Here is a 209,365-nt window from a genome sequence, read left to right on the forward strand (position 1 = left end):
TAGTTGCTCCGCGGCATGTGGGATCTTCCCGGACCAGGGCTCGAACCTGTGTCCCCTGCATCGGCAGGTGGACTCTCAACCGCTGCGCCACCAGGGAAGCCCTCCTGCATTTTTTACTATCTGGTTTATAAAGAATCATCCCAATTGATTCCCAATTTGATGCTTTCACGGTGTTTTCTGCCATAAATACGTTTCACATTTCTTTGTGTTCGGACATTGATTCGTATTTACTCATGCATGGCTTCTGGGTTTTGTATCATGCATAAATGTCTTCATCAATGTTTTCTCCTTTCATTTTTATGGTTTCATATTTTCTATTTAATTGTATGCTTTCATTTATTCCCATTTCAAGTTTAATTCTTTTGGAAATTAATGTTTCTGTGAAAAGTAAAATCTAGACCAGCTTTCTTCTGACTTGTGTAATCCAAGTAATTTCACCATTGCTCTTTATGTACTCTTTCAATTTCGGTTTCACTCTGACTGCTGACTTAATTTTACATTTTCTCTCCAGTCACATCTCTGGCTTGGTCCCTTAGACACAACTGCTGGCATCCTGGCTGATAAACCCTACCTTCCGTGAGAATATGGAACTTGTTTTTTATTTTGGACGTCAATTTTGCAGACACATATCTTGGCCTTTCTCCACCTATCCTTCACCCTACTACATGGTAGAGTAATGTTCCCTCATTCCCTAACCAGGTAATATGCTATAATTACAGAGACCTGCATAAATATGTCATGTGGGAATGCATAGTTCTTGCAAAATTATGAACTCCACCTGAAAACTCTCTCATCACTAAACCTTGGACTCTGTATATTTACACATGTGTGTATGCAACCCTTTTAAACAAAATATTCACAACACCATTATTTATAATAGTAAAAAACAGAAAAACTCAAATGTTCAAGTATCCCCAACTCAACAGTCCTCTAATCCATTGATGCTTTAATCTCCTCTCTCTCATCCCCTTCTTGTCCTCACGTTATTCCCTGCATTCTTGGGAAGGCAACTTAAGCTGAACCAATCAAATGTCTGTCTGTCTTTCTCTGTCTCTTTCTTCTCCCTCCCCAATCCCAACTTTCTGTACTGAATCCTTCAGGTCACTTCCTCAGAGAGGCCATCCCAGATCACTCAACCCGAATTAGCTAGAAGAACAAATTGCAAGAATAAACAAAGGTGGGGGTTAAACTTTGGTGACGATGACATTTCAACTCGGTCGAGAAATACGGATTATAAACGTTATAAATAAATAACGTTCCGGGGCTTCCCTGGTGGCGCAGTGGTTGAGAGTCCGCCCGCCGATGCAGGGGACACGGGTTCGTGCCCCGGTCCGGGAAGATCCCACATGCCGCGGAGCGGCTGGGCCCGCGAGCCATGGCCGCTGAGCCTGGGCGACCGGAGCCTGTGCTCCGCAACGGAGGAGGCCACAGCAGTGAGAGGCCCGCGTACTGCAAAAACTAAAAATAAATAAATAAATAAATAACGTTCCAACACCTGACTAACCTTTGGGGGCAAAACAAAATTAGGTCAATGTCATTTTTTGCACCCAAATAAATTCCTAGTGGATTAAAATTTTAAAGTACTAGAAGACGTTATGAGTGACAAATTTTACAGTTTTACAGTAGTGGGTAAGGCTTTCTATTGGACATAAACTACAGAAATCATAATGAAAAGATCGGTGACTTAAATACATTTTAAAAGTTTTTAAAAACCTTCTATATAGAAAAGAAGTATGACCAAAGTTAAAATGAAGCAATGAGGAAGGAAAGCGTTTTCAAATTACAGCAAAGATTTGATATCTTTAACATATAAAGAGCACTCTCAAATCAATAAGTGAAATATGACTATTACAATTAAAAAATAGAAAAAAAGGATATGAAAAGACAGTTCTCAGAAGAGGAGTTACCAGTGGCCAGGTGTCATATGAATATTGTTAAACCAGTTTAGAAATCAAAAGAAAGTGAAACAATATTGAGATATGATTTTGGTTACTATATGGGCAAAGATTTAAAGGATTGAAAATGTCCTGCTTGGTGTGCATTATGGGCTGAATTGTATCCCCCCTTAATTCGTATGTTGAAATCCTATTGTCTAATGTGACAGTATTTGGCGATAGGGACTTTAAAGAGGTAATTAAGGTTATATTTATCAGGTCATAAGTGTGGGTACCTAATCCAATAGGTCTGGTGTCCTTATAAGAAGAGGAACAAGACACCAAAGAGCTCTCTCTTTCTCTCCCTACACACACACACACACACACACACACACACACAAGGACATGTGAGGACACAGCGAGAAGGTGTCTGTCTATAACTCAAGGAGGAGGCCTCACCAGAAACCAACCTGCTGGCACCTTGATCTTGGACTTCAAGTCTCCAGAACTATGAGAAAATAAATTTCTGCTGTTTAAGACACCTAGTCTGTGGTATTTTATTATTATTTTATTATGGCGGGCTAAGCTGCCAAATAGAGGGTAGGAAGTAAGAAAATGGACACTTTCATACACAGTTGGTTGGAGTTAAATTGATGCAAACGTTTTGGAGGGCAACTTGGTAATACATATCAAACACTTTAAAAAGAGATTACTCTTTGACCCAACAAGCCTCCTTCTAAAATCCTATTGTACATAATGTGTTACACAAAAACAAATGTACCAGGGTATTAATTTCAGCATGGTTCATAATACTGAAAAATTATAAGTAGCCTAAAGGCCTATGTACAAGAGATTGGTTAAAATAACTATGGTATACACATTCTGTGGAATATTATACAGCTATTGAAAACAATGTGGAAGGCACAGGCTTCTCCAAATCCACTATATGGCCCACTTCTGGGCCAATTTTCGGTGCCCTGTCTGGAAAGGGAAGGTCCTTCTCCTTGTCCCTTTCCTCCAGCTGCCCCTTGCAGTGCCTCCCCTCCTTTGACTCATTTGTCTCCTTTTCTACCACAATATGAGTTGATCAGCAAGGAGCTAATCCCTTAACAAGAGAAGAGGCCTATTTCTCCCTTGAAGTAATAAAGGAGGGCCAAGTCCTCAGACCACAGTAGTTAAATAAATAAAATTATGATTCCCTCAATTCATTAATAGTCAGGACTTTGCTATTGCAAGTGAAAAAAAGTAGAACAGAAACAATCAAAAATATTCCCTCAATTATAAATAAATATGATTATAATTATGAAAATAAATTTATGATTAAATAAAATTATGATTCCCTCAATTCATTAATACTCAAGACTTTGCTATTGCAAGTGAAAAAAAGTAGAACAGAAACAATCAAAAATATTCCCATTACCTTAAGCGAAAGGGAGAATTTCTGGGTCTGTATAACCGAAAGGTACAGAGGTAGTTCCTGTCTTCAGGCATGGCTGGATCCAGGACTCGGTTCTCTGAGATGTGTCTTCTTCTTGCTCTAGCTTCCCCTCTGTCCATTACCAGTCTGCCCTCCTGCAGCCCCAAAAGTGTCACTGGTTGGATGGGATCACCACGGCCGGAGGAAAGCAGTGCTCCGATTGGCCAGGCCTGAGCCACATGCCCACCCCTGGAATCAGAGGTGACGTCAACTCTATCAGAACCATAATGGCCGAGAGAAAAGGAAAGGGGAGATTTTCCAGCGTGACATGACGATACCGGTACCAAGAGAAGGGACACGGATGCTGGGTGACAAAACCCATAGATGTCCTCTACAGTGGTGCAGACTTTTCATCAAATTCAAAATCAATGTCCAATGTTTTAAAGGAACAAGACTAGGAAAGATTATTCCTTAATCTAACAGAACAGTATTTGTACTTTCCCCAAATAAAAATACTTATGTCAGAAGGAATACATACGTGATGAAAATATTTAAACAGTACGTACGTGTGAAATTTACCAGGTGGGAGTTTCTTTCGCTAATGCTAATGTCTGGAGATGAGCATTCCTGATAGTGGAGGTGGCTCACTCTAGGTAGTTACTATGCATATCCCCACACATTCACATGGTGGCAGCACAGTGTGAGAACAGAACATACCATACAGAGAACATAGCATATACCACGCAGAGATTCTCAACTTGTTTTAATCTTTCTTAGTACCCAGCTATCTACCTTGCTCTTTCTCTAACTGCCACACGGTTTTCCACTAGGATGGGCTTACTGTAATTTACTGAATCTTTACTCAGTTGAAGCTTTTTTACTCAATGCTATAATTAACATTCTGGTTAATTCTGCCTTGTTTGCATATGCAAGAGTTTCTCTCTGAAAGATTCCCAAAGGTAGGCCAAAGGGTAAGAACAGCTTAAACTTCAATGTAAAATGCCAAATAAATGTCCCGATAGCTTTACTAACACTCCAACTGATAAAGTATAAAAGTCTCTGTTTCTAACAAATATTGGAGGTTGTTAATTAGTTAAATTATTCCTACACTGAAACCTGCCCTGTTCTCACCAAAAGGAAGACTTGAAAGGCTCAAATTGTTTCCAAGTAACTTAACAGAGTCCCAGAAAAAAAGCTCAAGAATATGTTTGGGAACACCAATATCCAGCATCCAAGGTAAAATTTCACAATGTCTGGCGTCCAATATAAAATCACCACGCACGAAAAGCAGCAGGAAAATCCAGTCCCATTAGGAGAGAAATCAATCACAAAGAGGCATCCCAAGTGGAACGGAAAAAGTAAAACTACCTTATCTGCAGACCACCTGATCATGTATGTAGAAAATATGATGTAATTCACAGAAGAGCTACTAAAACTATAAGGGAATTTAGCGAGGTTGCAGGAAACACTATACATTAGAGGGGGCTAACTCCTCCCCCAAAGACTTAACTAATTGTCCCAAAACTTTTCTTCACTCGTCTGAAACAAGGTCAGTAGACCACAAAGTTCCAGTTCCAGTGTTTCTGGGTTGTTTGATCTTCTGCAAACTAAGCTTTTTATTTTGGCAGGAATCAGACCTACTGGTACAAGGTGGTGGGCAAACTAGAATTCTGGTGGGAGGGCACACTTTCTGAGCAGCAACCATGTACTGTACACCAACAGCCTTAAAAAATCAATAGAAAAGTGAATTTTTACCTCAGCAATTCTACCCTTTGGAATCTACCTTGAGGACATAACCAGTCAGGCAAATACTTACACAGAAGAATTCCACTGACTCGTTTCTTATAATAGGGAAAACTGGAAACGTATTAAATGTTAACGCTTACAGTACCTCTTTTATGCAACCAAGTACGTGTTTTTGAAGAAATTTCAGGGGAGAAAAGCTCATATGTTAAATGAAAATAATTCAGGAAAAAACTTAACCATGAACTTGCAAAAATTACATTATCTTCTTGCTATATATAAATGAAAGTATAAAACTAAGAAAATATTCCAAAATACTGATAGTAGTTAACGCTGAATGACACGACATAATGCATTTTACTTTTCTTCCATCTCCTACACCGTCTTCAATTACCTTGTACTACTAGAATACCTGAAGCCCAGAACCTTCCCTTGAAACCAAGGACAAAGCAAGAAACCGTGGAGGCGCAGTACCTGAAAATATACTCAGACACGGAGTGGTAGTTCAGTTTTATTTTCTGCCGTAACAAACGTTTCAGCACCTCCTCCTCCAGCAACAGGGAAACAACAGGGCCAAGCGGGCGCAAGACCAATGCAAGCAAACAATTAGGGCCCCAGAATAAAGTGGCAACTAGTGTAGGAATCAACGCACCGGGGAGGGACGCCCTGCCCAGGAAGAGGCGCTAGGTTAGTCCTACGCCCCCTTTCCTGGCCCGGGCTTAGTGAAAACATGGAGCACAAAGTGCTGCATGGTCCGCAGCAACAGAGAAGGCTGGTTGAGACCGGAGGTGATGGAAATCTGGAGTCAGCCCGGGTCCTCAGCACTCACTGGGCTAAAAGGGAGAGCAAGAGAAAACCCAGTGAAAGGTGGTAACTGTGCGCCTAATGCTCTGCCCGCTCAGCGCGCGGCAGGCTCGGCGCGCAGGTCTACGGCCTCAGACCCCGCCTCTGGGGTCTCCAATTCACGCTTAGAGCCAGCCCGGCCACCTGCCACCGCCCCCCACCGGGGCCCCTCGGAGAACTGACACGGCTAGGGTGCTGCCGCACACTGCGAGCTCCTTCCACACCGCCCCTCGGTGGCGCTGGCCATGTGGCGCCGGGGGCTGGCAGGCCCTCTCTGCCTCCACGGGCCATCGGAGGGGCACCGGAAAGGAGCCGGTGGCGGCACGGCCAAGGAACCGGCTCCCGACCTGGCCTGTGCCGCAGGCCTGCGTGCTCTCAGGCCGCTCTCACTTGTCTCGGCCCCCTCCAGGTCTGCTCCGCCCCCTTCTGGTCCCTCAGGCCGTCTCCCCCCGCGCCCCCCACCTCTCCCCGCCCCCGCTGAGCCCTCCCCCACGAGGCCAGCGCCTCCAACGGTCTTGCTCCCCCTTCCCCCACCCCTCCACATCCCCGGGCTGACCCCCTTCTCCCCCTTCCACTGGCTCCCGAAGGCGCATCCCTCGGCCTCTCCTCAAACAGAATATAACTGGAGCAGTTGGCTTCCGGATCCTCTGCCCACGGGCCCGACAAACCCACCCAGCCCCGAGGCGGTGTGTGCACCAGTCCCCGGCGCGGCGTGTCCACCTGGTCCGTAGGCGGCGTCTCCACCTGGTCCCGGCGCAGCGTGTCCACCTGGTCCCGGCGCGGCGTCTCCGCCTGGTCCCGGCGCGGCGTCTCCACCTGGTCCCGGCGCGGCGTGTCCACCTGGTCCCTGCGCGGCATCTCCACCTGGTCCCGGCGCGGCGTGTCCACCTGCTCCGTAGGCGGCGTGTCCACCTGGTCCCGGCGCGGCGTGTCCACCTGGTCCCTGTGCGGCGTCTCCACCTGGTCCCTGCGCGGCGTGTCCACCTGGTCCCTGTGCGGCGTCTCCACCTGGTCCCTGCGCGGCGTCTCCACCTGGTCCCGGCGCGGCGCGTCCACCTGGGTGCGGTGCGGGTTGGCCACCGGGCCGTGGGACGGCGTGGCCACGGAGACGCCATATTCGGCGTCTGCCCGCCCCGGGGAAACCATCTCCTCTCGGCCCAGGAGCAGGCGGCAGCTGCAAGGCCTGTGGACCTCCAACGTCTTGTGCGACACCTCTGGCTCCATCTGGCTCGCCCTGGCCTTCACCACCTCTCGCCACGCCGCCGCCATCGCCTCGGGCTGCGGCCTCCATGCTGCCACAGGCTTCGCTTCTACCCTCCACGCCCAGCACGAGCTTCTGAGGGAACGAGGCCCCCACAGGAAGCTCCGCCCCTCGGCGGCTGACGTCACTGGGGCTCCCAGGGCGCCTGCGCAAACAGGCCCCGCCGCCATTCCCCGGATGTCACGCTTGCGAGGCCTCTGGGCACGTGACTGCTTCCCAGCAAACCGGCAAACCCCAGGCGAGCGCCATGCACCTCAAAGTCTGTGCTGGGGCCAGCTGAGCCACCCTCACGTGTGACCAGCCTGCTGAACGCAGGTCCCTGTCATCGAGTTCTGCAAGGGAGTCGGGCACCTCTGGGCCAGGCCCCGCCAGCCCTCTGGTCTCCCACACGTAGCTCGAGCCTGCGTGTGTGTGCATGGGCACGAGTGCGTGTGTCGGGGCCCGGCCCTGGGGGGATGATGCCAGGGATGCGTAGTAGGTGGTGCCTGCCCGCCTGGGGAGGGAAGCGGGGGGCTGCTGCTGGGTCCGCTGGGGACGGCGTGGGGCCGGGCCGCCAGGGGCTCCAAGGCTCCGGGGACACAGACTGCAGCGACTCCAGGCTGCAGGCTTGGCCCGGGCCGGCCAGGTGCATGGGGGAGACCGGCTGGACGCAAGGGCTGTGGCAGCGGGGGCGGCGGGCGGAGGGCCCCACCCCAGGGACACCCCCAGTCTCCTGGCCGTTTGGTGGCACAGACCTCATGGGCTTTCCCTCCCCCAGGAACAAAGTCTTGTGGCTCTCCGGGGGCCTGGAGGTTTCGGGGCCCTCAGCTGAGAGATGACCCTGTGTCTGCTGGCCTGCTGGGTGACGGTCTACTTCTGTGTCTGGAAGGGGTTCAAGACAACAGGAAAGGTACAGCCGGGGTGACGGCATGGCTGGGGGCAGCACTGCCTGGGGTGGTGTAGCTGTATGCCAGCAAACACTGCTGCCACGGGAGGAGACTGCACAAGGGCCAGAGCCCGAGAAGGGGCAGGGACTTCAGTCCCGGCCACGTGATCCCTACCCCCTGGCTGGAGAGTCCTCCCCACCCTGTGTCTCCAGGCCCGGCAGCCTTCTCTGCCGAGTGGAGGTGGAGTGGCCCCGGCAGCGGCTGCCCCTTCCCTGGGGTGGGGGGCATCCCTGGCTCGCCTTCCCTCCCTTCCAGTTCCTCTCGTTTCTGGCTCTGAGTCAGCTTTTGACCTTCTCGGTCTGTCTCTCTCACCTGCCTGTCTGCCCTCGGGGACCCAGCGGGGAGCGTGGACACATCCCTCGCTCAGGGACTCCCTGTCAGGTTGTGGGGACAACTGTGTGAACAGACACACAATAAGATAGCGTGCCGGCGGGAGGGAGGGAGACACAAGAGGGAAGAGATATGGGAACATATGTATATGTATAACTGATTCACTTTGTTAAACAGCAGAAACTAACACACCATTGTAAAGCAATTATACTCCAATAAGATGTAAAAAAAAAATACGCAAGGGGAAAGGGGAAGGGGAAGGGCCGAAGCCAGAGAGGATACAGGCTGGATCACGTAGGACTTTTCAGGCCACCGTAAGGCTTTGTTTTCAACTTTGACAGGGAGCCCCTTGGAGGGTTTGGAACCGAGTAGAACAGAAACAATCAAAAATATCCACATTGGCTTAAGCCAAAGGGAGAATTTCTGGGTCTGTATAACCGAAAGGTACAGAGGTAGTTCCTGTCTTCGGGCATGGCTGGATCCAGGATTTGGTTCTCTGAGATGTGTCTTCTTGCTCTAGCTTCCCCTCTGTCCATTGCCAGCCTGCCTCCCCTGCAGCCCCAAAAGTGTCACTGGTTGGATGGGATCACCACGGCCGGAGGAAAGCAGTGCTCCGATTGGCCAGGCCTGAGCCACATGCCCACCCCTGGAATCAGAGGTGACGTCAACTCTATCAGAACCATAGTGGCCGAGAGAAAAGGAAAGGGGAGATTTTCTAGGGTGACATGACGATACCAGTACCAAGAGAAGGGACACGGATGCTGGGTGACAAAACCCATAGATGTCCTCTACAGCAGTGCAGAATTTTCATCAAATTGAAAATCCATTTCTAATGGTTCTTTTAAAAAACCAAGACTAGGAAAGATGCTTCTCTTAATAGAGCATGTGCCCTGTTACTGGCCCTCCCATCAGCTCCCATCCCCTGACTCTGGGCTTCCACATCCACTTCAGGGGGATGTCCTCTGCCTAATCCTCCCACACAGACCTTTGCTGAATTAACGTTTGTTAAGTAAGTGGTTTTAAAGGGAAAAGAATGGAGCAGACTATTGTTTTCCACAGGAAAATCATTTCAAAACGAATAATTCCTTATGAAAATATTTAAACAACATGGAAATCTAAATAGTGAAAGGTTTCCTCCCTAAAGCCCAGTGATGACATTGAAAGCAGGGTGGCTCATTCCAGGTGGTGACTCTGCCTTTCCCCACATGGTCATATGGTCGGAATGTATTCAAAAACAGGAATATGCCATACCCAGAATTCTGCAATTTGCTTTCATCTCTTTCCATATTAGTTCCCAGCTATCTACTGTGCTCTGACTGCCGTATGGTACTCCACCAGGACGGACTTGCTGTGATTTACTGAACGTTTCCCCTGTTGATGTACATTCTACCGATTTTTCACAATGACAAACAATGCTGTAAATAACACTGTGGTCAATGCTGCCTTGTTCACATACACAAGAGTTTTTCTGTGATAGTTTCCCAAAGGTGGGTCAAAGGATATGCATATCTTAATATTTAAGAGGAAATGCCAATCAAGTGTCCAGATAGATTTTACCACCACTCTGAGAGTGTATGAGTCTTTGTTTCTAACTATAGCCTTCTCAAACACAGAAGATTTCAGTTAATTAAATTAATCCAAAGAAGACGTGGCACATATATACAATGGAATATTACGCAGCCATGAAAAGAAACGAAACTGAGTTATTTGTAGTGAGGTGGATAGATCTAGAGTCTGTCATATAGAGTGAAGTAAGTCAGAAAGAGAAAAACAAATACGGTATGCTAACACATATATATGGAATCTAAGAAACAAAAAATGGTCATGAAGAACCTAGGGGTAACACGGGAATAAAGACACAGACCTACTAGAGAATGGACTTGAGGATATGGGGAGGGGGAAGGATAGCTGTGACAAAGTGAGAGAGTGGCATGCACATATACACACTACCAAACGTAAAACAGATACCTAGTGGGAAGCAGCCGCATAGCACAGGGAGATCAGCTCAGTGCTCTGTGACCACCTAGAGGGGTGGGATAGGGAGGGTGGGAGGGAGGGAGACGCAAGAGGGAAGAGATATGGGAACATATGTATGACTGATTCACTTTGTTATAGAGCAGAAACTAACACACCATTGTAAAGCAATTATACTTCAAAAAAGATGTTAAAAAGTATTAATCCTACAGTGAGACCTGCTCTGGTCCCAAAAAGCAAATCTTATAAAACTAAGACTCAGGGGCTTCCCTGGTGGCACAGTCGTTGAGAGTCCGCCTGCCGAGGCAGGGGACACGGGTTCGGGCCCCGGTCCGGGAGGATCCCACGTGCCGCGGAGCGGCTGGGCCCGTGAGCCATGGCCGCTGAGCCTGCACGTCCGGAGCCTGTGCTCCGCAAAGAGAGAGGCCACAACAGTGAGAGGCCCGCGTAACGCCAAAAAACAGACAAACAAAAAAAAAAACTAAGACTCAAGAGGTTCATACTGTTTCCAAGTCACTTAATAGGATCCCAGAAGAAAGCTTAAGAATAAGTTCAGGAGTAGAAACACATCCAGCACCCAAGGGAAATCTTATAATGCCTAGCATCCAATCTAAACTTACCGGGCATGCAAAGAGGCAGGAACATCCAAACCGTTATGACAGAAATCAGTTAAAATGCATCGATTGGAAAGGAAGAAGTAAATGTGCCTTTATTTACAGACAAAATGACTGTATATGTAGAAAGGCCCATGGGATTTATAAAAAGAGCTATTACTATCAACTAGTGAGTTTAGCAAGGTTGCAGAATACAGGCTGTTTTAGAGGGAGCTTATCACCTCACCCCAAACACTTAACCAACTGCCCCAGCACTTTTCTTTGCAGACCTGAAACAAGGTCGGTAAGCCACAAACTCTTGCTTAGTATTCTGGCGTTATACGTTAATATAAAAATGTAACTATAGAACTAAGAAAATATTCCAAAATTAACACTGAATGGCAGGACACAATTTTCTTTTTGTTCCACTTCTGACATTGTCTTCAATTAGGTGTGCTCCCGGAATAGCTGAATCCCAGACCTCCCCTCCAACCTGAGCACAAATGCAAGAATGTTAGGAGGTGCAGAAGCTAAAACTAAACTCAGACACAGAACAGCAGCTCAGCTGTATTTTCTGCAGTTAACATTTAATCACCAAACAGAATACGTGCACACTGAGCGCCCAAGGGCCAGTACAGGCAAAAGACGAGGCCGCAACAACTGGTGACCACGGAAGAAAGCAACGCCCTAGGGAAGGCCGCCAAGGACACGACACGTAAGTTAGGGTTAGCGCCCTGGGGCCTGCTGACGCTAAACGTAAAAGCGGGTAAAATTGTATCGCAAGATGTGAACCACCCAGGAAAGCTGGTCGACACAGAAGATGATGGAACTTCGGAGTTGGCCAAAGTCTTCAGCAGTGAATCGGCTAAAAGGGAGGGAAAAATACAATTCAAGTTTGGGGAGGCACACGTCCCTCCCTGTCCCCCCACACCGACAATCCCAGAGCAGCACACTTCTTCTTTAGGCTTAACCCTCCCTTACAGCTCCACCTGGCCTGAGCCTGGCTCTGGCCACCTGCCACCAGCCCCTCCCTAGACCCCTGTAGAACCCACATGACCAGGACGGGGCCCTCCACATTGAGCTCCCTCTGAATGGGCTCTGGGACTACAAAGTATACACTCAGCAACTGGTGGGCGACCTCCGCGTCCATGGGCGATGGGAAGCGCACAGTAAGGGTGCTGGAGGAGATATGGTTAAGGCACCACCCGCACTACTGATTTCGCCTGTGCCTCAGGTTTCCTCCTCACTGAGACCCGCCTTCACCCCCCCACCCCGCGGCTTCCCCGCCAGACCACCCCTTAGGCCGTCCACAACCTCCCACCCTATACACTGAGGCCACCCTGGACATCACCACCCCTACCCTCTGGTTTCCCTCAGGTTGGTTTGCCCCACCACCATCCCGTCAGCCCAGACCACCCTTGGCCCATACCCTCCAGCCGCCCAGAGTTCCCTCCTTCTACACTTCAGGCCCCACCGCCTGCAGCCCCTCCCCACAAACCACCTCCAGCCCAGCCCCTGGACGCCCGGCCCACTGGGGCTCCTGGAAAAGGATACCACTGTAGCGCCTGCGGACCCGGATCTCCGGCCCCGGGTCCCGCGTCTCTACGTGGCCCTGCTGCGTGGTCTGCCCACTGGATCTGCACAAGGCCACCGGCTGTGCCACCTGCCTCTCCTGCGACGCCAGGGTTGCCAGGGTCTTCAGGGTCGCCAGGATCGACTGGGTCACCAGGGTCGCCCTGGCCACCACATGGTGCTCCCACTGCAACGGCCGCGGCACCTGCGCCTTCGTCTGCTGCCCTCATGGCTCCTTCACCATCTGCCTCAGACTCCATCTACAACCGCTTCCACCCTCCCTACGAGCGGGGGAAGAAAAAAACGGTCCCTCACAAAACCAACCGTCTAACGGCCCCTCACGTGGGGATTCCCAGAGCGCCTGCGCAAACACACCCCTGGTAACGGCTCCTGACTCGTGATTGGCTCCCACCGACAGAGCCTGCAGGCTCTCCAGCCAATGGTCGCCCCCTTACGAAGCTCCACACCGCAGAGCGCTGTGTAACCCCAATGAGCCTGCGCAAACAGACACCCACATCTTCCGGTCCCTCTAACCGGCCTACCTCGCTCGGGCCCAGGCTCCCCGTAAGCGGCTTAGCCGTGAGGCCTCCAGGTGACGCCCCTCCACTTAGTGTGGCTGGAGCTCCCCAGTGCACATGTGCAAACAGAGCCCCGCCCCCACCTCCTAAGGCCTCCGGGCACGTAAGTTTCCCTGCCAAGCCTGCAAACCCCAGGCGAGCCCCGAGCACTTCGAAGTCTGTGTCAGAGGCAGCCTGGCCAGCTTCACGTGTGACCAGCCTGCTGAGCGCAGGTCCCTGTCATCGAGTTCTGCAAGGGAGTCGGGCACCTCTGGGCCAGGCCCGGCCAGCCCTCTGGTCTCCCACACGTAGCTCGAGTCTGCATGTGTGTTCGTGTGCACGCGTGCGTGTGTCAGGGCCCGGCCCTGCGGGGATGAGGCCAGGGATGCAGAGCGGGCGGTGCCTACCCGCCTGGGGAAGGAAGCGGGGGGAGTGCTGCTGGGCCCGCTGGGGACGGCATGGGGCCGGGCCGCCAGGGGCTCCAAGGCTCCGGGGACACAGACTGCAGCGACTACAGGCTGCAGGCTTTGCCGTGGCTTGCCAGGTGCATGGGGGAGACCGGCTGGACGCAAGGGCTGAGGCAGCGGGGGTGGGGGGAGGGCGGGAGGCGCCACCCCAGGACCACCCCCAGTCTCCTGGCCCTTTGTTGGCACAGCCCTCATGGGCTTTCCCTCCCCCAGGAACAAAGTCTTGAGGCTCTCCGGGGGCCTGGAGGTTCCGGGGACCCTCAGCTTGGAGGTGACCCTGTGTCTGCTGGGTACTGGTCTACTTCTGTGTCTGGAAGGGGGTCAAGTCAACAGAAAAGGTACAGCCGGGGTGACGGCAGGCCTGGGGGCAGCACTGCCTGGGGGGGTGTGGGTGTCTGCCAGCAAACACTGCTGCCACGGGAGGGAGGAGACGGCACCAGGGCCAGAGCCCGAGGAGGGGCAGGGACTTCAGTCCGGACCACTTGATCCCCAACCCTGGCTGGAGAGTCCTCTCCACCCTGCGCCTCCAGGCCCGGCAGCCTTCCCTCCCGAGTGGAGGTGGAGTGGCCTGGGCAGCGGCTGCCCCTTCCCTGGGGTGGGGGGCATCCCTGGCTCGCCTTTCCTGTCTCGCCTTCCCTCCCTTCCAGTTCCTCTCGTTTCTGGCTCTGAGTCAGCTTTTGACCTTCTCGGTCTGTCTCTCTCACCTGCCTGTCTGCCCTCGGGGACCCAGCGGGGAGCGTGGACCCATCCCTCCCTCAGGGGCTCCCTGTCAGGTTGTGGGCACAACTGTGTGAACAGACACACAATAAGACAGCCTGCCGGTGGTTGCGGGACACGCAGGACACGGCCAGGTCTCTGGAGGGCGGGAGCGTTCCAGCAGGGTCCGCAGAGCAGCCGCTTGGCGCTGCTTGTGTGGGAGGCAGAGGCCTTTGCTGCCGTCTTGATCTTGCCTCTGTCTCTGGCTAGCTGAGTTCTAATCCCCGGCACCAAGGACCCCCGCCTCTCTGCAGACCAGGCCCTGGAGTCGGCACGGGAGGCGTGGGACCTGCGTGCGGGCTGCGGCCTTGCTCCCTGCCAGGGGAGGGCCCTGCCTCTCCCTCCCTCTGCAGCTGACCTGTGCTCGCCGTGGGGCTGCTGGTGCCCCAGCCAAGCACCCAGCTTCCTTTGGGAAGAGTCGTGGCTCTGATGAGTAGAAGGGGGTGCCACTGGGTGGCCTCCCTCCTCACCACTGAGCACACCGGCCAGCAGGGACGGTGGCCTTCCTGGCAGCCCTGCGCAGGCGGGGGAGGTGGGTGCCACAGGACCCCTCTGAGCACCCCCGCCCCCCAGGTCGTGTATTTCACCGCTACATTCCCCTACGTGGTCCTCGTTGTGCTGCTCGTGCGTGGAGTGCTGCTGCCTGGAGCCGTGGACGGCATCATCTACTATCTCAAGCCTGACTGGTCGAAGCTGGCGTCCCCTCAGGTGAGGCGGAGGTCGGGTGGGGGGACACTGTGCGGGAGCAGGCCGGCCTAGCAGCGCTCCTCACACCTGCTCTCCCCTCGCTCATCTCCAGGTATGGATAGATGCCGGGACCCAGATTTTCTTTTCTTACGCCATTGGCCTGGGGGCCCTCACGGCCCTGGGCAGCTACAATCGCTTCAACAACAACTGCTACAAGTAGGCACTACAGCCCTGCCACCCCTGCCCTGCCTGCCCGTGGGCAGCAGGCAGTCTCACCAGCCCACACGGTCCCCTCTGCCCCCAGGGATGCCATCATCCTCGCACTCATCAACAGCGGGACCAGCTTCTTTGCTGGCTTCGTGGTCTTCTCCATCCTGGGCTTCATGGCCACAGAGCAGGGCGTGCACATCTCCAAGGTGGCGGAATCAGGTAAAGACGCCCCAAGCCCCAGCCCGGCCTCCGGAGCAGCGGCAGCTGCTGTCGTAACGGACCGTGTACGCGAACGCACACAGAATGACGTTCTGAGAAATGAGAACAATTCAAACTCAATTTGTCACATCACTCTGGGCCAGGAGGCCTGGCTGAGCAGCTGCGAGGCACAGCTGTGCAGCCACCTCAGGCCAGGCCACGTGGAGCCCCGAGCCCCCATCCATCTGTATCCAGGGGCCTCGGGGTATGTCCTCACACTTGCCTGAGTGTTGTAGAGGGAAAGGTCGGCCTTTTCTGGGTCAGTGGTGATCTGCGACCACAGTAGCTGCCGGAACCCAGGTACAGAAGGCTGAGCCAGACACGCCACTCATGAGTACAGGTCTACCAAGGGCTTGCGGGGACCTTCCAGCCCCTGGTATGGCGCACGCGCGTGCAGACACACACACACACACACACACACGAGGGCCCGAGTGGCCCGGCAGTGTCTTGACAGAAGTGGAAAGGCCCTTGGCCACAGGGTGCCCTGGCATCGTCCACTCCTCTGGTACCGTGGTGCAGGGTGGAGGGGGACAGGTCGTGGGTGGGGGGCTCCAGGTGTCCACACCCTGCCCCTTCCCCCTCAGGGCCTGGCCTGGCTTTCATCGCCTATCCCCGGGCCGTCACGCTGATGCCTGTGGCCCCGCTCTGGGCTGCTCTGTTCTTCTTCATGCTGCTGCTGCTTGGCCTTGACAGCCAGGTTTGAGAGGGGGGATGCAAGAGAGGGGGCTGGGAGGTGGGGGGGAGGGGGACTGGCGAGCAGAGGGCACACTGGGCAACGGGAGATGGCGGGTGGGTGGGGAGGGGCACGGCCTGAGTTGCCCGGCCACAGTTTGTAGGTGTGGAAGGCTTCATCACCGGCCTGCTGGACCTCCTCCCGGCCTCCTACTACTTCCGTTTCCAAAGAGAGATCTCCGTGGCCCTCTGCTGCGCCCTCTGCTTTGTCATTGATCTCTCCATGGTGACCGATGTGAGTGGGGGCAGGGTGAGGGATGCCCCTGGCCTCAGGCTGCCGGCTGCCACCTTCCCTGACCTGGCTCCATCCCCAGGGCGGGATGTATGTCTTCCAGCTGTTTGACTACTACTCAGCCAGCGGCACCACCCTGCTCTGGCAGGCCTTCTGGGAGTGCGTGGTGATCGCCTGGGTGTACGGTAGGTCTGGGCCGACAGGCAAGCCGGGGGTGCGGCACGGTCAGGGGTGGTACATCTCTAGCCCTGGCCCTCCGGCCTCACGTTACCCCAGGAGCCGACCGCTTCATGGACGACGTGGCCTGCATGATCGGGTACCGACCTTGCCCCTGGATGAAATGGTGCTGGTCTTTCTTCACCCCGCTGGTGTGCATGGTAAGGGCCGGGAGAGGCTGGGCAGGGCGAGGGACACCGAGGGCCCGCAGTGGTGGCTGCCGGCTGAGCGCGAGGCTTCTCGCCCGCAGGGCGTCTTCATCTTCAACACGGTGTACTACAAGCCGCTGGTCTACAACAACACCTACGTGTACCCGTGGTGGGGCGAGGCCATGGGCTGGGGCTTCGCGCTCTCCTCCATGCTGTGTGTGCCCCTCCACCTCCTGGGCTGCCTCCTCAGGGCCAAGGGGACCGTGGCTGAGGTCAGTTCCCCGCGCCCCGTCTCCCGCACACCATCCCTCCCTCCCGTTGGGTGGAGACGTGACCTCCAGAGCGCCCTGCCCCTTCTCCCACCTGCCGGGAGGGACAGACCGTTGTGCCGGAGCCTCTGGGCCAGCTCGGAGGGGGGTGTACGGGAGGAGAGTTGGCCCTCCAGGGCCTCGCTCAGGTGGTGGCGGCGGAGGAGAGGCCTGTCCCTAGCCTCTGTTCTAGCAGCCACTCGGCCCTCCACTGAACCCCTATTTCCCTAGCGTAGGGAGCGGGGCCTGGTCAGGAGGGGCGCGGCCCCGGGCCCCAAGTTGGTGGCAGGTGGCGGGAAGCGGAGAGAGGCCAGGGACAAGCAGGTGCCCCTCCCCAGGGACTCAAGGTGTCCCTCTCTCCCGCAGCGCTGGCAGCACCTGACGCAGCCCGTCTGGGGCCTCCACCACTTGGAGTACAGAGCTCAGGACTCGGATGTCAGGGGCCTGACCACCCTGACCCCAGTGTCTGAGAGCAGCAAGGTGGTGGTGGTGGAGAGCGTCATGTGACAGGTGCCCCGGCTCACATCACCAGCTCACCCTCTCGTAGCCATAGCAGCCCCTGCTCTAGCCCCCCACCCCCCCAGGGGGCTTGCCTTTCCCTGACACCTATGGGGTCTGCCGGGGGGGGAGGGGAGGAAGCACCAGAGTGCTTATAACTAAAATAACTTTTTCCATTTTTAATAAAATGCCAAAAATATCACAACCCACCAAAAATAGATGCCTCCCCCACCCCCCTTAACCAAGCTGGTGCACACGCTGCTTCCCAAGCCCTGCCGCCCGCCCTCCAGTGCCCGCTACCGTCACGTCTCACCTGACCCCACCAGGCCCTGCCTGCCTCTCTCCAGGCTCTGCCCAGCACACCCCTGGGTGGCCCCTCACCCCAGGGGCAGCAGTGGCAGCTCGGGGAACAGGGGGACTGGAGAGCAGAGGGGGCAGGCGAGGGGGGGGCAGCAGAACCAAGGCGAATATTTCAGCTGGGCTAGACCCCTCTCCCCGTCCCTTCTCTAGAAGCTTAGAGAGCCAGCCAGCAAGGGAACCTTCAGTTCCTGAGCCAGTTGCCACCAGTAGCAGTTGTGTGAGCTTGAGTGCATGTGTGCGTGAGTACGTAGGGTATAGACATAGATCTCTGTTTCTTAGCCAAGGGGGCGTCATCTCTTACCTGACAGATTGCTGTGCGCCTGCTCTCTGGGAACCCCTCCTCCCTGGGCAGGTCAGTGGGTTATCGTCATGTCACCCAGGATCACGCCCCAACCACACAGACCCACGTCCTGTCCCACGGCACCCAGGAGAGGGTCTCCCTCCTCCCTGGGGCCCCCTGTGCCGCCAGACTCCCACCCCACTGCCTGGGAGTGATGGAACCCCCTGTCTCTGCACCCAGGGCCTTGTGTGTGTGCACGTTTGTGTGGGTGCACACGTGCACAGGAACACGTGGGTCGGTGCTGTGCACACACGGCAAGGCCGTGGTGGATGGGAACCCGAGGCTGCTCTCCTGTCAGCAGCATTCCCTTGCCTTAAGTGCGAACTCGACCGAGTCGGTCATTAAAAAGGGGTCGGGGACTCAGAGGCATCTGAGCTGTGCCTTAAAGGAAGAGCGATACCTCTCGTAAGGGTATCACATGGCCCTGAAGCACAGGGCCCGCGTAGGGTTGCAACGGGATGTGGTCGGCAACAAGCGGCTACTGGCGTTTTGGTCGCTGTCTCTCTGACTTTCACGTCAGTTCTCTCTCCACATACGCTGAAGCTAGCGATCACCCCACCTTCACTTTGATCAACCTGGAGTCGCCGTCTGGGTTCCCTGCAATGAACCCAGATGATAGCACCGCCTCCTGCCCCTCCAGGCTCTGCCCTTTCCTAGGTCTGAGGGCGCAGGCCAGGGAGCAAGTAGGGCTGGACACGAGGGAAAATTACCCACGTGGTTCCTGCCCTCCAAGATCTGCCACTCCCATTGAGGAGTGCCCCTCTGGTGGCTCTGAGCGCCCCTCTGTGGCAGGAGGTGGGGTCATCGTCTAGGAATGATGAGGGAGGTGGTAGGAGACATGAATTGAGGAGAGTAGGCAAGGTTGGGGTTTGGTGAGGAAGGTTTTGGGGGTTTAAACTATGAGGAAGTGCATTGTTGACCGAACACGAAGGCTAGAGGGAGGTGATGATGGTTGTGGTTGAGTTTTCCAATGAAGGGTCATCAAGGACCCAGACCCTTTCCTTCCTGACCCTTTTAAACAGCATGTGGGTGTTCTAGGCTTGGTGCCGGGTGAATGACTCCTGCCTATGAAAGAAGAGCTCGTAACCATCGTATATTTTCTAAATAATTGGTTTTATTTTAGTCTTTTAAATAAGGTGCTCAACTCGCCAGCCTCATTTGTGAGCTCTTTTGTGCCTTATGCTTTGTCGTATCCCCAGTGCCACGGGCAGTGCCTGGTACCCACAAGGTGCTCATTCACTCATTCAAGAATTATTTGCTGCTAAGTGCTAGGATGCAGGGATCCAGGGCACCTTGCCCAGCCTGTGGGGTGGACGTGGGGTCAGCAAACACTTCCTTGAGATCGTAATGCCGGACCTGAGTCCCTGAATCTCGGAGGCTCAGCAGGATATTGAAGGCTTCCCTTCCATTAGCAGCCAGAGTCTGAAGCTGTTCCTATGCCAGAACTCACGGGAGGGCGGGGGTGGGAGGGTGGGGTCAGCGTCCAATTAGTGCTGATTGAACACCTGTTATGTGCCTGGTGCCGGGGCGGCAGGTTAATCACAGTTCTTGCCTGCAAGGAGCCTCTCGGCCAGTCAGGAAGAGAGCAAAGCCCTTCAGCCCTAGGTAATGAGTGAGCGCACGGGCCCTCCCCAAGGCCGCCAGGAGTGAGCGGCCCTCGAACCCATGGCAACATGAGGAGGGGCCAGCTGGCCCAGAGGCTGGAAGCGGGGTAGGTTGGGAAACGCGGCGGAGAGGAGGGCGCGCAGGAGGAGGGTGGAGTGGGTTACAGCCCCTGGGCTGGCTCTGCCTTTGCCCCCTTGCCTTTACCTCATTTGGACTTGGGAGCTCGCTCCTTGTACTTCTAGCTCTTTGGCCGGAGAAGTGTCTGACGGTGCTCCAGAGTCTGGGTGTCATCGTCCGTGAAGGGGCCGTGAAACGTTCACTGACCCCCCCAGAGCTGCTCCATCTCGGAAAGCATCAGGGTTTGTTCCACGTGTGACGGCGGGAAAGGGGGCGGTAAGGTCCAGGCGCCCGCAGAACCACAGCGCAGCCCTCAGGAGGAGGCGTGGGGCTGCGAGGGCTGCACGGACATGACCGACTGGGCTCTGGCACGTGGACCCCCTCTTCCCGCTCCCCTTGCATTGGACTGCCGGCCTCGTCTGGTCGTGGCTCTCCAGGAGTCTCTTGAGGGCCCCCTCGACTTCCTTGTTCCTCAGACTATAGATCATAGGGTGGAGCACGGGAGTGACACTGGTGTAGATTAAGGACACAGTTTTGTCCTGTTCTGGGGCGTAGTATGACTTGGGGCGAATGTAGATGAATATTGTGCAGCCGTAGTGCAGAAGGGAGACCAGCAGGTGCCCAGCACAGGCGGAGAAGGCCTTGCTCCTGCCCTCAGCCACGTGGATTCTGAGGACGGCAGCGATAATGAACCCGCAGGAGAGCAGGGTCAGCAGGAAGGGAACCAACAGGATGAGCAGGCAGACGAGGAAGACCGCGACCTCACTGGCCCGCGTGCGTGCGCGCAGGCCAGGAGTAGCACAGCGGGGATGTCACAGAAGAAATGACTGATCTCATGAGACTGACCAAAGGGGAAGAGGGATATCAGTGTGGGGAGGGTGAAGGAGAGCGCAAGTCCGCTGACTCACGCCAGAGCCAGCACCTGCAGACACAGGGTCCTGGCTATGATGAGTGTGTAATGCAGGGGCTTGCAGATGGCCTCAAAGCGGTCGTAGGCCATCGCAGCCACGAGGAAACACTCTGCCCTGCCCAGGGCGCTGAAGAGATGCATTTGCAGGGCTCAGCCCAGGAAGGGCATCCGCTGGCTCCCGGACAGGAAAGTGGCCGGCATGCTGGGGACGATGACCCATGTACAGCCGATTTCAATGGTGGACAGGTTGCGAAGGAGGAAATACGCGGAGTCACAGAGGGTGGTGAGCGCAAGAGTCGCGTGCCCTGCTAGGGTGACGAGATGCACGATTAGAAACAGTCCAGACAGGGAGATCTGTAACTCAGCCGGGTCCGCAAAGCCCAAGACAATGAATTCAGAGCTCAAGGTGTGCTGCTTCTGCAGTGGGGCCATCCTGCGTTCTCCTCTGTCGAGCTCCTGGGCCGGAAAAGGCAGCTTTCTAGCAATTCTCTAAGTCGTGGGAGACCCTGGAGCCCTCTCCACAGATGGCCATTGTCCCCATTCTGTGAGCCTTTTGAACTCTGCCTTCTGTTCAGCGAGAGCGGCGGAGTGCTCGCTCTGATGGTGACGTCACTTTAGTTCACCTGTTGAGTTATTACAGAAACGAGCCGAGATGAGTGAAGTTGTCTTTAACAGACCCTAACGAAAGTCCTCCTTCTGACTACGTTTTGAAGAGTGGCCTCAGGGTAGGGGTTGGGTGCTGAGCGTGATGTTACTTAGGTTGGAACAGAGGCCGGGCCGGCGGGGTCATTGACGCCGTGGGGAATTCCCGTGGGATGGAGGGTCCGGCGAGTTGGTCTTAAAGACACTTTGACTCTGTGCGTTGGCTATGTTGTCCCTCCCTCGCCACCGCCCCTCCCACCAAACTCCCAGGATTCCTGCAGCCTCCCCCGTTTCAGCTCCGCTGAGTCGCAGGAAGACCCCGGCTTACGTGTCACCCCGCTCTAGACACCTCTTCTGAGCCCTGGGCTGAGTCAGGCGGATTCTCTCTCTGGCTACCCCAAAAGCCTGTGGGCTCCATGATGGCAAGAATGATTTCTTATTTAGGCTCTCCAACAGTGGCTGGCACATATTAGTGTTACTGGTGAAGATCTGTTGACTAAAAGTCTGTTGCTCGTTTCTGCATCCTCTGCAGTTAGGGCAGAGTCAGACATTGAGTAGGCACCCAACACGTATGCTTGAGTTAATGGTTAAGTGAAAGCAGGGAACCTTTGACGTATTGGGGATGCTGAGGTCATGATCGTCCAGGGTGGGAGGAAGCAGGACAGAACTAGGACATAGTCGGCACCTTCCCAGACTTTGGGGGACACGTTTGCTTCTCTCTTCCCCGGTAGGACCAAAGATACAAGTAGGAGGCCTTATGCCTAGGCTTCGATTCCTTCCTGTGCATCCCTTTCTCACAGCAGAGGAGAGGAGAAGCTTGCTAAAGAGTCTAGAGATCTAACACATCGAGACTCAACAGGAGTGACCTGTTGAGGTCACTGAGATGGGTTCTCTTTATTTTCAGCGCCTCGTGGAAATGGAGTTGTCACCTCAAGGACAGGAGCTCACTTAGGTACCATTTGGACCGGGGCCAAAGTGTGAGACGCGAAGTGTGTTCACTGAAACCTGAAAACCCATTCTGCTGATGGTTTTGCTTGGCCCAGACGGAGTTTGTGCTTCCAGTTTTCCAGCCCCTTGCATGTTACACTGACTATTCTTTGGGTGTTCACTGACCTAATGGGCGCCTAGAGTCTCTGAGCAGCACGGGTCCCTGGAGGGCCGTTTGCAGAGCCGATGGTCACGACGTCTTCCCCGGATGACGCCTTCCCTGCTCCCAGCCCTGCCACCAGCTCCGCCTGGAAATCACACTAAGTGCCCTGCTCTGCCAGCGGTCTGAGTGAGGCCATCCTTTCCGGGTTCTTGTTTCTCTTCCTTGGACTCGGACCCTCGGCTCTGGCTTGGCCACAGCTGATCACTTCCACTCTTTTTTCCCATGACGGGGCTGCGGACATGTGGGGATTGCTTTGTTTCATTTGGGCCCTAAACCTTGAAAACACTGAAAACACAAAAATGAAAGTCAAAGACTTTCAAAGACACATGATCCAAACGGTTGAAAAGCGAGAAGTGAAAGTCAGTGTGACTTTCTCCCCCTGCTCTCCCAGAGAGCATCGCTCTCAGCCGGGGGGCTCACTTCCTTCCCCGCTTTGTCCGGTGCGTACAAACGCAAACACTTCACGCACACGCACACACTCACACGCATGGGCATACACACACATACACACTCCCACACGTGTACACAGAAACAAGCATGCACACACCTTACACACGCAAGCATAAACACGATCACATGTACGCACACATACACATTTGCACACGTGTATGGACACACACAGTGCACACCTGCGCGCATACGTCAACACACACCTGCACGCATATATGCACATGTTCCCACACTCACACGTGTATGTATATAAACGTTCACCACAGTCACACATTAAAAGCTGAAATGGGATCATATTACACATATAAACTTACTGCCCTTAGACTGCCCTTAGTGTTTTCACCGCATAATGTGTCCGGGAGAGGTTTTCAGTCAGCACATAACTGGTTTACTTCAATCTTCTTTTGTTTTTTTTAACATCTTTATTGGAGTATAATTGCTTTACAATGGTGTGTTAGTTCCTGCTTTATAACAAAGGGAGTCATACTTCAGTCTTTTAACTGCCGCATTCTACAGTATGGATGCACCGTAATGTCATTAAGTGTAATGAAATAATACAACAAACACACGATAACAGATAAAACCTATACACAAAAGTAAATAAAACATAATTAAAATAACTGAGACTTTAATCAGTCTTTCATTACTTCGGTGTTGCAGTGGTTTCTATTTGTTTCTTACCACACGCCACGGTCCAAAGCATAGCCCCGAGTGGAGCGCGGAGCAGCGGCCCCGCGTGAGTACGGCTCGTGCATCCTTCCTGCTCTTTTCTCGCGTGCCTGGAACGGCCCCGGAGAAGAGATCTGGTTTGGTTACCTGGGAGGCACAGATCAGCGCGTGAAGCGGAAAACCGGGGAGAAGCCCGAGGAGGAGGAAAGCCCATCTTCAGGGAAGCAGCGGCAGCGCCCAGTGGCCTGGACCCGGTGGCACAGCTTCCCGCAGCCTGGCCGGTGGCTTTCCCGCCTGTCCGGACCACGGGGAGCGAGCCCTCGGAAGCACTGTCTGATGGCTGGAAGGAAGGGAGTGTCCTTAGAGGAGCTGCTACGTTGGCCCTAGAGGAGAGGTGGGGAAGGAGGCCGTCCCTGTGGTCCACCCCACCGAGGGGAGGCCCTTCCCTAGGTCACACAGCTGAACCCAAGCCCAAACTCAATTGCTCAGGTTTTCCTTGCCAAAAAAAAAAAAAAAGAAAAAGAAAAAGAAAAAACAGTCTAGATCTTGACAATGTTGTTTAACTCAGATCTGCTGAAATTGCGGGCCCACTGTGCCGTCACCAGTACGCGAATGGGCCTCAGGCTGACTTTAGAGGCAGAAAATGCACAGGTTTGCTTGGGTTTGAATCAAGCCATCAGGCCTTGCTAGAGAGGAGTGCAGAGTGGGCAGTGGAGCCCGAGATTGGTGAGCTTTTAAGCCCCCCAGCCCCCAAAGCTGAGAGTCTACAAGGGGACTTAATCAGGGCCATCGGGGATTCCATTTTTAATCTGCAAACTCTGAGTCATCAAAGTAGCTTCATTGAACGAAGTGGGGACTGAGGGTTATGGAAGCTTGAGAAAGCTACTACTCAGCTGACCCAGGCTTCTGTCTAATACTTTCATCTCCCCGGTTCTGGTCTAGGTGTAGCCCGATGTCCAACCTGCACCGTGCCCTGCATCCTCGTAAGGCAGGACCCCAACGACGCCTCGCCTACATTCATAAAGCCAGTCTTCCCCCTGCAGCCACTCTGGGCCTTCCTTTGGTTCACTTCCACGGCCCACAGGCTTGCTCAGAATAAACCTCCCTTCCACCGCCGTCCTTTGGAGGATAGCCCTGCCCGGGCCAAAGCCTCGGAGGGCTAGCTCGGTGCTGGCCTGCAGGCGGCAGTGGGACAAGGCCTGCCCCGCAGCACTCTGCCACACTCTGCAACCGGAAACAGGACCCCCAAGAGCCCTCTGGGTACTTAGAATTACACACACTTCCCCTTGAATCATTCCAGTCGTTTCTGCCTCTAATCATGACCCCAGAGGGGCTGCCAACAGTCCAAGGTGGGCCTGCGGCACTTTTCCACCTTCCTCTCCCTCCTCCCTGGCCTGTTTCTCCTCTTGGCCCCAGTTTCTAATACAAAAGCTCTTCTGCCATCTAATGGAGAGAAGCACCGTGCAACTCTCCAGCGTCGATGAGTGACCTGATGTGGCGGCAGCGCGGGGCTGAGGATATGCTGTCTTCCTCCAGCTAATGCGCATGCCCACCTTAGTGCCAGCATTACCGGCACGTGGGGTCCGAAGGGAGGGATGGCAAGTAAGAGGTTTTAAACATAAATTCAGCACTTTGGAAGAAAGGCACCTCAAAAGGGCCCTAAGTAACTGGGGCTGCCGCCTCTGCAAATTCCTAGATGTTCTAAGGCAGTGTCAGCGCAGCTGCCACACCACTCACAGCCACAGACTCTGTGTGTCTCCCCTGGTTTCCTCGAGGAAAGAGATGCCACATGGAGATGCAGTGAAATACACTGTTGGTGAGCAGCGTCCAGAGGTCCACGTTTCCTCACCAGGGGGAATTTGTCAGAGGTTCTCAGTGTGGAGTATTTGGTCTCTTTCTCCTTCCCTTTCCACTCCCTCCACTGGGTTGTTCTGAGTCTAACTGTGTGGGGTGTAGGGAATTAGCTGTATTCACAAACCAGCCCTTACCAGTGTAGAGGCTTTGCTTCCCCATCTGTTGGGACTTTTCTTGTATTTCTCAAGTGGTTCAGAACTCCGGCAGGGAAGAGGTATGCTATTTATTGGCCCTTCTTCACTCCCCCAAATTCTCAACTTAAGTGCTAATATTTGTACCTAAGTTTCTTAGAAATTGTGCTGCCAAGGAGGCAGGCGTGCAGTCCTGAGTGGGGAGCCTCAGAATTCCCTTCATTTCTCAGGGAGGGAACTCCGCTCCCGCTTCCTCACCTTACGGGCAGTGGGTCGGGACACTAGGCCTCTTCGTGGAACCACGTGCTTGTATTCGGTTAGGACGTGATGATGAAGCAATCTGGTTGATTGTTCTTCCCTTAACAGTCTCTTCATGGTTGTTCTGATTTACTGAGGTATAGTTGATGTACAGTATTATATAAGTTTCAAGGGGCACAGCGTAGTGATTCACAGTTTTTAAAGGTTATAATCCATCTATAGTTATTATAAAATATTGGCTCTATTGCCTGTGCTGTACAATATATCCTTGTAGCTTATTTATTTTGTACATAGTAGTTTGTACCTCTTAATCTTCTTAGTGACAGATTGATGGGTTCTCTTTATTTTCCTGCCTTGTATTTTGGCAACCACAAAGAGTTCCACAGTTGAAATTACCTGTAGGTAGGAAAGCATCGGATTTCTAGGACCACCAGGCACCCCATGCCCCTGATTTCCTTCCATCTGCTTCCTTCCCTCGGGGGAGAAGCGTCCACAGACCTTGGGGCCGGGATGGGTTGGTCTCAGCCAACCCAGATTTTGGAGTTTGTGGGAATACCTTGTCACCTAGTTTTGTTGTGGACGTTACCCTGGGTTTTTGGTTTTGCTATCGTTTCCTGTATCTCTTTCTCGTTCTCCTTCGGTGCTGGGAGAGTAGATGAGGATTTTGTGAAGATTCAAAAATGATGTTACCACCTCTGCTGCCACCTTCCCAGAATCGAGAAACTGTATGACTTCTGGGTCAGAATGATTAATAAAGATATCTTAACATCGATACAACAAAACACAGAAAAATTAGACGTTCTGGGCAAATCGTGACTTGACATGGATCTAAGTCCTCTGTCCATGTTTCTCCTGAAACGACAAATGACGGGGGGCCGAGGGGCGCAGGAGAGCAGAGCTCCTTGGGGAATTGCACCCACTGACTGAGAAGGGTCAGGGCTGGAGGTTCGGCAGCCGGAGGAGGGGGACGCAGCCTTCTGGGGAGAAGTCCACCTGATACTGGTCGCATCTGATGATGTCAGGGCCAGAGCTGGGCACTGCCACGGAGTGGCTTTCTGGGGGGACTGTGCCCAACCGACCGACTGGCTACTGCCCTAGGATAGAAAAAGAACGTCTGTGCTGCAGTCGTCTTGGGCTCCAGCCTCACCACCCTCACTATCACTTGCTCCATGTTGAAGAGGACAAATCTAAAGCTGAGGGAGATGAAGCATCTTAGCTTCCCCGCAGCCACCCAGCCGGGAAGGGGTGGAGTTGAGTTGGGCCTCGGGTGGTCTGCCTGGCCCCAGCTCAGCTCCACCTCACAGTCAAGTCTGGCCTCAGTTTCCACTGTAAGCAGACTAACGCTTGACTCTTGTCTGCTTCACGTGTCTGTGTTTGGTCCCCTATTAGTCTCTAAATTTGTCCATACACCCTGGCACAGAGGAGGTATACAGCAAATGATGGCTCTCAGTCTATTAACGCTGGTGTGTGGTCAAGGATCACAGAGGCTGCTCACGTCAGTAATGTGGTTGGCATACACCTCTAATTGTTTCCCCTGAGGTTCTCTTGCCAAGATCCTTTTGTATTTCCTAAATCTCTCTCTGCTTAACAAGGGCCAGCACAGGTGACCCCCAACCCGGACTGCAGATCGGAAAGTTGGGATTCCTTTCCTGAGCCGTACTGTGAGCCATGTGACTCGGGGACGTGCCGCTCTCTCCCTAGAGGGTGAGTCTAGCTGAAGATGCACCAGGTATGCTTGTCCTTTGTGTGTCCCAAGCGAGAGGACGGGACTTTCTTATGACCTATGCTGACTTCACTGCAGCCCTGAGCCGCTGGGCAATGGGAGGCCGGCCACAGGCTACAAGGGAACTCAGAGGCAGAGGGCTCCAGAGTCCCTGGCAAGTTTGTGCCCAGAGGGACGTCCTTTGCCCCTGTCCCAGGTGGACCTCAGAATCTGGGGACCAACTAGTCAGGAAATGTTGATAGCTATGGAAAGAGTGCAAATTTAGACTACACCCCTGGGAAAGAAGGACTCACCTCTGCCCACATGTTCATTCTCTGCTGCGGTCGGTGCCTGCTCTGCAAAAGTGCAAGGGCGTTACTGATCAAGCATCCTGTCCCGGAAGGACCTACCATTGACTCCTGATATATACAGCTCTTAGATCCTCAAGGCTGTTTTAACACCTTACTATCAAGCTCCTCAAGGCACAGGTGATTGAGCCTACCGGCTTCCGTCTAAAGGAAATCACGCACAGACCAGAGACTACAGTTCTTTCCATTTCCCAGCTGAACTAGAAATCCAAACTTCAGGTAAGTGAAGACATCATGGTTGGCCAGAGCACTGTTGAAATCAGGCAAACAGGTTACGATTTGACAAGAGAGGGCTGGTGAAAATCTCACCGTGTTCATCCCAAAGCAGGTTTAATCTCAGGAAAACAAAGTTTGGCTCAAAGGCAGAGCAGGAAGGGGCTCTCCTTCTGATGTTCTCTACTCCCATCACTGAGCTGCTCAGCCCATCTCACAAAGGCAGTTCGTGGCAATTCCATCTCATGCCCTGGGGGCTGCAATGCCGTTTTCGGAAATAGATGCCATCTATGGAGTTCTCAGTGAAGAGCATGCTGGGGCCTTTTCCCCGGGGACGATGTTGCCAGTATCTCAATGGTACAGGATACTTTTGCGTGCGTAGAGGCTGCTCTCCTTAGTCCTCCAGACGGCTCAGTCTGCTCACACAGCGCCACTCCATGAGGCCAGAGTCAGCCCCGATGGCAACGAGAAGCCACCACCTTCTGTAAGGACTAGCCCGTTCCACGCCCCAGCACACGGCGCCAGCTTCCTGTGGAACCAGGCCCATCAGTGGCTTCTGAAAAGCTGCGTGATCTTCATGACTGCCGTTCAAACCCTGGTAGGCACCCTGCTAGGGGAAAGTGAAGGCTTCCCAAGGCACAGGCAGGGAGAGGTAGCTTTAAATTATGAATATTCACAGTAAGCCAGAAATCACATCTTTGCCACTATTTAAACTTATGAACAATTTCCGATGCTAGCTTAAAAATGTGTGTGTGTGTGTGTGTCATAGTTTCACAAAATTCTTTTGCAGGGAAGTGAGCAAAATTGTCTGGAGTCCACTGACTGGAGTCGATAGGACCTTGGCTGCGGCCTTCAAAGCCCTCGGTGGAGGTGGCCTCAGGCCTCTCGTGTGTCTGCTCTGTGACCGGAGCACAGCAAGCGTATGTCCTCACAGGAGCAGAGGTGGGCGCTGCTTCCAGGACCCCGCACTGTTTTTAGAATCGAACGGCATGAAGGCACGAAAACCCTCATGTGGGAAGTGAAAGTGCGAGTCACACGACAGAGGTGTGACTTCAGCCTTGGGGACCAGCAAGGAGGGGGAGGGGAAGGCCTCTTTCCCTAGGACTGGAGTGAATCACTTTCTCTCTCATTTTCGTGTTCGGACCCTACAGTCACGAAGCGTCTGAAAAGCTGTCTGTGTCTGTGTCTGCTGCTTCTCTCATTCCTGCTCTGGGGCAAGAGTTGAAAGCCACTAGGAAATGAATAGGTTGTACTTGAAGCCAGTGGTTCTCTCAAACAGAGACACCAGAAGGCAGGGGCGGGACTGGTTAAAGCATTGCTGGGGGGACTTCCCTGGTGGCGCAGTGGTTAAGAATCCGCCTGCCAGTGCAGGGCACGCGGGTTCGAGCCCTGGTCCGGGAAGATCCCACAGGCCGTGGAGCAGCTGGGCCCACGCACCACAACTACTGAGCCTGGGCTCTAGAGCCTGCGAGCCACAACTACTGAGCCCCCGCGCCACAACTCCTGAAGCCTGTGCGCCTAGAGCCCGTGCTCCGCAACAAGAGAAGCCACCGCAATGAGAAGCCCGCGCACCACAACGAACAGTAGCCCCCGACAGCCGCAACTAGAGAAAGCCCACGCACAGCAATGGAGACCCAATGCAGCAAAAAAAAAAAAAATGTCTACAAATAATAAATGCTGGAGAGGGTGTGGACAAAAAGGAAGCCTCCTACACTGTTGGTGGGCATGTAAATTGGTGCAGCCACTATGGAGAACAGTATGGAGGTTCCTTAAAAAACTAAACATCGAACTACCATATGATCCAGCAATCCCACTCCTGGGCATATGTCCAGGCAAAACTATGATTCAATAAGATACACGCACCCCTATGTTCAGAGCAGCGCTGTTCACAGTAGCCAAGACATGGAAGCAACCTAAATGCTCATTGACAGATAAACAGATAAAGAAGAAGTGGGAATAGATACGATGGAATATTACTCAGCCATAAAAAACTGAAACAATGCCATTTGCAGCAACATGGATGGACCTACAGATTAGCATACTAAGTGAAGTAACACAGAGAAAGACAAATATCATATGATATCACTTATACGTGGAGTCTTTAAAAAAATGATATAAATGAACTTATTTAGAAAACAGAAATGGACTCACAGCCATAAAAAACAAACTTACGGTTACCAAAGAGGATAGCAGAGGGAGAGGGGGAGAGATAAATTAGGGGTTTGGGATTAACATATACACACTACTATACATAAAATAGATAAACAACAAGGACCTACTCTATAGCACAGGGAACTATATTCAATATCTTGTAATAAAGTATAGTGGAAAAGAATGTGAAAGAGAATATATATGTAAAACAATATGTGTGTGTGTGTGTAATGGAATCACTTTGCTATACACCTGAAACTAACACAACACTGTAAACGAACTATACTTCAATTTTATAAATGGTTAAAAAAATTTTAATGAAATAAATAAAATCATTTATGCTTTACATAAAGGTGCATTATTAGAAAGTTAAAATTTCTCATAGGGGGCTTCCCTGGTGACACAGTGGTTGAGAGTCCGCCTGCCAATGCAGGGGACACGGGTTCGAGTCCTGGTATGGGAAGATCCCACATGCCGCGGAACAACTAAGCCCGTGTGCCACAACTGCTGAGCCTGCGCTCTAGAGCCCACGAGCCACAAGTACTGAGCCCACGCACCTAGAGCCCATGCTCTGCAACAAGAGAAGCCACCGCAATAAGCCCGTGCACTGCAACGAAGAGTGGTCCCTGCTTGCGCAAAGTGCAGCAACAAAGACCAAAGGCAGCCAAAAATAAATAAATAAATAAATAAATAAAAATTTTTCCTCATAATGTCTCTGCACTAACCCCTATGAGCAGTTTTATGTGTATTCGTCCAGATTTTTTCCTAGGATATGCTAACCTGCATTTACAATGTTTTTTTACATAAATAAGATCACATCAAGTACCAATTTGGCTGTTTATAATTCTTATTCCATGAATGCCATGTTCTTGTCATTTGTACAATTCCCTATTGGATTGTTTGTCTTTTATGTACTGATTTCTAACAGTTCCGTCCAGCCGGTCTCCCCCATGCACCTGGCAAGCCACGGCAAAGCCTGCAGCCTGTAGTCGCTGCAGTCTGTGTCCCCGGAGCCTTGGAGCCCCTGGCGGCCCGGCCCCACGCCGTCCCCAGCGGGCCCAGCAGCAGCCCCCTGCTTCCCTCCCCAGGCGGGCAGGCACCGCCCGCTCTGCATCCCTGGCCTCATCCCCGCAGGGCCGGGCCCCGACACACGCACACGTGCACACGAACACACATGCAGACTCGAGCTACGTGTGGGAGACCAGAGGGCTGGCCGGGCCTGGCCCAGAGGTGCCCGACTCCCTTGCAGAACTCGATGACAGGGACCTGCGCTCAGCAGGCTGGTCACACGTGAAGTTGGCCAGGCTGCCTCTGACACAGACTTCGAAGTGCTCGGGGCTCGCCTGGGGTTTGCAGGCTCGGCAGGGAAACTTACGTGCCCGGAGGCCTTAGGAGGTGGGGGCGGGGCTCTGTTTGCACATGTGCACTGGGGAGCTCCAGCCACACTAAGTGGAGGGGCGTCACCTGGAGGCCTCACGGCTAAGCCGCTTACGGGGAGCCTGGGCCCGAGCGAGGTAGGCCGGTTAGAGGGACCGGAAGATGTGGGTGTCTGTTTGCGCAGGCTCATTGGGGTTACACAGCGCTCTGCGGTGTGGAGCTTCGTAAGGGGGCGACCATTGGCTGGAGAGCCTGCAGGCTCTGTCGGTGGGAGCCAATCACGAGTCAGGAGCCGTTACCAGGGGTGTGTTTGCGCAGGCGCTCTGGGAATCCCCACGTGAGGGGCCGTTAGACGGTTGGTTTTGTGAGGGACCGTTTTTTTCTTCCCCCGCTCGTAGGGAGGGTGGAAGCGGTTGTAGATGGAGTCTGAGGCAGATGGTGAAGGAGCCATGAGGGCAGCAGACGAAGGCGCAGGTGCCGCGGCCGTTGCAGTGGGAGCACCATGTGGTGGCCAGGGCGACCCTGGTGACCCAGTCGATCCTGGCGACCCTGAAGACCCTGGCAACCCTGGCGTCGCAGGAGAGGCAGGTGGCACAGCCGGTGGCCTTGTGCAGATCCAGTGGGCAGACCACGCAGCAGGGCCACGTAGAGACGCGGGACCCGGGGCCGGAGATCCGGGTCCGCAGGCGCTACAGTGGTATCCTTTTCCAGGAGCCCCAGTGGGCCGGGCGTCCAGGGGCTGGGCTGGAGGTGGTTTGTGGGGAGGGGCTGCAGGCGGTGGGGCCTGAAGTGTAGAAGGAGGGAACTCTGGGCGGCTGGAGGGTATGGGCCAAGGGTGGTCTGGGCTGACGGGATGGTGGTGGGGCAAACCAACCTGAGGGAAACCAGAGGGTAGGGGTGGTGATGTCCAGGGTGGCCTCAGTGTATAGGGTGGGAGGTTGTGGACGGCCTAAGGGGTGGTCTGGCGGGGAAGCCGCGGGGTGGGGGGGTGAAGGCGGGTCTCAGTGAGGAGGAAACCTGAGGCACAGGCGAAATCAGTAGTGCGGGTGGTGCCTTAACCATATCTCCTCCAGCACCCTTACTGTGCGCTTCCCATCGCCCATGGACGCGGAGGTCGCCCACCAGTTGCTGAGTGTATACTTTGTAGTCCCAGAGCCCATTCAGAGGGAGCTCAATGTGGAGGGCCCCGTCCTGGTCATGTGGGTTCTACAGGGGTCTAGGGAGGGGCTGGTGGCAGGTGGCCAGAGCCAGGCTCAGGCCAGGTGGAGCTGTAAGGGAGGGTTAAGCCTAAAGAAGAAGTGTGCTGCTCTGGGATTGTCGGTGTGGGGGGACAGGGAGGGACGTGTGCCTCCCCAAACTTGAATTGTATTTTTCCCTCCCTTTTAGCCGATTCACTGCTGAAGACTTTGGCCAACTCCGAAGTTCCATCATCTTCTGTGTCGACCAGCTTTCCTGGGTGGTTCACATCTTGCGATACAATTTTACCCGCTTTTACGTTTAGCGTCAGCAGGCCCCAGGGCGCTAACCCTAACTTACGTGTCGTGTCCTTGGCGGCCTTCCCTAGGGCGTTGCTTTCTTCCGTGGTCACCAGTTGTTGCGGCCTCGTCTTTTGCCTGTACTGGCCCTTGGGCGCTCAGTGTGCACGTATTCTGTTTGGTGATTAAATGTTAACTGCAGAAAATACAGCTGAGCTGCTGTTCTGTGTCTGAGTTTAGTTTTAGCTTCTGCACCTCCTAACATTCTTGCATTTGTGCTCAGGTTGGAGGGGAGGTCTGGGATTCAGCTATTCCGGGAGCACACCTAATTGAAGACAATGTCAGAAGTGGAACAAAAAGAAAATTGTGTCCTGCCATTCAGTGTTAATTTTGGAATATTTTCTTAGTTCTATAGTTACATTTTTATATTAACGTATAACGCCAGAATACTAAGCAAGAGTTTGTGGCTTACCGACCTTGTTTCAGGTCTGCAAAGAAAAGTGCTGGGGCAGTTGGTTAAGTGTTTGGGGTGAGGTGATAAGCTCCCTCTAAAACAGCCTGTATTCTGCAACCTTGCTAAACTCACTAGTTGATAGTAATAGCTCTTTTTATAAATCCCATGGGCCTTTCTACATATACAGTCATTTTGTCTGTAAATAAAGGCACATTTACTTCTTCCTTTCCAATCGATGCATTTTAACTGATTTCTGTCATAACGGTTTGGATGTTCCTGCCTCTTTGCATGCCCGGTAAGTTTAGATTGGATGCTAGGCATTATAAGATTTCCCTTGGGTGCTGGATGTGTTTCTATTCCTGAACTTATTCTTAAGCTTTCTTCTGGGATCCTATTAAGTGACTTGTAAACAGTTTGAACCTCTTGAGTCTTAGTTTTTTTGTTTGTTTTTTTGCGTTACGCGGGCCTCTCACTGTTGTGGCCTCTCCCGTTGCGGAGCACAGACTCCCGACGCGCAGGCTCAGCGGCCATGGCTCACAGCGCTAGCCGCTCTGTGGCATGTGGGATCCTCCCGGACCGGGGCCCGAACCCGTGTCCCCTGCATCGGCAGGCGGACTCTCAACCACTGTGCCATCAGGGAAGCCCCTGTGTCTTAGTTTTTTAAGATTTGGTTTTTGAGACCAGAGCAGATCTCAGTGTAGGATTAATTTTTTTTAACATCTTTTTTGGAGTATATTTGCTTTACAATGGTGTGTTAGTTTCTGCTTTATAACAAAGTGAATCAGTTATACATATATATATGTTCCCATATCTCTTCCCTCTTGCGTCCCCCTCCCTCCCACGCTCCCTATCCTACCCCTCTAGGTGGTCACAAAGGACTGAGCTGATCTCCCTGTGCTATGCGGCTGCTTCCCATTAGGTATTTGTTTTACGTTTGGTAGTGTATATATGTGCATGCCACTCTCTCACTTTGTCACAGCTATCCTTCCCCCTCCCCATATCCTCAAGTCCATTCTCTAGTAGGTCTGTGTCTTTATTCCTGTCTTACCCCTAGGTTCTTCATGACCTTTTTGTTTCTTAGATTCCATATATATGTGTTAGCATACCGTATTTGTTTTTCTCTTTCTGACTTACTTCACTCTGTATCACAGAGTCTAGGTCCGTCCACCTCACTACAAATAACTCAGTTTCGTTTCTTTTTATGGCTGTGTAATATTCCATCGTATATATGTGCCACGTCTTCTTTGGATTAATTTAATTAACTGAAATCTTCTGTGTTTGAGAAGGCTATAGTTAGAAACAAAGACTCATACACTCTCAGAGTGGTGGTAAAATCTATCTGGACACTTGATTGGCATTTCCTCTTAAATATTAAGATATGCATATCCTTTGACCCACCTTTGGGAAACTATCACAGAAAAACTCTTGTGTATGTGAACAAGGCAGCATTGACCACAGTGTTATTTACAGCATTGTTTGTCATTGTGAAAAATCGGTAGAATGTACATCAACAGGGGAAACGTTCAGTAAATCACAGCAAGTCCGTCCTGGTGGAGTACCATACGGCAGTCAGAGCACAGTAGATAGCTGGGAACTAATATGGAAAGAGATGAAAGCAAATTGCAGAATTCTGGGTATGGCATATTCCTGTTTTTGAATACATTCCGACCATATGACCATGTGGGGAAAGGCAGAGTCACCACCTGGAATGAGCCACCCTGCTTTCAATGTCATCACTGGGCTTTAGGGAGGAAACCTTTCACTATTTAGATTTCCATGTTGTTTAAATATTTTCATAAGGAATTATTCGTTTTGAAATGATTTTCCTGTGGAAAACAATAGTCTGCTCCATTCTTTTCCCTTTAAAACCACTTACTTAACAAACGTTAATTCAGCAAAGGTCTGTGTGGGAGGATTAGGCAGAGGACATCCCCCTGAAGTGGATGTGGAAGCCCAGAGTCAGGGGATGGGAGCTGATGGGAGGGCCAGTAGCAGGGCACATGCTCTATTATGAGAAGCATCTTTCCTAGTCTTGGTTTTTTAAAAGAACCATTAGAAATGGATTTTCATTTTGATGAAAAGTCTGTACCACTGTAGAGGACATCTGTGGGTTTTTGTCACCCAGCATCCGTGTCCCTTCTCTTGGTACTGGTATCGTCATGTCACGCTGGAAAATCTCCCCTTTCCTTTTCTCTCGGCCATTATGGTTCTGATAGAGTTGACGTCACCTCTGATTCCAGGGATGGGCATGTGGCTCAGGCCTGGCCAATCGGAGCACTGCTTTCCTCCGGCCGTGGTGATCCCATCCAACCAGTGACACTTTTGGGGCTGCAGGGGAGGCAGGCTGGCAATGGACAGAGGGGAAGCTAGAGCAAGAAGACACATCTCAGAGAACCGAGTCCTGGATCCAGCCATGCCCGAAGACAGGAACTACCTGTGTACCTTTCGGTTATACAGACCCAGAAATTCTGCCTTTCGCTTAAGCCAATGGGAATATTTTTGATTGTTTCTGTTCTACTCGGCTCCCTGTTAGAGTTGACAACAAAGCCTTACGGTGGCCTGAAAAGTCCTACGTGATCCAGCCTGTATCCTCTCTGGCTTCGGCCCTTCCCCTTCCCCTTCCCCTTTCCCCTTGCGTATTTTTTTTTTTTTTTTACATCTTACTGGAGTATAATTGCTTTACAATGGTGTGTTAGTTTCTGCAGTATAACAAAGTGAATCAGTTATACATATACATATGTTCCCATATCTCTTCCCTCTTGTGTCTCCCTCCCTCCCGCCGGCACGCTATCTTATTGTGTGTCTGTTCACACAGTTGTCCCCACAACCTGACAGGGAGCCCCTGAGCGAGGGATGTGTCCACGCTCCCCGCTGGGTCCCCGAGGGTAGACAGGCAGGTGAGAGAGACAGACCGAGAAGGTCAAAAGCTGACTCAGAGCCAGAAACGAGAGGAACTGGAAGGGAGGGAAGGCGAGCCAGGGATGCCCCCCACCCCAGGGAAGGGGCAGCCGCTGCCGGGGCCACTCCACCTCCACTCGGCAGAGAAGGCTGCCGGGCCTGGAGGCACAGGGTGGGGAGGACTCTCCAGCCAGGGGGTAGGGATCACGTGGCCGGGACTGAAGTCCCTGCCCCTTCTCGGGCTCTGGCCCTTGTGCAGTCTCCTCCCGTGGCAGCAGTGTTTGCTGGCATACAGCTACACCACCCCAGGCAGTGCTGCCCCCAGCCATGCCGTCACCCCGGCTGTACCTTTCCTGTTGTCTTGAACCCCTTCCAGACACAGAAGTAGACCGTCACCCAGCAGGCCAGCAGACACAGGGTCATCTCTCAGCTGAGGGCCCCCGGAACCTCCAGGCCCCCGGAGAGCCACAAGACTTTGTTCCTGGGGGAGGGAAAGCCCATGAGGTCTGTGCCACCAAACGGCCAGGAGACTGGGGGGTGTCCCTGGGGTGGGGCCCTCCGCCCGCCGCCCCCGCTGCCACAGCCCTTGCGTCCAGCCGGTCTCCCCCATGCACCTGGCCGGCCCGGGCCAAGCCTGCAGCCTGGAGTCGCTGCAGTCTGTGTCCCCGGAGCCTTGGAGCTCCTGTCGGCCCGGCCCCACGCCGTCCCCAGCGGACCCAGCAGCAGCCCCCCGCTTCCCTCCCCAGGCGGGCAGGCACCACCCACTACGCATCCCTGGCATCATCCCCCCAGGGCCGGGCCCCGACACACGCACTCGTGCCCCCGCACACACACGCAGGCTCGAGCTACGTGTGGGAGACCAGAGGGCTGGCGGGGCCTGGCCCAGAGGTGCCCGACTCCCTTCCAGAACTCGATGACAGGGACCTGCGTTCAGCAGGCTGGTCACACGTGAGGGTGGCTCAGCTGGCCCCAGCACAGACTTTGAGGTGCATGGGGCTCGCTTGGGTTTTGCCGGTTTGCTGGGAAGCAGTCACGTGCCCAGAGGCCTCGCAAGCGTGACATCCGGGGAATGGCGGCGGGGCCTGTTTGCGCAGGCGCCCTGGGAGCCCCAGTGACGTCAGCCGCCAAGGGGCGGAGCTTCCTGTGGGGGCCTCGTTCCCTCAGAAGCTCGTGCTGGGCGTGGAGGGCAGAAGCGAAGCCTGTGGCAGCATGGAGGCCGCAGCTCCAGGCGCTGGCGGCACCGTGGCGAGAGGTGGTGAAGGCCAGGGCGGCCCAGATGGCCCCGGAAGTGTCGCACAAGAGGTTGGAGGTCCACAGGCCTTGCAGCTGCCGCGTGCCCCTGGGCCGAGAGGAGATGGTTTGCCCGGGGCGGGCAGACGCCGATTATGGCTCCTCCGTCACCACGCCCTCCCACGGCAACGCCGTCCACCGGCCTGGGTGCCACCCCGCACCATACGCAGGTGGACACGCCGCGACCGGACCAGGTGGACAAGGCACGCCTGGATCAGGTGGAGACGCCGCCTACGGACCAGGTGGACACGCCGTGCTGGGACCAGGCGTACACGCCGTGCCGGGACCAGGTGGACACGCCTCGCCGGCACCAGGTGGACACGGCGCGCCGGGACCAGGTGGAGACGCCGCGCCGGGGACTGGTGCACACACCGCCTCGGGGCTGGGTGGGTTTGTCGGGCCCGTGGGCAGAGGATCCGGAAGCCAACTGCTCCAGTTATATTCTGTTTGAGGAGAGGCCGAGGGATGCGCCTTCGGGAGCCAGTGGAAGGGGGAGAAGGGGGTCAGCCCGGGGATGTGGAGGGGTGGGGGAAGGGGGAGCAAGACCGTTGGAGGCGCTGGCCTCGTGGGGGAGGGCTCAGCGGGGGCGGGGAGAGGTGGGGGGCGCGGGGGGAGACGGCCTGAGGGACCAGAAGGGGGCGGAGCAGACCTGGAGGGGGCCGAGACAAGTGAGAGCGGCCTGAGAGCACGCAGGCCTGCGGCACAGGCCAGGTCGGGAGCCGGTTCCTTGGCCGTGCCGCCACCGGCTCCTTTCCGGTGCCCCTCCGATGGCCCGTGGAGGCAGAGAGGGCCTGCCAGCCCCCGGCGCCACATGGCCAGCGCCACCGAGGGGCGGTGTGGAAGGAGCTCGCAGTGTGCGGCAGCACCCTAGCCGTGTCAGTTCTCCGAGGGGCCCCGGTGGGGGGCGGTGGCAGGTGGCCGGGCTGGCTCTAAGCGTGAATTGGAGACCCCAGAGGCGGGGTCTGAGGCCGTAGACCTGCGCGCCGAGCCTGCCGCGCGCTGAGCGGGCAGAGCATTAGGCGCACAGTTACCACCTTTCACTGGGTTTTCTCTTGCTCTCCCTTTTAGCCCAGTGAGTGCTGAGGACCCGGGCTGACTCCAGATTTCCATCACCTCCGGTCTCAACCAGCCTTCTCTGTTGCTGCGGACCATGCAGCACTTTGTGCTCCATGTTTTCACTAAGCCCGGGCCAGGAAAGGGGGCGTAGGACTAACCTAGCGCCTCTTCCTGGGCAGGGCGTCCCTCCCCGGTGCGTTGATTCCTACACTAGTTGCCACTTTATTCTGGGGCCCTAATTGTTTGCTTGCATTGGTCTTGCGCCCGCTTGGCCCTGTTGTTTCCCTGTTGCTGGAGGAGGAGGTGCTGAAACGTTTGTTACGGCAGAAAATAAAACTGAACTACCACTCCGTGTCTGAGTATATTTTCAGGTACTGCGCCTCCACGGTTTCTTGCTTTGTCCTTGGTTTCAAGGGAAGGTTCTGGGCTTCAGGTATTCTAGTAGTACAAGGTAATTGAAGACGGTGTAGGAGATGGAAGAAAAGTAAAATGCATTATGTCGTGTCATTCAGCGTTAACTACTATCAGTATTTTGGAATATTTTCTTAGTTTTATACTTTCATTTATATATAGCAAGAAGATAATGTAATTTTTGCAAGTTCATGGTTAAGTTTTTTCCTGAATTATTTTCATTTAACATATGAGCTTTTCTCCCCTGAAATTTCTTCAAAAACACGTACTTGGTTGCATAAAAGAGGTACTGTAAGCGTTAACATTTAATACGTTTCCAGTTTTCCCTATTATAAGAAACGAGTCAGTGGAATTCTTCTGTGTAAGTATTTGCCTGACTGGTTATGTCCTCAAGGTAGATTCCAAAGGGTAGAATTGCTGAGGTAAAAATTCACTTTTCTATTGATTTTTTAAGGCTGTTGGTGTACAGTACATGGTTGCTGCTCAGAAAGTGTGCCCTCCCACCAGAATTCTAGTTTGCCCACCACCTTGTACCAGTAGGTCTGATTCCTGCCAAAATAAAAAGCTTAGTTTGCAGAAGATCAAACAACCCAGAAACACTGGAACTGGAACTTTGTGGTCTACTGACCTTGTTTCAGACGAGTGAAGAAAAGTTTTGGGACAATTAGTTAAGTCTTTGGGGGAGGAGTTAGCCCCCTCTAATGTATAGTGTTTCCTGCAACCTCGCTAAATTCCCTTATAGTTTTAGTAGCTCTTCTGTGAATTACATCATATTTTCTACATACATGATCAGGTGGTCTGCAGATAAGGTAGTTTTACTTTTTCCGTTCCACTTGGGATGCCTCTTTGTGATTGATTTCTCTCCTAATGGGACTGGATTTTCCTGCTGCTTTTCGTGCGTGGTGATTTTATATTGGACGCCAGACATTGTGAAATTTTACCTTGGATGCTGGATATTGGTGTTCCCAAACATATTCTTGAGCTTTTTTTCTGGGACTCTGTTAAGTTACTTGGAAACAATTTGAGCCTTTCAAGTCTTCCTTTTGGTGAGAACAGGGCAGGTTTCAGTGTAGGAATAATTTAACTAATTAACAACCTCCAATATTTGTTAGAAACAGAGACTTTTATACTTTATCAGTTGGAGTGTTAGTAAAGCTATCGGGACATTTATTTGGCATTTTACATTGAAGTTTAAGCTGTTCTTACCCTTTGGCCTACCTTTGGGAATCTTTCAGAGAGAAACTCTTGCATATGCAAACAAGGCAGAATTAACCAGAATGTTAATTATAGCATTGAGTAAAAAAGCTTCAACTGAGTAAAGATTCAGTAAATTACAGTAAGCCCATCCTAGTGGAAAACCGTGTGGCAGTTAGAGAAAGAGCAAGGTAGATAGCTGGGTACTAAGAAAGATTAAAACAAGTTGAGAATCTCTGCGTGGTATATGCTATGTTCTCTGTATGGTATGTTCTGTTCTCACACTGTGCTGCCACCATGTGAATGTGTGGGGATATGCATAGTAACTACCTAGAGTGAGCCACCTCCACTATCAGGAATGCTCATCTCCAGACATTAGCATTAGCGAAAGAAACTCCCACCTGGTAAATTTCACACGTACGTACTGTTTAAATATTTTCATCACGTATGTATTCCTTCTGACATAAGTATTTTTATTTTGGGAAAGTACAAATACTGTTCTGTTAGATTAAGGAATAATCTTTCCTAGTCTTGTTCCTTTAAAACATTGGACATTGATTTTGAATTTGATGAAAAGTCTGCACCACTGTAGAGGACATCTATGGGTTTTGTCACCCAGCATCCGTGTCCCTTCTCTTGGTACCGGTATCGTCATGTCACGCTGGAAAATCTCCCCTTTCCTTTTCTCTCGGCCATTATGGTTCTGATAGAGTTGACGTCACCTCTGATTCCAGGGGTGGGCATGTGGCTCAGGCCTGGCCAATCGGAGCACTGCTTTCCTCCGGCCGTGGTGATCCCATCCAACCAGTGACACTTTTGGGGCTGCAGGAGGGCAGACTGGTAATGGACAGAGGGGAAGCTAGAGCAAGAAGAAGACACATCTCAGAGAACCGAGTCCTGGATCCAGCCATGCCTGAAGACAGGAACTACCTCTGTACCTTTCGGTTATACAGACCCAGAAATTCTCCCTTTCGCTTAAGGTAATGGGAATATTTTTGATTGTTTCTGTTCTACTTTTTTTCACTTGCAATAGCAAAGTCTTGAGTATTAATGAATTGAGGGAATCATAATTTTATTTAATCATAAATTTATTTTCATAATTATAATCATATTTATTTATAATTGAGGGAATATTTTTGATTGTTTCTGTTCTACTTTTTTTCACTTGCAATAGCAAAGTCCTGACTATTAATGAATTGAGGGAATCATAATTTTATTTATTTAACTACTGTGGTCTGAGGACTTGGCCCTCCTTTATTACTTCAAGGGAGAAATAGGCCTCTTCTCTTGTTAAGGGATTAGCTCCTTGCTGATCAACTCATATTGTGGTAGAAAAGGAGACAAATGAGTCAAAGGAGGGGAGGCACTGCAAGGGGCAGCTGGAGGAAAGGGACAAGGAGAAGGACCTTCCCTTTCCAGACAGGGCACCGAAAATTGGCCCAGAAGTGGGCCATATAGTGGATTTGGAGAAGCCTGTGCCTTCCACATTGTTTTCAATAGCTGTATAATATTCCACAGAATGTGTATACCATAGTTATTTTAACCAATCTCTTGTACATAGGCCTTTAGGCTACTTATAATTTTTCAGTATTATGAACCATGCTGAAATTAATACCCTGGTACATTTGTTTTTGTGTAACACATTATGTACAATAGGATTTTAGAAGGAGGCTTGTTGGGTCAAAGAGTAATCTCTTTTTAAAGTGTTTGATATGTATTACCAAGTTGCCCTCCAAAACGTTTGCATCAATTTAACTCCAACCAACTGTGTATGAAAGTGTCCATTTTCTTACTTCCTACCCTCTATTTGGCAGCTTAGCCCGCCATAATAAAATAATAATAAAATACCACAGACTAGGTGTCTTAAACAGCAGAAATTTATTTTCTCATAGTTCTGGAGACTTGAAGTCCAAGATCAAGGTGCCAGCAGGTTGGTTTCTGGTGAGGCCTCCTCCTTGAGTTATAGACAGACACCTTCTCGCTGTGTCCTCACATGTCCTTGTGTGTGTGTGTGTGTGTGTGTGTGTGTGTGTGTAGGGAGAGAAAGAGAGAGCTCTTTGGTGTCTTGTTCCTCTTCTTATAAGGACACCAGACCTATTGGATTAGGTACCCACACTTATGACCTGATAAATATAACCTTAATTACCTCTTTAAAGTCCCTATCGCCAAATACTGTCACATTAGACAATAGGATTTCAACATACGAATTAAGGGGGGATACAATTCAGCCCATAATGCACACCAAGCAGGACATTTTCAATCCTTTAAATCTTTGCCCATATAGTAACCAAAATCATATCTCAATATTGTTTCACTTTCTTTTGATTTCTAAACTGGTTTAACAATATTCATATGACACCTGGCCACTGGTAACTCCTCTTCTGAGAACTGTCTTTTCATATCCTTTTTTTCTATTTTTTAATTGTAATAGTCATATTTCACTTATTGATTTGAGAGTGCTCTTTATATGTTAAAGATATCAAATCTTTGCTGTAATTTGAAAACGCTTTCCTTCCTCATTGCTTCATTTTAACTTTGGTCATACTTCTTTTCTATATAGAAGGTTTTTAAAAACTTTTAAAATGTATTTAAGTCACCGATCTTTTCATTATGATTTCTGTAGTTTATGTCCAATAGAAAGCCTTACCCACTACTGTAAAACTGTAAAATTTGTCACTCATAACGTCTTCTAGTACTTTAAAATTTTAATCCACTAGGAATTTATTTGGGTGCAAAAAATGACATTGACCTAATTTTGTTTTGCCCCCAAAGGTTAGTCAGGTGTTGGAACGTTATTTATTTATTTATTTATTTTTAGTTTTTGCAGTACGCGGGCCTCTCACTGCTGTGGCCTCCTCCGTTGCGGAGCACAGGCTCCGGTCGCCCAGGCTCAGCGGCCATGGCTCGCGGGCCCAGCCGCTCCGCGGCATGTGGGATCTTCCCGGACCGGGGCACGAACCCGTGTCCCCTGCATCGGCGGGCGGACTCTCAACCACTGCGCCACCAGGGAAGCCCCGGAACGTTATTTATTTATAACGTTTATAATCCGTATTTCTCGACCGAGTTGAAATGTCATCGTCACCAAAGTTTAACCCCCACCTTTGTTTATTCTTGCAATTTGTTCTTCTAGCTAATTCGGGTTGAGTGATCTGGGATGGCCTCTCTGAGGAAGTGACCTGAAGGATTCAGTACAGAAAGTTGGGATTGGGGAGGGAGAAGAAAGAGACAGAGAAAGACAGACAGACATTTGATTGGTTCAGCTTAAGTTGCCTTCCCAAGAATGCAGGGAATAACGTGAGGACAAGAAGGGGATGAGAGAGAGGAGATTAAAGCATCAATGGATTAGAGGACTGTTGAGTTGGGGATACTTGAACATTTGAGTTTTTCTGTTTTTTACTATTATAAATAATGGTGTTGTGAATATTTTGTTTAAAAGGGTTGCATACACACATGTGTAAATATACAGAGTCCAAGGTTTAGTGATGAGAGAGTTTTCAGGTGGAGTTCATAATTTTGCAAGAACTATGCATTCCCACATGACATATTTATGCAGGTCTCTGTAATTATAGCATATTACCTGGTTAGGGAATGAGGGAACATTACTCTACCATGTAGTAGGGTGAAGGATAGGTGGAGAAAGGCCAAGATATGTGTCTGCAAAATTGACGTCCAAAATAAAAAACAAGTTCCATATTCTCACGGAAGGTAGGGTTTATCAGCCAGGATGCCAGCAGTTGTGTCTAAGGGACCAAGCCAGAGATGTGACTGGAGAGAAAATGTAAAATTAAGTCAGCAGTCAGAGTGAAACCGAAATTGAAAGAGTACATAAAGAGCAATGGTGAAATTACTTGGATTACACAAGTCAGAAGAAAGCTGGTCTAGATTTTACTTTTCACAGAAACATTAATTTCCAAAAGAATTAAACTTGAAATGGGAATAAATGAAAGCATACAATTAAATAGAAAATATGAAACCATAAAAATGAAAGGAGAAAACATTGATGAAGACATTTATGCATGATACAAAACCCAGAAGCCATGCATGAGTAAATACGAATCAATGTCCGAACACAAAGAAATGTGAAACGTATTTATGGCAGAAAACACCGTGAAAGCATCAAATTGGGAATCAATTGGGATGATTCTTTATAAACCAGATAGTAAAAAATGCAGGAGGGCTTCCCTGGTGGCGCAGCGGTTGAGAGTCCACCTGCCGATGCAGGGGACACAGGTTCGAGCCCTGGTCCGGGAAGATCCCACATGCCGCGGAGCAACTAGGCCCGTGAGCCACAACTACTGAGCCTGTGCGTCTGGAGCTTGTGCTCCGCAGCAAGGGAGGCCGTGATAGTGAGAGACCCGCGCACTGCGATGAAGAGTGGCCCCCGCTTGCCACAACTAGAGAAAGCCCTCGCACAGAAACGAAGACCCAACACAGCAAAAAAATAAAATTAATTAATAAACTCCTACACCCAGCATCTTAAAAAAAAAAGAAAAAAATTTAAAAAAAGGCAGGATACAAAGTGCAGAAGGCAAAAAAATAAAATAAAAGCAATGTCTAATTATACAAAAATGTTAAACTCTGTTATGAACAAAACACCATAAATAAGATGAAAAGACAAACGAGTTAGGAAAAAATCAGTGACACAAATAGCAAGCTAAAGAAAATATCTTTAAAATATGAAAAAAACCCCAAAAAACTCTTAGAAATCAGTACATAAAAGACAAACAATCCAATAGGGAATTGTACAAATGACAAGAACATGGCATTCATGGAATAAGAATTATAAACAGCCAAATTGGTACTTGATGTGATCTTATTTATGTAAAAAAACATTGTAAATGCAGGTTAGCATATCCTAGGAAAAAATCTGGACGAATACACATAAAACTGCTCATAGGGGTTAGTGCAGAGACATTATGAGGAAAAATTTTTATTTATTTATTTATTTATTTATTTTTGGCTGCCTTTGGTCTTTGTTGCTGCACTTTGCGCAAGCAGGGACCACTCTTCGTTGCAGTGCACGGGCTTATTGCGGTGGCTTCTCTTGTTGCAGAGCATGGGCTCTAGGTGCGTGGGCTCAGTACTTGTGGCTCGTGGGCTCTAGAGCGCAGGCTCAGCAGTTGTGGCACACGGGCTTAGTTGTTCCGCGGCATGTGGGATCTTCCCATACCAGGACTCGAACCCGTGTCCCCTGCATTGGCAGGCGGACTCTCAACCACTGTGTCACCAGGGAAGCCCCCTATGAGAAATTTTAACTTTCTAATAATGCACCTTTATGTAAAGCATAAATGATTTTATTTATTTCATTAAAATTTTTTTAACCATTTATAAAATTGAAGTATAGTTCGTTTACAGTGTTGTGTTAGTTTCAGGTGTATAGCAAAGTGATTCCATTACACACACACACACATATTGTTTTACATATATATTCTTTTTCACATTCTTTTCCACTATACTTTATTACAAGATATTGAATATAGTTCCCTGTGCTATAGAGTAGGTCCTTGTTGTTTATCTATTTTATGTATAGTAGTGTGTATATGTTAATCCCAAACCCCTAATTTATCTCTCCCCCTCTCCCTCTGCTATCCTCTTTGGTAACCGTAAGTTTGTTTTTTATGGCTGTGAGTCCATTTCTGTTTTGTAAATAATTTCATTTATATCATTTTTTAAAGACTCCACATATAAGTGATATCATATGATATTTGTCTTTCTCTGTGTTACTTCACTTAGTATGCTAATCTGTAGGTCCATCCAGGTTGCTGCAAATGGCATTGTTTCATTTTTTTATGGCTGAGTAATATTCCATCGTATCTATTCCCACATCTTCTTTATCTGTTTATCTGTCAATGGGCGTTTAGGTTGTTTCCATGTCTTGGCTACTGTGAACAGCGCTGCTCTGAACATAGGGGTGCGTGTATCTTATTGAATCATAGTTTTGCCTGGACATATGCCCAGGAGTGGGATTGCTGGATCATATGGTAGTTCAATTTTTAGTTTTTTAAGGAACGTCCATACTGTTCTCCATAGCGGCTGCACCAAATTCATGCCCACCAACAGTGTAGGAGGCTTCCTTTTTCTCCACACACTCTCCAGCATTTATTATTTGTGGACTTTTTTTTTCTTTTGCTGCGTTGGGTCTCCATTGCTGTGCGCGGGCTTTCTCTAGTTGTGGCTGTCGGGGGCTACTGTTCGTTGTGGTGTGCAGGCTTCTCATTGCGGTGGCTTCTCTTGTTGCGGAGCACAGGCTCTAGGCACACAGGCTTCAGCAGTTGTGGCGCGTGGGCTCAGGAGTTGTGGCTCGCAGGCTCTACAGCCCAGGCTCAGTAGTTGTGGTGCGTAGGCCCACCTGCTCCACGGCCTGTGGGATCTTCCCGGACCAGGGCTCGAACCCGCGTCTCCTACACTGGCAGGCGGATTCTTAACCACTGCGCCCACAGGGATGTTCCCCCAGCAATGTTTTAAACAGTCCCGCCCCTGCCTTCTGGTGTCTCTGTTTGAGAGAACCACTGGCTTCAAGTACGACCTATTCATTTCCTAGTGGTTTAAACTCTTGTCCCAGAGCAGGAATGAGAGAAGCAGCAGACACAGACACTCTCCACACAGACCTTTGCTGAATTAACGTTTGTTAAGTAAGTGGTTTTAAAGGGAAAAGAATGGAGCAGACTATTGTTTTCCACAGGAAAATCATTTCAAAACGAATAATTCCTTATGAAAATATTTAAACAACATGGAAATCTAAATAGTGAAAGGTTTCCTCCCTAAAGCCCAGTGATGACATTGAAAGCAGGGTGGCTCATTCCAGGTGGTGACTCTGCCTTTCCCCACATGGTCATATGGTCGGAATGTATTCAAAAACAGGAATATGCCATACCCAGAATTCTGCAATTTGCTTTCATCTCTTTCCATATTAGTTCCCAGCTATCTACTGTGCTCTGACTGCCGTATGGTACTCCACCAGGACGGACTTGCTGTGATTTACTGAACGTTTCCCCTGTTGATGTACATTCTACCGATTTTTCACAATGACAAACAATGCTGTAAATAACACTGTGGTCAATGCTGCCTTGTTCACATACACAAGAGTTTTTCTGTGATAGTTTCCCAAAGGTGGGTCAAAGGATATGCATATCTTAATATTTAAGAGGAAATGCCAATCAAGTGTCCAGATAGATTTTACCACCACTCTGAGAGTGTATGAGTCTTTGTTTCTAACTATAGCCTTCTCAAACACAGAAGATTTCAGTTAATTAAATTAATCCAAAGAAGACGTGGCACATATATACAATGGAATATTACGCAGCCATGAAAAGAAACGAAACTGAGTTATTTGTAGTGAGGTGGATAGATCTAGAGTCTGTCATATAGAGTGAAGTAAGTCAGAAAGAGAAAAACAAATACGGTATGCTAACACATATATATGGAATCTAAGAAACAAAAAATGGTCATGAAGAACCTAGGGGTAACACGGGAATAAAGACACAGACCTACTAGAGAATGGACTTGAGGATATGGGGAGGGGGAAGGATAGCTGTGACAAAGTGAGAGAGTGGCATGCACATATACACACTACCAAACGTAAAACAGATACCTAGTGGGAAGCAGCCGCATAGCACAGGGAGATCAGCTCAGTGCTCTGTGACCACCTAGAGGGGTGGGATAGGGAGGGTGGGAGGGAGGGAGACGCAAGAGGGAAGAGATATGGGAACATATGTATGACTGATTCACTTTGTTATAGAGCAGAAACTAACACACCATTGTAAAGCAATTATACTTCAAAAAAGATGTTAAAAAGTATTAATCCTACAGTGAGACCTGCTCTGGTCCCAAAAAGCAAATCTTATAAAACTAAGACTCAGGGGCTTCCCTGGTGGCACAGTCGTTGAGAGTCCGCCTGCCGAGGCAGGGGACACGGGTTCGGGCCCCGGTCCGGGAGGATCCCACGTGCCGCGGAGCGGCTGGGCCCGTGAGCCATGGCCGCTGAGCCTGCACGTCCGGAGCCTGTGCTCCGCAAAGAGAGAGGCCACAACAGTGAGAGGCCCGCGTAACGCCAAAAAACAGACAAACAAAAAAAAAAACTAAGACTCAAGAGGTTCATACTGTTTCCAAGTCACTTAATAGGATCCCAGAAGAAAGCTTAAGAATAAGTTCAGGAGTAGAAACACATCCAGCACCCAAGGGAAATCTTATAATGCCTAGCATCCAATCTAAACTTACCGGGCATGCAAAGAGGCAGGAACATCCAAACCGTTATGACAGAAATCAGTTAAAATGCATCGATTGGAAAGGAAGAAGTAAATGTGCCTTTATTTACAGACAAAATGACTGTATATGTAGAAAGGCCCATGGGATTTATAAAAAGAGCTATTACTATCAACTAGTGAGTTTAGCAAGGTTGCAGAATACAGGCTGTTTTAGAGGGAGCTTATCACCTCACCCCAAACACTTAACCAACTGCCCCAGCACTTTTCTTTGCAGACCTGAAACAAAGTCGGTAAGCCACAAACTCTTGCTTAGTATTCTGGCGTTATACGTTAATATAAAAATGTAACTATAGAACTAAGAAAATATTCCAAAATTAACACTGAATGGCAGGACACAATTTTCTTTTTGTTCCACTTCTGACATTGTCTTCAATTAGGTGTGCTACCGGAATAGCTGAATCCCAGACCTCCCCTCCAACCTGAGCACAAATGCAAGAATATTAGGAGGTGCAGAAGCTAAAACTAAACTCAGACACAGAACAGCAGCTCAGCTGTATTTTCTGCAGTTAACATTTAATCACCAAACAGAATACGTGCACACTGAGCGCCCAAGGGCCAGTACAGGCAAAAGACGAGGCCGCAACAACTGGTGACCACGGAAGAAAGCAACGCCCTAGGGAAGGCCGCCAAGGACACGACACGTAAGTTAGGGTTAGCGCCCTGGGGCCTGCTGACGCTAAACGTAAAAGCGGGTAAAATTGTATCGCAAGATGTGAACCACCCAGGAAAGCTGGTCGACACAGAAGATGATGGAACTTCGGAGTTGGCCAAAGTCTTCAGCAGTGAATCGGCTAAAAGGGAGGGAAAAATACAATTCAAGTTTGGGGAGGCACACGTCCCTCCCTGTCCCCCCACACCGACAATCCCAGAGCAGCACACTTCTTCTTTAGGCTTAACCCTCCCTTACAGCTCCACCTGGCCTGAGCCTGGCTCTGGCCACCTGCCACCAGCCCCTCCCTAGACCCCTGTAGAACCCACATGACCAGGACGGGGCCCTCCACATTGAGCTCCCTCTGAATGGGCTCTGGGACTACAAAGTATACACTCAGCAACTGGTGGGCGACCTCCGCGTCCATGGGCGATGGGAAGCGCACAGTAAGGGTGCTGGAGGAGATATGGTTAAGGCACCACCCGCACTGCTGATTTCGCCTGTGCCTCACGTCCGCTGGGGACGGCGTGGGGCCGGGCCGCCAGGGGCTCCAAGGCTCCGGGGACACAGATTTCAGCGACTTCAGGCTGCAGGCTTGGCCCGAGCTGGCCTGGTGCATGGGGAGACCGGCTGGACGCAAGGGCTGCGGTGGCGGGGGATGGGGTGGGGGAGGGGTGGGGGAGGGGCGGGGGCCCCACCCCAGGACCACCCCCAGTCTCCTGGCCGTTTGGTGGCACAGACCTCATGGGCTTTCCCTCCCCCAGGAACAAAGTCTTGCGGCTCTCCGGGGGCCTGGAGGTTCCGGGGGCCCTCAACTGGGAGGTGACCCTGTGTCTGCTGGCCTGCTGGGTGCTGGTCTACTTCTGTGTCTGGAAGGGGGTCAAGTCAACAGGAAAGGTACAGCCGGGGTGACGGCAGGGCTGGGGGCAGCACTGCCTGGGGTGGTGTAGCTGTATGCCAGCAAACACTGCTGCCACGGGAGGAGACTGCACAAGGGCCAGAGCCCGAGGAGGGGCAGGGACTTCAGTCCGGGCCACTTGATCCCCACCCCCTGGCTGGAGAGTCCTCCCCACCCTGTGCCTCCAGGCCTGGCAGCCTTCCCTCCCGAGTGGAGGTGGAGAGGCCCAGGCAGCGGCTGCCCCTTCCCTGGGGTGGGGGGCATCCCTGGCTCGCCTTCCCTCCCTTCCAGTTCCTCTCGGTTCTGGTTCTGAGTCAGTTTTTGACCGTCTCGGTAGACCTGGTCTACGCCTGTCTCTCTCACCTGCCTGTCTGCCCTCGGGGACCCGGCGGGGAGCCTGGACACATGGCTCCCTCAGGGGCTTCCTGTCAGGTGGGGAGACATATGTAAGAACAGTTGTGCCGCAGAAAAGGGCTCACCGGATGAAGGTTGCAGTAGATGGCGAGGGGCCAAGCCACAGCACTCAGCAGGGTCCACCCTCTGGCTACTGGACTCCATAGTGATAGCTGGCACTTCCTATGTTCCATACACTGTTTCTATTGCTTTGCGTGTATTAGTCCATCATGTAGGTTTTCAGACAATATTGCCAACGTCAGTCTCCTGTCTCCCATTTTGCAACTCTCCTCCAAACAGATAAAACACACCCACTCTCTCCCCAACACTAGCGATTCAAAGACTTACCCTTCTCCGGGGGGGTGTCCTTTCCATGTCTAATTTAAGCAGATACATGCACCCCAATGTTCATAGCAGCACTATTTACAATAGCCAAGACATGGAAGCAACCCAAACGTCCATCAACAGTTAATGGATAAAGAAGATGTGGTATATATATATATATACAATGGAATATTAATCAGCCCTAAAAAGGATGAAATAATGCCATTTGTAGCAACATGGATGGACCTAGATATTGTCATACTAAGTGAAGTAAGTGAGACACAGAAAGTCAAATATCATATGATATCACTTATATGTGGAATGTTAAAAAATGGTACAAATGAACTCATATACAAAACAGAAATAGAGTCACAGATGTAGAAAACAAACTACGGTTACCAGGGGGGGTAAGCGGTGGGGGGAGGGAGAAACTGGGAGATTGGGATTGACAGATACACACTACTATATATATAATAGATAAGTATTAAGGACCTACTGTATAGCACAGGCAACTCTACTCCATACTCTGTAATGACCTATATGGGAAAAGAATCTAAAATGAGTGGATATATGTATACGTATAACTGATTCACTTTGCTGTACACCTGAAACTAACACAACATTGTAAATCAACTATACTCCAATAAAAATTTTTTGAAAAAACCATCGTCGGACCTATCATTTGCAAATATTTTCTTCCATTCAGTAAGTGGCCTTTTGGTTTCGCTGATAGTTTTCTTTGCTGTGGAAAATCTTTTAAGTTTGAGTAGGTCCCATTTGTTTATTTTTGCTTTTATTTCAATTTCCTGAGGTGTCTCAGGGCACCTGTCCTGTTCAGGATGCCTTGTGTTATGGAGTGCCTGGTTGTTTTTGAACTGTGTACTGCTCATTGCCCTTAAGAAGTTTTTCTGTGGGGATTCTTTGGAGCCTAGGATGGCATTCTCCAGAAAAGAATTGATTGCTTTTGCTTGGCATCTAATGGTACTATTATGGGTTGAATTATGCCATAGAATGAATGTTTGTGTCCCCTCAAAATTCATGTGTTGAAATCCTAACCTGCAAAGTGGGGCCTTTGGGAGATGATTTAGGTCATGAGGGTGGAGCCCTCATGAATGGGATTAGTGCCCTTACAAAAGAGACCCCAAAGAGCTCAGTCGCCCCTTCTGCCATGTGAGGACACAGTGAGAAGACGGCTGTCTACAAAGCACAAGTGGGCCCTCACCAGACACCAAATCTGCCGGTACCTTCATCTTGGACTTCCAACCTGTCTGTTGGCAGCAGACGTTCATCCACATGGTTCTGAGAAATCAGTCCCCACCTCGCCCCCAGACCCACAATGCTCAGAACCAATGGAACCAGTGGAATTCTCAGAACGGTTCCATCCCTGGGTCTCCCTGCTTCCAGAGCCTCCAGGACCTACCACACTTGCCCTGAGCTCTGCTCCACCAAGGATGTGGTAGCGTCAGCTGCTGCCTGCCCACCCCCGACATGCACACCCCCCTCTGTGGGGGGTTCACCTCTGAATGACTCTAGAGAAAGCAGCCTCTAGGGAAAGGACAGAGTGGGGTCACCTGCAACATGAGACCAAGGCAGACAGTCCCCTGTTCTCTTCTGCCCTGTGGTTAGTGCACACGGCACCACCTGTCCAATGGTCATCTGTCAAACAGAGCTTTGGGAAAGGTGTAAATGTTTTGCTGTATCTTCATTTGCATTTTCAAAGGAGCTCAGAGGAAGCTGCACAGGGCTCTTGGACAACGTTTTTTTATAACGGCTTTATTGAGATAAACTCACACACCATACAATCCAGCCGTCTAAAGTGCACAGTCAAGCGGGTTTTAGTATATTCATAGATTTTTGCAACCATCACCACAACCAATTTCAGAATCTTCTTATCATCCCTGTACCCACTAGCAGTCACTTCCCAATTCCCCCAGCTCCTGCAGCCTAGCAGCCGCCAGGTGACCCTGCTTAAAATTTAAACTTACATTCACAACAATTATAATCTAAAGGAAAATCCAGTTTTTTGGCATGGCCTGAACTGGAATTGCTTTCACAGTTTTCCCTTCCACCTTTGGTTTTTTTGTTCTTGTTTTGTCTTGTTTGGTTTTTTTGGCTGCGTTGGGTCTTCGTTGCTGCGTGCGGGCTTTCTCTAGTTGCGGCGAGCAGGGGGTATTCTTCGTTGCGGTGCCCGGGCTTCTCATTGTGGTGGCTTCTCTTGTTGTGGAGCACGGGCTCTAGGCGCGAGGGCTTCAGCAGTTGTGGCATGTGAGCTCAGTAGTTGTGGCTCGTGGTCTCTAGAGCTCAGGCTCAGTAGTTGTGGCACACGGGCTCAGCTGCTCCGTGGCATGTGGAATCTTCCCAGACCAGGGATCGAACCCGTGTCCCCTGTGTTGGCAGGCGGATTCTTAACCACTGTGCCACCAGGGAAGTCCCTTGCCTTCTACCTTTGGTTGTGCACTACTCTAAGTGTGTTGCGTGCCTCATCTCATTAGTAACTCTGAAGTAACCAGATGGCATTCTGCCCTTTTTACAAATGGGGAAACTACAGCTCAGAGAGATTAAATAAGGGGCAGAGCTGTGACTTGTCCAGGTGACCCCAGGGTCTGTGTTCCTGCCTGTACATAGCCAACATGATCTACCCATTCGTGTACCAGAGAAATATCAATAAAAAATACAGATGGTTATAAGAGGCCCCCCAAGTTAAGTCACATGCTCCCTAAAAGAGGTTTTCTGTGTGATCATCTCTAGCACATTAATACACATTTCTGTCAAGTACCATTTATCGGGATGGGGTGATGTCTGCAAAAATATGGACAGAGGGGTCTTGATGGGGCTTCAAGGCAAGCTCACGCCTTCTATATGCACACTGTTCCAGGGGATTCTGCCCTCTAGTGGAGGGAGATGGAAAACAAACCAGAAAAGATGGGGAATTCAAACAGGGCAATGGATTTAGGATGGAGACTATAGATGAAGGAGGTGATGTTTCAACTTCAAGCTGAACAACAAAAGAGAAACCAGCCATGCAAAGATTTGGAAAAGGGCATTCCCCGCAAGGGGGTGGGGAGGCCAGCTGGAACAAAGACCTAAAGACACAGTTGAGGAAGGGGAAGAGGGTGACGTTGAGAACTACAAGAACTCTTGGCAGGAACATTCCATTCAACCCCTGGCACTCAGGGATGGCAAACACTGTCTGGCTTCTTGCAGCCTAAGGTCACGACCCTGGGCCGGCCCAGCCCCCTTTTGAGTTCCTGTCTGAGAAAAGAGGGCTGGCAAAAGAATGTACTGTTTGCTCCAGCCAACACCTGACCTAGACCCCCACCATCCTCAGAGCCTTTCCTAAGAGGGCTCCCAACATGTGAATCCTTCCTCTGTCCCTTTGAGACAACCCAGGAGTCTTTCTTGGGGACCTGAGAGCCATTCCTCTGAAACGAAATCCTCAGGAAGGATAGGGCCTCGGTCTGCGTGTGTCTGCGTGGGATGGAATCCTAACTTCCAGAACTGACTCCCGGGGTGGACGCTGCTGACCTCACCGCACTGACACTGACCCACCCCGCGTGGGTTTTCACTTGAGCCCCTGCTCGCTGCCCCCACCTCACTCTCCCTTCAAATCGCCAGCAATTCTGTGCCCATCAGAAGGGTGCGCAGCACCTTCCCCTGCTGTTGGTAGTTACCAAACAAAACCTGTTTTTACCCCTTTACCTAATGGCCGGCTGAGCTGCTCTTTGCATGTCCTACGCTGCTGACACAGGACAGAGATGAGGACTGAGAGGGTGGGAAATGGGGTTAGTGTCTAACAGGGAGAGAGCTGCAGTTTGGGAGAATGAAAAAAGTTCCGGGGATGGATGGTGGGGATGGTTGCACAACGCTGTGCAGGCGCTTCATGCCACTGAACTGTGCACTTAAAAATGGTTAAGATGGTAAATCTCACGTGTATTTTCCTACAACTTATAAAAACACCCACATCACGAAGTGTTTGGAGAACACCTTTGAAAATAAAATTTTAAAATCAGCTTTTTAAGCTTTCGACAAAATTCAACACCCATTTATGATAAAAACCCTCCAGAAAGTCAGCATAGAGGGAACTTACCTCAACATAATAAAGGCCGTATATGACAAATCCACAGCCAACATTGTTCTCAAAGGGGAAAAACTGAAACCATTTCCTCTAAGATCAGGAACAAGACAAGGCTGCCCACTCTCACCACTATTACTCAACATAGTTTTGGAAGTTTTAGCCACAGCAATCAGAGAAGAAAAGGAATCCAAATAGAAAAAGAAGAAATAAAGCTGTCACTGTTTGCAGATGACATGATACTATACATAGAGAATCCTAAAAATGCTACCAGAAAACTACTAGAGCTAATCATTGAATTTGGTAAAGTAGCAGGATACAAAATTAATGCACAGCAATCTCTGGCATTCCTATACATTAATGATGAAAAATCTGAAAGAGAAATTAAGGAAACCCTCCCATTTACCTTTGCAACAAAAAGAATAAAATATCTAGGAATAAACCTACCAAAGGAGACAAAAGACCTGTATGCAGAAAAGTATAAGACACTGATGAAAGAAATTAAAGGTGATACAAATAGATGGAGAGATATACTATGTTCTTGGATTGGAAGAATCAACATTGTGAAAATGACTCTGCTACCCAAAGCAATCTACAGATTCCAAGCAATCCCTATCAAACTACCACTGGCATTTTTCACAGAACTAGAACAAAAAATTTCACAATTTGTATGGAAACACAAAAGACCCCAAATAGCCAAAACAGTCTTGAGAACAAAGAACAGAGTTGGAGGAATCAGGCTCCCTGACTTTAGAATATACTACAAAGTTACAGTAATCCAGACATTATGGTACTGGCACAAAAACAGAAATACAGATCAATGGAACAGGATAGAAACCCACACATGTATGGTCAACTTATCTTTGATAAAGGAGGCAAGAATATACATTGGAGAAAAGACAGCCTCTTCCATAAGTGGTGCTGGGAAAACTGGACAGCTACATGTAAAAGAATGAAATTAGAACACTCCCTAACACCATACACAAAAATAAACTCAAAATGGATTAAAGACCTAAATGTAAGGCCAGACACTATCAAACTCTTAGAGGAAAACATAGGCAGAACACTCTATGACATAAATCACAGCAAGGTCCTTTTTGACCCACCTCCTAGAGAAATGGAAATAAAAACAAAAGTAAACAAATGGGACCTAATGAAACTTAAAGGCTTTTGCACAGCAAAGGAAACCATAAACAAGATGAGAAGACAACTCTCAGAATGGGAGAAAATATTTGCAAATGAAGCAACTGACAAAGGATTAGTCTCCAAAATATACAAGCAGCTCATGCAGCTCAATATCAAAAAAGCAAACAACCGAATCCAAAAATGGGCAGAAGACCTAAACAGACATTTCTCCAAGGAAGATATACAGATTGCCGACAAACACATGAAAGGATGCTCAACATCACTAATCATTAGAGAAATGCAAATCAAAACTACAATGAGGTGTCACCTCACACCAGTCAGAATGGCCATCATCAAAAAATCTACAAACAATAAATGCTGGAGAGGGTGTGGAGAAAAGGGAACACTCTTGCACTGCTGGTGGGAATGTGAATTGGTACAGCCACTATGGAGAACAGTATGGAGGTTCCTTAAAAAACTACAAATAGAACTACCATATGACCCAGCAATCCCACTACTGGGTATAATACCCTGAGAAAACCATAATTCAAACAGAGTCATGTACCACAATGTTCACTGCAGCTCTATGTACAATAGCCAGGACATGGAGGCCACCTAAGTGTCCATCGACAGATGCATGGATAAAGAAGATGTGGCACACATACACGATGGAATGTTACTCAGCCATAAAAAGAAACGAAACTGAGTTATTTGTACTGAGGTGGACGGACCTCGAGTCTGTCATACAGAGTGAAGTAAGTCAGAAAGAGGAAAACAAATACCGTATGCTAACACATATATATGGAATGTAAAAAAAAAAGGTTCTGAAGAACCTAGGGGCAGGACAGGAATAAAGACGCAGACGTAGAGAATGGACTTGAGGACAGGGGGAGGGGGAAGGGTAAGCTGGGACGAAGTGAGAGAGAGGCATGGACATATACACACTACCAAATGTAAAATAGATAGCTAGTGGGAAGCAGCCGCATAGCACAGGGAGCCCAGCTCAGTGCTTTGTGACCACCTAGGGGGTGGGATGCGGGGGTGGGATAGGGAGGGTGGGAGGGAGATGCAAGAGGGAGGAGATATGGGAATATATGTGTACGTATACTTGATTCACTTTGTTATACAGCAGAAACTAACACAACAAATATAAAGCAATTATACTCCAATAAAGATGTTTAAAAAAAGTAGCTTTTTAAAAATGAATTACCAGTTTGGAATTATGTGCTCTTAGGTTTCCAGAATGAGTCGCATCATGTTTGAAGTTGCTTTGGGAGCACAAGTGGACAGCCGTGCAGACACCTCGATGTCTCACTTGGGCAGGCCAGGGATCAACACAGAGTTAGCAGTCAGAGAGAGAGAGAGAGAGTGTGTGTGTGTGTGTGTGTGTGTGTGTGTGTGTGTGTGTGTGTGTGTGTGTGTGTGTGTGTGTGTGTGTGTGTGTGTGTGTCTGGTTTGTTGTGAGCAACACCATGCAGTTGCTGGGGACATGCTCAGAGAAGCCCAGCTGTTAGGAAGCCAGTGGTTGCCAACAACTGGGTAACAGAAGCACTTATGTAACAAACCCCCGGGTCTGTCAGAAGTTCCTCAGCTGTGTTACCACACTCGAGAATAAGGCTTAGAGGCATTGTTCACTTCTTCCTGATTTCCTAAAGCAGCAGCTCCTCATGCCTGAGTGAAACATGGGGTTGGCCACCCCTGTGGTTAGCAGAGCAGCTAATCCAACCAAGAACACTGGAACCTCTGCCGTGGAGCACCGTGTTTACAACATTTGTGTCAGCCCAACAGTCCCGCTATGTTCTTATGAAATCAGTTTTGCTTCCCACCCTACGTTCAGTTGGTTGCACTTAACTGCTCTCAGATGTCAGGGTCAGCGGGAAAGGTACAAGCACGGGTCAGCGTGCAGCTGTCTGTCCGAGCACGTTTTCGCATTCCATTTCTGAATATCTACACACTGGTTTACCTTGATGGGGCTAGAGAGGTCTTCTGTAAATAAATGAGGAAACACAGTGAAGGCTCATGACCATGCCCACCTGGCTGACCTCACAGATGCGGCAGTAACGTGCTCCCCATTTTACACACCTGGATTTGGGGACATTCCCCCACCCACCCACCCATGGTGCAGCGCGCAGCTTGACTGTAGGTTGAGACGTCTGCTTCGGAGGCTTGTGGTTTGCACCTCAGCCACAGTTCAGCTCTGCCTTGGCCAAGGTTGTTCAAGACCCGCCCTTGCCGTGGCTTCACCGCCACTAAGGCATGAGACACTCCAGAAAGTAAGGGAGGAGGTCGCAGAAACCATGAGGCAGCCACACCCCACACTGCCCACCCGGAAAGTGCTGCTACTGCAGTGCTATTTCGTTTCCTCTTCTCCATCCGCCATGTACGAACAGTGTGCGAAGGACAACCTGCTCAAATGGAAGCCGATACTCGGATGGTCCCATTTCATGGCTGAGGAGCCTGAGGCTCAGAAAGGTAGAATCACCAGGCCGCCATCAAGCAGCAGACGGGCCAGGGAGACGCCGTCTGGGCCCATCTCCTCCCCAAGGAGCCGCTGCTGCTCTTGCTCCTAGCGAAGCGCGCACAGGGACGTGTCTGCTCTGTCTGTTCAGACGGGCAATGTCCTGCCGCGGCCAAGGGAACCTGCTCAGCCCTGTCCCCTTTCTAACATGTCAGTGGTTGGCTGGCAACCAAAGGCATCCAACTCGCAATGCAGGCAGAGCTGTGTTTTCTAACAGAAAATAGCAGACTCGTTGCTGTCTCGGGCCTCCTATAGAACAGGGCTGAGTGACCCACGTGCTATGGGTTGGAATGTGTGCCCCCAAAGAAGACACATGGGAGTCCTCGCCCGCAGGACGTGAGAATGCCACTGCATTTGGAGACAGGGCCTCTACAGAGGTGAGCGAGTTAAAGTGAGCTCACGGGGGTGGGTCCTCATCCGATGGGACTGGTGTCCCTATAAAAAGGGGACACTTGGAGACGCAGACACGCACAGAGGAGTGACGGCGTGAAGACACAGGAGCAGACGGCAACTACAAGCCCAGGAGAGAGGCCTGGAACAGACCCCCCCTCGCGGTCCCCAGAAGGAACTGCCCCTGCCCACAGCCCTGGATCTTGGCCTCCCGGCCTGCACAACTGGGAGACGACACGTCTCTGTCGTTTGCCCCATGCACTGTGCGCACGCAGCATGGAAGCGTCGAGTCGGCCCTCGCACCATCTGCTGTCAGCCACCTGGTGTCAAAGCCCCCTGCTGCACCCACCCCAGGGCAGTAACATACATCCTCTATGTATCAAACTCATACCTGCAAATGATAGGCGCCTAGGAAATACATACATGAGGAAAGCTTAATCACTGGTAATCCTACCACCACATCCATCCAAGTGGTAGCAGGGTGTGCACGGCATCTTTTGCTCTTTTATTGGGGGTCGCACTTTATACATAACTGTGTCTATTGGCTTTTTCACACCAAGGTGCTACAGAGTGTATTCCAGGTGATGAGGTGTCCGCAGTGCTGGCTGCACAGGCCCAAGTCGTCACCCCGCCTGACCGGCCCCCACGGAAGGGGGTCCCTGCGCCTTGTCGGCAGAGCACTGGAAGTCTTCATTTGTCGCTATTTTGACGTCACTTTGTGTGTAGTCTGAGTCTGTGTTGTTTTAGTCTTTCGTGAGGGAGAAAACCTTTCATATGCTGCTTATTTTATGGTCATCTGGATTCCTCTTAAGCAGGTAACGGAGTGGTGCGTGTGGGAATGACAACAGGGATGTGCTTCTGTCTGTCTGTCTCTACCTCCCAAACCCAGGGTCACGAGTATCAAGGGGCCACAGCTAATCCTACAGGCAGGCTGCTTCCCTCACGGGAGGAATCCAGCCACTTGTTCGCAAAGCCAGAGAGTGGAAGCCCTGGTTTAAAACCCTCGGTCTCTCAGGTCCAGTCGGCCCTACAGGAGGAATCAGGCTCCCTAACTCCAGACTATACTCCAAAGTTACAGTAATCAAGACAGCCTCCAGGAAGAGAGGGTTCCAAAGAGCAGTGGTTCTCGGCCAGCGCCTGGTCCCATCCCAGCCCCGACTCAGCCGGTCCGGGGCGTGGGCAGCACGAGTGTCAAGCTCTCGCCGCTGCCGCCGTGCGGCCTGCGTGGGGGTCACCGCCGAGGTGCTGGCGCACTCCTGGGGGGGGAGAACGTCCGCCTCGCACCACTCCAGGGTCTCCCCTTCTTTCAACCCCCTTTCAGAAAAGGGAGCTGATCAGAGAAGGGCTCCTGTGCGCCTGCCACCCTGTTAGAAGCACGAGGCCAATCCCTACACAGCCAGGAGCCAGCACAGGTTGCAGGTGGTCCAACGGCACTGACCCCTTTTCCCGGCCACGTCCACTGGCCGCAGCAGCGGTGTCCAGCTGGAGACAAGACGTCCTAAGGATCGACAGTCCCCAAGCCTGCAAGGGCCCACCCACCGCCAACTCCAGCTTTCCTCACCACCATCACCCTGGGGAACAAGCCCTCCGACAGAGCTGCAGCTCCTGGAGACGCCTGCCTTTGACTGCGTTTGTCCTAATCTGTGGGCTCCAGAAGACGCCCCTGTGCTGGGCTGAATGGTGGCCAAGAGAGATATACGTGTCCTGACCCCCAGAACTTGCGGCTGTGATCTTATTTGGAAAAAGCGTTTTGGGGGATGTGATGAAAGTTAAGGGTCTACAGATGAGGCCATCCTGGATGACACAGGTGGGCCCCAAATCCAACGACAAGTATCCTTAGAAGAGAAGAAAGAGGACACAGACAGAAGTGGAGAAGCCCACGTCAAGACGGAGGCAGATGCCGGAGAGACGCGTCTGCCAGCCAAGGAGCACCGAGGACAGCCACCAGGAGCTAGGAGACAGGCCCAGAACTGAGGCTCCCTCAGAGGCGCCAGGAGCCAAGCCCGCCCGCACCTGAACCTCAGACTCTGGCCTCCAGAACTGGCAAAGAATGAATTCCTGTTGTTTTAAGCCACCAAGCTTGCAGCCATTTGTTACAGCAGCAACAGGAAGCTAACACATTCCCCCCAAAACACAAAGTGCTCGTCGAAAAATTGCAGGATGTGGACTGAAACGCAGCACCCAGGAGCGGAGAACCTCTCTGTGCCTTTAACGTGCTCCCGAAGGACCATCTGCAACTCCATACTTGGGCTTCAGGAAGTGGGCCAGCCCCTCCCACCCCTGCAGATGCCAAGAAAGCCCCCAGCCAAGGCCTGTTTTTGGAACAGGATGCTGGCTGGGCCGTCTTCCAGCAGGAGACTTATACCCCGATCCTAGCCCACCCTGTCACTGCCGCATAGCAGGGCGGCCTGGACAAAACCCATTCCCAACCAGGGCAGCCCACGGGGTGCAGGAAGAGGCTGGGCGCTGAGGAGCAAACCACAGTTGCAGGGGTAATGCCCACAGCTTTGACATCCTCGGAAATAGCCAGAATTTTGCAAAACAACCAGGAAGAGTCCTCTGGTGCTGGTAATCTGCCAAAGATTGCTGAGTGGCTTCTGCTGGCCAGGCCGGGGCATTTGCGGCTGGTGTGGGGAACGGCATCACAAACTTCTGGAATGTGATGACATACGGCCGCCACTGCTCACGCTGGGTGGCAACGCACTTGGGGAGGACAAGAGCGCACTGCAGTGTCAGGGCAAGGACAGGGCAAGCGTACATGTGGGACGTGCCCCTCGCCAGACCAAGAGGTGGTCGCAACAACTCCAAACCCAAAGCCGTGAAGGAACAGTGGATAAACGTGACTACAAAGATGACAAGCTCCAGGGCTTCCCTGGCGGCGCAGCGGTTGAGAGTCCGCCTGCTGATGCAGGGGACACGGGTTCGTGCCCTGGTCCGGGAAGATCCCACATGCCGCGGAGCGGCTGGGCCCGTGAGCCATGGCCGCTGAGCCTGCGCATCCGGAGCCTGTGCTCCGCAACGGGAGAGGGCACAACAGTGAGAGGCCTACGTACTGCAAAAAAAAAAAAAAAAAAAAAAAAAGTGACAATCTCCAGTCCAAACACACCGGTACCAAGTCAGGAGGAAAAGATAACCGAAATTTCTATCACACACAAGAGCTGATCCCACTAATGACCAAAGAGCTGCTGTAAGTCAAGGAACAAAAGACTAACAGCCCAATAGAGAAATGGGCAAAAAATACAAACAAGCTGTCTACACCAGAAGAACTGAACAGGACCCTTCAAGCTCTCAAGAGATGCTCAAGCTCCCTCTTAACAGAGAACGGCTCGCCTGGTGGACGGCACAAGCCCACGGGCTGGACACCCATCATCTGCGGCAGGGCGATGGGGAGTGAGGGAGGAGTGGGAAAGCACGCCCAGGGTAGGGGAGCGCCGGCACTGTCTACCCCCCTGCTCAATGGTGCCGCTTCTGCGGCATCCAACCAAAAGGTACATATGACGGACGCACAAGGATTTTCAGCGTGGTGTTGTTTATGACAGTAAAAAGACCAGTAACAACGCAAACGTCCGCTAGCAGCAGACAAGTTCGATCCACAGTGGTGCAGCCGCCAATGGAACAGCACACGGCCCATGAGAGCAGCACCGCACTGTGCCAGGCGGCCGGGACGAAGGGTCCTGCCCGTCTCAGCCTGGGAATCAGTTGTCTGGGAGCCCTGGCCTGGGCTCTTGGCTTCCCCAGCACAGGTGAAAGAAGAGCGAACCCCGGACTCAAGCAGACAGAACGAACAGAAAAAGCAGAGCATCGCACCTATCTGGGGCTCTGTGTGCCCTAAAAGAGGTGAACCAGCGGACGGGGACGTAAGGCCCTGCGGCTAGGTCTCGGGGCTCAGAGAAGGGGCCCACCCTCTGTCACCCAGCCCCTAATTCAGGACCAGGCAGACAGGAGAGGAAAGCAACAGATTGCACTGTCCTGGGCTGGGTGTCGGTAGGCAGCCCTACTCGATGCACTCCATGACGTGTATCTGCAGGGTGTCCATGTCAGGAGCCTGATACTGGCACTTGGGGCAGCAGAAGTTGGGCGGCTCTTCAGGGGGGCTTCTCCTCTGGCTGGGCAGGGCCACGTGAAAGGAGTGATGAGCTGGGGAAAGAGAATAGGCACTGGTGGGGGCGGGCTTCTTGTGTGTCCCCTTGCACAAACTGCAGGGAAGGGCCAAGGCAGAAAGTGCCAAGATACCTTGGTTCCAGTGACCTGGGTCCCCACCGCTAGCGCCTCCCCTTTAGCCCCGCCCCCAGGGGCGGTACCGCTGGGAAGGAGGGGCCAGGGGCTCTCTCGCTGGGCTCCAGGATCCTCAGCACCTCCTCCCAGCACCCTGCCCTCCCCAGCCCTCCCCCTGCAGCTCCCTCACCTGGGGCAGGGGCTAAGGGGGCCTGGGAGACCTCTACATGCCGCTTCCTCATGTCTTCGATCCTTTGAGAAAAGAAACCGTCCGATCAGTACGTATGAGTCAATCTCCAGCACGTACAAAGCTGATGGAAGGACGAGGCGCGAGGCGGGGAGAGGGAGGCCAGCTCCCCCTAACCTGACAGGCCCGGTACCCGCTGCCACTCCCCGTGGGTCCCGCGCTCCGAGGCCCACCTGGCCGACTCCTGACAGCTGGTCTTCAGCCTGTTGTGCTCCCTCTGCAGCTGCTCCAGCTGCGCCTGCAGGAACTCCTTCTTCTCAGCCAGCTTCTCCCGGGCCTGCCTCTCAGCCTGGAAATCCGCCTTGTAGATATCCGCCTGGCAAAGCCAAGACAGGGGCAGTGCCCACTCTCCATCAGCCACGCACTGGACACTCCACGGCAGCCACGGGGGCCGGGGGAAGGCAGAGCCCGCTCCTGTTCTCCCAGAGCCCACAGCACGAAGACAGTCACCCCAGAGGCATCGAGGCTTCCAGGAACACTGCGAGGGACTCAAAGAGCTTCCGAGAGGCCAGTGCAAAGCGCTGCCAGAGGCATGCCGGTCCCAGCGCCAGTGGCCCGGTCTGCTCACCCGCGCGCAGGCCGCAGAGGAGAGCCCTCACCTGGGCTTTCAGCACCGGAACCGTCTCCATCACAGTCTTGTGTTGCTCAGCCTCTTCCTTCAGTTTGTCGATCAGCTCCTGTTTAGCCACCAGGGCCTCCTCGGCCTGCTTGAGCTGCTGCTTGAGATCTTCCAGCTGCAATCCCTAGATGTGGGCGACGGGGAGCTGACAGGGCCTGGTCTGGCTCAGCCTTGGGGCAGGGCTGCCCCCAGGCCAGCTGCCGCTCCAGGAAGGCAGAACCGAGAGGAACGAGAGATCGGGCCCAGCCAGCCCGTGCTATGCAGGGCCCAGGAAAGGCGGAGGCTGGAGGGGACCTCGAGGTCATCTGGCACAACCGCCCCCAGGCCGACATTCCCTTCCCAGCTGGACAGTCCTCTGACCCCTCAAAGGACAGGGGCCACACTCCCTCCGGAGGCCACGTGCTGCACACTGAGCCAGTCTCATGCACTAATGCTCCACCATGTGCCCGCTAAGCCGAGGCCCGTCGGTCCTTCCGCTCTGCCACCTGGTCGAGGGTCTGCTGGTCCCTCACGGATGCCCCCCCCCCACAGCCCCACACACAGACGCACACACACACCACCAAGCCTTCCCTCTGGAGATCAAAGGGACACGCTTTCCTAACTAACTCTTCCTCATGGGACCCACTTTTCAGGCTTTACCCTTATAAATCTCTTCCGGGTATGTTCGGGTTTGACTACATCCTTCTTAGAATGTGATCACTAGAAGCCGCACTCAGTATGAGTCTGACGAGGACAAACTAGAAAAGGGGTATCAGCCACCTTCAACACTGGTATGGAAACATTCCCAGGGAAATCTGGGGACGCCTGGCGGGAGGGACCAGCTGCAGAGACAAGCGTGGTCCTGCCCACAGGCGGAGCATCTGGAGGCGCCGCCTAGTCCAACATGGGCTGCAAACAACACAGCCCCAGCGTCCCCGCCTCCCCACTGCCTGTCCTGAGCCATCACCCCAGAGCCCTGACGAAGCTCTAGGTCGAATGGAGGATCCCTCTCCAGAGCCAGCTGTGTGAGTCTGTTAAGGTAGGGCCTTGAGTTCCAGTACCCCTGAGCTGAGGGAGTCAGCCCCAGGCCGGCAGCCCAGGAGATGCCGCCACCATGTCCACTCGGCTCCACTCACTGCTCACCATGCTGCTCTTGATGTGGCTGTCATACTCTTGGAAGAGCTGGTGATAGGCCACCTGCAGCTGGGCCAGCTTCCTCCTACGGAAAAGGAGCTGAGGCTGGAGAACCACCTTGTGCTGACCCAGCCACAGCTCTTACTGCTTCCAACTCCACCCTCTTCCTTGTCGTCACGGCCACAGACCAGAATGTGGCTTTCAGGGTGCCTGTGTGCCTGGAAGGCCGTCAGCTCTGAGGCAAGCTTTGCTACCTATTTCATATCATTTTCCATCAATCTGGCATTTCAAAATGTACACAAAGAAATGTTTATAATAAAACAGAGCTGTCCTGTACTGGTCAAAAAAGTCAAGTTCAAGAAAAACAGAGAAAAGCAGGAGGACTGTTCTAGATTAAAGAAGACTCAAAAGACACGCCAACAAGGAGAAGGTAGGATCCCAGACGGGACGCTGTTGACATGTGGACCGGAGAGCGAACAATGTCACCCTCTGAAAGCCAGATCGTTGGGGTGTGACAACGGTAAGGGACAGCATTGGGCCCTCCCCACCGGCCGGCCCCTGGAAGGGCTCCCAGGAGGCAGCGGCCCACTCACTTCTCCTCCGAGGCAGCCTGGCGCTCCATGCGCAGGGCGGCGTCCATGCTCTGGTTCTGCAGGCGCAGCTGGTCCACCTGCACGCTGTGCTGCTGCTGCAGCGCCTCGCGCTCGTTCTCCAGCTGCCGGGCCTGCTCGCTGGCGGCCCGGACCCTGGTGAGGGCATGGGCGGTCACAGAGGGCCTGTAGCAGGACCCTCCTGTGCTCCCAGCATCCCCGCCACGCTGTGCAGAGGCAGGGACAAGTCACGGCACAGTGGGACCAAGGAGGGGGGGACAAGTCACAGAGAGGTGGGACCAAGGGGGTCCTCCAGGCATCACAGTGGACGCACTATCACTGGAAACAGGGACAACTGCAGGGCAGCCGAATGGGGGCAGGGTCGGGCTGATGGCAGCCCCCAGAGAAGCCCTTTGGAAGGCGAAGGAGGTGGTCCCAGGGGAGAGGAGCCCCAGGGAACTGCCCATTGGGTTGCGACACGTGGGCGCTGGGGGCCCTGGCCAGAGCCATCTCAGTGGATGGGCTGGGAGGGACTGGGAGGAAAGCAGGTGGAGACAGCCAGCAAAGAGAGCCTTTCTGGAAGCCGGAGAGGGAGAAGGTGAGAAATGGGGCAGGGCGGGGGGAGGTGAAGGGGAGGCAGGGTCAGTGCTCAGAGGCTCTCTGCCGACCAGTCACAGCTCCAGAAGTGGCGAGGGGGCGCAGGCCCGTCTGGGCCCTGGGGTCCGCACCTGCACGAAGAGCCTCGCGCCTGCCCACCCAGGAGACAGCAGCAGCCTCAGCAGAGAATTCCCGGTGCCCTGTCCCATGGCGCAGTGACAGCTCAGCTCTCCTCAGCCACCTCCGGCCCAGCCCGCCATCTCCCCGCTCCACATCCCTACGTCCACACAGCTCCCTGCGCGACGACAGTGGCTGCTTCTTGGTGGGGGAGGCTACTGGGGATGGTCTCTGGTCTCACCGTGTGCACGCGCCCATCCAAATCTACTGAACACAGGTCCCCATCTGGGAGCCGACAAAAGTTAGCGGCTGCCACTGTCATCAGCAGATGGAAGTGCTGCCTGCCAGGGGCCCGATGTGACAGGCCAGGGCTCAAAGGGCAGCCATGTGCATTAAGTCTGAGGCCACTTAAATGGCCACGCCGAATGATGTGAGATGCGCCAGGCTTCCTGCCCCGAGCCGTCCAGCTCAGCACGCACATGCTCAGCCACGGAGACGGGGGCGGGGGACAGGGAAGGAGGGTGCCCAAGAGCCTACAATTGCTGGAGGAACGCCCTTGCAGGGTCATTAAGTGACCAAAGTTGGCTTCTTTCATGTGCATAGAAAAAAGATAGGCGGGGAAGACCCAAAAGCGCCCTAAAAATTACACGTGCCTTTTTGAAACCCGGAGGGACAGAAGCGTGTACGGGAAACAGCAGAATGCGAAGAGCCAGGGGCCAGCAGGCTCAGCCTTCCGCGGCCTCCCTTTCGCCGTCTTCTTTCTAGAGGGCAGCGCGCTCACACGCTGTCACCCCTGCCTGCTCCTCCAGCCTCCTTCACAAAGGCGCCCCCGACACCGCCCAGGGCACCCCGATCACCTCCCGCGCTGGGAGAGCTGGGGCCACCTCTGTCGCCTGGACCCATCTTTCTGGACGGCAGCAGCCGGGCGGCGTGAGAATCACTGAAACATCCGTGCCCTTTGACCCAATGACCCCGCTTACAGGAACCTCCCTCTGCAGGAGAGAGCGACTGGTGGACCTGAGGCTGCCAGCTTTGTAAGGGCCGGCTTGCAAGGCTGGCCCCGGGGTGGTGCCCGGGCAGTGGGCTGGTGCGAGTGCCCTGCATCAACAAGACACTTTCCCTACTGATAAGGGTGGTCCCTGTGCCTGGACTCTGGCACCACAGGGTGGTTTAGGGGGCGCACCTGCTTTCCTCTGGGAATCGGGAAGTTTGGCACGTGCCGGGCAGCGACCAGCCCTCAATGAAACCCGGGGCGCTGAGTCTCGAGTGGGCTCCCTGGGTCTCCAGGGAGGCATCTGTCACTGCCGGAGAAGGGAGAGTGCTCGGCTGGCCCCTCATGGGAGGGAGAGGGGAAGCCGAAGGTGTGGGGTTCTCCACCCCCGACCCGCGTCTTCTGTCCTTGGGGGTGCTGGCGCATGCCCTGTCCCTGTCATCAACCTCAGCCGGGAGGGCACTGGAGTGCTTTCCTGCAGGTCACGGGGGTGCTCTTCCCCACTGCCCGGCAAATGCCCCCTCAGGAAATAATCCAAACTCCAGCAAAAGGTCAGAGAGGCCAGAAGTGCCGCTGGGACTCAGGTCCTGGACACCCAGTCCACAGCCCCGCCACACACCTGCCCCACGCCCGTGTGCTCCCATCCATCCTGTCACAGAGGAGCTCTCTGGAAGCCCCTGAATGGCCTCATTCTTCTCGGGCGCCTGACACGGCCTCCAGGCTGGCTTTCCCTCCCTACTCACCTGCCCTCCAAAGTCTGCCGCTCCTTGGTGGCGGCCTCCAAGCGGCTCTGGCTCTCCTGCAGCTCCCCCAGCAAGGACGTCACCTGGGCTTTCACTGAGGCCTTGTCCTCGGCCATCTGCTGCATGAAAAAAAGCCACCTCCTGTCGGCGATGCTTCCCTACCAGCTGCTCACCCCTGGCAGCCCCAAGCCCCAGGGCAGCTGAAAGCACTGAGACGGGTCCCCCGAGGGCTCCCCTCGCACCCTCAGCACCCCTACTCATCTCACCTCTCACCTCTGGAAGCTTCTCCCCCCCAGCGAGGCAACTGAAGCGGTGGAAAGGGATCGAGTCCCATGAGCCCCCACTCCAAGCCCCTCCTCATCCCTGCAGATGGGGCAACAGGAGACCCAGGGACACGGGAGCACGGAGGTGCCTCGAGTCTCACGAGGCTGACAAGCAGGCCGCGAGGGCTGAGCCCAGCAGGAGTCTGTGTGCCTCCGTCATCAAACTGTCCAGATCCCGGTCCCCTGAGACCTCGGGCTGCTCAAGCCAAGGATGCAGCCCCGGTCTTCTGCATACCCGGCCCCTCCGCAGTAACCCCTCGGTAGGAACCAGCAGCCCTGTGCTCCCGGCCGCACACACGGCCCCACCCACCATCCTTCTCAAGGGCAGTCTCAGGGCCGCGTCTCCTCTCCAGCTATACGCGCACGATGATGACCTGCTCCGTCTCAAGGCTTTCAGTACCCTCCACGGACTGAGGGCTTCCAGATTCCTCCCTCCAGGACAGACTTCCCTCCGGCACCCCAGCTTAGCTACCCAACTGCCTGCCCAGCTTCTCCACATTGAGGCCCGGAGGCTGCAGTAAGCTTTCCCCAAAAGGACCACAAAGCAGGGGGCTTAAGACAACAGAAACGGATTGCCTCTAGAGGCCGGGAGTCCAAGAGTAAGGTGTCGGCGGGCCTGGTTCCTCCTGAGGGCCCTTGGCTGTAGCAGCCTCCATTGTCACGTGACCATCTTCCCTGGGTGTCTGTTTCTCTTCTTTGAAACATACCAGTCATTGGATTTAGGCCCATCCTAAGCCAGTGTGACCTCATCTGAACTTGATTACATCTGCAAACACCCCATTTCTAAATAAGGTCACATTCTGAGGTCCCAGGGGTTAGGATATGGGCATTTCTTTTGGGGGAACATAATTCAACCCATAACACCCCTACACTAGACAGGAATCCAGATAATGTCTCACACTAGCACAGCACCTTCCCACGGGTCCTGTCACACTCAGGATCAAAGCCCAAATCCTTCACTGGCTTACTAATCCCACATGATTAGCCCCACCATGACTCTGCCCTCCTCAGCCCCTATCCACTCTGCCCCAGCCATGTTTGCCTCTTCGGTCTTCCCTGAACATCACAGACATGCTCCTGCCTAAGGACCTTTGCACATGCTTTCTCCACCTCTAAAACAGTCTTTCCCCAGATACCCACATGTATTCCAGTCCTGACTAGATGGCACCCCGGTGAGGCCTTCCCCATCTAGTCCATCCTCCAGTTAGCGGCACAAAACCTTGGAGTCTTCTCTACCTCTCACAGCTCACATCGGATCCACCAGGAAATCCTGTCAAAATGTTTCTTAGAATCTATTTGATGACACTAAGCAGGTAACGGTAACTACTTTAGGTGTGATGGTGGTATTGTTCTTATGTTTCTTAGAGATGCACACTGAAATATTGACAGACAAAACTATGAGGTGTCTGGAATTTGGTTCAAAATAATGGGGGAACTCCTAGGTATCTACCTGAAAGAAGTGAAAACCCACGTCCACACAGCAGCATTACTCCTAACAGCCAGAGTGGAAACGACCCAAATGTCCATCAAATGACGACTGGATAAACAAAACGCAGTCTCTCCATGCACTGGAATATCATCCAGACAGACTACAGCGTGGATGGACCTCAAAACACATGATGCTGGGGCTTCCCTGGTGACGCAGTGCTTAGGACTCTGAGGTCCAATGCAGGCGGCCCAGGTTCCATCCCTGGTCAGGGAACTAGATCCCACAGGCATGTTGCAAGTAAGAATTCGCATGTCAATAGGGAGGGTGGGAGGGAGGGAGACGCAAGAGGGAGGAGATATGGGGTTATATGTATATGTATAGCTGATTCACTTTGTTATAAAGCAGAAACTAACACACCACTGTAAAGCAATTATACTCCAATAAAGATGTTAAAAAAATTTAAAAAAGAATTCGCATGCCATGACTAAGGAGCCCACCTGCCACAACTAAGACCTGGTGCAACCAAATAAATAAATAAGTAAATATTATTTTTTTTAAAAAAAAAGTGATGCTGAGTGAAAGCAGCCAGACATGAGAGCCACACGGTGGATCCTACTCACAGGAGACGCCCAGAGCAGGCAAACACAGACAGGAAGGTGAGCATGTGCCCGGGGCTGGGCAGTGACTGCTCGTGGGGACGGGCTTTCTCCTTGGGATGATGACAATGTTTTGGAAGCAGATGGAGGTGGCGGTTGGACAACTCTGTGACTATACTAAAAACTACTGAATTCTACACTTTCAAGGGGTGAATTTCATGGTATGTTGAGTTTTATCCTGGAAGAGCTGTTGGAAAAAACTCCAGCCTGTGGCTCTACCACTTTCTCCAGGGACGGGCACTCAGCTATGCCCAGGTTTTTGCTGGGGTCACCGTCTTATCCCCATCACCTGTTGTCCATGTGCAGGAGTTTCTCTTACGTATACCAGGGGTGCAACTGATGAGTTGGGGGTGACCTAAATTTTCAACTTGAAGAGAAAAATGCCAAATAGTTTTTCAAAGCAGTGGCACTGGGGCTTCCCTGGTGGCGCAGTGGTTGAGAGTCCGCCTGCCAGTGCAGAGGACACGGGTTCGTGCCCCGGTCCGGGAGGGTCCCACATGCCGCGGAGCGGCTGGGCCCGTGAGCCGTGGCCGCTGAGCCTGCGCGTCCAGAGCCTGTGCTCCGCAACGGGAGAGGCCGCAACAGTGAGAGGCCTGCGTACCGCAAAAAAAAAAAAAAGCAGTGGCACCAACTGATGCTGCCACCAGCAACATGAAGCCATGGCCCCTCCAATACCCGCTACTGTCAGGCTTGACAGCTAGAAATAGGGCTTTGGCAGTGGCTCTGATCGCTACCGTGAAGCCAGCATCCCATCACGTGAGCACGGGGCAGGCGGATGCTCTGAAGGCATCCTGAGAACAGCAGCCTTCTCCTTCTCACTTTTGCGCTGAGTACACCAGTTCAGGATTGTAGTGGCTTTACCGATGGCCCCAAAGTGACATGGCCACGGCCTAACCCCCAGTACCTGTAAATGGGACCTGATTTAGAGACAGGGTCTCTCCAGATGTGACCAACTTAAGATGAGATCGTATTGGAGGAGGGTGGGCCCCTGATCCAGTGACTGCTGAGAACTACAAAAGACTCGGACACTCGAGCAAACTCTAGAGTGGCTTCTTGCAGCCTAAGGTCACGACCCTGGGCCGGCCCAGCCCCCTTTTGAGTTCCTGTCTGAGAAAAGAGGGCTGGCAAAAGAATGTACTGTTTGCTCCAGCCAACACCTGACCTAGACCCCCACCATCCTCAGAGCCTTTCCTAAGAGGGCTCCCAACATGTGAATCCTTCCTCTGTCCCTTTGAGACAACCCAGGAGTCTTTCTTGGGGACCTGAGAGCCATTCCTCTGAAACGAAATCCTCAGGAAGGATAGGGCCTCGGTCTGCGTGTGTCTGCGTGGGATGGAATCCTAACTTCCAGAACTGACTCCCGGGGTGGACGCTGCTGACCTCACCGCACTGACACTGACCCACCCCGCGTGGGTTTTCACTTGAGCCCCTGCTCGCTGCCCCCACCTCACTCTCCCTTCAAATCGCCAGCAATTCTGTGCCCATCAGAAGGGTGCGCAGCACCTTCCCCTGCTGTTGGTAGTTACCAAACAAAACCTGTTTTTACCCCTTTACCTAATGGCCGGCTGAGCTGCTCTTTGACACCAGTGTCTTCATAAGAGGAGGACAGATGCCCAGACATGCGGGGAGAAGGCCCCATGACAGTGTGTTTGCAAACCAAGGGACGCCAAGTCCTGCCAGCCAGCACCCGAGGCTGGGAGAGAGCCCTTGGCCAGATCCTGCCCTCATCTTGATCTTGGACTTCCAGCCTCCAGAACTAGGAGACAATACGTTTCTGTGGCTTAAAACTATCCAGTTTGTGGTACTTTGTCACAGCAGCTCCAGGAACCTAACACACCTCCCCAAGGGCCCCCACCAGGCAGTCTACACCACCAGGGTGATTTGGGGCGGGGCCCCAGGCCACATGTATCACCTTGACCTGCGGGGCGCAGAGACCCGGGAACTCAGGTCAGTCACATGGGTGCCCCAGGCCTCCAGGACCAACCCCCACTCAAGTCCCCAGACCGCACCATTCACGGGAGCTTCCCTGGCGGTGGTACCCGTGCGTGCCATCACACGTGGCCCAGCCTCTCCTGGACCCGCCCTCTGTTCCTTTTATCTTTGCTGATTTCAACCTGCATCCCTCCTGGGTGACTAAGCCTAACGCCATGACCACGAGGACAATGGCTTTTCCCAACTCCAGGAGCCCCCCCCACGACCCCGAGCACAGTCCCTGCGGGTCCGGGGCGGGCAGCAGTGGCCCGCTACCTGCTGGCATGTCTTGAGGCGCTCCACCTCCTGCAGGGCCTGCTCCCTCTGCCGGTGCAGCTCCCGCTTCTCCAGGCTCAGCCTCTCCACCAGGTCCCGGGCCTCCTGGAACTTCTGCATGAGGAAGGCCTTCTCCTCCCTCTGGCTGCCCTGGAAACGCTGCAGCTCCTCACAGCGTTCCCGCAGCATCTGGTTGCTCTGGCGGATGGCATCTGCAGAGGTGGCAGGGGGCAGGTGAGCCTGGTGGCCGCGGCCTCCACCACCCCGCGGCCTCTCCCACCCTGACAGCTTCCAAACACTCCCTTCACTTCGCCAAGCGCTTTCGAAGTCAACTACGCAAATGATGTGCCCCCAGTGTCTCCAAGATATTAACCACGTCAGCTTCACTTGAAAGCATGTGTCCGGGAGTTCCCTGGTGGCCTAGTGGTTAGGATTCCAGGCTTTCGCTGTCAGGCAGTGGGTTCAATCCCTGGTTGGGGAACTGAGATCCCACCGGCCGCACATGGCAGCCAAAAAAAAAGAAAAAAGCACGTGTCAAATGCCACTTTCTTTGCAAGTGACTCTGGAACTCATCTGCCCTCTGCGTGGGTCAGAGGTGGGCCGCCCTGGGGCCCTGGGTCACTGCCTTCGGGATCAGACTCGGGGGCACAGCCACCAGAACAAACTTGCCCGTGGCACTGCTGGCCACAGACCGGGGGGGGTGGTGAGAAGCCTTGGAGCAGGCCACTTAGCCACCTCTCTGAGCCTCACCATCCTCATGTCCATGTTCAACGGGGACAAGCACACCCATCTCACAGGATGAGGAAAGGTGAACAAAAAAGCAGCCCAAGTGCCTGGTTTTCAAGACAACCTCAAGAACCAGTCCATCCTCCTTTCCCCGGGCAGTCAGCAGGGCCTAAGGAAAGGACAGCCACACACCTGGGGACACCCCAGGCAGCAGAAATCCGTTGGGAGTGACAGAACTGATCCGTGGCATGCAAAGGTTCTAGCCACCACAGAGCTGGACAAGAGGGGGCAGGCAGTAGCTTCAGGCCCCCCTCTGGTCAAAACCCCCAACGAGCTAACTGGTGCCTACTGATGGAACATTCTTTCGCCGGAACCACAGTGGCTCCTGAGCCTGGCTCCAAAGCCACCTTGTGCGCCCCACTGTCCCCTGCCTCAGGTTCCTCACCAGCCTCCACCAAGGCTCAGCTCAGCTCACATGCAACTTCTGTTTTTAACTGAGGTACAATTCACAGAACACCAAATTCACCACTTGAACTATTTTAAAGTATCCGGTCACTCAGTGGCTATAGTATACTCACCAAGCTGTGCGCCCATCACCTCTGCCTAGCTCCAGAGCATTTCCATCTTCCAAAAGAAACCTCATACCCACTGGCAGTCACTCCCCTCTGGCCCCAGACACTGGCGCCCACTCATGCTTCTCACTGGACTCGCCACATCAATGGACTCCTACACCAGGTAGAAACAACTTCTACCATGAAGCTTACCCACAAATACTCCAAACAAATCCTACGTCCACCCTCCTGCCCCCTCCTCCATGGACACAATCACAAGCATCACAGGGGCAGACACCTCGGGCCCCAGGGGTTTGGACCAGGGCCTGATACACTGCAGCCATATAAGCAGAAACGTGCAGAGCCCGAGCTCCCTGGGGGGCAGCTGGGGGTCCATGGTGCCTGTCTGGCCAGCCCGAGTCCCCTTTGCCAGAGCGCTGTCCTGGGGATGAGCAGAGACTACGCACATAGCTATGGAGGGTGAGCTGTCTCCCCGCCCCTCAGCCCGGCTGCCAGCTCTATGTGGCCCCAACACAGTAGGACATCTGATGACATCTGGGGATACTGATGGTTGTCTTAACTGAAGGGGTGCTATTGGCACCTCGTGGGTAGAGGCCAGGGACGCTGCTCAACACGCCACAGTGCCCAGAACAACCTCTAGATGTCTGAGCGCTGAGGGGGAGGACCCTGTCCTCAAGCAGGTAGGTCCCAGCCCTCTGTGCGTGAATCAGGGCTGTCTCCAAAGCAGGCCAGCGCTCCAAAAGACCAAGCAGCCCCTAAGTGGCCGGCTGACCTTTCCATCCTGCAAGAGAAGGCGACTCATCTTCACAGAAAAAGAGACACATATTCTGGGCACAAGTTTGGTCCCTGCCTGCAGGGCCTCAGCCAGCACCAGTCTCCGAGGCCTACAGGGCACGTGACTCATCAGCACAGGGCCCCGCGTGACATCCCATCACACCAGAGGATGCACTGTCCAGCAGAGGGGTCGGGGAGTGGTCCCATGACTGTGGCCTCCACTGCTTATGTCACATGCCAACCTGCCCACCAGCTTGGACAGTGGACGGCTGAGTGAAAATAACCAAGGCCCTGTCCTCTGGGATATGGTGTACACAAAGGCTGCGACCTTTCTAAGCCCTGAGTTGCCAACAGGAACCAGGATGAAGCAAAAGTGGCCATGTGCCCCATCACTCCCCGTGACCCACCCGGGGAGTCTGTGCCGCCCATCTCCACCTGCAGCTCTGGGCTCGGCAGTGTAGAAGGTCCTCACAGCACAAAACACAAGAGTCTCACTGAGTGAGAAGCAGGGGCGCCGCCTGGGCACCTGGGGCTACCGTACCCAAGGAGCGGCGCGCCAGACGAGGAGCCCCCGGGGCACGACCACCAGGGGGGAGGGCTGTCTCACGCGAAGCAGGCAGGAGTGGGCCACACCCCAGGGCAGCCACACCAGGTGAGGGGCGCGATGAGACGGCCCCTGGGGCCTGGAGAAGCTGCCCCCGATGCAGGTGAGCACATGGACAGTGAGTGAGCGGGGGCTGTGATGGCGATGGGGAGGGGGCGGCCCGGAAGGTACTCGAACCCGGCCACCTGGGGGATGGGTGCTGCTGGAGGACAGCCCTCAGCTCCGGTAACTTCGAGGAGCGGCCCGCCGGGCTCATGCCCCGCCCACAGGGCCTGAACGCCCCTTTTCCAAAGCAGCCCACTGGCCCTTCTCAGGGAGGCCACGCCCATTCCCAGAGCGGACCACAGCCCCTTTCCGGAGCAGGTCACGCCCCCTCCCCAGGATAGCCACGCCCCTTCCCAGGATAGCCACGCCCCTTCCCACGAGAGCCAGTGATTAATGACTGATCAGTACTGAGACACAGGGGGCCTGGCCGCGTTGGCCCAAGTGGGACAACGCAGAAGGGTCTTTCCCGCTCCAGAGCTCCTTGTAGGGCTGGCCTGCACTGCGGCCCAGCTTCTCCCTCCGCCCTCCCCTGCTTCTTCACTGCCCTGCCCTTCCCCCCCCAGTGTTACTCCTAAGAGAACTCTAAATAAACGTCCTGCATGCCACTCTGTATCTCAAAGTCCACTTCCAGGGAATCCCACCTGAAACAAAGAGGAAGCGTGGCTGAGCTTCAGTCTCTAACTGGCCCACCCCAGTCCCAGTCAAGGCAGAGGGGCAGGTGAGTGCGATAATCCTTCCCCCAGCAGTGCCGGGTCCCCGGACATTTTACTCCACACACCCGCTGTCTCCCTCACCTCGGAGCTCTTGATTCTCCTCCAGACAGCGCTGGAAGGTCTCAGGAGCAGCCTGCTCTGAAGGCAGGTGGAGCATGGCTGGCTTCCCCAGAGAAGACTCTTCACCCAGCACGTCCTGGTCCCCTGCCGGGCCGCCGCTAGGCTGCACCATCTCACACAGTGGACTCTTCCAAGGGGGCCTGCTCATCCAACACGTCAGGGTCTGAAACAGAGAGCCAGCAGAGGCATCACGTGAGGAGGCCTATGCAGAATTCTCCCACCCTGCAGGCCGGGGAGGAGTTCGGGCGCCACACTTTAAGCAGAATGACGAGCACTGTGCCAAGCAGAAAAGGCTGCTAAGAGGTGGCACATACTCCCATTCCAAAGGGAGGCACAGGCATTTATGTGGCGCTTGGAAAGGTCACGGTTCAGCACTGGTTGTAAACTGTGCCTAGCACTATCTCCAGGCTGTAACCTGAGGAACTTCACCAGAGAGGAGAAATCACAGAGATTATTTTTGGAGGGAGGTGCCAGTGTGCCGGGAATCCTACCCCGACACCTACACCTCCAAGCACGAGTAGAGGGTGCTGGCCCCTCACCTAGTGTACTGAGTGGAATGATGGCCCCCAATAAGGTATGTCCACGCCCTGACCCCCAGAACCTGTGACTGTGACCTGACTTGGCAAAAGGGTCTTTGCAGATGTAATAAAGTTAAGGATCTGGAGATGAGATCATCCTGGATGAGAGTGGCCCTAAATCCAATGGCAGGGTCCTTATAAGACACAGAAGAGCAGAGATACAGACGCAGAGCAGAAGCCACGTGAAGATGGAGGCAGAGATGGGAGGGATGCGGCCACAAGCCAAGCGGCACCTGGAGCCCCCAGAAGCTGGAAGAGGCAGGAAGAACCCTCCCCTGGAACCTCCAAAGGAAGCACGGCCCTGCCAACACCTTGATCGCAGGCTTCTGGTCTCCAGAGCTGGGAGAGGATAAATTTCTGTTGCTTTCAGCCCCCTGGCTTGTGGAAATCTCCCACGGCAGCCCTAGGAAGTCCAGACACCAAGTAAGAGGGGCTTCACTCAGAGCCTGATGAGTGTTCCCTGGACCTGAGGGGCCGAGGTGGACATCTAGCATCTGATGTGTACTGAAGCATCTGAAAGTGGGAGCTGGGCTCACAGCCGAAGAGAAAGTGGCAGACACAGGCTGAGCTGTTTGCGTTCTCTTGTGAACTAGAGTATAGAGAGGGAGGCTATGCTGGACAGCAGCAGCCTGGAGCCCTTTTAAGTCCTGACCAAGAAGACTGACTACATGGAGGAGGAGGCCAATCCCAACAGAAGTTTCCAGGAGTAGGGCCTGAGCTTCAGCCAGAGACTCGAACACCAAGTGAGCCTGGACGTTTCACTATTACTGATACTTACCTGAACACCCTCCTGACCCACCAGCAGTATCTGACGGATCGCTGGTCCCTGATTCCAGAACAGCCCACTCTCCTGGTTCTCCTTCTGCCTCACGGGCTGCCCCTGCTCTGGCTCTTTCACTGGACCATCCTCGTCAGCCCAGCCCTTCACATGGCGGTGCCCAGGGCTCTGTTCTGGGATCTTTTCTCTAACTCCAGTCACTCCAATACTAATTCCATCCAGACTCAAAGCTGTAACCCTCATCTTAATGCTGATGATACCCCAAATCAGAACTCCTTCCTGAACTCCAAACTAACACATCAAACTCCACATCTCCACTTGGGTATCTAGTCATCCTCTCAAAACTAATGTCTCGGGCTTCCCTGGTGGCGCAGTGGTTGGGAGTCCGCCTGCCGATGCAGGGGACGCAGGTTCGTGCCCTGGTCCGGGAAGATCCCACGTGCCGCGGCGCGGCTGGGCCCGTGAGCCATGGCCGCTGAGCCTGCGCGTCCGGAGCCTGTGCTCCGCAACGGGAGAGGCCACAACAGTAAGAGGCCCGCGTACTGCAAAAAAAAAAACCAAAAAACTAACGTCTCTAAAACTGCACTCCTGACAGTTCCCAGAAGCCAGCTCACCCACGGCCTTCCTTATTAGCAGTTGGTGGCAAATCCATCCTCCAGTTAGCGGGACAAAACCTAGGAGTCCTTCTTGAGTCCTCTCTGCCGCTCACAGCTCACGTCAGATCCATCAGGAAATCCTGTCAAAATGTATCTTAGAATTTATTTGATGATGCTAAGCAAATAATGGTAACTATTTTAGGTGTGATAGTGGTATTGTGGTTATGTTTCTTTCAAAGTCATTTCTTAGAGATGCACACTGAAATATTTGTGGACGAAATTACACTGTCTGGAATTTGGTTCAAAATAATGGGGGAACTCCTAGGTATCTACCTGAAAGAAATGAAAACCTGTGTCCACACAGGGATGTTCACAGCAGCATTACTCCTAACAGCCAAAGAGTGGAAATGACCGAAATGTCCATCAGCTGATGAATAAACAAAATCTAGTACGTTCCCACGCTACAACATTATGCTAAGAGAAAGAAACAAGTCACAAAAGACCACATATTATATGATTCCATTCATGTGAAATGTCCAGAACAGGCAAATACATAGAGACTAGTGGATGCTTAGAGCTGGGGTAGATGGGGTGATGGGGGTGATGGCTAAAGTTTATGGGATTTCTTTTTGGAGTGATGAAAATGTTCTGGAATTAATGGTGATGGTTGTGCAAGTCTGTGAATATACCAGCAAACTGTACACTTTAAATGGGTGAATTGTAAGGTATGTGAATTATATGTCAATAAAGCTATTTTTGAAAATAATAGAATACTGTGAGGGGTATAAATTAAACAAAAGTAGCCACGAGTTGGTAACTGTTGAAGCTGGGAAGTGGATACATTGGATTTACCAGACTATTCTTTCTACTTTTGAACATCTTTGAAATTTTACATAATAAAATGATCAGAGCAGCATCGTCTCTCACCTGGATTACTACAATAACCTCCTAACAGGTCACCCTGCTCCTACCCTTGCCCCCTGCAGTCTGTTCTCCCCACCGCGCCAATCAGCGAACAATCAGCTGAACAATCAGCCTAAAAGGTGACTCTGATCACATTCCTCTTCTACTCGGATCCCTACCATGGTGTCTCATTGCCCATCGCGTAAAACTCAAAGACCCTACAACCCGCCTACAAGGCCGTGCACTATCTGGTCCCCCATGGCTTCCACTCTAAGTACTCTCCCCTCGCTCACTCTACTCCAGATATAGTGGCCGCCTTAATGAGTTCCTCGAACATGCCAGGATGGCCCATTCATCCTCAAGTCACAGAAAGGATATGAGGTCCGGGAGACAGTCACCTTTTGCAAAAGGAGCAAAATGAGGCACATGAGTTAAGATACTTAGCTGCCAAGTTATATTTGAGGCCTTTTTAAAGAACTTAACCTCAAATGCAGTCAAGTTTGATGAACAGAAAATGTCTCCGAACTAGAAGAGTCATTCACAAACTAGGGGTGTGGTCAGACTCCGCCGTGGTGGAGGAAGAAGAGGCAGGAACAGTCCCGCTCGCCGCTAAAGTAACCTGAGTCCTAAATCGGCTGGGCTCGGCCCCTGGTCTAGAAGCTGGCGGCAGAACCTGGCTGGGGCCCAACAGGAGGGGGAAGCCTGGTCGTCCGGGGGGGGGTCTCGGAGGCAGCGGAACACCCACCGATGGTACCCTGTCTTCGGAAAAGAGGACCACACCTGTCAGCAGAGTCGGTCCGACGTGAGAAAGGCGGGAGTGGCGGGCCCCGAGCGCTCCTCGGGCCCCGATGCTCCGAGAAAGCCTGGGTTCCGCGGTAGCCCTTCCCTTCTCCCGCTGCCAAATTCCCACTTCCGGCTTCCGGTGTCGTAACTGTGGGATCCGGAAGTAAAACACTCAGGCCCCGACCCCGGCCGGCCGGGGAGAGGTGTGAGGGAGGCTGCCTCAGACCGAAACCCGAGCCCGGCAGCTTCGGCTGGCCCTCAGGACGTTCCCCAGTAATATGCGTCGCGAGCCGCATTCCCCCTTGTCTCTCCGTCGGCTGCATCCAGCCTCGGGGCGCTTGGCCGCCCCGCCCCCGTTAGGGGAGGAGCCACGACGAGGCTATCATCTAATAGGGCCGGTTTGACCTGATCCGGCGACCGGTCCAGCGAGGGGACGGGGCTGCTGAAGGCCCCGCCCACAAACAAGGTCGAGGGGCGTGACCACGCGGCCGGCGGAAGTGGAGCCCTTCGCGAGGGCGCGGGACCTCCCAGGGCACGCGAGAAAGCCGGACTATAGGGGCGGGGTCGGGCCGGGGATGGGCACGCGGGCGAGCAGCAGAGAGCAGCACGCGGACTCTCGAAGCATCGGGGACACGGTACAACGGCGGCGGGTAAAGGAAGCAGCTCGTAGCCCGGCGGCCAGCGCAGGTGCTCAAAGGGCAGGGTGGGCCAGGGCTGGGCCCTCGCACAGGGTCCGCTGGGGGGGGGGGGGGGCGGGGGGCGGCCTGGAATGCGCGCGCACCTGCCCGCCCCTTGGCCCTCCCCGCCCCTCGAGGGAGGGGCCTGCAGAGGCCCCACCCGCGCGTCTCGCCTGAGGCTGGTCAGCTCAGACCAGGTGCCCGCCCCCGCCGGTTAAATGGGCCGGCGGGGAGTAGCCCCCGGAAACTGCCGGGAACTCCGGGGCTGCGAGCGCGACTGGTGGCAGCGTCGAAGCACAGGTAACTGAGTGGGCGGTCGCGGCGCTGCGAGGCACTTTGATTTCCCATACTTGGGAACGGGGCAAAATCGAGAGAGTCTTAGCCGATCTTACAGTCCCCTACATCCCCGCCCCCCCGCCACACTGGACACGGGGCTTGCCGGTGTCTCGCAGCGTGGCAGGAGGAGGGCTGGAGCTACACTCCATCAGCTGCACAATCTAGCATGCTCCAGCTCATTGTGGAGTTTCCGCCTGAACCCCGGGTGAGATAGTCTTAAGCAGGTCGTACAATGCTACAGCAGGGTTTTATTCAGTCCCCCAGAGCGGAGGCCCTAGAAGGAATTCATTAATGCTTTGGGTAATTTGGTAACATACACCATGAAAGAAGGTTGCCCAGAGAGTATGGCCAGAGCCCAGGGCCAGCAGTTTCTAACCTCCCAAACGTCCTGCTCCCCAGCCATTCACAGTGAGTGGTTTCAATAATCAGGCACCAGCTGGGTGAGAGCCCAAAGGACCCCTCCAGAAAGGGGCCAGCTTCTCAATGCTCTTCTGTTCTCCTGCCTTGTTAACCAGTTTTTCTTCTACCAGAGAGCATCATGGCAGGGCAGGTGGCTCTGAGCCGGACCCAGGTGTGCGGGATCCTGCGGGAAGAGCTGTACCAGGGCGATGCCTTCCATCAGGCTGATACGCATATCTTTATCATCATGGGTGCATCGGTGAGTCTCCCCCAGGCCCCACATCGTAGAATCAGCAGACTTAGAGCGTGACGTTGCTTCAGTTCCCTTCCCTTTAGGTACCTGGGCTTTCCCAACTGATTGTCGTCGGGTCCCTCGGGCTCTGCTCGGTTGGGCTCTCGCTGTTGCCCTTGCTCATGTGCCACTCCTGCCACCACCCAGTATACACACACCGCGAGGCATTTCTGAAGTCCGTGTGCAGCCATTGACTGTAGACCTATGTCCTGGAGCTGGGAGGTCCTTAGAGACTGTCTGGTTGGACTTCCTCCTCCACAGGGAAAACTGATATGCAAACAGGGGAAGCGATTCATTCTGGGAGTATGTTTTCCAAACCTGTTTCTGACTTGACAGATGTCACACAGTTAGATCCAGAGGTAGGATTCGAGGCTGGGTCTCTGCCTTATCTCTCTACTGTCAAGTTCCCTGAGGAAAAACACTCAACCTTTCTTGAAATACCATCTCTTTGCCCCAGCTTCCAAGGCCTGCTGAGGAACTGAGACCAGCCCCATTGTCTAGCCAGTGGAACTGCCACTTTTCTCTGATCAGAAAGGCCAAAGAGTAGAAGCAAAGTCAGAAGTAAAGCACGCTGACCATACGTGATGAGGGTGGGGGAACAGGAGAGGGAGGGTGGGTCCTCAGAGAGCCATGACCCCTGACGGAAGCACTCTCCCCACGTGCCGTGTGGAAACAAGATCTACCCAGTGGTAAGACATGAGCAGGGGCTGGGGAGCTGTCAAGGTTTCGTCTCAAAGTGAAAGTGGTCTTTTTTCTCTTTTCACTTTTCACCGTGGACTTGACCAAGAATCTGCTACCCATGATATGAGCATCTTTGCTGGTAACTTATTATATAAACCTCAAGCGAGAGTTCTACCCAAACTAGTCAGCTCTTGACGGAGCAGACATTGTCTCTCTGTGACTTCCACACCACTGTCCCCTCAGCTCTGGAGGAACTCAGTTCTTCGTTCATGTGTCGTAACACGCCACCGTGCTTTGCAGAGCCTGCCTCCTGCCAGTTTTGTGATTCTCTTCAGAACTTGGAAAAGCGAGCCAGAATGCAGGGCTCTGCCAGTGGGAGGGAAGGAAGGTCACCCCAAACACTGTCCCCTGACCCCCTGTCACCCAGGACTGGGGGGTGCCCAGGAGGAGCACACGGAGCAGACCTGGCCCCCACCCTGGCCCCGGCCTCATCCCCTTAGAGGAGCCAGAAACCTTAACACCTGGGACCTTGTCTAAGAAATAGGTTGGGGGAGAAAGTAACTCAGGATTATTTTTCCTCCTTCCCCCCGTCCCCCCCCCCCGCCCCGTCCCCATACCGGCCTGTCACAGGATGCTCCAACAGAGGGTCCCAGGCCTCAGTAAAAGGCATATGACCACAGGCCCTCAACACTTAGATACCTCATTGAGAGCATCCAAGTTTGCTCTGTGGCCTGGGGCAGGTGTCTTTCCTTCTCTGAACCTCATTGTCTCCACTTAATAACTGAGGTCTTTTGAAACAAGTGTGGAGGGCCCTGGGGCTCTGCTGAGCTGATTCTGTGACTCCACTGCCTTCATGTGGGATGGGCTTGGGCTTAGGCAACTTTGTTTCTTTGCCAACAGTAGGGTTCCCCTTTGCTCTCCTCTGCTGTGGGAGCAATAACCAGAGGCTTCTAGAGCAGAAGTGGGAAGTGCCGCTCCAGCAGGGTGGAGTGGGGGAGGAGGAGGGTCGTTGAGGAAGAGCCCTTGTGTATTTCTCCCTCCTCCTGTTCCGGGTGCGGGGGGGTGTCCCTGCAAGGGCAGCACCTAGAAGAGCTCCCACCTAGCCCAGCTGGGAGGCTTCCTCCCTCCTCCCTCCCCCCTCCCCCCTCCCCCCTCCCTCCCCCTCCTCGTGGGAACTGTGCTGGGGGCCGGAACCCAAGGTGAGTGCATGTGACAGCAGACACTGCCAGGCCTTCATGTTCCCAGGGCCATGGAACAGAGCCTTCCTCTCAGAAGGACGAGCGGACGCAGAGCCCCTGGAGCAGGCTGGGCTGCGGGGCCGTCCTCTGCCCCCTCTCCTCCCTGGGCCACTTACCCAACCGTCACCCGCATGCCCAGCTTCCTTCCTGGGCGTGTCCTGAGGCTGGCTTGTGGTCTTACCGATGGGCTTTTAGCCACTCTCTTCTCCCTGCTCTGAGACCACTATCTCCCTTCTCAGGACTCCCACCCTCAGCTGGGAAGGGAGTGGAGGTACTTACTGTCCCAGTCCAGAGAGCTCTGGAATGAAAGAGCTCAGTTTCTCCTCATAGACCAGCATTGGGAGAGGAACCTGGGGCCTGGCAGATCACGTGTCCTCTCCCAGGCCGGAGCCGCTTTCCCCCCACAGTGGATGGAGAGAGCAATCGGGGCGAGAGAAAGAGAACAGGACTGGGAGCCCCCTCGGGCAAGATTGGCTCACTGCATGGTCCTCAGCACGTCCCTCGCGTCTCTGGGCCTCGGTTTCCCCACCTGGACCACGAGGGCCGTGGGCTCAACCGGTGCTCAGGTCCCATCCCAGTGATGGGCCTGTGCACGGCATGATCTGGCAGCCTCAGCCCTCCCTCTCCTCAGGGTGTTTCTGGGCTGCCTCTCCTCTTAGGGCGATAAGATTCTTGCTGTGTCATGATGACTCTGGCACTCCCCCAAAGGCCTGATGATTCATGAGCCCCAGGGAGTAGGAGTGAGGCCCTTTTGTTGGTTTTGCAGCCCAGCCTGCCTCAGCAGCCCCAGGGTCTCACCCCAGTGGCTGGGATCCAGCTGGGCCCCAGCAGAGCTGCGCTCCACCCCAGGACCTGGGCGATCCTTGACCCGGGTGGCCCTAGTGGGACAGGGATAGCCCACCCCTTCCTGGCCTCCAGCTGGCAGCCGGCCTCTGCATTCTCTGCCGCGCCCCTCCACCCTAAAAGCCTCCGAGACCGAGACCGAGGGTTTATAAAACTGGAGACTGAGGTCAGACCTGGGCGGTGACAGGCAGGTGGCGGCCCACGGCCCTTTGCTGACAGCTGGAAATTTGAATCAGGTACTGCTTCTCCTGCTACATCACCATGTGTCCCCAGGCACGTCCCTCCCTGCTGTGGTCCTCGGGAGCCCCATCGTCGCCCCCACCATGTGCAGCATGCTCTCTTCCCACAGCGGTCCTGGCAGAGGAGCCCAGCCCAGGCTGGTGGGGAGGGTGGGCCTCCCCGGGCCCCTGCCCCCCACTGTCCTGGGTCCTACCTCGTCTTCCCGTCGGGTGAGTCGGAGCCCAACAGGCCACTGGTTGCAGGGCTGAGCTGAACAAGGCGAGCAGGTTCTATCGCTAGTTAATCCCAAAGGGACCAGCGAGAGCAGTGGGGTGTGGGGCGCCGTGAGTCAGGCAGGACGGCCCGGCGGGCAGCCTGCTGGAATTTGATCGGAAGCAAACATTCCACTTGGCCAGGAAGGCGGGAGGTGGCTGTGGGCCGTGGTGCTGGTCGTTTCTCCCGGCCAGTCCCCGACAAGCCCGGGAGGAGACGGGGCCCACCGAGCCCCGGGGACCAGAGTGGAGTCTCCCACCGGCCCGGTCCCAGTGATGGAGAAGCAGGAAGCAGGCGCCGATGGGCCCTGGGAGGAGGGGGCCGCAGCTGGGGGCTACTGGGCTCGGGGGCAGCTCGAGGCCCCGGCTGGGGGTCGGAGCCGGACCTTGATGCACTGCTGTCTCCCATGGAAGATGGCAGGCACGTGGGGGATCAGTTCTGAGCAGTTGGCAAGACATGGGCAGGGGCAGCAGCATGGGGAACGCTGGCTTGGGAACCGCCCACTTCGGGCAGTCGGGGTCCCAGTGGAGCCTGGAGGTGGTGACCTGGGGTGGAACAGACACCTGGGCTTGTCTGCATGCAGAGGTCGGCTCAGCCCGGGAGTTGGAGGCTGAAGCCAAGGACAGGAGGAACGCGAACATTTGAGTCTCATAAGTGGTCCGCCCCGACCTCCACCACCACCCAGGAGCCCCCCAAGTGCCTTCCTAACTGCCTGTCTAGGGGGCAGGGATTTTAATCAGGTTGGAATTGCTTCGCTTCTGGTCACGCGGCTTCCGTTCTGCAGTGGTTCATAGAACCCGTCCAGTGGTTATGTGGCTCCTAAGGTCATTTTGCCGCGAAGATTTGGGTCCTTATCTCTGGAGGTGGTTTTCCTGCCCAGGGTGAGTCCAGCGCCTCCGCCCAGCGGCCCTCCCTGATTACAGGGCGGGCGCATGAAAGGGTGGCCTGCTGTGCCCCGCAGGCTTCCTCTGCCCCCCACCCCACCCCCCCAGCCATGCCCTCGCTGGAAGCCTCTTCCACCTGAGTGGAGAATTCCTTTGTCAGGTCACCAAATTAACGCATGTTGCCGTGGCCACGGCGACTGAACTGGAGTGGAGAGAAGGGACTTTTCAGTGACATTTTAGTGAGTCTTCTGTCACTTTCGTGGGATGACCATATTGTTGCCCACAGTTACTGTGTGTTCATACCCTTGCTCTTACTTTGGAAAGTTTCACGCGCACACAAGTCAACAGCTAAGCGCTCAGGCTACCCGGGCCCCACCCTCTGCTCGGTTATTATTCTTTTCAGTCTTTTTATTTTTAGGTAAAACTTGTACACGTTGAAAGGCACCCATTTTCACTGTAAAGGTGCACACACCTTTATTAGCAAAGAGGATGTTCCCACCTCCCCAGGAAGGCCTTGGGCGGTGGTCCACCTCCTGCTCTGGAACACCGCGGCTGCCACTTCCATCACCGTGCAATCATTTTGCCTTTTCTAAAGCTTCACTTAAATGAGCTCAGGGTATTTAGTCTTGTGTCTGGGGCTGGGGCTTAGCATTATGATTTTGAGATTCACATGTGCTGGGTGGGTCACTGGCTCATCCCTTTTTTGTTTGTTTTTGTTTTGGCCTCCTGCACAGCTTGCAGGATCTTAGTTCCCCGACCAGGGATCGAACCCAGGCCCCCTGAAGTGGAAGCAGGAGCCCTAACCCTAACCACTGGCCCGCCAGGGAACCCCTCGGCTCACCCCTTGATGCTGCCTGTCCATCCCCTGTTGATGGATTTGAGCCTTTGGGTGGATTCATCTTCTTTTTTTTTCTTTTTTTCTATTCACCTTCTTAGTAGTGTATTATGGTGAACAGGAGTTTCTAATTTTGCTGAAACCTTCATTTATCCGTCTTTCTGATTACTGCTTTCTGTGTCCTAAGAAATCTGTTTCTACTCCCATCTGTTGATTTTTTAAAATCTATCAGCCTTGCTAAAATCTCATTAATTGTAATAATTTGCCTGTAGCTTGCTTTGAGGTGGTTTTCTTTTAACGGACAGACTGTCAGCTACAAAGAGGGCCAGCGTGGCTCTTCATTTCCCATCCTCACGTCTTGTCTGCTCTCCACCTGCCGCTGTCAGGGCTTCTGGTGGGGCATTGAATAAACAGCCAATGGCAGGCGCTCTTTTCTTGCTCCTGGCTGTTTAAAGGGGATTATGTCAACATTTCCCCACAATATATGATGTTTGTGAGAGTTTTTATAGGTGCTGTTTATCAAGATAAGGAAGTTCCCGTTTATTCCTAGTTTGGTAAGAGGTCCTATTGTGATAGATGTTGATGTCTGGAACACTTTATCTACATCTGGTGAGTTTAGCAAGGTTGCTAGATTGAAAAATCAAAAGGAGTAGACAGATTTCTTACAGCTTTTTTTCCTTTAATCTGTTAATGTGGTGAATTTCAGTGATTTTTTTTTTTTTTTTTTTTTTTTTTTTTGCTTTTCAGCATCAAACCAACCTTTCGTTTGCAGGATGACCCCAACTTGATTCTGACATATTCCATTTTTGACGTTGCATGATTGGGTTTGCTGGTATCTTCTGCAGAAATTTTGCATCTGTATCTGCGTACATGGGCGAGATGGGCTTGGGGCCTCCTGTGTGCATTTCTCAGAGGTTCCAGCTGCAGGGTTCTGGGGCCCCATCACATGGCTCAGCAGGTGCTTCCCAGGCAGGCTTTGCCTCAGACTGGTGTTCTCTCTTCCTGGGAGACCCGCTGGCAGAGCTTTCTGTGCCAGGATCAGGGCCAGGCTTGTCTCGTTGGGAAGGCTGTGGCTGCAATCCTGTCTCCTTTATAACCATTGCCTGCTCAGGTCCCTTGCTCCGTTTTGGTATATTGGATTTTTCTAGAAATGTGTCCATTTCATGTAAGTTGTCAGACATGCAGTAAGGTTGTTCATAAACCTCTCTTCTGTCTTTCCCATCGGTAGTTTTGTCCCACTGCACTCCTAATTCTTGGTGCCTGTTTAAAAAGCAGTCTTGGGACTTCCCTGGTGGCGCAGTGTTTAAGAATCCACCTGCCAGTGCAGGGGACACGGTTTGAGCCCTGGTCCGGGAAGATCCCACATGCCTCAGAGCAACTAAGCCCTTGCGCCACAGCTACTGAGCCCGTGAGCCACAACTACTGAAGCCTGTGCTCCACAACAAGAGAAGCCACCACAATGAGAAGCCCACGCACAGCAACCAAGAGTAGCCCCCACTCGCTGCAACTAGAGAAAGCCCACGCACAGCAACGAAGACCCAACGCAGCCAATAATTAATTAATTAATTATTTTAAAAAACCAGTCTTGCCAGAAGGCTGTCTGTTTCGATTAGTCTTTTTCAAGCACCAACTTTCGGCTTTTTGATCTTTTCTTTAGGTTTGTTTTCCATTTTATTCATTTTTATTTTTCATTGTTCTCTGCCTTGTAATTTGTTTGGGTTTAAAATTCTGCTGTCCTTTTTCTAACTTCTTCAATTGAATTCTGAGCTCAGCAGCTTCCAGCCGTTCTTTTTTGCTAACCTAAGCATTTAAGGTCATGTCTCATTTGATGTGTGCTACTTCCATTGCCATTCGGTTCCAGGGAATTTAGGGTTTTCTTTAGCCCATGAGCTGTTTAGAAGCGGGCATCTTGTGTTGGCTTTGGTTCTGCCTGCTCGACCAGAGACTGGGGTCTGTGGATCGTGGAACCAGCGGGTTGGTGGTTGCCTCCTGGCCAGCACGAGGTCTCTTTGCCTCGAAGTGCCCCCGGCAGTGTGCGAGCACTGTCGGGTCAGGGTCAAGGGCTAGGCTGGGCTCTAGTTCAAGCTGCTCAGGCTGTACACAGGGGCAGGACAAGGATACCCGGGTGTCCTGGGGGGAGATGATCTAGGGCATGTCCTCAGCTCCTAACCATGCCTGTTTTCTCTGCCACAGGGTGACCTGGCCAAGAAGAAGATCTACCCCACCATCTGGTAAGCTTGTTCCCCCACTGCTCACTGCCCCCCACTGTCCTCTTGCCCTCGCCCTCGCCACAGCTGTGCTCTGCCCTCAGGTGGCTGTTCCGGGATGGCCTTTTGCCCGAAGACACCTACATCGTGGGCTATGCCCGCTCCCGCCTCACAGTGGCTGACATCCGCAAGCAGAGCGAGCCCTTCTTCAAAGTGAGTGGCTTCTGGGGTCTCCATACGTGCCACACCCGCCTCCCATCGCAGATGCCCTTCCTCCCTCCCCCCAGGCCCAGCCTTTCGCCCCTGTGCCGGGGCCACTTCCTCCCTAGCGATCCTCAGCCTGGCACTCCTCCCCACCTGCTCCCACTGCTTCCTTGATGCCAGCCTGAGACCCCTGTTTCCCAGCCCCCTCGGACTTGGGCTCACCAGTTCCTCCCCACTGTACCCTGTGGCCCCTCCACCATGGAAATGCTGCAAGCCTGACTTTTCTCAACATACCATACTTTGGTGGAATGACTTTGGAGAGAGATCTGTCTCCCAGGTCAAAGTTTCCTGAACTCTGGCTTCCGTCTTAGGTCACGCGGCCCCCGCCCCCATGGGTGTGCAAAGCCGACGAGATGGGAGTGAGCCCAGTGCAGGGCTAGGATGGCTGACTTCTCAGGAAGCCCACCCTGCCTATGGGATCAGGGAGGGAGGGAGGGGCCGGTCCGACATCCTTGTGTCCGTATTTTCTAGGCTGCCCCGGAGGAGAAGCCCAAACTGGAGGAGTTCTTTGCCCGCAACTCCTACGTGGCTGGCCAGTACAACGATGCAGCCTCCTATGAGCGCCTCAACAGCCACATGAACGCTCTCCACCAGGGGCCACAGGCCAACCGCCTCTTCTACCTGGCCCTGCCCCCCACTGTCTATGAGGCTGTCACCAAGAACATCCACGAAACCTGCATGAGCCAGACGTAAGACTGCTGTTTCACCCTCCCTTCCTGCCTCCTGGGCCGACCGATCTAGGGAGTCTGAAAAAGATAGATGTCCCGTGTTTGTTCTTGCCATGAATTACCTCTCCAAAGAAGGCAATAGGAGTAAGAGTAGTTCTCTAACAGCCTTTACTGAAAATGCTACCACCCGTGTTTACCTTCCAAATCCCCCGTATGAAATCCCGTTGTCCCTGGCAGCAGTCCCGCCTAGCACCACAAGGTGGCAGTGTTGCTCCACGAAACTCTTGCTGCCGGTCGCTTACTCTAGCTTTCGGCGTTTCTCAGGGTCCCTTCGACCACCACCAGAGGGCGGCGTTGGTCCACGGGAACTCTGCTGCCTGTGCCGCAGCAGCTCAGCGCTCTGTCGTTTTTCCAAAGCCACGGCCATGTCGGTTTCACTTTGTCTCACATTAACTCTCCGTGAGGAATAAGGGATCTTTCTCCACATTAAAACCCATGGAGGTGGCTCTGCTTTTGGCATCCCCTCCCCGTTTTCTCACTAGGTCGGGGCCCAGGAGGGAGCAGAGCCAGCCAGTGGCGCTCCTTCCAGCCACCAGCCAGTCAGCTTTGAGCGTGGCGCTGAGGGCTGGGAAGGAGAGGAGGTGTTCTCCGTGCCGAGGCCGGGGGAGGGCCGGCCCGGCAGAGCTTTGCTGGCTCATCTCACTGCGGAGCGGCGGCAGGGAGGCTCTGCCCTCACTCCCTGGGGAAGGGGCTTTGGAGGGGGATGAGGGGCTCAGCCCTGGTCCCCAGGGAGGGTGTGGGAGTGACGCAGCTCTGGCCTCCCGCAGAGGCTGGAATCGCATCATCGTGGAGAAGCCCTTCGGGAGGGACCTAGAGAGCTCCAACCGGCTGTCCAACCACATCGCCTCCCTGTTCCGCGAGGACCAGATCTACCGCATCGACCACTACCTGGGCAAGGAGATGGTCCAGAACCTTATGGTGCTGAGGTGCGACCGGGGCCAGGACTGGGCGCTGGGGGGCCCTGCTGCTGCCCCCTCGGACGCCCACCAGCCTTCACCCTGCCCCTCCTGCAGGTTTGCCAACAGGATCTTCGGCCCCATCTGGAACCGGGACAACATCGCCTGCGTCATTCTCACCTTCAAAGAGCCCTTTGGCACTGAGGGTCGTGGGGGCTACTTCGATGAATTTGGGATCATCCGGTGAGAGCCTGGTTCCCCTTCCTGGGAGATCGGGGGGGCGGGCATCCCGCCACCCTGCAGGGTCGCCTCTTCCTGTTTTGGCAGCAGGAGTGTCTGAGCAGTCAGGAATGGTCACGGTCTTCTTCCTTTGCCTTAAGGGGACCTGGCAGACACGGGGGATCAGGAAACAAGCCCAGTTTAAGGCCCTGAGCCCCCAGAACCTGGCCAACAAGGAGAGGCCTTAGCTCACTGTCCGTTCCTTCCTCCCACCAGGGATGTGATGCAGAACCACCTCCTGCAGATGCTGTGTCTGGTGGCCATGGAGAAGCCCGCCTCCACCCACTCAGATGACGTCCGCGATGAGAAGGTGGGTGGAGCTGTGCCCTCCCAGGCCCCTCCCCCTTCTGCAGCAACCAGCCCTGAGCCCGAGGTGTCTTGTCCCAGAACTGACCTTCTAGGCCTCAGCTTCTCCTTCAGAAACAGTGAGGGTGAGCTGAGGTGGCCCCAGAGGGCCCTTGCATGACAGAGCCTCCTGACTATCTGGGCCACTCACCCGTCCAGGAAGGCCACCCCTCGGAGTCACATGGTTCCTGGCACCTGCTGTCCTTGTTACCCAAGGGGCCCCTCTCCCTGGCTCTTCTCCAGGTCAAGGTGTTGAAATGTATCTCAGAGGTGCAGGCGAGCAACGTGGTCCTGGGCCAGTATGTGGGGAACCCCAACGGAGAGGGAGAGGCCACAAAAGGGTACCTGGATGACCCCACAGTGCCCCGGGGGTCCACCACAGCCACCTTTGCGGCCGTCGTCCTCTACGTGGAGAACGAGCGGTGGGATGGTAGGTGATGCCGCTGGGCCCGCGGTGGTGGGACCTGGCCCCCTCATCCACCCGAACGGCCCCCCAAGGCTGGCCTTGTCCCCCCAGGGGTGCCCTTCATCCTGCGCTGTGGCAAAGCGCTGAACGAGCGCAAGGCCGAGGTGCGCCTGCAGTTCTGCGACGTGGCCGGGGACATCTTCCGACAGCAGTGCAAGCGCAACGAGCTGGTGATCCGCGTGCAGCCCAATGAGGCCGTGTACACCAAGATGATGACCAAGAAGCCTGGCATGTTCTTCAACCCCGAGGAGTCGGAGCTGGACCTGACCTACGGCAACAGATACAAGGTGGGTGCCCACCTGTGGGGAGGGGGTGGCGTCCAGGGCTCCAAGGGGCGCGCGCTTCGGTGACTCCCTCCCGCCTGTCCGCTGGCAGAACGTGAAGCTCCCCGACGCCTACGAGCGCCTCATCCTGGACGTCTTCTGTGGGAGCCAGATGCACTTCGTGCGCAGGTGAGGGGTGGCCCCTCCCCCCTTCCCCACCTCCTTCCCTCTGGGCCGCCACCCACCCCATCGCCGCCCCCTGTCCCCTCAGTGACGAGCTGCGGGAGGCCTGGCGGATCTTCACTCCTCTGCTGCACCAGATCGAACTCGAGAAGGCCCAGCCCATCCCCTACGTCTACGGCAGGTGCGGGGGCCGGGCAGGGGGAGGTGATGGGGGTGATGGGGGAGGGGGACTCTGGGGCTCAGGGTTTCCTCACCTCTCCCCCCACCTGTCCCCCTCCCAGCCGTGGCCCTGTGGAAGCGGACGAGCTGATGAAGAGAGTGGGCTTCCAGTACGAGGGCACCTACAAGTGGGTGAACCCGCACAAGCTCTGACCCTGTGCCGGGCCCACCCCCGCCTCGCCTCTCCGTGCTCCCCCGCCGCCACCACCCCCTCCCCGCCCCCGCCTGACCCACCTCGGGAGGACCCGCCTCTGGAGGACTCGGGACCACAGCCCTTAGCCTCACATTCCCGCCCGGGCTCGGGCCACGCCACCCGCCCCTGGGCCCAGTCTCATTCCTCTGCCACCCAGCACTGTGACCATCCCCACCCGAGCCAGCCTCTGTCCCCCAGACTGAGCCCTCCTGGAGGAAGGAGAAGGAGGGCTGCAGTTGTGGGCAGCAGGGGGGCAAGGTCCTCGGAGCGCAGGGGAAGGGGGCAGGCGCGGCCCAGTCTCAGCGCCACTTGACATTCCTGGTTCCCCACTGGAAGGGACCTCTGTGCTGGAAGGGCCCAGCAGCGCACCTGTGTCGGGCCTCCCGAGTGGCCTTCTGCCCCCCACAGCTCCCGCGGCCACCCTAACTCAGCACTCCACGGCCGCCCCATCTCACCCCGCCCTCAGGTGGTGCCCTCGCCACCAGAAAAGCAGAAGCGGCAGGTGGGATGCCCCGGCTCAGTCCCCTGCCATTAAATCCGCAGACAGGCCTGCCTGTCCCCTGGTTGTTTCTTTCCTGCCACCTGCGACCATGGGCCCCAGCCCTCGCCTCTCCCTGCCACCCACTTCCCTCCACCGCTGGCTTGGGCGGGTACGTGGGTATCCTTCAGTCCTGACCAAGCCCGGCCTTCCCCTCCTCTCTGCCCCGCACCCTAGAACTTCGTCACGAGACCACCTTGGGCACAAGAACAAGTCACGTTCATTTCCCCTTCCCTCCCCAGGCAGTGCCCCTGCCCCAGCCAGGGCACTCAGGAGCACTGCCGGCCCACTGAGGCGACAAGTATTTAGGAAGGAGTGGCTAAGGGATTCGGGAACAGATGCCAAGGGGGAGGGGCAAGTCCAGGGCGCACCCTGGGCACCGTGGAGAGGTGCACAGCTGGCCTCACCAGCCTCCCTTGCCTGTGTTTGCTGGGGCCCCTGTAACAAAGCACCACACGCAGGGAAGCTTAAGGCAACAGAAAGGTATCCTCTCCCAGTGCCGAGGCCGGCAGGCTGAGCTCCAGGACCAGCGCCCTCCAGGGGCTCAGCTGGCCACGTAGACCCGTCGCTCCGGTCTCTCTGTGTCTTCATGTGACATTCTCCTTCGTGTGTCTGTCTCGCTCTGTTTTCCCTTTACAAGAACACCAGTCATATTAGATTTGGGGCCCAGTCTCCTCCAGGATGACCTCACCTTGATCTGATTACGTCTGCACACACCCCACTTCTGAATAAGAGGACACTCCCTGGGCGTCTGTCCTGCCCCTGCCACCGGCTCAGCTCTTCACTGAGCTCCGGGGAGAGCAGCAGGCTGACCCAAACCAAACGAACAGACAAAAGACTCAGATGCTGGTACAGAACGAGCCAGCAGCCCGATGCGTGCCCCAGGCAGGCAGACTCCATGCCTCAGGGCCTCACAGCTGGCAGGGCTCAGGGCTCCCGTGTCGGGGACGCTCTGTGGCAGCGGGGCCAGGCCCTCAGGCCGTTGGCAAGAACCTGGCCCGTGGCTCCTCCCTTCAGCTGGGCCTGTGGCCCGTCTGTCCCCACCCCCACTGTTGAAGGCAACTGTCCAGGGCTTTTCGCTCCCATCACGGAGGCCTCTCCTCAGCCTGACGCTGACAACCAGCTCTCCTTAACCCCCGCACGGCCCCCGGGGCTGGGGGCAGAGCTGAGGCTCCCGCCCAGGACTCTGCAGCAACGGTAAGTAGACGAGAAGGAACCCAAGTGGGGGCTGGCCGCCTCCTGTCCCACAAGCTAGGGTGGTGAGTCACAGCCTGCACACAGCTGCATCCTCAGGTGCCATCCCCGCTCTCCCCGACCCCTCCTGTAACCAGAGAACGTGCCGCTTCCATCCAGCTTCTGCAGGAGGGAGACCACAGAGTTCACGTAGACCTAGGTGAACGGGGACGGGGTGGCGGGGGGGGGGTGCTTTCTGGGACAGGGGCGGCTGGAATCCGGATCCTGCAGTGCCTCCTGGCCCAGGTCCATGCAGAGCAGCTGAGAAAGCCCCACGTGGACAGGACTACAGGCCAGGCTTCAGCCTGGGGGCGGGGGGACGGGCAGTGGCCTTGGTCCTCCCGATGCCTGTGGCCTGGAGAAGGGGCCGTAAGTCGCTCAGGTTCGCCGGGAGCTGATGGTGTGGGCCTAGGGACTCACGCGCCCTCCTGTAACACTTTGGCTCCAGCGTGGCTACAGAGGGTCCTGCCCTTGACTCTCTGTGGTGCGGCCACGTGCCCGTGAGGGGCAAATGAGGCTTTGCAAAAGGCCCAGGATGGCACCAGACCCCGAGATGGTGGCCCAGAATGCGGTGGCGCGGGTCCTCGGAGCTGCAGCCTGGCCTTCTGCTAGCCGCCAGGGGCGCTGTGCTGCTCCCGGGGAAGGGACAGCCGCGTCCCCGGCCCAGTCCTGGGACCTCAAACCCTCAAAATCCGGGCCTGAGGATGACCACAAACCTTCGGGATAAAAACCAAATAAACGGAGGTGCAGGGAGCCCTTCCTGACCCCGCTGGGGTCTTGGTGCTCAGAGCCCCCTCACAGAGCCCCACAGACGCCTACAGCCTTTTGGGGGACCCAGTAGAACTGTGTGCTGGGGGTAGTCCTCCCAGGACCCACGCCCCTTGGGGAACCTTCTGGCATGGCGTCACCGAGGGGGACTCTTAGCAACACAGAAGATCCATGTAGGGGCAGGAGCCTGAAGTGGAGGAGGGACCCAGCTCCTCCTGGGCCCCCAAAATGTGATAACCGCCTGTGAGAAGGGAGGGAGGGAGGGAGGGAGGGAGGGAGGGGTGGGGACCCTCCCCTCCCCATCTGTCTGAGTGTCCCCACCATGACAGAGGGCCCAGGTCAGGGCAATCAATGGACACCTCCGATCTGGGTGCTACCCTGTGGCAGTGATGAGAGGGCTCTGGTGAGGATGGTCCACTGTCACCTGACACCGGGTGCCTGTGAGTGACAGAGATGAGAGGCCTGAGAGGGACAGTAGCTGTGATCTCAGCTCTAGGAGCCTGAAACGAGGAAGAAGCATGAGGTCCCGGGTAAGGACGTTCAGCTGTCACCTCCACTCTGGAGCCGCAAGCATGAGGGACCCCGTGAGGACAGTCACTGGTCACCTCATCTCTGACATAGTCCTTAGGGCCTCGCTGAATTGAGACAAATGTCACAGCTGTGGGGCCCTAGGATGGGGAACAGACACAACGGACTAGTGAGGAAAGACACCTGTCACCTAAGCTCTGGGTGGCAACATTGGCGCTGAGGGCTTTCAACTGGCACTGAATCTCTGCAGTGGGACACAGCAGGAGGGCCCAGGCGAGGACAGCCAACAGTCCCCTTAGCTCTGGGCGCCTACACTGAGTGAGAGGCGTTGGGCCCAGGTTTCAGCGTTCAACTCACATTTAACTGTGGGATGCCTGGACCGGGGCGAGGCTTAGAGGCCCAACCTCAGGTAAAGGCATGACGGGCAGGCAAGGGCACACAGGTAGCCCTTCAGCGATGGCAGCCACCCTGGGGCAGAGACGTGAGGCCCAGCAGGGGGCACTCAAATGCCACTTCACCTCTGTACAGCTCCACACCACAGAGACGTGAGGGCCCAGGTGAGGTGAGTCGACTACAGGCACAAATCTTGGTAGCTACACTGGAACGGAGTGAGGGACCATGGAGGCCATTTAACTGTCACCTCAGCTCTGGACTCCTACACTGTGGCAGAGGTGGCCTCAGGTGAGGGCATTCAACTGTCACCGGAGATCTGATTGCCTAATCTAGGGTAGAGGCAAGAGGTCCTGCAATAAGACAGTCGCCCGTCACCTCAGCTCTGGGTGCCTACTCGGGGGTAGAGGCGGGAGGTGCCGGCACGGGGGCATGAGCATGCAGGCCCACGTGACCACTGTCAAGTGACAACTCCGTGCTCGGTGTCTACACTGAGAGGGGAACGAGGGATCAGCTGAGCACGCGGGCTCTGGGTGCCTACACTCAGGCAGGGACACGAGGAGCCAAGGAAACAGTGAACTGGTGCCGCAGCTGTGGGAACTACATTCTCTGCCATCTCCCGCTGGGTGCCCGCACTGGGGCAGGGCCATGAGGGTCTATGACAAGAGGGTCTCATGCTCTCCAAGTCCCCATCGAAAAACATTCCTGGAGAAACAAAGCTGCCCCTTGAGGCACAGAAGGCTTGGGATGAGTCCCAGGCCTCTGGCCCTCTCGAGCGTGGTGCCCCTGGGGTTGGTGAATGTGCCTCTGGGCCCTCAGGGGGGCTCATTAAACCAGCCTTTCCAAAATGCCTGCTCTGAGCAAGGTGTAAACACTGTCCTCTAAGAACCAGCCGTCTGGCCACTGCCCTGTGCCTGGCAGGAGCTTCGTCTACTGGGCACCACGACTGCCAGCATTACAGGGAAGAGCGCTAAGGAGGGCACGGTGCCCAGGGCTTGGTACTCACAGATATGTGAGAGTTTGGCAAATGGTCAGTGCTATTTCTGGTCCCAAATTCCATGACAAAACTCAAATACCAACCCGTGACAGCAGCACAGGGGCCTGAAACTTATCACCTTGATCCTGTTAGGGAGAACGAGGGAGTGTTGTGAATGCCAGTGGAGAAGCTCCTGGATGCTAACCAGAGCTCTGTCACTGCCTGGCTCTATCACCTTTCTCTGTATTCTGGGTTCTTTCCTTAGGAAGGTTTCCAGAAAGCGGTGACATTGGGTCAAAGGGCACGGATGTTTCGGTGGTTCTCACGCCGCCCGGCTGCTGCCGTCCAGAAAGATGGGTCCAGGCGACAGATGTGGCCCCAGCTCTCCCAGCGCGGGAGGTGATCGGGGTGCCCTGGGCGGTGTCGGGGGCGCCTTTGTGAAGGAGGCTGGAGGAGCAGGCAGGGGTGACAGCGTGTGAGCGCGCTGCCCTCTAGAAAGAAGACGGCGAAAGGGAGGCCGCGGAAGGCTGAGCCTGCTGGCCCCTGGCTCTTCGCATTTTGCTGTTTCCCGTACACGCTTCTGTCCCTCCGGGTTTCGAAAAGGCACACATTTGAACTTTTAAACAATGTCTAATTACGTCCCCAGATCCATCCGCCCCTTCCTAAACTTCAGAAATCCGAGCGCGGGGCACGACCACAGCCCCGCCCTCAAAGCCTGGGAACGCTGGGCTCTCCCTCCTGAACGAAGCCTCAGAGGAGACCTCGGGGGCGGGGCTGAGTAGGGCCCCTCCCCTTGGCAGCCTGGCAGCCCGGCCCCGCGGCTCCGCCGGACCGTGCGTCAGGGGCGGGGCGGGGCGGGGCGGGGCGGGGCGGCGCCCCTCCCACCCGGTGGCCGGTCGCCCAGCCCCGACCGATGGCGGGGTGGCGCCTGCGGGCCGTGCTACCGCTCTGGGCCGCCATTGCCGGGCCTCTCGCTCCGCGCAGCGGAGCTCCCTCGCCTCGCGTCGCCGAGCAGAGCGGGGCGGCCGGCCTGACGGGGCTGCCCCTGACCGAGCTCGCATCCCCCCACCGCCAGGCAAGTCTCTGGCCGGCCCGGCCCGCGTCGCCGACCTCCAGGCCCGGGGGGCCGTGTGTGGGGCCCGAGCTGGGGCCTCCCACTCCCGCGTCCGGGAGAACCACTTCCACTTCCCAGGCCCAGAGGCTCCCGTGGGCACGATCGTGAGCCTCCAGGTTCCCGAGGCCCCTCCGGTCCCAGCCGGGCTTCTCTCCGCCTTCCCGAGGAGCCTGGCCATGTAGTTGGCCGAGCAAGTCGGTGCACCGACCGCGCCCGCCCCACAGCTGGGACCCAGCACGGGCTCATCATCCCTGACCCCCACCCAAACCTGCTCTTCTGCTTTGTTGCCCCCCAGAGCGCACGGTCCACAAACGCTGCACCTGACGGCTGCCCCACCCCAGCGGGAGAAGTGGACATGAGGTTGGCAGGTGGGTGGCTTCCACAGTGAACCGGAGAGAGTTGGAAAGGAGACTTGGCTGGAGGCCCAGGTGTCCAGAGGTCTGTCTGGAAGGGCCAGGGGTGGTGGCACCACTGGGTTTGGGGGGGGGAGGGTTTATACATTTATTTATTTTTTATTTATTTATTTTTGGCTATGTTGGGTCTTCCTTGCGGTGCACGGGCTTCTCATTGCAGTGGCTTCTCTTGTTGCAGAGCACGGGCTCTAGGCACGCGGGCTTCAGGAGTTGTGGCACGTGGGCTCAGTAGTTGTGGCTCGCGGGCTCTAGAGCACAGGCTCAGTAGCTGTGGTGCACGGGCTTAGTCGCTCCGCGGCATGTGGGATCTTCCCGGACCAGGGCTCAAGCCCGTGTCCCCTGCATTGGCAGGCGGATTCTTAACCACTGCGCCACCAGGGAAGTCCCTGGGTTTTGTTTTTGAAACAGAGGACTCTGCACAAACAGTCATTCTATGACCTTGAGCAAATCCTTTCACCTCTGAGGACTTCAGTTCCCAGCTCTCTCTTTTCAGCTGTGAGATGAGGATTATAATAGATTTCTCCCAAATGGGATAAGTGGCCGCTGTTTGGAAAAAGTTGTGGGAGAGAGCTCCAGGGAGCACGGCGGCTGGGTGGACAGGGAGAGGCAGTGGTCTTAGATGAGAAGCTGACCATAGTGGCCCTGAGGTTGGATGTGAACCCAGTGCCAGCCCTACTGTCGCCTGGACAGCTAAGATGAAGGGGGCTTGGAGGTGGACTTCATACCTTCTAAAATTGAAGCATTTGCATGTACCCCGGGGAAGCTGACCCATGAGGAGCTGGCTGGGAGAGTGGGGCCTCAGGAGTGGTAGAATACAGCCAGTGCCCGTAAGGGTTAGTTCAAGGCACCTCTAGGTAGAGTCGAGGCAGGAGGGGAGCCGGAGAGTAGGGTAGAGGCAGAGAGGACACTGGGACAGGAGCTGGGGAAAGTCCAGCTTTTCAGGGGAGGGTCAAGGAGGACGATCTAAGCCAGAAGGACGAGGAGCATCCAGGTGGGGCTCAAGGGCGCCGTCCCAGAAGCCAGCCGAGCAGGGTTTCCGTGGGAGGGCCACAGCCTGCGCGGCCACCTGAGGGGTCAAGGGACATTAGGGCCAACAGGTAACCCGGGGCGCTGGCATCAAGAAGGTCCCAGGCGGCCTTGGCCGCAAGCCGTCCTGCGGGAGTAATGGAGGCAAGGGCAGAGTGGAGCAGGTTGCGAGACGGGGAGGGAAGTCTGTGGAAGAAGCCAGCACACAGGACTTTGGAGAAGCCGGCAGGGAGAGGAAGGGAGGGTGCAGAGCCCCACCGCTGGCTGCGGATGTGATTCCGAAGGAGGCCTTTCCTCCCGCGGTTTCTGAGGATGGGAGGTGTTGAAAGTAGAGGGGAAAGGGCCTCCCTGGTGGCGCAGTGGTTGAGAGTACGCCTGCCGATGCAGGGGACGTGGGTTCGTGCCCCGGTCCGGGAGGATCCCACATGCCGCGGAGCGGCTGGGCCCGTGAGCCATGGCCGCTGAGCCTGCGCGTCCGGAGCCTGTGCTCCACAGCGGGAGAGGCCACGACAGTGAGAGGCCGGCGTACCGCAAAAAAAAAAAAAAAAAAAAAAAATAGAGGGGAAAGAGGGAGACAAAGTGACCGCTATGCTAAGAAAGCCGAGCAGGGTGGAGAGCTCGGTGCCCAGCTCACAGCAGGAGGACTGCCTGGCCTTCCAAAGGAGTAGGAACCTCCACCGTCACCATCACAGGAGAAAGGAGGGCAGGATGGCAGGGACTCAAAGACATTGGTAGCCTCAGAAGCAGGAGGTTAGGAGGCCCCTCCACACCGCCAGGGAGAGCCAAGCTGAGCCTTGGGGTTGGAGCTCAGCTTCCTCCTTCACCCGCCAGGAGCTCCCACCTTCCTGGTCTCCACTCGCTTCTTCCCAAGTGCCTGGGGAGATCCGATCATGAGAGGCCCTGGGGTCGTTCGGGAGCTCGCTGGCATCTGAGGAGGCCTTGCCCGTGTCTGTCATGCCTCTAGGTCCCCTCCGCATCATGGCCCTGGTCATCTCCGTGGGCCTCACCTGGCTCGTAGCCAGCATCCTCCTCGGTGGGCCTGGCGGCGGCTTTCCTCGCATCCAGCAACTCTTCGCCAGTGAGTGTGGGACTCTCCCTCGTCCCGCTACGAGGTCCCCGGCGCGGCCACCTGGGCCTGCGGCCTGAGGCTCGGGGTGGAGGTGGCGGTGGCCTGGGTTTTCTGTCTCTTCCTGGCAGGGCACCTGTAGCTGCCCTCGGTCCGCCTCCTGGCATCCGGCACAGCCTTCCCCCTACCACCTAGTTGCTTCGGCTGGAAACGCCAATCCCCGCTAATTAGAATCCTTTGTTCACTGGGGCCCATGTGAGGGGCAGGGGGGCTTTTGCTGAACACTGGGGATGACTCCCAAGTTGTTCCCTGCAGGCTTTCTGCTGGGTTCTGAGATGGGGAGGGGACTCGACACCTCGTTACTGGTGACACATCACCTAAGTACTTTTTGCAATTCTGATCTACCCTTTTCCTGGAGCAGAGAGCTTTGCATCTGAACATCATTTAGACTTGAGCGGGAACGTACGTGGCAAGGTCAGCCTGGCTTAGCCCTTGGCCCCTGAACCTGACTGCCCCTCCACCTTGACTTCACAGTATAGGAGCAGGCTTCCTTGCTGCAGGCCCTAGGAAAGGTCCACACTAACAGAAACAACTCTCTGTACCCACAGGCCCAGAGAACTCAGTGACTGCAGGTAAGGCTCCTGTCACCTCCCTGCTCCTCCCTTGTGCCCACCCCTCTTACCACTTTTGTGACACTCGTGCCTGTCCCCAGCCCTCCAGGCTTTCTCTTCTCCATTCATCCCTCCCCAAACTAGCTGTCACAGCCCACGAGCTGCTTGCATGCTGTGAGCCTAGAAAACAAGTTACCTGCTTCCAGAATACACTAGGGGGACAGGCATAGGATAGACATTCCCATTCCAAAAGGGAGAAATTGGAAGGTATAAAGGGGTCATCAGTCTCAAGCAAGTCCCAAACCCAGCAGGGCAAATCCATTCGATTTCAAAGCATAAGAAGAATCCCTGGGCCTTTGGTGGGGGTAGGGAGGATCTGGAATGTAGGGGACGATCCTACCCTCCCTCTGGGCCTGAGCCATCTCTGGCCTCTGCAGCCATTGCTCTGCCCTTGGAATCATCCTTCCTCCCTTCTGTCCTTTCTGTGTCCCTTTCGGTCCAGGCTGGCAGTGTTTCTACTGGTATAAAATTCTCAAAAACTTTGTTGATCTCTTGTGCAATTCATGAGGGTCTAAGCTGTAAGACACGAGAATCCTCCAGATCTTTCCTGGATAACCTCACCTCTCCATTCCTAGCTTCCGCTGGCGTGCTTGAGCGGGCCCACAGGCCACGCGGCCCAGCTCTTCATGAACAGTTGTCCAGCTACACCCGTGGTGTTCTCTCCCAAGCCTGCTTTCTCGTTTTTTGCAATATGATTAGCCTGAGAATCTTCTAGATCTTCACATTCTGGTTCCTTCATACTTAACAGTTACATCCTCAATTTATGTCTCTTCCCTTACATGTTACTTTGAGCAACAAGGAGAAACCCTTAACACTGTGCTTGGAAATCTCCTCAGCTCAGTCTCCAAGTCCAGCATTTACAAGTTCTACCTTCCACAAAACAGTAGAAAACAACTTGGCCAAGTTCTTTGCCACTTTATGACAAGGATGGCCTTTCCTCCAGTGTCCCATAACATGTTCCTCATTTCTGTCTGAGAGCTCACCAGAAGCACTGTTAGCATTCACATTTCTATTGACAGTCTGGTCCCGATGACATGTGCCTTATCTCAGACCATAGAAGCTCTCTACTGCTCTTCTCTCTTCTTTCTGAGCCCTCACCAGAATCACCTATAATGTCCATATTTCTACCAACAGTCTCTTCAAGGCAATCTAGGCCTTTCCTAATATGCACCTCAAAATTCTGCAGCCTCTACCCATTACCCAATTGCAAAGCCATTTCCACATTTTTAGGGATTTATCATGGCAGCACCCCACTTCTTGGTATCAGAATCTGTATCAGTTTCCTGGGGCTGCCGTAACAAAATAGCACAAACCAGGTGGCTTAAACAATAGTTCCGGAAGGTAGAAGTCTGAAATCTAGGTGTTGGAAGGCTACACTCCCTCCAGAGGCTCCAGCTTCTGGTGGCCTCAGGTGTCCCTGGACTTGTGGCCGCCTCCCTCCCATCTCCGCCTCCATCTTCACAAGGACTTCTCCTCCATGTGTGTGTGTCTTCTCTTCTTTTATAAGAACACGTGTCATTAGATTTAGGTCCCACCCTATTCCAGGATGACCTCATCTTAATGAATTATAACTTCAATGACCTTATTTCCACAGAGGATCACGTTCTGAGGTCCTGGGAGTTGGGACTTGAGAACATCTTTTGTGGGGACACAGGTCACCTCGTAATAGAGACCAACCTCCTTGTGCGCTCTCCATGGGGTCCTTGCACCTGCCCTCCCAGCAGCTTTTCCTTCCCTCCTGTCCTCTGCTCCCGGTGGGGCCACAGCCCAGGCCAGCCCTCCTGCCTCCTTTCTCTTCTCCCACCAGTGGCCGAAGAGCCTCCCTGGGGTCCCTGTCACTTTGCCCTGAGGCCAGCCCCAGTGGGATACAGAGTGTCCATGGAAGTGTCCCTTCCTTGGCCTGAGCCACGTCCCCACCCCACGCCAGTCCCTTGGTCTGTGGTCACTCATTCCTCCCTATGGGCTGGTCCTGACCTTCCCCTCTCAGATCTCGGGTGCCCCCAGGGCCAGGCCCATGGGTCACCCCTGTTGTCCCTACCCAGAGCCGAGGGCCAGGAAGTACAAATGCGGCCTGCCTCAGCCGTGTCCCGAGGAGCACCTGGCCTTCCGCGTGGTCAGCGGGGCTGCCAACGTCATTGGACCCAAGATCTGCCTGGAGGACAGGATGTGAGCCCCTCAGGCGGGTGGGGGCGGGGAGGGGAGCTGGGTCTGCGAGGACCGGGGTCGAGCAGGGTAGACGTGCCACTGGAAGGCTCTGTCCCCCTGCTAGGCTCATGAGCAGTGTCAAGGACAACGTGGGCCGGGGACTGAACATCGCCCTGGTGAACGGTGAGTTGCCCACGGAGCAGAGAGGCAAAGCTGAGCCGTGACCTGCCGCCCTCCTTCCACCCCGCCACCAGGGATTCGCAGGGGGGCCTGGGAAAGGGTCTGTGCGAGCTGAAGGCTCCACAGAAGAGGTGACCCGATGGACGAGAGCGTGGCAGCAGTGAAGAACTGGAAGTTTCCAGGAAGTGGGAGGCTGCTTCATGGGGAGCCCCTGGAGGGCCCCCAGTACTGAGCAGAAGCTCCACAGCCTCGGGTGGGTCCCAGCAGTCTGAACGAGGGGCACGGTGGGCGTGAAGATGGGGGGAGGTGAAAAGCTTCCAGCAGCACCCATCCTTCCCTCCGACCAGGGGTAAGCGGAGAGCTCATCGAGGCCCGCGCCTTCGACATGTGGGCGGGAGGTGAGTCAGGCCGCGGCCTCTGCCTTCTGACTGTGGGCGGAATGACGGCATCTTCCCCCTGAAAGCTGCTCCTTCTGTCTGCTCGCTGGGGAGTCTTGAGCACTTCCTTGGGTTCAGAAAAGCCAGGGAGAAGGACAGGTGTATGGTCAGGGCTTCAGCCCTGGCTTCTTATACCATTTGGTCCCTGCACTCACTCAGCAGCCCTGGCCGGGGTGCGTCCCTGGCCTGATCACTACTTTAGTTTCCTCATCTGGAGAACAGGGGTTGGTGAGGGAGGGGTGCTCAGTGGTGCCTGATGCTCCATGGGAACTGTCCCCCTAGATGTCAATGATCTACTGAAGTTTATCCGGCCGCTGCATGAAGGCACCCTGGTGTTTGTGGCTTCCTACGATGACCCAGCCACCAAGTAAGTAATGGCCGAGGCTGGCCGAGGCCTCACCCTTCTGTGGTCATGGCTCATATCTCTTCCTTCTGTGGGGCAGGATGAATGAAGAGACCAGGAAGCTTTTCAGCGATCTGGGCAGCAAGAATGTCAAGGACCTGGCCTTCCGGGACAGCTGGGTGTTTGTAGGGGCCAAGGGTGTGCAGAACAAGAGCCCCTTTGAGCAGGTATGGGCACAGGCCCTGGGACCCCCACTGCCCGGCACAGGCCAGTCTGCCCTCCCCTCCTGCCTGCATCCTCTGAGGTCCCCTCTGTTCACGCCCAGCACCCACACACACAGCAGCCCACACGTCTTTAAGATGCTCCTGGGACTTCTCCGATGTTTGGGACTCTGCGCTTCTGCTGCAAGGGGCACGGGTTCAATCCCTGGTCGGGGAACTAAGATCCTGCATGCCAGGCTGCTCAGTCCTGTCCCATCCCCCCAAAACCCAGCACCCCAGTTCACACTGCACACCCTGCTCCCCACAGCAGAACAAGGCAAACAGGCTGTTCCACCAGTTTCTGGAAGGCTCCGGCTGCCGAAAGAGCAGCTCAGCCCCCAGAGAAGAAACGCCCCCTCTGGCCTCGCTCTTCCCGGAGCTTCCAGCGGCTCCCTGAGGGCTGGGTGAGGGCAGGGACACACTCCCCCTCCTTCCCTTCCTAGCGTGTGCCAGGCCCACCTAAGTTCAAAGAAGGTGATCCCCCCCTCCACCTGCGATGGGGCAGGCCAGGGCAGCTGCTGCCATCTTTAGATGAGAACGCTGAGGCGCTGGGACAGACAGGTGGCGGGTGCCCGAGGCTGCACGCTTGGTTGACCCTGGCACAGGGGGACAGGGAGTTCTGTCTGGCCCTGGTGCCCGAGGGCTGAGCCCGTGCCTTCCTGCCCCCACCGACTCGCAGCACGTGAAGAACAGTAAGCACACCAATAAGTACGAAGGCTGGCCCGAGGCGCTGGAGATGGAAGGCTGCATCCCCAGGAGGACCACAGCCAGCTAGCGGCCAAGCTCGAGGACCAGACTAAGCGAGGCTGTGTGTACCCAGTCAGGAGGGGGCGCCGGCACAGCGCCGAGGCCCGACCCCACGCCCAGCCAGGGGCACTCCTGCCCCAGCACGGCAGGGCTCCGAGGCAGTGACTGGTGACCAGACCATGCCCAGTGGTGGGGCTGCGCTGCGGCCCCATGGCGCTTTGTCCTGGGACCCCAGGTACCCGTCTCCTTTTCCTAAAGCGCTCTGCTGGCCGACACCCACCCAAGTCCCAAGCGCCTGAGGCCCCCAGTCTGGTAGCAGCTGCCTGGCAAGTCGGGGCATCTTCCGGAGCCTCTCCATTCCAGAGTGGCTCGCTGCTCTGCAGGCCAGTCCTGTTTCCAGTGTGATTCGTTCTGCTGAGCCGAACGCGGTGGCCACTCCCGGCGCCTGGCTGCCTCCTGCCTTGCTCTCGCGGGAAGGGGTGCCCGCCTGGGAGCCAGGCCGGCCGGGCAGTGAGGTCGCCGGCCCGATGGCGGTTCCCAGCGTGGCGGGTGGCAGCTCCTGCGGTTTGTCTGTCAGAGGGCCCGCTTTCTAAATGACGTCTTAATAAACTGGTGGCCCCCGAAGGAATGAGATGCATTCAGAGGGGAGTCGGGTGGTGTTGTCCTTGAGATGTGATTCAGGTGGTGAGCAGAGGGGCTCCCCTGTGGGCATCCCTGTAGCCTTGCCCTTAGACACGGCACAGGCCTATAGGGACAGGGATGGGGATTAAAACCAACCCAGGAGCTTCCCCCCTCCCCGCAGCCTCCCGCGAGAGCTAGTGTGTCTCCCCCGCAGTGCTCAGCGTTAGATGCCTTTGAAATCAGGCCAGCAAGAGGCCGAGTCACGTGGGCTATTTGGCATTTCTCACAGATTGCAGTTATATTTCCCTGCAAGGGGTGAGAACCAGCAAGAAACTATAAGGAGTTTTCTGGAAAAGTACATGAGGGTGCAGAAATGGTCTGGGGTCACAAAAAGGAGAGAAGGCGGTTGGGACTTCCCAGATGGAGGAATCGGGGCGCCAGCCAGGTAGGCTGAAGGGGGCCGTGGCCGGGGCAGTGGACCTGCGAGTCCCCCCTCTAGGGGTTAGGTGCTGCGAGAGAGTGAACACGGCATCAGGAAATGAAAGTATTTAAGGAGGTGGCAGAAGAGGAGAGAGAGGCGAGGGACGGCCCAGGACGAGAAGCTGTGCTTGTGAGGCCATAGCCACGACTGCAAAGGACCAGGAAGTGGAGACGTGAGGACGGCCCAGGTCGCTTACCTGGAAGATGGTGTTCACGGAAGCTGAAACGCAGCCTGACCCTGTGCCGAGAGCTTTATGTGTCTTCATTTTTAAATAGACTTCCTGTTTTAGAGCAGTTTTAGGTTCCCAGCAAAGTTGAGCAGAAAGTCCAGAGTTCCCACATACCCAGCCTCCACTGACACGTCATCACCACCCAAAGCCCAGGGTGGACATCAGGGTTCCCTCTTGGTGTCATACAGTCTGTGCGTTTGACAGTGTTTTTAATGACGAGTACTTACCACTAGAGTATCATACATGTATTCATTTTTAAACCTTCTATTACGGACATTTTGAACATCCTCCAAAGTAGAGACACTAGTCTGATGAATCTACATGTACCCAGTGGGGCTGCCACAGTGATCATCGTGTGGCCAGTGTTTCATCTGCACACCCTAGCGAGCAATGCTGCTGGTTGCTGGTGAGCCCCATTTACGGAAGATAAATGGTCCCTGGTGTGCTCAGGAAAGTTTCCCTGGAGCTGGGAGGTTAGAAGCCAGATGAATAGGGCCCCACAAGGTTAGTCGCTTGCCCCAAATGAAACGCATCTCAGCGAAGGGCCGCACCGCAAGGCTGGGAGGTGCCTCTGTATTATACAACTGCTGAGCCAGCTGACCTGCCCCAGACCTTCACTGCGTGCGCCAGAGCCACACAGATGGAAACGGCAGGCCAGCTTTATCCCCCACGTGGCCCAACACAGGTAGGATGCTGACAGTGGTGTGCAATGCAGCCCGCCCGACCTTCCAAAGCGGAGGTACATCTTTACATCCTGCGGTCCTCTTCCGCCAGGGTTTTGTCCCCCAGGCCTACCCTCAGGAGTTAAGACATCGTCAGTTACAAATGACAGGGTCCCAACCCAACTGGCATATAGAAAAATAAATACATAATGACGGGGGGGGGGGCTTAATGTTCCTGTAACAGACCCCAACGCCCATGGGTGATTCCAGCTCCAGTAACGTCCTTAGGATACAGGCTCTCCATCTCTCGGCTCCGCTTTTCTTTGTGTTTGCATCCTTTTCAAACATGCTGTCTTCCCCAGGCAGGGGGAGTGACAGTAGATGTCCCAGGTTAGCAACCCCAGCAAGAAAAGAGCTCCCACCTTCCCAGTCGTTCCAGCCCAAGTCCCCAGGCACTACCTCTCATAGGTCCAGATTGGATTATGGGTTTATCCTTGTCTCAATCTGTGTGGCTCTGATTGGCTACCTCTGGGCCTGTGCCCACCCTAGAGGCCAGTGTTGGGGTCATCCTCATGCAAACCTTGTGTACCGAGAATGGAGGAGGGATGGCCCCCCCAAAGAAAACTCGGGGGCCGTGACCTGTTGCTGGGCATGCAAAAACACCAGTTGTCACTACATTTCCCGGTAAATACCAAATGCATCCCATACTTGTGCTTGTATAGAGTACGCCTTCCATGCGTGCTGATTTATCACACGGTCTACTTGGAGACCCCTGCCTGGAGAGCAGGAGGTAGGCACACTTTTCAGGGTCATCACTGTGGCCCTGTTAGCAGGACTGTGGCAGGTCTCCCATCTGAAGTGCACGGATGTTGTTTCAGCTGTCACTATCGTTTGTGCCATCTATTCTGGCGGTCCAACTGACTTCTCTTTTGGAACTAGATATCCTTGACTGATTCGTAGAGACCTTCCTTCTCCTCTGGGGTAAATTATTAATCCCCTAAACTAACTACAAACATTCTCTTGTCTTTAATTTAGCCACGCCTGTTTTCCTGCAGGGAAGGCCTCTAAACTCCCTCCTGTCGGACAGCCCACCAGCCCGCTCTGGCTTTTCAGGGAAGACTGAAAGGACTGATGGTAGAGCGGGGAGCAGCCTTCTAACTACATTTGCTCTCCTTGACCCCTGGCACCAATTCCCGTGCAGCTGGAATATAAAAACACAGGTTTCCTCAAGGGCTAACACATCTTTTAGGTTTTCCATCCCCAGTCCTTCCAGCTGACCCATCCCCCTTCTCCCTCTGGCCAGTTTTACCCCATCCTCAGGCAGCGACAGCACCACTGCTCTTTTGCAAACTGCAGTCTTCCACACAGCATGTGCCAAGTTCAGCCCTCTCACCTGTGCCAGGCTGCTTCCATCAGGACAGCTCAACCCATTTGAGAGGGACAGTACAGACTTTCTGGGACACCAAGTCCACACACACAAATGGCTTATGAACTGAGGCTAAAGAACAGCCTAGAGCTATGGCCTCTGAATGTTTCTGGATCATTGACATAAATCAAACCCAGAGTGTGTACCCTCACCATGTTTGTGTCTGCTTACATGTCACACGCATGTACTAATCTGAACTTTATAGCACACATACACAACTAGAATTTTTAAACAAGTAAAATGTATTTAAATAAGGCTAAATGAAAATAGGTTTTTATTTAAATGATTACAATTATTTATTGGAAAAATTAAATAGAAGAGATGCTACGGGTCTTTTTGGACATTCTCTACGATGTGTCTTATGAACCTCCTGGGGGCAAGAACCTGCAAGTTTGGGCACCACTGGCCTCCATCACAGCCCTGACAAGAGGTCTTCCAGAGCAGTGGGCAGCCCTCGTCCCGCTGCCTGACCGCAGGCGCCCAGCAGCCTCTGGGAACATGGAAACCCCCGTCATTCTACACTTGCTTGCTTACTGTCTTCCCACGTCCATATTCTACGTCCTCACCACCTTTTTGCCCTTCCTTATGCCATGTGTGTGCGTTCCTTTTCCGTGAAGCCTCCGGACCTTGCTGGTGGCCCCAAATAGTTTTGAGAGGTTTAAAAGTTCACTGATGTTACACAGTGTGGAAATAGGCGCTCGGTCGACGTTTGAACGAAGGAAGGTGGAACAAGGCCGAGCCCGGGCCCCGGAGTCTGGGTCGGTCGGACCCGGCTCTCGGGCTACAGGACTGGGCGCCCTGAGCAGGACCGTGGGCGAAACCCTGACCCCAGTCTCCCGCCACCAGCAGCAGCCCTCGGGCGTCCGAGCTCAGCTAACGTCTAAGCCTGTGTCCCAGTGCCCCCAGAGGTCACGGCGTGTTTGGGAATGACTGGGGTGCCTACGCGGAGCGAGTCGCCCCGGCGGCGACCGCACAAGGCTGGGACCCGCGGCTCGGTGGCCACACGAGTCCGCACCCGGCGCCGACCGCCCGCCACCCGGAAGGCTGACAAGCCGGCGCGCGCGCGCCACCACGTCGCTCCCAGACACGCCACATCCGGTCGGGACCCGCCCCGGCCGCCAGAGGTGAGGAGGCCGCCGCGGGGTGGGCGGGGCGGGGCCTCGTCGGCTCGGGGCGGGGCCCCGGCGGGCCGAGCTCGCAGGCGTCCACCCGCCCTGCCGGCCGCGGAGGCAGGTGAGAGCCTCGGTCTGGGAAGGGCGGTTGGAAGGCGGCTTCTGGCCCCGGCCGGGGAAGGGCCACCACCGCGCGTTCGTGAGGCCTGGCGCGGCCGTGGGGACCGGGAGTGGCGTGAGAGACCCCGGGACTGCCCGGGCGGGTCGCCGGCCTGCAGGCTGCGGGGCTGCAGCGCGAACCCGGCGGCGGCGCGCTCCTTCTCCCCCCGCTCCCCGATTCCTGCCCGAGCTCTGATTGTGCCCCATCCGCCAACTTCTGGACTCCCAGGTAGGGAGGAGACCCGGGTCAGCACTGCCAACTGCCCTGACACCGAACGCTTGGCCCGTGTGGAAAAAGCCACCGGCCCGGGGTTCCCTCGCCTGCCTAGGGGCGCATCTGCCCAAACTCTAATGGTACCTCAAGCAGAAATAGTGGGGATCCGGGCCAGACCCCTCACGCAGTGACTCAAAGCCGCCAGCGGTACTGGAAGGACGGGGTGGATAGCCCTTCGCCTCCTCTGCCTCTGAGCTGGCTCACAGCACCCGGCGCCTTCAGTGCCGGGCGCCTTCATCCTTTCCCTGTGACTCCCTCTGGTTTTCCTGCCTCCCTCTTCAGTGGTGGGACTCAAGGCTGGATCAGGGCCTCCAGGGTAAGTGACGCAAACCCCAAGCCAGGAGAGGCCATGGCATCCCAGGGTGGCACAGCGGAACTTCACCACCTACTTCCCCTGCTCCCCCGGCGTCGGGGAGGGGGGGAGGGGGCAGGACCCAACCCTGATGGGGTCTAGAGAAGCAGGGGCCTCTTCCGAGACTGGGACAGCGTAGGATGTGACTCAGTCAACAGTAATGCTGAAAAATCACTGTGCCCGCATCCTGGTTGCTCCAGTTCCTGCAGGTGATGTGGCAATCGGCTGCTGGCTGCCCAAACTGAGAAGTGGAAGGAGACAAACGTACTCCTTTCCCCCTGAGGCGCCCTGCCCTCCTAGAAACACTCCTCCTGTCACTGGTAGTTCCAGGCTCTGCAAGGGCCATGTGTGGGCAGGGGAGGAGTCCCTGGACTTTGGCACAGTGGCTCTAGGAGCTCAAATTCTGGGACCGCCAGGGGAGTGGGAGCTCTGACAGAAGGAGGAGAACCCCCGGTGGACACGTGGCCCAATCTGATCCCTTCCTGCTGCCCCTTCCGGCAGCTCCCCTGGGGAGAGGGGACCTGTGCCCTCCCAGAACCCCCATCGCACCCCTGTCAGCAGGAAGGATAGGCCAGGTGGCCATGCACAGCAATGCCGTTCATGCGCCAATGGTGAACATCAGCCCCTGGGGCCTTTGGCCTGGTGGCCACCCACTGCCCCACCCTTTGCCGGCTGCTCTCTGCCTGGCAGATGACACTCAAATGCCCTAACCTGCTCTCAGCGGGCCGGCTTCCTTGGCATCCCTGGGCAGTCCTTCAGAGATTTCGTCCCAGTGGTGGTACTGCTGCAGCTGCGTCTCAGAGCAGGTGGGGCACAGGCTAGTGGTGACAGGACTGAGGATGGCTCTCCCAGATCCTCTGGTATCGGGACATCTCCAGATGGTCACTGTGGTGGGCAAACCCAGGGAAATCAGCGCGTATCAGCGGGCTGAAGGCGAACTCCGACCTGTAGGTGGCCCCTCTGGGTGAGGGATGAGAAGCTTGAGGCAGTTGCGACTGGGATGGGGGCAGCCGAATGGCACTCAAGGGCCAGCACTAGGCCTTCCGTTTCCATCCCCAGGCTCGCGGCAAGGGGCGCTGCCACGTCTCCGAACAGTGGGCTTCCAGATCCTGCGCTCCTGGGCTCACAGCTGCTCGCCTTCACCAGCCACCTACCTCTCTGTGTCCCTTCTCTCCTCAGGAAGAGCTCTGCTATCAAGGAAGGCAGCACAGGGCCAGGCCTTGCCCATGGACCCTTCTCAGGACAACCCGACGGCACCCGCAGAGCTGCTCTCCTAAGCCGCAGGGGGCCCGGGCTCCCACCTTTTGGGAGGAGCCATGGTGTTTAGAAGGTGGCTGGGCCTGGGGGGTGGCAGTGTCTGCACGGGCCCCCGAGGCATGCTCAGGGCCAGCCTGCTGCTTCTCAGCCTGCTCTGGGGGGCGCGGGGCACAGCCAGCGCCAGTCTCAGCGCGGCTGTGGGCCGTACCGTGCCCCTGACAGGGCGCCGCTACCTGAGCATTGGGGATGGCTCCGTGACGGAGTTTGAGTTCCCAGAGGAGAGCGAGGGCATCATTGTGGTCTCAAGCCAGTACCCGGGCCAGGGCAACGGGACGGGGCCCAGCCCCGTGCTGAGGGTCACCTCCCTGGACACAGAGCTGCTGACCATCAGGAACGTGAGTGCCATAGCCTGGGCTGGTGGGGGCGGCTTCGTGGTGAGCATCCACTCGGGCCTGCCTGGGCTAGCGCCACTCCACCTCCAGCTCCTGGACCCCTGTGAGGCCCCGCCCACGCTGGTTGAGGAGCGGAGAGATTTCTGCATCAAGGTCTCACGTGCTGAAGACCCTGCCGCCCTTGGCACTGACTTGGCCCACTTCTCAGAGAACCCAGTACTCTACCTGCTCCTGCCTCTTATCTTTGTCAACAAGTGTTCATTTGGGTGCAAAGTAGAGCTCGAAGTTCTGAAGGGGCTCCTGCAGAGCCCCCAGCCCATGCTGCTGGGCCTCCTGGGCCAGTTTCTGGTTATGCCCTTCTATGCCTTTCTGATGGCTAAGGTCTTCATGCTGCCCAAGGCCCTGGCTCTGGGCCTCATCATCACTTGCTCGTCGCCCGGCGGCGGGGGGAGCTACCTCTTCAGCCTCCTCCTTGGGGGGGATGTCACCCTGGCCATCTCCATGACCTTCATCTCAACAGTGGCTGCCACCGGCTTCCTGCCGCTGTCCTCGGCCATCTACAGCCGCCTGCTCAGCAGCCACGAAACACTCCACGTGCCCATTTCCAAGATCCTGGGGACCCTGCTGTTCATCGCCATCCCCATAGCAGCGGGCGTGCTGATCAGGTCGAAGCTCCCCAGGTTCTCGCAGCTGCTGCTGCAGGTCATCAAGCCCTTCAGCTTCGTGCTGCTCCTGGGCGGCCTCTTCCTGGCCTGCCACATGGGGGTCTTCATCCTGGCGGGCGTCAGGCTGCCCATTGTGCTGGTGGGCCTCACAGTGCCCCCGGTCGGCCTCCTGGTGGGTTACTGCCTGGCCACGTGCCTGAAGCTGCCAGTGGCCCAGCGTCGGACTGTCAGCATTGAGGTCGGGGTGCAGAACAGCCTGCTGGCCTTGGCCATGCTGCAGCTGTCCCTCCGCCGCCTTCAGGCTGACTATGCCTCCCAGGCCCCCTTCCTTGTGGCACTGAGTGGCACCTCAGAGATGCTGGCCTTAGTTACTGGCCACTTCATCTATAGCAGTGTGTGTGCAGTTCCCTGAGGCCCCCCGGGTCAAGCTTTCGCCACCCCTAGCCCCAGCCTCCACCCACGGCCCCCACAGTTCTGTGTACCAAAGGCCTTTAGTTCTCATGCACTCTATGCACTCAGAAAAATCCAGGCTTATTTTTTTTACTCGTTTTTTATTCTCCAGCTTTCAGTGCCAAAGAGGCCATGCTGAGTTCAGTAGGTGGGCACTGCCTAGAAAATATATTTCAGTAAAAGAGAGAAGCAAGCTTGGGTCCCTTCCAGTCTTTGCCCTCTGAGGCCGGCGGGCGGCGGGGGGGGAGGGTGTGGCTGGGTAAGTGTGGGCCAGGGTGGAGGGCTGGCTTGGGTGACACGGTGACCTCTGCCCAGACTTTCTCTCTCAGCCCTTCTTACCCATGCATCCCCTCTGAGAGTTGGGTCTCTCTGTTCCAGAAGGAGCGGTGGGAAGATGAGAGCGGAGGACTGGCTCCCCCGCCCGCTCCCAAGCTCAGCTGATTTTCCATAGGCCGACTAGAAAGGAGGCAGCAGGAGGGCCGCGGGGCGAGCTCTGCAGGGCCGGGTCATCAGCGGACTCCTGAGAGGCAGGGAATCGGCCTCAGCGCCGACCTGTTCCGCCCTCGGGCAGTGAGCGGGGGCGAGCGAACCCCTGGCCCGCCTTCTCCCCAGAGTCCCAGCTCCCCGACTCCGCCGACCGGGCCCGACTAGTTCCTCCGCCCCTTCTCATCCCCGCGGGCTTCCCGGCTCAGTCGCCGCGGGGCCCGGGTCCAGGCCGGTCCCCGTGCTCCGGGGTGCGGGGGGGGGTTGCGGGGGCGCTGGGGAACGCGACACGGGGGGCGGGGCCGCGACGCCAGGCGCGCCCCTCGCGCGACTTCCGGCAGCGGCAGCTGGTTCTGGCGCGCGCCCGGGGCGGCGGCGCGCGGCGGGGGTCTGTAGGGCTTCGCGCCGGCCGGAGTGGACGCCGCCGCGGCCGCCATGCATCTAACAGTGAAGGCGCTCCAGGGCCGCGAGTGCAACCTGCAGGTAGCGCCGCCGGTCCCCGCCGCCGTGCCGGCTCACGCGGTTGGCCCCTGGGCGCAGGGCCGGGCCGAGGGCGGGGACGAACCGGGCGGGCTGGCCGCTCAGGGGAAGCCAGGAGAGCCGCCCTCCGCGGGGGCTGCGGCCTCACCGCGTGCCTCTCACCCTCGGCCCGGCCAGGTGTCGGAGGACGAGCTGGTGTCCACGCTGAAACATCTGGTCTCCGAGAGGCTGAACGTCCCCGTCCGCCAGCAGCGGCTGCTGTTCAAGGGCAAGGCCCTGGCAGGTAACCGGGGAGAGGAGACGCCCGGGGAGCCCCGCGGGAAGTCAGGGGATGGGGCGTCCGGGCCGATCCCGGGCAGCAGTGGAGTGGAGGGGGCTCTGGCCACTTGACCCCCGGGGAGGCTGCATCCTCAGCCGGATGCCGCGGCGCTCCGCCTGGCCTCCCCGAGGCCTTTCCCACCACCGCGGGCCACAGCTCCATCAATCTCTCTCGGGCAGATGGGAAAAGACTCTCCGATTACAGCATTGGGCCCAATTCCAAGCTCAACCTAGTGGTCAAACCTCTGGAGAAGGTGTTACTGGAAGAAAGCAGCGCGCGGACAGTGGCCGAGGCCCCGCCCCCACCCCCGGCCACCTGGCCTCTAATCTCCAAAGTCCTGGCCCGTCACTTCAGCGCCGCAGATGCCAGCAGAGTCCTGGACCAACTCCAGAGGGTGAGCAGGGTCGCCCGGGACTTCCACGTCCCACCCAGCCGCTCGCAGCCCCTGCCCCTATCCCAGTGTCCCCCCGACCCGCGCCGCTGAATCCTCCTGGCCTTCTCTCCTCAGGATTATGAGAGGTCCCTGAGCCGCCTGACGCTGGATGACATCGAACGCTTGGCTGGCCGCTTCCTGCACCCTGAAGTGACTGAAGCTATGGAGAAGGGGTTCTCCAAGTAGGATTCTCGGAGTGTGGGGAGGAGCCGGGCCAGGCCACAAGCTGCATGTAGCATTAAATGTGTTCTCATGTTGCAATTCGGCTCGTAATACTAGCTGGCGGGTACGCGGGTACCCGTATCCGGCTCTTGACCTGGGTTTGCTCCCACGTTTGGCGCTAGTGCTGAAGTGGGAGAGCCACAATCTGAGTCCAGCCAGCTTCTAGAAGTGCCTCAGGGTGAGAGGGTTGTTTAGGAGGGTTCTGAGGGGTGGGCTTTGGCATTCCGTGTTCAGCCCACTGAGGATGAACCCTCGAGCAATACCTTTCCAGGCCTGAAAGGGGAAGCAGCTGGCCCCTGCTGCCCAGTCCTGTCACCTCGCCTCTGGCAGGTCTGACATTGGCAGGTCAAGTGACAGCCAGCCTTGGGCCCCCTCAAGCTGCTGCCACCAGTGTGCACTCGATGAAGGGAAAGCGTGTTGGGGGGTCTGGGACGTCACCCAGCTCTGGAGTGTTACCTTGGGCAAGTCCCTGTGCCATGTTGGTCCCCAGCCATTGACTCTGCACAGTGAGGGCCACTCCTTAGACCTCAGTCAGTTTCCTTTACCCCCAACTCCCCCGGGGTCGGGAGTCTGCAGCCATCCTCCCCCTTGTGTCCCAGATACAAAGTGAGGCCAAAAGCTGAGTGATGGCCAAGCGTGGCCCAGAGATGGGATGCCCTGGCCCTTAGTGTCACAGCTTTTCTCTGGGCACCCCCTCTGCTTGTCTCCTCCTGGACACGGGCGGTCCTCGACCCTTAGAGATGACAGGTGACGGGCTCGAGGTTACTCAGCCAGGCCCCTACACCCTGCGCTCACCCACAGCCTGAAAGTAGACCCTTCCCCCGCCGCGTGTGTACAGGGACTTTCACTGTGCACACCACTCACTGCCTGACAAGGAACCTTGGGGGCCAGGGAGGGGCAGAAGCCGCTGGCGGGTGGGCCCTAGAGATCATCGAGGCACCTGCTCCTTGGAGGAGGGCGCCTGGGCCGCCCTCCTGCCTGGGCCTCGTGGGGTAAGCGCCGGGTCCCCGGGCTGGGAGGACGGACAGAGGCCTGACGGGCAAAGGCTTTGAAGAACAGATGGAAGGCCCTGGCCCCGCCCCGCAGCAGGGCCCGTGTGACAGACTTGCCTGCACTCTCATTTCGCTTCCGTCAGGAAGGTTTATACTGACACTTCCAGTCGCACTAGAGGTGAATGTGAGACTTTGATCTGAAAGGAACTGTATTAGCTGGGCGGCTTTTGGTTTCCAGTAATTGATTTAACCGTAGAGGAAGTTGGTTTAAGCAATAAAAGAAATGTATTGGTTTACGAAACTGAGAAGTCCAGGGGTATTGGCAGCAGATAAACAGTTTCACCAAATACCCAGTTTCTTCCTACCTCCCCTCTGCACTCTGCAGCGTCTGCTTCATCCCAGGCCTCTGCCTCAGGATCAGAAGATGGTTGCCTGCAGCTTCCACCAAATCCCTCGATCACAGCCAGCAAGGAGCACCTTCCCGACCTGTAGCGTAGCTTCTTTCTCAGATGCCCCCGGCAAATAAACGCTGTCCTTTCGTTGGTCAGAACCGGGTGGTGCCTCCATCATTTTGGCGGGGGGGGGGGGGGGGGGCTTGGGCGGGAGAGGGGGATTCTCAGCGAAAGCCAGGTCCTCGGGGAGGGCTGACCGGTGCAGTGCAGGGGAGTGACACACGCAGACGCATGTTGCAGACAGACCCTAGAGGCGGTTGTTGAGTCCCTTGTGCCAGTGCCTCCCGGCTTGGGGGTGACAAAGCCATCTGCTGGGCAGTTGGACGGGGGTGTCAGGAAGTCGGTGGCGGGTAGATCAGGCTGGACAGGGAGACAGGAGTGGCGTCTTCAGGGTGTATGGTAGGCGCCTCGCTGACAGAACCGACTGGGATCTGGACCCGGTCTGATCCCACAGCCCCGTGCAGCCTTCCATGACGTTCGGGAGCGGCCTGTGGACACGATGTCCTAGATGCCGTAAGGACGGATGAGACGGCTTCCCTGGGAGCGTGGCATGAAAAGAGGGGAGAGGACTGGGCCATGAGGGACTTCACCAACTGGAGACGCTGTGGAGGCTGCAGGGAGAGCTCGGTGTCAGAGGCCAAGAACGCCCCTCCAGGAAGACGTGTGTGGGGGGGGGGGAGTTGTCTAGTGGTGCCGAGAAGCACAGGGAGGGCATGGCAGAGCCTCCTCTCGCCTCGGTAGCAAGAAGGTCGTCGGCGGCGCCGTGGGGAAGGGGCCGTGACGGTGACCGCGGACCCCTGCTTCCGGAAGCTTGTCTGCGCAGCAGGGTGTAGCTGTGCAGGGGCAGGGCCGGGGCGGGAACATGGAGAGGGAGGAGATGCTGCCGGCATGAGAGATGGGAGGCCCGGGTGGGAAGGCCCATGCCATCGTGAGAGGAGACGGGCGACCGCACGTGAAGACAGAACGGCCGCAGGCTGCATCCCGCCTTTGCCCTTAGATTCTCGGGGTGGCCCCATGTACACCGCAGGCTCCAAATGCTGAGATCCTTCCACAGGGGCCGGAATGTCTATCGTGGGCACTGTACCCCTTGGGCCAAGTGTCCGCCCCGGAGGTGGGTGCTGACCCACCTGTTACCCCCTGGCCCCTGGCCACTGTGTGGCCCCGAGACCCGCTGTCCACTCCTCACAGAGGGGCCTCGAGCCAGTCGCTGATCCCCAGGGCCGTGGGGTGCAGCTCACAGCCCTGTGGTGACCACAGTGCCGCTAGGAGACGGCAGGATGAGTGAAGGGCCCAGCTGAAGTGGCCTCGCAGACAAATGGGCTGTGGCACCTGGGATGAGATGCCTGTGATGCCATTTCCCACGGGCACACAGGAGGAGGGGCAGACTCAGAGGAAAGCAGCGTTTCTTTGGGGGTGGGGCTCATGGAGTTGGAAGCACCCAGGCGACAGATCAGCCGTGCCCACAATTTGCTGGCGCCTTGCAGGCTTTCCCTACAGGCCTGGACGAGACCGGGCCTCACCAGCTCCAGCAGGTGGGGCAGGCGCTGTTCAGCCGTGCCAGGCCCTGCCAGCAGCAGACGCGACAGCCGTGGCGGCCTCAGCCCTCCGGGCCTTGAAAAGCCTGCAGGAGAGACAGTCGCCCCTGTCCCCCTCCAAGGCCCAGCCAGAGCAGTCTCCCCTAGTTCCTGGGGACCTGCCCCTGGCCACCTCTGCTGCCGCCCTCTCTGCTTTTCCTTCCACTTGGTGGCTCACTCCTCTGGCTCCTTTGCTGGTTCTCCCCCCACACCCCCATCTCTTACTGTTGGGGGGCCCCGAGACTCTGTCCCCGGACCCCTTCTCCATGTCACTCCCTGGGGAGCCTGCCCACCTTCATCACCATTTCTGAGTTTTGCACCCGTGTCTGTGGCTCATCCCAGCCCTGTCTCTGAGCTTCAGGCCACAGCTCTGGGCTGTGACTCCCTTGTAAAGTTGCATTTTCCCTCCCCAATGCACAAGTAATCTGGGTGACACCTTGAGACCCAGTGACTATCTTTTCCCCAGCAAGCTTTATCTCATGGTTTTACCATCCAAGGATGATCCCCAACTGGATGAATTGCATTGGTGGCTGCAAAATGGTGGTTTTCTCATGCTTTCCTTCTTTCTACAATTTTTAGTTGGCATTTCTCTATAAAGAGCTTTCCCTTTTCACAATTGTCATGGTGGACGCATCGTTTCTTTGTTTTTTAAATAAATAAATTTATTGATTTATTTCTTTTTGGCTGCGTTGGGTCTTCGTTGCTGCGTGCGGGCTTTCTCCAGTTGCGGCGAGTGGTGGCTGCTCTTCACTGCGGTGCGCGGCCTTCTCACCGCGGTGGCTTCTCTTGTTGCGGAGCACGGGCTCTAGGCGCGCGGGCTTCAGTAGTTGCAATGTGCGGCCCCAGTAGCTGTGGCTCACAAGCTTAGTTGCTCCGCGGCATGTGGGATCTTCCCGGACCAGGGCTCAAACCCGTGTCCCCTGCGTTGGCAGGCAGATTCTTAACCACTGCGCCACCAGGGAAGCCCCTGCATTGTTTTTTTTGGACTATAGCGTGCATAGAGTAATGTGCATAAATCGTCAATGTATGCCGCCTTCCCTGGTGCCTCCTCCAAAAGGTTGAATAGCCTTTTGGATGCTCAGATATTCTAGCTTTGGTTCTTTCTGGTTGGCTCCCATGTCCTTTTGACATACCTCATCCTTTTGCTTTTCAAGCATGTCCTTACTTTCTGGCACCACAAGGTGCTCCAGGCTCATCTTGTATTTTTTCCTGCCCCATACCTAGAATCTTCCACCTCTCCAAGGACCTCTGGTTCCTTTTAGTGGAGAATGGTATTGAGAAACCAAGGTCTGGGTACAGGGTGTGTTCATTGCTACTGGAGTTTCACTGCTTCTAGACTCTTTCACTGGACAAAACTAGGAAATCTATTTTTTAAGAGTTCATACTGCAGTCCCCAATTCCAGTCTGGCAGTACAGTTCTTTTCCCTCATTCCACAGTGATGTTCCTGTCAACATCCATGTACGGATATATTTACTCATGTCCTCTACCAGATACAGTCTACCTTAGACTCTAGCTCCACAATCACCTCAACACTATCATTGCCAACAACATACATACTGGGAATAGAGCGGAGTCTTTCTGTCCTTAGAATATATCCCATGAAGGGAGCACAGTCAGAAGGCTGAATTTGGAAGGTACCTGACTTATTTTCTCTGTGTGGTTCTGTTGTCAACTGGATATGCAGTTAGGCTTATTTGCTTTTGTTTATATTCAATTTGGGCTTTCTTTCACTCTTTCAAATATATATATATTTTTAATTATTTATTGATTTATTTGGCTGTGCTGGGTCTCAGCTGCAGTGTGCAGGATCTTCGTTCCCTGACCAGGGATCGAACCCCGGCTCCCTGCATTGGGAGCGCAGAGTCTTAACCACTGGACCACCAGAGAAGTCCCTCAAATGTATTTTTGAACATATAAAATATTTGCATGGTTCAAAGTCAAAACTATACAAAAGGATATATTACAAGAAATCTCATACCCATCTCAACCCCCTATAGGTGATAATTTTCACTAGTTTCAGGGTTTTCCATCCTCCTTACATTTTTTTCCCCAATAAGCATGTGTGTCTGTGAGCGTGTGTGCAGTTGTCATTTGCACCCTGCTTTTTACATATTTTCATATAACAATATATCCTGGAAATCATTTCATTTTTTCATTAGAGATTTTCATTCTTTTTACTGCTGCTTAGGACTATTGTATGAAGAACCTAGGGGTAAGACGGGAATAAAGACACAGACCTACTAGAGAACGGACTTGAGGATATGGGGAGGGGGAAGGGTAAGCTGTGACAAAGCGAGAGAGTGGCGTGGACATATATACACTACCAAACGTGAAACAGATACCTAGTGGGAAGCAGCCGCATGGCACAGGGAGGTCAGCCCGGTGCTTTGTGACCACCTAGAGGGGTGGATAGGGAGGGTGGGAGGGAGGGAGACGCAAGAGGGAAGAGATATGGGAACATATGTATATGTATAACTGATTCACTCTGTTATAAAGCAGAAACTAACACACCATTGTAAAGCAATTATACTCCAATAAAGATGTTAAAAATAAATAAATAAAATTAAGTTAGAAAAAAAGAAACAAACAAAAAAAAGGACTATTGTATGAATGAACCACAATTGATTTCACCAGTTCCCTGCTGATGGATATGTGCGTTGTGTCCAATAGTTTTCTATTACCAGTTATATTACAGTGAGTAATTTTATAAATATGTTGTTTCATATTTGTGAAGTAACTTCCTACATGTGGCATTGCTAGGCCCAAGACACTGAGTTTTGTACTTGCTTAATACACTGTTTCATCCGACAAGCAGCAAAGCACCTACTGCATAAACTGCAGTGAAAGTGTACCAGAGACAGTACATCAACAGAAGTGAACAAAACAAAGTTACAATTTCAGATTATTAGAAAGGCAACAGACTGAAATGGGCAAATGTGATGAAGGGTGCCTGGGGGTAGTATGTTAGATTGGTGATCCCGAAGGCCTCTCAGAGGTGACACTGGAGCGAAGATCTTAACATCTTAACGACAAGAAGGAACCAGCCACGGGAGTCTGGGGACAGAGTCTTCCAAAGAGGAAGAGTAAGTGCAAAGGGGGACGGGGGCAGGCCACCCTTGGTCAGGAGCAGAGAAAAGAAAGACCCTAGAGGCTGCAGAGTGAGGAAGTAGGCAGGTGGGGGCTGAGAGTGGAGGAGCCGGGAGCCAGGTCACACAGGAAGGAGTTTGGTTTTGATTCTAAAGGCAATGGGAAACTGTTTTAGGATTTTAAGCAAGGACACGATATGATGTGATTTATATCAAAAATTAAGAACTGATTCTACTGTGTGGAGAGAAGTGGGGTGATTTAAGATTTATTTTCGGGGAGATCCAACAGGCTTCGGTGATCCAGTTCAGCTTTTTGCCCTTCCTTATGATTACAAAGTAGGAAAATAGAAAACTAACAGGACTATCACCATCGGAAATTTCACGGCAGTTTAAAAACTTATTTTTGATTAAAAATGTCGTATAAGGGCTTCCCTGGTGGCGCAGCGGTTGAGAGTCCACCTGCCGATGCAGGGGACACGGGTTCGTGCCCCGGTCCGGGAAGATCCCACATGCTGCGGAGCGGCTGGGCCCGTGAGCCATGGCCACTGAGCCTGCGTGTCCGGAGCCTGTGCTCCGCAACGGGAGAGGCCACAACAGTGAGAGGCCCGTGTACCGCAAAAAAAAAAAAAAAAAGTCGTATAAGGTCACTGTCAAAAACTTGCAGGAAAACAGAAAAAGGAAGTTAAAATCGCGTCACACAGTTTGCGAAGGGCCAGGGCTTTGGGAGGGAGCCTCAGTTCCTCTGCGGCCAAGGGAGTCTTGGAGGACGCCCAGCCAGGCCGGTTCCGCGGGAAGCCACCACGCACCCCCTCGACCTCAGCGGGGCCTGTTTGCGCAGGCGCACGGGGCGGAGTCAGCGCGAGGGGCGGAGCTTCAGGAAGGAGCCGTTGTCTCTTAGCCGACATCGGAGAGAGCGGATGGGGAGACCAGTGGCCCGAAGACAGAGTCGGAGGCAGAGCGCGCTGCAGCCATGCAGGCGGCAGAGGCGGACGCAGGCGCAGGCAGGATGGCGGGCGGCGCTGAAGGCCTGGACAGCCAGGGGGGCAGCGGGGGCAGGGGGGACCGGGGCGGCCCTCGCAGCGGGGGTGCTGCTGCCGCTGCAAACGACGGAGCTCTGTGTGCCGCGCCGGCACAGCACTCTCCGGGGCCGGGCGGACACCCCGCGTCCACAGCCAGAAGGCCGGGAAGCCGGCCACACGTATTGTATCCTACCCGAGGGCGGAGTGGGAAATGGGCTGCAGGCTGCGTGCGGTGGGAGGTGGGACAGAGGGACGCACGAGTCAGGGGCAGCCTGGGAGCGAAGGGGAGAAGGGGGAGTCAGGGGCTGCTGCGGGGTGGTCTTGAGCGGGAGAAATAAGAGCAGAAGGAAAGCCGGGGCGCCTGGGGGCGAAGAAATGAGAGCACGGGGCAGCGGGGCGGCTAGGGTGGATTAGGGCCAGGCGTGGTCTGGGGGGCTGGAAGCAGTTCTGAAAGGGGTGAGGCTGGTCAGGGTGCCCTGAGACAGGGCCCAAAGCACCAGATCCGTGTGGATGTTGCCTTAACCGAATCTCCATCAGCGCCCTAAGTGTGCCTTTCCCGTCCACCTTGGAGGCGGAGATCGCCCGTGGGTCCCTGGCCCCAGATGCCGAACTGCACCATGGGGCTGTTGGGAAGGAGCTCACAGTAAGCGGCAGCGTCCTGGCGGTGTAAGTTCTAGAAAGGGCTGCTTGGGAGTGGCAGCAGGTGGCCGGGCCAGTCTCCCCCAAGGGCGCTCTATTGGAGACTCGGAGATACTCCAGGGTTGGATCTAGGGAGGTGACACGGTGCACTGGACCCATCTCCGCCCCAGCAGGCACTCCAATGGAGATGGCAGCGGCTTCGGTGTCGTAGAGGGGCAGAGCCAGAGAGGGACTGGAGGGGTTGCTACCATCACCTTGATTTTCTTTTTCCATCACTTTTAGCCACTGGAGAGCTGAAGATTCCCACCTCCTCCAAATTTCCATCGTCAACTTTCTTGACCAGCTTTCTCTGGTGATACGGACCATGCAGCGCTTTGGGCCCCCTGTTGCACGCTAAGCCAGGGCTAGAGAAGGGGATTAAGGTCTAAACTTGTGTCCCTTCCTAGACAGTGCATCCCTCCTAGGGCAGTGATTTCTGTAGTAGTTGCCACTTTATTATGGGGGCCTCATCTTTTGCCTCTACTGGCCCTTGCGTGCTGAGGGTTCACTTACTTTGTTTGGTGCTTAAATGTTTCTTAACTACTGAAAATAAAACTGAGCTATGGGGCTTCCCTGGTGGCGCAGTGGTTGAGAATCTGCCTGCTAATGCAGGGGAGACGGGTTCCAGCCCTGGTCTGGGAAGATCCCACATGCCGCGGAGCAACTGGGCCCGTGAGCCACAACTACTGAGCCTGCACGTCTGGAGCCTGTGCTCCACAACAAGAGAGGCCGCGAGAGAGGCCCGCGCCTGCCACAACTAGAGAAAGCCCTGGCACAGAAACGAAGACCCAACAAAGCAAAAATAAATTAATTAATTAATAAAACTCCTACCCCCAACATCTTTAAAAAAAAAAAAGAAAAACTGAGCTACGATGCTATGTCTGACTTTATTTTCAACTACAGCACCTTTAAATATTCTTGCCTCTGTCCTTAAATTGGAGGGGAGGTTCTGTGATTCAGATATTCAAGTAGTACAATGCAACTGAAGACAGTTGAAGAAATGGAAGAGGATAGGTCCTGTCTGTCATTCAGTATTAACTACTGTCAACATTTTGGAATATTTTCTTAGTTTTATAGTGGTATTTATGTAGTAAATGTGTAACAGTAATATTTTGCAAGTTTAGCATTTTTCCTCATATTTTTCATCTAACATGAACCTTTTTCTAAAAATTCTTCAAAAGCATTATTGAATGGATGCATAAAAGATACATTATTGAATGTTTGAATCATTTTCAATTTTTGCCATATTATATAGGTAATGATTCAGTGGAATGCTGGTATGTAGAGCTTTGCCTGAGTGATTGTTTTCTTAAGATAGACTACAAGAGGTAAATTGGTTAAATATGTGAAGCGCTCACGCTGCAGTGTGTGAAATTGCTCTCCAAATTGTACAGAAAGTGTACCCTCCCACCAGAACGCTGGTTTCTCACATCCTTGTCACTACTGTGTCTCCTCGGTAAAATTTTTTTTAAAACTGGGTTTGTATGACAAGAGCAAACAGCCGAGAAACACTCGAATAGGAGCTTTGTGGCTTACTGGCCTCGTCTCAGATCAGTGAAGAAAAAGTGCTAGGACAGTCATTCAAGCCTTTAGTTAGAAGGAGCTAGCTTCCTGTAAAAGGTGGCGTATCCCGCAGCCTTTCTAAGCTCACTTATATTCTAGTAGCTCTTTGGTAGATGCCGTTGGATTTTCATCGTTGATCACGTTTTCTCAGAATAAAGGCAGTTTTGCTTCTTCCTTTCCAATCTGCGTGCCTTTCAGTGATGAACTTTTCTCCTGGTTAAGGATTGGATTTGGCTGACTCTGTACCCCTGGTAGTTTCTTCTTCAGTGTCAGACGTTTGGCCTTTTTCCCTGGGTGCTGGGTATCTTTGTACTCCTAGACATATTTTTTGAGCTCTGTTCTGGGATGCTGTTACGTTACTGGGGACAGATCCTTTTGAGTCTTGCTTTGAAGATGTGCTGTGTGGGACCAGAGCAGCTTTCAGTGTAGGGTTCACTTTTTTTTTTTTTTAGTTTTTGGCCGCGCCCCGTGGCATGTGGAATCTCAGTTCCCCGACCAGGGATCGAACCCGCACCTCCTGCATTGGAAGTGTGGAGTTCTAACCACTGGACCGCCAGGCAAGTCCCATAGGATTCATTTTTTTCCCACACTACTGAGGCGCGAGCCTTCTGAGCCCCCTTCAGGATGCCTCCCCAATTATGAGGTTTGCATTCTGGCCGGTGCGGACCGCCAGAATGGGACCGCCAGTCCCTGTCCTGCTCGAGCGCTGGGCAGACTCACCTTCCATCCTTTGGGTGGCCCTGTCCCCCGCCTCGCAGAGTTCCCTTCCACACTGATGCTGCTCAGTGGTCCTCGGCGCGCTCCAATGGACCCTCCGCCCTTGGGCACGGTTCTCTCCCTGTGCCGCTGTGTCCTCTCCTGTCCTCCACCCGCCAACTCCGGCTGCGTGCGCTCTGCGATCCACCCCCGAGACCCGGGGAGGCGGCTGGACTCGGTCCGGACAGTCCGTGTAGACAGCAAGCTGAGGAAGCTGCACGGCTCACCTCTTCGGGGTCTCAGCTCCCAGAGATCCCTGACGGTCCTCCCTCACCTGAGGCCCAGTTTCTTCACAGCCTGTGTTTCATATATTTTGGCTGCATTTAGGGGATTCTTTCAAGCCAGTGCGGGGGGGATCCGGTCCCTGTTCCTGCATGTGCGTGAACGGAGTCTGCCGGCACAGAACCCAGAGAGCTCTGGCAGCGTGGGCTGGAGGGAGGGAGATGCTGGTGCTGGGGATGGTGGCGGTGGGCGTGGCGATGACGGTGATGATGGAGCGTCTCCCCCGCCAGCACGCAGCAGCTCTGGTGGCTACAGCAAGGGTCTTTTTCTTTCTTCCCTTTTTAAAAACCATTTTTAAGACTTTAATTATCGATGGGGAGATGAGAATTGAGCACTTTCACGCCACTGTCCCTCTGCCTCCTCCCCAAATGGTTCTATTCTACTCACTCCAGAAACTGTGCCCTCCCACCACAATTCTGGTTTCCCCACATCTATGTCACCATTAGGTTAGTGTCCCGCAAAAATTAAAAACTGAGCGTGTGTGAGAAGAGCAAACAACCCAGAAGCACTAGGCTAGGAATTTTGTAGTTCACTGGCTTTGTTTCAGATCAGTGAAGAAAACTGCTGGCGCACCTGGCTCAGGGTCTGGGCAGGGGGAGTTAGCTCCCTCTAAAATACCCTGCGATCATGGGAGTTTTACTTCTTCCTTTCCAATCTGGTTGCCTTTTATTGATTGCTCTATCTATCCCCTTCTAATGGGCTGGTCTTTACTTACGCTTTTCATGCCAAGTGGTTTTGCTTGGATAGCAGACCTTGTGTGCTTTCCCTTGGGTGCTGGCTACTTTTGTGTCCGTAAACATACTCGAACTTTGTTCTCAGGTGCTGCGGTTATTCGGAGACAATTTGATTCTTTAGAATCTTGCTTCTAAGATTTGCTACATGGCGCTAGAGCAGCTTCTACTGTAGAATTAATTGTTGTCCCGCTACTGAGGCAAGACCCTTCTGAGTGCCCTCCCTCAGGCCTCTTGAATTCCGAGGTTTCCATCCTGGCCAGTGGGGACAGGTGCTCATCCAGGGCCTGCTTGAGCCCTGAGCATAGTTCCCTGTAGTCCTTCCTGGCAGCCCTTTCCCAGGCCCGGGGCGGCTTCCTCACACACTTGTGCCGATCAGCACCCCGTGATACTCCAGGGGGACCCTCTGCAGATCCCCACGATCCTCTCTGCCGGCAGCTCCCGAGCTACAGTACCCCAGGCTCTAGGGCCCGACGTCAGTCTGATTCTCCCTCCCTCACCCAGCAAAGCCCAGAATCAGCCTACTGCCTTGGCCTGACAGGTGAACTGGTGAAGCTGCCAGGTTGCTTTAAAACATAAGTCAGATTGCGTCACTCTTCTGTTAAAAAGAATCTCCAAAAGGGACTCTTAGGGACAAAGCCAAAGAACTTACAGTGGCCTGAAAAGCCAGATGTGAGGGACTTCCCTGGTGGCGCAGTGGTTGAGAATCCACCTGCCAATGCAGGGGACACGGGTTCAATCCGTGGTCCGGGAACATCCCACATGCCACGGAGCAGCTAAGCCCATGTGCCACAACTACTGAGCCCGCGCGCCACAACTACTGAAGTCTGCGCGCCTAGAGCCCAAGCTCTGCAAGAGAAGCCACCGCAATGAAAAGCCTGTGCACTGCAACGAAGAGTAGCTTCCGCTCGCCGCAACTAGAGAAAGACTGCGCGCAGCAACGAAGACCCAACAACGAGGATCCAGTGCAGCCAAAAAAAAAAACGCCAGATGTAATCCAGCCCGTTTCCTCTCCAATATTCTCCACTCCCACCCTTTCGTTTGCTCATCGTGGTTCAGCCTCACTGGCTTCCTTAACTGTTCAAAAATGCCAGGCCAGGGGCTTCCCTGGTGGCTCAGTGGTTAAGAATCCGCCTGCCAATGCCGGGGACATGGGTTCGAGCCCTGGTCCGGGAAGATCGCACGTGCCGCGGAGCAACTAAGCCCGTGCGCCACAGCTACTGAGCCTGTGCTCTAGAGCCTGCGAGCCACAACTACTGAAGCCCGCGTGCCTAGAGCCTGTGCTCCGCAACAAGAGAAGCCACCGCAATGAGAAGCCTGCACACCGCAAGGAAGAGTAGCCCCCACTCGCCACAACTAGAGAAAGCCCGTGAGCAGCAACAAAGACCCAACACAGCCAAAAATATAAATAAATGTTTATTAAAAAAAAACAAAAACATGCCAGGCTGGCTCCTGCCTCAAAGCCTTTGCACTGGTTCTCTTCAGTCTGGAACGCTCTTCCTCTGGGGATCCCTCTGGCTCACCCGGAAATCATTCCTGACCGCTCTATTTAACATCGCATCCTGCTTTCTCCCCACCCGGCTTACTTGAACAGGTGCGTGGCACAAGAGGGTGAGAGGCAGGAGGGAGGTAGGAGCACAGTGATTGCAGTGCACTTGGGACAGTAGAGTTGTCAGATATGAAGGCGTTTGGGGGCCATGAAGCCCTGGATGGTTTTGAACAGAGTGGGGACAAGGTCCACCGTGTATGTTAAGAGGGAGGGTCCCAGTGCCTCCCAAGCTGAGAAGAGGCTGAGGGCGGCCAGGGCAGAAATGGGGACCCTGGCATCCAGGCAAGCAACAAGGGCGGCTTGGACCAGTTGGGGGCAGTGGAGGTGGGGAGAAGGGCGCGGATTCTGCATGTATCTTGAAGGTGGAGCCACCAGGACTCACTGATGGATTGGACGTCGCCCTAGAGCGCCTCAAGTCCTCAGAAACCCTGCAACGAGTCACCCTTCCCCCCATCAAGGGCGAGCAGCTCATGCAGAGTCCGACAGCCTCCCCACCTGCCCGAGGACAAAGGCACACACTGCATCCATTTCTCAACATTTAATTAGGAAAAAAAATTACAGGGACAAAGAAAACCTCATGCAAAAAAGAGAAAAAGGGGCCAACTGGGTTTCCAGGAGCGCGGGCTGGGGCCAGATTCCTCTGAGGAGGCAGAAGGACAAAGGAGTAAGGCACTGCTGCCTCTGCCCCTCGGGGCGGGCGCAGGACAGGGCAGCGGAGGATGAGGGGTCCGGACGCGCAGACCACACTGAGGGGGGTTAGCAGCAGGGCCCGGAGAAGGGAGGTTCGGTGCTCCCAGGCCCAGCTCACGCCCTGGCAGGAGCCTGGTTCGAGCTCTCCAGGCGCTCAGAGAGAACGGGGCCCCGGGAGGGGGTACAGTCCCGGCCCGAGAAGTCTGGAGGGGCTGCTGCAGTGGCCGCAGGGGGACCCCTTGGCCGAGCCACCGTCCGAGGGCAACTTCGGTGCCTCACCGCCCCCAAGGACTGCTGGTGCCGAGGCCCCGTCCTCGGCATGGGTGGGGCCAGCCAGGGCAAGGGGGCGGGGCCAGAGGCTAGGCCAAGGCTGACCATGTCACAGGGGAGTCGGGAGGGCTCAAGGAGAGAAGGTGAGTGAGGCTGGCAACCTCGGGGGTGGGGGGGGGTAGGGGGTCCGGGGGAGGAGGGGGCGCGTATTTACAGATGGAGACGACGGTGAGGTGGAGATAAATTAAATAAATAGGTGGTTGGGGTATAAATAGCAAGGAGGGCACGAGGGCAGGAGGGCGGGGGTATTGCTGCTGCCGGGGCGGGGGGCTTGGTCCGGTCACCCCCTCCCCATGCAGGGCCCAAAGCAAGGCACTAATGACAGGGGCCCGGCTGTGCCAGGGGCATCTTGGCCCGGTGACCTCATGCCACCCGATCCAGGGCTCAGCCCCGGGACCCAGGCGGGAGACGCCCCTCTGCACGGGAGTACGGCTCAGGACTGAGAAGCCCCCTCCTCACGGGGTCCACCTCCCTTAGCTGTTGCTGGATGCGAGGCCGATGATATGTTCCAACTTCTGGCGCAGCTTCTGCTTCCGGCAAGAGGCATCTCGGTCCAGAGCGGTGAGAACCTGCGGGAAGAGGCCCAGAGCCGGGCTCTTGAGGGGCGGGCTCCTCCTGGCCAAGCCCCACCCCCGATGCCCCCCACCCCTCCCACGTGGGAGGGGCCCAGCGGCTGGCCTCCGAAAGGGCCCGCAGCTCCTCCTTGACCCCAACCCCTCCTCCGACTGCACAACCTCTTCCCGCCTTCCAACAGCCAGCACACAGCCCCTCCCACAGGGTGGTCTGGACTGGAGGCCCCCCTTTCCCGTCCCTCCTAACCCCCACCCCACCCCAGACCTCTCTCACCCAGGTCTCCGCGACCTCGGGCCTCACTTCCCGTGACCGTGGGCAGCACCCGACAGAGCCCATCGCTCCCTCCTCCCTGACGCCCAGGGCGGGGGTGGGGGGGGGGTCCTCACGCGTGTTCCAGGACCCGTCTGGCACTCGGGGGCCCCTCCCGAGCCTCCTCAGACTCTGCAGCCGGTCCCCCCTCTTCTCTGCCACCTCTTGAATGTCCCAGGGCCACTCAAGTTCTTGGGCCACGTCTCCCTCTCCAGCTGCCCATGGCCCCCGCCTTGGGGAGCTCATCCAGGCTCGGGGCCCTGTCCGGGCCCACCCATTCTCATCTCCAGCCAGGAATCCACCCCTGGAGCCGGCGCATCTGTCTTCCCTGACTCTCCAGCCACAAACCGGGCAGGTGGGCTGACCGCGCCTACCTTTGGCCCCAGCCCGTCAACCCAGCCCTCCGTGTGCTCCCGGCCCCTAACTTCTGCCGGACCAGAACTTTGCGCTCCAGCCAGTGGCTTCTCTACTGGGTCCCTCAAATCCCAGCATCTACAGAGCGTGTCACCTGTGCCACCTTAAGGGCCTGGTTGGGGGAGGAACTGTGAGGAGTCCAAGAGCTGGGCTCGCTGACCCCCACCACGCCCCTGCCTTTGCCACCAGCTGTACCCTCAGAGCCAAAGAGCAGGGGCCCGAGGGGGTGGCACGCACCTCCTGGCGGTACTTGGTAACGTAGAAATAGAGCTCACTGAGCGCGCTCAGGACGTTGAAGTCACTGGCATGGAGACGGGACTGCTCCACCAGGTACGCGTCCATGTCCTGGTCACTGATGGACGCCATCTTGGCGATGTCCCGGTAGTACCTGTTGGGGCCCCGAGGAGGTCGTGCCAGCAGGCGCCACAGAAGCCAAAGCCCCTGCCCCGGCTGCCAGGCCAGCCTCCGGGCCTTCTTCCCTCGCCAGCAGCCGCGTCCCCTGGGGTCCCGGCCCCGCCTCCCCACACACTGGGGCCCACCTCTCCACCCAGCTCTTGTAGCTGGGGATGTCCTTGGCGTAGAGCAGCTTGTTGGAGGGCGAGTCCTTGCCCAGGCGGTGCTCGGACGTCGAGCAGGAGTCCATGAAGGTCTGGGCCACCACCGACAGGCAGGCGTCCGTGATGCTGCTCTTGTGGATGTCGAACACGAACTGCGGGTTCTTGATCACGTTCACCCAGAAGCGCAGGGGCAGGCTGGACAGAGGGACAAAGGCCCGCAGCTCCGCGATCTCCCTGCACACACCCTCCCATCCGCGCTCACCTCCGCAGGCCCACAGGCAGCGAGAGTGACACACTGAGAGCTGGCAGCCTCTTCTTTAATTTTCTGCCTGATTTCAAGCAGTGAGAAGTCAGAGTGGACGGTCTTCCGTCCTCGGTGAGTTTCAACGCGCCCCCCTCGCACGGCTAACCCCGGGACCGGGCTTCTGGTTACCTCTGCCCTGTGTCAGCGGTATCACCAGGTGAGCAGCAGGGCCAAGGGCACCTCTGGGTGCTGGCCACACTACCCACATCCCAGACGCCCAAAGCCCTGGCAGAGCCCACCTGCGGAATCAGACGCCCTTGCTCTCTGTGCTCGGCGGCACCATCAGTGCCAGGCCGCTGTCCTCTCCTGCCAGGGTGACCAGCCAAGCCCCCGCCGGCATCCTGACCGTGGTCCCCAAGCCCCAGCCAAGCCTCCTCACGCCCCCGCCCGCGGGCCGGTGCACGGCAGTACCAGTTGCTCTTCCAGGTGTGGCGCACGTCGGGATCGCCGATCTGCCGCTGGTCGGCCTGCTCGTCCAGGAAGTCGAACATGTACTTGATGGCCAGGGGCAGGGCCGAGCCCCGGTGCGCCGTGCTGAACACGGTCTCGAAGAGGTCGTCCACGAACTTCTGCAGTGTGCCCTGCAGGGGCGCAGCAAGGACACCAGCTGACGGGGAGCCAGGGCGGGACGTCCCCACGGCAGGACAGATGGGGACGGGGAGGCTTGACAACGAGCAGGGCTTCCCTGCTCAGCCACCACCCCTCAGACAAGCTTGGCCTCGACCTCAGGGTGGCAGTTCCCGTGGCAAAAGCGTTGAGCAAGTCCCTTGGGATTGGAACAATCCAGTGGCCCCTTCCCCAGGCAGCCCAGGCCAACCCCAGGGCCAAGGCCAGGCTACAAGGCACGTGCACTAAGGCCAGGGTGGCGCGGGGCAGGCCCACACCTTGGTGGCCAGCAGCCGCGTCAGGTAGATCTCCGAGACCATCTTGCTGCCTCGGTCTCCCTCTCGGTGGTCGGCGTGGTCGTGGTTCTTCACCAGGTGCCACAGCTTGGTGCCCGTCTCCTGGTCGGGCGTGATCATGGGTGCCCGAGAGCGGAGGCTGTCAGGGCTGCTGGCCGTGCGGAGCAAGCTCTCTGGGGCAGAGGGTGGTGTGCCCCTTAGGCCAGTGGGGCCACACCAGCCATCGCCGTGGCTCTCGCTCCCCTCCATCCCGGGAGCCCTGCAGGCCGAGGGGGCCCATCTGCTCTCACGGGCCCACTGCACTTCTAGGCTCCAAGGAACTAGAGACCTCCTGAGAGCAGGGTCCAGGGGGGCCGCCAGAGCCAGGCTGGCTGCTCAGACGGGGTGGGGCTGGGGGTTCCCCACGATGGCCGACACAGCCTTGCAGGGCACGGGGCCAGCAGAGACCCCACACCGAGGACGCCTACCATAACGGCTGAGAGAGCGGGTGAAGGTGAAGGAGTTGGCCATGTTGTAGGCTGACACTTGTTTGGGCACCAGTGCCACCAAGGAACCGTCTGTTACCTGCAAATCCCAGAGACAGAGAGGGGGGCAATGCAGGAGGCCGAGAAGCCAAGGGGCCTGAGCCACCGCCTACCCTGGCCCGGCAGGGCACGTGTGGGGCGGCTACCCAAGGGGGGCCTGTGGAGCGGGGGCCAGAGAGGGGAGGGGCCGGGACCCCTACTCCTGTGGCCTCAGGGCAGGGCCATGGCTCACAAGGGCCCTGGGCGTGAGGCGACCTCCGGCTCCTCACCTGGTAGTGGGCCAGTGAGTTGACCCTCTTCCAGTCACACTCGATTTTGGTGGTGACATCCTCGTCCTGGAGAATGATGCGGGCCATGCGGCCCTGGCGCCACTCTGCGGGCCACAGGCAGCTCTGAGGTCCTGCTCCACGAGCCCTGGGACCCTGGGCCCACTGCCCTCAGAGGACAGAGCTCAGGTGGGGAGAGTGAACGCCAGCCAAGGTAACGTGGCCACAGGAGGTGGGGGGGCCCAGGAGGAGAGGGCAGGGGCCTCACCTAGGTCCATGTCCTCAGCTCTGGGACGCTGAGAGTAGGGGATGCCCTTGTACACAGCATCTAGCAGCTTGTCTTTGGCCTGGGTGATACTGTCACAATTGAGAACCTTCACCGGGACCTGAGCGCTGCCCTCGCTCTCCGGGCACACACAGTGCAGGGTCTGAGGGCGAGGGGGACCACAGGGTGGGTCCTGGGTGAGGCTTCCCCTCAGGCCCGATACCCTGCGCACCTGGACCCCCGCTCACCAGCGTCTTGTAGTCGATCTGCTGGCGGATGAGCTTGTCCTCGCTCAGGGAGTAGCGCGCCTCGCCCGTGATGGCGTCGATGGGGCCCTTCTCCATCTGCTGCTTGATGGCGCAGAACAGCAGGAAGAGCGGCTCCCCGGCGCACTCCTGTGGGCGGGCGGACGGGCGGCGTCAGGCTCCGCCCCAGCCGCTGCCCCGGCCCCCCACCCCCACCCCGCGGAGACGGGCATGAAAATCCTGCAGCCAGGGCCGGGACACGGCTTGCCGCCCGCCTGCGGCCGACTGCTTCCTCACATCCCCTCGCCCCCCGCTTGCCCTTTGAGCGCACGCACCTTCAGAAACTTATGCAGCAGGAAGGTGAACCAGTTGGTGAGCATCTTCTCAGCCACGGACTCGGTCCTAGGGTGAAAGGGGTGCTGGGGCCCTGGCCGGGCAGGGCTGGGCTTCCCAGGGGAGGGGCAGGGCTGGCGGAGGGGGACCCAAGTACCTGCGCAGGAGCAGCTTTGGGTGGTTCTTGCTCTCGAGGTTCTTCTCGATGAGGTCCGCCAGCAGTTGCTTGAGCAGCCCCGTGGCGTAATCGAGGCGGCTCTGCAGGGCCACCATAGTGAGCGAGGCCACAGTGCCACGGTCGCGCATGGAGAAGCTGCTCTGAGCCTCCAGAGTGTGGATGAAGGTGAGCACGAAGGCGCGGCTGTGCAGCAGCTGCCCAAAGAGACGCAGGGCCTTCTCGACATTGGGGGGTGTCTGGGGGCGGGGGGACAGGGCATCTCAGACGGTGGAGGTGGCCCTGGGGGTGACAGGGCATGGGCAGGCAACAGGGAGCACTCACATCCAGCTCCTTGAGCACTGGGTGGGCCTCGATGCCCGGGAAGAGCACGCGCACAGCGTAGGTCCGGTAGTCCAGGAAGGGGATCTGCACGCCATCCATGTGGTTCGTCAGCTCGTTGATGTCTGTCTGCAGCTCAGCGAAGGCTGGGGAGGGCCGGTGAGAGACAGTGAGCAGAGAGGGAGGAGGGAGCCCCTGCCACCCGCCCCACCCCCACCCTCATGCAGGCACCTTCCTTGCATTCCAGGGCCACCCGGGACTCCAAGTTGTCCATCTGGAGCTGGAGGCGCTTGAGCGTGCGGTCGGCATCCTGAGTCTTGCGTTTGTAGGCGACCAGCACGGCAGTGATGGCCAGCAGCAGAAGCGCGCCCCCCGCCGCCAGCCCCACCACGGCCGGCAGGCTCAGCGCCCGGTCGGCCGTGATGTGCAGGGTGCCCAGCCAGAACTCCAGGCCGCCCACCAGCACCTGCAGGGACAGGCGCCGTAAGCTGACCCGCACCCCCGCCCCAGGCTGCTCTGGCAGCCTCCCTGCCCCCTACCCACCATGACCGGCTGCCGGCCCGTCTGGCTGGGGGAGTCGCACAGGAGTTGCGTGTCCGAGACGGTGAGCGTGCACGGCTGGCCCCCGATCAGCACCGTGTAGTTGAGGCGGGAGCTGCCGGCCGCCGCAGGGATCAGATTCTTGCCCTGCAGATGGAGAGCGCTGCTGGCCAGGGCTCCCCACCGCCCCGCCCCTCCCGCCCTAGGCGCCCACCACACTGGCACCTTCAGCACTACGTGGGAGCCAGGTTTGACATCCAGGACCCCAGAGGGCCCAAGTGGCTCGAAGCTGGGGTCGGGGTAGTAGGTGAAGGAGGACCGGTTGAGGGAACGGGCCGTCTGCACGTGGTCCAGCAGGAAGCCGAACTCGTCAGGGTGCTCACCCTGGGCCTGCGGCTGGGGCCGCCCCAGGAAGATGCCAGGGGCCTTACACAGCATGGCGGTGTCGTTGATCACCTGGCACGTCTGTGGGGACAAAGGTGGGCAGCCCAGCACGTGAGGCCACAGCGGGCAGAGGGTCAGGGGTGGGATGGCGGCAGCTGGCACTCACGTTGGTGGTCTCGATGCCTCGGTACTTGGCCCGGACCCGGGGCTCCTGGACCGTCAGCAGGTGGGTCCCACTCACGGTGATGGAGGTGCTTCCACTAGGTATGGGGGTGAGGGGCCTCAGGCTTCCTCCCCACCACCCTGAGCCCAGCCCTGGAGTGTTATCGAGGCTGCCATGGGAGCCCAGGGCCTCCCCAACCCTAGGTCACCTGGTCACCAGGCGAGGCCTGGCCCCCAGCCTCCCCTCTGCCAGCCAGGCCCATTCTCCCGAGGGCCTTACTTGATGATGCTCCAGGTGGGCTCGAGGCGAGTGACGGTGGGGTCCTGGGTGTAGGTGTAGAGGACGCCGGGACTGGAGATGTTGGCGCGGTCGATGGCCAGGGTGATGGAGGCCTGGCTCGGGCCCAGGGTGGAGACAGGCGAGATGCACACGATCGCTTCCGCATCCCTCCTACGCCAGCAAGCGGGGACTTGGAGCAGGCTGCCCAGGGCTGCCACCTGCCGGCCCCACGGCCCCCGCCTGCAACACTCACCTCACGAACTGGCACTCGCCATCTCTCACGGTCACTGTGACTCTGCTGCCGGCGTCCAGAGAATGACCGGAAATGGTGATCCGCGTGCCCCCCGAGGCTGGGCCCCGACTGGGACTCACGCGGTCAAACGTGGGCGTCTACGGGAGAAGCAGCCCTGAGGGGAGCGGGGAGACGGCGGGCGCCCAACAGGGCCAGGCCACAGCCCCCTGCCAGGAAGGAGTGGGAGAGGGAAGGGGGCGGGCAGCCCACGTACCACGAAACTGTAGAGCTGCTCAGACTGCGTGCGGAAGTCAGCCGAGCAGTCGCTGATGCAGAGCTCCGCAGGCCCTGGTGGCGGGCTGGGCACCAGCGACTCCTCCATCTCACACACGATCCTAGGGGTCGGGTCAGGTCGGAGGTCAGGCCCGGGCGCCCGGCCACAGGCTGCGGGGAGGCCCAGCGCCCGCACAGCCGCACTCACCTCTCGGCACTGACGTACTCGGCGGGGATGGAGTTGCAGCGCACGCCGGCCACCCGCAGGCCCACGTCTCGGGAGGTGAGGCCCAGGTTCTCGCCCACGATGGTGATCCGGGTGCCTCCCTCCTTGGGCCCCATGAGCGGGTGGATCTGCGGAGCAGGAGGGGAGGCGGGAGGGTGAGCCGAGGCAGTGGGTACCCAGAGGGCGGCGGGTGGTGGGGAGGCCCACCTGGGCAATGCGGGGGTGGCTGCAGCGAGCGCCCTTCTGGTTTGGGTGCACCCAGTTGGTCTTGGGGGCCGGGCAGTGGGCCCGCAGCTGGCACCTATGCTCCGAGATGCACCAGCCACAGTTGAAGCGAGGGTCAGCCTTGAGGCAGAGGCCACAGCTGGGCCGCTGCGCCCAGCACTTGTACAGGAGGGCTGTGGGCACAGAAGGCGCCGCTGGGGGGCAGCTACGGGCCCCGACGAAGGGTCCCCTGTGGGCCCGGCCCCAGCACGTGCCTTCTCCGCCCCAGGAGGCAAGCTCCTCGGCCCCATCCCGCCGGTCACCTCGGAAGGTAGCGGGCTTGTCGATGGGGAAATCTCCATCCCAGACCACGGAGAAGTCCAGCTCGGTGTCACCATACTCGTCACCTTCATAGGAGTACTGGGGGAGAGGGACCCGCGTGACCCCAGTGAAGGTGACAGACCGCCCCTCCCCCAGCTCAGAAATCCCCAGCAGGAGACTCAGAAGGTCCCTGGCCACTGTCAGCTGAGGCTTCCAGAAGAGTCTGCTGGGCACAGATCTGCACCACACCCAGCCCTGCACAGCCTGGACCCCCGAGGGAGGCGGGGCGGGTGGGCCTCACCGAGGCGTTCTGGCACTGCACGCTGCTGCTGTTGAAGCGGACGGCAGGCACCCGCTGCTGCCGCCCCTGCACCCGGACCACACACTCGTAGTTCTTCTGGCCCGACTGGGGCTGCGGCAGGTTCTTGGCCCGCAGGGTGAGAGGCTGCGTGACACCTGCTGGGATCAGGAGGTCCCCGCTGGGCAGGATCTCAGGGCAGCCCTGAGAGGAGAACGCCCATCAGCCAGCTGGGCTGGCCCCCGGTTAAGGGGGCTCCAAGAAAACCCCAAGACTGAAGGCAGAAAAGAGCCCAGCCCCCTCGCGTGTGGCGCGCGCCTCACCTCGGGGCTGTGGACCCTGCCCTCCTGGAAGGAGCACTCGTGGGGGTGGCTGGTACACACGTGGCGGTACTTACACCAGTGGCAGGGGTAAGGGCTGCCGACGCAGGACATGCACCTAGAGGGGAGAGGCTTCAGAAATCACGGGGAACCTAGAGAACGGACTTGAGGTTATGGGGAGGGGGAAGAGTGAGCTGTGACAGGGCGAGAGAGAGTCATGGGCATATACACACTAACAAACGCAGTAAGGTAGATAGCTAGTGGGAAGCAGCCGCATGGCACAGGGATATTGGCCCGGTGCTTTGAGACAGCCTGGAGGGGTGGGATAGGGAGGGTGGGAGGGAGGGAGACGCAACAGGGAAGACATATGGGAACATATGTTTATGTATGACTGATTCACTTTGTTATAAAGCAGAAACTAACACACCATTGTAAAGCAATTATACCCCAATAAAGATGTTAAAAAAAAAAAAAAAAGAAATCACGGGGAAGACCGGGCCTGGCCCCTCACCGTCCCACCTGCGGGACACACGGGGAGCCAAAGGCAAAAGGCACCGGGGCCCGCCTGAGGCCTACACGACACCGCGAGCAACAGAGACACGGGGACGGGGTCGGGGGGCCGGTACTCACGACTGGAGGGCGCTGCAGTTGTAGAAGACGAAGTCAGCCCCAGCAAAGCTCACGCCGCTCTCCTTGGAGAGCAGCTGCAGCTGCACGGTGCGCGCGGCCCCTGCAGCGAGCCCAGGGGAGCCACACGTGAGCCGTGGACGGAGAGCAGCCCTGCCCCCCGCGGCCCAGCCACTGACCGTGCCCCCGGGTGAGAGCCCGGAGCTCCTGCAGGGAAGGCGAGGGACAGTGTAACTCTCCAGAGGGCAGCAGGACGGCCTCGCTCTCGGTCACCTCCTCGAAGGCACAGCTCACGCCCGCACTGAGGTCCGGCACGTTGCTTATGGCCACGGTCAGCTGGGGGAAGCAGAGGGCCCAGAGCTGGGAGCGCCCCCAACACGTGTGCACGGGCCTCTACACCCGCACGCTCCGCACCACTCACCTGCACCCCAGGCGACGTCACCGACACATTGTTGGGCCGGACCCGCACCTGGACACACTTGCTCAGCTCCTTGGCGAAGCCACGCGGGGCCGAGGCGCCTGGACAGGCCCCATGGCGGCAGCATCTGCGCGGGGTCAGGCCAGGCCCATCCCACAGCTGCCCCAGCAAGGCCCGGAGCGGGAGTGCAGCGGGGGCCTGGGGGGGACGGAGGGGACAGCCGGCCCAGCCCACGGCACCAGGCAGCCGCATGCCTCGGCCTCACCCCCTGGGGTCCGAGGGATGTCACTCGGGGTAGAGGTTCCACTCGCTAGCTGGAGAAAGTAGAAGGGCAGGGAGGGGGAGGCCACAGGGGCACAGCTCGGGGGAGTGGGCACTCGGGCGGCTCCTCACCTGTGCTGCAGCACACACCACCCACAGTGCGGGTCCCCCGAGCCCAGGCAGGCGGCGCAGCTTGGGTACTGCTCGCAGGTCTCCACCGGGAGCTGGCTCACCTGGGGGCAGCCGTGTCAGCACCCGCCCCACCCCCATCCCACCCCGCCGCACCACCTGCCGGGCCCACCTGCTTCTCGCTCAGGAGGTAGACGTGCCGGTGGTCGGGGCTGAAGAGCAGGTCGCGGAGTATGGGGCTGCCGTCCACCACAGGCACCGTCTCATACAGGTGGGCCTCCTGAGAGCCGTCGACCCGTACCTGGGCCACGAGACCAGCCACCTGACGCCACAGCAGCACCCCACGCTCCCAGGCGTCCTATTCTCGAGCCAGGGACCCAGCCTGCCCGCCGCCCCCTTTCTCACAGACCAGGGAAGGAGGACGCCAAGGCTGCCCCCTGGAGGCCCTTGGGTGTGACACAGCCAATCCAAAAAAGCTCCCAGGACATAGAGACAGAGATGAGCGTTGCCCAGAGTTGGGGGACAGGGAAAGTGTGAAAGCTAAAAGGGAAGGGATTTTTAGGATCATGGCAACATCCTGGAATGAGATAGCGGTTATGCTTGAGTAACTCCGCGGACTTACTGAAATCACTGAGATGTATGCTTTAAACGGGGAGGGGGGGTTGTGACACGGCACTTACACCCCAATAAAGCTGTGACAAATGCAAGACGGGGACCAGGAGGGAAGCAGACCAGGCCCCAAGAGCTCGGTGGCTCCCTTCACAAACCTGCCCCCAGGGACAGCCCCACATCCCCCAGGTGAGCAGGAAGGGAATGCGGCAGTTGTCCTGACTCCTGTCCCTTCAGAACACCCTGGAACAGGAGCAGCTGCGGCCCTGCCGGCACTGCAGCCCCCGTGCCCATGAGGGGACAAGAGGGCAAGGAGGGTTAGGTCCACATTTGTCTCCTCGTTCATTCGACTGAGGACCCAGCAACGACGGCTCCTGCTCTCCCAGTAGGGAGCACCGGAGGTGGGCCCGGTCTGCCCCCAGAGCCACAGGAAGCCAGCAGTTCAGGCCACGGCGGGCGGTGGCACTGCAAGCATGGGTGGCTGAGAGGCCACCCGTGGAGCACAGCTGGGCTCCTGGGCCCCAGCCCGGGAAGTCCCCCTTCCCCCAGGGGCCAGGCCCCATCCAAGGTGCTGCAGGGCTCAGCCGCACGTTCTTGACCCCAGCCCTCGTCTGCATCTCAGTGCGCCCTGACGCCCACACGCCGAGCGCTCCGGGGCTCACCTTCTTCAGACTGCCGCTGCGGGTGCCGATGAAGACCACAGAGTGCTGCTGGTAGGGGTAGGCGGCCACACTGGCCATGCCATCAGTACTGTCGGCTAGCAGGGGCAGGCCCTCGATCACGTGCAGGCCGCCCAGCGGCTGGTTCAACACCAGCCCGCAGAAGTTTCCGTTTATCTGCATGGGCTGGGGAGACAGGAGGAGGACGCGTGAGTAAGAGCCTGGGGCACCAGCTGGACAGAGGCAATGAGAGCCCACGTTCTAGGAGGGAGCAGAATCTGGAGCTCGCTCCTTACCAGCCAAGACCAACTGTTTGCCCCAGGACCCCACAGGAAATCGGGGGCTGAGGAGGGAGGCGAGCAGGCAGCAGCGGGGAGAGCAAGCTGGTCCACACAGAGAGGTGGTGGGTAGCAGCAGAGGCAGGGAGGGGAGGACGGGGGCGGGGGACCCCGGGCTAAGCTGTCGTTCCCAAGACTGAGCCCAGGCTGGCACACGCGGCGGCCCATCAGCTGCCGTACGACCGCCTGGGCTGGCCCCGCACACCCAGGAAGGGGCAGAGGGCCCAGCCCGGGGGCAGGGGTGGGGCGGGTGAGGGCTCACGGTGTTGATACAGGGCAGCTCCTTGTTCAGCAGCCAAGGCAGGGCCAGCGTGCCCTCCCCACGGTAGCAGGACTGGATGCGGCGCCGGATGTGGGCGTTGATGCTGCTGAGGGTAAAGAGGCAGAGGATGGTCTGCCGCGGCGGGCTGGCCCGGTTCTTCTGGCCCTGAGAGAAGATGGTGAAGAGGACGTCCTCGTCGGCCGGCACACCCAGGGCCTGGGCCAGCAGCAGGCCGGGCTTGGCCAGGTGGGCGCTCTGCACCAGGCGGTACTCCACGCCGCGCCAGGAGCAGCCGATGGGGAACTCCACGTACGAGTAGAACTCCGAGTCCCCCGAGCACATGCGCACGATCTTGGACGTGAAGAATTTCTCGCCTGCCGTGTCCAGCAGTGTCTGCTGGGTATCCAGCTGCAGTGTCAGGAAGTACACGAAGGAGGCGCTCACGAAGCCGTAGACGTAGTAGATGTCGAAGGCTGGGTACAAGGACAGCGTGTCTGAGGGGATCTTGATCTGAGAGGAGACGAACTCGTCCTGGTACACCTGGGGAGCAGGTGGAGGACACAGCCTGGGATGAGGCCTAGGTCCACCCTCGACCTCCCCAACCGTGGCCCCTGGGCCCCCGCCACCCAGCCTGGCCCTGCGCCCACAACATGGCCCCCGGGGGTCTTCCCTCACAATCTCCCTGCCCCCGACCCACGTGGTCACAGGACCCCAGGCCAGAAAGGCTCCAGAGGCAGAGCCAGGACAGAGTGAAGGCAGGAGGGCACGGGAGCTGGCTCTTCAGAGGGGCGAGAAGGGAGGTGGGGGAGGGGTTGGGGGCCGGACAGCCTGCGAGAGCCCGAGCAGGTGGGCGGGCTCACCCACCAGACTGAACATGTCGGCACCGTCCTCGTCGCCAATGAGCTTTCGGGAGCTCAGCGTGGGGAAGTACTCAGACTTGCCATCCACGGCGGTGCCCACGAACAGCTTGCTGGGCCCCTGGCCCTGCTCCACGATGACGCCCGCCATGGAGTCCGGCTCCTGGGCCCCCGACAGGTAGTGCTCCTTGCGGTGGTGCGGCTCGCCCAGCTTGAAGAGGTCGTCCAGGCGCAGGAACTGGCAGATGCCCTGCCAGATGCTGCCGCAGGCCACCAGGCGGCGGGCTGCGTAGTCTATGAGCAGCAGCTTGTTCACGTTGTCCACAGGCGCCAGGCGGTGGGCACAGACACGCATGCTGGGGGGTGGGTAGCAGCGAGCGTTGTCCTCGACGGGCCCCGTGACGTGGACCCGCAGCTCGGTCAGGTTGGGGGCCAGCTTGAAGACGCGATTCACCGCACCCACAAACACCTCCCCGGTCACCCGGTGCACGGCCAGATGGGTGAGCGAGGTGTCCGTCACTGAGAAGGCAGGGAAGGGCGTGCTGCCACCCAGGGCCCGCCCCACGGCAAGGAGGAACAGCAGGACGAGGCCGACGGCGGGCATGGCCGGCAGCTGCCCCGGGGGTGGGCCTGAGGAGAGACGGGGAGTGCCGGTCAGAGGCCCCCGGCCCAGGGCGCCCAGCCGCCTCCGGCCCTGCCTGGCCTAGGGCCCCCAGCAGGCCGAGAGCCACGCCACAGAGGGTGGAGGCCAGTCGCCCACCACCATACCAGAGCCCCAGATGGCGACCACGGCTGGGAGAGAGGAGGGGCCTCCGCCAGGGCGCACGAGTGAGCAGAGAGCACAGGCAGACTTGGGGGCCATCAATCATCCCCCACCCACTGCTGGAAAGGAGCCAGGAGGCCTCGCCTCAGCTGGGCCACACCCAAGGGGGCAGCAGAGCCAGATGCTAGGAAAGGCAGGGTGGGGGGCCCTCCAGGAAGGAGAAGCCAAACACCAGATCCCAGAGCTGAGGGTGGCCAGCCGCACACAAGAGCAACCCAACCGTGGGCAAGCCAAGGCCACAGACGTGCCTCACACCCTAGCTGGGGAAAGGAGAAAAGGTAGGGAGAGAACAATCGCAGGACAGAGGTCTGAGGCATCAAAGCCTGAGACCAGGTGGGAACCAGGGCTGCCACTTACACCTTCCTGGCCCCGGCTGCCTCCTCGCCCCAGGGGCCTCCGTCTGCTGGCTGTCCAGGAGGAGCCTGCCTAGCCTACCGGCTGGAACACAAAGCCGAGTCGCCTGCCCCCAGAGCAAAGCACAGAGACAGACATAAGTCAGGCTCTGCTCAGGCACAGCCAGACGGATGCCCAGGCAGCCCTGCGCGGCTCTCCCTCCGAATCCACACGTTAGCTGGGGAAGGGGAGATGCAGGGGGGCCCAAGGAGCCCTATGGAAGGGGAGCAGCATTCTGAAACACAGCTGAGACTTTGGGGAGACGGGGTGGGGGACCACAGGAGCAGTACTAGGCTTGGCTGGGTCTTCACCCCTAGGCCACACCCAGCTCTCGGCCAGCGCCAGGCAGCAAAGACAGCAGAGAAGTGTCGTGGCAGCCAAGGGGGCAGGGCTCAGCGATACCCTCTCAGTGCCCAAGCCCCAAGGGAGACCAAGTTACTCAGCTTGGGGAGGGTGCGGGGAACCAAACCAAGGCAGCAACCAAGGAAAGGGGAAAAAATGCATTGCTAGAACAAGGAGAAGACCCAGCTTGGAACTGCAAAGTTTCAGCTCAGGCTGATCATCTCTCTGGGGCTCTTTTGTCAGGTCCGCATCCTGGATCCTTAATGCAAGAGCCAGAGAAGAAAGGAAGACGGAGAAGGGAGGCCTCATGCCACCCTCACCTCCTCCACACCGCACAGGAATACAGGCCTAAGAATGGGGATGGGACAGGTCGGGAGGGAGACCTGGAAAGGCAGAATTTGCAGCCCAAGTGCCCATCCCAAACCTCAGCCTGTAACCGGGAGCCTCGGGCATCACAGGCACACCCAGCCTCTCTGCTACGGCCCTGCCAGCAGAGCCCGAGGGTGGGGACAGACCCTCGCAGAGACCTGGCTCTAGCGCCCGCTCCCCAACGCCCCGCGCGGTGCTGCCTGCCCGGCTCGCCCTGCCCCCACCAGGGATTGCCCCCCCCCCCCGGCAGATCCACGAGGACCCTAGTGGATGGAGGCGCCGCAGCAGTCCTTGCAGGGGCCGCTCCTCCGCCACAAAGGGTCCCCATCGGGCCGGGGGCTAGCCGCGGACGGACCGTCCCTACCGGCGCCGGGCACGAAGGACCAGTCAGGCCGGCGCCCGAGAGGCAGGGGCAGGGCCCGACCCCTTAAAGGCCGAGCCGAATCCCCGAGCTGCCGGAGCCCAGGGCCGCCGAGCAGGCCGGCCCGCACAGGCGGCTGGGGGATGGAGGCCACCTACCTGTCCCTCCGCCGCCGCTGGCTCCGGGTGGCCGCCCGCCGGCCACGTGGACGCGCCCTCGAGCCCCACACCGCCCCACTCGCGCGCCCCCGCCGCCGCACCCCTCGCCTTACACCCCGCGCGCCCCCGCCGCCGCCACCGCCCACACACTGGGCCGGCCCGCGGCCGCCAGGGCCTTTTAAACCCGGACCGTACCACCGCGCCGGGCGGGGGCGCCCAGGGAGGGCCGAACGGCAGGGCTCGCGGGCGGGGGCCGCCCCTCCCTGGGGCCGGGAGAGGCCCAGTGCTTAGCCCGGGCCCCCGTGAGCGGCCCGGGTCCCCGCCCAGCGAGCCGACCCCCCTCGCGCAATGGCCGCGTCCGTGGCGCGCGCCTCTCCCCCGCCACCCCCCGCCCCGGACCGCCGCCTCCCGCAACCCTGGGACCCGCGCGCCCCCGCGCCACACACCCCCTAGGACCCGGGGCACGCGCAGACCCCGCCCCGGTGCTCGGAGGCGCGCCCGGGGCCACCTGCCGCCGGTGCGCGGCCTCCGGTGTCCCAATCCTTAGGGCGCACACCAGCCGGGGACTCGCGGTCCTGGCTCAGGATACTCTCCCCCCGACGGTCCTTAATCCGGAGGGCCCGCGGCTAATAACATGCAGATGCTCAGCACGAGGACTTGAGGCTGTCGGCCATTTACACCTGGCCCCTTCCCCAGCCAGCCACCGCGGCCCTGAATCGGAGGATTTCATTCCCTTGGTTTCCTTTTCTTTTTTTTTTTTGGTACGCGGGCCTCTCACTGTTGTGGCCTCTCCCGTTGTGGAGCACAGGCTCCGGACGCGCAGGCTCAGCGGCCATGGCTCACGGGCCCAGCCGCTCCGCGGCACGTGGGATCTTCCCGGACCGGGGCACGAACCCGTGTCCCCTGCATCGGCAGGCGGACTCTCAACCACTGCGCCACCAGGGGAGCCCTCTTCTCACCTTTTAAGACGATAAAAATATTCTGGGAGTAGATAGAGGTGATGGTTGCACAACATTGCGAATATACTCATTGCCACTGAAATGCGCATTTTTAAATGGCTAATGGTTATTTTTATGTTATGTGAATTTTTCCTCAGCTGAAAGAAATTGAAAATAAAAAACAAAATCCCACAGTTAAGAGACCACATGGTCTCTAAGCCATCTCAGGTTGCATATGTCCCCCACCCCTTGAGGAGTGACAGTGCACTGTGCTCGAAGCCTGGGAACCAGGACTCTCACCTGGTGGTGGTGCTGCAAAATGGGAGGGGCCGGGGGGGGGGAGTCTGCCACTGTCTGGAAAATTAATTATGCCTTCCCTGGCCATCCAGTGGTTAGGACTTGGCACTTCCACTTCCGGGGCACGGGTTCCATCCCTGGCTGGGGAACTAAGATCCCGCAGGCTGCATGGCACGGCCAAAAAGTTTTAAGAAGATTTAAAACGGAGGAGGCTGTGTATGCACAGATCTGGAGAGACACGCAGGCTACTGGGGGATGCATTGTTAAGCAATAACCGGGTGCTTTGTTGGGGCAACTGGACCCGGAGGGTGAAGAGCTGGCCCCCGCCCCTCCCGCTCATTCTGGGCACTGCCTCTCTGACCTTTCCTCCCTTCCTCGCCTTCCCCTCTCTCCTTCCCTCCCTTCCACCCCACTCACCTCCAGCCTGCCTTCCTGTGTCGACACACCTGCTCTCCTCAACGCCTAGCCCACCCCCGGCAAACACTAGTCCCCAGAAACCTTGGTGAGCACTCACTGGCCTCGGTGACCTCGTGTAGTTCTAGAGCATCAGATAATAGTCCCAGCAGCCCCCAACTTTCCTCTGCGGCCCCCGGACCTCTCCCCTACACTCCACACTCACGTGAGTTCAAGGTCCCGAGGAGAGGGCCCCCAGCACGACAGTGCCCCTCCTGGCAGGAGTGCTGGCCTGCACTGGCCTCCAGGCAGGAAGTAGGGAGCCCAAGACTGCCAAGCAGAAAGCTGGCCCTTTCTCAGGATAAGGGGCTCCTCCCTTGGGCCCCACCAACCATGGTGTCTTTTCCATCCCTCCAATGGCCACAGGGAAGGGGGTCTCCTCCCCTGACAGCCTCCCTGCCCCCTTGACCCTGACCCCAGACGTCTCCCTTCTTCCCAGCAACTTAGGGCTGTTTCCCTGACAGGACCCAAGATTGGGCCTCAAGGGGCTTGTTTTCCAGAAGCTGCCGGGCCAAAGGCGGCTCCCTCAAATCATGCAGTCTTCTGGTGGCTTCTCAAAGGGGGCAGGAGGGCGTTGGCGCAGGCCAGAGGATCCCCCCGCAGGGTTCCCGGAACCCAACAGAAAGCCCCATCGACTTCCTCAGAGTTGTTCCCCACATCCAGGACTTAGGGTGCCCAGGCCTATTCTACCCTCCTCCCTCCTCCAAGTGACCCTGGATGGCCCCGCCCCAGACACAGGGTAAGGAAGCCCAAGTGACAGCTCCTAGCTGCCAGATGGGCCTCCCCAGGCCACAGCTGAACAGGACAGAGGGCCCTGCCACAGAGAAGGGCACAAGAGCCTGTGCACCCAGCAAAGCCCACCACCAGCGTCAGATCTGCACACTGGCCAGGGAGGTGGGGCCGGACCCAGAGCGGAGACGTTCCCTGCCGGCTGGGGTCTGTCCCCTGTCCCCTCTGCCAAGTCTCAGGCAAGGGGAATAAGGGGGGAGCAGGGGTGGTGGGCTTACCTTCCTCAGCCTCCTGGAGCTGGGCCCAGGGGAACCAGGGGAGCTGGCCGCCAAGGCGGGGCAGGAAGCAGGAGCACACATCCCCAAGACAAGTTCCCCCCTTGGGGCCGTGACAGCGACCAGCCCCAGGGCAGCCTGAGCAGAGCTGGCCGTGGGTCGGGTGGGCAAGCAGTGAGTACAGGGCATCCACAGCGGCCTTCCCGTGTCCAGTCTGGGGAGAGATGCTGTGACAGGGATACAGGGTGGCTGGGAGCCACAGGCCAGCCGTGTCCCTCATGGAACGGGCAGCTAGGAGACACAAAGGAGCCCAAAGTCCTGGGCGGGAAGCACGGGGAGGAACGCCCTTCCTCCCCATGTAGGTGCCGCAGTGGGGACGAGCTGCGCCTGCTGAGGCCCCAGTGGATCCCTCCCACCCTCCCACCCCTGCCAAACACACGCTTTCTTGCAAGACACAGAGCAGAGATACGGTATAATCCCATTTATGTGGAACTTCCAGAACAGACAGATCCACACAGACAGAAAGTAAACTAGGGGATGCGAGGGGCTGGGGGTCAGCTGCTAATGGACGTGGGGCCTCCTTTCGGGGTGATTCACAACACTATGAATGTACTAAGTACCCCTGGATGGTACACTTTCAAATGGTCACAACGGTGAATTCTATGCTATGTGAATTTTAGCTCAATAAACAAAAAAATCTTTAAAATAAAATGCACAACAGGTGCTCTAGCTCTGACGTGTGTATCTCTGTCGTAAAAGAAAAAGGCGGTAAACACAGCACCAGGGGCAGGGGCTGAGCAGGCCCCGTCACGTCTCGGGAGCAGGGAGCCGGGCGCCTGGAATCCTGGGGCCGCAGGGAGGGCGCCGCAGGGAGCCGGAGGGGCTGGGGCTGCGCTGCTGCCACATCACCGGATCTGGTGCAGGACGAGGGGACAGAGAAGGAAAGGTGAGCTGAGCAGGGCCGGGCGGGCCTCCCGCCGGGCAGCCAGGCCAGCTCCCACCCAGTGCTCGAGGGCTTCTGTACCGTGTACTTGTCCCACTTCTTCTCAGGGTCGTAGGGCTCCCAGCGGCTGGCGGGGAAGATGTGCTTGTTCTTCTCGTACCAGCTCCGCAGCACCACCTTGCCCGCGTGCGACTGAGGACGGGAGAAGGGCCGGGCGCTGCGGCTCAGGGCTCAGGGCCACGTGTCTGGACCCCTCCTACCCGCGCAGTGCCCCTGCCCACCGTACCTCATCCTTCTCCACGGTGGCATCACTGAGCAGCCGCACGTCATCGTGAACGTCGAAATTGAAGAGGGGCCCTGCAGGGACAAGGAGACAAGAGGCCAGGCCCCGTCAGCTGCCGCCCCGTGACACGGGCAAGTGGCCGGGGGGCGGGGCCAGGCACACTCACCGCTCTTCCCTCGTGCCTTGGTGACGATGAAGTCATAGAAGCTGTGGTGCTACGAGCAGAGGGCAGGAAGGTGACGGCAGGTGAGCCACCTCGGCCGCCTGCAAGCCGGGTTCCAGCCCTGCCCACCCGAGCCGAAGACCCAGGGCAGGCGGGGCCCCCCTCGAAGCCCCCAGGTGTGCCACGGCCCGAGACCCTCCCCGCAGCCCCCAGAGAAGGGACTCACGTGGGGTATGATTAGGTCCTCCTTGATGTACATGAGCTGCTCCACCCCTGCCGACCTGAGGGAGAAAGGACCAGATAGCAGGTGGCCAAGGACACCGGGGCACCAGAGCTAGGAGGCAGAGGCCCGCGATGCTGGAAGGGGGATGGGAAAGGGGGCACGGCCCCCTTCTCAGGAGCACGGCGCCCGGCGTGCCGCGAGCAGCAGCCGCCACCTGGGGTCCCGAGCGCCAGGGCTGAGGCTGCAGACTCCGGTGCACCCCGCTGCACGCCCGCGCAGCCCCACCTGAGCTCGCTGAAGTCTTTGCGCAGGATCTCGAGGGCCTTCTGCAGGAACTGCTGCATCGTGTTGCCCTTTTTCATCTGTGAGTGACCCAAGAAGAGGCAAGAGGGAAACCGTGCGGGGAAACCAACCGAGGAGTTGGGAAGGGAGGACGGAAGCCCGGAACCCTCCTCCCTGCTCCCCCCGAACCCCCAGGAGCCACCCATACCAAGGGATTGACAGCTCCTTCCCACCGAGGCCAAAGGAGGCTGGGCCCGAGGGGCGAGGGGCATGGGGCACGGGGCGCAGGCCCCGCAGCGTCACCTTGACTGTACGCCGGTGCCCAGAGCCATCCCAGTAACTGAAGGTGATCTCGATCTCCTCGCCTACAAAACAGAATTGCCGCTTGGCCTCCAGACCCCGGTGTCCCCACTCCCTGCCAGCTCCCTGGGGCTCGGGGCGCTGCCCAGAGCAGCGCTGGCAGGAGCGCGGGTGCGGCTCCCAGCCCCGGGCCACACACATCCCCCTCCGGGAGCCTCACTCTTGATCTTCTCCTGCTTGGCTTCCCACTCCTGCCGCAGCTCCTCCCGCAGCCGATTCTCCTCCTCCTGGAAGAGAAAGAGGCAAAGGAGGGAGGCCCAGGGCTGCCCAGGGGGCACGCAGGGCCCCACTTCCTGAGCAAAAGCCTCTGCCAGGGTCGGGGTCAGGCCGCCTTTACCTCCCGGTCTCGGTCAGGCAAGAAGCTCGTGTCCACATCTGGGTTCTTCCCCAGTTTCCTCTTCTTTGTGGTGATCTCTGGAGCAAAAGGAAACACAAGGGTCAGTGGCACGATGGCCCTTGCCTCCGGGGCACCCCAGACCTTTGTCACCCAGGCCTCAGCTCAAATGCAACCTCCTTGGAGGCTTCTTGGACTGTCCTGGCCAGGACGCACAGCCCTCTTCACAGCACCTATGGAAACCTTTATGAGAGGTGCCCTTGCCAAGGGGCCTTCACCTTGGTCTCCACTGCCAGCAGCTGAACAGGAGGCTGGTACCAAATTGTTGCCCCATCAGCTGTGACCTGGAGTGCCTCGGGGGACTTAAGGCCTCAGTGCCGGTGCCAGAGGGAGAGAAGGTCCTTTGCACCAGAGGAGCAGGACATCCACATCTGACGTCTCATCCACTCTTCACGACAGCCTCAAAAGGTTACGACGTTCCTTTTTACCAGGAGACGAAACTGAAGCCCAAAGTCCTATGGTTGCTACTATCAGAACCCGCGGGGAGGAGGGAAGGAGAGGCCCCACTTGGGCTCAGGCCAGGCCTGACACCTTGGACTCTGCAACTCACTTTCCCCAATTAGGACACAAATGAACGAGAACAGTGATTCTTTAACTTGCTGGTCTCGGCACCCTGGACAGTCTTACAAGTCACCAAGGACCCCAGAGAGCTCTTGTCCCTGGGAGTTGTAACCGTTGACAGTCACCAAACTGCAAATTAAATCTGGGAAGTGCCAAAGACTCGAGAACACGAAAGCATGCATTCTATCAGCTGTCGGAGGGAGGGCGGCATGCCACGTCATGTGACCTCTGGAAAAATCCACTGCACGCTCATGAAAGAACAAGAGTGCAAAAGGCCGAGAGCGTCTTAGCACAATTATGAAAATGGTTTTGACCTCGCAGACCTCTCGAAAGGGTCTCGGAGACCCCCAGGGGTCCCTGGAGCACTCTTTGAGAACCGCCGACCTAGAAGACAAGCCCATACTCCAGGGCAGGGGTTCCAGCGCCTGGACAAGTTACAAAAATTCCACGCCAGCTACCCATGGCCGGGCCCCGGAAACCAAACCTCCAGGGGGAGGGAAGCACCCTCAAAGCCCCAGTGACACACAGAGAGGTTGAAAGCCTCCCCCCAGAGCCGTGCTGTCCCAAAGGTGGCCTCTGCCACACAGATGGGCAGCTCACACCAAATGGAACTGACCTGCCCGTGGGAATATTTTAGATACCAAATATTACTAGTTACTGTTACTAAACAGTAGTGAGACTACCCCAGGGGTTTCCCCCCCGGGGGGCTGGCAGCCTCTTCCTCCTGACAGCACTGGCCGCTCCCCTCAAAGCTGTCCCAGTGCCATCCCCTGCCGTGGTTCCCCAACACTGATCCCAGGCCACCACATCCTGGCCGTCACGCTTTCTAACCCAGGCCAGGCCTGTGCTGCATCCTCCCCGGTCCTCAAATGCGTCCACTTCTGCCCGCTCTGCTTCTGGGCACACTCATCTCTTGACTCTGCATGCTTCTCACCCGCCTCTCTCTGGGTGCTAATGAGATTCCCCTCACCCTGAAGGCCCAACTCAATTTTCTCCCCCTCCCTTGGCCCCAGCGAGACACACGCTTCCCTGTGTGTCTCCCACCAGGACAGGGACGGCACCCGGCTTCTGTCCGTCTGCCTCGGCCCTGGCCCGGCCGTGAGCGGGTGCCCAGCACACAGGGGCCCCATGGTGACCTCAGCCTTCCCGAGTCGTTCCTGTGGCCCCTTGTTCCCTTGGGCAAGTCCTGCACTGTCCAGTGAGCAGCCGCTTAGTTTCTGCGGTTGGGTCAATTTACACTGAAATTATTCAAACAGAATTAAGTTTGGTGCCCAGCCACACGAGCCCCACACAGCTGCCCAGGGACCACACAGCTGGTTCCCACTCAATCGGCCACCAAAAGCGAGCCCCCCACTCAACTTTGCCACGGTGAAGGCTTGGCCCTTTCCCTCCTGCCCCAACTTGTGAGGTCCGGGACCCCGAATGCGGCGGGCAGTCAAGGCTGTTGGCAGAGGTGCTTCTTCACTTGCGAGCTGGATGCCAGGACAGAGCTCTGCCAGCGGGACCTGCCCCCACCTTCCCTCTCCAGCTCGTCGTCGTCCATGGTCGCCTCCTCCTCCTCGTCGCCTGCCTCGTCCTCTTCCTCCAGGGTGAAGGACAGGCTGGAGATCTTCCGCTTGGCCTCCTTCTTGCGCTCCTTCTCTCGCAGCTTCTCCAGCTTCCTGCCGAGGCATGGGTGGCCGTCACGCATGTTCCCACCCCCGAGGCCCCTTCCCCGACCCAGAGCCACCTGTGTGCTCAGTGCGGGTCCCACTCAGCGCAGGCCCAGAGGAGTCCTACTGGCCCGGGGCACTTCAAGTTCACGGGCAGGCAGGGCTCTGATGATGAAAAAGGGTCCCTCCTCCCCTTCCACGTGCAGGACCAGCCTGACCCGCCCCCAAGCACGAGCTCCATCCAGAGGGGAAGGCCGCTGGCTGGGAGGAGACGACCCACAGCTGCAGCTCCTTCGACTGCTCCTTCTTGGCCAGCTGCTTCTCCCGCTCCTTAACCAGGGCCTCCTGCTTAGCCTTCATGTCGTTCAGGGTCACAAGACCTGCGAGGTGAGGAGACGCGGGGGCAAGAGGCGGTCACCCAGAGTCAGCCATGCAGCCGGCCTCAGCCCGGGAGTGGGGACACAAGCACTTTGCTCACCCACAGTGCTGGACTTGAGCTCCGCCTCCACGGCGTCATAGTGCGCAGAGAACTTCTTGTCAATGTTGGATTTCATTATGTTCTCCTGTCCGGGAGGGAAAGCAGCAGTGAGGGCACCTGCCACCCCACCATGCAAGCGGGGACCTGGGTTCTAGTCCCAGGTGTGTCCCTAGACTCACTATGATGTGACCTTGGGAAAGACATGTCCCCTTCCCTTGACAGATGGAAGGTTCCACGGGGCTGTGAGAGGCTCTTCCAGTGCCGAGGGAACCAAGTGGGGTCGTTTCCCCGTGCCATCTGTGCTGCTCCGGCCCCTCCACAGGTCCCACTGGGAACCAGAGCTCACTCAGTGGTTGGTGTTCTTCACGCCCAGCTCTTAGGCTGAAGCTCTGGAGACCCAAGGCCAGGAGTGCCAGGAGGGAGCAGAGAGTGGCTGGCGGCCCGGTCCCTCACCGAGCAATGCTGCTCCCTCCTGCCCCAGATGTTGCCAACAGCTTCCCACGAGGCCTCCTCACTCCAGCCCAGTCCCATCCCACTTGGTACCAAGTAGGTCCCTCTCTGGCCAGCAGCCTCCACAGGTGGCGGCCAGCAGAGAAATGTACCTCCGTCCCGCCACTGAGTCCGCACTGCGACAGTGGGGCTGGGGCACAAGTGTAAACCGAGGCAGCACCGGGCCTCAGCATGCAGCCACTTCCTTGGGCCCGGCTGCCACAGTACCTAAGGCCTGCCCTCCCCTTGCGCCGAGGCCCTGCTCTTGACTCTCCCCCAAAGGCCTAAGTGGAGGGCTCCTTCCTTCCTGACGGCCCACTGCCATTGGCCACTCACTGAAGCCCTTAGTGAACCGCGAGCACCCCAGACCTTCCTGCCTGCCTCTGTCCCATGAAAAGGGCTCCAGAATGAGTCCGGTGGATTGGCTGGGGCCCACCCTTCCTGATATCCATTGGATCTGGGCCTGACTCTCAGGGCTGAAGGGCCAGAGAAAGAATGCTCTGTGCCCTCGAGGATCGCCCCAATGCCAAAAATGTAACCATTGAGTGTGGCTCCTTCCTGCTGGAGGCTTGTCACAGCCCACCTCCTCTCAGCCTTCTGCGCCCATTTTACACATGAACAGACTGTCGCCGGCTCATTTCCGCCCCTTGCTAGAGATCGGCGAGCAAGGGTCCCACCCCCACTCGCCGCCCGCGCTCTGCTCCCGCTCCCCGGGGCCCCGCACGACCCCGGGCGGCGGGAGCAGAGCACGGGCGGCGGGCCGCGCGCATGCGCCGAGGCGCCCCGGCCCAGCCCGCACCTCCGCGATTCTCTGCTTCATCTGCTCCATCTGCTCGCGCTGCTTCTCCCGCTTCTTCATCAGGTGCATGGCGCGGCCCGCCTCGCTCGCGGCACCCTTGTACTGAGCCATGGCGGCGGCGACAGCGACAGCGGTCCGGCCGAGTCTCACGGGCTGCAACGGCTGTGGAGTCGGCCGTGCAGTCAACTGACCCCAGCGCCGTGACGTCGCTACCGGGGAACTCCCTGCCACCGCGCCCCGCCCCCGGCACGTGACTGCGTGCTGCCCAGCTCCGCCCCGCTAGCGGCCCCGCCCCGCCGGCCGCCGGAAGCTGGACGCCGCGGTCCCTCTCTTTATAGGTTCCCCATCAGTTCCTCAACAATAACCGCCGGTACGAGGCTGGGTTCCCAGTCCTGCTTCCCTCTGTTGACCCCAAGGCTGGGCCCCCGGGCCCCTCACTTCCTCGATGTTGATCTCAGTCTAAGGGCAGATCCCCATCCCCTCGCTGACTCCCTGCCTGAGAGCGTTCTGGTTCCCCCTGCTTCCTTGGCTTTGACTCCCCTCCCAAGACTGGGCCCCAGCCCCGCGGTTCCCCAGGCCATGAGGCTGGGCCTGCGCTTCTGCTTCCCCCACCTCAGCCCCCACCCCAGGCCAGACCCCTCTCCCTCGATTCCTCTCACATTGACCCCTTGGGCAGCGTGATGTGACCTGTTTCCTTCCTGATGGAGTCACCTCTTACAGCCATCAGGAGCAAAGCTAAACCCCACGCAGTCCCAAGCCTGGGTAGGAAAGGAGGACAGCCCAGGGAGCCAAGGCCCTCTCCAGATGCAGCTTTGGGGAAATAAAACGAACGATCTGGGCTCAGGTTTCAACACAGTTTTATTGGGAGGTTTTGTTTTCTGTGAAATACACTAGAGGTTGGGGAAGGGGACACATTCACTTTGCAAGATAAGGGTTTCCCACCACTAAGGGGAAGGAATAGGGCAGGGCACACGGGGTTTGGATCCATTTTCCCACCTCCTTCTGCTTTGCTCACATGTCTTTTCTCTCTCAGCAAGTACCAGCAGACACAAAGACAAGAAACAAAAACCAAATCAACCTCCAATGGGGCCACACCCAAGCCCTCTTCCTTCCCAGGCTGCACCAGGGTCGCCAGGGTTAGGAAGGCCAGGCCAGGGTAGCTGCTCCGCAGCCCCAGGCCGCACCGTGAGGCTGCAGGGCACAGTGCTCCCTTCTCACACAGGGTGGGCCGAAGTTAATAAATTAGAATAAATTACGGGGGTGGGGTAGGGAAAGGACTGCAACTTTGTGCTGGGAGGGCCCCTTCTCTCCAACACACAAGAGCTGGTGGGGGGAGGCAGGGGGCATCTCCAAAGGCCACTAGAGCAGGGGTAAGAGCGGTGGGGGCAGAAGTCAGCTTTTCCTCCACGTTCCTCCCGAACAGAGCAGAAGAATTAGGGGTGGGGGGAGAGACACACACAAGGAGAGGAACCCCCTTCTCCCAGGATAAGGAAGGGCCAAGAAAGAGGATACTAACCAACCCCCCCCCCCGCCCCGTCTCCCAAACCATCACTAAGGTTAAGGATTTGGTCAGTGAATCAATGAGGTGGATGACAGGAATGTGGTGGGGGAAGCAGAAGATGCTGGAAACGGGGGTGCCCAGCCACGCCCATCTCCCCAGCCCTTGAGGAGAACAGGCTCAGGTTGGGGCAGAGGGTACCAGGGGCTGGGGCCGGGGTCGGCAATCACTGGTCAGCTTCTCCAAAGACATCGTTCTGTTTGCGCTTCATGTTCTCAAAGTCAAAAGCGGAGCCTGCCATGCGCTTGTAGATGTCTTTGATGTCGTTGCAGGTTGTCTCAAAGTGTGTAGTGGCATCATAGGAGCAGGAACAGAACACCTGGAAACAGCCAGCGCCCGGGGCCCGAGGTGAGCTGGGCAGGGGCCCTGGGCGGGCAGCCAGGAGCCGGGGCCGGGACAGGCTGCTTACCTGGCTCTCAGAACCATCGTCGATGGGCTCGTACAAGTCACTGATGGCCACAAACCTGATGGGCAGATGGAAGGGACGAGACAGGTCTCACAACCAGCCTTGCCCTCCCTGATGCCCACCCTCCGGCTCCTTGGCTCCCTTCCCCCCCCAGCTTCCGCCCCAGCCCCCCAGCCCCTCACTTCTGGTCAATGGGCTCCAGCAGCTCCAGGGCCGGCTCAACCTCCTTTTCGGGCTCTGCGGTCTCCACCGTGGTGCTGGCGATGGCAATGTACTTGCCCTGCGCGGCCACATTGTGTGCATAGGAGATCATGCACACGTAGATGTCTGTCCGCAGGAAGGGCTCGGTTAACACGGGCATGTGGGGGGCCAAGCTCAATTTTGGCCCGCCCACCCTCCCCAGCCCTGCAGAGCGGGCAGCATCCAAGCTGCCACCCTCACGGAGGAGAAGAGACCAAGCCAGCCAATGCCTTGGACCTCAGGTCATGGGGACTGCAGTGTGGGTCCCTGTTCTCCCATGGAGGGGTCTGGCAGGGAGCCAGCCCCCAGGCTGAGGGGAAAGGCATGAGCCACACCGGAGAGAACACGTGACTTCCTCCAGTCCTACCTGACTTCCTGTTGACCTGGTTCTGGGGGATGATGATTTGGCAGGAGTTGGCATCATTGGTGTTCTTGATGGGGTGGCTGAGGATACAGATGATACGGATAACCTGGCCAGCCTTCCGCACGCGGTCTGGGACGTAGCTGGGGTCACAGATCAGCTGCTTGCAGCGGGCCACCTGTGAAAACACCAAAAGGCCTTGTCCCTATCTAATCACACCCCTCGGGGTTTCAGGGCCTGGACTCACGACGAGGGCTGGCAGCTCCGGCAGGCAGGACACTCCCACAACATGCAGCTTCCTCCTGTACCTCGGGGAGGGGGGCCCTGATACACAGACGTCTGCCAACAAGATCGGCTACATAGTCTTCTTCTGGAGCCCCGGTCCCCAGCCCGAGGCCCTCAGAGCCGAGCAGCAGCGGACCCAGCAGAGCCAGGGTCACTGGGAAGAGCACCTCTAAGGAGGGGGCGAACCCCGCCCAGACCAGCGTGCCTGCGCGGCGGGGACGGCTCACCTCTCCCTCGGACTTCACGCCCACCACCTTGCCGTTCTCCATGATGATGTCATCCACGGGTTTGTTCAGCATGTAGGTCCCCCCGTAGATGGCACTCAACCTGTGGTGGGGAGAGTGATGGTGAGGGCGCCCTCCCAGGACAAACGGGGACCAGTGATACTGCGCCACCTGCCCCTACCAGCACGAGGGTGCAGAGAAGGCGGCCCCAGGCAGGCAGAGCTCAGGAGACCTGGCGGCCCTTCCCAACTCTGTCGCAGCCACACACTCAGGACTGAACCTGGAGTGCTCCTTCCTCTCCGGAGCTTATCGCCAGAATGCTCGGCGAAGGGCTAGCGTGAGGGTGGCTCCTCACGGAAATGTTCTGGGAAACAGAACGAAGGGCTCTGGAGAATCCGACTCGAGGTTTCCAGGCCCCGTGCCCAGTCCTAGCGCTGCCTGACTCAGGCCAGGAGCCAAGCAAGCCCCCATCTGTGGTTCTTCAACTCTGAACGTCAGTACCCCACTGTGGTGTCACCACCCAAGGATGGAGTGAAATGAACTAGGACCACAGTGGGAAAGTACAAAATGCTGTGGAGGTACCCAAGGGGGCCGTTTCCATCGCTGGCCTCAGTCCTTCTTGGGACCGCCAACCGACCGAAGCCACGCCCTTACCTTGCAAAGCCCTGGGGCAGCTCGCCAAGGCCGTAGAGTGGGTACAGATACGGGCTCTTGCCATACCGGGCCAGGGACTCGCTGTACAACTTGATGCGGTTGATGGTCTCAAGACAGGGCTGGTCCAGGTAGCTGGGGGGATGGGGTCAGAAGAGGCTCCAACAGCAGGACCCCCAGTTCACCCCACCCAGGCACCGGGCCAGCCTTCCCACCACCCTCAATGGCCTGGGGAAGCCCACGGGTCAACTGTAGGGAAGGGACAGAAAAGGCGACAGGCAAGCGAGCACGAGGCTGAGTACGAGAGGCGTGGGCCAAGAGAACAGCAGGCAGGAGCAGGTAGGGCAGGGTGAGGGCCGGATGGGGGGTGGTCTGCCATGCCAGTTTCCCCTCACTCATCGGTGCGGTAGAGCGCCAGGGCATGGCCAGTGAAGTCGATGACATCCTGGCCCAAGTCAAACTTCCGGTAGACGTCACGCATGCTGGTGTTCTGGGGGTCAACGCCCTCGAAGGTCTTGGCGTCATTCTCATCAAAGTTTGCCACAAACACCAGGAACTTACGGAAGCGCCGTTTCTCAAACATGCCCATCAGATCTGCGCGGGCAACGTGAAAACAATCATTGCACCACAGACAATGAAACCCTCCATCCCACCAAGGAGGCGGAGCAAGCGCGCACCCTGGCTCCCAGCTGAGTTCTCTTGCTGACCCCCACGTGACCTCAGATGAACCCCTCTGTGCTTCTTGGCCTCAGTTTCCCCATATGTACGAAGAGTGAGTCGGGCTGGACGGCTCTGAGGGCCCTCCCGGCTCCGACACTTGGGGACGTTTCACTAATCAGGTGAAGCCCCTGTCAAAACCTGAAGTCTGTCAAGGACTCCACATCCCTTCCGCACGCGGACTCCCCTCCTGGCAACCAGCGGGAGGCATGGCCCAGGGCACAGAGGGGTGACAGAGCAAGGGGCTTCCGGTGCGGTGTGAGGAACGTGACCTTGGGCAAGGGGCGCCCTGCTCTGGACAGCTGCCCCGCCCCACGATTCCCCGGCTCAGGGGACCCACACTCACTAGAAGCCAAGGCTTCAGTCTCGGTGGATGGTACTTTGTAGATCTTGCCCCCCTTGTAGACAAAGCTGCCCTCCACCACCTTGAAGTCCAGGTAGCGCGTCACCTCTGTATACAGCAGCATCTTCACCAGCTGTCCTGCGGGGTGGTGTGGGCAAGGCAAGAGTCAGCGTGGCTCACTCCAGAAGCTCCACCTGGTCTGGCTGCCTTTCTCTGGAGTCTGACCCTCCTCTGGTCATCCCAATCACCCCCCCATAATACCTCCTTCATCTCCCTCACCGTTGGCCATGAGGAATTTGGGGATCAAGTCAACGTTCCAGTCTCGGCCCCGGCCCATCGTCTCAGGGGGCCCCTCCAGCAACTGGAAACGTTTATACAGCTGCAGGCAGAAGAGAGAGACTGAGATGCACCTCAAGGACCCCCCCCGCCCCCACCCCCCGCCCAGAAAACCTGGGGAGCTGCTTCGTTCCGCACCCCACACGAGAGGTTAACAAGGGATGGGCCTGGGCCCCAAGCACCCTACCTCCTCCAGGGGGGTGATGGAGGAGCTCTCGCCCCCATAGTAGGGGTTCCGGTCCATATGCAGCACCTTCTTCCCGTTCACGGACATGATACCCGACAGGATACATTCCTGGGCGAGGGGCGATGTTCACTGCACTCCTACCTGCCCACATTCCCACCAGGAGCCCTGATGTATTCCCCACCCCAACCCTGAGAGGAGAGCAAAGCTGGAAGGACTGTGCCCCAACGGACAGCTCCTTCAATCCGTGGCTGGTCGCCTTGCCTAAAATTGGGGGTGGTGCTTCATTTGACCACGGCTTCCTTTCATAACCTTGCTAGGCAAAAAGGTGAACAAGGAAGATCGTATCCAGCAGACACACGCAGGGTCTTCCAGCAACCCAGATACCAAGAAAGTCATCTACCTACGTAGAGCCCCACAGAAAAGCAGATAAAACACAATGAACCTCAGGGACGACCTAGCTGCACAGCCAAAGGGACCCAAGCGGGAAGCAAAAAAAGCCTTAGTTAGCATGGGACTGAAATCCCAGGCCCCACCCTGGACTACTCTTTCCTCAGAGAGGAGCTCCTGACCGTGAGCCTTCCCAGCCACGGAAGGAGCTTCTGCACCCGACTGAAGGGGATGCATCTCTCAAGGCAGCAGTCCGAGGGGGTTTGGGGGAGGGTAAACACCCTCACCAGTCACTGTCATCAGCCCAAGGACAAAGGCTGCAAATACGACTCAGCCTGAGGTCTCCACGGGAAACCGGGGTGGGGTAACGGGAATGTGGTCACTGCCCCCACTGCTGCTCCTTCTGGAACATTCCATGGGTCCCCGGGCCCCATAAGAACCCGGGGAGGCGGGATGAGGGCCCATCCTGGCCAGGTCCCCCGACCTGACCGGCGGTCCTTGTACTACTACATCCCCACCAGAATTAGCGCAAGATGGTAGGTGATGCTGGGCCGGCCTTGGGTGGGGGCCGGGTGGGCGGGGTCAGGAGCAACGGGAGACATCGGGGCGAGCGGAGGTGCGTTTTCCGGCCCTGCCGGCCGGAATAGGGAGGGCGGGAGGGGCCAGAGGTCGGGGCCCGGGGAGTTGGGGGGGGCGGCCAGAAGAGGGGCCGCTTCTTGGAGATGGGCCAAGACAGTGGGTAGAAGCAACGTCGAGGGGGGATGGGCATGGGGCTGTCTTTTCGGGGACACGAACGCCGGGGGCGGCAGCGCCACGATGGCAATGATGGGAGGATGGGGCCGAGGGCTGCAGCATCCCGGGGAGAAGAGGGCGAGGCGGAGCCCCGGACGCCAGAGGCCGCACTTACGGTGAGGCCGGTCCCCAGCACGATCACATCATATTCCTCGTCCATGGTCAGGCCTCGGTGTCAGCGCCCGTCGGCTCCTCCTCCTCCTCCTCCTTCACCACCACCGCCGCCGCCGCCGCCGCCGCCGCACTGGACCAAAGATGGCGGCGCTTCGGCCGCAGCCCGACCCCTCCGCCGCGTCAAAGAGTCCCGGCCCCTCCCCGCCCCCGCCGCGCCGACCGGGGCCACCGCCTCCCCGGGTTGGCTCCCGTGAGGGTTGCTGGGGTCCGGGCCCCAGCACCAGCGCGGCTCTGCGGGCAGCGTCCGCTCGCCAACGGCCCTGAGGGGAGAGCGGGCGGGGCGGGACGGGCGGGGCGGGCGGGGCGGCTCGGCAGCCGGTGCTGAGGTCCGCGAGGGATCCGTGCGCGGGAGCCGCACGCGCCCCGCCCCCCGGGAAGCTCAGCGCGGCCCCGCGGGTTGGGTGCGCGCCGCTGCGGCAGCCCGAGGCGGCCCCCTAGGGACGTAGGGGCGGCCATTGTCGCGGCCGTCTCCACCCCCTTCCCGGGCGCTGACCGCCCCCGCCCTCCTTTAGTCGGTTAGGGACGCAGCTTGCTAACAACCCTCTCGGCCTCCCCTGGCCGCCGGAAAAGCAGCCCGCAGGACGGACCCGTGCGAGACCCTCCCGCCTCCCTCTTGGTCGCGCTAGGCTACGGGTACCTTCGCACGCCTCCTCCGGCAGCCCTCAGCCAAGCGCATCCTCCCTTGTGCCCAGCGCAGAAATGAGTAACAAGAGGCCCAAGCATGGCGACCCGTCTTTATTTTATTAGGAAGGAAACCACGAGCCCCCCAGGCTCCTGCCAGGCACCCAGAGATCACACCCAGCCCTCCTGCCATGGAGGTCCCTTCCTTCTCAGGCCAAAAAAAAAAAAAAAACCCAGTGCACTGCTTATCCTTAGCACAACATCACCAAAAAACAATAACACCAGCCAAGCAGGACAGACAGTTAAATAGTACTTCCACACCCCCCAAACTCAGGGAACTTCCAGCTCCTGGCTGCTACAAGGAGCCCCACAGAGCCTGGGGAGGGAGCAGTGGCTACACTAAAGCACTTATAAACAGCAAGGGGCGAAGGTGGAGAAATGAGAATAAATAAGGAGAAAGGGGGAGGAGGACGGGCCCTAGAACTCATGGCCCCTTCCTTCACAATGACCAAGCCTGGGAAATTTGCCTACTGTCTACGCAGAATACATACACCTTGGTGATAGAGGTGGGGAGTGGGCAGCCCAGGGAAGACCCTCAGCAGGTTGAACAGAGAGCCAGACAGGCTAAGAGGAGCCAGGAGTCATGCTACCGTAGGCAGAGGGGAAGCCCTCCCGTCCAGCATGCCTCTGGTGGGAACGCGACGACCTGGACACCAGCACGCCCTCACCCCCCCGCAGACGCAGGGTCACACGATCTGCGTCAGAGCTATGGCGGGGCCCTTGTGGTCGTCAAAGCGGTCCATGGTCTTGAGGCTGAGGATCATGTGCAGGCCGTAGGTGAAGATGAAGAGCATGAACAGGGAGGTGAGCAGCCCCATCCAGATGCCCGGGGAGAAGAAGCCTGCACAGTCACTGGCGTAGGAGAACTGCTCACCCGTCACGTTGAAGGCCTGGATCTGTGGGACAGAAAGCACCGAGTGGCCCCGCACAGGGAGGCCCAGTAAGGGCGTGGGAGCACCAAGGCGACAGGACTCTCAACTCCATTCCCAAGCCCTAACCCCAACCCAAAGCACACTGAGACTCTTCAGGCCTCTGCTCCCCCAGCCCCTCCCAGTACTGGGCTACCTCCACCCTGGGCTCCCCACCTCCGGGCACGGTCCCTCCCCCTTCCTACCTGGAAGTCCTGAAAAGTCATCTGCCAGAGAGAGGGCTGTGTGCCGGGCACGAGGAGATTGCCATTCTTGTTCAGACTGCTGACATACTCGCAGTGGAAGGAATAGATGCTGGGCCCCGTGACCTGGGAGGCATTGAAGTAGGCGACGGAGCCATTGCTGTGGATTTCAAGGCGCTCCAGGGTAAACCAGTGTCGGGCAGACACCGGGTAGAAGCGGTTAGCCAGAATGAACCTGGGGGAGGCCGTGGAGGTGTCAGGCAGCTGGAGAGGCCGGAGCCGCACGAGCCCACCCGCACCTGCCTCTCGGACTCACCTGAATGTCACTGTGGTACCAAAGAGCTGTTCGTAGGTCAGCACAAGCCTGCAGAGTCAGAGGAAGAGGTGAGTTTTCAGGTTCTGGGATGGCCTTGAGCATCTTAGAGCAAGTTCCTCAGGTATCCTTCTACCTAAGCTGTACGGGGTCCTCACAGCCACCTGAAGAGGCAGTGCCCCCCACTTGACAGACAGGAAAACTGAGGCCCCATCACACCCTAAGTCAGGAACCAGCCAGCACACAGGTTCCCCACCTCCAGCTGAGAGCTCCTCCCTCTGGTTCACCTGAACCCATGGCCACTCCTTCAGCTCCCCCTGGGGATTGCGGAGGCTGCCCAAGGGGGAAGTAGCAGAACCCAAGGTATTAACCACCGAGGTCGGGCCGAGGACGAGAAGGCGTGAGGAGGCAGAGCTCTGAGCAACGCCCACTCAGGAGCCCTCCGCCAGCCTCCCCCCCGCCACAATGCCACCTGCATCCCCACGGCGGACAGCCCCCAACACATACTCCCTCAGTGGCACGTACTTCACCCTTACCTGGCAACGGACTCGTTCCAGAAGGAGCCGGTCAGGTTGAGGCGGTCTTCATCCCCAAAGGTGAGGGAGGTCAGGTCCTTCCAGTGGTCCCTATATGCCACCGAGAAGTTTTGGGCCCAGAACAGGATCCGGGGGGCAGTGTCGTTGTAACTCACAGGGGAAAAGATCATAGGCGATGCCGACTGTCTTTGCAGCAGCTGGCGACCCAGACCCCCAGCCACCAAGGCTACATCGCGGGCCACCTGCAGAAAGAGCCCACAAGCCTTCTCTCAACAGCCCTGGTTCTCTCAGCAGGCCCTGAAACAAGCGGCCTGCCCTTGCGGTCCCGCTGGGCACTCTCTCCACCATCTCAAGTCCCACCAGTCACGCTCATACTCAAAGCTTCCTTTGGGAAGCCTTCCCCTGGTGGCCCCTAAGCCTTTGTGATGTTTCTCGTCTCTGCACCTTAGGAACACTTGGACTTACTGTCCGAATACGCCAGCCAGTAAGGCTGTTGGGGTGAGATGGGCAGCGGCCGCCTGGAAGGAGGAAGCAGGACTTCACGGCTCACCCACGCCCCCCGCCCCGACATCTGCCCGGAGGAGAAGCCGGCCCCCCTCCAGGCCCCTGGCCACACATCCCGGAGCCCTGGGCAAGGGCACGTACCCTAGGAGGGCGGACTGCCGTGAGGGCCGCCGTGTACGGAACGTCTTCCGACTTGAGCACGCTCAGCACCTGCCCGATGACCTCATCTGAGGAGCAACGGGGGGGGGGGGGCAGAGAAGCAAGTCACAGGCGGCCGCTCGCGGCCACGCTTGCCACTGCCCGTGAGAACCCGCCCGACTGTCACACGGCAGGGGCGAGGCTGGGGCCTTCCATGCACCCTCTCGGAGGCTTCTCTTGACGGTGCTCAGCGGGATCGCCGTGTTGAGCTGGGGAGCGCCGGATGTCTGCCCTGTGCGGTCCCCGTCGCCGGCAACCGGCACGTCCTCTGGTGGGACGCCGAGACCCTCGCAGAGCCGGGTCCCAGCAACCTTCACTGGTGTTCGCTGTTTCCAGCAGCCGCTTCTCATCATCCCCCCAGCCCCAGCCTCCCCCCGGCCACCGTGGCCCCAGTCACTGAATCCCTAATGCCACATCCTAACTCAGTGGAGGGAGGAAAGACAGACAGACACAGAAAACTCCAACTCTACACCTGGAAAGTGTCCAGTGACCTTGCCAGGAGGAATGACTGTCCTTTACAGCCAAAGGAAGACCAGTCCTTGGAACTGTTTTTTGAAACGTTGCTGGTATATTCAAGCCCAAACCCGAGGATTCAGGCCGCCTGAGTGGAAACTGGCTCCAAGCTGCACACGGAAGGCCCCTGGACACCCAACAGCTCTGCCAGGCTGGGCCCAGCCAGAGACGGCCGAGGCCTGGGGACCGGCGGGGCCCTGCTCAGCTGGCCAGTTGCTGCCCTGGGAGGGCGGAGGGGCTGAGCAGCGCGGGCCAGCTCCTTGCGGCCAAGGGTGGGATGAGGACAGAAACCGTGCACCGCCCCGACCCCACTCACCGTTGCCTGTGAGCACTTCCTTCGGTGCCATCAGACCCGAGCTGGGGAAGAGACAGAATGTTAGAGACGCCCAAATCCAAACGGCCTCCGCTGCCCTGGGCCGCCGTCCTTGCCTGGTAGCCCCGCCACCTAGCACACTCGAGCTGCGGGCCCACTCCCGCCACCGGTACCTTTGCTCACCTCACAGCCCCGCCTGGAATCCCCCGGCCCTCCTCCCCCAGCTCCGGAGTCCAGCTCAAGTCCCTGCCACCTGCTCCGTGTATGGTCCCCGCTAGGCGGGCCAGCTCCCCGCCAGCAAGGCCCACGTCTGCCTTGTCTCAGGAGGCCCGACGGGCTGAGGTCCTTCCCGCCTCTTCTGGCCACACAGGCACCTTCTGGGAGGGCCTCAAGGTGCTAACGGGAGGGCTGTTCTCCTTGGCTGAGCTGCGCCACCGGGGCCTGGGCCCTGAGGCTAGAGGCCGGGCCGTACCTGGCTGTGTAGGGCAGGCGGATGAGCAGCAGGGCCGGGAGGCTGGCGTTGAGCTTCAGCTCCCGGAGGGTGGCCAAGTCCACGTGCAGGGGGCTGGCCCCGAGCTTCTCCTGCAGGTAAGTGGTCAGAGTGCTGACCGCGTACCAGTCGACGGCAGGAAGCACCAGAGAGGAGGGGGCCAGGTCCAGGGCATTCTGGGGACAGAGCGGCAGGCGAGAGGATGAGTTAGCAAGGGGCCAGTGGACCCGGGCCAGCCTCCCAGACCTCTCTGGAAAGCCACGCCCACACCCACACCGGCTCTCATTCCAGGTGACAAAGAAAACACGCCACACCTCTGGCCCTGACACTAAGGCCTTTCTACCTTCAGCCAGCATCTCTGGCTCCTGAGGGGACAGTTCTTACTGTGCTGGGAGAGGGGGCGCAGGATGGCCTCCAGGGCCTGCAGCTGGGAGAGGACCCTTACCTCCAGGTTAGAGAAGGCACTGTCCTGCTTGTTTCCAAACACGCCACCATACGCTGTGAAGTCCTCGATGCTCAGCTAGTAGGGAAGCAGGGAGATGGCCTCAGAACACTGGACTAGGGCCAGGGCAGGGGGCAGACACCTTCCCTGTGCGTTTGCAGGGCCAGCAGAATCTCATTTAGAGTCAAATTTGATCTGGTCCGAAGAGTGAGCAACGGTGTATTTTAGGGGTGGGGTGGGGCGGTGGAAGGTTCTGTCTTCTCCAGCACCCTCTTGGCAGGGTGAGGGAACAAGGAAGGTGGTCATGGGGTTGGAAGGAAGTCTGTGGGCAGCTGATTCATGGTAACCTCGGGAGTAAGAGTCAGCCACCCCCCGCGAGCAGACGGGAGGAGCTGCGGAGGGAAGAGGGAAGCTGTGGGGAGGAGCTGGGGGGCAGCCAGGAGCACTGGTTGCACGTCCCCCAGGGCAGAAGTCAGAGACAAGGAGAGCCTGCGCGCCAGCTGCGACAGGTAGAGCCGCGTCCGTCCGGTCTGGATGGGACCCTTTGCAAAGGAGGGGGAGAAGTGCCCCTCCCTGCCTGGTTTTGGTGGAAGGGGAGAGAGAGGTGAGGATCTCAGAACATGCTGGAGAAAGCACTGAAGGCTTCTGAGCTCTCTGGGCCACAGTAGCCCCAACCCCATCCCTTTTCCTCTGCAACCTAGAGATGTCCTTCAGCTTCTGCCCCTCCATCCCAACTCCCAGCTTCCTCTGGCTTTTCCCGGTTAGGCCCAGAGGAGATCTTAATCAGCTTCCCTAACCTCCTCCTGTTTAGTATACATACTTGCCCGGCCTCCTCTCCCTTCTGGGCAGGAATGTTGACCCTGTCTGGCCACCTAAGCTCTCATTCTGAAAGCCCAGGAACCACCGCTGTGTCCTCATGGCACTCCCTGCTCGAAATCACCCAAGGCTTCCTGCCACATTTAGAACTGCAACCAACGTCTTCCCCCGTTGTCTCCCAGTTCCTTGGCTGACCATCTCCTACCCCTTTCTCTCGCTCACTATACTCCAGCCACACCAGCTCTTCCACGGGCTCACCAGGGAAGCGCTCCTTGCCCAGGGCCTTTGCACCTGCTGTTACCTCTGTCAGGAATGCCCTTCCCCTACAGCCACACGGCTCCATCCCTCCCTCCACTTAGGTCTCTGCTCAGATACCACCTCCACAGCGAGCGCTTGCCTGGTCACCCTTACCTTAAACGGCATTGCCAGTCACTCTGTCCCCTTAGTCTGCTTCCTTCTTCTCTAAGGACTACAGAACTGACATTATAGCATACACCAACTTAGCATTTACCTGTCACCCTCACGACAATGTCAGCATCTCCGGGGGGGCTTGGGTTATTCTGCTCACTGCTGTGTCCCCAACACCTAGTACCTGGTACACAGTAGGCAGAGTCCATATTTGACAAATGAATGAATTGAAGGAATGCCATAAGACAGGGTGGGGATGCCAGCTACATGTTTCACACGGACTGTGAGAAATGTTCCTCACAGCCCTCTGATGTCAGTGGTGTCTTCATTTTACAGATGCGGAAAGGGGCACTTGCGGAGTATTTCACATGTCCAAAGGCCAGTAAGTAGTAGAACTAGAACTGAGTTCCAGTCTGACTACATTATTTAGCACCTCCTGGAAAGACTACAGGCCAGCACAGCCACCACCACCTGCCCACAGAACGACAGAGCAAGACCAAAAGGGGAATGAGCCATACAGGCCATCAACGAGGAACGGACAAGCAGAAGCTCGATAACCCAAACGACAGTCCTACACTGCCCTAGAACCTTCTTGTGGTCTACGTGCCTGCTTTAGGAGCAGAAAGACCCAGATGGGAGGGTAAACAGTGTGCTGGATATGAGCACAAACCTGGGGTGGAGGGGTGTCCAACAGACTCAGGCTGGAACCAGCTGTGGCTTGCACAAGCCACACAACTTCAGCCAATCCTTCTTTGGCAGTAAAACCGAGATAATGACATCAGCTCAGCATAGTGCGAATGAAGCACTCAGTAAGTGATCATTCTTCGATTCTCTCTCTTACGATGATTACAGTTAGAATCACGACTCTGCCACCCATTAGCTGTGTGACCTTGGGCAAGTCATTTGCCATCCTTGGGCATCACTCTTCTGATCTGTGAACAGGGCTCATCATCCCCACCATGCAGAGTAGATCATTCCCACTGAACGTTCTCCTACATGCCTTCCCAAGGGAGGAACCACACCTCCCTAGAGTTGGGACAAGGTCACTGAAGCTTCCCTTGAGGAATGGGCCTCAGTGTCCTGGGGCGGGGGGGGGAGGGGGCCTGCCTGCCTCCTGATGACCGAGGGAGAGAGGGCTGTGGCAGGCGCACCTTGTCCTGAAGGAAAAGCAGCACGTTGCGGGGGCCCAGCTCCAGGGCGGGGTCTAAGTAGGTAGAGAGCTGCATGTCGCTGGTGATATGGCCCTCGTGGGTGTCGGCCGCAGGAGCCCAGAGGTCTCTGGCAGGGGACAGAAGACGTGCTGTCAAGCGGAGGCTCATGGCTTGAGATCGGAAACCCACGGGCTCCCAGCTTGATGCGTGGGGCCCAGAGCTTAGACCCAGCCCACTCGCTATGGAGCCGCCGAGTAAGGGACAGTCCCCCTCTGGGCCCCGCCGCCCCTCGCCAAGGACAGCCCCGGAGTCGGGCGAGGGCACCTCAGCCGACGCGGCGCGCAGCGCAGCCCGCCCCGGCCCGCCCCGCTCACCGGTCACTCGACCACAGCACCAGCGGCACCTGCTGCTCCGACGCCACCGCCACCGCCGCTGCCGCCACCATCACCAGCGGCAGCCATGGCATCTGCCAGAGCGCCAGGGACCGCCGCATCCCCGCCCGCACTCGATCCACCGCCGTCGCCGCCATCAAAACCTCTCGGCCTCCACTGCCTGGACCCACCGCGGCCGCCGCAGATCAGGTGACCGTCGCCCCCGCCCGAGCTCCGCCTCGAGCCGCCATTGGCCCGGGCGCAAGACCGCTTTCCAGACCCTCAGGTTATTGGACGAAGTGGATGCCACTCACAGCCGCTCCTTTTCACTGGTTGGCTGTACGTGTCTCCAGGCGCGCAAGCTCCAAGTAGGAAAGGGGGCGGAACCGAGCTCCGCCGGCTCCCACAGCCTCCTGCCCCTCTGCGGACGCCGCGGGTTCCAACCCTGCAGAAGGAGCGGGGCGGAGCGGGCTCCGCTGGTTCCCACACGCACAGCTTCCCCCTTCCCTGTTTTAATCTTCTTAGTGCTTAAAGTAGCAAGAGTGGTTTCTTTTTCCTGCAGATGGACCCTCCTTTATACAGGTAGGGAGAGAAGAGGACGCCCAGGATAGCATCCAGAGGAACGCCAGCACTTACTATGGGCAGGGAGGAGGATCCAGAAGAGAGATCGGAGAAGGAGCATCAAAGAGGAGGGGGAAACGCAGGGAAGTTTCAAGCACACCATGGTTAACAACGTCATTCTCGACTGCTGCCAGGAAGCAGGTAGGATGAGGACAGAAAACTTTCTTGTACTTCGCAACACCAGTTTGGTGAGAGCGATGTCAGTGTGAGGAAGTGGAGACACGGTATAGATTGTCCTTTCTCGAAGTTTGCCTTAAAGAGAGGAAAGAGACAGAGTGACAGCTAGAGTCAGAAGATGAGAGACACCACCTCAAATAAATTGGGAGACTTTCATCTTTTTCTGTGCCATTACAAAAATACATGTTTAGTTGCGCCAGCTCCTTGCTTGTGGCATGTGGGCGCCTTAGCTGCGGCAGGCGCGCTCCTTGCTTGTGGCATGTGGGCGCCTTAGCTGCGGCAGGCGCGCTCCTTAGCTGCGGCAGGCGCGCTCCTTAGCTGCAGCAGGCGCGCTCCTTGCTTGTGGCATGTGGGCGCCTTAGCTGCGGCAGGCGCGCTCCTTAGCTGCGGCATGTGGGCTCCTTAGCTGCGGCAGGCGCGCTCCTTAGCTGCGGCAGGCGCGCTCCTTAGCTGCGGCAGGCGCGCTCCTTGCTTGTGGCATGTGGGCTCCTTAGCTGCGGCAGGCACGCTCCTTAGCTGCGGCATGTGGGCTCCTTAGCTGCGGCAGGCGCGCTCCTTGCTTGTGGCATGTGGGCGCCTTAGCTGCGGCAGGCGCGCTCCTTAGCTGCGGCAGGCGCGCTCCTTAGCTGCAGCAGGCGCGCTCCTTGCTTGTGGCATGTGGGCGCCTTAGCTGCGGCAGGCGCGCTCCTTAGCTGCGGCATGTGGGCTCCTTAGCTGCGGCAGGCGCGCTCCTTAGCTGCGGCAGGCGCGCTCCTTAGCTGCGGCAGGCGCGCTCCTTGCTTGTGGCATGTGGGCTCCTTAGCTGCGGCAGGCACGCTCCTTAGCTGCGGCATGTGGGCTCCTTAGCTGCGGCAGGCGCGCTCCTTGCTTGTGGCATGTGGGCGCCTTAGCTGCAGCAGGCGCGCTCCTTAGCTGCGGCAGGCGCGCTCCTTAGCTGCGGCATGTGAACTCTCAGTTGAGGCATGCATGTGGAATCTAGTTCCCTGACCAGGGATCGAACCCCGGCCCCCTGCATTGGGAGCATGGATTCTTACCCACTGCACCACCAGGGAAGTCCCTTTCTGTGCCATTTTTCATTTCTCATATTAGTGACCATTGAAATCTAGCGGGTGAGTATATGGGTGTTCACTGTAAGCTTTTTTTGACCTTGGTACATGTACTGGGTTGAAGAGTATCCCCCTAAAAGTCATGTGTATCCAGAACTTGTAAATGTCACTTTATTTGGAAACAGGATCTTTGCAGATGTGATCAAAATAAGGTCATGCTGGATTAGGGTGGGCCCTAAATCCAGTGACTAGTGTCCTTGTAAGAAGAGAGAAATTTAGACACAGACACACAGGGAAGAAGGCCAATTGATGATGGAGACAGAGTTTTGCAGCTGCCAACTGAGGAACTCCTGGAGCCACCAGAAGCTGGAAGAGGCAAGGAAAGATTCTTCCCTAGAGCTTTCAGAGGGAGCACAGCCCTGTTGACTTTGGACTTCTAGCTTCCAGAACTGGGAGAGAATAAATTTCCGTTGGTTTAAGCCTACCAGTTTGTGGTAATCTGTTATGGCAGCCCTGGGAAACTAACACGCTATATGTTTGATATTTTTCATAATAAAACATATAGGGAAGGACTTCCCTGGTGGTGCAGTGGTTAAGAATCTGTCTGCCAATGTAGGGGACATGGGTTCGTGCCTGGTCCGGGAAGATCCTACATGCTGCCGAACAACTAAGCCCGTGCGCCACAACTACTGAGCCTGCGCTCTAGAGCCCACAAGCCACAACTACCGAGCCCACGTGCTACAGTTACTGAAGCCCACACACCTAGAGCCCGTGCTCCGCAACAAGAGAAGCCACTGCAATGAGAAGCCCGCGCACCACAACGAAGAGTAGCCCCCGCTCGCCACAACTAGAGAAAGCCCACGCGTAGCAACAAAGACCCAACGCAGCCAAAGATAAATAAATAAATAAATTTATTTAAATATATATATATAGAGAGAGAGAGAGGAAAGTTTGATCAGGCCCATTGCTGGCAAGGATGTCAGGAAATAGAGTCTCACCTACACAGTGGTGAGAGTATCGATTGGTAGAACTTTTTGGGAGGCTAATTTGGCAGCGTCTAACAAACTAAAACGTGTCTGACCTTTAACCAAGCAGTTTCCCTCTTAGGATCCATTCAACAGAAGTACTCAGCCAAGCACAAGATGCACATACAAAGAGATCCACTGCAGCGCCGTTTGTAGTTGCAAAGATGTGGGCACTTGTGACTAGACACTGGGACACTGTGCCCCGCCACTGCTGCTGCCGCCCCTGCCCCTCAAACACCATCTCCCTGGCAGGATTCAATCTGCGTGCACACGAGAAGGGGGACGATGCTGGGAGCCGCTGCACCGTGTACACAATGACTCCCACCCAGCCCCATGGAGCTGACAGACCATCGGTCACCTGCACTTGTCTGAGAAACTGCTTATGAGATTGTAGTCATGGTTGTCACACATGTGGCTCTGACTAAGACAGTGGCAGTTGAGCTGAAGACAGGAGGTGGGCTTGGCATGGTCAGGGAGGACAGTGGCTGAAGGTGGCTCTTGGATGTCTCTGAGTTGGGGACTGGGAGATGAGATCAGTTGGGGATAGTTAAGTCTGGGTTGTTTGTGGGGCCCCCAACTGGCCATGTCCGGGCCAGCTGAGGGGAGAGGTTTGTGCTGGAGCCTTCTGTGCCCCCAAAACCCTGGGAGAGGTTGGAAGTTCTAGTGCCACGATCTGATTTGTATTTGAAAAGGCGGATCTGGCTGTGGGAGCAGAGCGGATGATAGGGATGGGAGTGCCAGCAGAAGCCAGGAGGAGGCTGTTGCCATCATCTGGGAGAAAGATGATGGGGGCCTGGCCAGGGTAATGGAGGGGCAGAGAGGGAAGGCAAAAGAGACTGCAGAGGTCACTGCCTCAGTGTTGGTGCAGGACCGAGGTTCGACCAGGTGGCATGATGGTGGGGCAAGGGCCCCAGGAGCATCTGAAGTGAGAGGTCGAAGCCAGGGCAGCCAGCGGGGGGTGGGGAAACCAGAGCCCCTCATGCTCAAGCCCTCCCCTGGCCTTGCTCTTGCTGTCACTCGCTGCCCTGGGGGTCAGTTGCATCCCCTCGGTCTGTCATTCCGTCACTCACCAAAGTCCTAGAAATCTTTCTCGGCCCAGCACCTGGGGGGGAAACAAAATGAGGACCCCCAATTGGGGCATCACAGTAAAGTCAAAGTCCTCCAGGCCCAGGACAGACCCGGCAAGGGACACGTTTTGAGAGGAAAGTTCTATAATGATGCCACAGGAGTGAAAGCTGTCGAGGGAAGGAACAGAGGCCCCAGGGATCAGAACAGTGACACAGGGTGACAAGAGGAGCCGATGGGACTTCTGTGGTGGTCCAGTAGCTAAGGCTCTGCGCTCCCAATGCAGGGGGCCCAGGTTCGACCCCGGTCAGGGAACTCGATCCCACAGGCCACTACTAAAGATCCCGCATGCTGCAACTAAAGATCCCACATGCTGCAACTAAGACCCGATGCAGCCAAATAAATAAATAAATATTAAAAAAAAAAACAAACGAGGAGCCAATGGCCATGGGCAGACTTAGGAACACAAAGGGCACCATTTAAATAAAGTTTCAAGGCAAAGACTTTCTCAAAAGTGTGACCTTGCTGGCCAGCAGTCTCTTGCTCACCATCCTTAAGGGAGAAGGTCCCGTGGCTACTTTTCTTCTTCCCTCAGTTCCCGGAGGTCCCTGGAGTGGTGACCTCGAGGCTTCCTGAAGCGGTTGCTATGGGCCAGGCACTGAGTCAGACTCGGGCCCTGCCCCTCAAGTTCACAATCTGATCCGGAGGAGATGCAGAATAGTGAGTCACAGCCCAGGGTGATGGATGTTCCAAAGGGGGAGACACGGGGCTGGGAGGGAGCCACAAAGGGGGGCACCACCTGAGTCTGCTTTGACCACAAGGTGACAGCTAAGCTGAGTCACTCGCTAACTGTTGACAGCGCCCACGAGCACCTTCTGTCCGGTGCTTCATTAAAACCCTTCTGGGCCCCCATCAACTCCATGTCTGCTTAAATTGTTTTAATATAATGTTGGACACATTCCAAAATATGTGTAATATCTGTGTGCTACGTAGATTACATATGTTACGTAGACACTTGTGGCCTGTGTCTTACACACGTTACACATGATGCGTTATTTTATGTGAAATATACAAGAAAAGGAGCCCTCATCACCCACCCCAGACTCCACAGAGTGCTGCCAGTTCCTGGGCAAGAATCTGTCTCCCCCAATCCCTTTTTCCTGCCCCACGCCCAGAAGTAACGGCTACCCTGAATTTGTTGTTTATCATTCTCTCTTTTTTTCTCTTACAGGTTGACCACTTCAGTATGTCCCCCTAAACAGTCTAGTGCTCAGTCTGCTCGTCCTTGAGCTTGACGAAATGGCATCATCCTGCGCGGGGGACGCGGGTAGCATCGTGCCATCCTTGTTAGTCTGGTGGTAAGCCTTCCGCGACCCTGGTTTCACTCTTTCCTTGGTAGGTGCCGGTGCTCCCTACCGTCCCTGTTTGCCGGGAGGCTTTTCACGACCTACGAACGCAAGATGTCTCAGGGGCCGCGGCAGACGGCACCATCGTTCACAGTGATTCAGTCTCCCCCTTCCCTTAGGAGCACCCCTCCTTGCCCATTTCCAGGCAGGAGACACACTGGAAGAGACAGGTTCCAGGGCACCCCACCGTAGCTGGGATCCGGGGATCAGGAGACCACCAGGGTCCCTGTGGGAGTGTTACAACACCCACACAGCAAGTGACTAGGCACTGGAACGTTGCTGCTGAAACACTGAACTCCATGCTGTGCTGGGCGTGAGACAGGTGAAGGGGCGGGAAGGGCGCCATCGCCTCACCCCTGCATCCCACATCATCTCGAGTGTGTCCCCAGGCAAGGTGGAGTCCACACCCTGAGCCTGCTCACCCAGACCACCTCTCAGCCCTCCCAGGCTTGCCTTCCCCACACACTCCTTGCCCCCCACCCCTACACTGGCCCAAAAAAGAAAAGTTGCAAAATCCAGGTGTACAGCGCAATGACTTAGCAAAGCAAAAAAAAAAAACACTCCCTTGGCATCACCAAAGTCAAGAACTCAAATGTCTACCTCCCCAAACCCCCTCATCCCCCTCCCATCACTTCCTTCTCCCTTCCACCAAAGTGACCACAAACCTGATTGTTGTGATAATCTCTTTGGTTTTTATAATTTTACCAATTGTGTCAGTCCGTCCAGGATGCTATGACAAAGTACCACAGACTGTGGCGTTTATAAACAGCAGAAATTTATTGCTCACAGTTCCCGAGGCTGGAAGTCAGAAATTAGGGTACCATCAGGGTAGGGGAAGGCCCTCTTCCGGGTTGCAGACTTCTCATTGTATCCTCACTGGTGGAAGGGGTGAGGGAACTCTCTGGAGCTTCTTTTATAAGGGCACTAATCCCATCATGAGGACCTCACCCCCATGACCTCATGACCTAAGCACCTCCCACAGGCCCCACCTACTAATACCATTAGGGGATTAGGTTTCAGTGAATTGGGTGGGGGGACACAAACATCCAGGCCATCACACGAGATAAGCAGGCATCCCTCAATATGATGATTTTGTTTTGTCTGTTTTCGGACTTTATATAAATGGAATTAATCAGTATTACATTTTGTGTCTAGATTCTGTGCTCAAAATTGGGAGGTTAGGGACTTCCATGGTGGCCCAGTAGGTAAGACTCCGCGTTCCCAGTGCAGGGGGCCCGGGTTTGATCCCTGGTCGGGAAACTAGATCCCACAAGCCACAACTAAGAAGTCCGCATGCTGCAACAAAGATCCTGCGTGCTGCAACTAAGACCTGGCGCAGCCAAAATAAATATTTAAAAAAATTGGGAGGTTAATGTGAGTCATTGCATAACAGTAACATGACTGCTATTCCCCTAGGGAGATGTTCTGCCAGTCATCGAGCCCTTCTAGTGTTGAGAGACATCTGAGTGGTTTCCCACTTTAGCTAGCACGGCTAGTGGTGCTGCCAATACTTGCGTTATGTGCACATATACGTGCATTTCAAAGGGTATATATATCAGGTCATAGAGTGTATGTACTGGGCTGAATTGTGTCCCCCCAAATTCAGGTCCACCTGGAACCTCAGAATGGGACTTTATTTGGAAAAAGGATCTTTGTGAGTATAATTAGTTAAGATGAGGTCATAGTGGAGTAGCGAGCCCTAATCCAGCGACTGGTGTCCTTAGAAGAAGAGGCCATACAAAGCTGGAAGCAGAGATTGGAGTGAACTTGTGTCTTCAAGCCAAGGAACACCAAGGATTGCTGGCCACCACTGGAAGCTAGGAGAGGGGCAGATCCCTCCTCAGAGCCCCCACAAGGAGCCAACCCTGCCGTTACCTTGACCTTGGACTTCTGACCTCCAGCACTGTGAGAGAATAAATCTTTTGTTGTTTTAACCCTACCAGTTTAGGGTGCTTTGTTACTGCAGTTACAGCAAACTCATACAGTACACGTATTTTCAGCTCTGCCATTGTTTCCTCTTCTATGAAGTGACTGCTCACATCAATCTTCCCGTTTTTCTATCCGATTGTTTATCCTTTTACTGATTTATAGGAGTTCTTTATTTATTCTGGGTGTGAGCCCTGCGTTAGTTACGTGTATTACAAATCTTTGGGTTTTGAAGCAAGTCCATGAACCTCGCTCTGCGTCCTTTACAGAATGAGATTAATCCCTACTTTTGCAAGGTTGTATGGGGATCATAGACAATGACGGAAGCCTTAGGCGACTGGTACAGACTGAGAGCCCATCTGGTCAAGTGCTCTCGATGTGCCCAGAGCTCTAAGGCCCAGCCTTCCTGTCCAGAGGGTCACCTCCCACCCCCACCCCTACAGGGAGGCCAGATGTAAAAGAGCACAACACAGATGCTTTATTGTTTATAAAACATGAAAACGCAGGCGCCAGGGGTTCAGGTGCTGCCAGGGAGGCCCCAGCGTGAGGGCAGGGGCCGCGTCTTGGGCCCTCGCTGCAGGCTCCATTTGGCTGGCCTCCACTTCTTCTACCTGCAGCCCAGGGCGGGCCCTGCCCGAGGGGCCCACGCCTGTGGGGAGCACGGGCAGAAGGAAGACGTGGCTGACGGCCATCCCTGAGGAAGTGGTGAGCAGCTCCTGGATCAGGGCAGGCGGGTAGAAGCCAGGCCTGGCCACTGCCCCGCTTCAACTACCCTCCCTCCAGTGCCCGGCCCTGGGAGAGAACACCTTGAAGGCAAGAAGGAAGGAGGCCGCTGCCTAAATGTCTTCCTCCCTGCGTGGCCAAGTGGGAGGAGCAGCTGAGACCCTTCTTTCAGCTGAAGAACCACAGAGGAGCTGGAACGCACACCAACTAGGAGAGGGCACCCGTTAAGGGTTCTGAACAAATCTGTCTAAAAAACCGTATCTGAGCTCAAAGCATCAGTCCATCCCCCAGCCCAGCTCTGTGCAGGGCCAGAACCCAAGGCAGCACCGATCTCCCGGCAGCTGGGACTCGGGTCCCAGAGCTGCCTCTGTCCCAGGCCTCGACGCCCCTCCCTGTCCCCGCCCCAGTCCAAGAGGAAAGCCAGGGCAGGATCTGGGCAGGGTCTGGGCAGGGTGGCGCCTATCTCCCGGCCTGCAGGTGGTTGTGGAGCTGCTCGGCCTGGCTCTTCAGGCGCTGGAATTCCTCCTGGATGAAGTCTGTCAGGGCTTTGCGAATCTCCACCTGAGGGGAAGGACTGGGGCTGGCCTGCAGCCCTCAGGGAGCTTCGCCCAGGGTCCCTGGGAGGCCAAGGGCACTGGGATGGGCTAGGACAGCTCTGGGATGGCCTGGGGGAGAAACTCACAGCTGACTTGTTCTCTGCCCGGAGCCGCTCGAGCACAGGCAGGGCACTGAAGGGCTTCCCAATCAGCACGGTGATTTTCTGTGGGCGACAGGAGCGGGGGGTGCCCACAGCCCCAGCACCCTGGGGAGCCAGAGGCCAAGTCCTGTCCCCACCTTGCTGAGTACTCCCTCGGGTCCACTCTAACCTCTTTAAAACGAGGTGGTTGGGCTCAGTGACATCCAAGGGCCATCCCAGTCCCGGGGTCCATGCCCTAGTCATCCCATCCTGTCCTGTCCCAGTCCCAAGGCCTGCCCCTGCCCCGGCCCCGGCCTTGGTGCCAGGAAGACACCCCACCCCGCTTCACTCCATTCCCCCTGCTGCAGCCTCCTGAATCTGGCCTCAGTGGTGCTGAGTGGGAGTCATGGGGCAGATGGCAGACAGACAGATAGACGGACAAGGTCAGCAGCCCTACCCACCTGTCCAAAGCGGGGGAAGTAGGGCGGGCTGTTAGGAAGGACGTCGTTCATTCCTGTAGCACAGCAGACAGAAGGCTGGGAAGCAGGTGTGGGGTGGAGCAGCGCAGCTCGGGCACCCCCTCTCTGCCACCCAGAGGAGACCCACCCGCCAATACGAGCGAGCGAAGCCCCTTTCCCTGGGCCGCAGCCTTGGCTCACCGACATGCCACAGCGGCAGAATGACAGGATTGAGATGACATTCGGCGATCAGGCGTCCGATTCCTACCCCAGAGAGAGGCAGAAATGGTGGCATGAGTGGAGCTGCGGTGCCAGCCTGCGGCCGGGGCCACTCCTGCCTTCCCCCAGTCAAAAGCAGCTGCCCTGGGCCGGCACCTGCCCTTCCCGCCGCTCCCAACACGCTCCTCTGCCCCGCCTGCCACAGTCCAACCCAGCCGGAGGCGGCCAGCGGCTCTCACCCCACTTGAAGCGCAGGAACTCGGAGCTCATGTTCACTTTCCCTGTTGAGAGGCAGGATGGAGGTGAGGCTGGGGGCTGCCGGGCGGCGGCGGCGGGGGGGCAGTCCCACCCATGTTCTTGAGAGGGTCACGACCCTGCCAGCCCCACTGACCTTCTGGGAAGATGTGCACCCAGTCCCCGTGGTTGAGCTTCTCCAAAATGAAATCCATTCCCTTCTGGTAGACGCCATCTCCTGCCAAGAGACAGTCCCTCCCTTCAGTCTCCATCCTCCAGGGCCCCCCTCCGCCCTCCCTGGGCACGAAGCAGCAGCTCCCCATCCCCCAGCGGGCGGCCCACACGGACACCTTCCAAGGCCAGTCCCTCGGGCCTGCTCGGCTGCCTCCCTGATTGGGCTCCTGCAGCTTTAGGGTGAGCCACCCCTGGGGCGAGCCTACCATTTGCTGCCTCTGGCCCAGTGTGTGCGTGATTTCCAGCCTCACCTGGGCCCCAGATTCTGGACAGCGACCCTGTCCCCGGGGTCTCTGCCAGGCCAGTTCCCGCAGCCACTCCTCACAGGCCCCCCAGCCCTTCCTGAGCCCTCAGCCTCTGCTGGCCCTGCCTCCTGCTGGCCCCTTCCTTGAAAGGCTCCCCCTGAAAACTAGACTCACCCTCAGCCAGGCCTCTCGGGAACGGGAGAATGTTTGACGGAACACAGTGTCACTGAGAGTTGGGGAAAACTCAAACCTGCTACATGGAAAACAGCAGGGTTGAGCCGCCCCCGGTGCTAGCAACACTCGCCTTAGAGTTTCCCTGAGACCACGACACTGGACCCAGGTGGCCCGGCGGTCAGCAACAACACAGACATGAATGCCCAATGCCGCGTGCTGGCTCCTGACCTGGAGGCACGTGGGGGCAATCTGTACCCACGCACAGTGGAGCCTCACTCGTCAACCTTGTCCGTAGAGTGGACAGAGACAGAGAAGGGGGGAGGTTGAAGAAGCGGGGTAAATATCCTTATGTTATCAAGTAAGGAGTAGAGAGCCGCAGCACAAAGAGGGAGAGAGACAGACAGACTGACACCAGGACTCTTTGGGCCAATGCACTAAGAAATGGACTTTCAACCTGTTCTCTGCAAGGCGGAGTCTTTGGAAGGTGCTAGATAGGGATCCAGGAGCCTCAACCCAACCCAAATGGGAACCCGGCCCGGCAGCTCCCTTAGGGGCTGGAGCTGGGGAGCAGTCACCCACTGCAGTTTCTCAGGGCGTCGCAGCTGAGAGCAGCAGTTTCCCTACCTGGGCTCGCATTAGCCGGTAGGGGTGGGCTGCAGGGGCGCAGGCTCCTGCTCTACAAAAACCCACTGGTGCAACCGAGCCATCCAGCTTGGAATCAAAATTTACAAAGACCGTGCTTTGGGAGCAACACTTCGTAATGTTTAGCTTTTGCAAATGCTACTTCTACTCACTTGTATAGCTTGTGCAAGATCACTCTGACACTTCACGTCCTATCACAAGGCCTATGCTTGGGGGGCAAGGGGAATTTTCTGGAACACAGAAGCAACATATGCCAGATACTTCCTTTGCTTCAATACGTGTTGTTAGATCTTTGCTGCACGTCAAATGCGTTTGAGAAACAGCTTGTCCCTGCCCACTTCCTCTCACCAGAAGGTGCTTAGGATTAAGATTTCACTTGCTGCTTTTATTGTGCAATAAAACTTAGATGCGGGTCAGAAAGCAGAATGAGACTAGAAGTGGACACGGAAGGCCTCTGAGGTTGCAGAGAGGAGGAACTGAGACTCAGGGATGGGCTGCCTGCGCAGAGTCGCCGTCTCTCAGAGCAGTGCACTTGCCATGACACTGTAGCCTCTGCTTGTGTTTCAGTGAAAGGAAGCCGCCTCCAAAAGCACCAAAAACAGAAAGTGCTCCAGGTGGCTATCTCTGGGGAGTAACTAGGTCTGCGGCTCTGGAGGGCGGGCGCTGCAGCGTTTCATTAAAGAACCTTGTTTATTATCTGAGGTTACTTTATTGGATTTTACCGTGTTTTACTTCCATCTACTAGAAATAAGATTTCCCTGACCTCCAACGCCCTTTGGTTACTTCCTCTTCACAACCCAACCTCTGGGAGGAGTGGCCACCCCCCCCCATCTACCCCACGCCCTGCCCCGAAGCTCCTGTGGCCGTCAGTCCAGAGAAGTGGCTTCTCCGGGGTCACCAGAGGCTTCCACAGTACCGAGGGGCCCTGTTTTGCTTCTTTCCTCTCTGGCCACTGCTCTCTGCTGTCTTGGTGGCTCGTATCTCCTTCTGTGCTGAGGTGCTGTCCTGGGGCCCTGCTCTCTCCGTGCTCTCCCCGTCTACGATCTCACTTCTATGTTTGTGACTTTGTTTGCGGTTGAGTTCCCGGTATCTTTATTCCCAAGCGTTTTTTCGAGCTCCAGAGCTGCGCATCTCACTGTCTCTGGACCGTTCCCTCCTCAGGTGACAGGCTCCTCTCAACCACCATGCTGCCTTCCCCTAGTCCCATCCTCCCAGTGGCTCATCGTTACCAGACATCACCTAGTGTCATCTTTGCGTTTTCTTTTCCTCGCCCCCTCGTACACCCAACCTATCAAGTCCTGTCCACTCCGGCTCCAGAGCGTATCCCAAAGCCGTCTCGTCTCTGCTCTCTGTGGTGACCCCCAGAGGCCCAGCTACAATCCTCGACCCCGCTTCTGCCCTCCAGGCACACTGCAGCCGGGGGCTCTCTCTCTAACCACACTCGAAAGCCCTGTCGCTACCCTGATGAGAAAGCAGAGCCCAAATTCTTCACATGATTGTTCCAGAACCTTCACTGTCAGCCCGCAGTGCACATTTTCTGCCTTTATCACGTCCCTCTCCAGTGTCTGCTGCATGCTTCCCGTGTCTAGGATGCCTTTCCTTCCATACTCTCCCTGGAAACATCCTGCCTCCCCAGAGGGAAAAGCAACCTGGATTTGAATGCTGGCTTTGCCACCCCTTGCCCTGCGGCCCTGGGCCAGCACCTTTATCCCTCTGAGTCCCCTTATCTGGAGAAGGGGGTGAAAATGGGCCCTACCTCCGGAAGCTCTTGAGAGGTGCTGATTAATCACTCAACATCACACCCCTCACCCTACGGCACACGCCACCACCATCACACACTGATGACACCACACTGCCATCAGTGAGTCTCTCTCAGCAACGTCCTCAAGAGAAGGAACCGTGGATAACGCCTCGTCCACGTCTAACATCGGAGCCGGAGGCACACGATCCTCAGGCAGTCGCAGGGAATGCAGTGCGCTCCAAGAAGCCACTGCCACCCCTCCTGCCGCAGGATGAAGCTGGGCCTCACGCGAGTGAGGCAGTGGCCCCCGGCTCCCTGGCTGCCTGGCCCACCAGGGTCCCTCTACTCCCAGCACTGCCAAGCCAGAGGCATGGACCACCAGTCTCCCGGCCCCAAGGGAGGCCAGAGAAGCCCCCAGAAGCACCTCACCTCGGCACACGGGCACGCACTTGCCCAAGCTGAAGAAGTGGGAATGCAGCTCCTTGGTGAAGCAGATGTCTGCGGCCGCGGGGGTCCTGGAGCGGGGACAGACGTGGTCACCGCGGCCTCCCCTGCACCCTGCTTCTCTGCCCTGCCCCCAGCGTGAGGCCTGACATCGTGGGCAGTGCAGAATGGAGGCACAGGAGTGCCTGCGGGGCCCCACCCCGTGCCCTGCCTGGACTGCTGGAGGCTCCTCCAGGGCACAGTAGGGGGAGGGCAGACCTGGGCAGAGATGGGTGAAGCCTGCCGGCCCACCACGAGGGGCCCACTGCTCCTCACCAACGCATCAACTTCAGGTTCCAGATGTGGCGGAGTTTCAGGATCCCTGGAGAAGGAGAGGAAAGACTTCATGCTCCAACTTACCTTGTACCTAGGGGGCGCCGATTTCTGTCATCCTGTTTTGGGGAATGAGGGACATGGACAGCAGTACTACCATTTCTCTATGGCCCAAAGTGGCATCTTCCCGACCCTTGGGCTGGACCCCCAAGTTCTCCCGGGCCCCTCCCTCTCTCCCACCCCGTATGTCTTATTAGTCACCACAGCTGGTCTGCCTACCTCCCCGATACATTCTGATGCTGCCTATTCTTCTACCCATTTCCCCACTGTCACTGCCGCCACCTTGGTCCAGGTTACTGGATGGCTCTAGAGCCTCCTTCCTGGTCTCCTGGAATCTGCCTGTGGCACCCTGCAGGCCATGCTCTGCCCGGCGGCAAGGGTGAGCTATGAAAGGCTCTGATTTGACCAAATGGCTTCCCACGAGCTCTAGCTCCTAGTCTATAACCTCCTGAGTCCAGCAGTGGGAGCCCCGGGCACCCCTGTACCCAGCCATCTGGGTTGCTGGAGCCCAGCCACTCCCTGTGAAGTCAGCAGAGCAGGAACTTCTAGGTGGGGAAGCGGGCTCCCCAGCGAGGCTGGTGGAAGGCTACAAACCCAGCCTGGGGCAACGCTGGAAACAGGACCCAGGTCTTCCAGCCCCTAGCCCAGAGTTTCCTTGACAGGACACTCTGTGGTCCTCAGGTTTGTTCCCAAGGCTCTTTGGAACCGTCAGCAGTTTAGAGAATGGAGGGTCTGACACATTGGGCCTGATACGTCAGAGTAAAGAAGCTGTCAGACCTTGCCCTACGTCCATTCCCTCCAAATACCTGAGGCGCTCTCCAAATTACACTCCCTAGGAGGATGCTGAAGGGGCCACAAATCAAACTTCCATCCCTGGAGCAGGACAGCCCAGCAACAGGAGTGCCAGAGCTATGCGAAGCAGCCCGTGAGGAGTGAGTTTGTTCTGCTTGTGTTTGGCCCTGTCCCAGGTTCCCTCCTTGCTTCCCCAAACCCAGCACACTGGCCCGTGTACCCCAGAGGTGAGGGTCATCCATGCAGGACTGGTGATTGGACACCGTGATGAGGGGTGTGGCTGGGCCTCGGTTCTCGATGAGCTCGTACAGAACCTCCTTGTTGTGCACGGTGAGGTGGTTCATGTACTCTGGCGGGAGAGCGGGAGGGTCGGGATCTTTGCTTTCTTTCCGGGGAGCCCAGAGCTCCCCCCCCCGGCCAAGCCAGCCCCTGCCAGCGCCCCCAACCCCGAACCCCAACTCTGGTTGGGCGTGGAGACCCGTGGCCAACCCTGCCTCGGCTTTGGGTCCACTCACTGGTCCAGAAGCAGCTGTAGGTGCCCACCAAGCCCATGACGACGCTGCTGGCCAGGGTCCAGGTGAGCGGCGGCACCGCGGGGAACGGCCATTTCACATGTAGGGGCATCTCCCCGCCCCGACCGAGCTTCCCCCACCGCCCCCGGCGGCCCGGCGCTCCCCCTGCCCTGGGGCAGGCTGTGGGGCTACTCTAGGTCTGTGTCCTCAACCGCTCGGGGGATGGGTCCCTAACAGGCCCGCGCCACAGACGGGCGCCGCGGCTCGGCGCGACAGGGGACTCGACCAAGGTCACCTAGTAGGTCAGGCCAGAACCGGGCCCATCCCCGATCTCTCGCCACACACTAGCCGCCCTGGAGCCAGGAGATGGGGTGCGCACTGAGAACCTAGCGCAGACGGGAGAAGCAGCCGCGAAGCCCCCGCACCCGCCGGAAAGCGAGCCTGCGACGGCGCCGGGCTCTACCGCCGTCTGTCGCAAAACGCGCTCGGGCCGCTTGACGGCAGCGGGGGCGGGCCCGCGGGCCGCGTGGCCCCGCCCCGCTCCGGAGCAGCGCGGATTTGAGGCCGCCCACCGGCTGCAGGTCCGTTTTGTCTCATTAGTTCCTCCCCGGTGAACTCTCCGAGAGTAACATGGGCTGCGCAGCACGATTACCTGACACCACACAAAATCGGGGCTGGCTTCCCTGGTGGTGCAGTGGTTAAGAGTCTGCTTGCCAATGCAGGGGACAAGGATTTGAGCCCTGGTCAGGGAAGACCCCACATGCCGCGGTGCTAGCAGCTAAGCCCACGTGCTACAACTATTGAAGCCCACGCGCCTAGAGCCCGTGCTCCGCAACAAGAGAAGCCACTGCAATGAGAAAACCGTGCACTGCGCACAGCAATGAAGACCCAATGCAACCAAAAATAAATAAATAAATTTATTTTAAAAAAAAGATCGGGGCTGGCGGAGCACTTTTACTTTAGTTTCTTTCCCCCTTTGTTTTCATTAATTTCATATAACACGGAATTAACCATTTTATAGTATTTTATAGCATTTTATATTACATTATTTTATGTATGTAACGTATGTAATGTTAAACGTTATGTATTGTATATGTTACATTATGTAACTTTACATAATTAGCTACATACAACTTTTTTTTTTTTTTTTTTTTGCAGTACGCGGGCCTCTCACTGTTGTGGCCTCTCCCGCTGCGGAGCACAGGCTCCGGATGCGCAGGCTCAGCGGCCACGGCTCACGGGCCCAGCCGCCCCGCGGCACGTGGGATCTTCCCAGACCGGGGCACGAACCCGTGTCCCCTGCATTGGCAGGCGATTCTTAACCACTGTGCCACCAGGGAAGCCCTACAACTTTATATAATCACAATATTACAGAATTGTACTATACTAATGTATGTATGTAATATAATGTAACGTGTGATGCAATATGTAATATATAGCAGCATATAACATACAATAGGAAATACTATATATATTACAGTATTTTATATCGTTTAGTATACCCACAGTGTTGTCAACCACCACCTCTAACTAGGTCCAAACATGTTCATCACCCCAAAAAGAAAGCCCTGTAGGCGTTAAGCAGTCTATTTTTTATTTTTAAAGCAAAGTATAATTTTATTGATTAAAAAATATTTTTCCCGGGAATTCCCTGGCGGTCCAGTGGTTAGGACTCGGCGCTCTCACTGCCGAGGGCCTGGGTTCAATCCCTGCTCCGGAACTAAGATCCAGCAAGACGCGGAAAAAAAAAAATTCCCAGTCTTCGGCTCATCCCCACCCCCAATCCATTAGCACGTAGGTCCTGCCAACGGGGACATTGCCCCGAAGACCGCACTACAACCATTCAGTAAGGACCCATCGGCCGCCCGCAGACACCGCCTGAGTCCCCCACTTGTCCCAGCAGCGACAGTGCAGGACCCCCACGGGGCACTGAGCTGCCAGCGCTCTAATCTCTCAGGTACAGTTTTTTGGTCCGCCCTCGGCTTCCACCACCATGGCCAGTTCCTGCGCCGACTGTCGCTCGCTTTGGGTATTCAGAGCGCTCAGGAGTGCGCAGCCACACCGGGCCCGGCCCGAGGACTTGGAGATAAGGCCCTTGTCCTCGGGGGTGCCCAGGCTCGCCGCGGAGCTTCCCTTTTTCAGGCACGCGCTCCAGCTCTGGAGTCTTCCCCACCGTATCCTTCCTGCAGGCGGCCGGGGACGGGGGCTGAGCGCCGGGCCTGGGAGAGCACAGAACAGAGTCTGCGCTCGGGCGCCCGCAGCTCCTCGCTACGCGCCCTGGGCACAGGAAAAACTCTGACTCACAGCACGGTCATCTGCTCAAACCCTCCCCCGCCTTTGCCTCCGCTAGCGCCCTGTCCCACCCGGGCGGGGAAGGCGGGGTCTGGTGGGAAAGTGGGCGGCCAGGTCCAAGCCAGGCCAGCTGCCCAACCTCCCGGCGGCCTCCGGGGTGGAGCCAGGGCCGGGCCCGCCCACCGGGAAGGGTGGGGCTGCCGAGCCAGCCCTGACGGGTGGGGAGAGTTGAGAGTCTGTTTCTCTTTTTTCGTCTACGGTCCCTGCCCAGGCAGACGTTGTGATTCCGTGGGGAGTCGCGATCCGCTCACAGCACAGGAAGGTGGTGTGGAGACGACCCGTTCTGCACAGGTATGGGAGCCCTCTGGCCAGAGGGAAGGAGGAAATTGCCCCCAGCCTGTGAGGGAAGGCGAGAGGGGAAGGGAATCCCAGGGCTGGGGCTAAGGGCTGGTGTTGGGAGCCCGGACCGACTTTGGGCTGAGGCCAGGAACTCTCTAGTTCTTTTCCTCCGCCCATCTGGGAGCCCCTGGCCCCAGAGCCTCCAAGCCTGCCCTTGCCAGCCCAGGGCTGCCTAAAGGCCTACATACATCCCAGAATAGATACCAGGGCAGGGGACCCAAACTAGCATGAATGACAGAGCAGGTGGCTAGGGAGAAACAGGCATGGAGCCCCGGCAGGCAGAAAGTGAAACCAAGGGGGAAGGTGACAAGGCAACAGAGAAAAGCAGGCAGACAGAAGTAGAGGGACTTACGTCGCTGTATGAGGGCAACACGAACAGGGAGTTGAGCAAGGGCCTGAGCCCGAAAGACACTCAGGAAGAGGGGTGCTCCAGCTGGTAAGATGAACAAGTAGGGCTCACCAGTAGTGGAGGGGATGGGGAGAGGGGCTCCATCACACACTGCAGTGTGGTGAGTTGGTGTGTCCGAGATCATTCTAAATGCATACGCCCTTGAATCCAGCAATTATACTGCTGGGAGTTTGTCTTAAGCATAATGTCTGCCAAGTGAGGAGACAGAGATGCACGAAGATGGTCCTTCTAGTTGCTAATGGCAGTGAAAAGTTGGAATCAACTCTAAGGTTGAACCCTTGTGAACTGCTGGTGGGAATGTAAGATGCGGCAGCCACTGTGGAAAATAGTATGGCGGTTCCTCAAAAAAGTTAAATATAGGATTACCATATGTTCCAGCAATTTCACTTCTAGGTATCTAACCAAAAGGATTGAAAGCAGGAACTTGAAGAGATATCTGTACACTCATGTTCACAGTAGCAGTATTGACAGTAGCCAAAAAGTGGAAGCAACCCAGTGTCCATGGATAGGTGAATAGATGAACAAAATGTGGTCCATCCATACAGTGGAATGTTATTTAGAATTTACAAGGAAGGACATTCTGACATGGATGAAATGAGCACATTATGATCAGTGAGATCAAACGGTCACAGACAGGCAGATACTGTATGACTCCACTTGTATGAGCTGCTTAGAGTCAGGCAGATTCCTAGAGACAGAAAGTAGGATGGGGGCGGGGCACGGGCTGGGGGAGGAGATGTGGGGGCTAGTGTCAAATGGGGACAGGGTTTCAGTTTGGGAAGATGGAAGAGTTCTGGGGATGGATGGTGGGGATGGCTGCACAACAATGTGAAGGTGCTTCATGCCACTGAACTTCAAAATGGTTAAGATGGTGAACGTGATGCTACGTGTATTTGACCGCAGTTAAAAAGAACAAGACTGAACCATACATGCTGATGTGGGAAGGTGTCCACAAGAAAGGCAGGAAGTGTGTGATGCCGGCAGCTCTGGGAGGCTGGTGCTGGGCAGCAGCAGGGCGGCATCGCTTTCTCTGTCGCATTTTACCATGTCCTTCTGGAACTAGAATCGAGCCCAACTGGGACCTGAACCTGGAGCAACCTGGATTCCTCTGGAGGGTTCCAGAAGCCCATACACGGCCATGCACTGCTTCTGCTCCTCCTCCTGGCTGGTGGGGCTGACACCTTTCACATCTGTGCTTTTAACACCCAGCGGCTGACGCTCAGCAAGGTGGCCAGGGAGCCTGTGCTGGACACCTTAGTTCAGGTAGGTTCATCACTGCAGAGAAGCTGTGCCCCTAAGGACCATGGCCCAAAGCCCCCTAGCCCTACCTGACCAGGGGCATGTGCCAGAGAAGAGGGGACATCAGGAGACATGGTGTGGAGACATGGAGCACCTTCCTTCCCTGTCACTGGCCTCAGTCTCCTCCTCCATAAAGTGGGTGTGGTGTTGGTGGAGATGGCGTTCAGTCTTCTCCCGGGTCCCTTCTAGCCTCGCTGCTCTGTTAGGCCTGCAGCCAGCGTGTCGTGCCACTCTTGGCCGCGCTGGTGCCGGGCGCCCAGGGATACCACCCCTCTCCCAGGGTGGCTGGCACTGAGTGGGGCTGGCCTTCCTGGTGTCCTGCAGATCCTGGCTCGCTGTGACATCACAGTGCTGCAGGAGGTGGTGGACTCTACTGGCAGTGCCATCCCACTCCTGCTTCGAGAACTCAATCGGTGAGGAGGGCTCTGTGGGTCTAAACTGGGGGCCCCACAGAGCCTCAGGGCCACTGACCCGAGGTTCCCCTTTCCTGGCAGATTTGATGACTCTGGGCCCTACCGCTTCCTGAGCAGCCACCTGCTGGGGCGTGGCACGTACAAGGAGAAATACGTGTATATCTACCGGTGAGTGCAGATGGTGACCGGGGCGGTCTGGACACTTGGCCCGGTGTGCGGCGGCGCAGTAGCCCCAAGGGTGGCCCTCACCTCCGCATCACCCTTTTTCTCCTCAGTGGTTTTACCCTGGGGTCTTCTTGTCCTCTACCCCAGACACCTTTAGTGCCCACGTGTCCCTCCAGCGGGTGGCCTTCCTTCTGCAAGTACAGAAGTGGGGCCCCCCCGCCTCTCTCCTGTGGAAGCCACAGGGGCTCGGGGTGAGGCTGGCTCCCTCTTTGGGAGTGACTGGTTGCAGCTTCTGGGAAGAGGCTCACCAGGGGCCTGTCGTGGGTCCTGGGCAGACCCAGTTTCCAGAAACAGCCCTAAGTCCCTGGGAGGATAGCCTGGGGCGGGAGTCAGGATTGAGAGGGCAAGGGTGGCAGTCAGGGAAGGAGACCTGTTCCTATATATAGATGAAATTACATAATGTCTAGAATTCACTCCAAAATGATGGGGGAACAGAGACACGCCCATACAGTAGCACCGCTCATAACAATCTCAAAGTGGAAATGATCCGAGTGTCCGTCAGCTGATGAACAGATAAACAAAAGGCGGTCTCTCCACGTAGTAGGATATCATTCAGCCTAAGAAGGAAGGAAGTCTGAGCCAGGCTGCAGCCTGGATGAACCTGAAACATGTGCTGAGGGAAAGAACCAGACGCAGAAGACTATGTATTATTGGATTCCGCTCACATGAACTGTCCGGCAGAGGCGATGTACAGAGACAAGACAGATCAGGGGCTGCCAGGGGCTGGCGGGGGGGGGGGAACGGGAACTGCTCATGGGCGAGGTTTCTTTGGGGTGATAAGAATGTTCTAAAATTGGTTGTGGGGATGGTTGCACAACCTTGTGAATGTACTGAATGCCACTGTATCGTGCATTTTACACAGGTGAGTTTTACGATGTGCAAATTATATCTCAATCTAAAAGAAGTTCTAGAAGGAAAGGCTAGGCAGGCTGTGCTCACATGAAATGGAGCTGCTGGTGGAGGGCTGCCCCCTGGGTGCCAGGTCTGATGTGAGCACTTGCAAACTGAAACCAGTGGTCCACCAGGTCACACAGGGCGCAGGTCCTGGATTCCTACGTGTACGACGATCAGAATGACCTCTTTGCCCGGGAGCCCTTTGTGTGCCGGTTCTCTTTGCCCAGCAAGGGTAGGTAGGGATGAAGGGTGGCCCCTTATGAGGGAGCAGGAATGGGGGTCGGGTGGGTTCTACGGGGCCCTGGGGGGACTGGGCAGAGGAGGGCCAGGAGTGGCTGGGAGCCCTGTCCCCGGGGCCTTGCAGTCCTTCCCAGCCTGGTGCTGGTCCCACTGCACACCACGCCGAAGGCCGTAGAGACGGAGCTCAACGCCCTGTACCACGTGTTTCTGGACGCCTCCCAGCGCTGGCAGAGCGAGGTAGGGCTGGGCCAATTGTATGGGAGGGAGGGGGACAGGACGGCCAGGTGGCCAGGCCCGACTGCTGCTTCCCTCTCCAGGACGTGATCCTGCTTGGGGACTTCAACGCTGACTGTGCTTCACTGACCAAAAAGCGCCTGGATGACCTAGTCCTTCGGACTCAGGCTGGCTTCCACTGGGCCATCCCTGATGGCGTGGACACCACGGTGCGGGCCAGCACCCACTGCACCTACGACCGCATAGTGCTACACGGGGAGCATCTGCAGAGCATGCTGCGCGGCGCAGCCGCCTTCGACTTCCCCCAGAGCCTCGGGCTCACCGAGGAGGAGGTAAAGGGGTGAGGCAGGAACGGGCTCGTGGAGAAGCCCCTAGGCCCCGAGACTGACGCTTTGTCCCGCTGCCCACCCCCAGGCCCTCAACATCAGCGATCACTACCCCGTGGAGGTGGAGCTGAGCTGCGCGGTGCACGGGGCCCAGACCCTCAGCCTGGCCGCTCTGTTACCGTCACTGCTGCTGCTCCTGTCCCCCCAGCTGGGCCTGGTGGCCTGAAGCCACCGCATGCCAGCTGCCCAGTTGCGAGGACTATGCCGTTTTCTGGACTCAACCCCCCCGTTCTATCCTGCCCTGCCACTCCTCTATGCCCTGCCACTCCTCTATGTGCCTTTGCTTTGGCCTGTGCTTGGCATGAGAATGTGGAAGAGGAAGGCAGGAGCCCTGAGGCTGGAACCACGCCACTCTAAGCCCAGGTAGTGTCAGGAGTGAGGACAAAAGGCAGGCTCCAGGGCTGGGGTGGGGGAACGAAAATCCCCCATGCTGCAATGAAGATCCCACGTGTCACAACTAAGACCCCGATGCAGCCAAATAAATAAATATTTATTGTATGCCAAGACCATACACGCTGAGAACAGAAAGCTCGATTGCAGGGATATTACATGTGTGTAGCAGACATGGCAAAGGGTCATCTTTATCATACGTGGGACTCACATGAAGCAAGACCCGACTAGATACAGGGACGGAGCTAAACAGTTCACACACACACACACACACACTAAGTAGTCCACAGGAAATGTTTAAGTTCATTGTAACCCAGCTAGCTGCCCTGACACCTCGGAGGCTGGTTACCAACCCTACAGGTGCACACAAAGCATCTGCATAAACCACTTATAGTATCTACAGAAGTCACCGTGCATGCAACCCCCCAGGGGAAAGGAATACAGGATACTACAGCCGCAGCAACAATGACCCCACTTAGTGTTCTCATTAAAGACGGCTAGCAGGACATCAGAGCCGTTTAAGTGCAAGTTATGTTTTTATGATTTAGAAGCATCAACTTTAGGTTAAAAGGTAGTTTTAAACTTTAGAAATGGCAGTCGCTAAGGATTACAAGATGCCAGAGGCCTCTCGGGGGCCGACTGCTGCACGCAGTCACAGCCAGACTGCAGCAAGGCTCTCCGGCCACTATGCCGGGCTCTGGAACAAATCCCTTTAGGGTCCTCTTCTCCTGGGCTCACAGCCCCAGGCCACCCCACCTAGCAGAGCTCTGGGACTCGGCTGCTCTTACAGCAGGGTGGCCCTGGCAGTTGGTGTCAGATAGCACACCAGGATCCCCTGGGCCAGAGGGCACTGCACACTATTTGCCCAAAGGTCTCTTGTCGCCAAGCCCTATCTCAGCCATAGGAGCTTGATATCAGGAGTAAAGGGCCCTGGGAGTGAGGCCCTGTAAGGGGTAGTGGGTTAGGCTTAGGATGGGGTGGGGTGACGAGATTTCTCAACTCTGTAGACGGGGAAATGTGGTTAGGCCCAGGACAAATGTTTACTCCAGGGGTAACTGGTGAAAATACAGCCAGAACCATGTCTGGTCTGCTTCCTTCCTCCCCATGTCCAACAATGTTCCTGTCCTGGTCTGGGACCCTGGGGAAGAGCTTCCACAGCTGCCCGAGACCCCTTTCCATCACCCAGGGTGGGTGCTTTGCTAAGGAAGTGCTCCATGCACATGCAGGGGGACTTGTGAACCTACTGCCTGGGATCTAAGGCAGGTCCAAGTGCTGGCCCTGCTAAGTGCCAACTGGCCAGCTTAGTGGTCAGCCTTTTTCTGAAGAGACGAGAGAGCAACCCTAGGACTCCCAGAGGCTCCCCACCCCCCATGAATCCAGATGCAAAGACAGGAGAAGAAAGTAGAGTTTATTAGGGGCCACAGGTGGGGAGGGGGCGCCAAGGCTCTCACGAGTGCAGGGCCCGCCATTTGTCCAGGGGGCCACGATTAGGGATGTACTTGACCCCACAGCCATCCGGAATGAGCCGCTTTTCTGCCACCATGTTTTCAAACTCATCTGCATTAAACTTAGTAAATCCCCACTTCTTGGAGATGTGGATCTAGAGAGAGACAGAAACAGCTGAGTCAGGAGGCCTGGGGACAGGAGCAGGGAAAGGTGAAACCAAGGCTGTAGCACTACATACCTTCTGGCGGCCAGGGAACTTGAACTTGGCCCTGCGGAGGGCCTCAATCACATGCTCCTTGTTCTGCAGCTTGGTGCGGATGGACATTATGACCTGGCCAATGTGGACCCTGGCCACTGTGCCCTGGGGCTTTCCAAAGGCACCACGCATACCTGTCTGGAGCCTAGATTGGGAACAGCATGCCAGTCATTAATGTCCACCGGAAAGGGCTGTCTCCAAGGTCCCTTAGGGCAACCCGTACAGGCAACAGGCCGCATACACTACCGAGGAGGCTGCTGTTTGCAGCCATTGCGCACCGGGCCCCCATGGGGAAAAGAGCACAGTCGGCTTAACTGGCTGCAGAGAACACAGAGAACCCTAAAACAGACTAGCTAGAATCCCTGCAAGGTGCTACTGGGCTCATCTGAAAGCCATCCAACCTGTGACCACGCCAGCAACCTGCCTGCCTGCAGCTCACGTCATTAGGCTCAAAGAGGAGCTCCTCCGGCAGGAGCACCTCCCTCTACCTGTTTCCCAGAGCCATGGCGCCTTTTGTGTTTGTCTCTGGGACTGTCCACTTAAGTCCACTTGCTAGCCCTTTGGCCTGGCTTTGCTATGGGTGGTTGAATCTTTGTGAGGCCACCTCTTTGCTCTGACTGATGAAAAAAGTAATCAAGCCCAGGCTTTAAGGTATGGGAGAACATCTGAAAAGGCCAGGAGTCTCAGGACCCAGCTCACCTATCAGCTCCAGCACAGGACAACATCTTGTTGATGCGGATGACGTGGAAGGGGTGGAGCCGCACTCGGATGTGAAAACCATCTTTGCCGCAGCTTTTCACCATGTACTTGTTGGCACAAATACGGGCAGCCTCCAGGGCTATTGGGGCGGGGGAGGCAGCAGAGTGAGACAAAATGGCACAGAAGCACTTACCATGGCTCTCTGGGAACACCTGTATTGGCTGGGGGAGTTTAGTAAAGAGGCTCACGATTGGCTGCTCGTGATTAATGACCTGATAATTCCAGTGCAGTGAGCTCTAGGTCTGCCCGGGGGCCCACATACAAGGGACCAGGAATGGTGAACAAGGAAACCTGCCTCACCTTCAGAGGAGAGCTGCTCATATTCATCCGACACCATGTGGCCACAGAGTGGGAACTCATCTACTTTTGCCTTCTTCCGCCCCAGGTCAAAGATGCGGATCTTAGCATCTAGAAAAAAAATCTGGTGAGTGTGTGTGTGCCATAGCCACTGGGTCAGTGCAGCCAAACCAGTTTGGGGGCTTTCCCACCACTTACCAGGGACACCTCGGCAGAAGCGAGACTTTGGGTATGGCTTGTTCTTGCAATACCGGTAACTGCGGGGAAGGGGAGGAACCCAAGTTAGCAGGGATTCACAAGTGAACTCCACAATAGGCACTTTGAGTTCTTCCTCAATCTACGACCAAAGGGGCGTTGGGAGAGGGGGAATGACATATGTCATCTCTAAGCTTGGTCTTCATTCCTAGAAATTGGTGCTAAAGCAAGATGTGGCCAGAAGTTAGGACACCAATGCTAGGAGATTATAAAAGTAAAAAAAACAAAAACAAAAAAACCACCCTCTATGCCCTGTTGTGTTTTCAACTTCCTATAAGGCTAACATCCTGAAACGGACTTTCTCAATTTAAATACTGCGAAGAGTAACACACTTCATGCCATCCACCTAAAGTCCTTTGGGCACGTGGCATTAAGTCGGCCTCCAAGCCTCGTGATGGGCGCCCCCTGAAGGGCACACGAGGCGGCTGAACACGCTTTTCTGGGACTGCCCTTGCCGACCAAGGAGCCCACACGGCACGTCGCCTGGAAATAAAACGGGGATGGCACACAAAGGCCCGGAGGGCACCGAACCTAAAAAGCAAGAGACTTTTCAGCTCTGAAGGCGCGATGCAAGGCGGACGTCGCTTGTAGCCGTAAAATGGGGCTAACATATGCAGACCTGGGTAAACCGGCCACTCCAACGAAAAGGGGGAAGCGGTAAACACCAGCATGCATTTATAAAACCAAATGGTACAAACAAAGACCTAAAGCGACCTGCAAGTTCTTGGAGAATACGCGGGGTCCGTTCCCAGGACAGGAAAGCCGCACTAGGGAGACCCCACCCACGGCTGCTTTTAGCAGCCAAATGCAATTCTCCCCCCCTTTCCCAGCAGCGAAACAGGCACTCACCAGCGGGCGGGGCGGCGGCCCATGGCGACACCAAGATCTTCAGTGGCTGCAACAAAACATACAAGATCGGAAGAGCAGTCGAAGACAGGCCTTGAACTAGAGAGAAATGGCAAGGGCACCGCACGAGCCACAACCGCCGACTACTCACCGCGCCGAAGGGAAAGAGACGCTCTTACGCCTGCGCAGGGCTTATATAGGCCGTCTATCTTCACGCGTAGGAACCATAGAGTCCGGGTGAGGGCGGATAGACACTCTGTCACACTTCCGGACCGTAGTCGCAGCGGTGCTCTGCGCCTGCGTGCGGGAGTGGCTGGGCACAAGCGCAGAGCGGGGAGGCGGCTAGGTCCCGTACCGCAGGCGGCCAGCTGGCGAATGGGGCTTCGCCACATCGGCGAGAGAAGCCGGCTTCCGGCTGGCCATTGTGGGCGTAGAACTCTTGCCCGAGGCTTTGCCGTAACTATGAAAGACGTATGTTCCTAGAGTTGAAAGAAGGAAAATGCCGAATGGGGCTTACGGCGGCCGCGCGCGTGTTCCTGGGCATGGCGGAGCCCGGGACAAGCCCTCTGTACCTTCCCCCTGCGCTCCAGAGCCCAGCAGGGAGGCGCCCTGCTGGAGGCTCTGCCCACGTTCATTTGTCGACCGGGAGGCGGAGCGAGAGGCCCGCCCTCGCCCCGCCTCCGCAGCCCCCGGGCCGTAACCGAAGAGTCCTGAGCCCTCTTGTTTGCGAGCTGTACGCAAAGTCCTCCTTTCCTGGAGACCCGGGGCGGGGCCTGCGTCGGCCCCAGGAGGTCTGTGCCCTCCCGCGAGAAAGGCCAAGAAAAAGCCGCCCCGCAAGATCCAGGGCTCAGGAGAGCCCGTGAACACCGTTGGGCCCGCCCTGACCCGGCAGAGAAAAGAGACGTTGTGCTCCCCAGGGTGACTTGGAGAAGGGGAAGAGGAAGGTGGCGACCCCACCCAGATGGCAAACGAGCACCGTCACTCTTTGTCCGGCTGGGCCCAGTCCTGGCGTCTGAGAGCTGCCTTGATCTGTATCCTGGGAGCTTCCACACTCCCGGGGCCCAGAATGTGGCGCCCACCCCCACACACAGTTCTTGCCCCGCCCACTGAGTTCCAGCGCCTCCTGAGTGTGCCTCTGAGATGTTCTAAGGTAAAGCACGGACCCGCCCCCCGCCCGCCCAAGAATACATCCAGAGAAGTGTCCAGAGCTAGTACCCATACCACCAGGGATCTAGGTATCCGCCAGAGGTGCCCACGCTTCTAGAGCTGGGGATAGCAAGAAGGTAACAAAGTCTTCCCCATGTCACTTGACAGGTGTGACACACCTGTTCTTCTCCAGGACGACCTTTCACTTTAGTGAATGGGTCCTTTAGGAAGGCTTGGGAAGATTTGCGCTGTGCACTTCCAGCAATGCTGCAACTAGGTCCTTCCCAGGGAACACAGCCTCCCCTTCCATCAGGGCGCTCTGGGTCTGGAAACTGGGTGAGAAGGTGTGACTCTCCACGGGGGCAACTCAAGTCAGGTTTTTGCTCCCAGAACTAGAGGATTTAGGGTTATACGCATCAAGCAGTCCTGTAGCAGGCTGCCCAACTATTTCCTTCTTAGAGGCTCATTTTCTTTTCTTTCTTTTTTTTTTTGCGGTACGCGGGCCTCTCACTGCTGTGGCCTCTCCCGTAGCGGAGCACAGGCTCCGGACGCGCAGGCTCAGCGGCCATGGCTCACGGGCCCGGCCGCTCCGCGGCATGTGGGATCTTCCCAGACCGGGGCACGAACCCGTGTCCCCTGCATCGGCAGGCGGACTCTCAACCACTGTGCCACCAGGGAAGCCCTAGAGGCTCATTTTCTGTGCCTTGCTCACCTGGCTCCAGCCCGTCATTCTTGCTTTTCCTGGAACGTGCCAGACTGTTCCTGGGGTCCTTAGTCCTTCCGCTCGTGTTCCTGCGCTAATGGCTCTCTCAGCACCTTGCTGAAAAGAGCTGCTTCTGGACCTATCCCTGGAACACAGTTGGGGGATGGAGTGTTCAGGCTGGATATGATGAATGTACTCTCAAATTCCTCTCTCCCTAAGCCTAGGGATTCTGTCCTGCACCTCCTGTCAGGGCATTTCTGGCATCAAAACCCATGAAATGCAGGTCAGTAGTAGGTCCAAGCCAAGCATGTGAGGTGCTAGACTACACACCAGCTGTATGTCCTAATACTTTTCTCATTTTAAAATTTATTTATTTATTTATTTTTGGCTGCATTGGGTCTTCGTTGCTGCGCGCGGGCTTTCTCTAGTTGCGGCGAGCGGGGGCTACTCTTCGTTGCGGTGGGCGGGCCTCTCATTGCAGTGGCTTCTCGTTGCCCAGCACGGGCTCTAGGCGCGCGGGCTTCAGTAGTTGTGGCTCGTGGGCTCTAGAGCGCAGGCTCAGTAGTTGTGGCGCACGGGCTTCGTTGCTCCACGGCCTGTGGGATCTTCCCGAACCAGGGCTCGAACCCGTGTCCCCTGCATTGGCAGGCGGATTCTTAACCACTGCGCCACCAGGGAAGGGAAGCCCCTGTCCTAATACTCTTAATCTGGAACCTCTAGTAAATACGCTATCAGTTAATCCACCCCATCGAGTGGCCCACCTCACCTACTGAGTCGCACACCCTGAGAACCTACTAGCACAAACGTTCAAATACAGTTCAGTTGGTAGATATCAGTGAAGCCTGGAAAATTAATATCCTTATGGAAAATAGGTATTGACGCATGAGCTCTTTCCTCTAGGGTCAGGCTTTGGTCTGTCCCCCTGGATCATGCTGTGATTAGGCCCCAGTTATGGGTCTAATGGCAACAGGGTGTGGTGGCACAGGTGTGGAGGACAGAGGGTGTCCCCTTGCAAGGCATCTGCGCCAGGTGAGGTGATGACACAGTCCTCAAGGGAGAGAACAGCAGCCTGCCAGAGACGGGAGGGCAGGCTACTTCCACCCGCAAGGGAGGCTGCAGGGGACCGGGGGCTTCCCGACTGTCAGCCTCCACCGAGGGCAACCCGATGTCCCGATTCTAGGCTTCAGGGTCCCACTCCTCCAGCCAGTGCCGTAGCCTTCACACGAGAAACATGGAGAGGCTGGGAATTCAGGTGACCTTGGGATTCTGCAACCCGCACAATGATGCACGTTTCGTTTGTGTTTGTAGTGTTTGATTTCCAGTACCGTCAGCCCTGCAGGTTACAGGAGGAAGAGAATTTTTAGGGCTGCCATGGAAGTGCTCTGGCTGGCATACTGTGCCTTGAGCTGAGAGGCAAGGAATCGGACCTTGTCAGTTTTTCCTCCGTGCACTCCCGGGGACACTGTGGAGTCACCCCACACACAGCCTTGATCCCCAGCGTCCCCTCCACGACAGTTCAGGGCAGCAGCCGCTGCGGCTCGCCCGGGCACTGGCTGCACTGGCCCTTCATCCCAGTCAACCGCAGGGGAGAGCTTGATGAGTGGTGAGGCCCCCGCAGGTCGTGGGCGCCTCGAGCCCCACTAGGTTACCCAGGGATCGGAGGGCTGGAGGAACAGAGATGGTACGGGAAGACGCTGCCCCCCAGCCCCGGAGCCTGGGGAAAAGGGAGGGGGTTGAGGTCATCTGAAGCCTAGAAGGCAGGATAAGGGGCCTTGAAGAACAGAGGCTGGATCTCTGAGGAGGGGCTGCGGCAGTTTCTCAGGGAAGGAGAAAGCAGCAGCATCGCTAAGAGGGGGAACGGGACAGGAGGGGCAGGAGGTGATTTCCGAGGCACCACCGATCTTCCGGGGCACTGCTTCCTTCTTCGGTGGCATCCGATCTGTGGTTCCATTCATCTGTTGAGATTTTTATTTCAATGACTGTGGCTTTGTTTTTAATTCCTAAAGTTCTTTTTCTTCTTCAAATCGGCCTGGGCTTTTAAAATTAGTCTTACCTCTGTGATTCCTTCCTTGGTATCTTTGTTTTGTGTCTCGAGGCTGCTGAAGATTTGGGGAGTGGGAGTAGCCTTCTATCACAGTAATGCAAACGACTGGTAAATACCCATGAGAACTGCTCTGATCTCAGGAGAATCCAAAGGTAATGTCAGTCTGTGTTTCAGAGGCCGCCCCCCCCCCCCCCCGCCCCCGATTAAGCACAAGAGTAGAAGGTGTTTCTCTTTCTCACCCTCCTTCCTTTACGGGCTGGCCCAAGGCCAGGGCGGGGATAGTCACCAGGACTCACCTCTGAGGCCTTCAGGACAAGCTGACGTGCCACACCCACCACGCCCAGGAGCCTCCCTGCGAGGGAGCAATCCAGATGCAGCGCCTCCCCGCAAAAGGACATCAGGCTTAGAGGCCAGTGTCCTTCATCCACACCTCGCCTCGGCCACCTGCTGGCTAGTGATTCAGAACAAGCTCCTCAACCCTTCTGCCACGTTGGCCTCATCTGCTCATCTGGAGAATGGGGATGACATGCTCCCAACTTCCTAGGGCCGCCGCGAGGGTGGAATGGACGAGTCCAGGCACGGAGCCGGCACTCGCAGCCCTCACTGAAAACTATATTATCTGGCCTCTGACAGGGATGCCCTGGGGACAGGACGTTGACAGGGCCAGTCGTCCGTCCGATGCTCCATGAGGGTGGGCGGTGTCTTCAATTTGAGCTGGCAGACCCGTCTTCCGCTGGGCCTCTGGGAGTCCCGAGGGGGAAGCCGGGGGTGAGGTGTCCCCTTCCAGGGAGCGACTGCTCTTCGGGGAGCCCAGCAGTACTACCACGATGGGGGGCGCTGGGCATCGTCTCTCTCAGCCTGCGGTTCTCTGAAGCCCCTCTGTCTGCGGCAGGGAGAGGGGAGGCAGCCCCAGCTTGTGGATGATGGGGGCAGGGGCTCCTCTCCTGCTCACTCAGACCCATGCTGGGATGGACCCACTTCTTCGTACAGCCCTGTCCTTCCTTTTCACTGTGCAGGTGACCGTTCAAGAGCGCTGCTTTCAGGCGGATTTCAGTTCTGCTCTCTCACCTTCTGCGGCCCATTAACTCTGAGCCCCTCGGAAAGCCTGCCCGCAGCTCCTCTCCCAGGCCCAGCCTCGGCCCCAGCCACCCCACTGATTCCATTTGCGGTTTCCCCCATGGATCTCCCTCGCTCCCCTGCGGGCCACCTATGCACTTAAATAATATAGCTAAACTCTTCTCCTTACACATTTCCTTGTCTTCTCCCCAAGTGGACTGGCACCCTGGAGGGCAGGGGCTGGGTGTCTGAGAGGCACTGCCCCCAGTCCCGGTCTACATAACGTGGGGTCATGTGACAAACACCACCTCCCCCAATCTGCCGCCCTGCGCGCACAAGCGCAAGCGCATACACACACACACACACACACACACACACACACACACACACACACACACACACACACACACACACACACACACACAGAGTGATCAGCCGGCAGGCCGAATGCCAGCCAGGGTCAATGAGGAATTTGCTGTGGAACTCAGAAATCCCGCCCGCCCCATCCCCCCGCAGTCACAACACTCTCCTCACACGAGGGAGGAGGCCTTTGTGCCCAAGATACATAACCCAGAAATCATCAACTGAGAGTTTAATAAATTTGCTCATATAAAATTGTATAGCTTCTCGGGCTTCCCTGGTGGCGCAGTGGTTGAGAGTCCGCCTGCCGATGCAGGGGACACGGGTTCGTGCCCCGGTCCGGGAAGATCCCACATGCCATGGAGCGGCTGGGCCCGTGAGCCATGGCCGCCGGGCCTGCCCGTCCGGAGCCTGTGCTCCGCAACGGGAGAGGCCACAACAGTGAGAGGCCCGCGTACCGCAAAAAATAAATTGTATAGCTTCTTGACGGCCCAAACCAGCCAGCCTAGTCTTTCAAGACAAGAGACAGACTGAGGGAAAATATTTACAACACATGGAACAAAGGACTAACAGCCCAAGTGTATGACAAGCAGGGTCTTTTGGGGAGGCAATTATGTGCTGTCCATTAAAACTGTAAATGTCCATAGGCTTTGACCTGGCAGGGCCACTTAGAGGTAATTATTCTAGGGTGACATTGACACATGTTCAGAGCAGGTAGCAAAAACAAAGGAAAAGGAGAAGAAGAAGAAGAAGAAGGGAAAAGGTAAAAGTTCATCAGTTGGGGATTTGTTATGTAAATTATAGGGCGTGTACTCTATCAAATACCGCGTGGCCAGAGAAGAAATGAGCTAGATGTTTCTGTACTGACATGGAAGAATTTCGAAGCTATATTATTGCTAGTTAAAAGAAAATCACAATTGTATGTACAGGGTTTGTGATTTTTAAAACTGTGTGAGTATAACTATGTTGGTGATTGCATACAAGAACATACTTAGAAGTGAGAAACAGAACTGTTAACAGTCTTGCTTAAGATAATGTTCTGTAAAAACTTTCAATTATGTGCTTTAAATATATGCGGGTTGCTAACGTGTAAAATGGTCCAGCCACCGTGGAATGCAAATTGGCAGTTTCTTCCAAGGCTAAACTTCCACCTCCTTAGAACGCAGCAGTTGCACTGTTGGGCAGGCATGCCAAAGAAATGGAAACTTCTGACCACAGGAAAACCTGTACACGAATGTTCATAGCAGATTTATTTGTAGAAGCCTAAAGTGGGAATCGGCACCATGTCCCTCAGCGGGTGAAGGCCTGAACAAACTGTGGCTGATCCAACCACGGACGACAGCTGGCAATACAAAGGAAGAACTAACTATTGATACCTGCAACCGTTCCGATGGATGGATCTCAAGAGCAGTGTGTGAGTGAAAAAAAGCCCTGGGTGGCTCGCGGGATCCTAGCTCCGGCCCGGAGCAGGGATGGAACCCCCGCCCTTGGCAGTGAGAGCGGGGACTCCTAACCACTGGACCGCCAGGGAAGTCCTTATGTAATGTCTTCAAATGACAAAATTACAGAGCTGAGAATAGAACCCGGTTGCCATGGGTTGGGAGGAGGAGGGAGGGGGCTGTGGCTACGAAAGGTCCACAGGAGGGGTCCTTGTGAGGGGACGGGCTGGATACTGATGGCAGTGGGGGTCACCTGAGCCCTACACACACACACACACACACACACACACACACACACACGGGGATAAAACCCGGAGCAGCTCTCCGCTGGCACCAATGCCCTTTCCTGGTGTGCGGTCCCACCAGCCGTGCAACAGGCTGACGCTGGGGGAACTGCGGGAGGTGCTCCGGCCTCTTGGACGTTTCTCTGTAACTTCCTGTGAACTTAATTCCTTCCGAATACAAGTTCACACCAAAAGCACACAAGCAGGGCTTAGCGTGTACACATCGGACCACTCGCGCCACTCTGCACGGACAGTCCCTGCTCTCCCGGCAGGGACACCTAGAGGCCCGCAGCCGACCCGGTCGCCGGCTGAAGAAAAACCGCGGGGGGGGGCAGAGCTGAGAGGGGCGCGCGGGGGCAGAGCTGAGAGGGGCGCGGGGGGGTCTGCTTGTTTTGATTGGGCAAAGGAGGTGCCCGTCACACCAGAAGGGCCGGGTTTCCTGGGGGCGGGTCTCGTCACGAGTCGAGCTTGGTCATTGGCGGAGCCAGCTGGAAGGGGTGGGCAGGAAAGCGGTGCTCCGCGGCTTACGGTGGGCGCGCTGAGGGGAAGTGAGGAGACCCGCGTGGGGGCGGTCAGGGCGGGGCTCGACGCGCCGGGACAACGGCCCGGCCTTGTGGTCACCGCCCAGCTTCCCCGGACTCCGCCCCCCACCCCTGTGGGTCCTGGGCCTGGCCAGAGTCCCCGTTCCCCGAGTCACCGGGGGCCTTTGGCTCCGCGATCCTGAGAGCTTGCACCCTCCCGCCACCCCACCCCTTGCCTGGCCCACTGTGTTCCAGCGCCCCTGAGTGTGATTCGGACGGTTCCCTGTGAAGCATGGACCCGCCCCCCTCCACACACACGTGGTATCCAGGGAGAGGTGGGCAGAGCTGCGGCCGTGCCCAGAAACTTGGTGTCGGCCAGGGGGGGTCTGTCCATGCTGCTGGAGGGGGGGACGGCACGAAGTAACAAAGTCTTCCCCATGTCACTGGACACGTGTGGCCTGCTGGGAAGGAATCCTGCCCAAGCACGCCTGTTCTCCAGGACAACCTGTGGGTGCCTGCCTGCCTGCCTCTCACCTGGGAGGTCAAGGTGAGCCCCGCAGAGAGAGAAAGCTCATGGCTTCTCTAGAAGAGGGTGCGATGAGGAACCGTCCATCCCGGTGCTGGTTCTCACGCTGAGAGGCGCGTGGAACACCTGGAGGGCGCGTTCAACCCTGGGTTGCAGGGCCCCACCCCAGAGGCTCTGATCTGGCACACCTGGGGTGGGGCCTGCGAATTTGCTAGTCCAGCAATCCTGGGTGATGCTGCTGCTGGCCAGGGACCCCACTGTGAGAAGCACTGCTCTAGAGGGCTGAGATTCCTAGGTGTGTGCCCCCTGCCCTACCCCAGACTGGCTCCTCTGCAGGGTCCCCACGGGCCTGGGAAGCGCCAGGAGGATGCTGGCTCTCGCGAGATCTGGGGCTTCCCATTGAGCAGCCTTCACCCTTCCCCGCCTGAGGATGTGGTCCACAGCGCACCGCCCCCCCTCGCCCCCCCCCCCGGCACCCCGGCAGGATCAGGTGTCAGGTTTGTACACGTGCTCAGCAGTTCCCCGACTGGGGCTGATAACATCTGGACACTTAGGAGGGAGGGGCGGAGGCCTGGGCGTGGGGATGGGAAGAACTCTCTGATGAGGCAGAGGAAAAAGACCTGACCGCCGAGCTCAGAGGTGGGAAAGGAACACGGGCCCTGAGACCAAGAGTGTGGATTTGGGGGAGCGTGGAGGCCAGAAAGGGGGTTGTCTGCCCGGGAACTGCCCTGACAGTTGTCTGGTCTGTGGGCGTGGCCAGTCCTCTCCAGCCGCCGCCGCCGCCGCCGCCGCCTTTCCTGCCAAACGTTCCTCACCAAGAGGGTCTCCCAGCTCCTGGGTGATGCTGCCCAGACCTGCCCAACGCCCAGCGCCACCACCCACCGTTTTGGCCAGTCTTTGCGGTGGCTGGTCTTTGTTCGGCTCCAGGATCGCCCGCCTTCTAGTTGGAGGCGCAGAGCAAATGCAGTGCCAGTCACTAGGCACCATGTGTGCCCGGAACCAGCAGCTCTGGGACCCCAACGCTCGAGCACGTTCTGGCTGTGGGATCAGATGGGGGGTAGCCTTTGGCTTGCACTTTCCGCGGTCCCCTCCTGCACCCCCTTTTCCTTGGCGTCGTTGAGCTTTCCTTGTTGACTGGTTCAAGCTCTCTATGCGTTAACGATACGAGCCCTGAGTCACGTCTTGCTACTATTTTTTTGCCCCACTTTGTCACTTGTGTCTTGACTTTGTGGTTTGCGGTTTGTGTTGGCCAGGCATACGATTTTAGTGCTTGTGTCATCAGACTTTCCAGGCTTCTCCTGATGGCTTCTGGGGCTTCTCGTCGGTTTGTTTGCTTCAGACTGACTTGGAGTGGTCTTCTCCATTTAAAATGATCGTGTATTACTTACCCATTGCTGCGTAACAGATTACCCCAATCGTAGCACCTTAACACAGCCAACCGTCGTCATCTCCCGCGTGTGTGAAGGACAGGACTCTAGGAGGCTTGGCTGGGGGCTTCCGGCTTGGGGTCCATCACAGGCTGCAGTCGAGGCCTCCGCTGGGGCCACAGCCCCATGGTCTGCCTAGGGTGTGGGGATGGGCGGGGGCAGCTCTGCTTCCAAGATGGCTCGCGTGGCTGTGGCGGGGCCTCGGGCCTCCCCACCGGGCCTCTCCCTAGGGGTGCTCAGGGTGGGGCTTCGCCAGAGCCCACGACCTAGCACAGAGCAGCCCCGAGATCGAGCCTCAGTGTTTCTCTAAGAACTTCACCTCGAAGTGACACCCCCTCACCTCTGCTGTAATTTTATGACTTACACGGGTCAACCCAGGAACAGCGGAGGAGGGGACGGTACCCGCTAGGGCGTAGCTTGTTCGCGTTCATGGCGGATGCGAAGGCTCAGAGGAGTGTCCTCGCTCCAGAATCTGTGTGCGGGACTCCTGGTCCGCACAGGCCCCTTGGGAATGCGTCCTTTGTCTGAGCGGGGGTGGCAGGTTCCAGCCCGGGACCCAGAGAAGCAGGGCCTGTGTTTGCAAGGGCACAGTGGGTTTTCACCTTTAAACGGTTGCAGACAAAACACACAAAAGGCCAGAGAAAGAGGGCCTTCCCTGGTGGTGCAGTGGTTAAGAATCCGCCTGCCCATGCAGGGAACACGGGTTCGAGCCCTGGTCTGGGAAGATCCCACGTGCCGCGCAGCAGCAAAACCCGTGCGCCACAGCTACTGAGCCCGCGAGCCTGAACTACTGAAGCCCGCGTACCTGAGCTCGTGTTCCGCAACGAGAGAAGCCACCGCGGTGAGAAGCCCGCACACCGCAACTAGAGAAAGCCCGCGTGCAGCGACGAAGACCCACCACAGCCAAAAATAAATAAAATTTTAAAAACAGAAGTTAAAAAAAAAAAAAAGCCAGAGGAAAGAAAGAACATGTGACAGGACCCCAGCGTGGCCCACAGAGCCAGCGGTGCGTGCCCTCTGCCCAGGAGTTTGCAGCCCTGATGGGAGTCCTGGCTAGTTGCGCTGCCATGGGCGCGGGGGCCAGAAGCGCTTTCTCACCACAGCAGCCCATCCACTGCCAGGGCCCTGCAAGTGCGCACCCAGGCCTGGGCCCCAGTGCTCCCCGACCTCCAAGGTCCCCGCCCCCTCTCCTTCTCAGTGGGGTGGGGGCGGGGGCAGCTACCTTGCCTGAGGCTGGGGTGGCCTCTCTTGTGCCCATAGGTGCAGGCCCTCCTCTCCCAGCTCCCCTCCCCACCCCGCCAGCCTCCCACCGTGCAGCTGGGAAGTGGGTAGGGGCAGGGAGCAGAGAAGGGTGGGCCCCATTGTGAGGGTGCAGGCTGGCGAGCCCCTGTCCTCAGTGACCATGCCAGGTAGCCCCGGGCTGGGCTGTGACGGCTCAGCAGTGGCAGGCGCCAGCCCGGGGTGGCAGGCGAGTGTCCCTTTGGTCCCAAGAAGGAGCTCCCACTGTGGCCAAGGGAGAGGTGCCCGCCGCATCCTTCTTGCCTGGGAGTCAGACGTGACTCCCGATGACACGCTTGGTGGCTCTGAATTTGTCACGCAGGTTCTGTGGGTGGTGAGTGCCTTTCCTGTTGGCTCTCGCTGCTGGGCAACGCCGGGGCCCTTGGCGACAGCTCTCCGGCCCCGTCCGAGGCCGCCATGCACTTCTTGAACCCCAGGACCGTGGGTGTCGGGAGAGCCGGGCTCTCTGTCTCCGTCCCAGGAGCAGAGGCTGAGGCCGCGGCCGTGCTTGCTGGGCCCGGCCTCGTGGCTGTGGTGGTGGCTGCCGGGGACACCCTCCGGCCGCGATGTGGGGCTGCGGGGTCCTGGGGCTCCGGGAGACGCTCGGGCCCGCTGCAGCCCCACACTCCTGGGCCATCTGACTGTCCCCCTAAGTAGAGCCATCTTCCAGTCCCTCAGCCCTGGGCAGAAGGCACGACAAGGCGGGCCCGGCTTCCCTGCGGTCTTCCCTCTGAGGTGGCCTGCCCACGGGGGCCCAGGGCACTGCGTGGGCGCTGGTCCTCCCTTGCCCGAGGGAGCTCTTCCTAGCGGCCTGCTCTGTGGATGGGCATAATCAGGGCAGCGGCCAGGCCCTGTCCCCACCCGGCCGCCACCCACCTGCAGTGCTCATCCTTGGCCCTCACCCTCTCCGCCCGCCCGAGGACCTGGGTGCCTCCCCCCCCCCCCCCCCCCCGCTGAGTACCGGCGTCAGTACCTGGCCCGTCCTCAGTAGGTGCTCTGACCCCAGGGCGGTCCCCCGGCCCCGCCCATCGTTTAGCGCTTTCCTCAGTCCTGCTCCCCTGGCTGCGGCCTCGCTGGGCTTGTGGGGACCTTCCAGACACACACACACACACACACACACACACACACACACACACACACTCCCATCACTGGCTTCATCGGGGTTCCTGGGGGGTGTGGAGGTGGCTGCCCTGGCGCGCCCTGGCCCTGCGCCCTGGTGTTGGGTGAGGCCGCCCGTGCTGGGGGCCTGCACGGGAATCCCAAGGGTCTCCAGACTACTGTCTCCCTTGTTGAAGTGCTGGGGCTCCCTCACTGTCGGGTGGGCGGCAGTCCCATCCTGAGGGGCCGGTGCTCCCCTTTCCTCAGCCGGGTCCCTCCCATCCTCCTGGGGGAGCGGGCAGCACGGAGGGTCGGGCGCAGAGGTGTGGCCAGAGCAGGGGTGGAGGCTGGCCAGCCTCCAGGTGGGGTGTGGGTGGTCAGCTCCACCATCCCCCTGCCCTGCCCTGCCCTGCCCGCAGCTGGACCTGCAGGATGGGGGGCTGCTCCCAACTGGGGTGACCAGCCACCCCGTCCCTAGACTTAGTAGGTGAGATGGGGCCAGCCTGGGGGAAGGCGTGTGGCCGGGACCTCGTCTCTGCTCCTGGCACCTGCTGGTGAGCGGGGCTCGGGCGTGGGCCTGGGGCCTGTTGGAGCTGTCTGCCCTGGGGGGAGGGGTAGAGTCTCCAGCGATGGCCACCCTGAACCTAGGGCAACTGGCCAGCCCCCGGGGTAGTAACAGTGGCACTTTCCTGTCCTTTAGACCCTCAGGGCCTGGGGTGGTCCATCGTCGTGGATCCACAGGCTGTGCCCCCCTTGGACTGTTCTCTTGGATGGACTGTCCTCTGCAGTGTGGGGACCAGCCCAGTAGCCACCATCTCTAGCTCCAGCACAGCGTGGGGGTCAAGGTAGGGGTGGACCTAGGTCTGCCCAACACTGTCTGCTACTTACCCTGGACCTGACAAGGGGGTGGAGGTCAAGGGTGGGAGGATCCTGAGCTAGGATTCCTGGCTCCATGCCCCTGCCCCACCCACAGGGCCCTCCTTTCTGTGCTCCACTAGGGATGCGGCTCAGACCTCTGGCAGCAGCCACGCATCCAGGTCCATTGCAACCAGCTCCATTGCATCATCCAGGCCCCTCCCTGCCTGGCAGGACCACCACCACCACCATTCCCTCCCCCCTCTGCTGGCACCTACACAGCAGGGGAGTCACTGTCCCCTTAACCTTGGGCAGCTGCTGCCCCCTGCTGTGTTCCCAGCACCACTGGAGCCCTTGGTGGGGGAAGGGAGGATGGCCTAAGCCCTGGGGAATGGAAGTCCTCAGTTGCCCTGTGATGGAACTCCAGAGCCCTCGGGGGACTTTTAGGCAGCTGGGCCCCTCAGAGCCCTCGCGGGAGGTAGTCTCAGAGCCCTGGGAAGTGGGGCCAAGCCTGAAGGGGAGTGCTGGGGGCGGTCCAGAGCCCTTGGGAGCTACAACTCTTTGGGAGGGGGGCGTCTAAGAGCCCTGGGGCAGGAAGCTTGAAGCCACTCAGGAGCCTGCAGAAACCCTCCCTCTGCTGCATGGTGATCAATGGATGTGGTTGCCCTTGGGGAATGATGAATGAGAACAGGGAGACTGTGTCACCTGGGTGGAGACTCTTTCCTCTCTTCTCTCAGACACCACAGTGGTTGCCAAGCACACCTAGCCTCCCCCTCTTTCCTGGAACAGATCAAGGACCTGAGGCCTGGAGAGGATCATTCCACCCGGAGGCCACGCCATCTCTCTCCCCTTCCTTGGGAGGGCCCAAGCCCAGCTCCCCTTGCTCCCATGCTGTCCCCCTCCGCCCCAGCTACTCCACAGGGTATCAGCGAGTCAACCTTACCCCGTCCCTAGGCTCCACTTGCCTCTCCGCCAAGACCTGGTGGGGCTCCGGCTGAACAGCAGTGCCAGGTAGTGAGAGCCTGTGGGGGAGCTGTATTCACAGGCTCGGTCCCGCTTCCCAACATACTTGATGTGGGACCCGTTGCTGAAGCAAGATGTCTCAGCATGCCACCCTGGAGTTCTGGTGCACTGGCAACCTGACTACCTCTTCTGTACCCCCACCCCCATTCAGGCTCATTGATCTGACCATCAGGCCTTATTGTCACCAATGAGAAGGCAGCACCCCCTGCCCATGCCCACCACCCACCATGAAGCAAACAGGTCTCAGCTCTTGCACTGGGACGGCAAGGGGCAGAAGCTGGAGACCTGGGGAGTCCATGCCACAGTTGGCTGGGTGCTGGGGGAGCCAGGTGGGAGGGGCTTGCAGCAAACAAAGGAGGCTGAGCCTGTGGGAGGGGTAAGAAAATTAGAAGCAATTTTTTCATCCTTTTTTGTATATATTTTAAAATATTTTTAAAGTATATATATATTTTGGCTGCGTCAGGTCTTAGTTGCGGTACAGAAGATCTTTAACTGTGATGTTCGGGCTCTTCATTGCGGCGTGCGGGTTTTTCTCTCTCTAGTTGTGGCGTGGGCTCCAGGGTGCGTGGGCTGTCTCGTTGAGGCGCATAAGCTCAGTAGCTGTGGCACGCGGGCTTAGTTGTCCCACAACATGTGGGATCTTAGTTCCCCCAGCAGGGATGGAACCCGTGTCCCCTGCGTTGAAAGGTGGATTTTTAAAAAATAAATTTATTTATTTTTGGCTGTGTTGGGTCTTCGTTGCTGCATGTGGGCTTTCTCTAGTTGTGGCGAGTGGGGGCTACTCTTTTGTTGCGGTGCGCGGGCTTCTCATTGCAGTGGCTTCTCTTGTTGTGGAGCATGGGCTCTAGGCGCACCGGCTCAGTAGTTGTGGCTCGCAGGCTCTAGAGCGCAGGCTCAGTAGTTGTGCATGGGCTTAGTTGCTCCACGGCATATGGGATCTTCCTGGACCAGGAATCGAACCCGTGTCCCCTGCATTGGCAGGCGGATTCTTAACCACTGCGCCACCAGGGAAGTCCCAGAAGGTGTACTCTTCACCACTGGACCACCAGGGAAGTCCCATCATTCTTTTTTGTTTACTTTAAATGCACAAAAAAGTATGTATTATTATTTTTTTTGCGGTACACGGGCCTCTCACTGTTGTGGCCTCTCCTGTTGCGGAGCACAGGCTCCGGACACGCAGGCTCAGAGGCCATGGCTCACGGGCCCAGCCGCTCCGCGGCATGTGGAATCTTCCCGGACCGGGGCACGAACCCGCATCCCCTGCATCGGCAGGCGGACTCTCAACCACTGCGCCACCAGGGAAGCCC

At 56.8% G+C, this 209,365-nt stretch overlaps 14 protein-coding genes, 1 non-coding gene and 1 pseudogene across 36 annotated transcripts; 7 read left to right on the forward strand and 9 right to left on the reverse strand.

The window, feature by feature from the left end:
- Window positions 1–14,736: 14,736 nt before the first annotated feature.
- On the forward strand, window positions 14,737–18,241 carry LOC115849202 (sodium- and chloride-dependent creatine transporter 1-like). The gene is made up of 9 exons (XM_030850207.2): window positions 14,737–15,021; window positions 15,113–15,216; window positions 15,305–15,429; window positions 16,053–16,165; window positions 16,298–16,435; window positions 16,515–16,617; window positions 16,709–16,809; window positions 16,899–17,069; window positions 17,472–18,241. Exons 1-9 carry the CDS (start codon window positions 14,743–14,745, stop codon window positions 17,610–17,612), a joined length of 1,275 nt encoding a protein of 424 aa, XP_030706067.1. The 5' UTR covers window positions 14,737–14,742; the 3' UTR covers window positions 17,613–18,241.
- A 1,954-nt stretch (window positions 18,242–20,195) lies between these two features.
- Window positions 20,196–21,367, reverse strand: LOC115849222 (olfactory receptor 10W1-like; annotated as a pseudogene).
- A 41,039-nt stretch (window positions 21,368–62,406) lies between these two features.
- On the reverse strand, window positions 62,407–80,784 carry IKBKG (inhibitor of nuclear factor kappa B kinase regulatory subunit gamma). Of its 4 annotated transcripts, none has more exons than XM_060292955.2 (10): window positions 80,388–80,784; window positions 76,714–76,915; window positions 73,199–73,410; window positions 68,544–68,659; window positions 66,099–66,251; window positions 65,515–65,590; window positions 64,373–64,516; window positions 63,947–64,089; window positions 63,717–63,778; window positions 62,407–63,448 (listed from the first exon to the last, which is right to left on the reverse strand). In XM_060292955.2, the coding sequence occupies exons 2-10, from the start codon at window positions 76,898–76,900 to the stop codon at window positions 63,306–63,308; spliced, it is 1,236 nt and encodes a 411-aa protein (XP_060148938.1). In that variant the 5' UTR covers window positions 76,901–76,915; window positions 80,388–80,784; the 3' UTR covers window positions 62,407–63,305. The 4 variants fall into 4 exon arrangements, with proteins under 4 accessions (XP_060148938.1, XP_060148937.1, XP_060148936.1 ...); XM_060292954.2 differs by having other exon boundaries at window positions 68,544–68,662; window positions 80,353–80,782; XM_060292953.2 differs by having other exon boundaries at window positions 68,544–68,662; window positions 80,388–80,781.
- G6PD (glucose-6-phosphate dehydrogenase) lies at window positions 80,575–93,641 on the forward strand. Of its 2 annotated transcripts, none has more exons than XM_060292950.2 (13): window positions 80,575–81,077; window positions 81,934–82,061; window positions 89,261–89,298; window positions 89,379–89,487; window positions 90,010–90,227; window positions 91,034–91,192; window positions 91,280–91,405; window positions 91,658–91,751; window positions 92,030–92,216; window positions 92,304–92,539; window positions 92,628–92,704; window positions 92,787–92,879; window positions 92,980–93,641. In XM_060292950.2, the coding sequence occupies exons 1-13, from the start codon at window positions 80,966–80,968 to the stop codon at window positions 93,068–93,070; spliced, it is 1,668 nt and encodes a 555-aa protein (XP_060148933.1). In that variant the 5' UTR covers window positions 80,575–80,965; the 3' UTR covers window positions 93,071–93,641. The 2 variants fall into 2 exon arrangements, with proteins under 2 accessions (XP_060148933.1, XP_060148934.1); XM_060292951.2 differs by lacking the exon at window positions 80,575–81,077 and adding an exon at window positions 81,219–81,367.
- Window positions 93,642–94,110: 469 nt separating this feature from the next.
- FAM3A (FAM3 metabolism regulating signaling molecule A) lies at window positions 94,111–109,619 on the forward strand. 7 transcript variants are annotated; one of them, XM_060292959.2, is made up of 11 exons: window positions 95,980–96,858; window positions 97,809–97,942; window positions 98,953–99,025; window positions 101,061–101,174; window positions 101,771–101,794; window positions 103,876–103,999; window positions 104,103–104,161; window positions 104,506–104,556; window positions 104,878–104,962; window positions 105,039–105,165; window positions 105,878–108,967. In XM_060292959.2, the coding sequence occupies exons 3-11, from the start codon at window positions 99,013–99,015 to the stop codon at window positions 105,971–105,973; spliced, it is 693 nt and encodes a 230-aa protein (XP_060148942.1). In that variant the 5' UTR covers window positions 95,980–96,858; window positions 97,809–97,942; window positions 98,953–99,012; the 3' UTR covers window positions 105,974–108,967. The 7 variants fall into 7 exon arrangements, with proteins under 7 accessions (XP_060148943.1, XP_060148942.1, XP_060148941.1 ...); XM_060292960.2 differs by lacking the exons at window positions 95,980–96,858; window positions 97,809–97,942 and adding an exon at window positions 94,111–94,845; XM_060292958.2 differs by having other exon boundaries at window positions 95,980–97,942.
- Window positions 109,620–109,796: 177 nt separating this feature from the next.
- Window positions 109,797–114,754, forward strand: SLC10A3 (solute carrier family 10 member 3). Its single transcript, XM_030851584.2, is given in 3 exon segments — window positions 109,797–110,488; window positions 112,441–112,555; window positions 112,558–114,754. Coding segments are annotated over 3 exon segments (1,743 nt in total). The 5' UTR covers window positions 109,797–110,290; the 3' UTR covers window positions 113,988–114,754.
- An 81-nt stretch (window positions 114,755–114,835) lies between these two features.
- Window positions 114,836–117,498, forward strand: UBL4A (ubiquitin like 4A). 2 transcript variants are annotated; one of them, XM_030851595.2, is made up of 5 exons: window positions 114,836–114,991; window positions 115,166–115,271; window positions 115,487–115,701; window positions 115,816–115,922; window positions 117,340–117,498. In XM_030851595.2, the coding sequence occupies exons 1-5, from the start codon at window positions 114,944–114,946 to the stop codon at window positions 117,449–117,451; spliced, it is 588 nt and encodes a 195-aa protein (XP_030707455.1). In that variant the 5' UTR covers window positions 114,836–114,943; the 3' UTR covers window positions 117,452–117,498. The 2 variants fall into 2 exon arrangements, with proteins under 2 accessions (XP_030707455.1, XP_030707456.1); XM_030851596.2 differs by having other exon boundaries at window positions 115,816–117,483.
- A 5,431-nt stretch (window positions 117,499–122,929) lies between these two features.
- LAGE3 (L antigen family member 3) lies at window positions 122,930–125,509 on the forward strand. Its single transcript, XM_030851560.2, has 3 exons — window positions 122,930–123,270; window positions 123,624–123,752; window positions 124,008–125,509. Exons 1-3 carry the CDS (start codon window positions 123,038–123,040, stop codon window positions 124,120–124,122), a joined length of 477 nt encoding a protein of 158 aa, XP_030707420.1. The 5' UTR covers window positions 122,930–123,037; the 3' UTR covers window positions 124,123–125,509.
- Window positions 125,510–129,168: 3,659 nt separating this feature from the next.
- Window positions 129,169–144,782, reverse strand: PLXNA3 (plexin A3). Of its 6 annotated transcripts, none has more exons than XM_060292097.1 (33): window positions 144,700–144,782; window positions 143,434–143,536; window positions 142,261–142,883; window positions 141,397–141,936; window positions 140,800–140,982; window positions 139,701–139,829; window positions 139,532–139,632; window positions 139,142–139,265; window positions 138,900–139,056; window positions 138,724–138,823; window positions 138,097–138,211; window positions 137,777–137,977; window positions 137,158–137,574; window positions 136,933–137,078; window positions 136,726–136,846; window positions 136,473–136,609; window positions 136,220–136,390; window positions 135,944–136,037; window positions 135,619–135,858; window positions 135,397–135,540; window positions 135,085–135,319; window positions 134,857–134,999; window positions 134,515–134,771; window positions 134,360–134,426; window positions 134,028–134,174; window positions 133,783–133,942; window positions 133,518–133,621; window positions 133,192–133,288; window positions 132,707–132,897; window positions 132,234–132,403; window positions 131,501–131,713; window positions 131,199–131,349; window positions 129,169–130,234 (listed from the first exon to the last, which is right to left on the reverse strand). In XM_060292097.1, the coding sequence occupies exons 3-33, from the start codon at window positions 142,855–142,857 to the stop codon at window positions 130,139–130,141; spliced, it is 5,748 nt and encodes a 1,915-aa protein (XP_060148080.1). In that variant the 5' UTR covers window positions 142,858–142,883; window positions 143,434–143,536; window positions 144,700–144,782; the 3' UTR covers window positions 129,169–130,138. The 6 variants fall into 6 exon arrangements, with proteins under 6 accessions (XP_060148080.1, XP_060148081.1, XP_060148082.1 ...); XM_060292098.1 differs by lacking the exon at window positions 144,700–144,782 and adding an exon at window positions 144,545–144,663; XM_060292099.1 differs by lacking the exon at window positions 144,700–144,782 and having other exon boundaries at window positions 137,158–137,348; window positions 137,478–137,574; window positions 143,434–144,426.
- Window positions 144,783–147,857: 3,075 nt separating this feature from the next.
- On the reverse strand, window positions 147,858–154,236 carry FAM50A (family with sequence similarity 50 member A). 2 transcript variants are annotated; one of them, XM_030851570.3, is made up of 13 exons: window positions 154,019–154,234; window positions 152,731–152,815; window positions 152,533–152,632; window positions 152,116–152,261; window positions 149,983–150,059; window positions 149,806–149,872; window positions 149,589–149,650; window positions 149,289–149,365; window positions 149,007–149,061; window positions 148,784–148,832; window positions 148,621–148,691; window positions 148,416–148,526; window positions 147,858–148,305 (listed from the first exon to the last, which is right to left on the reverse strand). In XM_030851570.3, the coding sequence occupies exons 1-13, from the start codon at window positions 154,127–154,129 to the stop codon at window positions 148,297–148,299; spliced, it is 1,020 nt and encodes a 339-aa protein (XP_030707430.1). In that variant the 5' UTR covers window positions 154,130–154,234; the 3' UTR covers window positions 147,858–148,296. The 2 variants fall into 2 exon arrangements, with proteins under 2 accessions (XP_030707430.1, XP_060148794.1); XM_060292811.1 differs by lacking the exons at window positions 147,858–148,305; window positions 148,416–148,526; window positions 148,621–148,691; window positions 148,784–148,832; window positions 149,007–149,061 and having other exon boundaries at window positions 149,068–149,650; window positions 154,019–154,236.
- Window positions 154,237–154,858: 622 nt separating this feature from the next.
- GDI1 (GDP dissociation inhibitor 1) lies at window positions 154,859–160,779 on the reverse strand. The gene is made up of 11 exons (XM_030851572.2): window positions 160,621–160,779; window positions 159,327–159,434; window positions 159,083–159,182; window positions 158,807–158,941; window positions 158,139–158,337; window positions 157,747–157,878; window positions 157,096–157,195; window positions 156,590–156,761; window positions 156,165–156,309; window positions 155,986–156,040; window positions 154,859–155,895 (listed from the first exon to the last, which is right to left on the reverse strand). The coding sequence occupies exons 1-11, from the start codon at window positions 160,663–160,665 to the stop codon at window positions 155,743–155,745; spliced, it is 1,344 nt and encodes a 447-aa protein (XP_030707432.1). The 5' UTR covers window positions 160,666–160,779; the 3' UTR covers window positions 154,859–155,742.
- Window positions 160,780–161,404: 625 nt separating this feature from the next.
- On the reverse strand, window positions 161,405–168,749 carry ATP6AP1 (ATPase H+ transporting accessory protein 1). Its single transcript, XM_030851571.3, has 10 exons — window positions 168,530–168,749; window positions 168,156–168,282; window positions 165,784–165,858; window positions 165,321–165,514; window positions 164,852–164,892; window positions 163,966–164,051; window positions 163,321–163,562; window positions 162,788–162,835; window positions 162,475–162,706; window positions 161,405–162,256 (listed from the first exon to the last, which is right to left on the reverse strand). The coding sequence occupies exons 1-10, from the start codon at window positions 168,682–168,684 to the stop codon at window positions 162,047–162,049; spliced, it is 1,410 nt and encodes a 469-aa protein (XP_030707431.1). The 5' UTR covers window positions 168,685–168,749; the 3' UTR covers window positions 161,405–162,046.
- A 7,504-nt stretch (window positions 168,750–176,253) lies between these two features.
- On the reverse strand, window positions 176,254–183,709 carry TAFAZZIN (tafazzin, phospholipid-lysophospholipid transacylase). 4 transcript variants are annotated; one of them, XM_030851580.2, is made up of 10 exons: window positions 183,262–183,709; window positions 182,967–183,095; window positions 181,898–181,943; window positions 181,568–181,653; window positions 178,260–178,340; window positions 178,108–178,149; window positions 177,851–177,913; window positions 177,653–177,705; window positions 177,198–177,275; window positions 176,837–177,076 (listed from the first exon to the last, which is right to left on the reverse strand). In XM_030851580.2, the coding sequence occupies exons 1-10, from the start codon at window positions 183,368–183,370 to the stop codon at window positions 176,975–176,977; spliced, it is 789 nt and encodes a 262-aa protein (XP_030707440.1). In that variant the 5' UTR covers window positions 183,371–183,709; the 3' UTR covers window positions 176,837–176,974. The 4 variants fall into 4 exon arrangements, with proteins under 4 accessions (XP_030707435.1, XP_069900777.1, XP_030707440.1 ...); XM_030851575.2 differs by having other exon boundaries at window positions 176,254–177,275; XM_030851581.2 differs by lacking the exon at window positions 177,198–177,275.
- Window positions 183,481–190,914, forward strand: DNASE1L1 (deoxyribonuclease 1 like 1). Its single transcript, XM_030851597.3, has 11 exons — window positions 183,481–183,484; window positions 183,607–183,839; window positions 185,050–185,215; window positions 185,822–185,901; window positions 187,568–187,621; window positions 187,982–188,070; window positions 188,152–188,238; window positions 189,321–189,421; window positions 189,554–189,666; window positions 189,747–189,995; window positions 190,078–190,914. The coding sequence occupies exons 1-11, from the start codon at window positions 183,481–183,483 to the stop codon at window positions 190,213–190,215; spliced, it is 1,314 nt and encodes a 437-aa protein (XP_030707457.2). The 3' UTR covers window positions 190,216–190,914.
- Window positions 190,915–191,826: 912 nt separating this feature from the next.
- On the reverse strand, window positions 191,827–194,474 carry RPL10 (ribosomal protein L10). Of its 2 annotated transcripts, XM_030851582.2 has the most exons (6): window positions 194,302–194,472; window positions 193,396–193,454; window positions 193,201–193,308; window positions 192,841–192,979; window positions 192,124–192,286; window positions 191,827–192,039 (listed from the first exon to the last, which is right to left on the reverse strand). In XM_030851582.2, exons 1-6 carry the CDS (start codon window positions 194,322–194,324, stop codon window positions 191,887–191,889), a joined length of 645 nt encoding a protein of 214 aa, XP_030707442.1. In that variant the 5' UTR covers window positions 194,325–194,472; the 3' UTR covers window positions 191,827–191,886. The 2 variants fall into 2 exon arrangements, with proteins under 2 accessions (XP_030707442.1, XP_030707443.1); XM_030851583.3 differs by lacking the exon at window positions 191,827–192,039 and having other exon boundaries at window positions 192,128–192,275; window positions 194,302–194,474.
- Window positions 192,331–192,465, reverse strand: LOC115849959 (small nucleolar RNA SNORA70). Its single transcript, XR_004038195.1, has one exon. It is a non-coding gene; the product is annotated as a small nucleolar RNA SNORA70 (small nucleolar RNA).
- Window positions 194,475–209,365: the final 14,891 nt, after the last annotated feature.

The sequence above is a fragment of the Globicephala melas genome, chromosome X (assembly GCF_963455315.2).
Source record: "Globicephala melas chromosome X, mGloMel1.2, whole genome shotgun sequence".
NCBI classification, from domain to species: Eukaryota; Metazoa; Chordata; class Mammalia; order Artiodactyla; family Delphinidae; genus Globicephala; species Globicephala melas.

Coding starts and splice junctions, on each gene's coding strand:
- LOC115849202 (XM_030850207.2), top strand. CDS start 14,743: ATGAGTAGAAGGGGGTGCCACTGGGTGGCCTCCCTCCTCACCACTGAG. Junction 15,022..15,112: donor CGAAGCTGGCGTCCCCTCAG/GTGAGGCGGAGG, acceptor GCTCATCTCCAG/GTATGGATAGATGCCGGGAC. Junction 15,430..16,052: donor CTCCAAGGTGGCGGAATCAG/GTAAAGACGCCC, acceptor CTTCCCCCTCAG/GGCCTGGCCTGGCTTTCATC.
- IKBKG (XM_060292954.2), bottom strand. CDS start 76,900: ATGAGCAGGCCCCCTTGGAAGAGTCCACTGTGTGAGATGGTGCAGCCT. Junction 68,663..73,198: donor GCCTCAAGACATGCCAGCAG/GTAGCGGGCCAC, acceptor TTTTTCATGCAG/CAGATGGCCGAGGACAAGGC. Junction 64,090..64,372: donor TTCCGGTGCTGAAAGCCCAG/GTGAGGGCTCTC, acceptor TGGCTTTGCCAG/GCGGATATCTACAAGGCGGA.
- G6PD (XM_060292950.2), top strand. CDS start 80,966: ATGGGCACGCGGGCGAGCAGCAGAGAGCAGCACGCGGACTCTCGAAGC. Junction 81,078..81,933: donor TAGCCCGGCGGCCAGCGCAG/GTGCTCAAAGGG, acceptor TTCTTCTACCAG/AGAGCATCATGGCAGGGCAG. Junction 82,062..89,260: donor TTATCATCATGGGTGCATCG/GTGAGTCTCCCC, acceptor TCTCTGCCACAG/GGTGACCTGGCCAAGAAGAA.
- FAM3A (XM_030851587.2), top strand. CDS start 98,457: ATGGCGGGGTGGCGCCTGCGGGCCGTGCTACCGCTCTGGGCCGCCATT. Junction 104,557..104,877: donor CTTCGACATGTGGGCGGGAG/GTGAGTCAGGCC, acceptor CTGTCCCCCTAG/ATGTCAATGATCTACTGAAG. Junction 104,963..105,038: donor TACGATGACCCAGCCACCAA/GTAAGTAATGGC, acceptor TCTGTGGGGCAG/GATGAATGAAGAGACCAGGA.
- UBL4A (XM_030851595.2), top strand. CDS start 114,944: ATGCATCTAACAGTGAAGGCGCTCCAGGGCCGCGAGTGCAACCTGCAG. Junction 114,992..115,165: donor GCCGCGAGTGCAACCTGCAG/GTAGCGCCGCCG, acceptor CGGCCCGGCCAG/GTGTCGGAGGACGAGCTGGT. Junction 115,702..115,815: donor TCCTGGACCAACTCCAGAGG/GTGAGCAGGGTC, acceptor TTCTCTCCTCAG/GATTATGAGAGGTCCCTGAG.
- LAGE3 (XM_030851560.2), top strand. CDS start 123,038: ATGCAGGCGGCAGAGGCGGACGCAGGCGCAGGCAGGATGGCGGGCGGC. Junction 123,271..123,623: donor GGAAGCCGGCCACACGTATT/GTATCCTACCCG, acceptor AATCTCCATCAG/CGCCCTAAGTGTGCCTTTCC. Junction 123,753..124,007: donor AGCGGCAGCGTCCTGGCGGT/GTAAGTTCTAGA, acceptor CATCACTTTTAG/CCACTGGAGAGCTGAAGATT.
- PLXNA3 (XM_030851561.2), bottom strand. CDS start 142,857: ATGCCCGCCGTCGGCCTCGTCCTGCTGTTCCTCCTTGCCGTGGGGCGG. Junction 139,266..139,531: donor TGGTGTGTGCTGCAGCACAG/GTGAGGAGCCGC, acceptor GACCCCGCGCAG/ATGCTGCCGCCATGGGGCCT. Junction 130,235..131,198: donor TTACCAAGTACCGCCAGGAG/GTGCGTGCCACC, acceptor CTCTTCCCGCAG/GTTCTCACCGCTCTGGACCG.
- FAM50A (XM_060292811.1), bottom strand. CDS start 154,129: ATGGCTCAGTACAAGGGTGCCGCGAGCGAGGCGGGCCGCGCCATGCAC. Junction 152,633..152,730: donor GCTCAAGTCCAGCACTGTGG/GTGAGCAAAGTG, acceptor CTCACCTCGCAG/GTCTTGTGACCCTGAACGAC. Junction 150,060..152,115: donor CGACGAGCTGGAGAGGGAAG/GTGGGGGCAGGT, acceptor CTTTTGCTCCAG/AGATCACCACAAAGAAGAGG.
- GDI1 (XM_030851572.2), bottom strand. CDS start 160,665: ATGGACGAGGAATATGATGTGATCGTGCTGGGGACCGGCCTCACC. Junction 156,041..156,164: donor CTGGAGCCCATTGACCAGAA/GTGAGGGGCTGG, acceptor TCTGCCCATCAG/GTTTGTGGCCATCAGTGACT. Junction 155,896..155,985: donor ACGATGGTTCTGAGAGCCAG/GTAAGCAGCCTG, acceptor GGCTGTTTCCAG/GTGTTCTGTTCCTGCTCCTA.
- ATP6AP1 (XM_030851571.3), bottom strand. CDS start 168,684: ATGGCGGCGACGGCGGTGGATCGAGTGCGGGCGGGGATGCGGCGGTCC. Junction 165,859..168,155: donor TGCTTTTCCTTCAGGACAAG/GTGCGCCTGCCA, acceptor CTTCCCTACTAG/CTGAGCATCGAGGACTTCAC. Junction 162,707..162,787: donor GGTACCACAGTGACATTCAG/GTGAGTCCGAGA, acceptor GGCCTCCCCCAG/GTTCATTCTGGCTAACCGCT.
- TAFAZZIN (XM_030851575.2), bottom strand. CDS start 183,370: ATGCCCCTACATGTGAAATGGCCGTTCCCCGCGGTGCCGCCGCTCACC. Junction 183,096..183,261: donor CTACAGCTGCTTCTGGACCA/GTGAGTGGACCC, acceptor CTCTCCCGCCAG/AGTACATGAACCACCTCACC. Junction 177,914..178,107: donor GTTCCTGCGCTTCAAGTGGG/GTGAGAGCCGCT, acceptor TCTCTGGGGTAG/GAATCGGACGCCTGATCGCC.
- DNASE1L1 (XM_030851597.3), top strand. Junction 189,667..189,746: donor CCCAGCGCTGGCAGAGCGAG/GTAGGGCTGGGC, acceptor TTCCCTCTCCAG/GACGTGATCCTGCTTGGGGA. Junction 189,996..190,077: donor TCGGGCTCACCGAGGAGGAG/GTAAAGGGGTGA, acceptor GCCCACCCCCAG/GCCCTCAACATCAGCGATCA.
- RPL10 (XM_030851582.2), bottom strand. CDS start 194,324: ATGGGCCGCCGCCCCGCCCGCTG. Junction 193,309..193,395: donor CTTCTGCCGAGGTGTCCCTG/GTAAGTGGTGGG, acceptor TTTTTTTTCTAG/ATGCTAAGATCCGCATCTTT. Junction 192,287..192,840: donor TCCTGTGCTGGAGCTGATAG/GTGAGCTGGGTC, acceptor TTCCCAATCTAG/GCTCCAGACAGGTATGCGTG.